We start from the raw sequence: 288,358 nt of genomic DNA on the forward strand, positions 1-288,358 counted from the left end.
AAACCTTTGTTCTAGCTTGCACACAACTTATTTTACCATAGATTTCAGTGTAAGGTAAAATGTGAGTATATGTATTCTTCAACAGCCTTTAAAATGTATGATCTGCTCTTTCTTAATGATTCACCAGTCTTCAGAATTGTAGAAATTGTAATAGCATCGATAAAAATGTTTATAACCCATATGAATAGAAACCAAGTCACTGGTTCCTGATGGCTGTGTTATTTATTCCAGGCCTGATGTTTCATTCCTAATTTTCATCATTAGGTGCATCTTCTCATGTAAACTGAATCATAAAAAGTGCAGGAAGAAAAAGGAGGAAGCAAGTCACTCTTTTTTCTGTGGCTCTGTCCTCCGTGTGCTGCAAAATCTGTCACTATGGGCAAGGTGAGGGATGGGCTCTGGCAGGAGAACTGTAAATTTTTCAGAGGTCATTTGAACAGTTTCTACAAGTCAGCTGGAAACTGGGGCCTCTTGCATCCTGTGCATTTTGAGAATTTTAGGTTATTTTCTTTGTTTCTTTCATTCAATTACTTAATAATAGAATCCAAAAATATTATTGCTCAAAATAACCTTTCCCCCTAGATTTAGAGAGAGGGAGAGTGATACAAAATTAAGAGTTTAAATTGAGTTAAGGGGCTTGAGGTTTTTTCCTTCCTCTCATTTTTCCTCTTTTTATCTTTGACTGTTTAATCTGATATACCAAACATCATAAGATAATGATTTCTCAAATGTCTGGACACTTTTAATGCTAATCCTACTGCATGGCCATAGGAAGTAAAATATGAGCTTACCATTGAATTCTGTGATATGGGTCAAGCTACCAAAGAAAAGGCTTTAGTGGTTGGACCAAGTAAGATTTGCCCAGGTTGGATGGTGTGATGGTGAGCTGTGGCTGCCTGGGTGGGACACCTGCAGGGGCAGATTCCTGGGGGAGCCTGAGGGCAGCTGCTGCCCATACCCCGGGCAAGCCCCAGGTGTGTAGGCAGTGCAGACACCAGTGCCCCAGTTTGCCCAGGGCCCCCACTGTGCTGGGCTGCCTGGAAAAATCACAGAGGTGAACTCCTGCCCTCTGAGGTGGGTCTGCAGCTCCCCTTATAATGAAGTGAGCTAGGAGAAAGCTCTTTTTATTTATAAGAGCGGAAATTGTGTGTAAAGTCCTTAAAATCAAGGAGGCCACAGCCGGGTACTTCGTATGCTTTTAAAAGCTTTTCCAACTTGAAGTTGTTTCTCTGTCCTTCTCATGCTGTTTCCATAAGTGAGTCACACCTACTGCCACTTTAGGCAATCGGCCTAATTCCTGAAATTTCTGAACTTTAATTTCTCAGTTCAATAGCTTGAGCTCTTTATCATCTGAATATTGACGGGGATAGCATTGTGTTGTGTGAATAAAATTTTCTTCATCTTTTAGGTTATACTGTTGGCAGAGGAAATGGAAACATTATGTTCAGAATGTTGATGTAGTTCATTCTTCACTTTCTCCTTTATTATGATAATATTTATAATAGCTATAACATTATTTGATAAATGAAACATTCTTTTTAATAATAATTGTAAAAATCATGTTCTATGGATAAGAATCATTGTCTGTTACATTTTTCACACTTAATATGTTACTAAAGTCAGTAATATATTACAATAAAGTTCTATTTTGAGCTGTGATGGTGAAAATATTACAAGACTATTAGGATAAACAAATTTGTAAGAAGTGTGGCTTTTGCTAGAGAACAGACCGATTTAATGACTTAACTTCAGCTGTGCTGTGCTCTTGTGTGTTTTGGTTTTTTCATAAATGTATATAAAATTCATTCTCTTTGATAGATAATTTGGAGACATGGAGAACTGAAACTACATACTGCTGTTTGACTTAACTCTGTGCGTTTTTTGCTGACAAAAAACACATAATGTATCTTTGTGTAGTTATGTAAGCAGAACCTATTTATCTAGGTTCCAAATCCTTAAGTTTTCAGGTTTTATTATGTTAAAAATTATAAGTTACTGAATTCATTTTCATGAACACAGAGTCTGGAAGAAATCAGAGGAAAAGCATGTAATCTGTCAAGCAAAAGGTATGACACAGTTGAACAAACCAGTATTTTAAAATGTTTTTAGCATTATTTTCCAGGGAACTGGGAGTCCTATAAATGCTCTTACAACAATTTCCTTCTCTTCCCCTATAATATGTAATATTCCAATTCCAATTGTCAAAATTTGGCAACAATTTATTGGTGGAGATTTAGTTTCATAAGGAGTGACTGCGGGGTAGAGAAGAGAGAGAGGTCCCAATCAGTACCTCCTCCCCTGACCCACTCAGAGCAGGGATGGCCCCAAAGGGAGTGGGCAGCACCTTCCCCGGAATTACCCCCTGAGAGGCAGCAGCTTGAGGATGTAGCACAGAAGGGTAAAGGAAAGCTGGCTTCATTGTTATGTAAATACAGTATCACCTCTGCTTCAAAATTAACTTTCAGTTAGTGAATTGAGGGTATTTCTGGTCACCGTGGATCAGGCTTCACATGGTATTTAGGTGACTAAAGGTGCAGCTGGGTGTTTACTGTAATTCATAAGAGTGCTTGCAGTATAAACAGACAAACAAATATAGGTGCTTAAGCTGATAGGGTGCCTTTTAAATATCCCACTGGATCTTGCATTGACAGATTTTCAGTGATACAGCCTTCTGGTTTTCTCAGTCTTAGGACCATTCCTGCTCTATCATTTGTACTTAACAGAGAATGGATGAGATTCCATTCTCATAGATGAGTCCAAATGAAGAAAATAGACTACTTGCACCTGCTAGTTAAATTTACACCTATTTCATTCATTACTGCATGATGAAAAGCAGAAGTATTTGTAGGTATTGATCTCTTGTAAAGATTGAAAATAAGATGCATCTTGTGGTATGTAAATGTTGGGATTTACCAATGAAAATTTTGGTTGACCTTGAGAGATGTTTTCTTATTGTGTGGTAGTTAAAGAAGAGAGCAGCAACCTTAGCGTTACTGATGGTGATGTGAGGACGGTCACTGCTGTGCACATTCTATTCGTGGTGAATCTGTTGTGAAATCTGAAAGTGGCACTCACACAGAGACACTGGAGACATGGCTCTGTGCCACAGAAGGGCATCTACACTGCTCCCAAGGGTAGGGTGAGTTCAGAGGCGATTTGGTGGTTCTCACAGAGCATGGGGCTTCAACTGACCCTAACCATGCACTGGGGTCGCCTGCACTGGAGGATGCCAAGACTTTGGTCTGTGCCTTTCCCTGTTGAGCATTAGCTTTCCATAGCCAGGATGACTCCCTTGCAACCATGCTTTCTGTAACCCATCCTATTTGGGTGTGTTTTTCTGCTCTCCGGGATGCTGTGGCTTCCACTGCTGAAAATACTGCTAGTACTGTTTCTTACTTGAATGCTTTTGCCAGCTTCGGGGAAACCTAGGCTTTAATGAAGGTTGTTACAATTTCAGACTCAAATGTATCTGATTTATTTAAAAAAGGAAAAGAAGTTAAAAAAATTATTAAAGTTAAACCTTTAACTGAGAGGAAAATTACTCTAATTGATCTGTATAAACCTTAAAACTTTTACATGTGACTTGTATTAATTATAACTAGAAATTTTTTACTTGTTTGTGCTGAATTCTGCAGAAGCAGTACAGTTGTTTGTTGTTAGACGACAAACTTTTATGGACTGCATATATTTTACAAACTACTTTAAAAGCTCATGTAAAATAATAAGTAATGCCCTCCCTTTAATCTGAAATTATAATAGGTGTAGAAAGACTTCTTAAAGCACATATGTAATTACTACTCATTGGAAACATTGTACAGAACCACACGGGTTGAAAGAAAGCTTTGTTTGTAAAGCATCTTACACTTCTTTCCTGAAGTAGGTAAATGTTCCAGTTGCATGTTATGATTCGTAGCTCAACATTTTTCTTGTATGTATTTCATATTCTTTATTAACCTTGACATTTAGTCTAATACCATTAATCTGTGGATCCTCTCACCTTTTGTAGTGTGCTTGACACATAAAAAGCAGAAAGCAGATTTATTGCTCAAAGAAATTACAACAAAGGAGTAGGCTGTTGCGTTCTGGTTTTGTTCTTTGTTAATGATACATAAATAAAATGAGGGAAATTGTAACTTTTTGATGATAAAGATCCCATGGAATGCTAAGAGCGAAGCTGTTTAATCCTTGTTTGAGTCAGAGTTCACCTTATAAATGGTAATTTTATTAATTTTTAAAAGCAAAATATTCCCTTATGTTTTTACCTTAAAAATATTCTGTATTTCCTGTCCTAAATTGTTAGTGTGTTTCTTTTCTGAATAGTTTCAACCACATTTCAGATACCAATAAAGTTGATTCCACTAGGTAGTTTAAACATCGTATTAATTTTGTAAGTAATTTAAAAAGTTGCCAGTATAATTTTAACATTGTTCTGCAGTATAACTTCCATGTGTATTCAGTATTCAATGAAAAATGTGATCTTTTGCTATGTTTAGAGAGCTCTGCTTTTAGAATAATATTATTGCTTCAAATTTTTATATGTATGTGTGTATCCCACTTTAACCTTTAATGGAGCTTCCCAAAAGAGGCATCCTGTTGGGTGTCTGTACCAGTGAGATTACAGTCAGAAATCTGGCCATTGCAGGCACCAGGTTTCACACTTGATGCACATACTCACGAGGTCCTCATTCCTTTTCGCAGTTTAAACCATTCCTGACCATTGGATGCAGAAACACAAAGACTTCATCAAGATAGTTTTTGAAACAGTTATATTTTAGTTTTAGAACCTGTAAAAGTAATGGGAGATTATTTACCTGATTTTTTTCAGGTCTCCGGTCTTATACCATCACTTTTCCCAAGTACTCTGGGACTTAAGAACATTACATTGTCAGGTTTCTTTCTCCACCTCAGGAGAGTTTTCTTTGTATTTGACCATCTCTTCCAATGCTGGGAGAACAGAAAGCTCTTCTGAGCTTGCTGAAATCAGAAACCAGCAGGTTCCCTTAAAAACATGCCGACATCTTTTGCCTTTCTTTATTTCTTCAGGTGGGAATTTTCTGTTATTCTCACCCCACTTTCTCCAAATAGCTGAGTCTGAATAATTGCGCTAATGAGGCACAATGATTTTTTTAGGTTGCTTCCACTTGAGGTGAATATCAAGGAGAGTGGACTGTGAAGAACTGCACAAGGACCTTATGAGAAAGGTCACTAGACAAAGAAATGACAAATGAAATTCTGCAGAGGTAAATGTGAGCTGCTAAATCTTGAATAAAATAGTTGTAACTGTACATGGAAAGTGATGGGCACTGAGCTGACCCTCACCTCTCAGAAATGACATCTTGGCATCTAAGATAATTCCAAGAAAATTTATTCAGTGTTTAGTAATTCCCCCCAAAAATGAATGTTCAGAATTCCTAGGAACAAAAAAAAAAGTTTACATGGGTTCAGGAAGAGAATAGACGAGTATTTGAGAGAGCTGTACTGAGGGTTGCTAGACAGATGAACTCCATCAGGCTCAGGAAACCCTCTGAACTCAAATGGCAGGAAATTGGGAAAATGTCAGGGAAATGGCATACGCTTGTTCTGTTGTTGCTGTTCTGTGTCCAGTTATGGCTGTTGTTGGGGACAGCGCTAGAAGGATTGTTGGTCTGAACCAGTATCGTGGCCCTTGTGTTCTTGTTAGATTTAATGGTAAATGGGAGAAATGTGGCACAAACTTTGTTGTTGAATGCTTCCTTCAAGACAGGCTTACAGTGTCGTAGCAATTTTATAAATGTAATCAGGATTCAAAAAGTAGTAAATATATTTGTCTAGGCTGTCACTAATAGCATTTGTCTGTGATGTATTTTTTGTTTTGATAGTGCTTCACTCCTACTTTCTTTCTTGTTTCTTTATGCTCTTGAATCTCCTCTGTTAGTCTGGTCCAGCACCCAGTAAGGTTCCTGTGTAGGTAGATGAGACCTCATATTCCCTTATCAGAAACTTAACTTCCCAGTGAAATTAAAACATTAGGGAAAGACTATCATTTTTGGTTTAAATTGATATTTTAATCTTTATTTTAAAGTTAAAAGTACTCACATAGTGAAAAAATCTAGATATTTAGTTTATATTACTGGCTTAAAAAGTATGAGATTACTTTGGTGCTGAACTAGACATCACGGCGAGTGTAAGTGCCATGGGTTTTAAACATGCCTGTCTAGGACACCGGAGTCCTTGTTCTGTATTTATATAAAGGAAAGTTTCCAATAAAACTGAACTTTTTCGGCCCTCTTTCCCACAAGTTTACTTCAGCCACAAGTCTCAACACTCCATGCATTTCTGCTTGATGGTAATGGAAAAAAAGATCTGTTGAGATGGACATGGATGCTTATGGGGATGCAGAGGGGGCGACCTACCTCTTGTACTGTTGTAGAGTGTTGTTATCTGCACACTGTGTACCCACAGAGAGGTCTGAGGGTTTGCAAACCCCCAGAGTCTGTGTCTAGGTCAGTGTCAGCACTGCAGTTGGTGTGGGATATCTTCCAGCAGATGTGCACGTTAGGTTCCGCACATCTGGACACCTATCTGTTTTGCTGGCGTCCCTGAGGCTCGCTGGAAGGCAGGATGCTGTATTGCATCTGTGGACGTTCCAGGCTGAATCAGAGGTGGTCTTCAGTCACAGCGCTGGAGTTAATTGTTTATAAAGCTGCTGAAAGGTCCCTTCTAAATTTCGTTTTTAAAAAATGTCTTTCCCTCTTCCATTTTATTTCCTTCCTCTTTTTTTCTTTTTTCTTTTTGGTTTTCAGCTGTTACGCTTGGCAAGTTTCTTTCCCAGCATTTGGAAATAATTGTTTTCTAAATGCTACCCAGGTTATCTGCCAAATTTAACACCTTAAAAGGGAGCAGGGGTGGGGGACGAGAGACCTACCTGGGAATGGAGCGAATGTAGCGAGTCTTTAGAAAGTGCTAAAAAGGAAACTTCCCAAATATAGCACCTAAAATCAAAACCATCGAGTTCCCTAATATCAACTGTGAAATATCACATGCTATCATCTGCAGGGTAAATAAAGACCGTTTTGCCCAGCCTCATAACCTCTTCAGGATTTTCTCTACCAAATCATAAAGTACATGTGGGTTTTATGTTTTGGTTTGAGTTGTTTTTTTTTTCTTCTAACAAATGAATATGCTTTGGAGAGGTTCAATTTTGTCTAGATGTTACTGGCAAATTCTACTAGTTTCTGAGAAAGCATGAAAAAATAAAAGCAAAGCAGTATCCACTGATGACACTAAAAACGACTTTATCTTGGAGACTGCAATGAATCGGCTGGGAAGTTGTAAGAGAGAAGTGATTTTACTGGTGGCCCAGGAACAGGAAAAAAGTTTAATTCCTTCTCCTTGGTGATGGAAAGAGTAAGGTAGCCCAAGATATTGTGTTTGTGCTGTTTCTGATCACTGTGAGTTTTGTCAGTGGCTCACTGCAGCTGAAGGTGGGTTACAGCAGCTCTGGGACAGCTCCAAGATGTGGATATTAGTGACAGAGTGGACCTTGCTTGGGAAATGCAGTTTTTATGGAGAACAGCTCAGCAAGCACAAGAAACTAGGTTCCTGGTCCTTCAATGTAGGTGTCTAGGTGCCAGGGGTCAGACATAGCTAGTTACTTTTTGGTCACCCTTCAGTTTGGTGCTCTCTGTACTAGAGATCACCCTCCATTGGTACCTTCCAGCCCTAAGAGATTATTTCTCAGTATTCCTGACTGTGTTTAACATCTGCTTCCCGGGTGATCGACCGCTCGCTTTTGTCAGGTTTTCGGGTGGGTGCTCGGATGGGGACAGCCCTTCCAGGACAAGGAGCTTATTGAAGCTCCTGGCCACCTCTGCAGCATGGCTGGGAGTGACTGGCAGCCGCCCCGTGCCTGGTGGCAGAGGCACATGTTCAGATCCATGTGTGTGGGGAAAATTGCACAGCGTTGGCTAACATTTCAGAAAGAAGGGAATAAAAATCCCCCGTAAACCATTTTCTGTACTTCTTTGTGGGTTTTTATTCCCTTTAAAATTGTAATAGCTGTTTGGAAAAGAGGGCTGCTGGTTGTCATGCCTGGTACAATAGTACTGCTTTAGCTGGTGGGACTCTTAACTGCTACCATCGCGTATTTAACAGTAATAATATTTAACCAAGCAAATGACTTCCAGAGTAATAGAGAAAAATAAAATGGGATATGTACTTTCATGACTTCCCTTCAATTTGGATCTTGTCTTTTTCAGTAATTTGAGTTTTTGTCCCACTCATATTTGGTGGCGTATTTTGAATATAACAACTTCTCTGTAATAGATACTTTATGTAATTTATATGTAATTTTTGATAGATTAACAAGTCAAGGGAATTTAATTAGTTTTTGTAAAGCTTTACTAAAATTAAGAATAACCTAAGATGACAATTAGAATGAGGATAACTTAGGTTACTCTTGTTCAAAAGTTGCATTTTTCAAAATTAAAATTACTTAATTTCATTGTAAATCAGCTGTTCTGTATTACTGTCTAAGCCCTAATGTTACTGCTTGCTTGATTATGCTGCCAGAGGTCTCTGATGTCTGCTGAGAAAGAAAAGTCTTTGCCTCAAGGAGTGTGGGGGTATATATAGGAGCTTTTTGTAAATCTCTTTTGCAGTGACTTTCAGGGCAGCATATGTCAGAGCAGAAAATACAAGAGTGGGCTCTTTTGATGCTGGTGTGTTGTAGGAATTTCTCCCAGAGAGAGAAAATGTTTGCTGCAGCAGCTTCTGCAAGTAGGGTTGCCTAATTATGGTTGAACTACAATGTACTATAAAACGTATATGCTTTTTCCATCTGGGCTTTAATAGAAAATTACCAGTCTTGGTAAAGTTTTCTTTCCATAAAGTAAAGAGAGCACTGCTGATCTGAAAATCTGTCAGGTCATCCACATACCAGCATTACATCAATTGACTTATGAATATTTTTCCATCAGAAAAGGCTCCGTTTTATTCCTTCGCTGAAGTTGCAGACTTTCAGTTTGTGGGGTTTTTCCATTTATTGAATTTTGCAATAAAAGAGTTTTTGAAACAGATGTCAGTCATTGCTTAGGAGCAGGGCATTGTTAGAGAGTTGTTTTCTTCTGCCCTTTGCTATTATTTTTTTTTTTAATTATGAGAACTTCTTGTCCTTCCCCTCCCTAACTTTAATTGTCAGCTTTTAAAGCCTTGAGTAATTTTCTAACCTATAATCTGGTGTCAGAACAAATACGGGCACCAGATTTCGTAGAAATATTGCAGATTGGCCATTGTTCTCAGCAGGAGCAGGACTGGATTTGATCTCTCAATTGTAAACCAGAAAGAAGGGAGTGGATGCATTGCAGAAGCATGGTTCATATTAGCATCTTCCTTAGGGTGCAGAGTGAACCTGTTAACACTTTCTTAATGCTTAGATTTTATAGAAGTAGCCAAATGTGTGCAATAAATACTGTCCAAACAACTGGGCTCGAAGAGACTTTTTTATTTTCTTGTGAGAGTCTTATTCAGGTAGAAATATGCAGAATAAGGTTTTGGATCCTGATCCTAAATTATAAGTATTTCATATGCAGAGTGGTTTTAGGACAAACTGAATATCTTCAGACCATCGGATCTTCACCTGTCATAGAAAACCAAAGTACTTTTCACATTTCACTGTATATAAGGTATATATTAAATATACATACACACACTTAAACCCCCCAGATTTTCATTTTTATTATACTTTAGCAGACAGCATTTGCCCCTGTTATTAAAAAAAAGCCAATTTTTCTAATGAGGATTTTAGCTGGGCTTGTTTTAATTACTTCAGTGAATAGTTCTGAATTTTAAGAAGTTCATGGCATTTTATTCTAAAGAAAATTGCTCATGAAAGGAAACCATATTTTGGATTTATATCTGTTTGGGGAGTAAGCCTTCATTATTTCATCTCAGCACTTCACTGTTATTTTTAACATCAAAGAACACCATTTCCAAAGGTGAGAGAACACAAAGTATCCCATATTTATAATTTATAGGGCCTAGAACTGCGACCTAATGTAAACTTGAAGAGATTTAGTATAAAAATATCCTTAGCTTGAGGGCAACATTTTGAAAACTTTGTGGATTTTCTTTTTTATCCTGGCTCAATCTACAATCATGTTTCTTTGTTATTATTTCCTCTTAGCATTAAAGTACAATTGACATTGATAGATATCAGGGGAGGCTGAGCTTCCTAAAAGAAAAAAATCAAAAGAAGAAGAGATGTGTTGTTGGCACAGAAATAGTGTCGGTAAAAGAGTTCCTGGCTGCCTTTCATTTGTCTGCCGACAGCAAGCACAACAGAGCTCTTGCTGCCTGCTTTTGGCTTGCGTGGATTTGTGGTAAACAGCTCAGCTATGTATTTATTTTCAAGATTGATTCAGTTCTTCAAAGACAACTGCTCCTAACTTGTGAATACTTGTTAGTTAATGAAAAGTTGCAGAAGTGAAGATCACCTTCTAGTTTCATGCCAACAAATTAATCCGTCGATGTGGTACTGTCTTTTCCACAGGTGTGTGTGTACTAGGACTGTCTGAACCTCACTGTAACTAATAGCCCGTATATAATTTGGAAGGAGAAATCTTCAATGGAAGACCCTGAGGGAATAAATGGGAAGTCTGTAAGTAAACAACTTGTCAGTCCTGAGAAAAAAAGTTACAGCTTTTAAAGTGGTAATTATTTTTGTGGCAACCAAGTGGATGAGAGTCTTAGAGAGGTACATGCACTTTCAGTGATTGGAAGAAGCAGTGAATGATGAATTCATTGAGAGATGGAGGCTTATGCTAAAGCTACAGAAAATTAGATATACCTTTAAAAATATTTGTCTTCAGTGAGTCATATTACAAAATGATGGTTGTTACTTTCTCAAAGAAATATTTGGCTTGCTGCATTTATGTTGTTGACATTTTGATCTGTTAGAGAGTTTTCATCCCATTATTTGAAGTTACTTCTCTTTGTGTGAATATATGCAAATACTGCTTCTGGGAGAAGCCAGTGCAACTCCTAACTGCAAAGTCTTAAGAACAGTGGCAAAAAAAGTATAACAGCATTGTTGTTTCTTTTAAATGCCTGTTTATAAAGTCATAATAGTAAGAAATTTTGCAAACTATCACACACAATAATGTTTCATGCATGGTCAAATGATTAGTGTGTGTTTTGGATTTGTTAGTTTAGTTTGTGATATCATTCTTGGCACTCAGTGAACATCAAAATGCTACATAAATGTTTTTATTCTGGGTTGTTTAACAAAAAAAGCACACCTTGAAATTGCCTTATTTTTACCAGTTGTAAGATAAGTCCCAAAAGTACTATTTAGTAAATTTGATTAGATTTATTTCCTGCATTTTTTCTGATCTGTTTATTTTTTACATTTGACAGTACTCTGCATTCTCTCTCACTCTTCCCCTTGTATTCTATGACTCTATATTCAGTTTCCCTGATGCTTGTGTTAGCTTTTCATGTAGCAACAGAGTAGAAAAATATAAGCACCTAATAATAAGCTTATTGTGTTGGATGGTTTTGTTACACTTGACGTCTAGTGTTGTTTTTACTGTCTAAAGCAATATGTCTTTGGTTAGTTTCCAGTGTTCATTTGTTCCACAGTCTTGTCTCTATGTGTACATTTGGGTATTTATCCATCACTGCTACAGCAATGTGTGGACAGGACCAGTTAACTCCTAGAGAAAGGGGTGGCCATGGTTACTGACTAGTGCTAAACAGGGATGGTCCTGTTTGCAGTTGCAGTGCCAGAACTTTCAGCACCACCCAAGCTCTGTGTTCTCTTTAGGATCAGGCTTCCTTCCATGCATGAAAAGCCTTTCCTTGATGCTGTCAGGATTTTCTGTGACTTCCACTGCAATACTTCTACTCTGTATGCCCAGCATAGTCTGGGCTTCACATGCTGTGGAGGGTTTGGGCTGGGTAATTGTATGCTGGAGCTGTATGTAATGACAAATGTAACTGTCACTTAACAGGAGTATTAAGGGAAATATTTGTTCATGGTTTGGCACTACCAGCACTCCTGTTGGGGTTATTCATTCCATTCCTTCTTTTCACCACGTAGTCCAGGGAGCCTGTAAAACACTTCATCTGCTCAGAGCTTCCCTTCAAATTACCCACGTGAGTGGTAGTCATGGATGCTATCAGGATTATCAAAATCTAAACCAGTAACTGCTGAATAGACCTGCTGCATCTACAAGAACTCAGGCTTCTGTAAACGATGAGGTCTGAAGTGCTCAAAGGTACATGGCACAGGGCAGGGTGTCTTCTGACTGCACTGTCATTGGATAGGTTTAAAATTCGGTATTAAACCCTGGAATCTAATCCTTCAATTAAGTCTCACTTGAACTCATTCATAACTGGAGAGGCTGCTGCATTTGCAGCAGCCAGTTGACCAACAGGGAGATTTCCTAAAAGCAGTAGTCAGAAGGCAAAATAGTCTCAGCGAAAATAAAGATGATTCTGTTTTCGTTTATTTTGCTCTCTATGTGTGCATACAAGAAAGAAAGAAAGAGAGGGTGAGGGATAGATTAGCACTCTGTCATTAAAACCCAGAACCCAAAACCTGTTTGGGATTTAAGATCCCAAACACATACAGTGTCTTCTAAAACCTGGTGCTAGTCCATAGGAAAAGAGGAAAATGTCCCTACAAGTGCCAGTTGAAAGGTAATTTAATCTTGAAAGTGGCCTATGCAAACTATGCAGTGAAAGCAATTTCAGGTACATGTGGAGGAGGGAGGAGCTTTATTCAACAACTGAGAAATGAAAGTGTATAATGTTTTTGAAAGACAGAGCTAGATGAACAATGGAGAAAGTACTGGGAGGTGAAAGGAAAGGAAAATGAAAAAAATTTTTTCAGACAAGAGTGAGAGAGAGTAGATGAGTAAGTACTCGCCACTGTCTTTGGCCAAGATTTCTCTGTTGAGGAAGAGGGTGATGTTGCACACAGGAATCCAGCCTGCCAGTGTTAACATGTACAGAGGATACCATAATAAGCCCAGTAAACTCACTTCTGCTCTCTGTTACACTGGTGGAGCTGAGAGTGGATTTTAGTCTCTAAGCAACACTTTCATCATCTGGAGAAATTGTTCTAATGGTACTGTTGTGCTTGGTTCACATTCTTTAGGAGCTGACTTTGAAACTTGCATTTGCAAACTTGAACACTACACCTGCCCCTGCCTCTCTTTTACTAGGTGCCTGAGAAAGAAGCAGAACCCAAATCTGAAGCTGGCTAGACAGATGATATCAGTGTTGTATCCTGCCTGAGAATTTCACTGATCTTCTGCTTCTTTCCAAGTCCAAAAAAGACTTTGAAGTGCGTTTGTTAGTGTTATAAGCACCTGCTAAAGATGGTTCACTCCTTTTTTATCAAGCTAAAACAAACGGTCTGGGGTTTTTTTGTTTTTATTTCTCTATTAATAATTTTTGATTTCAGTTTTTCAGTGAAGCAGGCATATCAATGATAACCAAGATGTTACAAATTCATACAACTGGGCTGCCTCAATGACTGGGCTGTTTCTTCTTAAAGACTGTCCAAATGCCATGCTGCTCGCCACACTGAACTTTCTGTGGATGTACTTCTTGGTCAACTTTGGAGCAGCCATCAATAAAGTAGTATTATTTGGCTTGCTACTGAGATCCAGAAGTCTAATACACAGCCAACATACTTACACTTTAAAGTGCTATGCATAGGGTTGAATCTCATGCCAGGTTTGATTACTAATGCTCCAATCTCCATTTGAGTTTGTAAGTCCTGTTCTTCACCACCCTGAGGGGGCTTTTCTGCCTGACAGTCATTTGCAATGAGTCTCACTGCTCATACATACCTGAGAAGAAAAAAACCACCTCTGGTTTTAATTATTTTTGACATGAAAATATCATTTTGGATGTTAGAGAAATTCTGATTATAAGGAAATTGAGAATGGATAACAGTACATCTTACACAAATTGATTTAAAAAAATTGATGTAAATTTATCATGGCTTACATGTGTGGTAGGCTAAATCTACCGGTTCCAAACTTGGCATTGGCATGAATCCGTTGCCCCAGAAACCCTCTAGAAGCCCTAGAAACATGAAAAACACTGATAATCAGAAGATTCATCATGATGTACTTGATATAGACATACATGTGGTTTAGAGGTACCCTGATGAATGACTTTAAAAAACTCAGAAAAAGGGCATTGTAGAGGCCAGTGGGTATTTTATTTCATTTGATTTGCCTATTGATTTTTTTAAAAAATGCATTGTTCTTATTTATTTGCAAAACTCAGCACAAGAAATTTTTCACAAGTAAATATTGGCAGTTTTAAGCAATTTGGAAGGTGTTTTTTCCCTAACTCTCTCTGGTAGCGATATTAGGTTATTATACAGCATAAAATAATTTTCCTTCCTACCCTGTCCAGGCTCATAAGTGAAAATTCGCTTTTCAAAATTTTACACCAAGAAGTATTTTCAGCATTGATTATTTTTGATGGTGGAGTTTGCCCATCTGGAAAACAGAGCGAAGACTCTGAGGCCCTCAGCAGTCAAGTTAGTTCCAAACGGTGTGCACCCAATGAGCCAAAAAAGGAGGTACTCTTGGTCCACTCTAGCAGTTAATCTTCTCTGATTTCCCCTGCAGCCCCCAAACCTCAGCTCTGGGCAGCCTGGCTGCATATTTCCAACTTCTTTCTCCTCCCTGCTGCTCACTGGACACTTCTCTCCTGCGTACCCCATGCCATGTACCAGAGAGCAGCACTTGCACCAAAAATTCACCTCATACCTCTGCTAATGGAAAGACGCAGAGTGAGTAGTTGGTTTCAGCAAGGTAGGGGGAGGGGGGAAATAAAAACCCAAACCAAAAAACATCCAGCACCTGGCTGCAGCAAAATAATGAATTTTGCAGCAAACATGCGAGATTCTGTGGAATCTTGGAAAAATGCCAGACTCCACGACCACAGAAATGCTGAGTCCATGGGGCCCAGAGAGAGATGGCTGGGGCAGTTCACATCTCTCTGTCTTTGTTTCAAGCTCCTTGCAGTCTTACTGAGGCATCAGATTACACTCTCTTCACATTTTCAAGGTTATCTTCACTACCAGAAGGGCTAGAAAGTTCATTTTGTTTCAAGGCGAGCCAGGATCCGGCAGCACAACTCTCGAGTGGTTTCAGAGGCCAGTGCCTTGGTATTGGCATGGCTGTGACTGTGGGCATGGCTGGCGACAGCCAGGTGTGACCTCCAGGTTTGAACAGCATCACCAATGACATGTTTTCATGCTCATGTTACCTGTTTGCCACATTAGGGAACAAAGTCTATGAGGAAAATGGGTGAAAATACAAGTATTTTACCTTTAGTTGAAAACTCGAAGCGTCACCTGTGAAAGTCATGTATGTCAGTGCTGCCTCAGTTTCTCTGAAAGACTGGCACAGAACTGTACTCCCTTTTGCATTCCCCTACTGAAGAAATGTGTGACAGGCTTCCTTTTTGGAAAGCTCTGCAAGGCAATAGCCAACAAGCACCGTGCAATTGCAATCTGTAACTGAGCCCATAAAATGTAATGGCCTGCACCCTTCCCACTCCCCTTCCCCTCTCTATCTGCAATCGGTAGGATATTGGAAACATAAGCCACAAAACCCACTTATTACACTCAGTAAGTGTCAAAAATAATGAACAGCCGGAACTAGCTGATGTATTTAAGTTCCCCAAATTGAAAAGAGCTGCTGCTAGGCGGTCCGTACTGACTGCTCGATCAGTAACTACTGATAGAAGTTTTTCTTTCAAAACATTTTCTTGAAAATACTCCTGAAAATTGTATGGACAGTTTGGAAACCATAGGTTATTCACTACAAACTCTTCATTCAGCTGGGTTTGCAGTAACAACGCAGATGAATTCTCGCTACTTAAAATGTAATTTTCCTAAGTGGTGGCAGAAACCCCACAGTGCCATAGGCAACAAAGCTTGCAGCACTGACGGAGGTGCTGCTACCACAGCTCGTAGTGTCAGGCATATTCATCTTTGCAGAACCAAAGCCTAAACACAGCACTTATCATAACAATTATTTTAAATGAGCATTTGTAATTTTCTGCCAATGATACCAGAAATTAATCCCACTGCCAACATAACTCTTAGTGTGTTTTACACACACACGGTGTTGACCTTATGGTCCTGGTTTTAGGAGCAGGACAGAGACCTTGCAGTGGTTTCATTGAGGACCACCACTCATTTATTTAGTTACAAATACTTTTTTCCTCAGAGAGGTGGATCTTTCTCCTTGTTGTGGCATGAGGTATTTTTAGATCACCTTATAAATATATATATATATAAGAAATATGCAGTCGATCTGACTCTTTCCAGCCACTGTATAAGTGTGCAGTGTGCATACTGTTCTACTTGAAGTCTCTTCTTGAAAGCCTTGATGAAGTTGTAGCTTAGCCCTTAACAGTAAAAAGCAAACTGCCAGTGAAGTTTATTTTCTTTTTTACTAGGTTTTCTGGACCATTGTTCCGCTCGAGGAGCCATGTTTGTTAGTTTTGGCTCTCTGACTTCTCTTCCTTAAGGATAAACTCTCCTTAGGCAGTTGTACAACTATGCACTAAAAGACTGCATAGCAGTTTATTCACAGCCCAAGCTCCAGCCGAATTCAACTGTGTGACTTCCTGGCTTAAGCAGGGGTGCATCCGTAATGTAAATACCTACTTGATTTTGTGGAAAACCAGGAGGTTTTTTTGTTTGTTCTTGTAAAAGATTCCTGCTGGAAGCTTAACTTTAAAGTTGGCATCCAGCCTTCTCTGCTGTGACTCGGATACTGATCTGATATTGTGCTTTCATGGACATTTTAATATTTGAAAATTTTTAATTCAACATTAGCTTTGCTTACAAGCTACAGAGCAGAATAAAATCACATTACAAACATTGTAGTATTAGATTTTATCACCATTTATTTCTTCTCGTCTGCCCAGGGATTTCTACATGTTCGGTAGAACTAATTTGCAGTCAGACACTGAGGTCTTCTAGAAGGCCAGCAGGCTCCACAAACTAATTTATCCAAATAACCAATCCCTCATAGGCCAACCATAGAAGGACACCAAAATGGCCTAAGCAGGCAAAGCCCCCTTTTGAAGTCTGGAATGTTTTGACTGACTTGAAACAGGCGGCAGGAATGAAGGGATAATTTTCAGTGACCCATGGGACTTTTTTGCCATTTTCAAATATTAGGTAAAACAAAGAGAAATTGCTTGTTCTAATTTAGAAAGACTTAGCAATCCGGAAGGTAACCAGACTCAGAATTGAGTACTAAGGTACAGAGCTGAAGTTTATTTAATGCATTGAGGGTTTGCATCAGGGTATATAGTATTTACACACCCACACATACACACACTGCTTTACTTATACATGCACATACCTAAATTGTTTTTTGAATTTCACTTTTATTAAAAAAAACTTTAGTACCAAGCATATTTGTGTAATATTAAGTGAACTACCTGAAACATTGTTTATAAGTGCATATACTGTTTTTCTTGAAATAATAATTTCTAATTAGAAGGATGTTTCTGTTGCTGCTTTAAAAGCTGGGATAGTCACTCAGATGCCAAGATTTCCATGACATACCTGTTTTCTTCCACCCCCCATCCTGGTGCCATTCGAGTAAATGTGGACATTAATATAATTTTTTAGTTGGTTTTCTAGTCCTGCAGATACAAAGGGAAAGTATTTTGATGCATACATAAACCCACAATTTTCTATGAACACTTCTGTGAAGAGAAAGAGAGAATGTGAATATTTAGGCACAAAAAAACTTTACAGATCAGGTATTTCATGTTCAACTGCTTGAATGTGTATCTCAAAGACAGTGTGGAACAATCTCATAGATTTCAGCAACTTCTTTAAAGACATGCTCTTGTAAGTTTTGTCTCAAATTTACCATGCATATGGTAAACCCTGTATTTAGCAACACTAATGGCACAGACCAACTCCAACACTTGGCTTTGTCCCCATGATATTGACTCACAGATAAGCTAGAGCTTCCTAGCAGAAAGTGTTGTCTGTAAGAAGGATCATTAAGCCAGTAGTAAAGCTTCTCTAATCATGCTTAATAGAAGTATGTTACCTTAAACCAGGATTTTGACAAGAATTTTTGTCACCAACTCACCCTTTTCCTTCTGACATCTCTGGTGGTTCTTGGGACCTGTACACTCACAGTGTATAGTGGGATATAACACTCCCAGTTAAGCGAGAGGGTAGATACCATCTCCTGTGCACTCATAGTGAGGTGACGGGCTTAGGGATCTGCAAAGCATTGCTTTGCACACACATGTGTCCTGATAACTGTATGGATAGCAATGTCAGGAGATAGGAGCTTCAGGTTGGCACTTAAATATTTAAGGTACTGGGTTGGGCTATAGCTATCACTGGTATCACTCCTACATACACAGAAAACTCCTAGTTTTAGTTTGCTATTTTACATGGGATATTGAAATGTAAGTTCCTCCTTATTTCAGGTTTCTCTGAAATATTTGTACTTACCATTGTCCTATGGTAATAGACAAGTAGAATAGAATGACAGAGAAATCCTGTTTAAGTGCAGTTTTCAATCTTATATATACTGACCTCAGATTAGTGGATTTCAGACACATGATGTTTAAATTAATGTTATTTTGGTGTGAGTGTATATATGTGTGTCTGTGTGTGTCTCTGTGCATGGAATGTATTAGATTAAATTAAGTTATGTTCCAGCTCTTGCTTGAGGAATATAATTTTGTTAGTAGTTAATAATGTTAATGCCATGATTTTCTCATATTATGTTTACATATATGGCTACAGTAAAATCAAATTATATTTGCTGGGGGTAAGATTAATCAGTTAAGGACCTGTTTACAATGGGAGAAATTAAAATTCAGGGTCTGTAGGAAAGAGATTCTTCTCTATTTCTGTCTGCCTTGCTGTAGCTGTTCTGTCTAGACTATCCTAGAAGTTGTAGACTCACAGGTCTCGTGGTCCGTGCACATAGCACAGCAGCAGAATCTGGCAGCAATAGGAAGGCTTCACAGGGATTTCTCATCAATCACATAGAATTTGTCATTCTGACATTTTTGGCATTCAAAGCCTTATATTCTGCCACCAGCATTCACATAGGGTGGACTTTCCATTGTACCAACAAAGCACCTATACAACTGCGCAGGGCAGCAGATGGGAGAAAATTTCTTCCCAGCTCCTATGGTGATCAGCTCATACCCCGAAACACAGGATTTGATTATCCTGATTATAGTTTACAGAGCTGTAAATGCTGTTAGTGGTCATGAGCAATGAATGAAATTGCTTGAAGATTAAAAAAAAATTTGTTTTTTTCTTTTTTCTCATTCTGTTTTAAAAGAAGCACGTAAGAGAGTAAGTAATTTCAGACATGCTTTCACACTTTCCTTCATTTGAAAATATAATCTAAGAGTTACATTTGGGAAAAATGAATGGGGATTCAAAGAGTGAGAGCTTTTAGAGTAAGCACTGGTTGGATGCTTGTAGATTCAGGCATTTGCTCTTGCTGAATGTGTGTTTAGTACTGTAGATATTTTTAGGAAAGTAAGCATGATCTATTTTTTATTTTATTTTTATTCTTAATAATTGGACATATTTTTCATGTTTGACCACCCTTTTAGGCCTGTAAATAATTTAAAAGATCTAAAAGTATCTCAGTATTCAGGATTAACTAGTTAAATGCTTCTATGCCTGGCTTTCACCTTCAGTTACTTGTACATGAAAAAAGAATCTAAATTTAGGGTTGCCCTGTTTTGCTTCTATTTTCTACTCTAGTTTGAAGCATAAGTTTTTTTGGGAACAAGAAAGATGTATTTAGTTGTAGGCTGATAGATACATCAGATTTTTGTAATTTGCAAGAATATTTTGGAGAGGGAGAAGGTGTAAGATCTATGTTTGTGTTTTTCTCTGGTTTTTGCAAAGCATTGTAAAAGCTAAGTGGCACATCAAGCAGGTTTATATAGTGCAGACACTGCATAAATCCTCTGTTCAGTCCCTGCAAGGGATGTATACTGCCATTATGCTTTCTATAAACAGAAGACAAGAACACTGCCAAATCCTTGCAGCACTGGACATCAGCTCTTTCTGTTCTTAGCTTGTCTTGTTTATTGATGCTCAAAGACTGTCTTATTTGACAGTATTGCGTCCGCTTTTGATCATCAGAAGCAAAGAGTATCTTGCATTTCTTGGTAGCTGGAATCTCCATCCTTGCAATTTCTTCTCCATCTGCAATTTTTAAATAAAATAGTTACCTATGATGAGTGTAATTAATTTGGCAGTAATTTGGTCTGACTAATGAGAGTTAAAGACAGTAGCTACTCAGAAGCAAACACTTTTGGGGCTGGACAGGCAAACAAGAGCCTCATATGACAGCTTGAAGAACACTCAGACTGGGACTGGCAGAGAAGAGCAAGAGGTATGTAAGTGCCACTGCATTGGGTTAGACAACACAACTTGGCTTGCTGTTCTGTGTCTAACAGGGACTGGCAGCAGACAGTTAATGAGTGTAGGAGAAAGAGAGCAAATACTGCTTTTGATAGGATGGAAGATACATCCAAAACATTGTGTTTAGTGCTGTCCTTCATGAACTTGCTTTCGTCTGAATATGCTTTGTGTTTCTGTAGTGATGAGTTCCACAAGTTAATTATGCTTTTTCAAAGAAAGTGTTTTTGTTGTTTTAACAAAAACATGGTGTTGTCAAGTTTTTCTGACCATGAGAAATGATGAATTGTCAATCTCTGTTCACTTTCTGCAGTCTATTTCCTGATTCTGTAGACTTCTGTTGTTTTCATCACACCGACGTATCTTTTCCAAGCTGAAGAGCCTTGTTTTTTCCTGAAGGTGCTGCTGAGCTTTGTGTGAGAGATTCAAGATGTTAGCACTCTGGCTTTACAATGTTTTCTGTTTTACTGTGTGTTTCCTTCCTAATAATTTTAAACATTATATCCACTCTCTTGACTGCCATTGGCCACTGAGCTATTCTTTTCAGAAAATTATTTTGGAATTCCACTAGTAACATTGTGAAAGCTGCCCACTTACTCTGTTCCATCTTTTAGATAGCAATTCATGACAGATCTTTTATTTTACCTTGTGACAAATTGTTTAAGAACTTTTTGCTTGTGTGAGCTTTTCAGAAATCTAAATATACTACATTAACCAAATCATCCTTATCCAAATAATCATTAACTCCTTACAGAAATGCAAGTAATCTTGAAGTTATGAAATTATGGCCATTACATCATATTCCCATATGCCTACCAATTCTCTTGTTTATTATAGAAGCTGATTTGATCATGCTTCCATTGTTCTAGAGCTCTAGGGTGAACTCTTGGATCTGGGTGTTTTGTGTCTCTTCATTTTGTTGACCTGTCCCGAAGCTTCTTCTGCTAATACTTTGGTTTAGAGTTGTTTAGGTCTTTTCTTCTTGTATAGTATCATGCAAATAATTAATTCAGCTTTTTCTGCAGTGGTCTTATCTTGACTGAATTTTCCTTTATTACCACAGGTTGGCTTTTTGCATGTTTTCCATGAAGTGTTTGTATTAATCTGAGACAATAACAAATGGTTCTTCAGAGTTGGGGGATTTTTTTTGCCTACATTCTCCTGGGTTTGCAGTTAATCTACAGAACATGAGCCCTTTTCCAGTTTCAGGTGTTTAGCTGTAGTGTATGGTGCTCAGCTTTTGTAATGTCTTTGAACCCTCAGCATCTGCTACAGAGAAGCCTTGGTCTTCTACAGCTCTGCAAAGGTAAGCTAGTCCTGTGCAGGTGTCTAGGACATCTAACATAGCACTAGAGGTCTTGTCCAAGCATCAGAATTTCTTGCAGTGTCTACTTATTTTATTAGTCTTGAATACTCCTATTTAGTAATTTTGTCTTTTTGTGCTCTTGTTATCTTTGCAGAGAATAGACTAATTGTACAGATGCAGATCATAAACCTCTTACAAGTGCTGTTTGGTTTTTTTGTTTATTTAAATACTTGGTTTAGTGAGATCTCTGGATCACATGTATTATGCATAAAAATACAAACCCACAAAATGTGGGGGATGAATTGCATGTGACTGCCAGGTGAGACAATTATAAAACACAAACTTCACAAATTCCAAGAAATTATGTGTTTGCAACATACCTATCATGCCAATTTTAAGTGTTGCAAAAATGTCTGGTAGCATGACTGAATGTATGCTCATGCCTTTGGGACCTTTATTTCTTTCTTAGGAAATGAAAAATATTCCTGGTGTTGGAATAAAATAGCTAGTTATTAACTTTTCATGGTTTATATACTACAGGAGTCCAGGTATTCAAGCCCTCCTAACATGAATATTGGTCTAATTCTCTTTCGATTTACAACTGTAGGTTTTGGAAAGTCATTTTACACACAGTGTTACAAAAAATTAAATAGAAGCCTAGAAAACTCATTAGTTTGTCTAACATGCTCTTGGAAGATTTTGGAGATTTGGTTCCTGTAGGTGTGCAGCTAATGTCTCGCTTGTGTCTGAGGCAGAGAGGGTAGTGGTACCTCCTGCCCAGGCAGATTGCTCCTGCTTTCTGATTGCTGAGACTCTGAGGATGGCTGTCCCTTTGAAATGGAAAACTGAGCCCCACAGGCCAGGGGACTTCTCCTTATGTTAGAGCTCAAACAACAGCAACATCATATTTAAACATCCCTGAAGGATTGTTAAACTCCCAGTATGAATAATTCTTGTCTTGCCTGTTTCATCAAAGGTGAACTCTGCAAACTGCATCAAGGAAACAGTCACAAAACTGTGGTACAGAGATGGCATTTTTGAGGCTGTTTCCTTACAGTATAAATAACTACAGAAATGAAATTGCAAAACAAGCAGAGTATACTCTTTGTTATTATTTGAAGCAACAGGTTCTCATTATGAATGTCCCTTTTCTGTGTGAGATTTTCCTGTTTGGCTTGGCTTTTCTTTAATTTTTCAGACACATTGCACATGAGACCAGAGCGCCCTGTGACGATATGTAACTCTTTTGTATGATGTACCAGTGACTGAATTTACTATCCTGTTGTAACTTTTTCAGTGGGAGGTTTTATAATCCATGCAGATGTGACAATACAGCAGTAGCATGAGATACTGGTGAAGCTTTTTGTTGTTGTTAGAGTTGTTTGAACAGTTAAGCCAAACAGACTGTCACTAAAAAGAACTCCCTTCTCCAGTTGAGATTACCACATTTTGCTTTCCACATGGTATGCCACACATTTGATGCATGAGCTGAATAGCACAGCTCATTACAATGAGTAGTAGAAGTGTTGTTATGGCTGTGTTGAACTGAAGAGGTAAGTGAAATAGGTAAATGAAGTAAGATTTGTAGGAAAAAAATGGTGTCTCTTTATAAGATCAAAATGATGGAATAAGAAATTGGAAATTTAAAATCAATCTTAGGTGCAAAAGCATCCAGAACCTTTCTCACTGAGTATATTCAGTTTTTAAAAAATGGCTTTGAAACTGAAAGTCTGAATTTGTGTTGAAGTGTGGTTAATAGTTTTGACCAGAAAAACCCAGAAGCTGGGGGTACTGGCATCGGGTATGGAGGAAGGTGGGAACTGCACTGTGTTGTGTAATGCATGAGTGTGTAATAAAATGCTGTGGAAGATTAACCTGAATGGTAAGAGAGGCAACTAAGTTTGGAAAAAAGAAAGACAAGTCATTTTCTCCCTTCTTTTGCCTCCAAGTGAAAGGGCTTCTTCACTTACCTGCCTTTCCTAGCCTTTGGCTTCTCATCATTGTTTTCATATTTTACCAGCACAGAACAGTCCTTTATTTCAATTGAGGTTAACATATGAGCAAGGATCATATCAGCACATGCCATGAAAAATTATTTGTGCCTCGAAGCTCTCAAGTCTTATATGACCTGCCATGAAATTAAAAATGCATGTTAAACATCTTTCCAGCATGACTTTGAGAATTATCAACTATGTACTTCTGCTGATGAATGTTGTGACTATTTGCTTGCTTCACACTAATGACAGATTTACACTGATGCTTTTTAAGTCATCCTGAGTCCTTTCCTCAAGCACTGGTACACCTCTGGCTTTTCTCCCATTGACTGTCAGCTTGTGCTAATAATATTCTGTGGATCTCAGCTGTTTTTGCTGAAAAGCCAGTATTCGTTTGGGGATTTTTTTTCTTGCACTCATCTTATTCAACCACTCATGTTTTGTGCCGCTCTAGTGTCTCATTGTCGGTGACTAAGTAGTAAAAGATTATTCTCTGCTAAGTGTGCACAGGGCATTCAGCATTAGAGACAGCTGCTAGAAATAGAAGTCGCGTTCTTGGTTTTGTTGAGCAGTTGTGGATAGTTTGTGTCAAATGAACTCAGTGGGAGACTTTATGCTGTTGTCACTGTTGTTACTTAGAGAGGATTGCAAACACTTGCCATAGTTTTTATTACAGATGGCATTTACTGTCACAGAGTTCGTCTTAGTATTTTTTCTTTTTACGGGGTTGCTTAGAAAATGTTTCATGCTGAAGTATCTTTATACCAAATCCTTGTGAGATACTAGTTTAGAGGGCATTATTCTGCCCGTAAGTCTTTCACCCTGCTGAGAAATTGCGAGTTACATTTATAAGTAAGTCAAAGAGAATTGTCAGAAACAAGTGATGCTGACAAACCCAATGTGTTTTGTGCTTTAACATTTGTTTTCTGCAAGTAATTTGTAGGTACAAAAGTAAATTAAGTGATAGGAAGTGTTACACAGAACCTATGTAGGTCTGCTAAGAAAAATAAACATGGCTGTGATGAAGTGTGTGACAGTGGTGTTAGCAGAGATGCTAAACAAGTATCATTGGGATCAAAAACAGGCTGACCACGTGGAGTGCAGGAGCTGGGCTTCTGTCACAGAGATTCTCTTAATTCAGCACAAGCTTTCATTTTACTGTTCAGAAAGAAGTTTTAAAACTTTATTTTTATCAACTCTGAGTCTGTCAAAACAGAAGAACTAGGTTAACTGGCTGTAACATCTGATGTGTTTAAACCAAAGCCTTTGTGTTAGCCCATTGTGCCCAGCCTGTCACTAGAGGTTTCGTGATTGCTCTGCTAACACTTTTTAAAGATCTAAGACTTCAGTGAGGAAGACAATTTCCCTGCTTTGAGATCTTCTTTTGTAATTGGATGTAATGTTTATGTGGCAAGGAGGGTTTTGTCATTAAGACACTGACATGATATTAGGATATAAAAATCCTCTCCTGGCTGTCCTGCAGACTGCTTGTATGACTGTAGTGATGCCATGTATTCTGCCTCTGCCTATTCTTTGTCTGAAAATTGGGGTAGTAATGTTTTTGCTCACATCATATTAGTCAAAATAATTTGAGCTACTTGTAGTAAACTTGCGTTATGTACAGAAGGTGCACTAAGCACTGTCTTGTAGTCCTGAGTAATGAACTTTTGTTTCCTTTTTAAAGCCAAGTGAAAGTGCCAAGGCATTAAAGATGAACCACTCAAAGCTTTTGCTTTCAGTAATGAGAATGATGAAGCTCAAAATCTTCCTATAAACATCTCTGTGTAAATGCTCATAGCAACTATATTCCAGTGGTGAAATCCAAAACACACAGGGACTGACCCTTACCCTTTTGCAGTGATAAAGATCTGAAGTCTAGATTTGAACACTGTGTAATCTGTCCTTGTGGGGGGAGTGGGAGTTATGTTTGCAAAGCTAAAGCCATGAATTTGATCCAGAACTTTCTCCTATATTCTGTAAATGCAGCAATTTCTCTTAAAGCATATTATTCTGTATGGTCTCTTCTGCTTCGTGAGTGCACACACATTTTATCATGACTGATATACAGTCTATGAAAAGTGGTATGCTATCGAGCTATTTAAATTCTAGAGCAATTATTTTCTATAGCAGACTTTGACATTTTAAAATGCTGAGCACATATTTAAATGACACTGTTCAATGCTTTCACATTTATTTGTTCTCATTTGGTCAGAATATAGTATGGGAATATTTTGTGATAACCCAAATTGTAGAATATGTTTAGTAGTTTTTTACTACTAAAGTAGTACTATTCTACTACTCTATTGAGTAGTTTAATTATGTCATGCAAAGTGGTACTGAGAGGCAAATGAAGGAAATGCCAGGATAAAAATAGCAAATTTTAAACTTATTCTTTGGCTGTTTTTAAAATAGGACAAAGTTAGTAGGCTTACTTTTAGACATCTGCTGTTACTAGTTCCTACTGTGCACAAATGATACTACATGAACAGAGGGCTACATGATGCAATTTTAATAGTAGTAAGAATCTATTTTCTTGTCACTTGATGGTTTTTTATACAATGCAAATTTTAGAACAAGTATTTTTAAATGATATAAGGTAGTTGCCACATGTATTTATTATGTTTATATTTAGCTGCTCTATTAATCTTTGTTTCAAACATTAAATGCCTTCCTCATGGCAGCTGTCCATTCACTAGTACCATGACTATTGGCATGTTAAGTTCAAAGTGGAATGTCATGGAGAATGCAGATAATATATTTAGTTCCTGTCACCAGACAGCACAAGGCACCAGTGCGTCTCGTTCTCAGAGGGGGAAGCCAGCTAGTTTCTCTGCAATGTTCCCCTTCAGTTAATATCATTTGGGGTTTTTTTTAGATTAAGTGTTAATCAAGTCTATCAGTATGATTTTTTTTCCCGTAATCTTTGGTGTTATGAACACCTGAAAGAAAGTCTTAGACAAAATAATTTTAAAAGCAATGTCAGAGACAATATGTAGAAGCTTATATGTTTGTTTTTCAATACTGAAATATGTTCAGGCCAAAATAGAAGCTGGAGTTGGAGTGGATGCAGGAGAACTCCAGGTCTGAATGATCAGAAGCAAGCCATTTTAAAACAAATTATAGGAGCTTATAGAAGAGAAAATTTTCCCAAGAGCATAGTGAAAGGCTTAATTCATATTTCTAGAAAATTGCAGCTGTCAGGCTTTCTTTTATTACGCTAGCAAAATGCTGTGTCAGGTGTTGCGAAGAAGTTTGGCCACGCATTTAGAAAATTAATAGCTTCCTTACATCAGATGTGTTAAATAGAAACATGTCTGGTTGTGCAGTCAGTTGTCATATTTTGATGTTCCTATTGAAAGTTATTTCTTTTACTGTATAATTTATATTCAGTAGTTAAGCTATGAGGAAAGATTCATCTTCATGCACATAAAAAACATTTATAGGGTGAGGCCAACGACTGCTGTGCCAGTCTTGCTGTATACAGTGTCAGGTGCTCCTGAAAGCATGCCATTCAGCCAAGTAAATTCCAGTGTGGAACAATAAAGAATTGTAAAGTTACCACAAGGTTTTTATTGGTTTTGAAAAATTCATTTGTATCCCTGGTAAATTGTGTTCTGTTTGTCAAAAGAACAAAGTGACAGCCAGTAGAAGTATCTTACACTGATGTTTTGATATTTCAGTAAGTTCTACCTTGTCCTAATAGACTTTTCATCTTTCCAATGCTTTCATCTAGCCATAGGTTACTACTTGCATTAACAGCTCAGGTTTTATGGATTTTATGGTTTCTTCAATCTGTGTTATGATTAGCATAATGAAAACTGGTGCTGCACTAATCTCATGGTGAACATTTTTCCTTGGGGTATAATTTCCCACATTGAACCTGGTGCTTATTGTCTCTTACCTTGTCACTTTACATCTTCAAGGAAGTGTAAGACTTTATTTTCTCCCTATCTTCCCACCAGGAAGATATAAAGAGCAGTTTCCTCAGCCTCTTCTCATATGGCATGTGCCCCCTAATCTGCTTGATAGACACCTTGTGGGCCCATTCCAGTACAGCAATGTTTCTGTTACACTTTGAAGTCCAAAACTAGGCACAGTACCTCAGATACAGTCTCTTTAGTGCCAGATAGAGGGGAAAAATAATGTTCTCTGATTTAATGCTTGCGCTTTTGCTTATACAGCCCCACGTTCTTTGGCTTTCTTCACTTCTGCTAGCTCACTCTCAAATGCTTTACCAGGTACCCCTATCCTTTCCTGTAATTTTGCACCCAGTCGGCTCTCAGCCTGCACTGTTGCATCAAGATGTTCCGTCCAGGCATGGGACTGGACATTTCCCTTCATTGAACTCCATGAGATTCCTATAGATCCATATCTCCAGCCTATCAATGTCTGTTAAATAAACAGCAGCCCTGCCCTACCAGTTTGGGAGGGCAGGGTTGCAAACTTCTAAATTTCGCAATCTATACACTTGTTGAGAGTTCGCACCATCCACTTCCCTGCCTGTTACTAAAAATACCAAACAGTATGGGCCATATTATAAATGCCTGGTGAGATGACGATGGCAACTAGCTGCCAGTTGGCCTTTATATGGCTGATTGCAAACCTCTGAGCCCAAAGGTTCAGCCAATTCTCCACCTGTCTTATCTTCTACTTATTTGTCTGAAAGGATACTGTGGGAGACTTGCAGACTCGTGTCCACAGGGCCAGTCATTTCATCATGAAGGCAAACATGTCAGTTAGGCCCAAGTGGCCCTTGTTAAATCCATGCTGGCTGTTCCTTATTATCTTCTTGTCCATCAAGTGCCTGGAAATGGCTTCTGAAAGGATTTGTTCCATAATCTTCCTGGAGACTGAGGTTTGGCTGACTGGCCTATTATTCCACAGTCTCCTTTCTCTTCTTGATGATAATATGACATTTGCATTTTCACAGTCTTCAGGAGTCTCCTCTGATCATTGTGACCTCTCAAAGATGCTCAGTAGTGCTGCTTTTCTACCTCTATCCTTACACACTCAGGCCAAGTCTCCATACTCCTTGTGAGTAGCCTGTCCCTTCCTCCACCCTTTATGTACTTAATTTTTGTGGTTAAGCTCAATCAAGAGTGTCTTGTTCATCCATGCTGGCCTTCTGCCCTTCCTGCTCAGATTCCTACATGTTGAAATGGACAGTGATTTGGGGAGGTTGTTTTTGAGGGTGGACCAGCTTTCCTGGTTTTCCTCTCAATCCCATGGGATCCTGCCATCAGGTCCCACCTGCTCTTCCGAATGATCAGATGTGGATAGATAAGAGTACTGGGCTAAGTCATGGTCTGCAGGATGAGAGTATTCCTGGCAATGTAGGGCTGGCTTTGTGGGATAGCTCAAAAGAGAAGGAAGAGGATGTAGAACTGGTCTTCAAGCTGGCAGCATTGTGAGGAAACGCGGAGAAGAAGAAATGGAGGTACATGACTTCCATTGAGGACTACTACTGGTGTTAGCAGAGCTGCTGCTGATACTAACTAATGGTGTTAGCAAGATAAATTTTAGAGCTGTGATTTAGATAAACCAAACATGGAGAAGATGGTTGCTACAAAAAGCACATGGGATTTGTAATGTTTTGGAAAAGTCCTTTAGCACTAGAATCCACAGGCTTGTAGGCAAAATCTAAAAAAGTTGGTAATGAAAGATCAGCCACAATGTTTTTCCTCTCCTTGTCTATTTTCTTTGGAATAATTTATTTTATAATATACTGCAAATGAACAAATGTATAGGGCTGTTATTAAAGTCTCTAAAACTAAGAGGTAATTGCATATTGTATAACATAGCCTATGTTATCCGTGTTCATTCCCTTACACAATGAAGGCGTACTAGACCCCAACATCAACTAATACTTCTCATGTATCAATACTTCATGATATTACAAAACCCTTAAAAGAAGCAACAACAAAAAAACCCAACAAACAATAGAAGAGTATGTAGATACTATGTTTGTTCAGTGTTTCTGGAACAATACATATATGATTTTTCCTCACTTTAAATGTGATACTGAATCCGAATGCACGTGCCTTGGTTGGATGGAAAACTCTGGGTCTTCCAGAGAAACAGGATTTCACATTAGTTTTAATTTATTGCTTGAGTCAGGAGACATTCTGAGCCTTATAGAGTAATTGATTTGTTTCTTGTAGTTTTTCACAAAAATCAGTTTGCTTATTTGAATGCAAACTAACTAGCAAAGCATAACAGGAGACACTTGACGACAAGAAAAGAAGAAACTGTGGAATTCGTGTCTTAGTTTCTGCAGTTGAATTATTAAATCCGTAAGAAAAAGAGAAAAGTATTTACAAGCACTTTTTATGTCATGACTATAATATTATGCATTGTGAAAAATATCCACATTCAGTCTTTACACAGTCACTAATTTGCTGGTTTACCCCATGCATAAAGCTTGATTCTGGCAGCACTTCTGAATATGCAGCTGTCTAAGCAGCTCTTCATTCAGTAGCCTGAAGCCCTTGCATCACTAGCTGAGGAAGAAAAAGGCGGTCTACAAATAATATTTAAAATAAGCAATCAAATTTTCTCAATTCTAGGATAAATACAGATTTGCTGGAATTCTAGGAATAAATGCAGATTTTATTAGAGGCCAAGTAGTTGGGGTGCTATTTGAGGTGACAAAACAAACAGAAGCTGTTCCAGAGAGCAACCTGCACTGTCAAGCCAGAGAGGCATGTCCAGGAGGGAGCAGATGGGTGGCACTACAACATGGAGGGGTTGGGTCTCCCTGAGGAATAGGAATCAAAGCAGTGAGATAGTTTGAACTGCCACAGTAGCAGCAATGTGGCTGTGCTGTATTTCTGATCTCGCCTGTCACCGTGCAGTACCCATTGCTAACTCTGCCAAAGCTGTGCTGCGTTCAAATGACATTGCTCCCCATGGCAGCCTTATCCTCGCACTTGCTAATGGGTTTGAGATGTGCTCCTTTCTCTCAAGATACGAACAATTTTTCAAGGCCATTTTTATCAGTAGGCTTCAAAGGAAACATCTTTAAATAAGTGGGCATTTGCCTAGAAATTGGAAATAATTAACGGTGGCCGCCCATTTAAGTAAAAAAGTAATCAAATAGTAAAAATGAGTGTAGAATTGTGGATGTAAACCGTGGCTGGTTAGGTTAGGAAATCTACTTAAGTGTGCTTCCCCTCCCCCCCCTTACAGAAGAATGCAAAGTAATTATTATATTTTGAATCATTATTGTTTCTGTGTAATGCTTATGGCATAAACACAGCCTTTGACTTCTAAGAGCACGATAGAATTTTATCAATTCCTAGGGGAAGTTCTCACTTTTGAATGGCCAGCAATTTTCTGTCAGTTTATCTAATTGATAATGTTTATGCCTGTACAGTGTACAAAACAGAAAACCGCGTTTGTGGCAACTTTTAAAAGCTGAAGCTAGGCTACAAAATTTGATAACCTCAAAAACTATTTAATGCAGCTAAATGCCCAAATATTCTCCCATTATGTAATGCACAAAACAAATTAAATGCCCACAACATTAAAACAATATTTTTCTCCTACTTCCTGGGATGCTTATGGTTCCCTCCCTTTAAACTTGAGGATTTTTATAACTACTCCATTTGTTGTCCTTTTCTGCAGGGAAGGACAGTAATCACTAAATGAGTTAATTTACTGGTACATTGACAAAAAGCAGTAAGTCTTCAGTAACTGTCAGTGGATTTATATATGTGCACATTGCGAGATAAGTGCAATGTTGAGTTCATGACTGAGACACAAAGAGGCTGAATGTTGAAGAGATTGAGTTATGTAGATACAGATGATAAAATGTTTGCAGTTCCTCTACCTTTTCCACCTTATCCAATTAATGTTACTGAATGCCAAAAGCAACACAGTTAATTTTGAAATTGCTAAGAAGACTTCAAGAACAATTACCAAAAATTAGTTTAAATTCTGTTGTCCCTTCCAAATTGCAGTCAGGTTTCTGGCAAGTAAACTGCTGCCCTGCTGATCTCAAGCTTGGGTGTATCCTTAACACAAAATGCTATTTGTACTAATTTATGAAATCTTAGTTTTATAGTGTAGCTTGCATTATCTAGGGTCTAAACTAGGGTCCATCACAGGTACTTCCCTTAAGGTCTCATATTTGCTGAACCTAGATGTTAAGTTTCAAAATAACTTTCCTTTATTTTCTGAAATGTGCAAAAATAATATTGATAATAATAGTAATAGACCTGAGGTTTCATATCTTCTTTGTCCTTTAGGGGTAAGAATTAGACTTCCTCAGTGGCTTCTGGAACAGTCACAGTAGTTGAAACTCCATCAAGCAACTCAAAGACCTTAATAAATGAGCAAGTTTGGAAAGACTACTTAAGATAAAAAAGGGTGTTACTGAGGGCTTTTTAGTGAAATATTTTTATGTCAAAAACTTTTTTTGCATTCCTTACAGCTGAATTTCTCATTAATGAGATTTATGCAAATATTCAAAAAGGAGAAAAATGAGGCACATAGTTGAGTATTAGTGCAGTTGTTTTCAGATGTGATGAAACAGTAGTTCAGCAGAATTTGTGAAGAAGTAGTTAATTTTAAACTTTTCATTCCAGAGAAATGCCTTTTTCTGTAAAACACACCTGAGTAAAACATAGATTTTGGTACATACATATATAATTATGTTATATAAATATATATATAAGTGTGTTATATGTGTACTAGATAAACTAGGAAGATGTTTAGAAAGCTGCTCAGTAGTACTGTAAGTATAACTATCATCAGTTGAGATTAGATTTCAAGTTTACATGAATGAAAAATGATCCATTAAAGCAAATTTTGTTCTAAATGCTAATTGAATCTTTAAAATATTTATCCTGAATACCTTGCTTTCATTTCTTCTGTATTATCTCTTAATCTTGGCAGAAACAAAGTGTTGCAATCACAAAAAGATCTCAAAGTCTTGATCACATCTCCCAGAAGAGGACTTGTTAAAGGGAATTTTATACTTAACTTTTTTGGGTATCTGATTGAAAGAAAATTATTGAGAAAACTCTGTTTGTGCCAAGACTCATTTTTAAGTTAACTGGCATTTCTGAACCCCAGCCAAGGTGATGATTAGGCAGATTGTTGGTCATGCTGTTTGATTTTTCATTGTTGCTTGACTTTTGATTGAGCTTTCAAGTTTACAGGGAAGATCTTCAGTAGGAACCAAGTGTAAGTGAAACATTTCAGCATTACTATAATTAGTCCTACCAACAAGCAGTACTTTTGCAGACCTTCTGTTTCTGTATTTATGAACTGTCATTATTTTGTGGTAATACAAACAACATACACATAGTCCAGTGCAGTGTCTGGGGCCCTAATCACAGACCGTGAATGGATTCCTAGGTGAATGAAGAAATACTTAATTATTTTTAATAATTGGACATAATTCAAAGATCATGAGAGAAACTATGATCATATTGAAGTCAGCAAGAGGATTACCATTGATTTCAGAGGCCTCCCAATTTTTTGCAAGTGTCATTTTTGCTTACTTGAGATAATTCCATGGCCCAATTCCTCCCTTTGTATAGTGCCAATTTCTACCAGTTGATAATTAGTTTATAGTGGATTAGTCTATTAGTCTACTGTGAATTTATATATCAGATTAAAAGTAGACCTTTGGTGAAATTTATGAAGCTCAGTTTTCAGTAGCTGTCTCCTGTGTGGATTTTCTATCATCTAAAATCTGACTGAGGTTATGAGGCAGCCTTTCCATTTATGGGGAAGGATCTCTCTTCTGCTCAGACTTCTCTATCGCTTAGAACTGTAGAAGCTGTTCTCTGTCTACCAGGCTCAAATGTTACCAAGCAAAAAATAACAGACATATGGCCTGCATGACAGTAAAATACTTGTTTTTTTCTTTTTATGTGAAATTGGAATTTTGTTTGCTATGGAATTGAAAAAAATCAAAATGAAAAAGCAAAGTAAGTTTTAACATATAATCTTTAATATAATCAACCTTCTCTCAAATAAATTCAAAACAAAAATAATAGATATGTCAAGATAAACCCTTAAGGATTATCCTGTGTTGAAAATATACTTTTGAGTAAATGAAATTAGATGTCAAGTGGCATTCAATGGAATCTTTTTAAAAGTCAGAATACATACATGTTAAAAGAAAATTTCAGATCTTTTACATAGCCTGGTTATAAAATTGATAACTAGGATAGCACATCTTGGGAAAGCAATGGGAAGTTATTTAAGATCTTGGAAGAAGTGAGACACGGAGTGTGGAGAAGGAAAGTGTAACCTCTACTATGTGACTTCTGTGTCCTACATGTTTTAGTAGGAATTCCTATAGTATTCCTGTGGATACCACAACATCCCCTGAAAGTGAATTACCTATTTAATATAGGTAATATTTAATACTAAACAAAATTTCTTGATGTCTACTGGCTGAAAAGTGACTAAGAGCAGGACTACTCATAACTAAGAAAAGAAAAAAAGGAGTAGTCCTGACCAACACAAAAATGATACAGAACTGTAAAACTTTTGATATGTCTTTTAATATTTATTTCCCTTTTTGTTATACTAAACAGTGCTAATAGATCAATTGACTTCTAAAATTATTCTGCAACTATGTCTTAGATAATTAAAACCAATCACACCTTATCCAGATTTTGTGGGCCATATTCTCACTCACCAGGTGCCATATTTCATCATATACACCTCTGAAAATTAGTATACAACATGATTGATTTTATTTGGTAGAATTTACTATTCCTTTATAAACACTCTGCATGTATGTAGATAACAGTACAATGTCCAGAGAACTTAGATCAGTGTGCCTGGAAGATCAATATGCCTGGAAGATAGTTTTAACCATCCTATTTCAAATGAACCAGAGGGGACAGGCTGACTGTCTTGAGGACCAGAAAAAGTTTCTATGTCTAGTCAAGACATAGAAATTTAGAGGGATCAGTGACCTAATTAAAGAACATGAATTCTCCTAGTGTTGATGCCTAAAGTTCAAATGTTCTTTTTATACAGGAAACTCGCCTGCCTGGCTGCTACACAAATATTAAAACAACTCTGTGTGAGACAAGTTTTTTCAGCATCTGGTCTGCAGCACCATGAGACAGTAGCTAAATCTTTGCTATGCAAGACCTCCTTGTCAATCTTGAGCCTAAACATAGCAACCAGTGTAATAAGATGTTTATTAGGGCAAACAAATAATTCATGTCTTGAGATAAGCTCCTAACAGAGACCACATTCCTCTTGCAAGTTACTGTGAAATGACTACTGTATTTTCTTCCTAACTATATTCCTTTCAGGAAGAGACTCGGCATGCCTGCTAAAGTCATTTGTAGCCTTGTCCTCCATATAAATGAATGTCAAGGTTGAATAAGATAACTAATGAGTTGGACGACTTCATACTTGAACACCAGAAGAGAGGTAGCTCCAAGTTTCCTTCCTCTAATCCTTGGTGGCTTGCTCTCATTCTCGTAACTTTTTCTCCCGATAAACTTCTCACTGTGTGTTTCTGGAAAAAAATACCTTATCTAGGGCTTATCCAAATCACATCTACGTTGTTACCACATTCACATTGGGAAGAAAGCCCTTAATGCAAGACAGGAGTAAAATATGGAAACAGTGGTTTCCAACTGTTCTAAATCTTTACATTTTTATAACTAAATATTTAAGTGTCAGAAATCTAACTAATAAATTGAGAGCTTTCAAAATCACAACCAGAGGGTATGCTGTACCTTATAGCACATGTTTTAAAAAGGAAATGACTGAATAAATTAAAACATGGGAAGACAATCTGAGTTACATAATAGCTATATGTATTAAATCATGCAGGAGAAGTTGCAGCTGAACTAACACTCTGTAAAAATGAACTCTCTGTGGTAGACTCTTCACTCACTGAACTTATTTAAAATGTAACAGAGATGAGTGAATGGTTGTGCAAAATGGAAAATTGCTGCCATGGAAGAGATATGTTCAGATTTATTCCTTCCACAGGAGAAGATGATGATTCAGTTACGTACAAGGGAGAAGCACTTAACTGTATCTTTCAGTTTAAATCTGATGCTTATTTGAAATTATGTTTAACCCCAAACGAATTCTGTCCCTCTTATCTAAATGCTCATCTATAAAAGGAAGAAAGCATGATCTATTCATAGTGGGGACATTGTGGATGTAATTAGAAATTGTTTACAGCCTGCATAAATGCCAGGTCTAAATGCTTTCCCCGTAAATGCTCATATAAGCATCCCGTTGATCATTTTTTTTCTCAAAATACTCAATCATGTTTTCACTTCAAGTACATGACATACTACAGCCAAGCTAAAATTAAAGTCTTAATAGTGTAATATGCAGTCCCTTACAGGGGGCCCCTTACAGACCTACCAGCCTTGTGAATTCAGATCTTACCATTTTATCTAAATTAGGAGCCAATGAGCTGGAACACATAATTTAATTTTATGATGCACTGAAAGTATTTCAGTAAGTAGTCATACCAGACTGCTACAACACTCAATCTCAGAAGGGCATTTTACAGGTTGTCTGTGTAATAGATTTTAAAGGACAAAAATTATCTCATATCAGTAAATACAGAAATATTTTTCATCTGGCAGGAGGGCATCTTTATTTTTTTTAAAAGTAACTGAGTTTAAAAAGTACTTTGCCAGGTATGAAAGCAAAACACTGCAGTTAGTGCATGGAGAACGAGCTCTTTTCCTTTCCTCTCTTCCTTTTTCAGAAAGGATACTTTCCAGAGCTGCCTTCTAGTAATCTTACTTTTGTAGCTGCTATAAAAACATTAGCTTTTTATTTTCAGAGAAAGAAGCATAAACATATATCCATTTCCCTATATTTGTATGCTAAAAGCATTAGTTTTTCATTGTTGCACTAGAACTTACCAGTTTGAGGAATTGTCCACCTGGAAATTCCATCCTGGAAAAAAAAGTAAGTTCCCTCATCAGTATACATGCAATTAGTAATTCTATAATGGATAAAACTTTTGCTACAAAAATTAACTGAATTTATTTATATGGAAGAAATGCACAGAAAACAGTAATATTAATTGAAAGAAATCTGTTGTATTTCTTGGCTTGCTTTCTAATCGGTAATTTAAATATAATCAGAGCTATTGTGCTGAGATTCAGGGGAGACATTTACTATGTGAGATTGCTTTAGTGGTTGTTCCATCTCTTCTCAGCTGTGTTTCGCAGCTGGGACAATTTCAGTGAGGGAAGAGAGCACGAATTCCTGATGTCTTTGAGGAAACAGCCAAGTTGAATCCCTTGTTAGGCTCATGAGCACATGGAAGTGGGTGAACTGTGAATACTTAGTTAATTCTCTTTAACAGGGCTGTAAATTTTAAACCAGAGGTGGACAAACTTCCTCACTGTAGGAGCCCCATCCTAAAATCCCCATGGATAAAAAGCTGCCTAGGGTCCATTGCATACTTAAAAGAATAAAAGAGAGAAGGAGTGTGGTTTCCCAAAGAGAAGTGACAGAAGAGTCCCTGTGCCCCATAGGGCTGACCTGCCTTGCTTCTGAGTCCCAAAGAAGCTGAGGGATGGCATCTTCAGGAAGCTGGACCTTGCTGGCAATACAGATTACCTGGCAGCCTGATTAAAACCTCGCTGCTGGCTTTCTACTTAGCTTCACTGTAGGGAAATCCCTTTGAACATCCACTTCCGTGTAGCACCACATCTTGGCTAGCCTTATCTGATTGCTTCAAGAATCTGAATCGGCTTAAGCATTAACCTCAGGAGTAAATGGTCTCATTATAATCAGTGCAGCTACCAACAGGCTAAACTTATGGTTTGTGATTTAGGACCCTCCATTAAGGGATGAATAGAGTGGATTCTAGTGGTTCCATATGTCCATTCATTTTTCATTTATTGAAGGGTACTGCACCAGCCACAGTTCAAACCAAGCTGCTTTACAGCACATTATTATAATCTATTTGAGAGAGGAACATACAGTATGTAGTGAAGTTAGACACAAGCCTTGCTCATTTGAAAAGATACAGTCCATACAGCAAAGTGAAAACATGCTTATTTAATTTAAAACTCCTCTATGCTCCATTCAAGGATTGAAGATTATTTATTTTGCTAAATTTCTGGGAATTTATTAAAATCAGTGCTTGAAACTGGCACTTACTGGTTTTAGAGTTATAAAAGTTTTCTTCAGAGACACTTACAGAAATGGCACTACTCTGTTATATAGAAATCCAAGGAGGATAGAGTCCATTCTTGGCTGGTACAGTAGTTTAAGTGGTAATACTAAAGACTATACAAGACTCCTACTCTTGTTATCAATAGTTGCTTTGTCATTTATCTACAAAGGACATTTCTTATACGCGTACATATTTGAAGCCCATTTGAGACTAATTTTCATTGATTTTTGAATAGGAATAAGATCAACCTTTTTATACTTTTAGTGGACTTTTTCTTTCTTAATGATATTTTTACTACATTGCATATCACCATAACATTTTAAATATGCTGACTGTAAATGGACCAATATTCATAGAAGCATGAAAGAGAAATCTATCACCATCTCTGAAACAGGGTCAAACACCTTAATTACGATTGTACCAGTGGATGCTTACCAAACATGATGGTGGAGTTTCGTCCATTCCTATTTCACAGAGAGTAATTCGCTGCCCTTTGTGAGAGACTTTTAGGAACTAGTGATGATATAAATTACATACCTCCTCTCAGTTTTCTCCTTTCTAGATCCACCAATGCTAGATCCACCAAGCTCAATTCTTTCAGTAATTCCTATTAACTCATCTTTCCTCAGATTGATTGTTACCCCTTGCAAGGTTCACCTGCTGTTTTTCACTGTGGTGTATTATCTAAAAGAAGCTGAGGCTGTTTTGGAATAGACATGTGGGAGGATTACTTTGCATGTCTTACATTTGGCGTTACAGTTTGTCTGTCAGAAGAGGATAAACACTTTTTTCACACATATTGCTTAGACTCCATTTGTGATCTGCTCTAAAACCATTTCTCCAAAGCTGTTACTTATCCAGTAGTTACTTCCTTGTATCTCTCCAGCTACCTGTAGTTGTTTTACATATTAGGTATAATTGATGATTACGTTGATGATAATTAAAAGAAACTAAAAATATAGGCTCAATTTTCTGATCTGACAGTAAGAGAATTCTAGGAACTTTCAGCAACTATCTTTAATTTCAACTTTTGCTTTTATTTCACTTGATTTTTATATTTTATCCTCGTTGTTGAAATAAATATTCAGTACACATTACATTAGAATTACACCACACTTAGAGTGAAATCAATCAGTCTGGATTTTAAATGGGTAAAACTTATGTATTTTTTTTATTGTCAGGGTGCTCTAACTGTAATATTATCAGCCCCCTTTTCTTGGATTTTTTAATGGAAGCCTTGGAAGGTTATTTATTTTTATTGGTAACCTCTATAAATTATTTTATTTATTTATTTTTGTTACAATCTCAGACATAAGCTGTTGGTTTTGATTATGTGCCGTATCACTGCTTTCTTAGACCATGTTCTTTGCATGTAATTAATGTGGTTGAAGTTGAGGGGGCGTACATTTAAACATGTGTTTGCATCTTTTGAGTACTGAATCTTTACTTTGAGGTCTTTAGGGAACCAACTCAGTCTGCTTTCCTCCCCAGAGAGTGTCTCATGCATTATAATAACAACAAATAATATGAAGAATGGGTATATTTTCTTATTCCAGCATGCTATCCAAGTGCCTGCAGATTTCTTCAGCAAATTCTTTTGCTGTCTGATGACCTTTCCATCATTAGTATGAATTTCCCTTCAAGGCAGGCATTTTTCAATCAACAGTAATTTGCATCTAATTTATCAAGAGAAAAGAAAAGCAAAATAATTTTATTTAAAGATTTCCCTTTGTTTTAAGCGTCATTAGCAGTTCTGACTAATCAGATTTTTACAATCTCATCAGGCGCTTTTAGAAAATCTCTATGAACTCATCTGGAGGATACATTTATTCCTAAGTGTCTTGTATTGCATTACAGCACAGTAACAAGTCACCGACTGCTACAGATGTTTATGTGAAATGCAATTAACACTCTGCCAATTTAGTTTTTATAGGGACACAATCAATTTTTATTAATTTTAAGGCTGGAATGCTTTTATTGTGTGCTGCCTCTCTGCTGATTATATAGCTAAACAAATTATTCTTCTGTTTGTAGTAAATGGGAGTCTTTAGGCAGACAGTACTGTGCCATAGATCCCATATAAGATAGCAATTAAATATTTGAATTATGTAGAATTTGTAAGAACGAAATGCTAATTTAAAATACACTTAAGTTAGGTTTATTATTTAAAAAACCTAATGTGGTCGATGGTATTTAGAGATGGTTGTTTAATCACAAGCTTGGTTCTGTGATGTGCTTACTGTCCACAGCTACCATGGATTTCATTATTAGGGAAATAGAAAACTCAGCTTGTTCAGGGTCTCCTTTAATAATGACATTTTCTTGGATACTTGACTTAGTTAAAGCATTTGCAGTGAACAATACTAAATTATTATACAATAATCTTTGATGCATAAAGAGACCCTAAGTAAGCAGTACATTCAACAAACATAGGAGTATTGTTGTAGGTAAGGGCTTTCAAAGAGTTGAGAAGAGTGGAGTTTTCTGGATGGTCCCTGTTGGGTAATATATTTTGAATATTAAGAGTGATGTCAAGCCATGTAAACACTAAGAAGTCAAGAAGATGACTGCAGATGGCAGGAATGTGAACTATTAGGGAAAATTTCACTTGAATTATCTTCTGCACTTAACAAAATCATTGTTAAAATTGGCTTATGCTTATGTAGAAAACTTTTTTTTTAGGTAGTGTTTCCACCTTAAATAAATACCTGTTATCCCGACTTTAGTGATCACATGCAGAATCTGTAAAAATGGCTTCTGATCATTATTCTTTCTTACTTTAGCGGCATGCCCATATTATTTCCTATCCCTTCCTTATGCATTTGTTTGCTTTTCTTCCTTTACTGTTGGGATATGTTGATCTACTTTCATGAAAGCTTATCAAAGAGTTGCTCCCTGCCTGTCCTTAGTGTGTAGAACTGTATCATCAGGCTGGTCAGGGAAACACTTGAACCTGACTGCATATAGGCCATCTGCAGGCATCTTCTGTTTGGGAAGGCAGTGGTTGATCCCCTGGGCGTGCCCTTTGTTTCGTACTCCAGCAAGCAGTCTCAGCACTATCCTTCCATTCATACTGATGTCTCTTCCTGGGTGAATTCTCCTGATCACTTTTCTTTCTCATGGTCAGTTCTAGTCTTCATTCCCAGGGAGTTCCCACCTCTTGTTCTTTCATCCCCCAACCCCAGGTCTTGCACTGCCCCTTACATTCCTGGATCCCCAGCTTCTGTCCTCACTAATACTTTCTTCTTCCTTCCTCTGCTCACCCATCTGTCTATTCTTCATGCTTTTCTCAGCCCCAGAGCTCATTTTTTCTCTCAGGTCCTCTTCTTTCCTTGCATTTGAATCAACTTCTTTCTTTGTCCTTTGTAGACACAAGACAGAGAATGAAGGGAAGGCAAAGATCGTTAAAAAGAAGATAAAACCCATTCCTGAACTAACTTCATGCGACACCCTCCAGAATTCCTCAAAGCATACCAAATGTGAACAGATTGGTCCATAGGACTGACCTGATAAAATGCAGTATGTTGTCAAGAGTCTACCATGAGCTGCAGTTTTCCAAGGTTAATTATTTTTTATGAGATCCATACGGAAGTTAATAATTGCTGCCCTGAAATGAATTTCATGTTCCTAATGTATAGCCTGACTTAAAAAATGATAATTAATTATTTTGAATATAGGTGTTTTTTATCATTCTCAGAAATGGCTGAACAACATTATATATAAATCAGCTTGATATTAGGAAGCTGTAAGTGGAACTTGTTCACCTAGTGTTTAAAGCACTTTTGCAGTTAAGCGTTCTAGGCTGCTGCCAGCCAAGCTGAAAAGTAAGTTGAAAAGCCATTTCTTCTGCAACTGCCTTGCTACCCTTTCCCTGCCAGGATACAAGGGTTATAAGTGTTTTTATAGTCCCAGTCACTCAGAGAATGCTTTTATTTGTTTTTCTAGTCCCAGTCACTCAGAGAATGCTTTTATTTTGCCTACTGACAAGCAGAACCACCTCTGTGTAACCTATGTAACTATTAAACATTTTTAGTTTCAGAGAATGCAGTAAGCATATGCATCGTATATTTAAATGTTTAAAGCCCACATTTACATCCTGTGAATTTTTGCTGCACATTTCAGAGAGGTTTCAATCTAACTCCAGATGTATAGATGCTTAAAGGCAGTCTTATCTTTTTACTTGCCTGTCAAGTGTCACAAATCCTTATACTTTTGTTAACCATACCAATTTTAATTTACTTAGGATGCAGTTACAGCATGTTGCTGAATTTTCTTAACCTCAAGCAATGAAATAGAAATTTCTGTGCTTTAAGTTAAAGCACAGACGTAGTTTCCTTAAATTTCACCAGTGACTGTAAATAATGCACACTGGTTTGTGTAATTAAATAATTGATATTTCTCCTCCAAATTTAGTTATAAACTACTAAAGTTAATCTAATTTTTTTAAAGTTAAAATTTCTATAAAATTGCATTTAATAACTTTATAGAGGACTGCAACACAAGTCAAAAAAATATTTAAGAATTATAATGAACCCCTCCATTTTAGATTGGTCATGTAAGGATGTTCATGCATTCAGAAAAAATGTACAAAGGTTTTGTTTTCTTTTTCCTATATTTTTTACCTCATCTAGCTTTCTGTGGCAATTAACAAAGTATTAGCACCTTTGATGCTGATACTAATAACTCTCAACATAACATACAGTTTTCTAAGGCCTCCCTGCAGACAGTATGAAGGCTTCTTGTTTCACTTCTTAAAATTTATTAGTATTCAAGTTCAGTGAAGCCTAGATGAATAATTGCAGAAAATAAACACCCCTAGGAAGTATGAACAAGGTGAGCTATAGAATCTGCTCTTACACTGAAATCAGATGAGATCCACATTTGGTTCTCTTTCATGTTTCTCTTGCAATTTTTCAGAGGGAAATGGTACAATGACAATGACCATTTTTAGTAACACACAGTAATTGCCACAGAGTTAGGACACAAACCATTGTGAAGCAGGTAAAAAAAAAAAAGGCTGAAAATTACCATCAAGGACACTTTAATGAACACTTGAATGCACCTCAAATGAAAACCAGATGTTCTTTGTTAACTTCAGCAGTAAGCCTTCTGTTCCAATTGAGGAAACCGTACCTTCATAATTTTTTTATCTTTAATAGATAATATGACAGAGGTATGTTTCTGTACCTTTCTGAACCTTTATGGCATATTTGACATCACTGATATAAATAACAACCCATGGTGCTGGAATTTGATCATATGAACAGTACAGCTCTTTATTTAAGAAAGCCCTGTAACACAATTTGCTTAGCAAATGGAAAATATTTCTGCAAAATAACTACCGAAAATCTACAAAAAAGGAATATTCGATTACCATTTTACTGCACCAGAAGGAATACTGCAAATAAAATGATGATGTAAATAGATTTTCAGCATAGTTTTGATTTATTAGATCATAAATACCATTTTTTAGCTATCAATTCTCCAAGTTTTAGTGGGACTTCCTAGGTCTGGCAAATCAACCACTGACAGGAAACTAAAAATTCCTGGGAGAATTAATCACAGTATTTATGTACATGTGTATGTCTATATCAACACATACCTAGAGATTCAGAAATATATATCGTTGAATATGAAACTATGGACCTTAGAAGTGTATTGGCTCAAGAACACCTACAGCTGTTAAGTCAGGTATTAGGTGCTCTAACTGCCCCTCTAAGCCTGCAGCCCTACTGTAAATACAACTTCATGGACGTTGCTGGAGGGTAACAATCTTTAGCCTTTAAGGAAAGGGTTTAATCAGAGATGTCCAGAACTGATTCAGGAAACCTATAGCATTTTATAGGTTTAGCACTGAATTCTCCAGGTTGTCAAGTTGTTCTTCAGCACATGGTGTGTGGTCAGCTCAGTCCTTAGTAGGTAGTGAGGATCCTGTCCCTTCCCAGAAAGAATACAGATGATTTTTCTGTACAGTCTCTTCCCTTTCCCATCAAGACAAGTGGAACTAGAGGCACAGAGAAGTCATGGTGAAGCTATCCGCTGTGTTTCATTACTTATTAGACTGTGTTAGTGGAAGTACAGGGTGAGCTTGTGTTTGCTTTAGCTGGAGGTGAGGAATGGGGAGGAATAGCCAGCTTTTTGTAGTTGTCCCTCTCCACTGTGTCTGAATATAGTTTTAGGATTATGTATTTAGTATTATTTCATGAATTAATGATGTAATATTGTAATGATGATTCCATTACAATCTGCCAATCAAGGCCTACTGAATGGAAATGTAATGTAACATGCCAAGATCTACTAGAAGACAATTTAATTTATGGCTTATTGACTAAGATTTTTTACCATTTTCTTCTGAGCTTTTAATATCTACTACATAAGGTTTTATCAAGGCACTTGTTCTATAATAAGCGATGTAGGAAATCTGAATGACTAGCATGCTGTGGGTAATGCTAAGCAATATACTAGAGCTACAACTTATCTCTCTATGCATTAATTCTTCTGTAATTAATATTTAATTATTTAGCCATTTATCTGTTTTAACAGTTAATAACTTAGGATATTAGGATTATAGGAAAATTCAGTTTGGAAGGCAATCCAGGAAGTCCCTCATTCAATCTCCTGCTCAAAGCAGGATCATCTATAAGGTCAGACCAAGTGGCTCAGAGCTTTATCTAGTCCAGTCTTGAAAAACCTCCAATTTCTTAACCTCGGGGTGAAAAAGATTTTCCAGTTATCCATTCTGAAACTCTTGAGGTTCAGCTCATGCCCACTGTCCCACATCCACTCACCAGGCATCACTCTTAAGAGCCTGTCTCTTGTCTTCTTGATGACCTCCTTACGGGTACTGGAAGGCTGCAATTAGGTTCCCCTTAAGCAGGCTAAACTTGGTAGTTTGACAGATTTAATCCATCGACCAAGCCACATATTATTTTGAGGAATAAAGGCCAGGCTTTAACTTTTAGCCAACTCCCAACAGCTCTCTGCTGGCATGTTTAGGTCCTCCAAAATTTTTTCCCTCTTCTTTGTTTGTTAGTACCATGCCCTTCCATGCTGTGCCAGTGTTGGTCTGATATCAGTGAGTGGTTGTGAATATTGTGCCCAGAGGTTCAGCTTGGGGAAAACTAAAATGTTGGAGGGGATGATTAGGTTGTGGATACTCAGTGTTCTCTGTCAAGTGCAGAAAGGTTTTGGGTTTGAGCCCCCCTCTTCACGTAATAGGAGTAATGTGCTATTTACATTAATCACACAAGGTTCCTCCAAAGGTCAGTGGATCTCACCTCTCTCCTATTGTTTCCACTTAATCTATTCAGGAGGACATACTGTCTTTGCATCCTTCTTGCTTTCTGTCTTTTCACTGCAATTTTAAACTTTAAAATGCAACTCAGATCTACAAATCTATTGGAAACAGAAGTTTATCTTCAGAGAACTGCTGTTTTGCTGATCTTAACCAGATTATACCATTTATCCTACTACTTAGTATTTCATAAAACTCGTAGGACATCTGCTCCTTGTCTTCGATTGCTGTCTGGTTTGCTCTGCATTTCTTTAGCACAGTTAATATTCAACATGAGATGTCTGAAAAATGTTCATCTACGAAAAGCGATTTGTCTATTTTTATGGACAATTTATTATTTTCAAATGAATGAATCTCAGCTTCCTGAGAATGTATTTCAAAGTTGCCATTAGCTGTCTTCATTACTTTCCATTCAAAAATATTTTGTTCCTGTCTGGATTAAGACTGGACTTGAGGGAATAGGTGGGGACATTCCCATACATCCTCAAAGGGAGTTTAAGGGTGTGTCTTACATTTGTTTCAAAGTAAAATGTCGAAATTTTCTATATCAATCCCATTTTTTACATTTCCCATTTGAAACAAGAGATCCTGTGTATGCCTAGAGAAAAAAGTGAAAATCTGTTACTTACCAGTCAGTAGTTCAAGAATACAGAACTGACCTGTCCAGCTGTATCGATGAGTTTGCATTCAGCAAACGTTACAGTAATGTGCATTACAGCACACCGGAAACTACTTTGTGTAAGATATTGGAAAAACCACATTCAGAGATATTTTTGGAGCCTTGCTCATCTGTCACAACTTTATGCTTGGCTCCAGAGTTTCTGTCCTTACAGGGCAGCTGCAAACTTGTAACTGGGTTGTGTGCAGCTGAGGGTCTCATAAAGTCCTAGTGAAGTATATCCAGCACATATATCCACACCAGAATATTTCCAGCACAAACTGTTGACAGGAAACATGAAGAGTTCCTTGAGATTCTCTGATAGTTTTATGTTTGGTATTTAGATATTTTATTTCACTGTATGTAGTATTACTACTGTAAAGACTCAATTTACTTTGGCTAGATGCAGAGGTGGAAAGTTTTTCTTTTTGATTTCTGCATTTATGTAAATGAGTGGCAGTTTAGCATTTTGTTCTCATCCTTGGAAGACTTGTAAAAGATTTAGAGCCACCTGGGACTGTGGAGAGATGTACTAGATGGATGGTCAGAAAAGCATGAGAAGGGAGTGGGGGTCCTTCTGAATCCTAGAAGTTGTGATCATTTAGATTTGGTGATAGCTACTGATGAACAGTATCTATGTGTGGATAGATGGACAGTTTGCCCTTTGACCGGATTAGTTGACTTACGTTTGATTGCATCCCTGTAGTGCCTTGCGAAGGTTCCAGTCAGTGACATGTGACAAATCTAAATTCTACAGATGTTGACCAGTTCTATCAAAGAATTCCTCCCATGCTGCAAGCAGAAAAATATTAGTGTTTTAGTTTCTTTCTATTTTAAGTAGAATTTTTCTCCAGTGTAACTGAAGTTTTGTTGTTCATTATGCCAACTACTATGTCTCATGGAGAACTGAGGTCATGGAAATCATCTGGGGCAGGACTTCACAGCAGCAGGAAGGAGTCCAGAAATGGCAGTAAAACTGTGGTTTTTCATTTGGTTATTGGGGCCTATGAAATTTAAGTTTAACTGAACAAACCTACAAGATATGGATTGGTACACTGAGGAAAAAAAATCTGGGATCATTCCTGTACTTCAAATAATAGCAATTAAAAGTATAACTTCATGTGTTATTGCTTGTTGCTTTATATACAAGCCAGATTGAAATACTGATTCATATGATTTGTAGAAATAATAAAATATATGCTTATTTGGGAAGCCATTCTCAGGTTTAATTTATATATTTTGAATAGGTCTTGCAAAGTTTACCCCAATCTAATCATTCTTTAAGTGATAGTAGTACAGCAAAGTTATGTTCACAGAAGTAGATTTCAAAAGAAATATTAAATACAACTAATAAGTCGCAAATGCACAGTAACTTAGGTACAAATGCAGTTTTAGAAATGGGTTTTGGTATGCATTTAACAGGGCTAATATTACAGATATTTCTTTTATTTCCTCCTAGTTTCTGTGCATTGTGATTCAGTAATGCATGCATGCAATAAGCAGAAGCTTTACAAAAGCATTAACTGGTGTACTCATTAGTGCCAGATACTGACTCCTTGCTAGAAGATGTTGACATGTAGAATCAGCAGTTAGAAAAAAACCCTGGATTTCCAAGCTCCAGTTACAGTATTTCCATACTGTACTGTGGTGGTTTGACTGTTTTAGAGTACATGGAGCCACTATTCAGCCACATAGCGGTGTTAAAATTTGCATGTACTGGAGTATTGCATGAAAACTCTGACTGCCAAAGTTTGGAGTTTAAGGTGGCTGAAAAGAATTTTCTTAAAGAAGAGAAACCATGAAAATGGAAATTCTGCTGAGGCTTTGGTATAAGAATACTAGTTCCTGGAGCAGGGGGGAAATGAAGTTTGTAAATAAATAGGAAAAATAAATAGAAGGTCCCACTCTTAAACAAACAAAATCAATCTGCCCCTAACCTCTTAAAGCTTGAACACCAGACAAAGTATTTCAGAATTGAAGTTATACTACAATAAGCCATTGTGGAAATGCAACCTGAAAAAGGAAGGAATAAGTGTCTTCTGTATTTTTCCTGTATTTTATATAAAGCAGACAAAGTTTTAGTTTTGTAATGCTGCATGAATGTTTTAACTTGGTTTACCAGAAGTCTCCTTAGATGAGAAGATGAGAAGTGGATGGAGAACTTCATTGGTTCTTGAAGGACAGAATAGATTATTGAATAATAAGCAGAGATCTTACTTGCCAGCTTTTTGATTTAAATAAGCTGTAATAAAATGTACACAAATCCTCCCAGAGATTTAACTATATAACTCTGCCTGAGGAAGTTTACTTACAGAAAACAATGTCTTAATTTCAGTCCACTGTCTCTGAAATTCATTTCATAGGCTCTCATAATATTTAACTCTCATAGAAATCATTCTACTGAATTCTGGGCATCCTAGTCAGAAAATATAGTAATTTTTATTTTCCCAAGACATGTATATTTTTGTTTATTTGTTTGTAAAGAAATACAGGGAAAAAACTACCTTATAAATAGCAAAAATATTTTGTGATAATTTTTCTTAGGATCTTTTTGCAAATCTCCACTAGAATAAAAAATATACAATTATTCCTTTTGTAAAAGCCAAAACATTAATTAGTAAGGCTATTAAACTGTAAGAAACTAAATATAACAGACGAGAAGGGAAGAGGCACTACATCTCTGTAATGAGTCATGAATGATTCATTTATGTTAGTGTAAAATTAAACACCTACTTCTTATACAAAGTTGGGGAACTGTTTGTGTTTACAATGCTAAACCAATTAACAGAGCAGCAGCAAGAAAGCCAAATGGCGTTGTATATGTTCAGCTTAAGAAGGAAATGGATAAAAAACACGATTAAGCATATTGGAAAGAGCTGAGACATATTTTAGTATGAGGTAACTAGTGAGTGTGGAAGTGTAAATCCTTCAGAGAACATATGTGAGACTCAGTGAGGTTTCTGCATTCTTCATATGAGTCACTGAGAAGGTGAACAAAAACCAGACAGATATGGCATATTTGGATTTAGATTATCACAAGAAATAATTCAAGAAACATGTTACTGCTAAACTTCTGTGTGGATGTAAAAGTGTCTGGGAGAATAGAGTAAATAGCAATAGGAGAACGATACTCATCGTGCAAAACCTTCAGCATCTATGATAAAAGTATTTGGATAAATGCACTTATTAATCAACTGAAAATAGGATGAGTGGTGAGATGGTAAATTTAAGACAAGTTGATTTAGGTGAATAGATTAAGAAAGGCTGAAGAACTCCCACGGGACCTGATATAACTGGCAAATATGATGCAAACTATTTGGTAGGACTGTGTGAGCTGCTGTAGTCATAGCTCCTAGAGAAATTCGAGCTGTTGTGTAGCTCTGCTCACAACACAGCACCAATAAAAAATTAAAATGGTCTCATTGATACTAGAAAATGTTTTCTTTCTGCAAGTAGTAAGCCTGTGTTACTCATAGAAGAAAAATCACTTTTAAAGTTCAGAAAGATTTAAAAGGGTACTAACAAAGATAATAAATAATAAAAATATTTTTATTTATGTTACATTATCCTTATGTTGTTGTTCTAGAAGAGCGATTGACATGTCTCTGATAAAAAAGTCTGGTACCATCAGGCACACTGCAAGGCTGCGGTGCTACAGCAGTCATTGTGTTCAGAGTTTCCCAGTAAAGATGTTCTAAAAGTTTCTAAATGAGAAATGTACACGCTTGTGCGTGTACAGGTCATTAGAAAGTGGAAGTTCAGATTGCAAAACCATCCATTTAGCTTTTGAATCTTTCACATTTACTGTGTGCAAGATGACACTTTTGTCTTATCTGAAAAGATATAACCTTCACTATTTATATTAATTCATAACCGATCACCTGCAAATGAGCTAACTACTTAGACTTGTATGGTTTTAGTATCCTAGCCTAGCTAAGTGCTTCTGGAGACTTAAAGCTCAAAACTCAGCCCACTCAAAAAGCTTGTTAATGGGTCCCACATGGCACAGCTATCAATTTTTTAGTATCAGATATACATGCTGTATCCATTATAACTTTCACTTAGGGGCAGGCTTGCCCTAACTGTACAGAAGCTTGTAAGGCTTTGCTTTTATTTTTGGTCTGAAAGAAGGAAAAAATTAACCATGTTAGATGAGTGTGCAACTGCGTATTGCAAAAGACATGTTATTCATTGTGTCTGGCAGAGAGAGGGCCTGATGCACTGCAAAAGCTTGCAAGATTCTCTCTCTGTTTTTAACATTTCCCAGGTTGTTTAAATGTGCATTGTAAGCAATGATAAAATGACAAGTTATCATTGATCTGTCCTTTCCTCCATCTCAAAGGGATTCATTAAATAATGCATGCACCCATGTGAATTACCCTTCTTCACTATACTATCCCCAGACCATTAGCCAAATATAGCAACAGCAGCATCTTTCAACCCCTAAAAACCCTTTGGCTTTCATTTAATTAAATTATCCCATTATGAAAACTCTTATAATGAGATTAAATTTAATTATTTATTAGACACTTATTTGCACTAGGGAACCTATCAATTATGCATGGTTGTGCTAAACATTTTTCAATCCATCACCTTTTCTTTTCATGGAAGGTGCAATTTATTAAGTGCAACTGAAGTACTGTAACAGAAGAGCTCTAGGAGAAATGTGCATGCCACCCTAGTTCAATTAATTGCAAATGTAATAGGAAAACAGAAATATGAAAATTTCTTTTCTCTCCTTTTGATATACAGCACACCGAAAGAATTGCACATTTTGAAATTATTTGGTGCATCTCATTTTTACATCCTACCTAGTAAAGTTCATGAACAGTCATTTTAAATCATGATTTTGGTTGTATTTTGTGTGTTAATGATTCCTAATTGCACAAAAACTCAGATGTAAAGCCAGATTAGAATAGTTCAAAGAAATATTTGTAGCATACTGTGGCTTGTAGCTATGTACATGCAATAATTTCGTAAAAGTTTGTAGAAGATACTAATATTATCTTAATATAAATTAGTCAATCAAAAAGATTACATTTTAGGCAAATTGGTAATGCATATAATCATAAAACATTCTCACTCATATCTTCTTGATAAGAATTTGAATATGAAGGCAAAAACCTATAAGCTGCCAATAATTATTTCGAGCAGAATGACATTTTCTGATGAATGTTAAGAAGAAGATATAAATGTCAATACAGCTCTGAGCTTTTCTTTTATAAGACCTTGTCAATATGTAATTAATTATTCAGCTGGAGTTCTGTATGGCTCAGGGCAGCATTCAGAGAGCTTTCTTTTATAAATTGCAGCATCATAAGATTGCTTTTACTTGTTTCCTTTCCCTTTTTTTTCAGATTTAGAGATAGCATATGTCTAAAAGCTCATAGACACCTGTGAGGAGGCATTTGCAGTGTAGTGATAAAGTGAGCAGAAGGAGGCATTTATAGCAGTCGACTTTAGCATATGCTTTTAATACATTACAAAATTCTGCCTTGCTTTAGAAGTGCTCGTGTTTCATGTTCAGATTTGAATTGGAGTCAAACAGAAAGATTTATGTCCTTTTTTTCCTCACTTATGCATGTAAGAGGATGTTTGCTTCATTAACTTTGAAATTCACTGACCAAATAGACTGCATATTTTAGAGGATTTAAGTACATGTGCCCCAAAGTTCACACAAATTGCTATAGAGCATTTCAATCCTCATCTTGAAGGAATGAGACATGGTGCATCTGTTAATAAAAAACAAAGGAGTACTGCTTGTATTTGGCAAAACAGTCGTATTTCGTACTTACAGCTTTATCAATGTCACTGGTTGTTATTATTTGGTACTTTCTTCATGAAAGTCGGGACAGTTAATTAAATCAGCGTGCCCTAGTGGGTATGATAGGATGGGTTTATTCCTGTGAGGGAGATTACATTCATTAGGACAGCTCTCCAGATGATATTCAGAACTTAAGCTTGCTTTTTGGTATGCTGGTTTTGCCAGCCAAGGATTCAGCTCTCATTTTCCAAATTAACCAGTCATCTTCCACTTGGATGGATATGCTCATGTGTGAGATTGGTATGTATTTACACAGAAGTATGTTTCTTCTGTTGAAGAACCAAGATCATGTATGAAGCAAGTGGTGGTATCATAACTAGTACTTTTGGTTTCTGACACTTCCTCTGCAAAACCAAACCTCTGAGTGAAGCTTAAAAATAGCACCTAGACCAAAACCTCTGCGATGTTACACTGCAATGAGGTTACCATCTGCAAACTATTCCATGGTGAAAGGGTGAGTTACATGTGATGACATCTCAGCCTAAAAGCAGCATTTTAATACATTTTTCAGTAAGTTACAGCAAAAACTTCATTTTATCTTTGTCAAAGATTGTTGTATTTTGCATTCTGAAACCTTGGTGCTGCATTTAGCTGTGGAACAGCCCATCTTAGTCAGTGTTGGGGGCTGGTAAATTGGCAATGGTTATTCTCTTTTTTCCTAGAGTATAGTCAATTGGCAGCTTTGAACTCTACTTGAAATCTCCTTCAAGGATCAGGTAGACTACACGTTACAATATGTTAGCAAATAATTTTAAATGCAGAATTGAGAACTGAAAATGAGATTAAAATTAAAATAAACATGAAAAAGCGTGCTTGAGATACAACATCTGTCAGCCACCTGCTTAAATTATAGCTATCCAGTCAGACCAGATGTACTGGTAGGGGTACTCCATTTTTACACCTATATTACATGAAGATTTCAGTGTTTGTAAATTGGCTGCGGATGCAAGTCTCCATATACTCCTCTCTTCCTTTTACAGCAAGTCTCCATATACTCTTCTCTTCCTTTTACATGTTATAATGTTTTTTTCAAGTGGTACAAGAAATGTGCGCTTTCTAAGAGCTTCAGATGCTCAGACATTAAAGAAACCCTACAATCAGCTTATGCTGTGGAGAAGGACTTTTTTGGATACAGCTTTTCAATACTTTGTATACAGCTTCACCTGAGCAAAGACATATCTATGTGGATAAGCAGAATTACAGTGATGAATTTGTCACTGGCATGAAAACCTTGTATGTAGGCTTTTCATTTACAGCTTTTAACAGCTTAATTTCAGTAACATCCCTTTGCTTTTGTATTTAATAAAGACCACAATTAGTAGGATACTGCACAGGTATCAATATCTTAAAAATCTACTAATTTCAGCTCTGCATCATTTTGAGCTTTAACTTTAACACTGATTGTGAAAACACATGACCCAGTCTAGTTGGTTATAATCTTTGGTCTCGTGTCTTTATTACGAAAGAACAACATGAATTTAGTACGGTTCTGAATTAATATAATTTTAAAATGTTTTACAAGAAATGTATCAAGTTTAGTAATAGTATTTCCACCTTTGTTGCTTGTTTAGTGCTTTTCCCTTCCATAACTGTTTTACTAGAAAGAGGTTTCTACAGAGGAATTAAGATATGAGTAAAAATAATGTTGTGTAAGGGAAATTATATTAAAAAGGAAAAACTTGTTAAAACAGATGGAAATGTGGGTTCTCAGGATATAGTAAAATTTTTAGGACACTTTAAATGTAAAGACCTTTCAGCTTTTTTATGCTTAGAGTTTTTAAAATATTTTTAGACAAGTGAGACTTTGTTTAGTTTGGGTGAAAGGACTCCTGATTTGAGGTTTGCTTGTCTCAGGCAAAGATTCCTTTTCAACAGAGCATTGATAATTTTACCAAAACAGATAACCATAGCTGGAAATCATCAAGGCATCAGTCATTAAGCAAGGACGAAAGACTCTTGCTTCCCCTATTCCTGATGCAAAGCTTTTATCCCACCGTTTTAGACCCTCAAGTTGCCAGCACTCTTCCCTTTTGCCTTGAAACAAGCTGACAGCCTAAGGCTTTCCAGGAGGCTGTGTAACAAAGCCTTTTCAAGACCTACTTGGTGGAAAATCAGGTTATTCATGAGCTCATACATGGTGTCCATTCTCGTGGCTATTGATTTTTTTTCTCACGGTCTCATCCTTCATTACATTGCTATGGTGTCTTTGATTTTATTTTTTGGTATTAATCAAAGTAGACTGAAAGAATGGGCAAAAAAGGAAGATCCTCATCACTGATATCAGTCTTACTTATGGTCTGCTGATACATGGTGAAGAAGACAAAGTCAATCAGGCCCATGTATGAGACAGGGCAGTCCAGCTGCATGCATAATCAGTTCTGAGATTAAAAAAAAAAGTTCAAGCAATCCGTAATTTAAATAAGAAGTGCCTTCTTGATTGCAGCCATAGCTGGTCCCTGTTAGCAAGCAATGGACAAAGAAACTGGGCTAGGGTTTTGTGCCTGTAGTATTATCCTCCTTCCGTTATCAGCTCCATAGGATGAAAATGATCTCTTGAGATACAGCTTTGCTTGTATAGGTAGGGACTGAAAGGATTTCCTGTGACAACTGACAGATCTTACCCTCTGGGGAACTGTCTTTCTATGTAAAATGAAGTTGCCCTGTCAGCAAAACCAAAAAAGTTTATTAAAATACTGAAGAGGACTGTAAATGGAGATTGGGCAGTTTCTTGTTATAACCTGGTTTCCTAAAAAAAAGGCTTTTGCAACCACATTCTTTGTGTGTTTGTCTAGCTGTATGTCCTCTGATAATAACTTTTCAATTTGTTAGGAAACCTCAATCCAGTCTGACAGAAAGCTAGCAGCCTCAAATATGTCACACTCCTTTAAGTTTTATGAAAACAGAAAGATGGGTTGTGAAGAATGTATGTAGTTGTCCTTGGCAGATGAGAGGCTAAAGACAAACATATGGGTAGACATCTCTGAAACTGCAGGACGTAAGGCTGCCCTGTACTGATGATGGCAAGGTTGGAGACATGCAGGTCTTCACTACAGGGCAAACTGCCTTTTGGCCCTGTGGGTGCTGTTGGTGGGCACTGCTTGTTGTATGTCCCTCTCCGCAGCCTGGGGTTTGAGTAAGAGGTACTTGGTTGGTCTGTGTCACTCCTAAGCCATTACACTCTCAGTGCTCCCAAGCCCAGAGAATGCACTTTTAAGCAACTTGCATCCCAGAAGCCAGACCCTTTGCTCTTCAATCAAGCTACACCAATCTCATCAGTAAACCTCTCCTTCTTCCCTTGATTTTCTTTACTTAAGCCACCACACGATCTTTTCTTCCAGTTTACCAACACTGAGGCTTCAAACCCATTGCAGCTGCTCCACCACTAGATTTCAGCCTGGATTAAGGTGCTGCTTTGAGCCAGCTGTGCTCCTGCTGGCTGACCACGTTCACTGCCTCTGCTTCTGCCTCCATCGTCACTGGATCTCTTGAGGTTATCTGTATGAGGAAAAAAGTCCTCCCTTCCCCCACTCCTGGTTTTCAGGAGATGTAAAAAAACTGGTTGGAAGCAGCAACTGTGAAAACTGAAGCCTATGAGCTATAAAACAGAGGGAATCTCTGGCAAGACCCTGTAAGTAACTCTAAGCCTGTAATTCTCTCCTCTCACAGCCTTGCTCTAAAATACCCTGGCTGACCTTCCTGGCACATTGTGGGGAAAGTTCAAATATAGTCAAATGCAAAAATCTTTCATTTATAACTTGCTGTCATTAGCGTCTGTGGTAGGAATGTCTAAGCACAGTTTTCTGGGATGGCTCAATGAGTTACAGATTGATTATGTCTTATTCTATTTTTAGTGGTTCTTTTGATCCTTCTTTTTTTGATAATTGTACTTTTAATTATTTCAGAGTTTCTCGGGATACTGATTTTCTATGCATCTAAATAGGTATTTCAGTGAAGATATTAATGGAAATATCCTTAGAGATGAGCATTAGGAGCAGCACAAGGAGTTTAGTAACTCTCATTAGGCTGGAGACTTCTTCTTTTGGGTATAAAATACCACTGGAGCATCCTGAAGTATCTGTGTGAAAAGACTGTATGTCCCTTCTGTAATTATAAATTGTAGAGTGGGAGATGCAGACAGTGCATATTTGGAATTAGAGAGTTATTTTAGATGGTGAAAAGCAGGAGGGAAATTTTCAAATTAGATTGTGAGAATATAACTATGTGACTTATTCAAATTAATAGGAACTGCATAATGTAGTCTCTATGCACCACTTTGAAAATTTCCCAGGGGCTTATTTTATGAATATTTATGCAATCAGAAATAATATGCAGACAATGAAGCAAAAGTGTAAATACAAAGTGATCACATAATTTTACATGTTTTTAATTGTTGACATAAACTCCACTTTTGTCCAGAAATTAAAAATATATATGAATGAAGTAGTTAAACACAAAAGAAAACTGTTTCAGCAATTATTTAAAAAGGAAATATTATTTTTAATTTAATTTCTAATGAAGTCACTAAGCCCGCTTGCACTTTTATCACATATATTTAAAATCTATAGCCCAGTTTATGTTTAAAAAAATCCCCAAAATACAAATTATTGCATCCCTCAAGAATAGGCTTGTGTCAATCAGATCACCAGATATCAAACAACCTGTTGATAATGTATCAAGAGTCTTAATATGATCTCAATATGGGGTTAAACTAATTCTTTGTATTCTGAAGACTGTACCTGCACTGAAGGATGATATGAGAAAGGTGAAGGAGGTAAAAGGTCTATGCATTTGCTTGAGAACCCACCTATCCACAGCATCCTCTGACCAGTTACTGCTGGCTTACTAAAAGACACATGGTGCTTATTGTTAATTAAGTGAGGAATGTTGTTAATTTTATTATCCACTGGTCTTTCATTCAACAGCATAAATCCAAAGAAAGATAATTAGCAAGACTCATGGTTTCTGATCACCAGTTGAGTTCAGAGAAAGAATGAGATGAAGTAGTTATGTCTGAAAACAAATATCATATGATGTCTACACCCACTCCAGAATTCAAGAGCCCCAGAACTAATTTCAGCTGTTTACTGTTACTTTCAGCATTACTGTACCACCTTGGCTTTTCTGGGACAGATGCAGCAGGTCAAAGAATGACAATGCCTGCAAAATGAGAATAATTCTGAATCAACATAACCCTTAAAAAACCTGTCATGAAAAGTAGATATTCTGCAGCTTTCCCTGTCTGCCAAGTGGTTTTTACATTTTGAAGTCTTGTTAAACCGAGCAGCAATCTTCTGCCAAATAATTCCATCACCAATTAGTCTGTCATGGGTTTTGTCAGTTCATCTTAACTTCTCTGCCCTATGGGCTGAATACTGGATACAAAAGATCAAGAGAAATGTTATGCTTTCTCTCTGTATAACACAGCTTTAACCCAAACATCCTCCTCTGCTGAAGCTGAGAAGCAAGGAAATTCCTCCCCAGGACCCCAGACTGAAAAAAAGAAACAGTCACTTCTCCAGTAGGACTGAAACACTCACGCCTTTCCTAGCAGGACACAGCACAAGAATGGTTAAAGGGGTGAGGAGAAATATAAAGCAAATGGATCAGTATCAGAAAGAGTGATCCCCTACATGTCACAAGCAAAATATAAACACCCTCTCTATCCTATGGAAAATCTAAGACAATAAATTCCCCTTGCAAATAATGTGTGGTTCTTTCCCTAGGAGAGGAGAGTTTCACTGGCTCGTGTAAAGAAACATAAATTGTGTAAATTGGGTGACCAATGGGTAAATTGAGAGAGGGCTGGGAAAATTGTGCTAGGTGAATGTGGGAATCCTTAGCTGTTGATGGCAGCTCATGAACAGCTGGAGAGCAAAACCTGTATGAAAAAATGCCACCCAGCTTGTATTGCCACTGGACTGTTCTCACTGCCAATATAATTCAGAATCTCAGTGATTCCTACTTCAGTGGTTCAGATCAAGAGAGCTGATAGAGTGAACACAAAAGAGATCTAATAAATACATCCCCTCCTTTCTCTTATCTTCAAAGTCAAAAGAAGAGAAATAAGCTTCCGACACCAATAGGGCAGTCACCCCTGTGTGGGAGAACAAACTCCTTGGAAGGTATTTATAACATGGTTAGGGGTTAGAGACTGCTGTGTTGGACAATATGTGGACTTCTCTGATAAATATTTTCTGACAAATAATTTCTGGAGCTAACAAGGAATTATGTAAATGAAGAAATAATCAGATAAGGTCATAAAGAGTGAGGAAATGAAGCAGTCTTTCAGAGTGCAGTTATGAAAAGATAATTGGGATGCATTTAGCAAATTTCAGCTAATGAAGTCAGACTTGTAACTGCAGGCAGGTGAGGAAAACAAACACACTTTAAATGATAAATCGGTATTTACATGTTTTAGACTTGCAGGAAGTCAGGGCTTCATTTGATTCAGCCCAAATGTTTGTAAAAGAATTTATGGGAAATTTTGAAAACACTGTTTTTTAGGAGTAGCTCTTTTCAGGGCAAGAGAGTTCTCTTAAAAAAAAAAAAAAGTTTTATTTTCACCATCAAGCCAAGGTACTCTGTTGTGCTGCAAGAGGTGCGGTATCTGGGCCTAACAAATTGTATTTGCATGAGCATATGAGTGTTGAGATGTTTTCTGAATCCTAGCTTGCCTTAGGCAGTAGAGAACAGTCTTTGCAATGTGCTCAGCTCTGCAATGGGAGAAATGGCACTCTATGCTCAGTAGCACAATTTAGGCTCGAGTTCCTTTTTGACATTGTTAATTACTTAATTTTTCTTAGATAGTGTCCAGTACTATTATTTGGCTTGTGTTGTAAGTTAGGTTGAGAGTTAAGGCCAGTTCTGGAGGTAGGAGGAGTCTAGGGTATTTGGTTTTTTTCTGGTAAACAAGAAAAAATGTTACCTTCACTTTTTTAATCCAATACATAATTATTACCTTGTTATAAATTTTAATTTTAACTGTAACTGTTAACCAACAGTCATTAATAAGATGCTAACCTTTACTTGGCATTCCATTTGTGACTGGAATACCAGAGTTCAGGTACTAAACATCAGTTTTACAGGCTGACCATCAGTTTGAACATTTCAAAGCATACTTGTTTCTGTCAACCTTTCATAAAAGGATGTTTCAAATTTTTTTTTTCTTTTTTTAATTTCTGTTCCGTGAATCCATTTGCACGTTTCAGAAAGGCAAGCAAAGTAAAGAGTATATTCTTTGGGATTTTCAAATCACAGAGCTAATCCAAGATCCATTCAAGTGAAGAAAATTTACTGCATTTACTACTTCTTTCAGTGGAACCCACCCTGTGGAGATGTTAATTTGGATATCACTGCATTTAATGTTAGGCAGGGAAGGATGCTGTGGCTTATTAGTTCCTCTAGGATGGAAGGAATAAAACACATTTTCATATGCTAAAGAAGATATTAAATGAATTAGTAATTTCCTTGAGCACATGACACCCATATGAAAATCTTACAAAATCTGGATATCACTGGTTTTATTGTATATTAATTTATCACATTTCCACTGATATCTGCACATGTACTTTCATGGGTTTTGACTGTTCAGTGACATCACTGCTTTCCGATTGCTAATACTTTGCATTATTATTAGTTCTCAGGTATTTGAGGGAAGATTATTGGTATTATACATGGAATTTCTAGCAAGAGAAAAGCTGTACACATGTTTAAACAGCACTAAAGTTGGACATTTGGCAAGTATCTTTAAGCTGTGTAGTGCAGTTTTATTAAAACAGAGAAACTTATGTCTTGCAGGGTTAGGTGAGTGTAAAGATTTAGCAAATCAGTGTCTCAAATCAATCTCTTAAATCACTGTGATTTATTCATTTTTTATTCATAGTCATGAATTTCTAAACCAAATGTAAACATAACTCTTCAAACCTCTTATTCAGTGTCTCTGAAGTCCACTTCACTTACTAAATTAATAGGAAACATTTTTACTGCGTATTAACTTACAGCTGTTTTTTCATTGCCATTCACTTCAAGCCATTTTATGGTACCTATTCAAATTTTGAGAAACTGGTGTCTTGACAGACTTCAGAGCATCCAAACATGACAAGATTATTAGACCTGTTTCCTGCAACCTGGGCTATTAGTGTAGACTCCAACCAGCAGTACACAGCCTTTTTGAGGTCATAATGAATATTAATGGGTACCACAGTCCACCTTAGGATTGGACTGCAGGAGGGTGGCCTGGGGTTGACAGGAACCTCGTAATGTAGGCCCTGCTATATTGGGTTTCTGGGGCTGGGTTTTGGTAGTGGGGGTAGCTACAGGGGCGGCTTCTATTAGAAGCTGATAGAAGCTTTCCCTGTTTGGTAGAGCCAATGCCAGCCGGCTCCAGGATGGGCTTCCTGCCTCTGGCCAAGGGAGGCCAATTAGAAATGATAGTAACACATCTGTGATAACATATTTAAGAACAGAAAGCTATTGCACAGTTGAAAAATTGCAGCAAGGGAAGCACGGAGTGAGAACATGGGAATAACAACATAGACACCAAGGTCAGTGCAGAAGGAGGGGCAGGAGGTGCTCCAGGCACCAAGCTGAGGCCCTGCAGCCCGTGGTGCAGACCATGGTGGAGCAGCTGTGCCCCTGCCGCCCATGGAGGACCATTGGGATGCAGAGACCCACCTGCAGCCCATGGTGGAGCAGCTGTGCCCCTGCCGCCCATGGAGGACCATTGGGATGCAGAGACCCACCTGCAGCCCATGGTGGAGCCCACACCAGAGCGGCTGGATATCCGAAGGAGGCTGTGACCCTGTGGGAGGCCCAAGATGGAGCAGGGTCCTGCTGGGGACCTGCAGCCCATGGAAAGAGGAGCCCACCCTGGAGCAGGTTTTCCCTGGTAGGACTTGTGGCCCCTGTGTGGGACCCATGTCGGTACAGCTCATTGGTGAAGGACTGCACCCCATGGAGAAGCGACCCATGGGACAGCAGTTTGGGAAGAACTGTTGCCCGTGGGATGGTCTCATGCTGGAGAGGTTTGTGAAGGACTGTCTCCCGTGGGAGGGACCCCACAGGAGCAGGGGAAGGACTCCTCTCCCTGAGCAGTGGCAGAAACAACAACTGACTGTAAGTTCCCATTCCTGTCTCCCTGCACCACTGGGGGGGGAGGAATTAGAACTTGGAAGGAAGGAGGGGAGGGGGGAAGATGTTTTTAAGATTATCTTACTTCTCACTCTTTTTCTCTGATCCTGTTAGTAATAAATTTCATTAATATCCACACTTTGAGTTTGTTTTGCCTGTGATGGTGATCAGTAAGTGACCTCTCCCAGCTCTTATCTCATGAATCCTTCACTGGTTTTTTTCCCTCCTCTGTCCAGTTGCAGAGGGGAGTGAGAGAGTGGCTTTAGTGGGTACCTGGCATCCAGCCAGGGTCAACCCACTACACCTGCTCAAATGCATTTCATCCTGCATATTCATCAGATGGTAAAACCAATTTTAGGCAACCCCATAATAGATTGATGTAAAAAATAGTTTCCTAAAAGTTGTTAGTCTATGATGCATGCTGCATAACTATTTACTATTATTTACTTACTGACCAGAAAAACAAGAGCCAAATCCTGTAATTCATCAACTAGTAGAGAAAGATTTGTATAAAGCTCCTGCTGTGCTTGGTATACCACATATGTCTGAGGCCAATTCCTTAAAAAAAATACTTAACATGATGTTGATCCTGTTTAAATTCAAGCTTTAGAGATGCATACACAGTATTTTATAGTATTTCATAGGTAAAAATGTGAATAATATTTTCTCATTAAAAAACCAAACTAAAACCAATGAGGATTTTATGAGAGAGGAGAAGGGAGAGAAGAGAAACACATTGTAGGGCTATCATTGCTGGTTTGTGACAGCTTTTTTCAGGTCTCACAGAGGAACAAAAGCCTTACATTACCCGAACTGTGCCCAACTGAGGGGTAGCCCCTCTCCATCCCTTGGATTTCTCCTTTTTCCAACTGTAGGCACCACACAGTTCCTGAGCCTATTTCTGAATTCAAAACCATTCTAGACGTGGATTAAGGTTCAGGAGGGGAGCCTTCATTCTGAACCCTTGTTTTCCTTTGCATTGAGGGGTGGGTAAGCAATTCATCAGTGGCTGCAGGGGCTGGGGATGCTTTACTGTATGGCCACAGCCTATCGGGCTTGATGGAACTGGTGGCAGCTCCTCACCCAGGGAAATGGAGCCCTTGTTTTGTCTCAGGCACCATAAGGCATCATATGCAGCATACAGTCTTCAGCAGTTTAATTTTGACTTTATTTCAGCAAGCAGTCGTCTGTGGTGGAGTACATTGGTGGAATATGTTTCAAGTTAGTGCATTTTTAGGCTACTAAATCTACTAAATTTTCCTAGGTGTCTCTAATTTAGGATTTGCTGCTTTCCAGATGAGCTGTTAAAAATCAGGGTGTGTCTCTCAGCTCATAAATTGGCATCCAGTGCCAGGTGTACTTTCATTTGTCTGTGCCTAGTTTAGCAACATTGTTTAATGGAGATGGTTGTGTATAGAGATTCGTGTATGGTAGAAGGCAAGGCATCCTTAAAGACACATTTTTAGAACTTCATCAGGTGAATCACTTGGGTGGATATGAATGCTTCCATCTTTTGGGCATGCAAACATGGTTCGTGACAGAGGGCCAAGGTATATGATTTGGGCTTTTTAGATATTGGAATCAAAATTTTGCTTGTTCTTAATTCTTGTGAAACCTTCTTGAAATCCTTATTTTAACCTATTTCCCCCTAAATTAGTGACAGGTTTGCAGGGACAAAAGTTCCGACTGTCCTCCATTATTTTTTTTTTCCCCTTGAGCCCAGGTTTGAAAGGCATCTGTCATCTTATGTTCATGGGCTCAAAATATAGGTGTAATTATGAATAATTGCTTTAAGAATTAAATATTTCTTTGGAAAGGTAGATTGTCAAGCAGGATATATATGTAGAAAATCTGTATAATGCCATTAATTAAAAAATAAATCTGTATTAGTAGCCTAGAAGTATTCGAGCAGTAAAAAGAGTTTAAGCTTTGTTTACATTTTAGCTACAAGAGGTGCCTCTCTTTAAGTATTTAGATAAACAAACCAAAGCTGCTGTTTTCATTAGCATGTAACACAGAGCCCAGTTTCCTTACCCCACAGAACATTAAACTAAAATTCAGTGGCAGAAAGCAATTTGATCTCTTGCAAATATGAGTCTTGATAAACCTTACACTATGGGAGAAAAAAAAAGCAACAAACCCACCTTCAAATTTTGTACCTATTGACATTGCTTAATAAAAACATCTCGAGTGCTGGTGCTTCTGAGTGTGTTTCCAATAGCAATGTGATTGCAAGGCTCTGTGGATAAAGTTACCAATCCTTTGAATTCTGACCTTCAGTCTAAAACAGCTTTAGAGGTTACTCTTTTTCCGATTTGTGAGATTGCAGAGAAAAAGTTAATGCTGCTGGAAGGAAGCGGGGGAGGGAGCTGGGCTTGGAGATGAGAACTGGGTCTTTGAAGCCATCCGAGAAGTTTTCCTCTGGCCTTGATTTGTAACAACAAATATTGGCAGCCTGACTCTGACTAATTATACGAAGTTTCAAAATAGAGCATGTGTCAACTGAAATTTCTGTGAATATAATTACTATTGAGACCCAATTGATTTTAAGAGAAATTATACTATTGGGTTTAACAAAGTTTGGATTCGTGAGGGAGCTGTAGCCATCAAAACCTGAGAGCTGTGTCTGTGAGGAGGGGAAACTTCAAAATTGAGTCCCCTCCCTAGACACGTGGACTGGAAGTGTCTCTCTCTCTCTCTCTCTCTCTCTCTCCTGATGATGAGGGTTGGGATGATCATCTTAAACTAAATGCTTCATTTTGTATGGTTACAGATATGTGAGAATCTAACCCCTGCTGAACAAATGAGGGTCATGTATAGTTACCGTAAGGTGCAAAGGAACTTATTGTGTTCAGTTTCTTAAAAACAGTTTACAGGAAAAGCATTGATCCAAGTATAAAATAAATCACCCGTCTATTATAACTTAGTCTTCTACTTTTTCATTTTCATTAGAAGGTCCACAATGTGCAGTATTTATGCACTTCTCTTTTAGAAGATACTTCACCCTTCCTGATCACCATAAGAAAAATATGTGTGACTGAACGTTTCAAAGTTAAGGACGTACATATTTACTGTATTAAGCTAACACAAAGTTCGTAATTTGAATGTGTGTTTATGAGTCACTTACATTAGTCATAAATGCAGGTTTGTCTTAACAATTTGTCAAAGTGAGCTTGGATTGCTCTTCTTGCAATTTTCTTCCTAATTCTAAATGCTTTCATTAATAATTATTTTCCCTGTATAATTTTCTTAGCTTTTCTGCAGTCTTATATGTCAGCAGCAGAAAAATTATGCAATATTTGACACAAATAACTAAAATACAGTAATGATCCACTGCTCCATCTACTGTTGAGGAGTGACATGAATAACACATCAGGAAAAAAAATATGAAATGCATTTAGGAAATAATAACAAAATGGACTTTGCAACAAATAAACCTATTGTTGCTGTGGTTAGTGAACAAACATATTTTTCTTGCAGAAAAAAGAATTCTGGGTATGACTAATACAGAGCTTAAAAACAAAGAGGAACTTTCCATCTTCCTTTTCACCTTATAGGAAGTGCTGACAAAACTGGTTTTGTTCATGTTGGTGGAAAATAGTTGGAGAAAAGACAGTCTAGCCTTACTGAGCTGACTCATGTTATACAGTGCACTGTATTTATATCACTGGCAGAAATGTAAGTTATTGCTGTGAAAAAAAAATTTGCAATGGTTTGTAAATTCTCACTTTATTCTAGGAGCTAAATGAAAGATGAGGAAGGCTTAAGTAGTAGTGGGAGGATGAACTATGGAAAAATGGCATGTGTGTGAAATGATGTGTTTTATAGTCTTTACAGAACAATAGGACTTGATTATTTTGTCAGCTCAGTGGTAATCTCTCATTTGTAGTGCATTCTTCTTGGAACTTAGTCTTGTGAGGAAGTACTGAGTATAGCTTTTATCACCTGTTAGAGTGCTAGCAAGCTGCTCCTTGTCATAAGTGGTATATTTGATTTTAGTTGTTAATTTTTCAAGCAAATTATTATTCACAGTGAAGGATTATTTTCAAATTTTAGGCAGTTCTGTTTCCACACTGAGCTGGAGTAAAAGCCTGAATTTCATTTAGAAAAATTAGTTCTTTCTCAAGGATGCTTACAGATTGCAATGTACTCCTTTCATTTCACACCCTATCTTGCAAACAGATAATTCTCCAAATAACTTGGGTTAAAGACATTTACGTTGTCTTCAGCCAGATTTCTTTTATAAACAGTTACTAACATGTTTCTGTGTCTTTTGAGCTGAGGGTTTTGTGCAAAGAATGAAAGTGTCATTCTCACTGATTCTTAGGTACCATAGACAGTATTAAACCCTCTCCATAAAACTATTGAACTTTATTGGAAAATAGAAAGTAATTTTCTATAGTTTAATGTAATAGCTAAGATGTTGCTTAAATGAAGGCTATTGTAGTTAGAAAAGTTACATTACTCCTAAATCTGGAGAAGATCTTATAGCTCTGCCCTCAGAATGTCACAGACCTGATTTCTCGGCCTTTAGGGAAAATCCATCACTTTTGGGTAGAGCACCTACTTCAGATGACCTGGAGACCAAGGCTTACCAGTAATTTCGTAAGTGTAATTACCCTCATGAGATTTCTAGAAGAGAGAAGTAATGTAGGGTGTTAAGAAATATCAAAAGAGAGTTGATAGTATTAGATACATTTAAAACTTACCTTTATGTTGAAACTTTCCCTTCACCCTGCCTAACTACTTATTTATTTTGCAGTTACAGTACTGAGTATACCTATAGTTTACACTATTGGTGCCTATAAATATATACACCAACACTATTTTTTTACACCCGTTACATCATGCTTTTAAAATGCAACATATCTACTGAAAAAAACAAACATACTTTTATTTTGGAAAGTGAAAAACTGAGAAACACCAAGGTGTTTGCTTTCAAACTAGATTTTGACCCCTTCTTCTGTGTACGATCTCTTCATTTGTTTATATCGTAGCTGTTAAGAACTATTTCAGAATCATACATAAGTCATGCATTCATGACTGACTTTAGCATGACATGCTAAAGCAGTATCTAGGTAAGATTAATAAAGGCTACTATTTCCTATTTTAAATTATACAAAATTATTCTGTAATTCATACTGAAGTTGTGGATTGAAAACAAGTATAATTGCATGCAAACTAGCAAACTGGGGCCAGCAGTTCATACACATTTTGACTAAGGATGACGGTTAGCAGCACACACCTTTTCTTATAACACATTACACATAGATTTTAATTTAATATTAACTTTATCCAATGTATCTTGAAAGAATATAATGAAATTGGTCTTCTCAGTCACACTGATAGTTTTTGGACAGAACACTTAAAATGGTTGATTTCTATCACTTTTATTGTTTGTATTTACTGAGGTCTCTCTACTTTTGCTCTCATGAGTAGCATGAGACAATAAGGGCTCCTGTCAAATGCTGCAAACTTCTGATCCAGCCAGGGACGTCTCTAGGCAACAGCTGCTATGTGTAAGATAAAACTTGTATGGAGGCATAGGAGGGATATTGCCTGCTTCAGAGGGTTCTGATGTTGCACTGCAGTTGTTATGGAAAAAGCCAGGCAGCAGCTTTCAGGAGCAACGGGATGCATCTTTTGCTTTAGCGAAGTGTGGTCTTCCTGGGCCTATTTCTATTGTTAAATATTTCAGCAGTATTTCCTACTTGGAGTCAAACATGTAAACATCCCACTGTTCCATAATACATCTTACATCTAATTTTTCTTAATTACCAGCACATCTGTAATTGTAGTACCTAAGCACCCTGTAAATACTTGTTCCAGATGGACCCGTTTTACTTGTGCTAAAACAAGTATGTGACACTGCATATGGAGTTAAAACCATATTGCATGAGTAATAGTTGTAAAAATATACCCCATAGCTTGTTGTAGCATTTGATATTATGTAATAGTCCTGGTCCTTTAGTTCTTAGGACTCTTGAAATGCCAGCTGCATTAACTGGAATGCAGAATCAGGGCAAATTCAGGCATGATGTAAACATATACAAATCCCACTGAAATCTCTGTCCAAACCCAGTGTTAGTGCAATTGTGGTTTGAAATTGATGTTGGGTGCCAGTGATCAACAGCCTAGCCTGTACTAACTTGGTATGCAGTTAGTTGGAAGAAAAAAATCAAAAAGCTAAGCAAATAAACCTCTTTCAAGTAGGTTTCAAATCGGTGCAGTGCTCAGCTGTCATAATTAGATTACCTATTGAAATAAAAAAACCCTGCACTCACTTAAACCAAAGAAGGATCTAGTCCACGGTATCAGCTGTAGTATAAGTTCATAGGTTAGACCATATCATGGGGTAATGATATAACTAATCTGAAGTCCAATCTTCAGACATCAGATAAAGAACTTTAAGGCACTGTTTAATGGCTGTATAAACAAAGAGGACCCTATTTTATCTCATATCCCCCATCTAGATAATTTATATGGCTTCAGTTCCCATACTGCCTACATGCCATACTACAGAAGAGATTAACAATTCAAAGCTAATTCTTTTCTTGCAATGCATCATCAACACCCTTTTTCTGATCATCTTAGCCTGTGTGTAATTTATCCCATGTTTATCATCACATCATCAAGCTCTGTATGTGTGTGTGGGGATCCATCTTACTTTAATTAAATACAGAGACTGGGCACACTCCTGAAGTTATTACTTAGATAAAACTCCCAGTAGGGATTACAAACTCTAACCAACAGTAAACCTGTTTCAGTAAGCTTTACATTAAAAACAGTAAAATTTATTCCTACATTTGTGCTATTTGGGTTTGTTTTCAATAATGGAATGAAATAGATTTATGCAAAACATTACATGCATCCCTGGAAGTCACAGTCTGTTTTTAAATCTTTTTTTTTATTTCTATAGCATCATTTAAGAACCACTATTTTTGCAAAAGGGTTTTGAGTTACCTTTTCCAGTGTCAGATGGTACCACACAACAACGTGATATTCTTTGAGTTTTTCTTCCAGAAAAAAATTAACTTCTGCTTAAAGTGTATACCTGATCTTTTTCATGTAATATATGTAACTCCTAGAGTCAGTGAAGCAAGAGTATGCCTTTAACTCCATATAGGATTGGGTAGGTTTTTAAAAAAATGATCTTATTAACACTGGTAAAAAATCCAGAGGATCGTGGCTGTTCCAAAGAATCATATAGTTCAGAATGATTGCATAGCCTTGTATTTCAGGATTTCAGTAACTTTTACCTGACAAAACTGTGTGTCTCCATAATATGTAATTTGTATTTCTTTCACAGTTTAATATAGAACATGATAAATAGTTTTCTTGGCATGAGATCTGGTTTGTGACTATAAAGAAGTGATGGGATTGTGTTTGTGCTGGCTACGCAGACAGGCCCAATCGAAAGCTGCTTATTTTGACCTGGGTTCCCATATATGGTGTGTGACTGTCCCGAGATCCCTTTTCTCCGCTAAACAAAATGAAATCCTAGGTGCCTTTTCAGCTCGAGGTTGACTTGTAGCTTTGCAAACTGATCTGCTTTCCTGAAGTATTCCCAATGTACTTGCTACAAAATAATGTCTTGCTTACTGGGATGTAGTAGCCAGAAGACATTTCTTCACTAGAAGTATTGCTTTCATTCACAGATTAATTACTTGAAGGTAAGGATCTATTAGCAGTGAATAACCACAGATTTTTATAAAGAAAAAAAAAAGTTCTGTTTCAATCTATTTATACAGTATAAAGTTGGGTTTTCTTTTGTTTTACTTTGTTTTTTAATTTATTTAGTGCTGTAGACCTGGCATGGAATTAAGACTTTTTTTTTTGGTACTGCAAATAGTTACACTGTTTTCCTCATCATGTTCACATTATGGGTACTGAAAGAGTATAGAAAAATAACTGTTATGTGAAGTGAAAGATACTATCTGCAAAGTGGAAATGCTGTGGAGAGCACTGATCAAATTTAGTTATTGTGTATGTTTTAATGTTTTTTAACATTCTGTATATATTTTTAAAAAAGCTTTTTTGAATTATGAGCAACCAAAGTTCTGTAACAGAAATGTATCATAAACCCATTTCAGTTTAATGGCTTGCTAATTAAATTACTTAATTACTTATCGATTGGTAAAAGCTAAGCTTTAAAGAGTTACTGTTACTTAATGTACAAAATTAACCCTATGCAACCATCTCTCGCTTCTTTGGGAATATTTGTAAGGTCTATGGAAAGGGCCTTTATGCAGTTTCTTAAAATTTTGCTAAATTTTAAAACTTTAGTAAGTGAGTAGTAATAATTGAAATACAAATTTGCATATATTTACAATTGGTTTTAGGGGTACAGATAGTTAATGGTTTAAATGGTTTAAACCACTTTAAAAGTTCTAGATACTTTATTTAATAAATACCTTTAAATTGGAGAAGGCTGGCTTAAATAGTTTTAGCAGACCCTTTCTTTACAAGGTTGCAAGAATCTCAGATATTTGAGAACAAATCTGTTACATATCCAATCAAAACGGCATGTCCGGACGTGTATGCTGGCTGTATGCTTAAGAACCTCTGTGAGTATCCCTATTTAGCTTCTCTCATTGATATAATGTTGGTGTAATTCCAGTTATTCTATTAGGACGGCTTTAGTTTAAACCCGGCTTACTAGAGGGGACGCATCTACACACAATTAAACTTTCCAGATGAGGAGGGGCCTGGGGGATTCAGGAGTTGTTCTGGGGTGAGGCTGAAGAAGGTGCAAAACACGGGGCTCTGGCGGCGGGGGCCCAGGGACGCGCAGCGGCAGCCCCGGCAGGAAGGTTCACTTCAAACCGCGCAAGCCTCAGCGCGGCTGTTGCTTTTAAACCAATAAGTCCGGGACAAGAGAATAGCTGCGGTTTGCATTACAAAAACAAAAACAAAACCCAAAAGGAGGGAGGGGGAAAAAAAAAAAGGAGAAGGGGAGTGAGGAGGCGAGCGGGAGCGGCAGCGTGCCCCCAGGCACTGCCTGGGCAGACCCACAAGGCTGAGCAAACAGACGGCGGGGCTGGAGTCAGCCTCCCTCCGCTGTGCTTTGTCTGCGCCGCAGACCCGCTCCGGCCCCGGTCCGACCCGCGCCCGGGCGCGGCCCGCCCCGCCGCGCCGTGGGAGGACGCCGCCGCCGCGCGCGGGCCCGCCGGAGCTGCCGCCCCGCACCGTGAAAGTACCAGGCGGGCTGACAGCGGCGGTGGCGGCAGCGCGGGCAGCGGGAGGACAGGACCAGGGAAAGAGGGCGACCGCAGCAGCCCGGCTGCCGAGCGGCCCCGGGTCCCGACGCGGCGGGGCCGCGGTGCGCGGAGGGACAGGGGCGCTTTCTGCCGTCCCGGAGGAGAGCGGCGCTCAATTATAAATCACTAGGTGCTGCAGCTAATTTTGGCCGTGATTCAGGCTGGGGTTTGTAGGCTTCCCACAAAACAGATGTTAGGCGGTTCTGTTTATTGTGATCAGCCAGGTTTGGGGATTCTCCTGTTTGATTTCCTCGAGCGCTAATGGTTCGGTAGATAGGAGCAACGTGGTGGTGAGATGTTAAACGGGGGGGTAAGAGACATGTACTGTAGGAAACCGGCAGACCTTGCTGAAAGAGACATGAGAGCGTGAGAAAAATAATAAAAAAATTGGGAGGAAGAATGCCTGACAGAGATTTTGACAGTGCTTTCTGAAGCAGGAAATCCTTTTGCTTAATATGTTTAAATTTTCCGAACACCAAGGAAAACACATAGATCCCCACAGGAGAACTCTTCAAGATGACAGAATAAACATCTGCACAACTGAAATATTTGACGTTTATTGACATTTTAGGTGGCTTATTTAGAACGGTGATCTTAGAACGAGGAAGTTAAAGACCTTTTGAAGTCTCATTAAATTTACATCTTGCTTTTGAGCAACCGAGACCCACCAAACATTCCCAAGTATGTATTTCTCTCGGTGTTTCAAACATCAAGAGGAAGAACTGCCCTTTACAGTGAAAGATTTATTCTGGAAAATTAATGCTGTTAGTGCATTTAAAAACATTTATTTGAAGGTGGTTGGGTTCTGGTGGGTTCTTTTCCTTTCTTTTGTAAGCAAACATTTAAAACTGAAGCAAGCAGAAGAGAGAAGAGGTTTCAGGAGGAAAAAAAAAAAAAGAGGATAGTATTTTTCATGTAGTTTGTTTAAATTTAAAAATGAGCACCGAGGAAAATTTGGAATAAGTGGAAATGTGGTGTAGTGTATCATTGGAAGTTTCTAACGTTAGATACCACGTATAAAGATTCTTTTATTTTCCATCCCATACTAAGACAGTTCACAAAACATCTGCCAAAACACAGACTGCTGGTTTGGTGTGTAAAAAAAATTAAAAGTATAGATTATACATATGGATCTGTATACATACATATATATGTGTGTATATATGTTATATAATTTATAAACATGTATGCACACAGCATTTTATATGTTGCTCACAAACCCATGACATGCAGTTTTTAGCCAAGCACCTCACTGCTGTCAGAGTTTTCCCAAGGCCTGGAAGGGTCTGGAAATGAGCAGCCATCCCCTCTCAGCAGTTCTGCTCAGTGACAGACGGCTTGAGTCACGCTTCCCCTTTGGAGAGAGGAGAAAAAAAGAATGAGTAATCATTTTGTTTGAATTGCAATAAGTATGAAATATTTCTCAGGAGCCAAAAAAAATCTTGGAAACGCAGAAAGACATTCTTAAATGGCTGGTCATAATAGGAGCATTGTCACATTGTAGTGCTTCTTTCTTAAAGGGAATAAAGTGTTGGGGTTTCAAAACCTTTCATTCATAGTTGCATGAAGTGAAGATGCAGGATAGCACTTTTAGAATTTAAACTAGTAATTAAAAATGAAATAACTGCAATTACCTGCTTTTGCTTTAATAAGTGCAATTTGTCTTTGACGTGAACATCTAGTGAAAAAGCCCTACTTCTTCCCTTATAGCCCAGCAATACGATTATAGGAAGAGTGAAAGTATTACCAAGTTTCCTGGGTTGCCAGCAAGGTGCCTTTCTGCAGCCAATTTGCATTTTAGTTTTGTAACATTTTGGCTGCTGAAGCCATTATGACTGCAGATACTGGCTGCATAGCACTTTTAAGGAGGCAAAGAGTGCTGTTGGGGAAAAGTCCACTTCTGCCTCTCCCTCCACCCTTTCCTAAAAATGACAGAATTTTTTTTTCCTAAGAAGGAACAGTCTGATTTGAAAACTGCCATTGTCTTTGAAATTTGCTTCTTTAAAGTAGAACCGTGTTTTAAGATAAAGCGCATGTGCTGGCTATAGTTTTCTCAGTTAAATTCTTATTTTCACTTTGAAAATTTCTTCTTAGCTGGAAAAACGTTTTAAATTATAGCCATTAGAAAAAATTGCTCCTAGCAAGCAAAAATACTGTGGAAAACCTGTAATTTAGACAAGTACCTATATTTTATTTGCTCTGTGCTGCTGAAATTTAGAATCCCTTCCCATTTACAGTTTACTTTTCACAGAACATTATTAACTTTTTGGCTTCATACATGATCTTCTGTCAGATGCTTTTGATTTGTAATTTAGCAAAGTATAATAAACAGTGCAAAAGTCATGAATTTTCCTCTGCATCCTGAGCTCTGTGGTAGGGAAAATGTGATAAAATGTGTACCTTAAGTCTTGTTTGATGATCTCTCAAAGCAAGTTTGCCTTCTGGAAATAATTTCTGGGGTTGAAGAGCATGGTATTAACAGATTTAATGTGGCTATTCAATGGATTGGTGGAGTACTATGTGAGGTTTAACAAAATGAGAGAGACAAATTGAACATCAACAAAACCTACATCTGTGAAGAATTATAAATTTAATTAGAAAAAAGGCAAACTTAAAAGACCTCATTAACTAATCAGAATTTGATGTTACTGATTTAAGACTCTTAACTGGATGAATTTGAAGTAGCTTTGCTATCATTGTCCTTTTTTTCTCACCATGTACTATATAGTGCCCAGATCTGCACTTTTTATTAAGGAAAAAGATGTGAACGTTACTTACAACAATCAAATTATACACAGTACGGTTTTTGAGGTATTAAGGAGAATATGTATGTGTCACTTAGCATATACAGCATTTTTAGTTTTAGCAGAGCACTGTGTATGAAGGGAATGTCACAGCTCCCTTTTTTTTTCTTTTTTTTTTTTTTAATTGTGCCCCATTTCTGGACAGGTAAGGTCATTGCATTTGGGGTTTTTCCCCCCTTTTTGTTTGATATGTGAGTTATGTTGCAGAACTTCAATTATCTAGAAGTCTGTTGACAAAATGGGAGAATGTATGAGAGCAAGTACACACCACCCAGAAATGTTTTTATTCTATGAACTAACTGGTCATCATAAGTGTGGTTCCTTACTACGTTGTAATTTTGTACTACACATAAAAAACTGAAAGCATGTGAAGTGTAGCATTTTGTAAACTGTAACTAATTTCACTCACATCTGTGTCTAATTGTTGTCTGCATTCGCATTCTTGAGAGTAGATTTATTTTTCCTGGACCACTCTGTGGATTCAGCTGACCAGCCTAAGTGAGGATTAGTTGTTTTAAAGTTATTTTGATTAAAGAGTCATTTTTAAATTTGGTAACTTGCAACACATGGTTTAAATAATCCTTGAGACACAAAGGAATATATCTAAAGTATGTCTAATGAAAATGAAGATTGTGGATATGAACTTTCACAAATCATAAAGTGTCAGAGGACATTTAAGTTATATATTTAATTCATTTCCAATGAGCTGGTTATTTTTTTTGCCTTCTCCCATGCATCCATAAATGAAATTTCTCTCACTATGTGCACACATGACATGTATATTTATATACATGATATGTATATTTACAAATGCACTGAAGTTATTATTCTTTAAAAAATTGGTAATTAAAATAAGATTACATGTATTTTAGAATTTAATAAAATATTAATTATTCTGTAGGGCACATTGGAAAATATCATTCAATTAAAGCATCCATTTGAAAATGGAAGTTTTTCCTATTATAAAAGATATGTTTTAAAGGATCTTGTGTAAGAGAGAATGAAGATAGCTCTGTAAGCAAACTTAGTTCTCACCTATAATTTTTTCCAGGTGTTTAGAAGTAACAGCAGAAACATATCCTAAGGCACTCTGCAGCAGTTTCTGGGGTAAAGAACTGAGGAAAAAAAAAATCTTTGAAACAAAATGCACAGTTTTGGCTGTATCTGCTAGTCTGGTTTGATTTGGCATGCAACAACGTATTGAGAAGCGTGTTATGCAGTACTTTAAGTACCCAGTTATAAAAAGATTGATGTTTTTCAGCATGTATTATTGCATGCTTTTTGACATCGTTTGTAATGTTCTTCATTGCCTGGCTGCCCCTAGCAGTTGTTTACTCTTTCTAGTAATAATTCTGTCTGTGATTAAAAATAACAAAAACCCCACCCCACAGACACATAAGTGGGATTTGCTTGGATGATTTTTATGGCACTTAAAATGCCTCATCTCCCTTGTCTTTGCTCTGTGATCATTTAAGAGATGTCAGTTCAGGTTGAATGGAAACGCGCATGAAGGATCCTCACTGCAGACATTAAGAGGATATATACCTTGCCCAGAGAAGCTTTTGTGTGCTTTTATGCTAACAGTGTTCACCTGAATTTTATCACCTGCTGACAATCATTAGTGGCTAGAGTGTGTTAGCAAAGCAACAGTGTTCTTCTGGTAGGATATGAAAACTATTACTCACCTGAGTTATAAAAGGAGTAATTTTATTAAACTGAAAAATTATTGCTGGGCTTCCCAGTGGAACCAGATTCCTTTTCCTGATGAGTGACCTCAGAGGTAAATACTACAGCTTCCTCCTATTTATTTAGCCAGAAGTGGTTTTTAAGTCATTTTATCAGAAATCTCATTAGCAACTGGAATTTTTATGTGTAGGGCTTTGTGCAGTAATGTGTGGGGTTTTGATTTTAATTCACACTGGCTGGAGATGGGTTGTTTTAAAGATGGTTGTGTAATACTGTTGGCCATGTATTGAAGATCTTTACCACAGGTAGACCTGCCCATTGTTGTCGTTCCCACCCTTCCCCAAAAAAACATTAGTGTCAGCCTCTCCACCTTGCCTCTGGAGTGAACGTGGCTTGCGGGTTCCCCGTGGCCCAGGCACGGGGGAAGGATGGCAAAGAGCGGAGGAAAACTAACACAATGAGGGGCAAGAAGTTGCGAAGAGTTAAGGGGAAGGGAGGGATGAGAAGAGGCAAGAGGGGTGGAGGATGCTGAGGGGCTTGGGGCTGGAGCAGCTCTCGCTGCCCTTGGCCGGCGCGGCAGGGTTACCTTTGCGGGGGTGCGTGGCGGAGCCGTGCCGTGCTGTGCCGTGGGAGGAGTGAGCCCCTCTGCAGCTGTCACGGGCCCCTGATGAATCACTATCCCGTCACTTGGCTGCCGTCCCCCAGCGCAGGGAGGAGGGAGAGAGACCTGCCGGGGAAACAACAGTCGAGCCTTCAATTTAAAGACAATATGCCTTTCACCGGCACCGCACCCACCTCTCTCCGTTTGGATTTAAAGAACAGAATTGTCATCTGTGGTGATATCCTTTCTTTAAATTAAGGCCTCATAGTAAAGCGGAGTAATAGAAGCTTCTGTTTGTTTCCCTGGTTTACAGGTGCAGAAGTCCCAAACTAGTTCAGATGTTGCTGTTTCTTCAAGCTGCAGGTAAGGATTTGACTGAAAATTGCCATTTTTCTGCAAGCCTTTTATTGTATTTTTTTTTTAACTTCAAGTGATAAGTAAAATATTTATTCTTGTTTTCCACGTTAAGTGGATGAGTAGGTGCTGGAGTATCGCTTTTATGAGCATGCAACCAAGTCTGCAAACCATGAGCACATATACTTTTTCAGTAAATTGTTTGACTTTATATTAGATACTGTCTTTTTGAACTCATTGAGATACCATCCTTTTTTATGTGTAAATCAGACAAGGTAAAGAAATTTAAAATGAATGATATTTGTTTAGAACTTGTGATAAAATGTCAGTTAAAATGTGAAAACTTCATAGCTGAAATGACACTTGGGCTTAAGGATCTTCATACCATTACTGCAGGAGGAAGTTTTTATATAATTTTAGTAGTCTTTAAAAGAGCCGAAGCATTTCTTTTAAACTGAAAAATTACTAGTTCAAATGCCTTGGAGGCAGAGTCGCCTATGAAGTTTCTACTGGGAACAATTACTTAGAATGAGTACATTAAATAACATTATCAAAAGTTTTAGGTATAAAGTGGAAGGATGGGGCACTTCAGTCATAAGCCCCAACATCAACCAAAGGATACGTCACGGTGGTGATGGCTGTTGGCCTGTATATATAAAGCTATTGAAATCACCAGTCTGAAATATTCAGCTGCTTCTGTGCAGGTTAAACTTTTAATTTTTGCTTTGAATCGGAATTGTTCTCTTATTTTGCTTAAGCGACAGCTGCTGAGATACAGCAGAGTGCTAAGGCACACTAACGCCTATATGGATTCACTGTATGTTGGTCATATCCCTTTTCAGTTGGGCACGCTCTGTGTAATCCACAAAGCAAACAAGTGAGCAGACATAATAATGTTTTAATGCTGCATTTGTTTCAACGGAAACAGAGGAACAATTAAGTAGTTTGCCAGAGTAAACACATACATCAGGAATATCTCATTCCCTGTCAGTAGATGATAGGTTTCCACAATTGCTTCAAGTGTTTTATTTGGTTTGGAGGCCCATTATATTGCCACTGAGTGGTAAATCTTGAAAAAGCAGAGTGTTAATTTGTTGTTAAGGGAATATATGTCTTCATATATTGGAATTCTATCTTTGTAGGTGTCTTAGAAATAAAAGGTTACATGAATGTTTTAAGTACAGTACTTGGAATTATTCTGTTACAAGCTGTAAAAATAATTACAGTAGCTGGTCAGTTGTGTGTGGGGCTAAAACATAAATTAGGCACTAGAATAGGTCAAGTTGGGAGAAGCTGTGAATTTTTCACTGAGTGTTTTTGGGATGTTGATTAACAGTGGGCTGCATCTTGTAAAGGCAGTTCCTATGTAGTTCATGTTAAATATGTCACTAAAACTAGTTGCATCTTGTTTTCAGGTCTATGGAAATGCAGGATCTAGCCAGCCCACACAGACGACTAAGTGGTAGTAGTGAATCCCCCAGTGGTCCAAAACTTGATAACTCCCATATAAATAATAATTCCATGACACCCAATGGCACAGAAGGTGAGCCTTTTTTTAGTGTTTCATAATTTGTTTTTTCTCCTTGTTGCATCGATGTTGTTGCAGTCAGCAAGCTATATAATGTTTTACTATTTTAGATGTTCCGTGTTTATTGATATGATGCATAAAGTCAGTGTTCAATGTTTATCAGTAGTTACTATTATCAAGTTTCAGCAATAGCTTTTGTTCCAGGTTTGTGTTTCTGTCATGGAGTTTAAATGGACTGAGCAGGTACTATGTGCAGAGCTTAAAGTAAAAAAAGGCAAAAAACCTGAAAGGGAAGTTTAATGATGAGAGGGAAAAGTAGGTGTTTACAATTGCCATAATACAAAATGCAATTTTTTAGCCTTTTTCACTATTTTGGTATTTCTTTATATTCTCACTTTTTCCAAGCTCTGAGGCTATGAAAGTTTTGTCAAGTAGGCTAATAAAACTGTGTGTTGAAAGTTCCTCAGGCTAGCTTGCTGCTCTGATGGAGTGGCCAAAATTCAAACAGGTGTAGTAATTTAATGGGGTAAACTGATACCTATTTTTCAAGAAGCAGTCAGGCAGTTGATAAGTTATGTTTGTTCTCAGTAGAATACTAACAACAGAACAACCTAACAGCTTTTCCAGTAATATAATACATCTAGAATACATATAATAATACATATAATGAAACACAGAAGGGTTTATACAACAAGCACCAAAAAGTACTCTCTCCTGTAAGATTTCCACAGCAATAGTGGGAAAGATCATACATGACATTTGGCTAGCTGTGTGAACAGAGACTTAATGCACTACTAGATAAGAGAGTCACACAGCTTTAATATTGCTGTTCAATATAAATGTATAGGTAAACAACTGTTGTAACAACGATATACCTTTTATTCCCCCCTAAGAACTAGGTCATATTAGTACTGTCAGACTGTTACGGATTATGGACATGCCTTGCATTCTCCCAGGAAAGGCACATGTCAATCAAACAAATGTCGTCCCCCCTCAATTCCCCAAACATCTCTGTTATTCATTCTAATTGGAGTCCTTGGTAGTGGGGAAGGTTTATGGGTTATCAGATTAACAGGTGTTTGTGCCAGAGCTGTGTAAAATTTAGTTTTTGTTATTGTTGTAAAAGTATTACAATAAAATTTTAAGCCATTTGAGAAAACAAAACACTTTTTTAAAGAATAAAGTGCTTCTTATGTTCATGTAGTTTAAGCAGAAAAATATTTTATGTCCACAGATGAGTCTTCTTCCTTTAAAATACACAAGTATGTTACTAGATTTTTATATCATGTTATCAGGTATATACCACTTTTGGTACAGGATGAAATTGCTTGACCCTTTCAAATTAAAATTCCTCTACCTCACAAAAGCCTTTGCTGTAAACTTCACCAGCTTTAGTACTTCTATGTAATTTGAAGGTTCTTTAGTAGCACAAAAATTGGGAGTGTTCCTTGAAACACTGAAAGACACTCATCATCTGGCTTGACTTTTTGTTCAATATGTAGTTGCTGTGTGCTGACATACACTCTGAAAAATGCTTAATATTACTATGTCAGGAAATGAGCTATATATTGTATCTATCTATTAATGCGTTCTCCTAAGGTAGCAAATAATTTGAGAAATAGTATTCCAAATTATAGGTAGGTATCAGAGTTTATTTCAAGAAATTCAGATAAACCTGACAAGGTAACTTGTTTATCTGACACTATAATTTTAAAGTTTAAAAGAATTTGGGGTGATTTCTACCCAGAAAGCTCTAACTTGCAATACGTGTTTGCCTCCTGAGATGAAGCCAAATGGTTTTCTTTTGTTTGCCATTTTCCCTCAGGTGACATGACCCTCCTCAGCACTGCAGACTGGTTGCTCAGCCCTAGCTCACAGAGCCCCACAGGTTTGGGTGGCTGCAGTGGGCGCAGCAGGCGTGGGCGCTCAGCATGCGTTTTTCCGATGTTGTTCAGAAAGTGTCCCAACAGATAACTTGTGCTTGATGATTCTGGTCTAAGCTTTCTAATTTGAAAATTCCTGTCTCTGATTACTCTTAAGTGAGCAGTTTGTCAAAGAAACACAGTAGAATAATTTATTTCTGAATTAGATGTGTGCCAAGAGACAAAATTCATAAGAGAATCAGATGCCTAAGAATCTGAAGGTGGAATTTTTACTGCTAATCTGTTTTATCTTGAGAAAATGTTTTGTTAGGCTCCTTGACCTGCTAAAGAGACTTAAGAAAAAGTGGAGTGAATGAAGCAAGAGTTTCCTTTTTTTTTTTTAATGAAGAGTGAAGTAAAATTATTTTTTCTTGGCTTCTTGAAGCAGAATCCTGCTGAGACATAAGTGGCTGATTCTAAGAGTGGAGTCATAAGGGCTCACCAAACATCTTTCTTAAAGTGTGGCAGTGTGGTTTGCTTGCTTGTTGCACAGGGAGTGGAGATGTGAGTTGCTGAATCTTCACATGTTAAATATAATATGTGAAATCAGCTTCTATTTTACCATGCACTCATTCTCACTAACATGAAAGAGCCCTCCTTTTTTGGCATAATGGATCTTCATGTGAACGAGAAGCAAGGCCTCTAGCTATTTGCATGTTATAAATATCTTGTAAAGATATGTTAAATTTGATTTGACTATGGGTGTGACTTTGGCAGGTTTCCATACCCCGAAGTGCAGGATATGTTCATTAGATGAGGGGGAGGGGGGAAAAGGTAAAGAGAAGAAGAAAAAAAATACCTGTCCCAAAGTGAAATGGCCACATTTCAAACAAATGCTCTTTAATTCCTCTAAGGCACATTTTCAGACTTGTCTCTTATTGATGTTATTCGGCAAGAGGATGTGGTTGGAAGATAGCTCACTGTTTTTAGCTAATATTTTTAGCTTCACACTTAGTTGTAAATTTTCAAAGCAATGAATGGGGATTTAGTTGTGTGATTGAGTCTGAGTTTAATCTCTACATGCAGCTTATATATAATAACTCTTTGTGTGCTTAATTTCACTTTGATAGAGCAGAATTCTTCTCTGGATCAGGCAACCTGGCCTTTACTGATGGGGAAGTAACAAGGAAATTATAGACCTTGACCAGTCAGAAATTCCCCAGGATCAATGCAAAGGCATAACACTAGAATGTCTGGATAAAGGCACTCAGAAAAATCAGTCCTGGTATGCCAAGGTGGTGCCAATGATAAAAATACTACAATATTTGAGGTTTCCATGTTCTCTTTAAGTGTTTTTCCACAAAATACCCTCTATTGTAGAAATAGGCAGACACTGGACACCATGAAAATTAAGGTCCTGTATGACTTGCCTAAGAAAATCTCTTTAAAAAATTATTGAAGTAGGGATCAAAATGTTCATTACCATGCCTTATCTCTAGTATTCCTTTGCCAGTGAATTGCTGTAGTGGGCTGATGCAGAAGGAGTTAAAGGAACAATAACAACAGAAGCTCATAAAATTGTCATCCCTTAAGTTTTATCAGACAGCTAGTGGCTATTCCAACACCCGTGCCCAGATTGGTAGATACACTTTAGAGAGGAAAGGTTGTGAGTAATCAATAAATTTGAAAGGAGTAGAAAAACTGTTTTCTGTAGCAGACAATTGCATCCAGTTTCTGCCTATGATGATCTTTACTTTTATCTAAAGAACGTTAATCAAATCTGATTGTTGGCATAGAGTGAGAAACAGAAGCCTGTGGCCCGTCATGTTGATGTTTTATGCAACTAGATGGAAAAGAATAGATGAGGACTGGGAGAGGGAGCTGTGATTTTCCAAGCAACTACATTCATGTTAGTAGTATGGACTTGCTACCACCCTTTTATTTGAGTGTTCAAGAAGGAAGGAGAGAAGGCATTGTCATATCAAGTGGGAAGGGAAAATGGGTAACAAATTGAAGATCAGATTTTCAAAGATACATAGGAAGGGAGGCTTCAAAGGGAGTTGGACACCAAAATTCCTTTGGAAAAAAATGGTTCTCGCTCTTTAAGTACCTGCTGCAACATGAGAATGAGATCTCACACAAAGACAGTCAAAGCTCTCCACTATGAGGCTATCTGATGGGTCGTCATTAGAAAGATTGTTTTAAGTCTGGTGAATATAAATCAATCTTCAGGGTTTCAAAAGACAGCACTGTGTAGTGAGTTTGCTGTCAGGTTGCTTTACTACACAATGGAGAAAAAATTGTTTTCAGCATTTCCTGAAGTAATGGGGGAGTAAAATATTGAAATCCATAGAGAGGGTAGAGCTGGTTATTGTTATAGCACATGATGTGGATTTTTGTAAGAAAATTCTATTTCTATAAATTGTATTTGTTGTAATTCTAGCAATACTTTGTAGCACTCAAAATAGTCTTTCAGTATTGCAATTAAGCCTCCTCATGGGCAATGAATGATTTTTAATTTATTCCTATTTTAATAGTTATTTTTGGTTTGCTTTGGGTTGTAAAGTTATGGTAGGTGATGTCAATCTGACCAAATGATCCTTCTTTTGGGTATGCTTTGGTTTTGGTACCTTTTAATTACTCATTTCTGGAGTTTCTGCTGATTACATAAGCTGAGGTTTCTATATTTGTGTTTGCATTGAAGAGCTTTATGGTATGAAACTTGTAATCAATGTAGGGATACCTCCATATTTAGAAATCCTGAAATAATAGTGTACTAAAGGTAGATCTAATATTTGCATTTCAGTAGGGTATTAGCATCAAGAACTATTGATGCTAACTTTACTCAACCCCAGAAGACTGCAAGAGGACAGTTGCATGGCCAGAGGCAAAAAACTGCAGAGGTCACAGGCTCAAAGAAGCAACCTGTAGAGGCTAATAAGACTCTTCAACCTGATGGCACTGTTGGAGGATAAAAATCAGATACAGCCATTTTATGTGAAGGCAGGGAACTTGGACTGTCCTTTCTTCCCTGCTCTTCACCTTTTTTTGCTTGCTGTATTGCATTGGCTTCCTTCCAGACTTTTTGTCTTATCTGTGCTTTTGTTCTCCTGTTTCCCCAAGAGTCTTTCCGTCTGTTCTGAGCACATGTAGCATAATGCTCTGTTATTCCTCTTTCATAGGTATTTGGCCAGTGAAATAACTTGTCCACTCCTCTGCTGGCTCAGTCCAGCAACTCCTGTTGTAAGGTCTTGAGGAGGAAATTGGCTATTCAGTATTTATGTATTTACTGTTTTTTCTGTTTGTATGGGCATCTGGTTTTGAAAGGTTCACTATTTCCTTTTTTCAGGTTTTCCTGAAAGAAAGAACCTTATTTAAGTGATAAGTTAGTAGCAATACAGGTTCCCACAGGCATTTGAGGGAAAAAAAAATACTCCAAATGACAAATTACTTAAAAGAAAAACCAAAAACCAAACCAAAAGGAACATCTTGGAAGCGTCATTATTTTAATATAATTTATTTTGCAATATACGTGTTCACAGCACAGAGCAGACTGTGGATGAAGCGTGGTGGTGTGAGAGTACCCTCTGAGTTTGTCTGAGGGTCACAGAGCCCCATGTGCACAGTGGCTCTGCACAGACTCAGGAATGTCAAGGACTTATGAAGATGTCCCATACTTTACTGAAAAGTGTAACTGCAACACATCATACTAGGTGTGGTGTCCTTCCAGTGGGACCAACCTGTTATGCACGATCTGCAGGTATGCAAGTGTGATTGCGTGCACAAATGTCATACAAAATGTTGTATGTTATATGCCTGGCCAGTAATACAGATGAGATGGAAATCCAGCCCCAGCTCAGTGTGCACCAGCACAAACTCCAGGGAACAGAAGTAGAACATCTCAGTTGAAGATCACACTTTAGTAGGGTGGTATTTGAAGCGCCTTAGCAACTTCACAGCCTTGTGACTTGATGATTTAGCTTTTGCATTTGCATCTTGTAATCTTCTGAGGGGTTTTGCTTGGCACAGGTAGATTATAAAAAAGAAACTTTGTTACACTTCGGGGTTAGCAGTGTCATCTGACCCCTGCTCAGTGAGTGAAGTACCTGTGCCACCTGGTTTGATGAAGTAAGCTAGAAAATTTGGTGCTGCTGCTGCTGGGTGGAGAGTAATGGAAGCTGGGACTGTCCCTCTTTGTCCAGGTGAATTTGGCTTTAAGTCTGTCCGTCCTGGAGTTCATACCCAGGCCAAAAGTAGAGTATATTGCTTCCCATTTGTGAAAAGTCCCACCTCCTTTGTCATTCTGCTTCTGTCGTCAGAATAGACTTCACATGACTTAGTCTTGTGTCTTATACACCTAAACGGCAGAGTGAGCTTGACTTCTCCATGCTGCTCTTTTGTTCACTTGAAGACCGTGTTCTGAGAAGGTAGCTGAAGACAACCTTCTTTGCCATTAATGATGGGGCCATTAATGATGTTTTGTGGTTATTCTCTCTGGCTGTGGTTAAAGAGTATGAATATTGTACAAGAACACTGCAAACTGTTAAACATGTGCATGGCCAAATTCCCAATCTAGAAAAGGGAGGGGAAAAAAAGGAAATAGTCCATGACACCTCTAAAAGGATTGTTTCTGGATACATGCTGCCTCCATTTGGACAGGAAAGATACAAAACATTTGATATAATTGGACATGTGAGTGTGAAGGGATAAGAACATTAGTTTGACTCAGATATACTCATCTCCTAAATGCAGTTAATGAGAATATTTTAACCCATGACTGTACTTATCATATCCAGGCTGAATCTCGATTAGCAGCTACAAATACTGTCAAACCTTGTCTCTACCCAGATGGTTTTGAATTTTCTTTCTGATTTTGCACTGTAGCAGTGCCACAATTTCTTTGTAAATTTAAGGTTTTTACTGCTAGATGAGCAGGTACAATGACATTAAAGCTCTCTCAGCTGTAATGAATAACATAAGAGGAAAATGAGGGTCATGGAGCTGTAGGCAGTGAAAGCGGGGTGTTAGCCACAGCCTGAATACTGCAGAAATTTTGAAGCCTCTCACATCGGGGGGGGGAGAGCAGGAAACAGTCTGGGCTTGAACTAGAATGTGCTGCTTTGAGCAGGGACTTTCTTTGAAAATTAAACATAAATTTAGGCTGGAAAGTTCTGGTAGTTTCCAGACAATGACATTCAGGAAGACTTCTCTGCTTTGAGAAGCAGGAACAAGTAAGTTTATCGGGCTTCATGGTCAGGAACTGATGATTTGATAATTGTGATAAAAAGAGAGAATAATATCCTAGATAGCAATTAGTATAATTGAGTAACCTTTAACCCTCAGTAACCTTCAGTAACCTGTTTATAATTGCAAGATTCTTCACCTCAGAGAAGTGTTTGGATAAAATAGTGGAAAATATAATCAGCTTAGAGATTCAAGAAATATTTTTTGTCTCATTGTTAGTGACAGTTATCTATTCTGATTTAATGTATATGGCATATCTGTTAACAAAGACTAGTTCAGTAGAGCAAGCCTTATATGTATTTTAGATAATAAAAGCAATTTTAGAAAGATATTTAAAAACCTTACCTTTTGCACGTTTGAAGGTGCAATCTTTATGAGGTATTCCTACAACTTCTGTGTTAGGAGTAGCCAAATATTAGGTCTCTAAATCCATATTTAAAGTAGCCAGCATCTCATTTCTCATAGCACTCTTCACTGATACGTACACCAGAAACTGCATGACAAGCTGTGAACTAAGAAAGTTGTTACTTGGCCAACAAGGCACATGAACCTGTGGGTTCTGGTCTGAAATTCTCTTTCTTGGTAGAGTTCAGAAACTGCTGTGTAAGTAATTTTTAGCCACCTTTTGCAATATGTCTGACTAAACACCATCTTGCACTTGCAGTCTCTGAGTGTCTTAAGAAGAAATATCTTGACAATCAATATAACATTAGATCACCAGTTACACCATCTCTGAATTTTTGTGCTTTTTTTTGCTCCAAGCTAACACTTGTGTTATTATCTGCTAGTCTTATTTTTTTCTATTATTGTATTGTGGTTTTTTCCTACACAGTTTTTTCTTAAATCTTGTTTTTTTAGAATCTCACAAATTGCTAGAAAAGAAAAATAAGGAGGAAAAATATCTCTCTGTTGACATAGTTTCTTAAACTCCTTAGTATATCAACCAAAATTATATCAGTAGTTCTAAATAAACATTGCATTTTTACTGCAGGTTAAGAATATGTTAGATTTCTCCATGAACTTTTTATTGATAATCTGTTTTATTACATGAGTGATTTTGTTGGCACTAAAACTTAGTAGTACATTGCTAAATCAGAGTCTGTTCTCTACAATTCAAGTCTGATGATTCTGCATCTCTGTAAAAGTCAGTTTTGATAAAGGAGTGGCAGAAATTGGAACTCTCCTGTGTCACTTTCTGGTGTCTGCCACAACTGAGCATGGTGTTGGCAGTTACTGGCAAGCTTGCAATGTGTGCTGTGTAGATGTGACAATATTCCCACTCATTTCCCAGTGTCATCTTTTGAAAGCTTAGGACGTGTTGCAGAAATGTTAATTGTCGTGGAAAATGTGAAGAGCTGAAATTCAGAGCATGCTTAAGCAGCATGCGGCAGGGCCAGATCCATGCCCCTCCAAAGCCTGGCTTCCTTGCACAGCTCCACATGTCTCTCATGATAGGTGTGGATTACTGATATGCTCCTGGGACAGACTGTGAGACTTGTAACCTTAGGCAGTCCCTTTGCAGCTCTCTTTCCCCATGATTCTGGGATGAAATATGCTCCACTGCAGGTCAGTTTTAGTCTTGGACAAATTAGAGACCTTTCCTTTGCAGTAAGAATACGCATGATAAATATTTCCAAAAGGTAACCTCCATGGCTGTTCTTCTCAGTTTATTTTTTTGTATAGCAAACTTTCATCCTCGTGAAATGTCCTTAGGCTAATAAAAGGAAATATGCAGTAATTTTCAGGCATTTTGATTGAAATGCTTGGGGAGTGGAGAGCTTCTCAGTCCCTATCCATTTTTATTCAATTCCCAACTATCAGCAACACAAAGGTTCATTAAGGTCATACTTGTTCCTAAAGATGGCATATTTATTATCACCCAAGTAATGGGTATCCAGATTAGGAATAATGTGAACATCCTTTCTTATATGGTGGGTTTTTTATATTCTGGAGATACAACAGCTGAGAGAAGAGACATAAGGAAAAGCTTTTATGAAAAATTTGTGAGCACCTCAGTCAGCAACTAAATTAATTTCCATAAGAAGGCACGGCATTGTATTTCATATGTTTTCCTCTCTCTTCGAAATTAGTATGTCTAGTAAACAGCATTCAGTTATAAACTATGTTGCACTGAAGTATTGCTCATGAGTCATAGAGACAGAAATTCCATTTTGATGAGGTTTTTCCAAAAATGGTATCTTGAACAAGGATCCAGGTAGATGTAAAGACTCATGAAGAACGCTTTTAAAACAATGGCAAGAGAAACATTTACATCCACTCAGAAAGAATCATAGAATGGTTTGGGTTGGAAGGGACCTTAAAGATCACCTAGTTCCAGCTCCACTGCCTTGGGCAAGGACAGCTTTAATTAGACCAGGAGGCTCAGAGCCCCATCCAACCTGGCCTTGATAACTTCCTGGGCTGGGGCATCCACAAGTTCTCTGGGCAACCTGTTCCAGTGCCTTACCACCCTCACAGTAAAGAATTTCTTCCTAATAGTCTAAATCTACCCTCTGCCCATTTGAAGCCATTTCTTTTTGTCTCATCACTACATGCCCTTGTAAAATCTCCATCTCCATCTTTCTTGTAGGTTCCCTTCAGGTACTGGAAGGCCTCAGTTAGGTCACCCCTAAGCCTTCTCTTTTCCAGGCAGAACAATCCCAATTCTCTCAGTCTTTTCTTGTAGGAGAGGTGCTCCATCCCTCTATTCATCTTGGTTGCCCTCCTCTGGACTGGCTCCAACAAGTCAATGTACCTCCTGTGCCAGGAGCCCCTGAGCTGGATGCTGTACTCTAGGTGGTGTCACAGAGAGCAGAGGGACAAAATCTCCTCCCTCACCCTACTGACCACGCTGCTTTTGATGCAGCCCAGGATACGACTGGCTTTCTGGGCTGCAAGTGCACATTGCTGGCTCATGTACAGCCTCTCATCCACCAGCACCCTCAAATCCTTCTTGGCAGGGCTGCTTTTTTCTAGAACAACTGATGCTATACTTCTCTATGCTGTGTGAGGCGGTTCAGTGTAGTCCATGGACTGCTAATTTGCAGTTATCCAAAAGTGAGCAATATGGAATATTATTGCTGCAGTAGAGAAGAGGAAGTGTTTGGAGAAAGCGTATACTGAAAACTTACACCCTCTACTCCAATTTAGGTTGATCTGTCTTATCTTCCTCTCTTTTCCCCCAGCACAACTGTCAGCTATAGAGGAAAGCACCTTTCATTGTTATTTCCAAAATGATAAGTGCATTATGGAAATTAGGTTCAGAAAACTTGCAGATTTTGGGGAAAGTTGGAGTAGTCTATGAGAGAAGTATTAGTTTGTAAAATGTAGTTGTGAAAATACAGTTCTAAGAAAAAGCAGAAGATAATGTAGATGCTATAATTCTTCATATCTAGGCTGACAAACTGCAGAAGGTCCTGTAAAAGTCTGGTTGTTTCTGAAAAATTACTCGTGATAGACACTTTGCAATAAATATTTTATTGCATCTTATGTTAGACTTTGAGTATTTAGTTATTAAACGGATGGTGGATAGTTTATATGCTGTGTTTTTAAGAAATACCTTTGTATTAGAGTTACAGTTCAGATCATGAGTGAGTACTTTTGAAGTGAACCTCTTGGCCACCCTTTCTTATCATGTTACTTCACCTTGTGAAGTCTCTTGGACTTCACTTCTTTCAAAAAAGGTGCAGAAGTGCAGCTAATATTCTCCAGCTGAATAACCTCCCTCAAAAATGCCTAACCTATGGAAACTGGACCTCCTGCACCAACCATTTAACTGCATCAAACTTTTCTTACTGGGATACACTGCTTGTTAATGCAGACATAGCAAAGTTTTGTGTTGAGCTAAGTGCTGACTTCCCAAGTTAGCAGACAGAACCCCATGTGGGAGTCAAAAGAAATAGTGGGCGATTAGTAAAATCTTGAGAGATTGCTTTCTAATCTCGTGATAAGGTTTGGTGAAAGAAATAGACATGCAGAAATAAAAATTTAGATTGGCAATGAAAGGAAAGGTCTTTTGTCAAAAGAGGGAAGTGCCTCTGCCTCACCCTTTCCAAAGCTGGTACCAAAAGCTTTTTGCTAGTGATGATATACTTGAACACATATATATAAACATACATGCACAGATATATGCATGTATGATGACATTAAGGCTTTACATGTCAAATGGGGTGCAGTTTACCTGGGTTTTCTCAGATTTACTTTCCACAGTGTTACAGAACTGCCTCACTGAAAGGTCAGGTATGCACCAGCACTGGTGTGTGGGAAGTGGCGTCTGTGTGTGTCAACAAGAGTGAAAGGGGGGGGATCTTGGTAGTAAGATCAACTCCATTGTTTTCTGACACATCATCCTCAGTTGCTTTTGGTGTGTTGTAACTCCAAAATCCTCCAAAATCTAAATGTGTAAAAATGGATTTGAGAGATTGCCATGCTGATCTGCTGACAGCCTGGGAGTAGAGATTGTGCCTATTTTACATCCATGGCAGGTCAGTCCCGTCCTTGCTCTATGGATCAGGATACTGTCATTGCAGAGTTGCACTGGAGCAATGGAAATAGAAATCGTTTATTTAATTGAGGCTTTATTAAAAGTAGTTAATTAATTATTAATTATGAATAAGCATGAGCCAGGAGATAATCTCTCTTGGTTTCATTCTTTTTTTACTCTGGAATAGCTGTGTGGGGTTGTGGATGCAGAGGGAATAAAATATAAAAGCATTCTTTAAAGTGTCTGATGAGAACTGTGTCGCCTTTGTTTATTCAGGGTCATTGAATATAAAATTGGTTTTCATTTTGAGAGGAGAGATCCACCAGAAGGAAAGTGTTTCACTTCATCACAAATTCTTAATTTTCCTCTGAAAATTTCCTTGAATGAAAACAAAATTTGAACAGCCCTCAGTAAAAAACATTTAAAAATTATGTTCTTTTTTGACTTATTCAACATGCTGTCTTTCAAGCCTGTAAATGCTGTGACCTGATCTAAATGTGGACCCTTATTGTTGGGTCTGCAGGATTAAGAGGAATCAGGACAGGTGCAGAGAGTTGCATGGGGACTTCTGGTTTGTTACACTGGCTCTTATTCCTTGGGGACAGAAATAACCCTCTTGATCATCTTATATGTATGTGTAAATCATAGCTGCCAGTACTTTGCATTGTTTGTATGCACAAATACATAAAATGCAAAATATCGATAGCCATGATTTAAAACATTTTTGGCAGATTTTTGTTTTATTGAGTTTGTGTCTGTAGTGAGTGTGTGTGCATGAGCATGCGAAAATATTAGGTGCACATAGAATATCTTCTGTTTATATTTCTATAGTTAAAACAGAACCAATGAACAGCAGTGAGATTGCTACTACTACTACCACGGACGGGTCTTTAGACAATTTCTCAGGATCAGGTAAGGAATAAACAAAAGTCTTAAGCTCAGTATTTTTTCATTTACGATTTTCTTATCCCGTGTGGTCTGAACCTGTACACATCTGTTAAAAAGCCGTGCTCGTTTTCCAACTCTTGCCTATTTCTGTTCATCTAAGTGGAAGTCAACAGGAGTTTTCCCTGAGTAAGGAGCATTACAGTATTGGGCTTATTAATGCCCATTGGTATGTTTGGTGGGAGTCTCACTAGGGAGTATTCTGGCCCAGAGTAATTACTCTCTTTTCTGTGAGTAAACATACCTGCCTCTTGTGATTAGTACTGTAATTGAGGGGTAGGTCTTCCTCATTTATTGTAACTCATTATTGCAAAGGTATTCATTCTTTTGTCAAGCTTCTTTTCTTCTTGGAAGACAGACACAGCTTCTGACATAGAGGAGACAAACACTGTGAGAACAACCTGAGGTGTTTTCACAGTTTTGCCTACCTATGGACTAACTGTGGTATTTCTAGCACATAGTTTTTATGGTGTAAATCAAATTAAAAAGGGATCTAATACTATATTGTGGGATTATATTTTTATAGAAGCAAAATTTAATATCTAGCAACCAGTCAGGCTCCAAGTAGCTAGCCCTTTCCCAGTCTTGTCACAGCCTCCATTTTCTGCACAAGCTGTTGTATATGAAAGCATCAAACCTGAAAGCCCCCCAAAAGATTTCTAGAGTATTTTAGTTTTCTGAAAGAAGAAAAGACAGTGTGTTTAGTTATGTACGTCTGTGGTGATCAGACTAAAGGTTGGACTGTAACATTTGATAAGTCTACAGACTCACAGACCGCAGAAAATAAAAATTATCAGGCGTGGAAGGCACAGAAAGAGGTTCCTTGCTTCCCTACATGCTTCACAAGCACTCCTGGAGTAGAAAGATGATGGATTTTCCCTGTAGCTGGCCAGGAAAGGGGTAGCTGGCAGAGGGTAATTATGCGTGCCTTGTTTATTTCCAAGTACTTAGCAGTAGGGCCTGTTGTTTCTCTGACTGTCTGATTTTACAGTAGGCTCATAACCTGCCGCTGACCCCTTCCTGGCAAAGGCTTCCAAACCCACCTTGGGACCTAAAGGAGAAGTGACACCCAAACAGAAACCAGAGAGGGAAGGGCTCCCAAAAATAACGCCCTGAGCAGAGTTCGCCAGCACACCCGCCACACTCCCGGCAGCACCCAAAAATACTGACGGGAATGGGGATGGGTTGGTATAAGGCTCTGTGTCAGCAGCGTGGGGCTGCCGGGGGAGCAGCTCATGGTGCAGCCACCTCAGCTTAAGTGTTTCACTAACAACATCTGCACCTTGTACATCTTTATGCAACACTGACTGATTTGAAGGTCTGAAAGCATTTTGGAAAGCAGATAAGGTGGAGGAAAAGAGAAGGAAGTGTAATATGGTAATACATAGTCTGTATCAGGAATTATTTTTTTTTTAAGAAAGAGGCACGTGCTCTGAAGCTGGCCATATGTTTTCAATCGAAGCACGCATAAAGCTCCTTCATAAAATGTAGGTCTTAAAAATTCTAAAAGTTAATAAAATGTTGCACTTGAGATATCAACAACCCTTTGAAAATATGAAGGGAAATGTTTCCATTAGGAAATAGGTTGTTTGCATTGAAAATGTTGTCTGTGCACAGCCAAAGAATAAACTATCGTTCAGGAGTTGTACAAAGGGGCAATTTAGTATTTGAGATTTGCGATCAAGATTTTAATGTTAAGCATTCTTGTGTAGTTCCTGATAAAATATTATTTTCTATCTAAGGTATCAATGATATTTGAATTTAATTAAACTCTTGTTAATACTCTGAAATTCTATTAGGAAAAATAATATTTATCTTTGGTGTGTGTATTTACACTTCTGTGTGCTTTCTTTTCTCCTTGGTGCAGCAATTGGAAGCAGTGGTTTCAGCCCAAGACAAACACACCAGTTCTCCCCACCACAGATTTACCCTTCCAAGTATGATATCTTTTTAAAATAATAATAGTACTAGTAATAGTAATAAGTGAAATAGCCAGATTTTAACATCATATAAAATAATAATTGGGTCCATCTGTTAAGCCATAATTTAAACCACAGCAGCTTCTAGGGAAAAATGTGTTGGTTTTTTTTTTTTAAATTATAAGAATGTATTTGAAAAATATCTGTAAGTTCTTATTTTACTTTTTTTTTTATTATTGATTTCTTATTGTTGTTTTGTCTCTGTCTTATAGTTTCTGTTGTCTAGCATGGCCTATGATTATGTGTTACTGAAGTAGCAGGATTATATTAAGACTAAAAATAAGTACATGCATGTCTGTCTAATGCAGTGTTTGTCTTATTTTCTGTCATTTGTAATCAATAGCAGACCCTACCCACATATTCTTCCTACCCCCTCTTCACAAACGATGGCTGCATATGGGCAGACACAGTTTACAACGGGAATGCAACAAGCTACAGCTTATGCCACTTACCCCCAGCCTGGCCAACCCTATGGAATCCCTTCATATGGTAAGAAATCACATCCGTGTTATTTTACTCCTGAGGTAAATATTCTTTAGATCAAGATTATGTGACCCTTGTGTTAATACTTAGTGAGAAAGCTGTGCTCTAGAGCATTTCTTGTGAAAGACTGGTGATTTCCCGACGTTCGAATGACTGATGCTTTAATTTATGTATTAAAGAGCTAAGAAGGTACTCAAGAGGATGAATCCATTTGGGGATCAAGGAGAGAGGTTCATTAGCTTTTTATTGGTGATATCAGAAAAACAGCACTGAAATAGGAAAAGAGATCCATGGGCTTCCATTAGACAGGCATGGCCCCTGGTGACTTGCTGAGGAGCTCTGCTCTCCAGCAGTGCAATAGGTTACCTTGGTACATAAAGGTCTGAGTTTCAGCTGATACAGATCACTGGAACCCAGATGAATCCATGAAGCTGTGCTGATTTTCAGCAGGCAAAAAACTGATTCAAAAGGACCCACCCCCCCCAAAAAAAATCTCACTTTCCAATGTTTTAAAAATCCCTGGAGGTGAAAATTGAGGTAAATTGACACTAAATCTCTGTCTGCCTGATGAAGGAGATAGTACTAAGTAGCAAATATTTCCAAAAAAATTTAATTTAAAAACAAGCTGCTGTGGGTGAGACCATTTTCCTGCCAGACTGTCTGCTGGCAGACCACATAGCAGTGCAGCAGCAAGGATGCATTATTAGAAAATAGGCCTCATATTCCTCTGGGGGAATATATTAAAAATATACAATCCACATGCTTTGAGCAGTAAAGATACATTATGTAAAGATACATTCAGATAGTGTAAGTTTTATACAAAAATGATAGAACTCATCATAAAAGCTGTTCCGTTTAAAATTGTTAAAAGTTTTAAGTGCAAAACTGGTGAATCTTTCATCCTGAAATCTGCAAGCTGAAATTCACTGGATCTCAGGTATATCCTATAGCAGACTATTGTGAACAATCGGTAAAAGAAATACCTTATTATTTCCCCTTACTTTAAAATATGGTTCTAAACATAAATTGGATGTTTCAGATCAAATCCACATATTTTAAACTTACATTATGCAGATGGGGGAGTCTTACACACACACAAAACCTCCTGTTGCTGATGAGAGCTGTTTGCTAATTCCATCTGGATCAGGTGGGGTGATAACGGACGATCCCTTTCCCCACCATGCTGTTTTTGACCTGTTTCTCCTGCGGACACCTCGTGTTCATACTTGGCTAACTGTGGAGCTTGGGCAGCCCAAACACTGACTTTTTTGGTTTTTTGCTTGGTTCCTCTGGATGAAATCCTGACCTCACTGAAGTCAACTCTAAAATTCCCACTGACTTTAGCCAGGCCTTGATTTCACTACTTGAGTTTAGCTGTCTCGCTGTCGTCGGAGCTGTAATTGAGAGTTGCTTTACTTGGCAACTGCTCTCAGGGGTTAACATGCCTGCCTGCTCTTTTGTTTTGTTTTGTTTTCTTGCCTAGTCCATCCCCCATGCCTAAGACTTCAAATAATTTTGCCTAACGTTTTACATTGCAGAGCTGATTTTGACCACTGAAACCCTCAGTTCATAAGAAAAGTAGATTTTTACATCTTTTATTCTTTTCAGACAGTGATTTGTGGCTCGGACTAAGGTACTTCTTACTGATGTACTGTATTAGAGCAATATTTAAAAGAAAATAACTATTAAAAATTTTTAGGACCTAGCATCATTTGTATTTTTTGCATATTTAAGGCACATCATATGATCTATGCTCCCAAATTAAATTATACAGGGAGCATTGGGATGCTCATTTGCAACAGGCAAGAACTGAAACCTTGCTTAGAGCCAAAATTCTTCTCTTTGGTCTGCAGCTTAGGCCTCATGTACCCTCTGTCTTGCCTTTGTTTCATCCAGGCAGAAATCTTCCACTTCCATCAGGTATAAAGAGAGAAGACTTATGACATATGTGAAACGAAAAACTGAGTTGAGCAGGGGGGCTCTTTCTTTTTGTTTCTTTACTCTGGGTCTACTGGAAGAAAAAGTATTCATGAATTCCCGTATCAGCCTTTCTCAAGTTTTCTCTCTAGGGCAAAGTTTGGGAAGATGCTGTCTCAAATGCACCTCTATCCTCTTCATTTTTCCACTTCCCCACCTCCACAGCAGTGCAGCCATGCAGGCAGGAAGGGGGGTGGAGGAGAATGCCATTGACAGCTGCTGCCCAGGGGCTCCTGGCTCTGCTTCATCTGCAAAGCCCCTGAGGAGGTTGGAGAATTTCCTGAAACTCTTTCCTCCTACCTGCTCCAGCAGCAGCTTCTAGCAAAGGCCTTGCTTACCAACTTCTTTGCTTTCCAGATCCTGGCAGTCCCCTTGTGTTTTCTCACTCTCCCTTCCCACTTCCTTGCATACATTAGACTTGAGAAAAGAAGGGAGCATCAAGGTTTGATGAGTGAAGGCCTTCAGGATGAGAGCAGGTGGGAAGAGTAAGTCTCAGGAGATGAAAGGCTCTTCATAGCATGGAGGTTTGCAAAAGGGCATATGAGTGCCAAGTTGTCTTCACTCAAGTGGCGTCCTCCTGCTGCTGCCTTTGATCGTCTCCTCCCACTTGGTCTGAGATGGACAATTAAATCACACTGTTAAAAAAAATTTAGACTGCAAATTTAATTCTTGATTTAGTCAAACTTTCTCTAAGCAATATTTAATCAGCCTTTCAGAAGTCCTTAAACAGACAGCAAATAAGGATCACTGATACCAAATCATCCATAGCAGGAGTTTCCCCTTGAAAATGAGGTGTCAGATTTGTCATTGGGACAGTTTAATTGTAACATAAAACAGAAGAAGCAAGTAAGCATCAGAGAAAAAGAAGCAAACAGGGATAATCTGGCAGTTAACAGGTCTGGCAGAAGGAATTAAGGGTAAATAATGACAGCAGTTGAAAAATAATTATTTAGATGGCAGAAAATATGCTGCCATTTGTATATAGAGAGGTATTGAAGTTTTGCAAACATAGTAACTTCTCAGCCCTTTCCTGCCTTCAAACACTGTTGAATATTGTTTAAAAAAATCCAACCAGAAAATGGACTTAAATTAACAGTAATTTTCAAAGGAATGTTACTAATTCACACTTAGACAATTCAGTTCAAATATCGGTGGTTTCTGAACAATGAGGTATCACTGAATGCCACAGTGAAACCTAAGAATATTGTATCACTTTTCCATTGCTTTGGCTATAATTATTTTTAAATGGTGGTTCATGTTGGGACAACCTTATAATTAAAACTAAGAGACAGAGGCTTATTTTTTGAATTTCGTCGGTATTTTACTTGCTGATATTTACTTGCTTGTTGCCTTACAAATTGGGGGAAGAATCACTGAACTTGGGCAGCAAGTCGTTATTGATCAGACTTCAGATTCTTTTATAATTAAGTTTAGAAATGAGAGTGTAATGTGATGTGTAATGGATTTCCCTGTCAGTGCAGATTAATGACTCTGCTATTTTTTCCCAGTTTGGGAGGCTGCTTCAGGAATAGTTCTTGTCTATTAGGTGTTTATTTGTTAAAAGACTGAATGCCTCCTATAGTGTTTAATTAGCTTTGAAAAATCATCATTACACTTAATACTGCTAGTTCTCTTTATCCACTTCTAATTCCTTAGAAATTAAGGAGCACTAGGAGCTGTGTAATTTTCATGTAGGAATATTATACGATGCAAATCTCAATTATGTCGTTAATGAGTAGATGGCAGGAGAGCTTGGCTGTGCTATGTTTCATTAAAATCATATAAAGTTGCTAATCTACCTCTGTGTAATGTCATGAGTATATGGAAAAGCTTACCTCTGGCAGGAAAGGAAGACAGGAATAATGCAACTTCCTGTTCATGTATAAATTTCTTTTGCAGTTATTGGAAACACAGTTTTGAATTTAACCTCTCCCTGGTGAACTTCAGTTTTCTGAGTGCTTTTAGACTGCTTTTACCCTGTTCATTTGTGCATGCTCTCAATATTTGTTCTCTCATGAAAGCAAATAGTAGTTGTATGTTAAAAGTGCTGTTAATTAAGTGATTTTATTTTCCATCCCTGTTTGAATATGAACAAATAGATTTGCTGTCACTAACTGATTTAGGTGCATTGTGGGCAGGCATCAAGACAGAAGGTGGATTGGCACAGTCACAGTCACCTGGACAGACAGGATTTCTAAGCTACGGTGCCAGTTTTAGCACACCTCAACCTGGACAGGCTCCCTATAGCTACCAGATGCAAGGTCTGTATAAACAGATATTACCATTAATTAGATACAGTTAATGCTATGGGGTGTTTCTTTTTTTTCTTATTTCTTTACATTCCTGGAATAAAAATTAATGTTTGCTTGAGCACTTATCTCTGATGTTATTGCAGTTGGAGCTGAAATGATGATTGCCTTTGTTGAGAGCAGCGACAGACCAGCTCTTAGCAGTTTGGAAGATCCCTTCCTTCATTAAATTTTAAATAGTGAAGTGTTCTAGTGTTATTACAATAAAAATGTATCTCCAAATAACAATAATTTAGAGTTTAGCAAATAGTGAACGAGACAAAGCAAGTCCTGGAAAACGTGTGAGGATTATGGATTTAGGAAGTGCCAAATATAATTTGACACCTGAGTGTGTTCGAGAAGGGACAAGAAGATAAAAATACCTACTGCAGCTGTGGAGGTGCCTAAGTAATGATTGAAGTCTGTTTCTTTGAAGTCTATTTAAAAGCTGTAAGTCTTTGTATGTGCAGGCTATTATTATCAATTATGTTTTGTAGCCTTTCTTGCCTGTTTAGTTTACTTAATATCTTTCCACCTTGTTCTCACAATTCTTTTTCCCCTTCTGTATCAAGAAGTCACTGGGTGTACCTGGTTCTGGATTTTGCACCACTTTAAGTGATATTTTAAAAAATCTTTGATTGCTAGAAATAGCTAATTTTGGATGTCCACTGCAGGCCTTTTCACCCCTGAATTTGTCAGTAGGAATCAGATGTCTTGCAGATTTTAGAGTTGTTGAAATATGTGATCATTCACAGAATTGGACCACTTTTTTTTTTTTCAAGTTTAGCACCTTTCTTTATTATTATTATTAGCTCAGTTTAAACTGTGCTCTGTCAAGTAAACACTCCATGAAATGTCTTGAAGCAGAAGTGCTTTCAGAGACAAAGCGAATGAGGTTTGCTTTTGTTCCACAATTTTAAGGGTATATTGATCCAGTCTTTGCTCAGACACAAAAGAGGTGGTTTTTGTTGCTCTTTTTTTTTTATAATCCCTTTTTGAACTGTGTGTTGAGTAGCTCTGTAGGGTAGAAGTGACCATCTGATGTCTGAAGTATTGATGAATTGTAATGTGCTCTGACAAGTAAGAAGGATAGAATCATCTATGTGCTGAATAATGATGATCTTCTACTCATCGGTGTAAATATAACCATAAACAGGTTATTGGTTTTGCTTTCAGCAGATAGCTATACAAAAAACTCGAACAAAAAACCCACACCTGCCCACCCTCCCAAAAAATCCAACCTCTTTGTAGGAGAGAGCTCAAAATACTTGCCAGCAGCAGCTACAAGGAATTTCTGGATCAACATTTCAACTTTTAAGGAACTGATAATTCATGGTCTCTAGGAAATAGTGTTATTGAAAAATCATGTCTGTGTTGCCAATAATTTCTGTTGCAGTAGTACCTCCATGCCACAGTCCTATACAGAGGATCCTGTTGTGCTAACCTATATAGCCAAATGAAAACATAGTCCTATGGAAGTTGGAGGCTAAAATAAAACACAAAGGCTAGAAGGGCCTAGTGTAACAATAAAGCTGACACTTTAGCGATAATAAACAGTCGATACCCCATATTGGTTGTTTAACAGCTCTGAAGTTGTTTTTTGTAAGATACAGAGGAGAGGGATATCAATAAAATGGGATTTTAGGCAGAAAAGTGAAGTAGTAGTTTTGCAGATGTTTGTGGGAAACTCATTCGATAGAGAGAAGAAAGGGGGGGCAGCATGGGGTAACATGAGAGAGTGTTTGTTGGAAAATGGTAAGAGTAAGTGAATGCTGACATTTCGTAGATAGCCTGCACATACAATGTAGAACAGAGCTAGGACTCAGTCAATGGACTGCATAGAGGTCTGCCATAGAGTGTATTGTTTTGTTTTCTGCAATATGCAAAATGTGTATAAGATCAGAATTGTCAAGCTCAGGAAAGGGTGTCAGTTGTCAAGAAATGGAACAGTAACATCTTGGAAAGCTTTTCAGCAGTACACATTGAAAAGCAAGGCTCTAAAAATATTCTTCAAAAAGAAATGTGTTAATGATGACCCAGTTGAGAAGTTTTAACAAGAAGAGAGTCGGAGGCATTGATTTCATGATGCTGTTGTCTGCAGGGCTGAGGGAGGAGGGGGTCTGAGCCTGGGTTCTGCCCCAGCTGTGCTGTACTTGGGCTGTGAGCTGCCCACCTCTGGAAGTCAACAGATCACTGACAGTCTGGCTTGGGCAGAAGAACCACAGGTCAGAGTTGAGTGGTCCCTGTGGTGTGTATGTTCTTTCTGTTGTACTCATAAACAACACAATGTGTGGGTGAGGGAAGGACTGGTCTTCTACAGAAACATTAGAGACCATAAGAATGGAACGTTTCAGATGAAAATATTGGTGGAATTGTTAATTGCTAAGTAGAAAAGAATCACATTGCTGAACAGGTCTTTCTTGCAGTTAAATGTTTGACAGTATATGTGTATACTATACATGAGAATATATATGTATTTTTTATGTTTTCATTAGGCTAACTTTTGTATTTGAAATAACTTTAAATTGACTTAATTCTTCCTTTAGGTTGAACAGCTGTTAAAAGTAAACAGAAACATGTTTCCCTTTCCTCATTTAGTTTTGGAAGAAGAACCTATTCATAGTTTCAAAGGACAAAATTTATTCTCATGTCAGAAGACAGGGTTAGTGCTGCTGCTGTTAAGTTGTTTGTGCGGAAACTTCCAGAGAGGAAAATGAGTTTCTTCTCCCTTTCCCCTCTAGGACTATAAGGGCAGGCTGCAGCCTCAACCTTGTCATAGCCTGCAATAGCCATTCTTCATCTCCTGCATGCAGCTGCTGAGCTGCTAAATGGAGATAATGGATCCCACAACCTACTTCACAACCATGTGTTACATGACAGTGTGCTCGGGGCCCTGCGTTCTTGCCTGCAGTAAAGGGGATTTCCTAGTGGCCTTGCAGTTGTCATGCTCGTGTTCCCTGGCTGGGGTTACCTCGTGCTCGAAAGCTTTGGAGTTAATTCTGGTTCCTCTCCCTGGGGTGAATGTCTTCCTGCAATGTAGAGACTCTGCCTCGTGGTGCGTGTGCAGCCAATTAAATCCAGTGCTTTTCCTGACCCTGCTGAAATTACAGCGTGATTAGTCACTGAACAATAGTGCAGGGAGAGACTGCCAACTTTTGAAAATTATAAGGAGAATCGCTACCTGTGACTCCGTGCTCAGGTTATTCTGGTAATCAGGTTTTTGTTCGTTACAAATTTATCATCCCTGTAACAGGGGGTGCATAGGGGAGAGGGTGAGAAGAGGGCTCAGGCAGTTCTGCCACCCCATCTCCCCACTCCCCCCGCCCTTACTTAACAAATGTGTTCCTTAAGCTGTTTTTCATATAACTTGCTTCATAGATGTTGAAAGACCACTTACATGACTAATGGCTGTGGGAATGGGCCGTTGTTCCTATATAGGTAGAGTTATAAGGATTGCTCGGTGAGGATAAATGAAGTGGAGAAGGGCTGGGGGGAGCGGCAAGGAAAGACCTCCATTTGCAACTGTCTTATTTGAGTATCCTTTGATTGTGATTAAAGATGGCTTTTACCCTGCACTCGGTATCCTACTGCTAGAAGGGTAGGATGCCTGTGATGAGCACCAGCATTGTTTTAGTTACCAAGACTGTGACGATTAACTATCCAATTGGTTTGGGAAATCAACCATAAAAAAGTAAACACTAAGGTATTTGGTTATTATTATACAGTATAAAAATATTGTGCTGGATGGCCAACCAGTTACTAGGACAACAAAGGAGAGTTTGCCAAGGATTTTTAAGCACTGTAAGCAAACGGAAGAAACCTTGAGTTTAAATAGCCCATCTGGCCGTCTTCGGCTTTCCCAAGAGAGCTGCACTAAACTTCTGCCACATACATTGTACCCTGATGATAGACATAGCCCATGGCAAGGAGACTGAGCCAGGAAAGCAAATGGACTCCTGTGGCCAATACACGGGGGAGGACAGCATCCCACGCCTCGCGGCAGCAGCACAGCAGCAAGCCCCGTGCCTGGAGCCTGCTCCCTACTCCCAGCAGGGTCCGTCAGCCTTCTGACGCTGACCGGGATTCCCAGCTTTAATGTGGGTCAGAGCTCTTGGCAAAATAGACCTTTGACCTGCAATTTACAGCTTTTATCACATTTTAAAGCTACGTAGCTGGCCAAGTTAGAGCAGTAAATCTCGTGCATTTTGTAACGATTATTATTTTTGTATTTACTCAGCTAAGACAGGACAGCAGCTCTATGCCATGTTATGGCTGAATACTTAAAAAACAAATGGCAACACTGAAGTATTTTAAAAAGAACTTTAGGCCTGTAGTTCTGGGTGGCCCACGGAGCTGTTTCTGAGAAACCTGCTTCATGTTTGTTACGGTCTAGGAGACCCCTACCCCTCCTCCATAGGAGCCAGTGCTGACCATGAGATGAAAGAGAGAGAGCTGCAAGTTAGTATGTGTGTGTCTTTGTCTGAGAGGGAGAGATGCTGGCTGGCATGTGATTACTTTACTCATTTGCTCTTGCAAATTATTTGCCAAATTTTTGACAGAAGCTCAAAAAAAACCTTTGGTTTTTTTTTTTCTTATGAGAGGCTTTTTATATCTCTTTTGTATTTTTTTTTAGAGTGGCTCAAACTGTGCACCTCTAAATCCTGTGTTTGAATGTATTACTGCATCACTCAAAAATATCTACAGAAATAAAAAGAGACACAGTGACTTACATTCTTCCAGCCAAAGCACTATTAGAAATAAAATATCATTTCAAAGTTTTGCAATTTAAAATATTTTTCAACTGTATTTTGGCTCTGGGGTTTGTTATAATAAAAAAAAATAACATCTGTTTTCCAATTTTAAATTAAATTTAAAACAACATGTTTTTCTCATTAGTACTGTTTATCTGTACTATCTGCTAAACTTGGATGTCAACTCTTCTGCTGAAGTAATCTGATTTTAGTTTGCAGGATTAGTAGCATCTATGAACAGCCACAAAGCTTTTGCATTAATAGAAGATAGAAGAGAAACGTTTACAGTCATTATCATATGTTAAGTTTAAGATTCATCATTTACTCCCATTGCTGTTTGACTTCACATCTCCTTCTTTGTTTGAGACTTAGCTTGTATGTGCTTTTAGTTACTTTTGCAATCAAAGCATGTAAGTATTTTCCCTTCTGACTTCTCATAGCTAGGATACCTATTGGTTTTGAGGTTTTTTTTATTTCAAGAAGTAGATAGCTCACAATTGTCCTTAGGGGGTTGTACTAAGCATGCAGCCCTGCCTGCATTCTGTGCTCTTTGGAGTTGCAAGAAACATCACTTTTCCCGATGAGTAACCTCTGCATAGAATTTGGTTGTTAATTGAGGTTTTGTTGGTTATCTCAGGGGATTGGTGCATCTGCGTGCCTGGCTCTCTGTTGATTTTCATCCCTCCTTGTCTCCTTTGCTCACCTGCAAGCTTTTGCTCCCAGGCTCTCTGTATATCTTTGCACTAAGGCAAGTCTGGTGGTGAGAGAGGCTGTAAACAACTTGTGTGCTTTAATAATCTGCACTGGGTGATGTTCTCCTGCTGGACAAGTTCAATAGGTTGCCTGATTACAGACTCTGTGGTGGCTTATGTAGCTTCACCCTGTGCATCCATATGCCTGAGCTGGTGGCTGTGTCACTCCCGGGTTATAACCAGTGAGGGCAGAACAGCTAAAAGGGGATTGCTGCCCTTTTAGTGGAACAGCTTCTCAGGTTGGGTATTAAACCTGAGAGCCCCATCTGTCTCATTTTGGTGGCTCATGAAAGCAGGAGAAGGGAGATGAAGGCAGTAATTCAGTATGTGAGCTAAATTCAATCTTGGGTCTCCCTTCTCAGGGATACTTTTTTTCTCTTGTGTCATGCCTAATAGACTCTATCAAAAAAGAAAAGATTTGCAGCCCAAGGCCGTGTATGATCGATTAGTGAATCCTAATGGCTTTGCAGTTGGACTGAGCTGTTTGGAGGAGGGAGTTATGGCTTTTGTTGTTTCTGTGAGGGGCTGAGGCTCAGGAAGGGGAGAGGACACAGTTCTCAAAGGTGGAAGGAGAAACAAAGCCAGTGGGCTTTCGTGAGTGGAGATGGCATCTCTTGGGACAAGGCTTGCCATTACTGTTCAACAAAAAAAGTAAAGAAACTCATTACTTCTACGATGCTGGGTATTATTTGGAGGAGTGGGATAGCCTAATATGCAATCAGAGCTGAGGTGACTCCAAAATTCCTGTCTAAATTTCAAGGGATTTTTTTATTGCAGTAATGAAACACATAGTGTAGGAACTATGAATTATCACTTTCCATATATTAACATGTTGTAGAGCCAAATCAGGCAACATATGGGAAATATTACAAATATGCCATAACCTTATGATATAATCGTGTGATGGAAGTTATTTTCCGATACTTTGTTTTAGTAATGTATGTAATTTTTCTTTTTATTTCAGGCAGCAGTTTTACAACATCATCAGGAATATATGCAGGAAATAATTCCCTCACAAATTCTACTGGATTTAATAGTTCACAGCAGGTAAATTTGTAAATAGGAGCTCAGCAAACTTTGACCAACTTAGAATTCTCATCCACTGAAAAAATGTAGCCCTTAAATAGCTTATTGAAAGAAATTAGCATCCTTTCAAGTTAAACTAAGATTTATAAATGTTTTTCTGCAATTTGTTGTCTTCCAATTCTAGAACTAATTGTCTGAGGTTGATATTCTAATTCACACATCTTCAGCAGTGTGTCTAATTAACTACTTGTATGAGAAGACATACTAAATTATGTGCAATTTAGATATTGTTTTACTGTCTCGCAGTTTTAGGTCCTATAGCATGTAGTCCAGGAAGCATACTGCTCAAAGTCTGACATGTGTTTGTGGTTATATTTTGGAATTTATACTAAAAAGTAGCAAAACTTTGATGGACTATTCAGTTGCTTTTTTGTCTTGCAGGAATATCCCTCTTATCCCAGTTTTGGCCAGGGCCAATATGCACAATATTATAATAGCTCACCATATCCTTCACATTACATGACAAACACCAACACCAGCCCTACGACACCCTCCACAAATGCAACATACCAGCTTCAAGAACCACCATCTGGCATCACCAGTCAAGCGGTTACAGATCCTGCAGCAGGTAATTACATGGATTTTATTGTCCCTATGAGGCACGTTTTTGTAAGTTGAAAGGGGATTGAGTTGGATTTTTTTGTGTGTGTGTAGTTGTTGATTTTTTTTTTTATTATTTCTTAATCCTGAGCCTGTGGCACGTCTTGTACAGATTCTAACAGAAAATAGACTGAAGAAAAAAGAGGATCAGTAAAAGTTTTAAAGCTTGTGCAAAATACAATTTGTTTGTATTTATTTGTAAAGTGCATGTGTTAAAAATTGCAGGCTATGGACAAGTCTTTACACTAAACCAGAACCTTATGTTTTTAAGCTCTGTCTTCATTAAGATAAACTCCTTTGATTTTTCTAAGTAAGACTGAAATCAAGAGGCCTTCAGACCATAGCCCAACTGTCCACTTGAAAGAGAATTTTGTGGTTTTTTACTTTAAGAGGACATAATAATGCTTGTAATGGGGAGTTGAAATTGCACAAGTGTTTCCATTTTAAGAAAAGATTTTCAGTGACTTGTCCTTTTTCCCAGTTATTTTACCTTTCTTGTTGGAATTTGGCAGTCCTGTACTAGTTGAGATATTTTTTGAGCATTTATTTCAAACTACTCCAGCTGTTTTTGGAAATGAGGGGTGAAAAATACTTTTCACATTATTGAAAAAAATAATAATCCATTTTTTTAACAGTTCAAGCATGTCAGTACTTAGTAGATGGCAGAAGTTTGAAATCTGTCAGAGAGAAATTCCAGGGTTGCAAATGTGTTTCTCAGTAATGCAGTGAGAAGCAGCTATGATTTGCAATGGTATCAGGTGATTTTGTTTTGGAGGGGGGATTTTTTGGGGAAGTTGTTTTTAGTTTTCCTGAAGTATTTGATGGGACTAATCTTCCATGTGCACTGCGAGCTTTTAGTATAATTTGCTAGGCTTCTGTTGCTTTTCTGCATGAGTGTGTACCTGAAGAAAATTTATTCAGTTTTGTCTTGTTTGAGGCATTTGCTGAAAGTAAATAGGGAGGAAGATACAGATGATGTATGTGTTTATATACACGAGGTTGCATATGTATGCAATGTATTTGAGAAAGGAATCTTTCTAAATATATGAATGCATGTTGGAGTCTAGGGCATTTAGAATATGTGGATATATGTTGGTGACTTCTTAATTACCCTGCCTTTCCCTTTTTAGAAATTTTTTACTTTTCTTTTCTTGTGGGTTTATTTGCTTCTCTTTTTGATTTGGAAGCAGTTAAGTTCCTCTTAGCCCAAAACCCAAATGTGATCAAGTTTTAGCTTTTATCAAGATATTGAAATTGAATTGTTATATTATCTGGGTCCTGATCTTTTGCAAAATCTTTACATGTATTTATTTTTAAGTCATTGATACTCCCTAAAAGCAGTAGTAAATGCATAAACAACGAAAGGAGTTATATTTTTCCCAAGCTCAAACTTACTGGCTTAAAGGCTGTCTTCCTATTTAAATAGTTTTCTTTACTCTGTAAACCTGGACAGAACTTTTCTATCAGTTCCTTTTTAAGAAGTCTTTTTTTTCCCTCCCTCAAATCCTCTACACTCTTGTTATGAAAGTTTTGTCTAAAAATTTTAAAGAATTTTTTTGAGTTTTCTTATGGATGAGTCCTGCACCAAATCCATCTTCTAGTTTGTGCTTTCACATGTTGAAAGTATATCCATGGGTGCCCTACCACTGCGTGCTTAGCCCTTCCTTGGACATGGGCACACCTCCTCCAGCATTGCTAGGGCTGCCATCTCTTTTCCCAAGACATTAAAGATTTAACAATTCCGAAAAGTTCCTTCTAATGGCTCACAAATAACAACTCTTAGGGTTTTCATGGCCTGACTGCCTGTACTAGAGGCAGGGGCACGTTTAGGAACATGCATGCTGTGGACCACTCTCTATTAGGAGGAGCTAATGAAAGCCGTCTTTCTGTTCTCCTTCATCAACGTGGTTGCAGTCAGCAGAAGGTATAGGGCTAGACCCAGATTTTTCCATTTTTCTTTATGCAATTGTTGTCTTTATGCATTTAAGTTAGGATTCAGCCTAATTAGGCTCCTTCTGTTTTGAGTGGTAAGAGATAAATACCTCTGTTTAGAGTTCAGTTTAACTACAGTCTTAATCCTGAGGTGCCAAAGCATCTCCACTGGTACGAGAGAAGTTTAAGGTGGCTATCAGTGATGGGTTCCTAAGGAATCCAGTGTTCCTAAGGAAACAAGTATTGGGTTCCTAAGGAAAACTTAGGTCAGAACCTTTTGCTGCCTCACAAACCTTCAACTCTTTGAAGAACCCCTTGCAAGAAGGAAAGAAAAGACCAGTCAGTGAATCCAGTGCTGTTCTTGCCATTTCCCCTTGGACAGTGTAAATGGTTTTACTTTTTTCCTTGCTGAGGCTTATTGCAAAGCCTCAGTTGAACTCATACCCAGTCTGCTCAAAAGACAAAGCAAGGCTGGGGTCAAAGAAAAGAGAGATCAGCATGGAGGAGGGTAGTTGTGGTGGACTGAGGACAAGTGAAAGGTGTATTCGACAGAAGGAAATTCATACTTAGGTTAAAAAACACAGAACAAAGGGGCAAAATAAGAAAATTTTAATTGCAGTTAGTCAAATTTCTGCAGACTGTTTTGCCACATCTGGTTAAGTTAGGCTGCTAATCCTCTACCACAATTGGAATGCTTCATATAAGGAATGGTGGGGGGCAGTGGAGAACCATCACATATAGTAGAATGGGATCCAGCTGCTGAATCGCAGCCATCCTACACATCTTCTATATTTAAAAAAAAACATGTAATCTGTATGGTTATGAACTATGCCAGGACAAGCACAGAACAGCCTTCAGACTTTACAGAGGCACCAGAATAATTTGACATATAGGTGGTTCCTATGAAAACGGGCCAGTAAGTGAAACAGAAGAATCTGGTAAGAAATATGTGAAAGAGAGAAAATAATTATGTGCTCTTGTGACATTTTTAGTATAGTTTTGCAGACTCAGAAAGCTCAGACAATTTCACTTGAAATATGTTTAATTCCTTGTCCAAATACAAAATAATACTTTTATGGTTTCCCTCAGTTCCTAGCTAAATATGAAAGTTTTTACCATGCAATCCAGGACATCTAGGGATTCTTGCAGAAGAACCTGAGATTTTCCATGTTCAGTGTTTCTTCTTTCTCTTCCCTTGTGTATTTGAAAAATTTCTTGTGCCATGGTCAGGACAAAATCATTTGATTGCACAGAGGTTTATAGTTCTTGTTCCATAAATCAGACATACAAATTAGTGTTATTTTCTCGTGAACAGAAGGTTGCATTTTTCTTAGTGACAGAATCAGAAAATTGTTAAGCAAAACAATCTCGGTTGACCGTTTCAAATTTTTAATGTGTTCTCTGATTCAAATTTCATTGGAAATTTTGTTCTAGTTCAAAAGGAAGGATTTTCTAAGGTTTGTTGTTTTGGGGTTTTTTTTCCACCTGTAAAACTTTTTTGCAGAAGAAAATACTTTTCATCAGAATGGCAGTAGAATATTAATTTTCTTCTGGGATGAGCTTTCAGTTCATACATGAGTAGATTATCCCAGTTATGGACAGAGAGTTGCTGACTTTTTGTCTAAGCCGTGGTATCTAATGGAAGTAATAATAATTAAAATTATAAAAAAGAACAGAAGTAGACAAATGAGCAAACATTCACTCTCCCTTCCAATATTCACATTCATTGAAATAGGTTCAGAGTGAAAAAAAAGAGGTATTTCTTTATGTTTCATGTAAGTAAGCTATGCAGCTCTTTGCTTCAGGACGTTGTGAATACAAAATGTTTATGCCAGTTCAAGCATTGCTTAGACAAACTCAAAGATTAGATTTACACAGACACCAATGTCAATTCAGGAAATTCTTGATGCAGAAAATCACAGGAGACAGTGGATGAATTAGAGCTGTGTCTATCCTTTTTATGCTTTCTCCCTTAGTTTCCTGCTGTTTGCCCATTTTGAAACTTACCCTGGACAGATGGAGTTTTGACCCCATCCATTATTCCTACCCTGATGTTTTAAAATACTTAACAGTCATAACGTGTATTTCTAAGAGTTAATGTAGAAGAAGACTACCTTTTCTAAAGCTTTCATAATTTTCTCTTGCAATATTTCAATTCTACCATCACAGCTGGTAACAAAAATTTCTCTATTTGTGCAGGGTTTTTCTCATAAATTCAGTCAGAAAAGTTGAATTTATCCTTCTATTTCATATGATGCTGTATTTGTAATTTATTAAACAGTGTTTCTTGCAAGAGAGACTTGCATTGTTCTTGAGATTTGATCTCTTTCAGTTTTCTTGGTTTCTGTAATAAGTATGTTTAATATATTACTGGAAGGTTTGCGGATTTTTTATATTACTCACATACTTCACAATGCAGAATAAAAACCCCACAAGGGTTTTTAAGGGAGTGTACCAGCCAACAAAACTTGTTCTCAGCCATGGGTCACCATTTTGCTCTTAGAAACTAAATTTTTTTTCCTTGAACACTATATCACATTTAGTATTGCAAAAGGGAAAGCATCTTTTACAGTTTCTCCTTATCATATTCCATAACAATAAATTAGAGACATGAAAATGAAACAGAACAAACAGACTATATAGGCAACTTTTCACTAATACTGTATGAAAACAAATGCCGCTATATTTGCGGTAAATTTCTGGTATTCTAATGTTTGTTGTTTTTCATAAATAAAAATGAAGAATAAATCAAGAAGACTCTGTAAAAACAGAAAGAGGATTGGATGCAATAATGAATGGCAAAGTACAGCACTGGTTTTGCTTTTCTGATAATGTTTGTTCTCCTGTTTTTACATTTAGAATGTAAAACTTTAACTCTTTGGCATTGCATCCAACAATATATAATCTGACCCACTGTCACAAAATATATTGAGTCTAAGAACTTGATGCACTTTTCAGTAGACTCTTTTAAATAGATAAATAGGATGTTCATCATTGGTTTTGCTGGGATTAAAAGTAGCAATGATTTTAAATTATTTGAAAAAAAACTAATGAGTAAGGAAGAAATAACAGGTACTACTGACCCATTATAGGATTTTTTCTTCAATACAGAAAGTTGGAGAAAAAAAATCTGGACCATTTCAGGGCTTGTTGGTATAGTTGTTGTCATCCATAGTTTATATATACTGTTATATATGATATACTGTTATTATAATACTTTGTCATTATTTTGAGTATACAATACTAAATCAAAAAGTCAACCAAACCTTGAAATAAGTAGGCATTTTTGCCAATATTTTTAATAGACTATTGAGAGTATCTGTCAAGTTTATAATAATATGCTCTTAGTCCTCAATATACAAACTTAATTTTTAAAGTGAAGATTTTGATGTTTGTCAAAACAACAGTAAAGACATACATCTATGATCCTACCAGCAGGCATTATTGTATTTCTTGCAATACTTATTTAGCACTTTTACTTACTACTAGTATAGTACTACTTTTTTTTTTATAGAGAAGTAAAAAAAAAAAAAATCCACAAATACATGTGATTCTGCTGTATTATTTAATCCTGACCCAGGTTTATGTAAGCAGAATAAGTTTGTATAAATGCTCATGAAATTTGTGTTTAGTTTTATTTATGCAAAAGTAAACTTTAAGTATGCAAAAGTAAGAAAATCATAGCATGAGACTGACATATTCAAATTACCCAAATTTTATATTTTTGTTCTGGTATACAGGAGTTGAAATAACACTGGCCTAAGGATTTAGGTACTTTATTCAAAATTAAGTGTAAGATTTGATGGCAAGCCATTAATCTGGGCACAGTCTAAATGGAAAATATTTGTACATACCTACTTGCAGAGACATTTGACTATACTAACTATTCTAGACCCATGTCATCCATGTAATTTACATTGTGACATGAGATATGATTACTTTGATAATGTATGTTTACTCTTTTTTGCATACCTTTTCAGTGTAGTAAGGAAAAATCTGACAAAATTTGCAATGCCTTTGTCAACAGCAAAAGCTTTACCCATACACTCACCAGTTGGATTTACCTAGAGAGAGACCTGATTTGGGATTTCTGGGATAGCCAGTTTTCCCTAGATTTGTCATTTGATACTACTGCTGTACAGTGAAATCAACAGTAAGAAAATACAGCAATTACTCAGGGGGGATTTCCATAACAAACAGAAATGAATTACAGAATATGGTGTTGCAAAAGCTATCTCTGTGGCTGTACTGCCTATTCATAAGCAAAGTTGGGTTTTTTTTAATGAGATGTTGGAAAATTGTTCTATGTAACAAAACCATCAAAAATGCCCACAGTGATGTATAACAAGGAAATATATGCTCATGAACTGTTATGTCAAGTTGCAATAATACAGTGCTTTGAAGCACAGGGGAAAGTCTGCTACAGTATGGTTTATGTATTTTAGTTAAGCCAGAATGTAAACATATTTTATTCCTCACAGTTATGTGTAGTTTTTATCTGGCTTGGTGTGACTGTATACTACAGGGGTTACTACTAGGTCAGGAGCAGGGGAGTACCAGTCACCACACCTGGAAAATAAGACATTTATAGAATCTGGGTTTAAAATGGTTTTTTTCTGACTAGCTAGAGAAGTCAATGTAGGGTCTGTTACACTTATCCAAGGTTTGGAAGAGAGAACTCTGTGTGAAACAGAAACAAGCTGTAACATTTAATGTCTACCTGGGGTAGAGTGCAGAGAGTTACTATAGCAGGAAGATCTAAAATAATGTGTATGTTCATGGATGCAGAAGAGTAACTATTCCTGCATTATTAATATAATTTTGTGAAGGCATATGCAACACACAGGAATGGCTCTAGTGGTCCAGACTGATGGATCAATGAACCCCATGCCCTGCTGCTTCAGAGGCCATCAGCAGACACCTCAGGAGCAGTGAGAACAGGCTAAACTTGTATCAGACTTGCCCTAAGCACTTTTCCAGATTCTGTATATTTTTGTCTCAGGGGATTTCCAGAACTGCTGTTGTTTGTATGTTTAGGATGTGCTTGCATTAGCATTTTAATTTGGAGTAAGGTCTGTTTTGACATGGAGCTTTGGTTCAGCAAAGAGGTCCTAGGGCACCCAGCTGGAGTCCTTCCAGTCAAAGCTAACCTGGAAGGTGTCCTCCAGAACAACTCCTAATTGAGGATTCTTAGGAGACTAGATCAGGCTGGACCTGATCAGGCTGCACTGAAATGACCTCCCAGAAACAGGCAGTGGAGCCTGGTGATGTTGGCACCACTTGTCTGGTCCCAGAGACCCAACCTGCTAATGCAGTGTGGCTGTAGCACCCCTGAATGCTTCACTTCGAGGGATGTCTTCAGCCTTCTCTTGAGCCCGTGTAATCTTTTGGGAGCCTCGCATGGGTTTTTTTGGCAAAAGTGCCACAAATCTCCTAGATTTTGTCTGAACTCCTTGTATTTAACCTGGCTGCTGCCAGCTCCTTTTCGTGATCTTGCTTTAGCATTGGATAGGCAGTAGAGACCTAATCCTCACACCTTTCTCCGCTCGTGATTTTGTGGAGGGTAGGGTTTTCTCCTGTACTTAATTGTGTTTGTAGTGCTCAAGAACAGGATAAAATTAAATTCAGTGCTTTAGAAGCATAATCATTTCACTTGACTAATATTAAAATATGTCTGGTACCATGAAGTCAACTGAAGTTGAACAAATTAACCTTTTGCTACCAATGATTGTAGAATAATGGGTGTAATGATAACATGGTTTGTGGCCTTGTAACTTGACTTTAGCAGTTCTTTTCTACCCTAGCAGTTAAATTTTTTCACTTAACAATCTTATAAGCAAACTAGGCTAAAATAGTCTGGCAGAAACTACAGCAGAACGATATAAAGCTGTTTAAGAAATCGTGTCCAGAGAGAAGTCAGTGAGAACTCGCTGTTAAAATAGAAGGATGGCTACAGAGCATTCCTCAGTGTCTGCCTTGGGCCTAGCACCATACCACATTTTCATTAATCATTTAGATGACGGAACAGAATGTGTTTGCCTATTAAATATGTAGATGACACCATGCTGAGAGGGGCTGTGAGTTCTTTGGAGATGGGATGAGAACTCAAAAAATGGAGATGTGATCTGAATAGGAGCAGGTGTGAGGTATACATTTAGGCAGGAATGATGAACTGCACAAATGTGGGATGGGGAATGTTGGCAGCTCCTTCCAGGCTCTACCTTTCCCTGCAGACTGCTTTCAGTACTCCAGATATTAGTGGCACACGGAGTACCCTCAGCCGCTGTTGTTTTTCTTGCTCCAGAATTTGTCAGGGCTTGGGCTGGTCGAGGCTCAGGGCTCAGCTGGACGCTGTATTCTTTAACTGTGTTTCCTTATGAGGACCTGAGAGCAGCCATTGGACAGCGAGCTGGTAACCCAGCCATGCACACGGAGGCTGCTCTGTCCAACAGCCCTAATTCAAATAGTGCATGCTATGGTTTCCCTTTACACACATGGAATAAGTTTCTTGCACACAATGTCATGTTTCTCCCCCCCCCCCCGTTGGTTACAGCCATCTGTCACACTGTAGCACACTGGTGCCCTGAGTAGACTCAGAAGCTCCAAGTATTAGCAATGTTGCTTATTCAATTCATGTGCAAGGTTTGGCCGGGTCTTTGAGAAACAACCGGTTCAGTGTCACTTCCTCCTCAGAAGATGATATAGGAATCCTGAATGTAACATTTTTTGGAAATATTGCAGAAAAACCCTTCCAAGTGGTGCCCAGGGGAGGGTAGCCTGTGGGACATTAGGGAAATCAAGCTTTGCTTGACTTTGCTTTGCATTATTGTGCCCAGTTTGGAGGGACTATAGAGATTGATAATCAGAACCTGGAAAAGAGGACTGTCAGGGAAGGCCTAACCTAACAACAGAGGGATCTGTGAACAGTCTTCAAATGCATGCAAATACAAGGAAGGGAATAATCTTTCCCGCTCTTTCAGAGGTTCAATTTGTATTGTTGTAATGAATGCTGAAGTTGAATGTTCTAATGGCACAGCTGTCAAAGCAGCAGAGTGAATTTCCTGGAGAGATCTGTAAGAGCAAGATAGACAAATCTTTCCTGGGAATGATGCAGGTACAGTGGTTCCAAGAAGGGTGGGCTGAAGTCTGCCCAGCCCACTTTGGGGTCCTGAGGTAGGGTTGGGAGTCTTTCTGTCAGGTGCTGGTGCATCCAGATTACCTGTGAAAGGGAACCCAAACTTGCAGCCCTGTGTTTGAAATTTTGAATGCAGTATTCTTAAGTGAAAGGTGATCACAAAGATGGAGAGTTGGATGGCTCTTACAAACAGATTTTCTTCCCTGCCCTCACCATACTCTGCTCTGCATTCTCACTCATTTAGGTTTGCTCTGGTTCATTTGTCATGAAGTTTTGGTTATACTCTTTCCATGCTGTTTCCTATTTTACTTAGTATTATTGTTACTAATGCAATTTTAATACTGAAAAATTTTTAGTCACAGTACTGCGAGAATAATTTTTAATTGTAGTCTGTGAGAATAATTTTAAAAAATGGAAACTGAAGCCGCACTCATAAAAACACTGTCAGAGGCCAAGAGCAGCCCTAATTTAAATTAGTCAATAGGAAATGCAATTTTTCATTGTATCTAAATTTTAGAGCACATATTTAGAACATTATTGGCCAGTATACCTGTTGAAGAAATTCTGGTTTATTTTACTTCGTTGTAATTTATCTCAAGGCTTCTGTGTATTGTTTTCTTTCTTTTTCCTTTTTATTAAAGATTGCAATAATAAAAATTGTATATAGCAGACAAATTGATTGGAAAAATTTGTACTAGTTGAGTTATGTTTTCTTATTTATGGCTAAGTACAGTAGGTGAAAGAGCAACCAGCGTTCAAAATTTAACTAGTTTAAATATTCTGAAGTGCACATGGTCATAGGAAAAATATATAGTATTTGAACATTTATGGTTCTTCAATATTTAAACCTCTGTCTTTAGTTATGTAGACTTTCATGGCTGAATGATTTTTGTTGTTTGACACATACACAGAATCACTCTTTTAGTATAGGTTTAGTGTCTTTTGAAGATTCTGTGTTTAACCCTGAGTTACATTTTAACTTGTTGTTCTGCTTTGTTTAATGTAGCCTGAAATACTTAGGTAAATTTATAATGTGAAATATATAAGATATGCCAATTTTCAATAAGGATAGATTTGAAAGCTGAGCATGAGAATTTCAAGACCTTTTCCTTTCATTCAGCACAAGCAACTTTTATTATTTTGAGTAATTGTGCATATGTGGTGTTACACAGATGTCTAGAGTCTCCTCCTTAATCTAACCTTTGACCTCAACAGGATGTTTTCCTAGGAGAAAGAATCACTTGTGTGAGAATTATACCTGTCTGTTCAAGCTGGAATGCCATGGGCTAGGCTGATTAAAATGAAAATACAAATACTCATATCTACTGAACTCTAAAGAGTAGTTAATGTTAACTGAGAAGTAAAATTGATAAAAAAAAGTTTCAGCTGCCTTCACTAAAAGAGTGTTTTTAGGAAAAAAAAATTCGTGAGGACTGTCAAAATAAATATATTTGTGAACTTCAGACTATGAAAGGGAGTCTTCAAAAGAGATTTTAAAATGTTTTATTCCATTTCTGAGGACTGTGGTACTTCTAAATAAATTAATAGGAAGGATAATTGATGCTAGATGTCTGCTTTGTTAATGTACAAGCACTTCACTGTTTTCAGAAGAACTAGCATGTTTTCAGAAGAACTTTTTTGTTCTTACATACATAAATCATCATTCTTTTTTCACATGTTCAACAACAGTAAATGCCCTTGCAAATAAACGTTGCTGAAGCATATTAATTAGCATACAATACTGTTTGTAAAGAATTACATCCTATCTTGAAGGTACTCATTGGAAAAGTTCAGTGTTGAGCAGGCCTTTGAAAAATACTATAAATTTCATCTTCGTAGTTGATGCATATTCAAAACTTATTAATTTAAATTACCATGGGAAAATAAATACTCTGTTTTATGCCATAATTAGAAATAATTCTATTCTTCTGCCTCACGTGTAGCAATATAAAAGTGTCTGCCACCAGGCAATTTGGACAATTTTTCAAAATCTATATTTTTTTTTTTTTTACACTTGGATGTTTTTTACTTACCAGTTACCATCGTAGTTATTTTAAATCATGTTTGAAACTTAGAGTTAAATCAATGTTCTTTTATAAGGAGTTGGCATCCCTTAAAATTGTTTGTTTAGAATTTATTCTTCTAATATTTGCAGGAATTATCTTTTTTTACTTAGTCCTTTCTTATGTGTTTACTGAAATAATTTATCACTGTTTTTTCATATAACTTGAGCTAGATTGAATTAATTTATGTGTCAATATTACTACTTATCATTGTAAATTTAAATATTTTAGTTAGGACTGTTTAAGTGAACCTACCGGTTTTAGTGTCACACGTAAAAAGCAAGTAAGTTGAACATTTTGAAGTTTGAACTGAAAGGTAAAAATGTCCTTTCTTTACTACAACAGAATACAGTACAATCCACAGTCCATCAACCCCCATTAAAGATTCAGATTCAGATAGATTGCGTCGTAGTTCAGATGGGAAATCACGTGGACGTGGTAGAAGAAACAATAATCCTTCACCACCACCTGACTCTGATCTAGAGGTACATTATGTTAAATGTCTTTTGCCTGTTACAGACTTTATTTTTATCATTATTTTGCACAGAGAAATATTATTTACACATCAAAAATAAAGTGGCATTGAAGCTCCCTTTTTTTCCTAACAGTGTTTTCATAGAAGATAGGATTTTTCTTCTAAAGAACCTTTTTCAGGAAGAGCTCTTACTTTCTCTGAAAAATATTGTGTGTTTCTTTCTCCTTTTGATTAAAACAAAGCAAACAAACAATTGAAAAAAAAAAAAGGGGGAAAAAAAAAGCAAGCTTTTCCAAAGGTAAAGAAAGGTTTGCATTTGGACAGGAGACACTTCTAGCACAATAGTGGGTTTTGTTCTCTCATGCTATGTCCACATTCCTCCCAGTGGCCCATGGTTTGTGTTGAGAACACATCTCCAATGACACACCACAGCTATGAGTGTCCACACAGCATTACTTTTCCTTTCCAAAAGCTTAGTCCATTTGTCATCTTGGGAAATACAATCTCACCAGAATTTAAAATACTTGTATTTGAACACTTTATTTTTCATTAAAATATCATTTTGTGTGTGGTCAGAGGATGAGTTTAAAATACATATTTTCCATTGTCTGTAAGCAAAAGAATTATTTACTCACACCATAAATTTTTACACATATATGATCCAAGTTCATGATTTTCATTCTTCAGGGACCTAAAATGCATTAGAAATTAGCATAAATTAAGGGTATTTAAGTGCTTGGCAGCAATTTGCTTTGTTTTGATTTTATACGTAATTTTCAAGAGCAGTTACATGAACTTTGTTTTCTAAGACTTGCAGAAATACAGAATTCAAACCTGAAGATTTAATTTTCAGAGATTTCTTTTCATTTATGTCAGTTTCTAATCTCACATCTGGCTTCAGAAAATACATGGTACAATCTCATTTTCTGTGTATATCTGACAATAAATATAATTCTATTCTAATAGTATAATTTTATATAACACCAATTGTAGTAAAAAGCTAACAGATTGTATTACCACTTTCTGAAAAACAACTCAGCTTGTTAGTTTTGAAAATAAATGGCAAGGGAAACTATGGTTTTAATATATAACCATTTCAATAAAATTTTCCCATTTGTGTGCTTACTGATTCAAATTTTAACTTTCCATGTCAAATATCAGCTTCACAGAGGAACACATTGATCTGATTCTCTTTTTACAGAGAGTATTCATTTGGGATTTGGATGAGACAATCATCATTTTCCATTCCTTGCTTACAGGGTCCTATGCTAACAGATACGGAAGGGTAAGTGTCAAGAAACTGATGGAAATTTTCAGTAATATTTGCTGATTTATGGTTGATACACCAAGAAGATGAGAACATTAGTTGATTTTCTAGAGGCAAACTAGTACTGGTGTTACAAGGCACAAAAAATCCAAGGAGTAAAGCTGTTCCATTGTTTGCAGTTATGCTGCTCTTATATTCATTAAATATTTAAATAACATCGGGAGTAATACTTTGATCACTTGGCTTTTAGATACAGGTTGTCTGAAACCTGTTGATATCAAAATCTGCAAAGGTCTACCTCCCTTCAGAGACTGAAGAACTTCCAGAAATTATTGCTAAAAAACCAAATTTTAGTTCAGACTGACCGGCAATGTACTGTGCTCTGCATTGAGAAGACAAGAGGAAGAAGACTTTTGGATGCAGACAGATTAGTCTAAAATTTTTTACCTTCACTTTTTTTAATCTACATATTGACTGATGATTTTGGAAGTCTGTTTATGAGTAAAATCTTTCTATTATGCACAGTCTGTAAATCATAACTGAACTGATGAATATGTCTACAGACTGTGGGTTTTCTTGGTAATTCTCAGAAGAGAAATATGGTCTTTGGTGAATAAGAACAGTTTATTAATGGAATGCCCTTATTAAATCAGACTTTGTTTTTCCAGGATTGTATTTGAAAGCTCATGTCTCGTCTTGTGCTAAATCTGTTATGCAGTTTCATGTTCACCTCATGTGAGCTATAACTGAAACGCAATTTTTGTTAACCTTAAAAATTTCTACATATGAAGAACAAACAGTTTTGTCTGACTTCATGAAATACTGTCTTCTTGTAAAGCTTCTATTTATCACTAAAAGATTTTGCCCTGTACCCAGCTGAGTGAAGGGTAAATCTACTTCTAATTTAGTCTATCCTGTAGTCAGGTTCTGAATTTCTCTCAATAGATTTTAGCATTATAAAAATCTAAAGCAGTACTATTTTGCAACCTCTCTTGTTTGTTCAGGTGAGGTGTGTTTTCAGAAAAGTTTGCTGTGATATCAGCTTACCTGTTTGAGGAATATAATTAGTTTTTTCATTATATGACAGAAAAGCAAGTTAATTCGGTAGCCTAAACATAAAACACCTGTCTTGCTGGATGCTTGAAGTTGAGGAAAGTGGCTAGTATTCAGCTGCAGAGATATAAATACATATGCTGCATGGAACTGGGTGTCTCCTGATTGCAGCTCTATCACCCTGTCTGTGGTACTGTTTACTTAAGATGCAGCTTTTGCCCAGCTGTCCCTGGTTACGTGGCATCTGCCATAATATTTCTGCATTGCTAAATGGCAACCAACTGTTGATGTTGAGAGAAATGATGGTATTAGTTCTTATGCTGTAGATAAATATTAGACCTTTTTGGTGAGAGTTAGCAACATACATGTCCTTGGCTCTCAGATGCCATCATGAAACTGTGCCATTCTTGCTTTGTTTTGATGTCAGAATTTCTCTTGTCTTATTGACAGGTTCAGACAATAGTCAGCAATTTCCAGGGATGTTAGAGAAAGATAGCATCAAATGTTCAAAGCAAATGTGCTAAAACGTGCATCTGTCATATCAAAATTGTAGGGTCTGTTTGCAGCAACAGGAAGTGCACATTTTTAAAAGACTGTTTCCTTGTGATTTGATTGCTGACTTTTAAAATCAGAAATCCAGATCATAAGCCAATCTGAAAAGAAAAAAGCTTTGAGGGGAATTTTTGTTCTTTTCACCTGTATTCCTTTTTTCAATCAATCCAACATCACCTTCTCTTATATTTCTGCACTGTGGTGAGGGCTAGAAAAGCCCTTTTAAAAAATTAAATCTAAGCTGCTCACATAATCATTAAAATACAAAAGCTAGATCTTCAAACAAACAAAAATGTCCTAATTAAATAATAGGGGATTTGGCAACTTGGCTTTTAGCTCTTTTCATAATGCCTGAGTGAGTTTCATGGTGAATGACTATGAATGATGTGTGGCCTTACTGCTGAAGGGATTGATTTTCTTTTCCTTATTCTCTACCTCATTCCTCCTTACTTCTTTCTTATGCTAACCTTTTCTCTATATTCTTACTTTCTTATCCGTTTTTATTACCTGCTCTCCTTTTGCTGCTCTTTCTGCTTTTGTCCTTCAGCTTTGTTGGAACAAAATAACACCTTTGTTTTTCAGTTTGCGCAGTCATGACAAAAACAATGGCATAAACCACTACATTTTTATTTAAGGATTATCTGAATTTAGTGAATTTTGTGGAATGAAATGGAAGTATGAAACTACAGGAATATGATTTGTCCTTCCAGGAGAGAAGAAAAACAAAACAAAACATTTTCATTTGCTTTTGGATATTTTTTTAATATGTACATAGAGAGATGTATTGATCAAATATAATGTTATCAGTTACTTAATTGGCACTAGGGCTGATTAAGTTCTAGAATTTTGAAAAAGTTGGAGCTCTTCTTTAGCATCTTGGAGCAGGTGCAAATATGCCTCAGTATTCACACTAGAAAACTGTGGTCTTTGCATACATTTCCATTCTCAGTAAAAGCAGTTATATTCAGAGGCTTAAAAGGAATTTTCCTTTAAATTATAAGTTTTCTTAATGTGGTTTAATATATTTTAGAGATTGAGAAAAGCAAAGCCTGGTTTCACTTAACCCTTCATTTGTGACCCGTAGGCTTAAGTGGAAAATAAACCTTGTACCCGAAGTGAACTTTCCTGTTTTTCAGCTTCTTGTTTCTCCACAAAACAAAGAAATCAAGTGGGTAGAATTTAGAAATGACATACAGGCAATGTTTTGGCTCCAATGCCAGTATTCAAAACAAAAGGCCTGCTTAAGCAGTTTGACATTGGTATTTCTTTTCTTTAGTTGAACTGTACCTCCCTCAGAGATTTGTACCTGATTTTGACCATACCTGAAAAGGTGCTCTGACTGAACCAGCAAATCCCAGGCAACAAGAAGAGATTGTTAGCTTTCCTACTCATTATGTGACACCTCACAGTAATTAGCTAGCAATTAGTGGCTTAAAATTGCAAAAGAAGGTTTGGTATGGGATTATTTTTTTAAAAACCTTATTCTAGTCCTGACTTTTTCAAAGTTTACGGCCCCTGCTGAACATTTGATGCCAGAGTTTGGTCTACTGTAATGGCTTAAAGCAAGGCTCTCGTGCTTTTTATTAGAGCAGTTGCCAGTCTGTAAGTACACAGACATTTAAAACCCTAATGCAGATAAGGCTTTTACTTCTGTTAAATGTGTGTATCCAGAGCTACAGTTTAACACAGTTTTTGTGCTAAGTGGAACTTCCTATAGAAAAAGATTATGTTTAATCAAGGAGTTAAGATTTCTGTGAAAAGCTATCTGTTTTGTTTCTCCTTTTAGCTTTTTTGTTATTTAATCTGACATTTTCAGTAGGTGCCAATGATTTTCTTATTTGTTTTTCTCCCAATTAAATTCAACTAATAAATCATATTATTTTAGTATTACTTTATAGAAATCCCATTCTGGTTTTTTTCTGCTATGTAAAAATACCTTGGAATGAAATGGTTAGAAAGCTTTACAAAAACTATTTTTTCATACTCAGAGGTGTGACAAAAATGTTTGTTAAAAAAAACCCAGTGATGTACACTGAAACTTAATATATATATATATATGCAGCCACTTTTTAAAAATTAATTGTTCATAGACAACATCATGGTCTGTGTGCCTATTTATTCTGCTTTTCAAAATGATGTTCTCATTCATGGATGGAAGGTCAGAAGGGAATTAGTTCTACATTGTTGCATTAGCAGCTGATAATCAAGATGTAGATAGTGATCTTCATTTGCATCTTAGACCCTTAACCTATCTAACTCCTTTTAATAACTAGAGCAGAGGCTTCTGTGTGGTGACTTCTGTTTTTGCTTAGGCACAACAGAAATCCTTGTCTGGTTACAAAAAAAAAAAAAAACTAGATTAACTGTGTAGGATGGTGGGGTGGTAACTGGGCACAAAGATAAGCAGAAATGTCAGAGGAAAAAGTAGCCTCAGGCCTAGCTAGAGGGAAAATACCACCTGCTTTCCACCTCACATGCCTACAAAAGTAAAGTAAAGGAAAGCATAGGTCTACAAATAGAGCAATGTTAAAACAGAAGGACAGAATACTTTTGTTCATCTTTTAAAGTCTTACCATTTGAATTAAGAAGCCAAATATTCTTTTTTTGACCATGCCAGTTTAAAGAGAAGGCTTGTTTTTAAGGGCAAAGTTCATCACAATACCATGATGCAATTTTTCTTTCCCATTTATAAGGGGTATTTTTTTTTTTATGTTAGAAAACTTACTCTTAATATGTGTGAGTTCAATAATAGATGTTTTATCTGCTCTATGTATCTTTGTTTCTAAATTTCAAAAATTCTTTTTCTGGTTAGTAGTTCTTGGGTTTTGGCATTTCCAGAGGCAAACAGGCTGCCAAATCATCATTCTTTTCCAGCTCTTTACTACTGACACATTTTGCCTTTTAACCGGTAGTTACAGAAAAATGTTTGAAAGTTCAGAGATCATGTTGAAACACCTATTAATTTGATTGAGAGGTGGAAAAAGAAACTAGGGACTGCATCTCTTGTTTTTTAACTGAGTTGTCATCAAGTTTAGAATACTAATTTATTTTAAGTAAAATATGTGTTGTAACTTCTGCTATTCTATTTAAAATATAATGCCTAACAAACTAACATTATAAATAGAGGGTGTTATGAGATAATATAACATGTTCTTTCAAACTCATGCTTCTGTGCACTTGGATATACTTGGCTTTATAAATGAGAAACTCTATATGAAATGTATGTATTAGGCTTTCTTTTTGATTTTTCATATTGAAAATATATAAAACACAAAAAAAATCGAAACAAGACAAACATCTGTAATGCATTTAGTAACCACAATGCTGAACATGCTTTCTGAGTTTATTAGCTCTGTAGGAATAAGTTGTTATGGTAATTTCTGTAGAGAAGTTAAAGTGTGTTATGTATTAATAACAAACAATAGATTTGTTCACTCTGCATGGGTGGGCCAAACTGAAATCCTAATTAAAGTATGGTTTTGTGGAGAATCAAGGAGTGGTTTTAAATATAATTGCCATTTACAAATAAAACATTAATGGTTCTTTGCTTTAAAGTCACTAGGTATTCCCAGGACTGAATCCTGTCACTCGTGGCCAGTGAGAGCTTATTTTGAGTAACAATAGCATTATCGTGCCCCTGGTCACTCATAAAACTTGTGAACAGTTGTAAAATCTGCAGAAGTTTTAGGTGAAATGGATTTACCCTTTCTGAATGGAGAGCAAAGAGCCTGTGCCAGGGATGCATGAGGTCCAACTGCAAAATCTCAGGGTCAGTCGAGTTAAAGTCATATTTTTGAGTGTTACTAGTAAGTGTTGTACTACAAGATTAGACACTTACCAAAGTGGATGTTGCATTTAATAAAAGTAGTATCTCTTGAATAGCTGTTCCTCTTGTTTGTATTCTCGTGTCTATGTTAGGCACGATATTGATGGTGTACATGCTTAATTTCTTCTTTAAGGATCCACCCACTTCTGTGTCCCTTGGACTCCGAATGGAAGAGATGATTTTCAATTTGGCTGACACACATCTATTCTTTAATGATTTAGAAGTAAGTGTTCATTCTTTTAAAAAGCATAGAGATTATTTAATATTTGTCTCTTTTTATGTGTTGTTAAATGGTTTTACAGTTATTTTTGGTTTCTCAATTTCAATATGGAAACGCTTAGAAAATAGCTGTCGTTATGATACATAATAATATCTATACTGAATGTCTGCACTGGCCTTCAAAGGTTACTATGGTTTAAATGGTAGAATTTTGTCCTCACAGGTTTTAGTATTTATGATGACAGTAGACAACTGTCAGAAATGTATACACCAAAAGCATCTATAAACATGCAGAATTCAATAGTCTGCCATGACAATTAAATAATAAACTTCAGCTTCTATAAACAGTTAATGGCTAGGTACAGATTTCTTTCTTACATCCCACTGTGGGCAAGTGTTACCTTAGCCCCAAGGGAAATCATTAATGTTGCATACGCTGTCTATCTCATTGGCTTGTTACTAGAGGTCCTCTGCCTTCCCCAGCAGCAGGCACGATGGGTTTCTCTGCCCGGGTTTCTCTGCCACGCATGCCTCTGCCCTGCAGCATGTGGCAAGGGGCTGGTGTTGGCATACCAAGGGATTTTTTAGCCTACACAGGCTATGGTTTGGCAGAGCTTGTGAGATCATTCTAAAACTACCCAAACTGCTGAAAGCGACTGTCACTGTAATGCCTGGATGTTTCATCTTAAAAGGGAAAAATGCAATTTCTGATCGTATTTGAATAACGCGAAAACATGAAAACAGTCAGATTTCTTTCCCATCGTAGTGAAGACAGCTGTTTATTTAAAATCCAGCTGTTAAGCAAGCTTGTGGTGGGGCTGCCAACACACATTAATCATCAAGTTGTTGTTTTGCTAGATTTTAGAGTAGTGTGTTATTCCAGACAGGCAAAAGAATCTAAAAGATTCAAATTCAACTTTTGCTGATCAAAGTTAATTGGCAGCAATTGGCCTTTAAATATTTCCTGATGTTTCCCTTTTCAAAATCAAGCAAAATACACCTTATTTAATAGATGAGCCAAAATAATTTGAAAAATGCCAGTGTGTGATAGACCTCAAATGTGGTTTGTCTAACATCTGTCCTATATTTTGATTTCTTTTCATCTAAAAAGAAACTACTCACAGATGATTTGGCATCTTAGTATATAATGAAATCATTTAACATGCTTTATTTTTTCTTCCATTCCTTAGAGTATTTAGTTTTTATACTTACAATAAAATATCTGGTTTCTTTAAATTTTAAAGTAGTGTTTTCTTTCATTAAGGTAGCTAAATGTAAAGATACGATTGTTTTGTGTATATGATGCACCATCAGTGAGTTGCATGTGTAGGACTTATTTTTCAGATTTGTCTAAAATTATAACAATGCTAGTTATTTTCCGAATCTGTTTCTGATTTCTGGTTTTATTTCATTTTATCCAGAGCAGAATGAGAAAGTACTACCGTATCTTACCAGCATATTCAATGAAGTTCAGTGTGTTTTCATTTGCTGTGCATAGCCAGACATGTAGCTACTTCATGCATAGTTGTCAGCATCACTGACTTTAATGGAACTTAACCAATCACATTTTACAGATGGTAGAATATCTTCTGCTAATAGACATCTTGCAGCCTTAACAATACAGTATAGCAGTTCATTCACTGAAGAAATGTGAAGCTGTGTACGAAAAAATTACTGATCTAGATGGTTAGTGAAAGCAGAGAAGCTCACTGGATAAGCCTGGTTCTTTGCATTTCCACCATAACAAGCCAGTTTATCTTGTTTCTCCAAACTCAAGTGTAACCCTGTCTTCTTCATACATAGAGGCACCTAGGAGTAAACAGTCATGTTCATGTCCTTGTACATAAGCTCTAAGTCCTTATTCCTGGGGAACATGAGGTCCAGGCTGAAAGATCATGCCTTGTCCAAGAAATGAAGAGCATGTTCAGAATGCATAGAAAAGCCTTCAGAAAAGTACACAGTGAAAGGGCATTGGGTACTTTTTGGGAAGCAGCATGTAAGGACTAGACCTCATCAGAGACCGAGGCTTTCGGTTTGCCATAAATGACACGTTTTTTGAAACATGTCCCAGACGTATGGTGTTTTTGAAGGAACCACAGTTTGTCGTTCTTGTGAGCATCACCATTTTACTAGCAGGGCCTGCCTGTTTCCCTGCGACCTCAGGGCAGATTCCTCATATCCATCTCAGAAACTTAGAGTCCTTGCTTGGTGGTTTGGAAGTTCAGGCTGCTTACAGCTTGACAGGCTTCCATGAAAACTATGGGTATTTTGACTTGGATGTGCCTCAGGCCTAAAGCATCTGTTCTCACTGATGAAGGACTGAGTCTGAAAGATCTAGTGGTGACCCTGCTCAGGCTTAAGCTTTCCAGTTCATGTGCACAAGCATCTGGGCTGTTAGGGATCAAAATGTTTGTTGGCAACATTGCCAGTGAGCCACAGAGCTTGGGTATCCTTGCCCAGCAATATTATGAAGGTAGACAAAGCTGGATTTGGAGCATATTTAACCCACAGTTTAGACGTGTCTTTGGGTCTAGGCTTAATTCAAAGTGGGAACCTGAAAACTGATGTTTTCCAGCTCACTTAGGCTCAGAGGGAACCCTTCCTGGCATATAGGGAGACTGGGTTTACGGGCAGGCAATCATCAGTCATAACTTTGGCCTATGATGCACATTTTTCCAGATACCACAAGTAAATGTTTTTAAATAAAAATCTTCTTTCATCCAACACATTCCAGAAAACTCTATAATCAGAACAGCTCTCTTGTTATCCAAGTAAAAATACTTTTTCTTCTTATAAACTGATGAAGACTGATTTAGCATTTTGAATGCAAAGGGCAGAGTTGCAGCAGTGACCTCTGAAGCACAGTTTGATTTGTTTATGACCTAACTGGCTTTTCAAAGCTCAGCCTAGAGATTTATTTAATATTCTTAGATTAAATTCTAAACTTCAGAGGTCAATTTTTAGTCTGTATAAAGTCAATAAATGCCAGTGGGTATCAGTTGCAAACAAGTTTACTCATCTGAATTTATTAAGGGATAAAGCCAGGTAAATGAATCATCTAATTTCATGTATGTTGCTCTTTATGTAATAGTGGTAAGAATAAGAATAAGAATGGTATATGTAACTGAAATTTTCAAACTCAATGAAATAATTCAATCAGATCTCACTGAAGATCTCTAGCTCTGAAGTCAGAATTCTGTTTTTGAATGGGTGCGCTACATTTAGATTTGCAATTACTTACTGCACCCTTGTACTAGTTCTTAGTTTTTACTTTGAAAAAAGTGAAATAAATTACTTATTTCCTTCACTTTGTACAGATTTATTTGGACCTATTAATTCCAAAGTGATAGCAAATAATTTCAGATCTTGAAGACCATTCCTTAAACAGCACACTAAAGGGAAATTACAAGTTTTTTTACATACTGAAAGGAAAAATATTAATGTTTACTTATCTATAATTTGATCTAAGTACCATCATAAACAACGTTTTCTTGCATTAGTAGTAATTTCATAATGAAATTAGAGGAGTATACTAGGCCAAACAGTAGAAAAAAAGGGCAGTGTTCTCAAAATTTAGATTCCAAAATTTGCATTTCAGCTTCCAAATAAGAAATTTGGGGGTTCAGTATTGAATTTTTTCATTTAAAGATCTCATACTCTTTGTTCTATAGTTGAATTTTAATTGTGTGCAGGAGGGAATAACTACATTGATGCAGTGCTCTCAAGAGAGCCAGAGTTACCTCATCTGAAAATAATGTTTGATTTTACATACTGATTATGTTGCAATAGGGATAATAAGGTATAATATTTTAATGGTGTATGCGAAGCAATTACACATATTAGGTATTTTAGGATTTATGCTCCAGTGTTTTAGGGAAATTAGCAACTTGATGATAGGACTGAAATGTGACATCTGCCTATCTCATCACTCACCGAGGTGATCAGCTCCGGTGCAGGCGTGTTCTAGAGCAGAGTGGGGGATCATGGCTTACGAGGGGAATTTCCTGAACCAGGGAAATCCCAGGAGAGCACAGAGACCCACCAAGAGCAGGCAGCTCTCATGAGAGTGGCTCATTCTCTTGGCATGTGCAAAGCCAGGAGTTATGCTGGCCACCCCCACTTCCCACCAAAGGCAGCCCTAGAGAACCCTGTGACCAGGAACCCTGTGACCTGTTGACTTTTGCGACCAGGGCAGGCAGACAGGTCATAGTGTGGTAATTTCCTTGGGAGGCTGTGCAGGGAGGACACCTCCTCAGAGGAGAAACATTCCATTGGCCTTGAAGTCTACACAACCCAGCAACCAGGCGCTACTCTATGGCCACCTACACAGGTCAAGGGCACCCATCCTACTGGACCCCCAAGGCAGAATGGTGGGCACTCATCTGAGAGCAAAGGCTGCAGCTCCAACAGTGGATCTGCACCATCTGCTCCAGCAGTGGCCAGTGCGTCCACCCAGACAGACCTGCCGAAGGGAGAAGCTGCAGTGCAGAACTCCAGCTGCAGGAAGTGCTTAGACCTTTCTCCTGGGGCAGGGACAGGCAGCAGACCTGCCTGCCACAGGTGTACCAGGTGGAGGACCTCCTGCGGCAGGTGGCTGAGCTGCAGGAGGCAGTGGAAAGGCTGCATAACAGCAGGGAGGCTCAGAAGGAGTCGGATAGCAAGTTCCAAGTGCAATCTGCAGAAGACTCACAGCCCACAGCCAAACGGCCAAAAACTCCTCCAGTGTCCCACACAGAAGAGAGAGGAGCCAGTAATGTAGAAGAACATAAGCTTGCAAGGGCAAAGACCTGTAAGAGGAAGGCACTTCCCGAATGCCTGAGGTGCCCATGCAGAACCATTTCACCCCTGTGCAGACTGAAAAGGAAAGACCCATCACATCAGGAGAGATGTTAGAACTGAGTAAAGAGCCTGACCTGCACCCCGTATAACAACGAGAGCAACTAAGAGAAGGCGAGAGGTGACAATAGTAGGCAACTCACTTCTGAGGCAACTCATTTACCAACCTGATGTGCTCTCTAGAGAGGTGTGCTGTTTACCAGGGCTGCAGGGATGTCGCCAAGAGACTTCCAAGCCTTATACAGTCCACTGACTTTTATCTGCTGCTGTTGTTTCACATGGGCACCAGTGATACAGCCAGAAGCAGTCTGAGGAGTATCAAAATGGATTACAGAAACCTGGGAGCAGCACTAAGGGACTCTGGAGTGCAGGTAGTGTTTTCATAAATCCTCCCAACCAGAGGGAAGGAGTCTGAAAGGGCCATTTGAATCTGGCAAGTCAACAAATGGTTTCAGGACATGTACCACAGCTCTTTAGGTCATAGGACTCGCTTTGAGGAACCAGGTCTACTGGAGGCTGATGGGCTTCATCTATCAGAGGAGGGGAAGAACATCTTCGGTCATAAGCTTGTCAAGATGGGGAAGAGGGCTTGAAACTAAAGTTGCTGGAGGAGGGGAACCTCAATCCATTCCACTCCTACCAGTCTGATGCCAGAGACAGCAGTAGGTGCCCAGAGTCTGGAAAGGGATCACAGGTCAGCAGAAGAGCACCTGAAGAGCAGCACAAAGGAATTCCAGCCACTCCAGCCAGTAAGTTGGCTTGATCAGGGGCCCATCTTAAATGCTTCTATGCAAACGCATACAGCATGGGGAGTAAACAAGAGGAATTGGAGGGGTGGGTGTGCATGCCTGCAGGTCTACAATCTTACTGGCAACACAGAGACTAGTGAGATGTATCGGAGGAGGGGATTGAGACAGATTGGTCTCAGACCAATATGATCGACAAAATGTCCGTTTATTACAAAGAGGATACTCGTTATATACTGCTACTACACCCCGACGTGTGATTCTTCTTTCACAGCATTGGGTACATAAAAGAAACATACGTTGTTGTCCAGTGCTAATTGGAGTATTGCAGGTGTCCATATGAGATGAGAAAACTTGTTTATCTCTCAGGACACCTCCTTGACCCTGGCAGTGATCCTCCTATGTTCTAGCTTCAGAGGCTGAAGCCATGTTAACTATGCAGCAGTTTTTACTGTCTGCACCCAGCCATGCCAAGGCAAGGCCTACAGAAATGCAGGAGAAATTGCTCACACAAGGTTTGTTCTCCCAACAGAGATGACTCTTGTGATTGGAGTGTTAGAATGAAAATATATAGGCTCTTTAGGAAGGACAGGCAGGGGAGATGAGGAGGAGGTGTAAGTGGATGTCAACGCTGGAGTGCCTGGAGTGCTGACCAAGAGCTTATGAGTCAGCATTAAAGGGAGAGCAGGGACAGGTGATGTTAAGTGGGGATCTGCTATAGACCACCCGACCAGGAAGGTTGAGTGGATGAGGCACTCTGTAGACAGATAGGAGCAGCCTCACATTGACTCCTCCTTGCCCTTATGAGAAACTTCAGCCACCCCAATATCTGCTGGAGGGACAACACAAGCAGGAGGTTTCTGTAAGGCATTACTGATGAATTCCTTCTCCAAGTGATAGAGGAGCCAACAAGGAGAGGTGCTAAGCTGGACCTTGTTCTCACCAACAAGGAAGGCTGGTGGAGAATGTGAAGCTGAATTAATTGAGAGCAGCCCTGGGTAGAAGGACTTGGAGGTGTTCATTGACAAGAAGCTCAACATAACCCTGCAATGTGCACTTGCAGCTAGAAAACCAACCATATCCTGGGCTGCATCAAAAGAAGCATGACCAGTAGGTCAAGGAAGGTGATTGTCCCCCCATGAGACCTCACCTGGAGTGCTGCATCCAGCTCTGGGGCCCCCACTAAAAGAAGGGCATAGAGTGAGTCCAGAGGAGGGCCATAAAGGTGATCAGACAACTGGAGCACCCCTCATAAGAGGAAAGACTGAAAGACTTGGAGTTGTTCAGCCTGGAGAAGACTCCAGGAAGACCTTATGGTGGCCATCCAATACCTAAAGGAGACATACAGAGGGATATTTTACAAGGCATATAATGATAGGACAAGGAATGATGGCTTCAAACTGGCAGAGGGTAGATGTAGATTAGATATGAGGAAGAAATTCTTTACTATGAGGGTGGTGAGACACTGGAACACGTTGCCCAGAGGAGTTATGGATACCCCATCCCTGGAAATGTTTAAGGCTGAGTTGGATGGGGCTCTGAGCAACCTGGTCAAGAGGAAGATACCCCTGCCCACAGGAGACGGGTTGGAACTAGATGATCTTTAAGGTCCCTTCCTACCCTAGCTATTCTGTAATTCAATAGTTCTGTGATTCTTTCTGTATCTTTAAAGGCTATATATTTACATACTTACAGTGACCCTTTTCAAAGATTGGTTTATTTGTTTTTTTGGCATATCAGTTACATATTATAACTAGATATGCTAAAGAAATAATTGGTGGTATTGAATTATTAGGAACATCCTATTTTAAAAAGTTAGTTCAGTGTTTTGCAAACTTTATTCTAAAATGACACCATCTCATTAGATCTATTCCTTTGAGATATATACCAAAGCTGAAAATGACACTTACTAGGCCTTTCTTTTTTAATCTTACATAACACTTTTTCTTAGGAATAGAATACTTTTTTTTTTCTTGAATTCTATTGAAGTAATTAAAAGCAAATTAATTTTTAGTTCTATTCATGATTTTTTTCTTTTAGGATTTTTATTTCTGTTTTATGGTGTGGGCTTTTGTGGGAAGGTAAAAAATAAGATTATATATTATGATATTAGACAAAAATTAATCTTGTCACCTCTGAGAAATGCAGTAATGCATGGGGCACAGTCATGACGGTTAGCAATAATTTTTCTGCCATTTGTGAAGGATATATAATGCACACTCATGACTTCACAAGCCACTTCTGGTTGTGAAGTCTCCATATGCAAAGTGATGATATGTGCATGGGAGTCACCTATAATGAATAGCAATATTGTAAGAGTTTTTCAGCTACATTAGTTGATGTATTTCTCTTAATGATAAAAGATAGGGAATGCTGTCAGGTATTACTGTAAAGCACTATCTGGTTCTTTGCAAAAAAAATTAGTTGTGTTCTAATAATTAGGAATTGGCTCATTTCTCCTCAGATTCTTACTTAAAATCCACCTGTTTGTATATTAATGTGTTCTTGATGGCAATTCAGAACACAACCTCTTCTGTGTGTCAAAAAGAGCTGCATGGCTGCATTGTGCTTTCAAGTATGGTGTTACTTCACATTAATGAACCTCTAAACCTCTGCATTAGCATATTACTGTGCATGGACCCCTCTAGAAAGCTGCCTGCATTACAGTTGCATATGATTTCCATAAGATGCAGCTCTGTCATTAAGCACAGTTGTTGGGAGCATCAGCCTGGGGCAGACAGTGGCCGAGGTGCTCACATCCCAGCCTGGCTACCAGGCTCCTCTGTCCTGCCCACATGCCACCAGCAAGGTTCACCGGTCCTCCCATAATGAGGAGCAGCACAAGAGCACCTTCTGTATTGCTCCAACTGTCCTGCCTCTTCACTTGATTAAATAAAGTTAGTTTAATACAGAAACATTTTACAAATCCTACACTTTACACATATGGGAACATTTCCAGCTCCCATGAAGCATCAAGATGCTGTCTTACACAGATGCATCTTTTCACAGTTTAAAGCTGAGAATAGACAGCATTTATGTCCTTGCACTCTCATGTTGTATTTGCCCTGTGAACCTCCTTCCAGGATTCCTATAAGTCTCTAACTGCTAGCTTGGATTTACCCAGGTCTAGAAGTTGATAGGAAGAAATTTAACTTCCAGGTGTTATTTATGAAAACTGCTTTTTGTGGATTGTTTCCTGCATAGTTTACTCTGTGGAAGCGCCTGCTCTCCTTGTATGTGGCTCCCAGTCATTGGACTACCAGTATTTATCAGCACGACTTCTCCCTCCTATTCCTTTTCAAGCTGAGGACTGCGTGAAGTGCAGCTTTTTTACTTGAAATGTGACTGAGATGTCTGACACACAGCAGTATGCTGAGCCCTTCTGTTCCCTAAAGAAACATAAAGGCCTGCTAGGGCCCACGTTGCAATGCAGACTCTCATGTCACTAAAGCAGATGGTGATACACGCTGTACTAACACCAGGCACTACAGGGATTTCCAAGATGGGAGATCGTAGTGAGAGCCCAGGGCTAAGAAAGGGATCAACTAAAACCCAGCACACCATCTGTAAAGCACAATCATGCAGCAGAACTTTTTGAACATTAGTCCCTCTTTGGCCTTTGCCTTCAATTCTTACAGGTGAAACCAGGCTGCCTCCCTGCTGCTGGAAGCAAATGTACCATATAAATCACTTCTGGCCCTCAAGGAGAACTTTTTGCATGACAGGGACATATATTCTCTTTTCATCAGCCTGAAAATTTTCTCCTTTGTAGGTATCAGTAACACTGCAGGAGACTAAGTGACTTTCCTCCCAGGTTCTTCAGTGACCATGCACACAGCTATGTCCCCAGTGTACCACACAGTGCCCCGTAGGAATGCCTTTGAAGCAATACAGCCATATGTTCTGTTTCTTTAATCTAAAGGAGAAAGGGAAGCTATTTCCCCTCAGACTTTGGTACTTTAATATGCCACAGACTCAGGCTGGTAACTTTTAGCACAGTAGCATTCTGAAGCATGATTTGGGATCATGGGCTTTATGATAATACACATTATTGAATTCATTACTACATTTAGCAGACTTACCGTGTGCAGGTTATTGCACATCTCAAAGAACCATGACCACTGTAGGGTAAAATGCTCCTTTTTCTGAAAGCATTTTAGCACATCTGGTCCTAGAGTCAACTAATCTAACAAATGAAGTGCTTGGATGCAAGCCAGCCCTTAAGTGCAGGCTTTGAGCAAGCTCCAAAGCAAGCTGGGAGAGCAGGTTGGCCACTATTACCAGTATAGAAGTCCATCATTTATTCTCCCACAGTTTGTGGAAATGTGGAGCCAGCTTTGGACGGGCATGACAAGTGTGATGTTGCCTAGATTTAAATTTAACTAAGTTGTATGGAGGTCCACAGTCAGTGATGGGAGTTAGGGAAGCTGCAGGCAGACCAAGGAAGTGGAGAAGGAGGATTGTGAAAATGCTGTTACCAGAGAGAAAAGCTTTTTCAACTTCTCTGCATGGAAAAAATCAGATCAAGATCATTTTATGTCTGAAGCTGTGCTCCAAACTCTCAACATTCACAGGATAAGCCTTTGCTGACGTTATATACTAATCACTTGTCTGGTGTTCGTATTTTACATACATATTTGTGTAGATGACATGACACAAGGTCAATGTTCGTGGTTCCCAATACTTTCTAATTCCTGATCACTGTGCCTTAGTCTCCTCACAGTGGTGATGATAAGAATAGTATTTGCAGATATTGTGTACACTTTTAGTTGGCTTTCTAACACTGCTTCAGCTTGGTCTCTTTAATGTATTAGTCCTCAAGAACATCCTGGCATAAATTTTCTCTTTTCTGACAAAATTAGAAAACTTGTGTATTCAAACAACTTTAAAAAGAAAATTGCAAAATATTGCAAATAGTCATCCAAGAAAACTTTCCACTTTTCTGTTGTATTTGTTCATTCCTTTTCTATTGTGTTTTTATTTTGGATGATTTTTTGTAAGTTGTAGTTGTTCCAGTTTGAGTTGTTCGTACATTTCAAGTAAACTCTGATTTTTAAAACTTGGTCGAGAACATTTAAAGCAGAAGGGCATCAGTCATCACTTATCATGGCAGTGTTTCAGATGTCTGCACTAGTATGAACTCCATGTGTTCAACTGGTATTGGGGCTTCTGTTTGGGATGCCTAGATTTTGTTTTAGTACAAATGAGTTAAAGAGTAGACAGGCATGCTTTGTGAAGAAATACATGGACATGCAAATTGCCCATAGAATGGTTTGGGTTGGAAGGAACCTCTAACAGTCATCTAGTCCAATCCCCCCTGCCATGGGCAGGGGCATCTTTCAGTAGATCAGGTTGCTTAACGCCCCATCCAACCTACCCTTGAACACTTCCAGAGATGGTACATCCACAGCTTCTCTGGGCAACCTGTTCAAGTGCCTCATCAGCCCCACAATAAAGAATTTCTTCCATGTACTTAACCTAAATCTAGGTTAAGTCTTTCAGTTTAAAACCATTACCTCTTACTCCTTGTCCTATCAATACAGGCCTTGGTAAAAAGTCTGTCCCTTTCTTTCTTCTAAGTCCACTTTATGTATTGAAAAATCACAGTTAGGTCACCCCAGAGCCTTCTCTGCTCCATGCTAAACCCTAGCTTTCTCAGCCTGTTTTCACAGGAGCGGTGCTCCCGCCCTCTGGTCATCTTCGGCCCTCCAGATGCGCTCTAACAGGTCCATGTCTTTCCTGTGCTGAGGACCCCAGAGCTGGAAGCAGTACTCCAGGTAGGGTCTCATCAGAGCAGAGTAGAAGGGGAAAGGGGAAAATCACCTCCCTCGACCTCCTGGCCATGCCTTTTCTGATGTAGCCCTGTGTGCTGTTGGCTTTCTGGGCTGCAAATGCACAATGCTGGCTTATATCCAGGTTTTTTTATCCACCAGTATCCCCAGGTCCTTCTCAACAGGGCTGCTCTCTGTCCGTTCCCCACCCAGCTTGTACTGCTATGGGTGTTTGTCCCCACCCAGCTGCAGGACCTTGCACTTTATTGAATTTCATGAAGTTCACACTAGCCCACTCCTCAAGCCTGTCAAGGTCCCTCTGATGGCATCCCATTTGTCAGTGGAATACATGGTAGTCATAAAAGGTTTGTGGTAGGCAGAAAGCTAACTTTTATTGGTATTGGACTCATCTCCAAGATGGTACCCTAAAAGAAATTTTTATCAAAATAACAAAACATGTTATGTTTATGTGTTCTCCCAAATTACACATTCAAAGGTGTTCCTTCCAGTGACAGAATTAAAGTCCTTCACCCTTTCCCAGGAAATAAAATACCAAATTTTGGCATGCTTTTCACGGTGCAAATTGTACCTGCCCACTTACAGCTAGGTTCTGCAGAGTCTGAAATATCAGATCGGCTAGTTCAGGAGACAGTGTATTGAAGGACAGCAGTAAGGTACCTGGAAGCCGTTGTAATAGTTGCATCAAAGCTGTATATAGGCAGGGTCTGTTACTGGAGTCACAGATCCAGGTGTGGCAGCTTTAATTGCAACAGAAACCTTAGTGTTGTGCTGCAGAGGAAGGCTCTGAATAGTAACAAGAAGATTGCTGTGTAATGAAGAACATGAGACAGCACTTTGAAAATTCTCTTATATACAGTAATGAAACAAAAAACCTGACTAAGGCTTGATGGAAATTAGGAGATGCAAAACTGACTATAAGAAATTTAACAGCCTGAGAACTTTGTAGTCTATTTTCATGCTTATACTGTCAATCTATTAGCAGATTTCAATACACTGGCTTACTTTATATTGCTGACACATATAAACACCTGCCCTTACTGAATCTTTATTTTTGAGAGGTTGAGAAGTTCTTGATATCTGCCACAGAGCTTTTCTGCCAAAGCAGATCATTCCCTAAGCAAAGATGTGATACACTGCTTGATGGTTCAGCCTGTTAGATAAAAAACTGGGTAATAATGTGATTCATCCCGAAGGCCTCTTAGTGCCAGAATTATAATTTCAGATTTGAATGCGTTCATTTTATTAGTTTAATTATCCTGTAAGTCTGAAATAATAGAAGAGTAATGTCAAATAAATAAATAGTTGATACTAATGGTAAAAGCAGTTAATGTAGCTATTAATAAATGTATTGCTTTCATTTTATTCTTGCATAGAGAGGCTTCTCTTTGGCTTTTAATATTTCATGGAACTGATGTGAACAATTTTTTTTACATTTTATTTAAATAGCATGAATTTGATACACTGAACAAAAGCCTATCTACTACTACAGATGTCAAGCCTCTAGTTATGACTCATTCATAATACATTCGCAAGTTTCCTAAGTATTCCATTATTAGTTTATAATCTAAAAAGTTTCACAAATTCAAATAACATTCCTGAGCAGTAGATTTTGTGTTTTGGTCTCTGATGAAGTTGACAGATGTGTAAAATCTCATATACAGCCAGTCAAGTCCCTGGTGCAACTGCAAGTGCTGAAGAGTGCAAGTTATTCCAGCTAAGATCAACATTAATTTACACTCAAATACCTTTCCCAGCCCAACCTTTCTATTCACATAATGCAGTTATTTTGTGCTGATTCCACTACTTTGAGGCAAACTATTTTTTTCTCACTGGAGTCTTCTAATGCAAAACTCAGAAGATAAACTGAAGAGAGCATAATAGTCACCTTTAAAGAAGTTCTCTCCTGATTGATGTAGGTACCATCTTAAACCACAAATCTCAGATTCGTATTATTCAGGTTGGTGTTTTGAGTGGATTAGTCTCTGAAAATTATGTACTTAAAGTATTTTAAGAAAGCTAGGTGAAACTAAGTTTCATCCTCACGTGACATTTTGCAGGATGAGAGCACATTAGATAATCCTCACATCAGTACAAAGATTTGAAACCACTGCATAAGCATCTTAGCAATATGCGTGGTAGGTAGTTTCTGTCAGCCTCTTTGTCCTAGACTTAATTTTGGCATGAATTTACAATGTTATTTACAAGATGTCTGATATCTTGAAAACCATCATGCAGTTTATGCTGGTGTGGTTATGTGTGAGTGCTGTGATTGAAGTTTAAATGTTAAGAAAACATGCATACGCATGAATTTTAAACAGATCTGTTTATGCTGGCTTTTGGGGGGCAGGGAGGATGGCAGAAATTATATTAAAATGCTGCTACAGGGAGAAAAATTAAGAAGTGTCTGTCATTCATTTTCTTTTAAAAGCACGTAAGGGGTGCTTGAAGTTGGTTTCCAAAATGTTTGAGTTTCACAGTCTCAGGAGATTTCTACTGTTTCAGTGTGGTTACAATAAGGCCTCTATCTGAATTTCATCCAGTTCAATGGTCTAATGAAACTGTAAAGAAAGAGGGAGAGGATTATTCCCTTTACTCATTGTAATATCACTTTTATTTTTCTGTGTTTAAAGTAAAATTTGACTGCTGTTAATAGCACTTGTAAAATTTTTCTTTAGATATGGCCAAGAAGCTGGGCGATTCTGTAGTGCACTAAAACTATCCTAAACTTTGTTATTGAAGCATGAGGCTTTATGAGGACTTCAAAAAATGTAAACAAAAAGTTTAACAAAAGAAACAATGAGATATTGAAGGAATGAAGTATTGGTTTTATTTTTTTGGTTTTTCCAAGATCCTTGTCCAGTCAGCACAAGGCAGTCCAGACACTATCTGCAGGTTACTTGCACTATGATGCAGTCAGGAGATGATAGTTCTTATCTGTTCACTGACAGCAGAGCACAGGCTGCTGACATGAGTACTGAGCTCAGCTGAAATACTGTGACAAGAAAGATCAGCTTTATCTAAGCAAACAATGCTTTCTGAACTGTAGAAAATCAATCAGCTGAAAGATCTCAGCTTTTTCTTCTGCATGTTTGTATAACTCACATTGCAAATTTAAAATGTGGATATACAGGGGAAAAACGCCTTCCCTAGCATCGGTAGGCAAAGGCAAGAGACAATTGTAGCAGCAGTTATAACTCAAGTGTTTGTAGGATTTTTTCTGAAAGTTTTGACTGAAAAGTTTAAAAATACAAGTCAAATATTCCAATTCATTTATTGGAACAAAAATACACACTTTTCTTAAGTGTGTATTTACAAGTCCAAAACTTCTGTTATGGCCTTAGTCAAATGAATTTAGCATAAATCAAGTCATGATTACCTACAAACAAGGGCTTATGAACAGAAAAAAAAATAGACAGTGAAAACATACACTGACTTTTTTTTGTTCCATCACTTTAATAAATTTGGACAGAAATTGAAGTATAAGGAACCTCTAACTCCCAGACTGTCAAGAGGTCTGACTAACAGAACTAATGCCTCTTTTCTGAATCTAATCTCCACTAGTTTGGTGTTTAATGCAGCAAATATAATGACTAACAGAAGTGTCTGCCACAAAAAACACATTTTTTTTAATTGTTCTATTATAGTGTAAATTCATAAATCTTTCTTTACCATAGGAAGGTAGAAAAAACAGTAAAGTTTTGTATGACTGTAAATTTTTAGTTTATAATCAAAACCACTCATATCTATGTAATGTAATATTTTATGTATTTGAAAAGAGTCTGTAATTTTTAATACAACATTGTATATTAAGCAAAACCACTGAATACTCCCAATCGAGTCTTTTTTAATTATTATTTAAATTTTACTTAAAGGAAGTACTGTGAAAAAATAGTTTTAAAAACTTACCAACAACAAAAAAGCTTTTACTAAGAAATTAAACAACAGTGTGGTAATATAGCTTTTATGTATGAACTACATGTGGTCAGTCAAAGGGTTAAGCTATGTGATTTCAGGATAAAAGGTTTCCTGAGTTGACTATTATTCCTATGGTCTGCCAACAACTTTGCAATAAATGGAATGATTTTTATGGGAATGTGGTTATTCACAGCAAGACTACAGTTGGTGTCAGTATGAAAAATTCTTCTTTAGTAGATTCTCTCAGCAGGGATAACAGATCTGAAAGAAAGGCAAAAAGTAGTTGCAGAGAACTCTGGCTGGTGTTGGTGACAAATTATGTTTACAAAACGATGGGTTAACTCATTGAAAAAGAAGAAATCAGAACAACAGTAAATCAGTCTTGCTCCTCTAAGTGTTGCTGTTCCAAAACAAGTTACCTGTGATTGTATTGTTTAATAGCTTATTTTTTTTTGCCTATAAAGCGAGTGAGACTTCTAGGCTTTCAGTTGTGGGGGTGTAAAATAATGCTTCAGAAATCAGTAAACTTACTGCAAAGTTACACCACAGTCCATGAGAGAACATAAAATATTGGTAGGTAGGTATTAAAATAGTTCAGGAGAAAGGAGAAAAAAAATCACTTGATTAGAATGTAATATTCATTTATAATTATTTGTTATATTTATTATGTTTATAAATTATATATTATTTCTTAGTATCACTTGTCTATTTTTTTCATCTGTGTATTTTTTGAAATAATATTATTAGAAGAAAAGTGTGGTGGAAAATGCATTAAAATATTAATGAACTTAGTATTAACAGTCACTGCATTTACATTCGGTTTGTGATAAGCTTTCAGAACACTAAAAAAGATTAAACCATTAGTTAAGTCTGCAGCACCACCACTGGGGCTGATATTATTTTCCATTCAAAATTGGGATTAAAGTTACATAGAATTTAATAATTCTCTTCCAACCATAGAGCAACTTCATGCGTTTTAGTTGCTTGGTTATTCATAAGTTAAATTGCTGGAATATGGAGGAGTTTGTTACTATATGGGTTGTTTGGTTGGGTTATTTTTAAGAAATAGGTAGCAGCTGTTTAAGAAGTAAACATGGCAGCTTTGAGTACTTCCTGCTCTTTGTTTTCCTCATGGACAATTACCGCAGTTCTGTTTAAAAAATTTCATTTGTGAACCTGTCTCAGGGCATTGCAAAACCTCGAGTATTTTCATTATGGTATGAATTTCCTTTGTTGTGCTGGGATCATCAATGACGTGCCAGCAAGAAAGAAAATCAACCTGGATGTATTAATGTCAGGAAAAAAAAAGAAAAAACAATCCATTATGGAACAACAGTGTTTTTGATAGGTGATAAAGATAAAGATCCCTTGAGATAAAGGGATAGGTTTACTGACCTAAAAGTAAATATTGACCATGATGATGCCAAAGAAAATAAATTTCGTAGAAAATTACGTTTCACATTCTCTCAGAAAACCAGCATGTGCATTCTTTAATATTCTAAGAAATATTTCTTCAGTAGAAATATTTTAAAAGGATCTGTGAAAGGAAAACTTTTTGTTTGAAATGACTGCAATGTGATAGTTAAAGATGCAGCTGAAAGTAGAATCAGCTCTTGGTGATTGTTTGTGGTGGTCATGTCAATATTTATTGCTGGTAATACAAAGAGAATCTACCAGTCCAGTTTTTCACAAAATGGTGGGTTTTACCAGATGACCTTCATTTAACAATGAACAATGGACAGAAGTTCATGTACAGACCACTAGGTCTGCTTCTACTGCTGTGAGAAATAGCTGTTTTCCTTGAGGCAAGTGTGAGATTTTGGCAGAGTTGGTCTGATTTGGCTGCGATTGGAGGATGGATCCTGGAGAGTCTTAGCAAATCTTTGGCCCTTGCCTTCCAAACTGGTTAGCTAGATGCTGAATAAGAAACACCTGTAGTTACTTCTTTAGAAAAAAACAAACCACCAAACATAGAAAGTACTGTAAGACAGAGTGAAAATAGATTTCTGGCACTCAGGAAAATAAGCAATTACAGGAAAGGCTGTTGAATAAGCCTTATTCCTGGTGAGAAACAAGGGGTGGTTTCAGGGAGAGGAAAGCTTCAGACAGAGCTGACTGAATTATTTTCCTCCCACCCCCAAATACCATAGGAATGGCAGCTGAACAATTCTTTGGTCACCCAGAGTGGAATCATCAGGCCTCTACAGAGAAATATCTATTCAAAAATTACTTTTCTCATTTGGTTGAAAGAAGAGTTCACCTCCTCCCAATATTTGTGATGTCTGTAATGGGAACCTCCTGACCATAGTGGCTAGGGATGCTTTATGAGAAGCCTATGATTCAACTTCTGGTAGTTCTCCTTCAGCAACAGAGAGTTCTGGGAAAGTCAAATGTGATTATTCCAAAAGCTTCAGTAGAGCTTTTTTTTAACAGCATTAAATTTATTTTTAGAGATATAAACCTAATTTTTAATGAACTATAAGTTCTATGAAGAGTAGGCAGTTCACTTTCTAATGAACCCATCAACAATTGTGGACTCCCAGCAGGCATCACAGTATTTCCCTTTGCACATTCAGACTGAGACACCAAGCCCATCTATTTGCATTTAATTTTCCACAGTAGCAATCCAGGAACAGCTCAGTTTCAGTGAAGGAAGGAAGGATAGAGAGGAAAGGAAATGCAAATCATGTTATGGAATTTTTCCTAGTATGTATGTGAGGGAATGACTGGAAAATAGTTTCTCATTTATGTGATACTACAACCATGGGTTACTTGCAGAAAGTTCATGCAATTCCACTTCATGCATGTGCAACTAAACTACATCACACATGTATCTGTAGGTAGACAAACAGAAATGCAAAACAAAGCCTTCATTCACAGGCAGAACTGTGGCTTTGCTGGTGTGTGTAAAACGCAGCTAAAAACTTCAACCCATCCAAAATTCATGATGCCTGGCTGTTGTGGAATGTGCTACTGTAGTTAACGAGTGTTAGAGCTATGAAGAATAACAAATACCTCCTTTGCTCACTTGAGAAGATCATTCCTATAGGCTTATGCAACTTACTAACCACTTAACTTCTTTCACATGGCCAACGATAAGCACCTTCATCCTAGTGCCACTGAAAATAGAGCCTATATGATTTCCTTTCTCAAGAAGATCAGATGGAGTGTTCTTTGCACATGTACAGCTGAGCTGAAATACATAGGAGCCTACCAAGCTTGCAGCATCACTTTATCACTTTATTTACCTTCTTGTTGCTTCTCCCTGAGTTGCCTACTGGGGTTAAGCCATGACAGGCTGTGAGGTGGCACAAAAACTCTTGACTCTCTAGCTGGTAGTCCCAGAGCTCCCACAAAGCATAGCTGTCCTCTGCTCCAGCTGGGCCAAGGAAGCAGTGCCTTACTCACTCCCTACTTCCACTACTGAGCAGCAGCATAGGGGTCAACCTCTGCCACACAACATTAAGGGTGGGAAAGAAAAGGGAAGAGTAAATTCAAAGTATTGTGTAAAGGTCTTCAGGCTGCCCATAGCAGCAAATGGTTTTGCTCTCTATACTGACAAGGTTAGCAGAGAGAATTTTAAACCTGGTCCTTGTCCCATTAGCAGACAATTACAAAGATGGGAGACTTGCTCACCCAAAGCATTGTAGTTTCCTTTTAAACATGTGCATTTGGGAGATCACCTACAGCACAAAGGCCCTTCAAGTTTAAATTAATTGATCATGTGGGACTGAAAGAGAGAGATTACGTCTTCTTGTGAAAATTTCCACATGAACCTCTCATTACCTGAGAAATTAGACATTATTTTAAGGCTTTTATGGAAAAAACATTCTTTTCATAACTTTAATTTTTAAATTTTTTAAAATTGAAATATATTTTTAAAATCTTTAGTATATAGTGTCAACAAAGTGTGTATGTCCTAAAAGTATACTTTTAAGTTAATATGTTTGGGAATAGTTCATTACACTCTGATGAAGTTCATGGCTTGCTTTTTTTTACTTCTTAAAACTCCTTCATACTTTATTTTCACTGGCTTTCATTAATCATAGGATTTTTTTCTCTTTACAAAAGTATATATTTGCAGATAACAGGAATCATATCATAAAGAAAGTATTTACAATGTGAAGTGCTGAACTTTTAAAATATAGCGGATTTGACACTTAGAACTTAACATTGTTCTTTCCAGGAGTGACATAGACTCTTTAAATAGATAAACTTGAGTTTTATTTAGTCATTTCTATCTATTAGTAAAATTATTTCTCTGACACCCCTCTCTTCCTCTTTCCCTGCAAAATGTACAAAAATGGAAAAACAAATTACTTCTTCAAAGTTGTAATAAGAACTGACTCTTAGAGAGGCACTCTAAAACACTTCTCTTAGTAAGGTGATACGTTACAGAAATAGACTACTTTTACCTTTTATCTTGTCTGAAATGGAATGTAAGGAGTGCATTTGGAGTTATAGGGAGTATCTCTGAACTGGAACCTGAACAACAAATTTACACCCTAAAGCAAGTGAGAAATCTCTGAAGTTTGAAGGACTGTACTTATTATGGTTGTCCTGAGCTCTGCTGACCCTCTGCTAGAGGTATGAGTTTACTTTTCGGTCTTCTTTTCAATCGAAAGATTTCAGAATATTGAGTAGTATATACAGAAACAATATCAGTTCATGAAATATCTGTCTCATGGCACTTATGAAGTAAAGAAAACTAGCAAAATAGTTTTCTTTTGCTGTGTGAATGTAACTGGCACAATGCAGTTGCTCTTTAGATACTTCTTTAGGTCATGTTTTATTTTAAATTGGATTCTTCCAGTTACAAGGTGCAGTTGAAATGAAAATGTAAACCTTGGTTTTAGCATAGCTACTTCAATAAACACAAGTTGCAGAATAAGATCTGTATTTATTTTGGAACAAACATTGTTTACTTTAGGAGTATCATATTTAATCCAAATGCATTTGTTGATGTCAGCAAGCAAAATAGGATTTTAATCACTTTTTCTGTTAGAAAAGAATGTCATCCATTGTGCATTATAAAAAGATTACATGTTCGACACAGGAGAGCACTCTAAAGTCATTGGCTGTGAGAAACAGTTTGTTATATAATTTCAGTTCTTAGTCCTCAATGTTTATAATAGATAATAATTTATATAGATAATAAGCTTGTTTGGTTTTTTGTTTTGATGGGCTATTTTAAGAGTAAAAATGGGGTTTGGTTTTTTGGTAGGTTTTTTTGTGATGGTTTTTTGTTATGGTTTTTTTTCACTATAAGCTTCTCTTCATAGTCATAAGTTTAAAATGGGAGCATTTTGAAAGCCTTCACAGCCCAATTTAATTCCTTGACTGTTCATCCACAAATTGTCAGACAGAATGAAGTGGGTTTCAAGAACTCTCTTTGTTCTTAATATCCTGTGCCTGACCCACAGGTAATCTGCACCTTTTTTTCTTCAGCGCCGAATAATTGTGGTGGGAAAGAAGAGAAAATGTTAGGGTCACAAAGTGCAGGCTAGACAGAGATGACAGGTCCTGCCAATGCAGTGCCAGTGTTGAGAACCTGCGAACCGTCGTCTCCGCTTTTTCACATGGATTTGCACTGTATGTTAACAGGCACTCTGCGATGATGGGTTAGGAAGTTCAGCGCTTCAGCTTTTGTTGCCTCAGCTTGAAAGCAAAGTGCAGAGGGTTTTGTATAGTTAACAAGTACAGAAGTACAGTAGAGGAGCACGAGGCACCAGTCATACGTATATATATATGCACACATAGACACAGAGGATATAGATGAGCTGTTGTTCTATGAAATGTCAATTTTCTAACCTGTACACATACTAAAGATTTTGTTATCCTTCTAGTCAAGTGAAAACCAGAGATTTACTTGTCAAGTTTAATGACTGCTGTAAAAATAGTGTTGGGATCCTTGCGTATTTTCTTCCTAAAATTAGAATAAAGGCTGGTTGAAGCAATCTCCTTTTTATTTTGCTGGAAGGTAGTTAAAAGTGTGAGTTAAAAAGGTGTAGAAACCAACAGTTTCAAGGGGTTTTTAAATGGTCATTCACTAACTAGCTTTGGAATATGTAATTGTTGCCTGGAAAAAACATTTTCTGACAATCTGTGAGTCTGTGTTTCACAAAGAAGCACGTTGTGATGGCTTACAGGAGTGATGAGTATTTGTGGAGCAGATAATAATCTGAAAGGGTATATATAACAAAGAATATATATCTTATTCCTGGAAAAGACATAAACAGAGGTACTGCTGTCATAAAAAAACTTCATTAAAAACTCAGCAGTGTACACTCGAGGATTTTTTTTAATTTTTTTTTTCCAGATACATCACATTTATAAAGGATTGCAGCTTTAACTTGTTTTGCTAGATCTGTTCTCACATGTACATGACCAAATTTCTCTACTGTTCAGTAGGGAAAATGAAGCAGTGGACATAATTGTGTAATGACAGATACGAGAGGAACAGAGAATCCCAGCAATCATTTCCTGCAAGTTGGCCAGCTTCCAGGCTGTCTCAATGGGCACACTGATGTAAAGCCAAAAGGAAAATAGCTCATTCTGAAGGGTGGTTGTTGGTTGGGTTTTTTTTTTCCCTCTCTCATTTTGACTTTGCAGACTAAGGTATTGAAACAATTAGTTGACAACGTGGTGTTAGTTTTCTCATGGTAAATTAAGAAGATTAACCAAATGTGGAAGTGTATTTTAGCTATAATCAGCAGATTTGAGACTGTAATACTTCGGCATCCTCTGAGGTTACGCTCATAATATTATTCACATTATTCCTTTATATAATATGCAAACTTGTCCAGAGTTATCTTGAGTTCAGTGTTTATTCAAAGACAGCATAATTATTAGATTTATTTCTGTTAGTTTTGTAGCACAGAAATGTAGAGGATTCGTGCTAGCCATTGCTTCACTCCACTTGGCATGAAGTATTGGCACAGATAAGAGGAACTCTTGTAACAGCCCTAATCTCTTTTTTTTTTTAATTATTATTAGTTTTCCTACAGTAAATTGAGTAGTGAAACATATTTTACATAATTATGGCAGAAGTACACAACTTGACGGGTGGTAGCGAGGGAGCAAAGTAATATAAATATTTGCAGAACATTTCTGCCATAACTTAATGCTTTGCGTATGAATCTTTATAAGGATCCTAAGTTAGTTTAAAGGAATGATTCCAGAGAACTACATAGGTCCAGGCATTTTAAGAGCTGTGAATGATGATTGTGGAGCATCTCTGGGAGTTTTTGGCTCATCATACAACAACAGAAGAGAGAAGGAGGAAAAGTTAGCAGGAAAAAGTTAACAAATGCTTTGGGAATGGAGCAGGGAGAAGACACAAGCTTTCCATGTACAAGTAATTCATTTTTGATTGTTGTTTTTCTTTGGCTTACTGCATTTCACTGGAGACATTCACTTAGCAATGATTGCAGCAGGTTTTAGTTTTTAGCACGGATCTGCTGCTGCTTCAAGCCCCAAAGCAGAACTGGTGAAAGGGAATGTAGAAACAAGTCTCAGTTACTCCATGCAACATCTGTTGGTTTAATTGAGCTGCAGGAGATTCAAGCTAAGCTACCAGTTGAGGCACAGAAAGGTCTGAGGGACACAAACACATGGATGTGTGGCATGCAAGCAGCTGTGCGAGAGAGCAGCAAAGGACAGCACGGACAGTAACTTCTTAAACTACTGTAGGTAGATTTGCTAAGTTACACATGCTGACACTCTCATTTTCCCTGAAAGTATTATCCCTAAACTATACCGAGTGCATTTTGCTTTCCAGGGGTTGATCCCAAAGTGCAGAGCTGCATCTCAGCCTGTCTGACTGAAATCCAAATCTTCAGTATAAACATGTCATCACTTGTAATTCCTCCTGAAGATTTCAGACTGGATACACTGAAGTTGCAAGGTCAACACCTTTAGGAGCAAAACACAGCTAGCTACCTAATCTTTATACGTAAGCCACAGGATATTTTGCTCCTTACTTACCAATTCAACCTTTTAAAAGAGAATCCCACAATTTTAATTTTCTGCTTTGGAATTGACTGCTAAACTGATTCTGTCATAATAAAATACATCTGCATAAATAACAGTGTTTCTACGGGGACTTCCAGTATTAATTTCAGATATCACTTTGCCAGAGAAATTAAGGGGAGAATACTAGTACTGTATTTCCTATGAAAATTTCAAAAAAGTGTCAAATACATTTGTAAAATTTTGAAATGGTAAGCCTACAAACAAACTTTTTTTTTCCCCTGAATGGCCATTTACCTGTAAGTCGGCTTCCATCACAGAAACTTTTCTGAGAAGTACTTGAGGATTTTATGAGTCTTTGTTTATATACCTTTGCAAAAATATACTGGTTGGAAGTGCATACTTTATTTGTTGGTCAGTGTTTTACTATATCCCTGATTATGGTGCATAATGAATTAACTGCTATTTTTAATTGTTGAATGTGTGGGTGCTTGCTTGTAACTAATCAGAGGACTGAGCAGCGTCTCTCTTTGCCCACAAACAGAATGCTCCACACAAAGCAAGCAGGTGAAAACAAATACAAGGTGTTCTGCCGGAAGGACGGATCAGATCAATTAATGATGGGCATGTTACTGGCATCTTTGAAGAGTTATTCCTAAAAAACTTTCCTGCTAAAAGAGCAATTGCTAATTGAGTGTTTTTCCCTTACTATGTTCAGGGGTCGAAAAATGCACCCATCACTCATTAGCCCAAAGTCTGAGTCAGCTAGACAGCGTGAAAAAATACCTGGCACTCAAAGCTCACATTTAGCCTCAAAGCCATGCCCTGCCACTCAAGAGGAACAAAATAGTCGTGCACTGTTTGTGACCTTCCTTTAGTTGTAATGTGGTGTCAATCACATTGCTCTTTAATCCTTTCCAAATTATAACATGTATCTCTTGTGCTTTAATTTTGCTTCATCGCCCTCCTGACTTAACCTTTTTACTTCTTTTATTTCTGACAAAAGAGGACACTATCTCTCTCCATTATATTCAGTATTTAAACTGAAATTTGTGGTGTTCGTGACCTTTTCCTTACTTTTCTTGCTTTCTTGACACTGTTTCTATACCTTTACCCCAGCAACTTTTAGTCTCTGATTTCTTTTCTGGGTTTTTCAATCCAAAATACCTCTTTCTTTCGATACCACGTTTCCTATTTCTAATGTATCACTTCAGTTCTCACTTTCTACCTACCAAGCAGATGGTTAGACAGGAGAGGAGAATGCCTGTCATGTCCAAGGGCTTGTCATGGTCCCAAGACCTCAAATTGCAAATTGAGGTTCCAAGTCTCCGGGTTCTCTCTAACTATGGGATCTAAGATGTAGTGGTCCCATTCTTCCTGTCTTTGTCTTTTGCCTGAGAGTGTTCAATTTGGAAGTTTGTTGAGTTATTCCTTCTTTCATCTGCTCCTGTGAGAAGATGAGCTTCTACTCCTTCCTTTAGTTTTGTCATTACTAATAAAACTTGTTCCTTTTTCCCAGATTTCTATTTTGAGTCTTCTTCTCCAGCAGCTCGTTCCAGTTGTCATTCACAGTTTCCAAGCTGGGGAAGGAGAAGTCACTGAGAAGTTGAAGAGTAATTAGAATGAATTCAGGAGGGTGTCCTTTCTTTAGCTTACACTCAGTTCATATTTGAATTGTTAACTTCGTATGCATTTGGATGGACATTTGCTTTCAGTTTTAAACAGCAAAATAATAACAATAATTTCTGTGAATTTGATAACCTCTTGAAGAAGCTTCTGGCTCTTTTTTTAGCCAAGTTGATTTTCAAAGCCTGGCAACATATGTTCACACTTGCAGTTTCATCTGTCTGAGGAGTAAAGTCACTGGATGTTGGTTAAATATGAGCAAATGTAGTATTGTCTCTCCTGTTCTGGTTGTCACTCCTACCTCTCTCTCTAGCACAAGCTACTTATGTATAAGATAGGAAACAGTATGCATTACAGTATGAATTAGTATATGTTGTAAAAGTGCAAAAGACCACACCTTGTTCTTCAAAGCATTTTTAGTTTCTGAGGTATTACTTTATAAAAATCTAGAATCCACAGCCACCATGTGAGACCAAATAGGCTCCTTCAGCTTTTTTCTTATCTGAGGTTGTTGACCTCAGGAGAGGAGGAGAAGGTTACAGGGTCAAAGTCTTTTCCTCCTTGGAGCTTGCTGCTTGCTGGGAGAGGGTTGGCTGGAAAATAGATGTTTTAGAAAAAGGGTTGAGGGTCATGATTTTAATTCTGTTAGGGAACAGCTGGTTTGAGTTTCTTTCCACTTCTATCTTTCCTCCCTTCCTCACAAATCCATGGAGAGAGAAAAATTTGTTCAGAGGAAGGCAACACAAAAATAAAGAATTGCAGTATTTTCATCTTTAAAAGAGATCGTGTTTGTTATAGGACTTCACATTAGGAGAGAGAAGAGGAAATTATTAAAATAATTGAAATCTGTTATTATTACAAGCATTGAAATGATATTGATCTAGAGTGTCAGAGGTTTATTTGTTTTCCTGCCAAAAGCTAAAACATTAAAAGTAATGTTCCAGCGGTTTCGGTTTTTTGTAGATAAACAATACGCATTACCAGGTTTAATTTAGAGATGGACAAAGCTAATTTTGAATGTGCCGTGGTAGTTTGCATACAAGTTACTGAAGAAAGATGGTTTGATTCGGCTATTTCTGTTCAGATTTTCTTCATTTTGGCATGCTGCTTTCATGCACTAAGACCAAAGAGAGAGGAGGAAACTCACAACTCTCAAATGAATGGCAAACTAGGAACAGATTTTTCATCTGCGCTCCTCTGAAACACTGGCCTCAGGCTGTGTTGGTGTGTGGCTCAACAGCAATCAGAGGTCATAATTTCATTGGCGGTTAGCATCAGGTTTAATTTTTCTAATATGTTACATTTACCAAAATGTCTGGTTTCAGTTACACTTATGCACTGACTGAATCAGCTTTGAGCAGCATGATGTTTTAAGGTACCTGAAAGGCTACAAGAACGTTTATGGAACACATATGCTAATTGTTTTTAACCACTTTCCTTTCTAAACACAAAAATGTGTTTCTGGAAAGCCATTTAACAGTAGTAGCTAATGACGGTGTGCATTTATTTTAAGAAATGAGCACAAGGAAATAGGTAAAACAGTTGTTTTAACAAGACTGCCATCTACTGATTTCCACAATTAAAAATATTCCTGATAAGTAAATTGTTCATAGGGGTTTTTTTATAGCTTTGTTTTCAAGATTTGCGAGATCAAGAAAATTATAAAGTCTTTCTGTCACCTTAGGAATGCGACCAGGTTCACATTGATGACGTGTCTTCAGATGACAACGGTCAAGATTTAAGGTACAAGAGAATTCATTAAGATAAAAAGTTGCTTTGCAAATCCCTTCCCGGGAAAGTGATGGGCTGCTGGAATGCTTACAGTAGCCTGCACTCTTTTTACTGCCTCCTTCTTTGCAACCCAGCAAAATGAGTAGCTGGTGGTTCAATGTAGCCTGTTGCCTTTTATTAATCTAGGGGTTTTCTTATGTCTGACTAGCACCTATAACTTCGGAACAGATGGCTTTCCCGCGGCTGCCACCAGCGCAAATTTGTGCCTTGCGACAGGGGTGCGCGGAGGAGTGGACTGGATGCGGAAACTGGCCTTCCGCTACAGACGAGTAAAAGAAATATATAACACCTACAAAAATAATGTTGGAGGCAAGTGACTCTGGAGTGTCGAACAAATATTGATTAGAAGTAGTAAATGGGAAGAACTGGTTTCTGTCCCTTTTTTAACCTAATAGAGTTTAGTGAGCTGTTTATTTTGCAGTGTGTAGAAAATTGTCTCTGAGCTCACGAAAGGGAAGGAAAATGACAGAGAATTAATTAATATCAGTGCAGACATGCCCTTATCTACTCCACAGGTCTTCTTGGTCCAGCAAAAAGAGAGGCTTGGTTACAACTAAGAGCAGAAATCGAAGCTTTGACAGATTCTTGGTTAACACTTGCACTGAAAGCACTCACCCTCATTCATTCGAGGTGAGTACGAAGAGTACCAAGGAATCTCTAGGGTGTCTGCTGATGATCTAGAAGAGACTGCCTGGTCTGGTGGGCAAAATGCTGAACCTGGAGGACCTTATTGTCATTCCTTTTTTGGTCTGACTATGCCACTCTATCTTACCCTCCTGGAAAGTGGTAAAAAACCCATTCTTTTTAAGTGGCAATAATAATGAGGGGTTCTGATGGGAGGGTTAAGGTTCTCCTGCTTTTGGTTTTTTATGTTTTGCTTTGTTAAAAAAGGGTGTTTGCATTTTTTCTTCCATAGGACAAACTGTGTGAACATTCTTGTGACAACTACTCAGCTAATTCCAGCTCTGGCAAAAGTCTTATTGTATGGACTAGGAGTTGTATTTCCCATAGAGAATATTTACAGTGCAACTAAAATAGGTGAGCTATTTTTATCATGTTGTGATACATTTAAAGCTGTAATTCTAAAAAAGAATAGAGGAATTGTGGTCTGTGTTTAATTCTGACATGCTTTCACTGTAGAAAATAGAGAGATTAGTAATAGTTGATGTCATGAAACACTTCATGCTAAAGCATCCTAAAAGTGTGTTTCAAATGTTTGTCATGATCCAGCACAGAAAGCTTTATACAGTTCTATTAACACTGATGCAACCTCTGTTAGGAAGAAATATAATTACTTTTTCTCATCATTTCTCAAAACTGTGGGGCTGTGTAGCAGTTGAAAAGGCTTTTTAGTAGGCTGTAAGAACAGAACCCTGGAGTGTCCCCAGAGTAGCAGAAGATATTCTGTAAAGGTAAGCCCTGGCTTCATTTGTTTTCGTGGGCTCTGGAGCAAATTTTGGTAAACAATTTACCAGAAGCAAGAATGTTTTGCTGCAGAATGTAATTATTTAAATTCCCTCATACTGACTTTAGTAAACTTCAGCCAGGCAAATGTTTATTTCTGTTTTCTGGTTCAGTATAAAAGATGTCATTCTGAGTATGTAGAAGTGCATCAGACCAGATGGCAACAGTGCTTGTAGTTTTTAATGTGATTATGATGTGTCTGTTCTGTCTCAGATTCGCTCAAAATTGTGGGCTACAAGAAAACATTTTTCATGTGTTCTTAAATATCCATAATACAGGAAGCTCAAATGGCCAAGGAAAAATTGTGGCATATTTTGTTGTATGTTTTGTTGTTGTTTTTAAAAAAAAAAAAAACCAAAAAAACAAAACAAACAAAAATTGGTTCACAGTTTTACAAAGACTTGTGAAAGCACTGCCGTAAAAAATTTAAAACTATTTGCTGGATATAAAAGTAACAGTGTCATCTGTCAAAACTTTATAGTAAATTAAAACTTTGAATTATAATACTTTAAATATACATTTTAATTAAAATATATTTTAATAAATATTCACTTGTAACTTCATGTACACAGGACAAAAGAGTATTTTTGGAAAAATGTGTTCAGTCACTGTCACAGGAAATCATGAGATTTTTGTGATATGACACAATTAATAATATTCAAGCATTGTTTCAACTTAGTCTTGGAGGTTTCTTATGCCTGGCACTACTGTTAAAGGATATCATTGAGTGTTTAGGCCTCTCTGCTGGCCAGAAAGCTTCTTTCAATTTCCAAGCTATTTTTTCTTGAAATAACTATTTTTAAAAACACAATTTTTCCCATCCATTGCTGCAGGCACACAGGTAAGTATGTAGCATGACCAGACTCAAGTGACCTTTCAGAATGGGCACATTTGAAAAAGATCAGCTGTAAGCATTTCCTTTTTTTCTAGTTTCTCAGTACCAGTACCCGAACCTTTACAATATAGGTAAAAATTGAAAAATAGGAAATTTAGGTTAGCTATTAGGAAGAAATTCTTTACGTTGAGGGTGATAAGACCCTGGAAGAGGTTGCCTAGGGAGGTTGTGGGTGCCTCATGCCTGGAGAGGTGTTGAAGGCCATGTTGCATAAGGCCTTGGACAACGTGGTCTAGTGGGAGGTGTCCCTGTCCATGGCAGGGTGGGTTGGGACTAGATGACCTTTAAGGTCCCTTTCAAGCCTTAACATTGTATGATTCTGTGGTACTTATGCATAGGACTGGACCACTAAGATCATATCACTAGGTCTGTGCAGTGAAGGAATGAGCCATGTTAATGGATCCCAGTGAAGTATCAAGGACCTTGCCCATGTATTGGATTACAGGCATTTAAATCTAAATCTTTTGGGTGACCTTCTGAGTCAGGATACTACTGTTTTAGGAGCTGTGATTAATCTTGTCACAGGTTTTGGAGAAAAAGGTAGAATTTCAACTCAGATGCAATCAATTTGCTCGATTCAGGCTACTGGCCATAAACAAATGGTAGAGAATTCTCCTAGTAGGGAAAATCCCCACAAAACCTGTCTCAGATTAGGGAATGAGAAAAGAAAGATGATATTGCAGCCCTCTAGTATGCTATGTCTACCACAGCAGTTGTGCTGAAGGACCTCATGGTGTAGATTTTTGGGTTTCCTGTCAGCTACTGTGGCAGCAGTAAAGCTGCAATCAGCCTTGATACATCATCCTGTGGGAGAAGCTCTTCCCTCCCAATAGTTCTACTTGTGTATTCAAAGTGTTGGGGACATCCGGGCTAAAAAGTTATTTATTTGATATCACCCCATCACCACCTACCCTGAATATTCTGATCTTTTTCTTTCAGGAAAGGAAAGCTGTTTTGAGCGAATAATTCAAAGATTTGGAAGGAAAGTAGTGTACGTTGTTATAGGGGATGGTGTCGAAGAAGAACAAGGTGCAAAAAAGGTAATGACCTTTTTTCAGTGCAGGTTACTTTCAAGAATCTGAAAGCAAAATTGTCTTTTCCTCAACATGGGACAGTGACATTTAGACTTGGTGTTTTTGCCTTATGAAATATGTTTTCACCATATCTAGTAGTAAGCTGCATAAAACTGTAGATAATGATGTGTCCTGCTGTTCTCCAAAAGATACATGAAGCTAGCTATATACGTTTGATGTGTTTCAAAAAGGGGCCAGAAAATGGACCCTGGCTTTTGTGCCAAGAATTAATAGTTCTGTTTTCACTGGCAACCCAAAATACCACATAGGATGTTATGAATGTAAGCAAAAAATGGCAATTCTTACTGATCAAAGGCAGCATGCTATTTGACTGTATGAAATATGTATATGTTAAACCTTGAAAAGGTATGTAGGATTGGAGTAGGTATACAGAAATTTCCATTTTCTCATGTGTCCATAATTTGGATTCTGCGTTCAGGCAACTGCCTGTGGCTTGGCATACATTCATAACCTCAGATAACTGTGCAGAGATTACTCTGTGACTATCTTTATTATTTTTTGCTTTCCTCTGGGAAGAAGGGAAAAATTTCCATTTTTTTCCCCCAATGTGGATTAAGCTCCATAAAAAGCAACACTTTCCACTAACAAATAAAAGGCATTATTTTTAGCCTTGCTGTTACACCCAAGTGCAGCAGATACAGACTCTTCACTTGGAGAAATGAGGTACAATATTGGCTATTTAAATAACAGGAGAAAGAGTAGGAAAAGGGGCATTTCTGTTCTCTTTTCCTTTTACACAGCTGCTTTTTTACCACAAAACTCTCTGTGATACTTCTGTATCTCTTGGAGAAGTGAAATTAATTAGTCCACATGGTGTTTTAACAACCATTGACTGGTTTTGCTTCATGAAATCTGGTTTTTGTGCCCCTTAAGCCTTGTGGGTAGGTTCCTGGCTCAGCCCACCACTTTGCTGAGCCTCAGTTTCATATATCCCTTTGGCGGACTGGCGGGAACAGTTTTCTCCTTTCTTCTTCAGAAATGCCTTTCATCTTTGCGGAGAAATGTTTTCCCGCAGTAAATGATTACATTTTAAAAGCTGTATTTAAGATCGGGGGGGGGGGGGAAAGAATTCCTTCCCTTTGTTCCTTTTCTGTTGCTCAGTGAAGTAGTGTTGTATGTGATAATGGCAGGAGTAGTCCTTTCGGTAACATTATCTATTTCAGTGCTTTTTTCAACAGGAAACATGATTCAGAAAAGCATAAGAAAAAGCCTTTCCAGTCGCTAAGGGGAGTAGCAGTATAGAAAGTTCCTTTGTGCCATTACTTCTGTGTATTCTTTTTTGGAGGAAGGAATTTTCAGGTTGAAAGCATGTTAGATGCTCTGGATTAAATTATCTGCTGCAGAATGCCAGAGAAGTCAATAAGTAGACCAGCAGCCCTGCCTTTCTGCAGAAACTACTAATTTGATAAAGGAAAATGCTTCTGTGATTCTTGTCCTGCTTCTTACTCCACCAAAAAAGAAATCATCATTTCACACTATGGAAGCAGGATTTGCCTCTTAAATTTTGGCCCTCTCATCCTGCAAGAGCGGAAACCACCCAATGCCTTGTGGTATGAGGAGCTGCTTCCAACTCAGATGATGTCTTTGTGGTTATCTGCTCCTCAGGTTTTTTTTAGGGTTACTAGGAGGAGCAAGCATGGGCATGCACCCTAGTGTGTACTGTGCTTCAGGTTAAAGACGTGTGCCCTGTCTAAGGAATAAATAGTATTACTATATGAGAAAACAGTAAAAGCCTAGACCTTCTCTGGAAAGCATGCAAACAAAACAGAAGCTTTACCTCCACAAAGTCACCCAAAGCACATCAATCCAAAGTGCCATAACTGTCCTGTGATGTACCCCATTATGGTGCTTATCCCCTGAACCTTGGTAGCTGGTTCCTTCCTGCCTTCCTATCAGCGCGTTGGGTTTTGTGGTATTCTCAAGCCAGGGACAAGTTTTCTGTTACCCCTTTGCACAGCAGTTTGCTGGAGGGGTTTGGCCTGTAGTGAAGCTGTTTGTATGTTTCTTTACACTACTTAGAGTGTAAACAGTACACCGTTTGTTAAATAGCACTTCTTTGCTTACATGTAAAAAACTATAATATCTTTTCCAGTCTTTTAAAGTGAGCATATGAATTCAAACCTATTTAATTTGAGAGATTTTTTAATTCCGAGTTCATTTAGTGAAAAAAAAAGATAAACTTCCATCTTAGGAGGTAAGAAAGTTAAAGTATGTTATTAAAAATAATTTACCAGTAATTTATGAATTGCTTCATAAAACAAGATTTTCATTTATGTCCTTCATTTACAGAAAATTCTGAATCAATACAACAATAGGAAAAATAAAGGACACATTTAAGATTTTTTTATTATTGTCATTTTCATAAAAATTCAGTAATTATAACTTTTATTACCATTTAAAAGATAATTGCTCTTTTGAGAAACATTTTTAGGATAAACTGTTTGTTCGTAAAATGCCTCTTTTGATTGATATAAGTAAATACAATACACTGAGAAAACTGCACACTCTTTCATTTCTGGTAGCACTGGTCAAGCCCTGGTATCAACACCTTTGTTTAGCTGTCACTTCCAACAAAATATTTTATGAGACAATTAAAATTCTCAGGACGCTTGCATTGCAGATTGAGGACTAATCATACCCTTCTGGATCAGTGCAGCAACCAGCCAGCCTGGCTCTAACACCAGGGTTCGTGTGAAGGTTGCTACCTTCCTATCAGCTTTCCCAGGAAAGGAGGGAGAGGAAGGCAGAGAGAAATCAGTGTGAGAGCCAAGGGGTGCTCGGGAGGTGCTGGCACCAGTGCAGGTGCCTTGTGGATCAGAGCCGACTGCAATGACACAGCTATTTGCAGAATAAGTTTCTAGGGTTTTCTGCCAGAGACTCCATTGTCTTGGCTTTGCTTTGTGCTTTGTTTGTGGAGGGTTTGGTTTGGTTTGGTTTTGTTGTGTTTTGTTTTGTTTGAGCTCATCTTTTGACTTTGCTTTTGGAGACATGTAAGGGAAAAGACTTGTAAGGCGGAAAAAAAAAACAGCTCCTGAGTTTTTCTACTTAGGAGAATCCTCCTAAGGACTTCAAATTTGTAAGAAGAGACAAAGGAGGAGGCTCTCTGCACTGAGGAGCTGGATTTTACATCAGGTGGTTCGGGAGAGCCTGAGCAACTGGGCTTCTCCCTTTGTCTCCGGAATGGTCATACTGCCTCAGAGGGAAATCATGAGGAAAAATCATAAATCTTTGTGGAGCAATAAATAGAATATAAATGGGTATCCAATATGCCACTGCTTTTAAGCTCACAGTCACACTGTGCTAGTCGGGTTTGGGGTAGGAAATAAAGACAGCCGCTTAGCAAATCTGGCAGGAATACAACAAAAATACTGTGAAAAATGACAAAAACTGATGAGTTTTCTATTCAAATCCATCACAAATCTCAGGAGTAAGGTTTTTGTATAAATATGTATTCATTTGGGGGAAGGAAGATAGTGTGCACTTTTTGGTGTTGCTGTCAAAAACAGGATTTTTTTTGTATGTGCATTAATAGAAACACTTCACTTCGTGAAGCAAAATAGTTGTAATTTTGTTCTTTCAGTAGGTACATGCTGGAAAATAATACTACTTCTATTTCAGAAATAAAATAACTTAGTGTTCTACATTATTTAATAATTTTATAATTATTAGGTTTGCTAAATTAATAATTTCACTTTTCATACTTTTTACATCAAAACCAAATTGAAACTTTTGCCACCATATTTAATTTCAAAATGTCATCAAAATTTAATGATAAAAAAAATCATAAATGTTTTATTACTAAGTATCAGCTACAAAACAATTTATGTTTTTTAAAAGACAAAAGATTCATATTTACTTGGAAGATACTGAAATAGTACATAAAATCATTGTTTTACTATGAGTCTAGATGGCTATTCTTCCAATATGCAATAAGAAAAGCTGCCTTACAGTTTCATTACATACTAATGCATCCAGTTTCACCACCTATTTATTAGTGGTTAGCATTTTTAATCTGTTCTCCCACAACAGCTAATGAGATATTATCATTTCTCAGTTTGCTTAGAAGACACATGTTCTACATGACATGTGCTAAGTGTCAGCAGAAATGGCTTTTTAATGGCAATATTTACTAAGTATATATACAAAGGATCTCTTGCCCAGACATTTGGTAAGAAAAAATGCACGTCTGTCTCCTGGGTGTGTTGCCACTTTCATCATGGCTGAATAATTGTGAATAAACAGGGCATGCTAATACAGGAATAATACATACTGTTTTGTATGATAATTTTTGTTACTTTGTTTCATGTTATAAATCATTTATTATCTTAGATAAGGTGAGAATTAGTGTACATGCCTCATGAAAACACATGTGTGTTTAGGAACATATGTGCGTGAGACTATATATACACAAACATATCAATCTATATAGATGTGTATCAGGTTTGTTTTCCCTCCTCATAGCCATGAAGGCTGTGCTCTAGGGTCAGACTGATAGAAATGTGGATTGGCCACGTTTGGCTGTGCAGAGAGTGTGCACATTCCAGCCCCATGCAGCCACCATGGTCCTGGCATGCTTTATTCCTTGGGGTGTGAGGCTGGTCTTCTGGCCTATATGCAGGAGAACTGAAAATAATTATAATCCCGAGTTTTACACAGCCCCTTTTTTCACAGGACTCTCTAGTATTATTTCACACTTCACTCCTGTGACTACATGGAGTAAATAGAGGTATACTCCTTTCACAAAAAGGCAGAAAGAAAACAGAGGACACTTAATTGAATTTGAAATACAGAGATAATAGTGAAAGTAATGACCACTAGCACTGTTGGTCTAAAATCTGACCATCAACAGCTGACCCATAAACAGGGTAATCCAAAACTTGATATTGCACAAGGGCATCTAGCAAGAGTTGCTGTAATTTGATTTAGCAGAAGCTAAACCTTCTGTTAAATCAATCAGAGCCTTTAACTGCTCTAGCTGCCTGGTGTGTGTACACTCTGTGATGCTGAGACTGTTACTAGGGAAGCAGTATAATTCTGGAGCTGCATGAAGTGGGAGCCGGAAGCCAAGAATTTATTACTACAATTCTCCCTGTTCATTGGTTTGCTGTATGACCTTGGAGGGCGTTCGTGTCATCGACTCTTGGGTTCTGCAGAGACACCAGGCAAAGGCAGTGTCACACTGAACTCTTTGCCACACCACAACATAGGTATGCTATTTACACCTCCCTGACCCACTGGTTGAGGCAGAGCTGGTGCTGAGCTGACTGAGGAGCAGGGAGCTATGGCTGGCTGTCAGGGAGAGCAGATGGGTCTTACCTGCACAAGGTTTGTGAGACAAGAGGGAAGCTGCAACCTCACAAGAAAAGGAGGCAGCACTGCTGAGCATTGCCTACCCGTGCAGTCAGCTGGCAAATACGGCACGGACCTGCTGCAAACGCAAACCTGTGATCCTTTGTCCTTGATGGAGTACCCCTATGAGAGAGAAAAAAATTTGCCAAGATCTTGCAGCCCAAGTAAGAGATAAGTGGACAGAAGCTTTTGCAAACTCCAGAGAATGGCATGATTAGTAATCTTTATTTTGTTTTGCTCTTGCTGGTTCATTTACTGAACATAGGTAAGAAATTAATCTTAGGAAAGATTTGACTTGGAAAGAAGCAGTGTCTGGCCTGACAGAATGCAGAGGATGGGCTGTCTGTGTGATGTGACAGGGATGTGGAGTTGTAACTGAGTGAGCTAATTGCATCTAGTTTCTGTTGCTGGTGGAGCATAGAGACATACAATGGAAGTCTAGACTGAAGATGTAGAAAAAGCAGGTGTCATAGTGTTTAACACTTCCTGCTTAAAGAAAGGATTTATCTGTAAAAGTGTTTTGGTGTCATTTGGTTTTGTTCCTTAAGATACTTCTTTGCTCTAGAAGCTAGGCCTACTCTGAATATAGGCACGGGTTGATGCATCCATATTACGTCTTCATTCAGATCAGGTGTCACATCAAAGCAGACCTTTCAGTCATTCCCCCTCACTATGCTTTGGTTAACATCACAGACTGGGTTTAGGGGGGAAAAAAATCCACCAAAACCCAGATTTTTTGTATGGGACTAAAGAACATTGTATTGTCCAGGTCCTCAGCAAATGCTCTCCAACTACTAATGGGCACTTTTTCTGTGATGGCAGACTGGAACTAACCTGAAGTGAAAACCCTAAAACATGGGCACTGGGTTCTCAATGCCACCTCCTTCACTCTCCAGTCCCTCTAATTGTCCAACTGTACAAGCTAATGCTTGTTCTGCACTGGGTGCACATTTTCCAGGTTCCTTAGAGTGCTCTCTTGCTGATCATGTACGGCTCTTTAGTCTTGCTCGTTAATATTAATTACTTCAGTATTATTTTCTCTGGCTCTTGCCAGAGCAACAGTTGATTGTTCTTTTAACAGTTGCCATTTGACATCAAAGAGACTTGCCAGTACCGAGGCAATTATGTTCCTTTTAAAAATCTCTATTTTATAAATTCAACCCAATTAATTATCACATCATTATCTGGATTGAAGCAGCATTCTTCTAAAAATAATTATTTATACACTGATAGACAGAAGTTCACCTGAGCTTCTTAAGACAAATTTGTGATAGGCCCTGTGTTAAGGTGTTTGCCTTCCGAGATAGGTGTAAAAATTACAGGGCTTGCAGTAAACATGCAGCTGGAAACAGAGCATTTAACACTGTTTTCAAAATTATTCTCTAACTTAAAATCTGGGAAGACCTGAATGAAAAAAAGAGGTCAGTGTAGAAGTGACAGAGGAGATGGAGTTTTGCCACTGATTTCACTGGATTAGGAATTTCCTCAGAAGGTGCTGAAGTAGATTGAAGAAAGCCTCTTTGAGAAGTTGTAGATAAAATGCCTGGGAAACTTAGAAGCTATTGTGATAATAAATGGATTGTGGTTTGCCTCCTTAAGATGCCAGGACACAAGCTGACCTTGTGAAAAGGTGAACAAGATCATGTTAGCCTTCAGAATATTGTCGAATTGAAACTATTTTCCCATGGGATTTATAGGATATTTTCCTGACAAAAGCTGATGGTTATCTTTTTTTTTTTTAATTTATGCAAAAGTTCTTGTTGATGCTATAATCCCTGGTTTAGAGTATAAAGATAGTTCTTAATCAGATTTTTGCCTTTCCTGGATGAGGCAATCTGTGCTTCTTCCTGGTGTTTGTGCTTTTGGTTTATTCAGGCTCTTTGCAAGAGTATTTGTGCTCCAGACAGATTTTATTACAACTAAAAGGAAAAAAATATGTTTTTATTTTAATGTCCCATATGGAAAAGGTGTTTTAAGATCAGTGCAAACAATGAACAAGGTTACACAAACCTCTGGGATAAAATTCTTTTCAAAATTATGTGAGCAACATGAGTTATTTTGAATCACCATTTCTCTGTTTTTAACTCACCTGCCAGTGGTAGTTCCACAAGCAGCAAACACATTTTTATAGTAAGTAATACTTTTGCTTCCTTTTTTTTTAAATCAAGTTCTGTCCCCTTCTTCAAACAACTCACATACATCATGTATATGTTATTTTTCTTTTTTTTTTTCCAGAAGTAATATTTTCTTCTGCAGTGTGCTGAAATTTGTTTTTCATATAAAGAGATTGGAGGCCCCTCCCTTCCTTATGATTTCCTGACATGATTGCTGTAATTCCTATTGGAAATAGATTTGTTATTATTAAGAATTTATGCTTAGGGGGTGGGTCCAAGAAACCAGAGATAAACATGAAGGACTCAAGGTTTTAGGAGCTCTTTTCCTCTCCCTGAACTGTTCTCTTATCCTTGTGAAAGACAATGGGTGGGTCTAAATACCAAAATGCTTGGAGTTATTTTTACATGTTGTCTGTGCTGTTCACAGCATGCTATGCCATTTTGGAGGATTTCGAGCCACTCTGACCTTATGGCCCTTCACCATGCCTTGGAACTGGAGTACTTGTAGCAGCTCAGCAGCACTTTCAAACCTCAGAGCCTCCTTCTGCCTGTGGATGGGATGCCTGTGTCTTGTGTCAGCATTGGACTACAGAACTTTGTGATTTCAACATGTTGACGTACAGCTGCAATTGGTCTTAACCCTTGCCCTTTCAGTAAACGGAGGAGCATGTCTTTTTCTTCAGAACAGCTGTTGGCTCTGGTACTGTGAGTCCAATGAAAATAAGCCATGCGAGTGTTTGAACAACTCACCTTTACCATATTGCTACCAAAAAGACATAGAGAAGAAAAAAGAAAAAAAAAAAAAGGAAAGGAAAGGAAAGAAAAGGTTCATACCTGTGAAGAAAAAAAAAGGACCTGCAAATGCTTTGTAGTTTGTAGTCTCTTCAATGTGACACACACCATTTCTTCAACACAGCAAACTTGATTGCACAATGAAGACTGAGATTTTGCAAAATACCGGTGGAGTAATTTTCTTGTAAAGAAGGTTTACTTTTTGGTTTCTCATACCCAGGGTACTCTGTACATCTTTACTTATTTATGAACAGACTATATTTTGACATCATATAACTGAGGATATGTATAATAGGATTAAAGGCTATTATAAGCCTTTGCCTTATGGTACAGCAACTACTTTTGATTTTAGCACATTACAGAGTAGTTTAAAATATGTCTAATTTAAACTAATAGGTACATCACTGAGACAATCATGTACAGGAAGAATTTTTTTGTGTAAATTTGTAATAATGAATGATTCTTTTACATATTGTTAAGGTAAATGCTATTGAAAGATAGTAATGCCTTGTTGGTGAAGAATGAGGCCACTTGTGCACAAACTTGTGCAATGCCTTATCAATGTGTTGGATATAAATATGTAGATAATGGATTTTTTTTAGATAAATTTGTCAAGACCAAAAGCATGGATGTCAAGTGTCAATAGGAATTGGGTTTTGTTCTCAGCTGTTTCTCTACCCTTTTCTTCTCTCACTCACTCTGATTATGAGAAGACTGATTTTGTGTGTCCCCCCCGTCGAAGGAAATACAGATAAAACACAACTGAAGAGGAGTCCTTTGCTGTCTTTGTTTCCTCTTTTAAAGTTAACATATTAACCCTTTTTTAGAGTACTGAAAAATTAATTAGGAGAGTCATTCCATAAAGAAATAGAGAAAGAACACAAATATATTTTGAGATGTAACTTAAACTGGAATCTTGGTATCAAATAGTTTTTGTCTCATCCAAAAACGAAGGAAAATATCGTCGTCAATATTTTTAGAAATTAGAAATGAGAATATTTTGGAGAAATTGAACAAGAATGCTCATATACGTTTAAGATTTTTAATCCTCTTCCACCAGGAGTCAGATTTTCCTAAGATATAACATCCATTGCTGGCAATGGAAATGCTGAAATGGTTATCGCCAAGGAGTTAAAATTTGCTTTTGTCTGTACTCACTTACAGGACAAACCTAGACTGTGTCTGTCTGTGACTTGTGACTTTTCTAATCTTGAAGGCTATGAGCTACTTGGTTAGATAAACTGTTAGTCTGACTTTTTGGCTTGAATTGTACGAAATCCCTTTGCCCAGTTTAAATATCGTATTAAAAAGAAGCCTCAGCTTTGTTGGTTCATTTTCCAGCTTTTCTTTTTGTTTTGTATTGCAAAAAAACACCAGCCTCAAAACAGCTACCTGCAAAGCTACAAAGCACCAATGTAGCTACAAATCAACACCCTTCTCTGTTGGAGGAATCATGTTGCTGCTAGAATTCAAAGTCTGTGGATTGCTTTATTACCAACAGACAGGTTTTTATCCTACCAAGACTTGCACACGTGCTTTACTTTGCCCAGTATGAGTGTTGCAACTCATGCAGTACTCACATATGTACATAAAGCACATCGTGGGTAGTTTTTAGAATTGAGACTTTAATTAGCCTTTTTTTTTCCTCAAGCAAAGTAGACAGTGATGGGGGGGTTGGTTGTCTTCTTTTTTTTTTTTTTTATTTTGGCTCTTTTCAATTTTTAGTCACTCGTGGACTGAAAAAAAGACAAAGTTTATCTGGGCCTTATTGTACAAAAAGTGTGTTGTGTCCACAATCGTGTACAGAATTTTTCTTCATTAATTTTGTTTTAAATTAATAAAATTGATTTGTGAACATATTAAACAATTGTCTTGTATGCAAGTCTGTGATATTTCTGTCCTCTGTGTCGGGAATGAGGAGACATCCCTCATATCTTTGCTGTCCCAAGGCAGAGAAGTTGCACCTTCTTGTGCCCAGCTGAGATGTTAAATAGATTAAAAAATACTTGCATCTAGTTTACAGAAGGCTCAGTTAGATGAGCAGCAGTTGTTTTGCTTATCAGCAGGAGAAAAAGGCCTTAGTGTCCTGGAAATGTATGTCTGAGTGACTCACAGAAGCAAATGCCTGAACTTTTAAGTGCCACAGTACCTCTGTCATCCAAAGCAATCCATGTGCTTAATGGATGAGTCCACCATTTAGACATCTCACTCAAGGCTGTAACAAGTCTCACATCCTCTGAGGTTCTACAAGCCTGAACATCTCTGGAAATTCAGGAATAGCATTTATCTTTTACAAGCACAGAGCAAGGCTGCCCTTTAAATTAGGGGAAGAGAGGCAGTGACGACCATTTTACAGCAGATGCTTTATTGTAGACACATGGTCTGGTGAAGATCCTTCTTTGCTCCTCTACCTGTCAGTGAGAGCCTTGACAAGCTGGTTAGCACCTGTGCTCACTTTCTGGTCTAGTGAGACCTGCGTTTTGTTGCTCTGTTTCAGTATGGCTTCAAAAAGAGAGATGAACCATCTCTCAAGCCAAAAAGAAGGCTGGCTTAATCAAGTATGGGTTTGTGTCTTCTGACTGAGAAAAGGAATTAGGACAGCGTAAGACATTTTTAACTAATTGTCCTATTGCAGCAGTAGTGACCAAAAGGATGGCATTGCTCCCATTCCCTGCATGTGGTGTCTGCCATGTTTTCTGAGAAAATTGATCCTAATGATATCTGAGGTGCTGGAAGTGCCTGGCAAGACTGGATGCATGTAAAGAGGTAAAAGAATAAAATGTAAATAACTCTTAACTTTACAAACCATGGTATCTTATAGCTTTATGTAAGGAACAGGATGAAGTTGCATTAAGTGTGCCTAAGTCTCACTTCAGGTAGCTTGAATTCTGTGTGTCTAGCCTTTAGCATCTCCCTCAGTCCTGTCGAAGAGTAAAATAAGCCGAATAAAAGATTATGGGCAAGAAACTAATCTGTAATAGTATCAATTTCCACATGCTGAACACCTTTCCTTGTTTGTATCTTCCACTTTGGCCTTTCCTACAGCAGCTCTTTTCTTGGGTTTTGCTGCAGTGTAGCTTGTTCCTTGGCAGTCCTTTTTGCAAGATCTCCAGCCCCACTCATTACCACTATGCTGCCAGGTGCCAGAAATCATCCTCCCTGAGAAATGGCTTACCTTTAGAAAGCTCAAAGTGGAATTTTCTCAGTTACAAAAACATTGAACAGATTCTTCTGAACTCTGGAACAAGCATAGTGGCTGTAATTCCATGAGGTTTTGCAGTTTGCTTCTGCAAATAATAAACAAAGCCTCTGAGGTTTGCTGTTTCTTGTAATTACTAGAGTAGTGGTCTTATGGAGACTGAAATCCCCTTGCCAGCTGACCACGCTTTAAAAAGCCCTCTCTAAGTCTTGTCTCCTCCCACTGATGCACTGAATGCAGTGCTCAGGTGTGCTCCTGCACTGACCATGAAAATGCACTGACTGTTATATGGAGCTCATTTTGTAGGTTTTGGTGTTTAGGCTGGTGGGTGATCACAATATTATAAAGACATGCTCTTTCATAATTACTTCTGATCTCAGATGAGTCTTAAACCAAGAACACGAAATTGTGAGTGTTGCTTAGCTCCCAGCATTTATTTCCAGAACCCTGACAAGCCTGTGGCTAAACATTATATGACATCTATATCACTGATAGCTATATCACTGATAGCAGCCATGTAGCCTAAATATGCTATGCTGTGAATCAGCTCATTTGAGACATGAAAATACATTCTCATATGAAAAAATGTTGCCTCAGGTCCCTCATTTATTTTGAACTTTTGCATCTTAAAATGATTATATGTACAGTACTGCTGATTTTTTTGAGGCAAAAGAAATCAGATGAAATATATTATTCTACTGTAATCCACTAGAACATTGAATTTACAGTGGCAAATCACAATTACAGATTTAAAAACTTTTGCATGTAATGTGAAGAATGAAACTGAGCTTTCCATCCCTTTCTTTTAAAACTGACAGCCTAAAAAATGGAAGCAAAACTAAGATCCACCAAGGACCTGCTTCTATGTTCAATACTCAGAAAAATAATTCTTTTTTAAGGAACGTCTATGAACACCCTTCATAAACCAACATCTTGTAAGAAAGCAAGGATTCCTGCAGAGTGAAGAAGATTATGTTGTGATGTAGGTAGCTCATAAACTTGGGGCCTGCTTTTTGGAACATGTCAATACTGCTTGAAGTTTCCATTTCTTAGATGCTCACTGATAACAAAGTTCAGCTGTAATAGTTTTCATTCTAAGAATAACACACATAACTTTGAGGTAAGGCCAAGAAAGTGAAATTAAAAATAGTAATTATTGTTATTTATGTCACTAATGACTGGAATGCATGCTCAGTGAGTAGTACTCAAACGGTTGCAATGCAAGGCAATAAAATATTGTAAGAAATTCTTCTTTGCCTTTTCCTTCAATTTTCTGCTTCTCTCAGTGCTGTGACTCTTGAATTCTGCACTGCAACGTGAGTAGAGGATAGATGTCAAGAGACACGTGTCATATGCCAAGAGAGAGGCACAGTCCTGCCCCAATCTTCCTCTGTTCTTAGTCAATGGCAAGGCTGCACACCTGTCATTTTACCATTCTCCATTTAGCCAGGGACTGGCTCTAACAGAACCATCCAGCTCTCTCATGCAGACAAAGAACCAGAAGAAAAAGGGAAAATGGAGGGGAAAACAACCAGCTCCCAGGTTGAAAAAAAAAAAGGGAAGAGGTGTGAGGGTTGCAAGACTGCAAAAAGTGTCTGTAGGTAACCAGGGAGGGTCAGTGTATGGAGCACCCGGTACTCCCAAATGGCCTCCCAGCAGCTGCCCAGCATTGTACCCAGGAATGTGATGGGACAAGAGTCTAGTGAGAAGTCCTACAGTCTCTTGGCTACCATATCCCACCAGCTTCATGGTGTGGATGGCAGCTTGGCCACAGCATGGTGGACAGCAGCATGCTGTAACAATATGGGCCTCAGGTGAGGATGCTGTAAATCAAGGGGAGGCTGGTTGAAATCCCTCTTCTGGCCCCTTCTGAAACTCTTTCCCTGTCCCCATTACCTCTGCACAGTTGGGGTGCACCTCCACGTGCCAGGAAGGTCACAGAAAAAGACAGAAATCTCTGGGGTACGTGTCCTGAAGTCCCTCCACAGCCTATTAACTGTGTGAATTTAGATAGATAGATAGATGGATAGATAGATAGATAGATAGATAGATAGATAGATAGATAGATAGATAGATAGATAGATAGATAGATAGATAGATAGATAGATAGATGTTGCCAAGATTTTTTAGGATAGCAGAATTAAAATGGTGTGTCACTGAGCCTGTTGTCTAACCCACTTTAAAGCAAATGGTTTGCAATAGAAAATGCTCCCTACTCTCATTCTTCAGTACAACTATGAATGATAAATAAAACTCTTACATTTGACTACTCAAACCATCCATCTTTGTAACTGCCAACATTTAATTTTATATGACTGCAAATAAACTTTCCTATTCTGATACACCAGGGAAAAATCCATTTTTTGTTTTATATTAATATTCTACATTGCTATTTCTGGTTTTTAAGTAGCTAGTAGTTCCTGCTAATGGCATTAGAATAACAGAGGAAGAAAAACAAAATATTTGGAAAAATTTGGAAAATACCAATCTGTCAGCTCTCGTGGAAGCCACATGATGTTGCCAACTAACACCTTGTGGAAATCAGACAAGGACACAAGTAAGTATGTTATTAGTGTTCTGCCCTTTCCATTGCTTCACCACCACTGGCAGTGTTTTTGCTGGGAAGAGGTATTTGGGGCTTGGGTTTTGTTTCTCACCCTCACTTTGAAATGTTTTGTAGGGACTGCTGTCTACTGCTTCCTGGAGGACTGGCCTTTGGCACTGTGCTATTTCCAGACTCATTTTAGAGGTGCACTGTTTTCCAAAGTTGGAGTTGAATCATTTGCAAAAGAAGCCCCAGTCAGCTTCATTTTCTTCGTTGCCAAGTCATGTCAAATCTGACATGGAATTTTAGGTGAGATCTAGAAATTACATTAAGCTGAGTAGCTGGGAGTGCAGTAAGGGGCAGGGCAATATAATGCAGAGAAAGTGAAAAGTAGTTAGGGAAAGACAAAACATAAATTGATTTGAGAAATGTAGGATCATAAATCTGGGAGAAAACAAGGCAAAGCAAGGAGGAGGAAAGATGAGTTGTCTAAAATGGAGAAAATTATGTTTAGAAAGGCAAATTTAATTTCTTTCCTCCATCACAGAATAACCCAGGTATGTTGTCAGGGCTTGGGCTCAGCAAAGCTAAGTGTCATGGTGGCTGAGTGGGGCATCCAGGACTTCAGCTGGACATATGCTCTCCATAGAGAGAGCTAAGAGCCTCAGTGAAGAGCTGCTGAAGCCAGCTACTGGCACTAGAACTGAGTGTGAAATCCTGTCCCTACTGGGAGCTTGGGCCTGGCCCCTTGACTGATGGTTGGAATCCTTTTCCCATGCAGGACCGGAGGCTGCCCGTGCTGGGGTACATGGCAGGTGGTGCCCATGTCCTGTGCAGCACCTGCTGCTCATCTTCTCTGCAGAGGCTTAGTGATTAGTCACCACTCACACAGGATACAGGTGACTTTAAGCCAAGTCTGCTTTCAACTCTATCCAGATCTACATAGGACGCTGCCTGCAGTTAATGCTCTTGGAGAGCCAGAGCAGTTCTGTGGGAGTGGAAGAAAACAGGAGCACGAGTGTGCAGGCTCTCAGTGAAGCATACAAGGATGATGTTTTCAGAGCAAGAACACTTTGCCTCTGTATAGCTGCTTAATGCAAAATACAGAAAGTCCTGGGAGCTGGCACTTAAATCAGGCTCCTGCCTGTGAGGCATGTGCTCACACCATCGAATTGCAGTGATGCCCCTTGTTCTCCTCAGCTAAATCCATTGGGTGGACTGAAACAGATTCAGCAAGAGGGTGCAACAATACCTGTTTTCCTTCCTCTTGTAGTTTAAGCCCAGCTGGTCACTAAGCCCCGCATAGCCACTCACTCACTCCCTCTGCATTGGGGTGGGGGAGAGAATTAGAAGAGTAAAAGTTGGGTTGAGACAACTTTTTGTCACATGGGTTGAGACAAAGACAGTTTAATGGTAAAGACAAAGTTGTGCATGCAAGCAAAGCAGAACCAGGAATTCACCACTTCCCATGGGCAGCCATCCCTAAGAAGGTAGGGCTCCATCACATGTCATGGTAGCTTGGGAAGACAAACACCATCACTCCAAATGTCCCCCTCTTCCTTTTTTTTTCCCAAGCCTTATAGGCTGAGCATGATTCCATATGGTGTGGAATATCCCTTTGGTCAGTAGGGATCAGCTGTCCCAGGTATGTCCTCTCCCAGCTCCTTGTGCACCCCCAGCCCGCTCACTGTTGGGGTGGGGTGAGGAGCAGAAAAGGCTCTGTGCAAACACTGGTTAGCAATAGCTAAAACATCCCTGAGTTATCAACACTGTTTTCAACACAAGTCCAAAACTTAGTCTCATACAAGGAACTGTGAAGAAAATTAACTCTATCCCAGCCAAAACCAGCAAAATACCTCTCCAGATTAAACAAATGCAGTTCTCAGTACCAAGACAAGCAACTGAAAAGGAACAAAATCATGACATTCCCTTTTACCTCAAGAAATGCTACAATTCCAGAAGGGATTATTAACTTTGCATTAAATTCATGGTCCAGCTCCTAAATCTATCTATGCAGTCATTATTTATATGTGACTCACTTAAAAGTCGCTAGAGCATCTGTGTCATAGAGGTCTACTTACATGCCATTTGGTACTTGTCACTAATTTGGGATCACAGGAGGTCAGTCCAGTAGTATCTCCACTACACAGCAGGTGATTCCTCTAGGACTGCTCCTGATACCTTCTTATAAAATGAGAGTTTGAAATTCATTTTAAACTGCTCAGATTTATACACAGTAAGAGCCTTTCTGGAGCTCTTTTTTTTTAAGATAGAAAGTTTTTGAAGAAGATTTAAAAAAAAATAAAAACCACCCTAAACTATATACTTAGTTCTCTAAAGAACAAGGAAGGCTCAGCAAAACAAAATTAAAGCAACAGTAACTAAGGTTTAAATGGAAAAAATACATGTGGGGAAAAAAAAGTAAGTTTTCATTAATATTATCATTCTTTTTTTGTATTCCTATAGTCCAGATGAAATCCATCCATCTGTAACCTTTTTGTCCAGAACCTCTGTGGTAGTTTAGTTTGGGCCTTCCTTGGTGACCAGTTTGTAACCAAGGAAGTTCCCAGATTACCCGGTATTCCCTACGATTTTTACATAAGCCGGGGTATAAGAAAGGAGGAGAGGCCTTTGTTCCTCTTTCCTTCCGGTGGCTTTGGAGGTGCAGCTTCCCTGCTTTTGAGTCTGTCGTGTTGGGGAGCAAGGCCTGGTAAGGCCTTGCCGACCTTGGGAGATGGAGGTTGCCGGCGATCGTTCCAGCGTGACCTTCTGCTGTCCCAAGGAGAGTAGTAAGATAGTCTTTTGCTAATTCTTTTTGTTGCTAGATCTTGGGCTATTGATCGCATATATTTTATTTTGGTTTTATTCCTTTTTTTCCTTCCCCCCTCCCTTTCCCTTTTCCTTTTGAAATTGTACATATATTTCAATTGTATATAACTGTAATATAAGTGTAAATATATTTATATATATTGTTTCAGCTGCCTCTCTCTCATTTCGGTTCTCTTTTTTTTTTTTTTCTTTTCCCTTGGTTTGGGGGGGAGCTCTTGTGGTGAGATTTGGAGACTTGGCAGGGAGCCAGCTTCAAACCACCTCAGTCTCTCACCATTGCTCCAGCTGCTGTGTGAACCAGGAGAACTGAGGGTTCTGCTGAGGGTCTTTGGGCATTTCCCTACAGAAGAACCAAACCAGGAGATGGGTGTGCCAAGAAGGTAACAGAGCCAATGTCAGTGTCGTCTTGTGAGTGAAGATGCCTTTGCTGCTACTGGCTGTTCTTGCTTAACACAGGCAATAAAGCGTGTTAAATGACACTTGAGAAGTTCAGTTTCTGAATGGTTTGTGATTTTCTTTCTTACACATAAGCAGAATTGGAATTCTTTGAAGTCAAACACTAAATTTCCATCAAAACCTGAAGATAAACAGGCTATTAAAAATTCAAGATGTTGGGTCACCCATTGGTTTGGGTGGCATCTGTGCAGATCTGTTACTGTAGCAGACCCTGAAAGCTTATTGTCCTTTTTGCTTAATATTTGCCCCTTTTTTCCACTAGGAATAAAAACAAGACAAACCTGATGATTGCTATGGCAGCTCCAAGCTAGAGCTTTGACTGAAGACTTTTATTTGGTTCTTGAATCATGTTTTGCTTGGGAATGTGGTTTGGTGTTTATCCTCCTTCCTGCTGAGCAGTCCAAGTCCTGAGCTGGGACACTGGGTGATGAGAGAAGATACTGATCTCATACTCCTTTTTTTCTTTTTTTTTTTCTTAAACATATTTTCTCCCACATTTGTCTGTGAAGAACTGATCTTCTATGATCCTGTTCTTGTCATTTTAATTTCTTCCTAATCCGTGCAATGTCCTCCTCCATATTCTGTGATACCCCAATGTTTTAAACATCAACATCTGAGACAGAAGCTATTTAATACTTCCATAATAGTATATAATGTTCTGAGATGGATAATACTGCACCTGAAATATGCAGAAAAATTACAGTTCAGATATTAATATTTTCCACAGGCTTCTAATTACTCTTTCATCTGTACCAAATATAGACTGATGTTCAAACCTTTTGTAGGTCTCTGGCAGGACTTTGAATGGTTATGATGTTTCTGGTCAGTTTTCTAAAATCATTCTAGTAATCTTGAAAACATGTTGGCAAAAGGAGTCTCTTCCACAAGACACTTGGTTTAATTCTTAGACAGTGGCTTTCTGGTGAATATTTGTGGTATCGTTCTAAAGTGTGGAAATACATGGGATTTCTAAACCCTCAATTTCCTGGTGGGAATAACTCTGGACAGCTGGTTTTACTATCCAGATGACAAACTAATTGCCAATAATTCTGTAGAAATAAAAGTCTTATTTGAAATGATGACCTAATTGTTATGTAAAAGAAGAACAGACTATTGTAAATATTTCTTTGTATAACATGAATCTGAAAATGAGCTATGAATGTTGCCTTTAAAACAGTCTGTTAATTACACATCCTTAGACTTGTAGGTTGATGTTCAAACGTTTCTGTTCATTCAGAGACAAAAATCATAGGGAGATTTTGGCTCTCATCCATGGAAAAAAATCATTTAAACCACTCCTTTCTAACTGGAAATGAAAAGTAGACCCCCTTCAAACAAACTTGGAATCAAAAATGAGGGACAACTGGAGTCTGAGGTTAAATCCAATTATTTCCACGGTTTAATAGAGAGCTTGAGATTTTGATTTTGGCCTTTTGATTTACTAATCCACCTAAACAACCAAATGACATCACTTTTAATCTGAAAGGGGGTAACTAAGTGAGAAAAGCTAAGATGCAGTATGTTTGTGGCTGAACTGGCACATGAGCACACTTAAACACATGCAACAAGCATTCCACAGATCTCTAACCAGTGTGCTTCATTCCCTGTCATTTGGATTTCACTTTCAGCATCCACTGCAGTCAGTATCAGTGTGGATATGAAGAATTCTCAAATGGACCCAGGGCCGCCTTATGTCCTTCCCACCTATCTTTAGATACTCTGCTTGAATCTGTGTTTATGCAGAAATCAGTATTTTAGCCACCTATTACATGTTTTTCTGTTATATCAGTCGTGTGACACAAAGAATGGAGAAGCAGAGGCAGCAATCTTTGGGCCCATCTCAGTCATTAACAGCCTCAGCATCACGTGTGCAGGGAGTGCTCTGCCATGGCTGGGTTCAAGCTATTCCGTGTACAGTCTTATTTCATATATCTGCAGAGTACACTGCTCAGGTGCATTGATCTTGATTTTTTGGTATTACATAATAGTAACTCCCTACATTCATAGTTGTTGAAATAATGCTGCAAGAATGTGAAATGGCAGAGCTGTGGCTTATTGTGGCATATTGGCTCTTTTGCGCAGATTGGATTCCTGTTTATTAACTTTGAATCAAGTCACTGAGTCTCATGTCAGGTCCTCATGTCTCATTTATTTATATCTTCCCTTGAAAGAGAATTTTCTGTTTCAACTTTGTGTTCAGTGTTTCCCAAAGGTGGCCTGGGTAAAATAAACAAAATATCATGTATTTATGTCTATGGCTAGAAGAAAGGCTTTGTTTCAAACTCTTTGCAATACCCCTTAACAACAGGATGCAAAATTTAAGCCTGTCTATTCAATGCCAGGAAGAAACACTTGCATTAAATTTATAAATAAAATTAAGCAGTGATTCTCCAAAACATAGACTAAGCATGCTGGTAGTGATATGGCCTATTAAATAATAAACTATGGAGCCCTAGCAGTCAAACTGTAACCAACTCTGACATCCTTATATACTCTTATAAACCTACAGTGGTTTGTAGTTTTCTTTGCTTCAAAGAGGAGGGTGAACAAAAATAAAGTGAAAGGCACAGCTATGATATGAAATTACTTAGCCAAAAGTTGAACCCATGCAACAGTGTAATTTTATTTATCCACCAGCACTGATGTTCTGTTCTGCCAGGACTCCTCAAATCCTCAGGTCTGTAGCACAGACAGTAAATTCAAAGAGCCACATTTTAGTAACACTAACCAGCATAGCTATTGAAAAAGACCAAATAGGATAATGGTAAAAACCTCTGCCCACAAACCTAACTTGTGGCCTCTGCAACTTTGCCACAGCATTTCAGCTTGCCAGATGCTGACTGCATCAGTCTGCAAACATTCTAATATTCCTTTATTTAAGAGTAGTTGAGGATGTGTGGTAGATGACAACCATTCTGGATCTTTAAAAATAAAAGGCTAGGCTAGGCCAGGCTAGGTTAAAAAGCAGGTTGAATAACATAACTGATGGAAAAAGTACTTATCTCTCAGAAACTAAAAGACAGGCAGCAGCCTGGGGGAAAGGATCAGCCAGCCCATGAGATATTATTTGGCTTAGAGAGCATGCTGCATGCCATGCCAGTACCTGTAGTTCATTTTAGAGTCCATGTTGGGTGAAATATCTTGCCACAGTTTGCCTAGGGCTTAACCCACCTCTCTCCAGAGTAGAAGGGAGAGCAGGCAGAGCTCCATGGCAGGAGCAGCCAAGCTCATCCAATTGCAGCACAGCCATCCATGACCCTCCTCTGAATCGGGGATCTTCACTTGTACCTCTGCTGCACTTGCAGTGACAGCTGAGCCCATTCAGCACTAGACCTAAAATGCTGAACCCTGTGCAGAGTTGTACAGCATGTGTATTCCCCAGACACTGACCTAGGTCCTGTAGGAAAGCAAAGCATGAATATGGGCAGCAGGAAAAAGCCCTCATTTTTACCAACTGTCGTCCTCCAACCAATACACATCATAGAAATACATTTTCCAGTTTGAGCTGGTCTCTTTTGCGAGTCAACAGCACTGTACTGAAAGGAGTGCAAGGACTAGTACAGCTCAGTATCCAGGACAGCTAGGTTGTATCCTCTGATTCCCCCATGTCATGCTAAGTGACTTGGTGACTGTATCTGACCTCTCTTACCTCTTAGTAATAAAACCATCATACACAAAATAGTTGTTGGGACACAGGGAAGATTACAGTTCTGAAGCATTGTGTATTTCTCCAATATACTAAGAGGTCAAATGGTTTCAGTTATGTCAGTATTTTATTGTGTGTACATTTCTGTTTTAATTGCAGTGTTATTTCTAATTCAGTTGTTTTATTTTCTTTACTCCCCACAGATCCCATTGGGTCAAACAGATGTCCTGATGTTTCAGGAACGGTCCAGCTTCTCCTCCTGCTCCTCCTGAATTTCTGTGTCCCTTGAGGGAGTACCACTGTGGCCCAGCTCTGGCTCATTGACCTCCATGGGCTGCAGGGGGACAGCCTGCCTCGCCATGGTCTTCATCATGGGCTGCAGGGGAACCTCAGCTCTGGCACCTGGAGCACCTCCTCCCCCTCCTTCTGCACTGACCTTGGTGTCTGCAGAGTTGTTTCTCTCACATATTCTCACTCCTCTCTTCTCCGAGTGTAGTTACACCTGCACAATAACTTTTTATTTTGTCTTCTTAAATATGTTTCACAGTGGTGTTACTACCATTTCTGACTGACTCAGCCTGGGCCAGCAGTGGGTCTGTCTTGGAGCTGACTGGCATTGGCTCTGTTGGACCTGGGGGAAGCTTCTGGCAGAAGCCAGCCCTGTAGCCCCCCTCTGCTACCAAAACCTGGCCACACATACCCAGTACACCATACCAGAAGCAGAATCTAGGGAAAATATTTAGCTTAGAAATCCTTCTCTCTTTTGGTTTTATTGTCAGTATATTTGTGGGGGCACCACAGCCTGGGTCTTTCAAGAAGGCTTGAATGACAATACCTGTCTCACTCAGAATGATGTCATTCCCGTCCTAATTTGTGAAAATACAAAGAAACTCACATGTTATAAATTGCCAAGAAGAATATGCTCAGGCTGTGGGCCAAAAAAGGTTTTTAGTGTTTTCTTTCCCTCTTGAAAGCTAAATCGGGAGCAGAACTGGAATGTGGAAGGACCATACTAGATTTTCTAGAACATCTATTTGTCTGATGCCTATGATGGTGATGTAATATCTAATAATTTTGGTTTAAATCCTACTTTACATTTGATTTTTGTTTTGAAACATGATATGCCATCAGTATTGCTGTATATTTTTTGTTTTCCACATGTTGTGAGTCCAGGTTCTTCTGCTTGCAGTAGAACTTAATTCTACTGGAATCGATACTTATAAACTGGGGAAAGCAAAACATCTCTTATGCCAGGTGAAATTTTGCATTCCCATCTCCCCACCTCCTCTACATGCATACAGTCACTGCCCACTCCACCTGTACTAGTCATACTGTTCTCCAGGCAAGGACTCACCCATCTCAGGTGCTGATTTCAGATATTCCTCCTTCTTTTAAAGCATTCCCAAGCAGCAGCAAGGGGAGAGGCTCCTCCTCTGTTGCTTGTGCCTGTGGTAGCATACTAGGAATACACTTTTTTGTTTTGGAAAGTATCTAGTCAAGTGAAATAATTTCATCTGTTTTCACTCATACTCATAAACCTATGATTTTTGGAAGGAAAGAACATAAATCAGATGGAAGTTGCCAGAAATGTTTTATTCTTATCAGCATGGAGTAAGAAAATTTGTGTTCTGATATTGACAGAACATGGCTTTCCTGGGTTAAAATACACGTTTACCTCTGCTACTGGTTTAGAAATGCTTTAGGAATACACAAAGGATTTTTAAAAACAAAAGCCTGATGCCTCAGGGAGTACCGCTAGTTTAAATAACACATGAAAAGTATTTATGAGCCTTTTTTATGAGGCGGTCAAAGCAAAGACCATCCAGCATGTAACATAAGACTGGCTAAAGAAGAAAGGTTTTTCAAAACCACATTGGAGAGTTAAGCATGAATGGAATTTTATTTCAGTCTCTATTTCTTATTTAAACTAATGTTGTTTTCAGGTGGAGTCTAAATGATAATACAGATCAAGGTGAGTTTTGCCAGGGACCTGGACACTAGTCTATTATTCAAAGAATGTTACTGACTAATGTTGACATAATCCTAAACAGAAAATAGGTATAGTGAAAGTGAATTTTTAAATAGTTTCAAACATTTTCAAGTGCACTGGAATTGTGTTAACTCATTCGTTAGAAATGGAGACTAATACTTCTGAATTGTCCTATATATCTTAACAGCAGGTCTTGCACTATTTATCTAGTGTATCCAACAACAGCAAAGTGCAGAATGAAGGTCATTGCCTCTTACTTGGTCAGGCAATACAAGCCCAGTAGTTCCTACTGTGTTTTTGCAGAGTTGATGAGGTTTTCCCTACTGCAGGAAGAAGTTCCAGTCTATTCCCATGTCAAGGGACCACTTCCAGGTCTAGTTACTAAGATTGCCAAACCCTGGCCAAAATTTCCTGAAGCTCCTAGGGGAGCTATGACTCCAGACTGGCCTCTCACACTCTTTCCTTCCACTTCATACACGCTCATTCACACTCTGGTTCCAACTCTTCCTGTTCTTAACTTTCCTATCTCCACATAGGCCTCTGAGCTAGAAGACTGATTACAGACACTTGCAATCCAAGGTGTTTTCTAGATGCCATATGTCCAGGGTACCTACTGACCAAACACACCAATCTCAGTACAGTGACCTTTATTCTTCTTGGACTCCCTCACAAACCAGGGAGACTCGACTGTCTTCATATTATTCACTGATTCAACATTAGGCTTCATGGCAACTGTGCAAATGCCTAAATAATTTGCACAGGTACAGAATGGTGAGTAAAACTTGTGAATAGGCATTCTCTTTTTTCTGCCTAAACTATGCAGGTACATATTTAGCTAATTAGGACATTCACTTGAAATTACTTTTGCAATTACGATGCTAGTAAGTAGGGCAGAACTGAACAAGATGAATTACAATGGCACTGCCCTTAGCTGCTCTAAGTAAAACATGGGTATAAAACATCAGTGTATCCACAACAAACTTTATCTGAAAAAAAGGAGAGCTTCTAGCATAGTATTTGCATGGCTTCACTGTGAATAAGGTTGGTGAACTGATCTGGATGCAAAATCAGTTAAAAAAATAGTTTTTGACCATGATTCACGCAGAGGTTTTTTTTAAGTGGGGAAATTTCTCTTAAGCTGGTATCACTGTTGTCTGTTTTGTAACATCAAACCACAACCTCCTACAGGAAATGTAAATAAATCCTGGTGGCATGGAACTTCAATAACCTTAGACCATTTTACACCTAAATCAGAGCATCTGTGGAAGGAATTACCATGCTGTAATTTATGTGCAGTATTTCCCACCTTTGGCTGGTTTGCCTGAACTTTCCTGTGTGTCCCTGGGCAGATAAGCAAACATGGAAAGAGTGTGGGCTGCACCGGCTCAGGCACTTCATGGAATGATTCTATAGATCTGGGTGTTTGAAATCAATCTTGCACAGAGACTCCTTGATTTTGGTACAGGAGTCCACTGAATGGACTCAGATCACTCACAGCAATGCTGCAGCTGAGTAGGTTCTTCAGTGATTTAACATTAGTGATGAGGGAAGTAAGTCTGTTTTGGTAACTATTGGTATTGAAAAACATGCTGTTGGCTGTGGTAATGGAGATTAAAAGCGTCTTAAAATGAAACAGCTGCAGTCTCTCAGTTGTTATTCATTAACATTTCATTGTTCAATCTGTTTTATTGATTTTCATAGTGCATAAAATACACAAAGTGTGCAGAAAATTCAATAACAAATGGAAAAGCAATGTATAGAGAGAATCATGCAGTGTGAGGAGGGCTCCAGTGAAACAGGCAGACTGAAATGAGCTGGGCATGAATTCACTGAAGGTAATGGACTAAGCTGCCACCCTTACTTCAAAAAGGTTGGAAAAACTATGAAAATCCTCTGTGGAAGCATGTAACTGAAATGATAGCAACCACTCAAAACAGAAGAAAAGCCTGTGCTTCTACTCAAAGGGGTGTAAGATCCTCCTCAAAAATGTTAAAATATTTAGGCAGAAGGTTTTTAACTCTACATTAACTGGGATATAGTTGTGTGTCTGTGTCTGTGTCTGTGCGTCTGTGTGTGTGAGTAATGGCTTTTAGGGGGGAGCCCTCTTAAAAACATTGCTGCCAAAACCAAAGTTGTCTCCTATTGCTTAATATTACCTGGGTTCAGGAACACGGGGCTTGCAGGCAGAGAGAAGTACACACAAGCTATCTGACTCCATCATCAATTTCTCCTCTTAAAGAGAATAATCTTCAAGTCTCCAATTATTTTGGCATAGCTAATCAAGCCAAAAAGGGCAACAATATAATCTGCATAAACAGTACAAACTGTGTCTGGTGCTCAGGGAGCCAAATTGGGATTATCCAAATCCTGGGGAGGCCAATGGGATGACTCTGATTTCACTCAAAGTGTGCCTTCGGCCAAGTCCAGCAGCAGCTTATTTATCATCTAAGCCTATATTCCTTCCCTCAAAGGGTACTCACTGTCTTAACTTTAAGAGGTTACAAAACAGCAGCACTCTGATAGCAAAGATGATACCCTGTCATTATGCTGCTAGTTAAAGACAGAGAAGATGCTTTACATCAGTGAAGCACTTCATCCTGCCAGGGACCACTCCTGCTTTGTAAAGCAGAGGCTGTGTCCAGTGCTGCCTTTGTCCCTGCCAGAGGTCAGGGCCCTGAACATATGCAGCCAACATGTGCCCTGACAGGGATGGGAGCATCTAAGGCCTCCAGGCAAACCTCATGAAGTTCCATAATGGGACTCCCAGGCCATTTGGACACTCTTCCCTTGGACTGCATGCACAATAAAGCCATAATGGGATTCTCAGAATGCCTGGGCTCAATGCCATAGGAACAGCAGTCGGATCCTGGCAGAGGACTAGTCTACCCCTGGGCATTCCTTTCCTGTAGTTTGGGAGTATTTCAGGTCTGACACCTCTCTGAAATTGGTCCAAGACTAGGGTTTGGCTAGGTGACCCTGCCTGAACACATTACTTGACATTCTTATTAAAGCTCCTGGATTTTTCTGCAGCCGTGCAGTTAGTTTGCACTACAGACTACCAGCTTTGCTCTATGGGAGCCAAACACTGACCTTTTCTATTTCATTCTCCTAAAGCCTCTTTTCCTGTGATATTAATTTACATTGCTAAATAGTTCAAGCATACCTGTTTCTCTCTAGAATACAACAAGCATTTATCTGGCACTATAAATGTAAAAATGATAATAACAGAGCTGTCTCTAAGTGTTTATTTGAATACACTTGGTAAACTCAAGGGAAAGGCTGAATATAGTGACATATTTCATTAAAAGACAACTGATGTTTTATTTAACTCAATAATTAAAAGTTTTACAAAGATCACCTCAGGGTGGTTTTTTAATAGCTTGGTTTCAACTGAATGCCCAAGTCAACAGGTATGATAATTGTCCAAGAGAATAATTTTAATATAAGTAATAAAGGTTCTTACAGATTCAGATATGTTTCCCTCAAGACAGTGAGAAGTGTTTCTATAGAGATTATGATGACTGTATAACTTAGTCCATCATTCTTCTGTGCACAAACTATATAAGATTCCCAAACAATATACGTAGATAGTTTTCTGCAGCAGGTCAGTGATGGTATGCAATGATGGAGCTTTTAAACAATAGTATTCCATTGGTTTAGCTCCCTTTTTTTTTAATAAGTTGTTTTTTTGAACTGAGGATTTTTGGAGGGACACAAAAAATAAGTTAGAAGGGCAACATCTTGGGAGCAGTTAATTAGTGAGAACATGATATGAAAGGGGGATTAAACTTTCCTTTTGTATTGAAATGGATGCTATCCCCTACATGGTCTATTCCCAGTCTGATGCTGAAGTTTGACAGCTCTTCTCGTGCATTAAGAGCTATAAAACACATTCTCATGCTGCCACTCTAACTTCTGATATTAACTCTGCCCTTTTTATGTCCTCCCAATCTTAGGGTTTTTTTCCCCTCCATGCTGCTGTCTTCTAGATTAAATAGTTTCCTAAACCTTTTGTGACAAATCACTTCTCCTTTCTTATCCCTGAAGGAAGAACTAGTTGTTATGTTTGGGCTCATTTCCCTTATGCATGACATATTTACCTTGCAAACCTTGTGGTGCCAGAAGGTGTTACTCACCCTAACAGATGTTTGCTATGCCAACACAGTCTCACCAGTAAGCACGGTGAGTTTTTCCTAATCTGCTTTAATGCACAGTTAGTGGCTTAGCTCAAACCATGTTGATGAGTTTTGAAGTTTATCTGGCCACGTTTACCCTGAGTGTCCTGCAAAACATGCAGCTGAAGGCTGGGAGAAGGTCCAATGAGCCAGCAATGCAGATGTGAGGACATCAAGGTGTTCAAGTACTCCAGTTTGATCTGGTAAAATGCATCATTCCATGTCCCAAACGTTCCTTAAAAGCAAACCTTGATCCCTTAGTATTTTGTGCCTTGCCTTGTACATATTTAAATATAGCCAAAAAATATTTGCAAGGCAAGGATTTCACACAAGTATTTGGGCTCCACCTGGCAGCAGTAGGTTACACCCTTATTGACCAACTAACAACTTGACCCTTTGTATTTTAGGCATGTGTATAATGCTATACGTATGTGAGTGACTACATGTGAGCCTCACAGTGTAAAGGAGAGCAATCATAATCTTAGTGAAGTATGAATGTGAATTGTTATAGAATTACCATAATAGTGTTTATGGTAGAAGGAATAAATGGTACCATGAGGCTGATTAAAGAGCTACTTTTCCTGCTCGCTGATTACAATTAGCTTTTCACTAAATTGCTTGCCAAAGGACTCCATTAAACTACAGTCAATTGACCTTACAGGCTGTATTTCTTGTGTCCTTCAAATGCACAGATGAAACTTTTCACATGGGGAACTATACATACTCTGATCACTATAGTGAGTTCAGTGGAATAATCTACCTGCAGCAGCAGAAATAGATAGGGTTTTGTACATGCTGTTACATCACACATTTGCAAGCTCTCATAAGCTTTTAAAAGCCTAAATCTATCACATATTTCTCTAGCTTGTGGGTAGGTCTCCATCAGTCTGCTCTCCCATTTAGGTATGGCACAGGATTGCATTTCAGGAGTTTGAGGGGATGGAATCATTTCTGTATCCCTGAGGGCCACCAACTGAAAATGTGATTTGGGTGTTCAGTTTCCCGAAGTCCATACCCTACTCATGGTAAGTTTTAAGATGCTGTGCTTATATTTGATCAGTCATTATTTTCAGTAAAAGAGCAGAGCCTTTCACCTCACAAATCTCACTTTCTCCATTTCTTTCCTCCAAACAAAACCTTCTCCCACCGTTCTGGTAACAGTCTCTGATACTGTAGTTGATATATAGCCAACTCTGTATTTTGCTGGTATCTGCTTTTGCTTTTGTAACTCAGCAGAGTCTATTGCTTTCTCCAAGTCCCACCAAAATTTGACATAAATTTTCACACCCTCCTCTTTGTTTTAATACTTGATACCCCCCAGTCATCTTCCCTGCTGATTCCCTTAAAGCACCATGAAAACTGATTTTGATCTCACTGTGAATCTGACCAAATAAGATTAGCATTTAACAAAAAACCCTTTTAGAAACAAAGCCCTGAAGACTAAATGTAATCATGCTCATTCTGAGAGCTGCAGTCATTTGTCCTTGGCTTGTTTTTCCCAGAAATGACTAGCACAGGCATATTTTTTCATAAGAGTAGTTGGCTCTGCTCTCACTTGGCTGGTCTTAGGAGATGATTTCAGTTACAGTTTCATCTGCCAAGTCCCATATTCCCTTGTTACCTAGTTTGGATTTTAGTTTTCTAGCTAGACCACCTGCCTGGTGTTAATTAGTTATGGTTTCCTTTTCATATGCAAAATTGTATTAACTTCATGAGCTGGCGCAGATTTGCCTGGCCTTTCCTCCTAGTCCTACTGTACAACCAGCTCTGCCTGCCTAGACCTGTCATCTGCACTATAAAATCAGCCAGTCTCAATCAGATATGACAAATTGTTCAAGGGGAAGGAGTAGGAGAAGAGAAGCAACAATTAACTTTCCCACTTTGAGGTTGTTGATCTCTCTCTGGACTTAAAAAGTCTTTGTCTGACTGAGTTGTTAGTCTTTTTTCTAAAAAGTTGATGGTTTTTAATCCAAAGCAGGAGGACAGGTAAAATGCCTTCAAGTCCATGTGCCCAGCTATTTATAGTCAAGATATGCAACTCTGGCAGGACTTTTTCCACATCCAGACTAGTTACTGTGTGCTTGTTAGTCTATCAGGCTGGACTGATATCCTGTTGCTACAATACGTACTCCAAGCAACCTCTGCTCATCCTACCCAGTCCATTCCTCTTGTAATTGGTTTTATCGAAATTGTTGCAGGCACACACCATGGGATAACACCACCAGACAAGCTGCATGGCGCTGAGGCTGGCTACCAGCCTGGTCCTCATACAGATGCCACATTAGCCCACAACATTCTGGGCTTCCTCTGATCTGAATAAATAACCAGATTCTTCTTAGCTTTTTCTTGACGTAGGTATTCTGTCATCCCTTCACAGCAATCTTGTGTCTTTGGTCCTGACATAGTACAGACTTTTTCCTTGGATTTTAATTCTCCACTTTTGAGGACTCAAGATTTACAGTTCACTTTTTAGAAGTTTGTAATTGTTGATAAATGATGGTAAAGGTGGTAAATAATTTTTATCTTTTCAAATCTTCTGTCAGTGTTCTCCGATGCCCTTCAAATCCATCCTAGCAGAAGATGCCTACTTCTTGGTGTGAGCTGTATTGAATAGTTATTGCAGTGAGTGCTTGGCTACCCTGATTCTGCTAGAGTTGTCACCACATCTAGAGTTTCATGTGAGTAAATAATCATCAAAGCTCTGTTATCTACCTGGGAATCCCTTTGCATTATGGCAAAGTTTCTGTTAGCTCTTAGAAGCAGCAATGCAGACAACCAAGATTTGCATTCAAAACAACACTGTTCTAGCTTTTTGGCACAAAGGCTGTCCAATACCAAATGATACCATGTCAAATACCGAGGCTGAGTATGCAGCTTCCAATTCTGTTAGACACAAACGTGCAAAGCCATCTCTGTGTATAGTATGCCTACTTACATGTCTTGCTTCTTTTATTGTGCATGTCATCTCTGCAAAATTTCATGGACCAGTAGCTTTTAGCCTCTAATATGAACACAGACCACACAATTTCACTGAATGACTCCAGACCCATTATATCTAACTGAAATAATATCTATTTTTCAGAAAGATTTTGAAGATGCTAATTTGTGCACACAACGTGTGTGCTGTTATCAATCTGCTGGGACAGGGGATATGAGGAATCACCTAATGCCTTTTTCTGTTTCTACACTATGTAGGTTACATCTAGAGTAACTGTGCAAGTGGCCAGAAACCAAATATTTTACTGCAGATAAAGAGAGAGATTGATACTAAAAAGGCCTAATGAAATTGGAATGAATTGGTCTTCTTTCTCCTCAGACACTTTTCACAATGTAACGAGAGACCCTCCTGTGAAGATTCAAATTCAGTGAGGCCAGACAGCTCCAAGCTTACACACCTTAGGCTCCAACTCAGAGGTGTGATGAGGACGGAGCTGACCTCAAGTGTATGAGTTAAGCTGCTGACTGTTACAGAACTACTTACTTGGTTAAGTGTCTTGGTACATCGAAGTTTCTGTATGTCCATTATCAGTTCCTTTGAAATGAGAGGGGTATTTTATAGGGCCTTCAAATACCAAAGAGATAGAGGTCCTTTAATACCACTCAGATTGTGCCTGAACTAATAAGATAAGCATGCTTGGAACCATTCTCTGGCAGTGAGCACAACTGGCACTTGGGTTCACATCATCACACCCTTGCTCCTCAAAGCAAGGTCCCTGAATTCAAGTTGCTCACTGGGAAGGTTTTCCATCCCTTTCTTGCCCTCAGGCTATGCCTGGGTATTGTACAGGAGAGTGATATTTGACATGAGCCAAAACCATCCCTGGGACCTTTTGGAAAATTTAGGCATAAAGGCAATTGAAGCCCAGAGGCTGGGAACATTTCTTTCCACTTTTTAATTTAGTAGAATAGTTGTGGCCTCAGAGACTGAACACTCCTCTAGGGTTACCTAGACAAGCATGCACAGAGGCAGGAGAAAATTGAGAGGCAGATAGTTAAGAAAACAATCATTTTGCCTTCTATAAAAGCCACATATACTTAACTGTGATAATCTGGACTAAAGAAAATGGACTTTCACTAGGCTATTGAAATGCTGAAAAATTTCAGACCATGAACATACATGCCAAATCCAAATCTCTATCAAAGAAGCCATAGCGGTTTTAAAAATTGAGGTGTTATAAAATATTATTTTGTGCATTTAAAAATAAATAGATCATGTTCTGTAAACTAATGGAAAAAAGGAAAAATAAATGACTGCAAGACAAAACACTCCTTCGGGAGTCTAATCCAGATTGAAACGTTAAATGTAAAAGGAGAAAATTCCTAGGCAGCTATAAGCTCCTGTTAAATCAGCAGCATTACTATTCTTATCATATAGCTCTGACAAGCCATCCACTTTCACTGGGTTATGACTGTACAGTCATGACAAAAGACCATTTGCACCGAAGAGCCCCTGTTCTAAACAGATCAGGTAAAACATCCTTATCCAAAAGTAGGAAAGCTCTGCAAACAGCTTACTATATAATATATAGTGAGCCAAATTGCGCTCTGTACAACCTGTACAACTTGATATCTTTGCAAAAGAACTCAGAGAGCAGAATACAGCCAGTTTCAACAAATGCCCTCATTTTTGAATTTTCATAGAAATTTTGTGTCCCTGTTATAACATTATGGCAGTCCCTTCCCTTCTCCATCAATGCTCTCACTGCAGTTTCAGGTTCTGTAAATAATTTGCTGATACGCAAGATAAAAATGCAACCCTGCTACCTGCTGGAACTGAGGCCACTGCCTGAAACTTCCTTCTTTCCAATCAATTAAGTATGCTCTTGTGAAATGGGATACATTCATCCATACATGCTTTAAGAGTACCAGTTCTTTTGAAAAATTTTTTTAAAAAACATGAGAGCTGAGGTACCTTACCATTATATGACTCTATTGAGAATAAACAAGGGGGGGAGAAAACTGAAAGAAGGGAAGAAGAATAGCTGAGAGTCCCAGCAACAGCACAGAGCCACAGGAAGTGGCTAATGAAACTGGATCCCCCAGCAGCTGTGCTGTGTTGCATACAGCATCTAGCAGAGATTTCACTGGACTGTCAAGAGGATAACAGGAGGACGTACATGTAGCCTGGGATGCACATTACAGTTTGCAATTAAAAATAGTTATAGAACTTTTTTAAAGGGACTACTTCACTGAAAAAAAAAAATAAGTAAACAAAGCATGTTTGAAAAAAGTAAACATATACTTGAAATTTTTTCAATCCTGTAGGGTTTGCCAGAAGGATTTTCCCTTTGCAGCATTCATGATGACAGAGAAGATGTTCAGCTGGTCCAGTTAAATTATTGGAAATGTAGTTACATTGTTTTACCAGCTAAGATCAAATCTGTTATCTCTGAAATTCCAGAAGTGGTACAAAACAGAAGCAATCTAAGTGGTCCTGAGATATGCTTCAGAATTGAAAGTGAGTAACGGTGTCACTTCTTAAATTCACCAGTTCTTGAGGAGTTAAGAAACTATCACATGTACAGGATAGGCTTTGAAATGCTTTCCAAGTCTGTGGGTTGAAAGGGAGGAATTTTTCACAAAGAAGAGTAAGATGAAACCTGTACTGTGAGGAGGAACCATCCCACTTTCTAATTCATCATACATAAAAGTGAAGCAGCAGCCACAAATTGAGCTGGGATTACTGCAGGTCTTTTAATGAACGACAGTCTTTCTAGGGCAGAGCCTTGGTCAAAGACTGTCTGGAGTCTCATTTGAGACTGACGGGGAGTAAGATCATGCACATTTTGTTACTACATGGGTAATATGTGTCATATAGCCTTAGGTTTTGAGTAGCCAATGGACACTACTGTGGATGTAGCCCTGCTTGAATGGAATGCTGGCTGGAGGATTCGATAAAATTTTTTATAAAGTTAGGTTTTTCTCCTGAACTGAGGTCCCTGCTGCTGTACCTACTTGCTATTTTTTTCTGAGCTAGCCAGTTTTAGGCCAGTGTGGCCATGTCTCTACCATATTTATCCTTTAAAATTAAATTCCCTAGATTTTAACTATCTGAGGTTTTCAAGATAGTCTATTCTGCCCATCTGGGATAGGGCAGCTTGACTCTGAACACAAGACTAATGGCTATAATAAGGATGGCAAACAAGTGAGGAGTATGTCAGGCAGAAAGTCTGCTTCTATCCTGCTGTGTGTTTGAAATGGATAAGGGGATATAAGACTCATAACAAGGAGGAAGACACATCCTAGGTGAATCCCTTGGAGTATTCACAAGGGTTACTAAAATCTGGACAAGTTAATAGCTTGAAAGCTTTCTTGGATCCCTGGAAGTCCCAGACCAATACATATAACCTGGTTGCCCTAATCTGTGCTTTCATCATTATCCAAGGAGACAGAGTCAGATGAGCTGTTCTGAAAGCACCTAAAACAGATGAATTTCCTTCTGGAGGTGCTTGTCTCTTTTCTAGACACCAAAGGGAATTTAGCTCATGAGCTGGGACAAGCTCATAACTATTAGCTAGGTAGATGTATGTAAAATGACCCCAGTGTAGTTAAACCAGTTCATTGTTGCAACAAGCCAAAGACAGCTGTGGTAGGCAAATTAAGTCAACAGCTACTGATGCCCAGCTGCTTGCTACTACCCACCTCCCTGAGGCTATTGTCTCCTCAGTTATGCTTGTGTAAATAGTGTAAATTCACCCCCCACCTTTGGGGTTGTGATTGAACTAGGGGGAAAAAATGGCTGAACAGATCATTCTGGGGTGGAAACCACCAAATGTGAATCAACAGCGTCTGAGTTATATCATCTGTCCATTACTGAGATTTTAATTATGTGGTCTTGAGCCTGAGCCCTGCATGGCATAGAATTCTGTATTATTGTGAAAGTCGTTTTACCTAAGGAAAGGGAAAAGAGTGTTTCTCTCCTGTATGTGAGCATGGAAGGGAAACAGAGAAAGCCCATGGTAACTCCACAGGCAGGCAGTGTGAAACAACAACCCCGTGAGGATTCTTCAGTGGCAAACCTGAGAAATCTGCTGTGTTGCCAGTCTGACAACTCACGTGATAATAAAAGGGGAAGTTGTAAACAATTTTAGCTCTGAGATCCTCTCAGTTAGTTATACTGCAACAGATTTCCACAAATACCTTTCTGTCATCTGCAGAGAAAATTCTCAGTAGTAGGTCATGAAAGAAAAGCAATATTTGTGCATATTCAGTTCCAGCTGAACAGCTCTTATTTTTTCACTGGGTTTTTCTAAACACAAGATGCTACAAATAATATTCAGATGACATTATGTTGCTCCTGGTCCCCTGAATCCCTAGTGGGTTAAAAGCTGCAAGCTCTGTGTGCACTCACATCCCCTGGAAGAACTACAGAAATATGCAAATGGCACATGTCATCACTAATTCCTGGGAAAGATAGAGAAAATATACAAAAAGTTTAACGAACGGAAGAAGAAAGAGAAGTGGTAACTGACATTTCTAGCTTGGGAATATGACAATCAACAGCACGGCTACCAGCCAAATCCTCTTATAGGCCCAAAAATGCTAAAAGCTTTAGCTGAGTGTAAACAAATGCCATGTTCAGTGAAAAGCAGTCTTGAGGGACAGATCTGTTAACCATCAGTGGACATGTTTCATCTTACCGCTCCTTTCCCATCAGTTAAAGAGAGCTTTGTGTACCTGCCTACAGACAGGGGCTGCGGCTCTGTGACACAGGAAACCATTGCCTTTCCCTCAGGCCAAAAAGGGAAGACTATAGCTGCTGCCTACATATATAAAATATAATATAGACCATTTATAAACAGAGAATTCTTCAAGTGCCTTTCCTTAGGCTACCACTTTTCAATTTATACTCAAAAAGAACAAGGGAAATGTCAAATTCAGGTGAAAACTGAGGACAGATTTATTTTTTAATTTAGTGCATAAAGTGAACCCGTCTTGTTACATTAGCTTGCACTAGCATGAAGAATTGTTTATTGCTTAAAAAAAATGAAATCATACCTTAAAAATCTGTGCAAGGCAAGGCAGAAACCCAGGAAAGCATTTAACTGTTGGTTTCACCCTCAGCTCAGGAGAAGTTCCACTGCAGGCAATGGCAGTGCTCATGTACTTGATGTCCTGTCCATGCTTTGATGTACCTTACCCTCAGGCCTCAATGACCTTCTTCCATGAGAGAAGCCAGACTTTCTCCTTCTGAGTCAGTATGTTCTTCAAGCCTGCACAGGCTAAAAGTCAAGTCATTCAGATCATCCCGAGTTCCCAAAATGTTTATTGAAATGTCACTTGTTTACAGTCAGTGAGCTGTTCAGCTGGTTAATCAAAGCATCTCAAAGCAGATATTTAGCAACTTTGGTTGATTTTACCAGCTTTTTCTTAGATTTTTTTCTGAATTATTTAATTCAAAATAGATATTTAGAGAAAGTGATGGCACAGTCTGACTACACTGTTTGGGGGGGTTATTAGACTTTTGCTGTCTACAGCTCCATGCGACAAGGTTGTAATGAGGTGTCAGTCTCTTCTCCCAAGTGACAAGTTATAGGATGAGAGTACATGTCCTCAAGTTGCACCAGGGGAGATTTAAAGTGGATACTAGGAAAAATTTCTTCACCAGAAGAGTTGTCAAGCATTGGAACAGACTGTCCAGAGAAGTGGTTGAGTCACCACCCCTGGAGGTATTTAAAAGATGTGTAGATGTGACACAGAGTCACAAGGTTTAGTAGTGGGCTTGGCAGCACTGGGTTAATGGTTGGAGTTGATGATCTTAGAGGTGTTTTCCAAAGTAAACTATTCTATAATTCTATAACTCTGTGATTGTATGACTTGGTGATCTCCAGAGAGGTCTCTCCCAACCTCTGTTGTTCTGTGTACCCTTAAAAGAAATCCTACAAGAAGCTAAAGCAATTCTGAGAAACCATCCCAAAGAATTGCCCAGACTGCGCTTGCTGTACTAGGAATTCTCCTTCCTGCATCGGTAACTCACTGGGATCAACCCATCATGATGGAGCCCTACTACATCAGTGGGAATCTGCATAGCCACAGAGGTTGAGCAATGGGAGGTACTGGCCAAAGTCTGCTCAAGCATTACTCCATGGCAGAGAAGGGAGCATCCCAGCTGCAAACCAGTTCCAGGGACAGAAGAATCCATTGGAATCCGTTGCACTTGCTTTATTTGCCTATGACAGTAATGAATCTGTGGTTAACCTAGGTTGGGGTTCATAACGTTAAAATAATTATAATTTGATGAATAAACCCCTGAAAAAAAAGATGTTGTCAGTGAGAAAAAGGTGTGTTTGAAAAATAACACAAATCGTACAGTCAGGTTGAGTCAATTTACTTTTCTGGGACTGTTCGGCAATACCAGTCACACAGGCTCATTCTTTATTTTTTACTCTGTAATTTGTGTGGAGCTCTCTCACAGATGTGCTTTTTTTCATCCAACAGGTGTTTTGGGTATATCTCACCTGCAGACTAGGAGTGTTTACAGGTATTTTTGCTGATTTATTTTTTCATTGATAACTTCACAGTGCTAAAAAGTTAACCTTGCTGCTACTTCTCTAGAGTGGAAAATTTTCTTGTGATACCTGAAGGTAGCACATTAATGCCTGCTGACACAATCTGAGCCCCAAAACACAATCTCTGCAGATATTCACATGGCTTCAGGCTTTTATTTTCCAATTTGAACAAACGATTTTATAGTTCTTAATCTAGCCCCCTGGGTTATAGCAATATATCTGTGGGTTCCCCACAAGGCACAGTTAATTGCCTAAAGACTTGCCCACATGGATGAATTTAAATTAAACCAGCAGTGATGTTCTGTGTCTCCCGGACCTTTGACCTCGTTGCTGGCCAGAGCTGAGCAGTCAGCAGTCTCTGGGTGAGATACCCAAGCTGCATCCTGAGCACATGTTGCCTCCTGCCTTCCCACAGCATGACCTGTGTCTTACCTTTCATGGGGTAGCAGAGGTGGTGAGCCACATTTGTTTTCTTGCCACGAAAACAAAATGCAGTGCCCACCTAGTTCAGACTGCCTGGAATGGACACACTTGTTCCTGCAAAGCATCCTTCAGAAGAGTTACTCTGGGCCTCTGTTACAAAAGTAAAAATAAAAACCCAATCCTGCCCCCCTCACCTCCACCCAAAACCTGAGCAGCACTACTACAGGCATTTTCTTATGTGAAAGCCACTAGTTTGCCTTCTCTGCCTACCTGTCAGGACTCTGGCAAAATGTATTCACAGGCCAAAAAATGTATACTCAGGCCAAATGTATTCACTTTAAGAGTAATATGTACATGCAGCAGAAGAGACTCAGTTTCAAGGTATTATCATAACTGGAAACATACAGTTGCTTTGATAAGATGTAGGCCTACCCCAAGGATACAGTACAGTTTTGATTGGTTATTACCTTCTTTATATCCACTAATGCATCTTTCCTTCTAACAACTGAAGCCACTCAGAAATTTCAAACAACGCCTTTCATGTACAAGAATGATAATGTGGTCAAAAGAGGCAACTCTCCTGTCTCCTTCAGAGCTGAACCTGCCTGCAGAGCTGGACAGGGAAAAGCCCTCTTGCTGCCCTAAGTATCTGGTACAATGCTATGCATGAAATGTCATGCAATTTTATGGGATGGTTTCTGGAATGACAGGGTGTCTGGAAGGATGTGCCTTCCAAAATTAGTGAAAATTCGACAAGTCCCTAAAATCACGCAAAAAGCCCCCTACCTTCTGTTTCTTACCATAAACCATTACGAATGCACAGTCCAGTGACTGTAGACATTCTGGTGACATTCAAGAAAAGTTCACTAAGTTAGTTAAAATACAGATGTGGAAAAGATTGTACTACAGTCTGATGCCGTACGTTGATTTTTATTATTTTTTCCTGGTCACTGGTAATCTCAATTTTCTTTAGGAATTTCATCAGATGAAATGGCTCTTTATTGAAAGGATAATAGTAAAATATTTTTCTAAAGATTTGTCTCCCAGAAACAGGGAATTTTTTCATTAGCTTCTTTTGTTGTCACATTCCTGTCACCATTCTGAGGCATATCAGTAGTGTGAATAATGTTGCTTTTCTTCTACCCTATATAAAAACCTGGGAATGGTAGAGCCTTGATATAAATTGCGTTGCCTTAGAATAATTGTTAGGGAATGTAGGACAGCATTGACACAAGCACTTCCTACCCACTTATTGAATGGGGATTCAGCAAGGTGTGAGACCCAAAGAGTTTGGGAAACATTGATGAGCTCCAATACTTGACTGGACTCAGTTTCTGATTGTAAGTCCAATAAGACAGAGCCACTGTAGTCCAAGTGTGACATTCCAAATTATGAGGTTGTCCTTAAAAAAAAACCCATGTTTTTTCAGGAAAGCTCTGCTTTAAGCTGTAAAAGCAAGGAATCGGTCAAGAAAAATGCAATATATGTTGGCAAAGGGTCATGACATGTATACAAGTATGTTCTGGCTCTTTTCTGTAAACTTTCCAAGTACCTGATGCTTTAAGTGATCATTCTTGGAATTTATTATTCAATTATGAATATATTTATTTAGCAAACAGAATAAGTATTTTAGGGTTCCGGTCAAGTGTAAGGAAATATCTAAGAGAGCACAATCAAAAGGAAAGTGCTTGCCCATTGCACAGTAATGAATGTGTGTGGGATTCAAAATATAACATCGAGGTAACACAATATCATACAGCAGATTACTAGCAAAACCATAGACTTACACTGCTACCAATATGACTGAAAATATATTTAGCAAAGCTATAGAACATTAAATAAGGGAAATTTTGGATCCATAGTCAATGAACCAATTCAGTATTTTCCATTCCACGAATGTACCAAATAGAAAAATATAATCTCTGTCTAATCAATAATTTATTTTACTGATTTTTTCCTCTTGTGGAATATTGCAATTGGAAAAAAATATTTTTCACTGTTTCATTTTCATGCTTAAAAATGGACATCTTTCCCTGAATAAGAGTCTTTGCTCAGATAATGGGACTTCAAGGGGGAAAGTTCAAACTAACACTATAAAGGACTAGCACAATAAAATACAACTCTCCCTAACTCTTGTCTTGGGTGAATTTGGAAAAAAAAGTAACCATAGAATTAGGAACCAAAAAAGGACAGGTGCCTTCTGCATGAATAAATCTAGTCTCCCACAACCTAAACAAGTATATTTCTTAAGTGCTTGGAATTTCAAGGTAACCTTTCATTTAACTAGAGGAAAAAAAAAACCTGATAAAGAGTCCCAGGGTCTGGGCAGAGTATTGTGACTTTTACCAAGGGAGGAACACAATGCTTAAAATGTTAATGAAATAATTTGGAATTTCATGTTATAATATTTAAGGCACATCACCTGAACTGGGAAGAATTTAATAAAACAATGTGTAAAAGTAAAGAAAAATATTTTTCACTTCTTGAACTGAAAAGAAAACATGCTGGCAAGAGATGAGCTTTGAGAAGAAGTTCTGATACTTTGGTAGAAAAAGATAATTTTTAAGAAACTTCACAAAACAAAGTCAGGGTAGTCCAGCTATAGGAATTTTTATCATAGAAACTGCCAAGCAAAGACAGCTTTTTGTTATCATATTGTGGGGTGTCTTTGCAGTTGCTGGGAGAGGTGGTGGCTTTCTGACTTCTGAGCAACATGACACTGCTGCTTTTGGGTATTCCATCTCACTATCTCCAACTCTTTTTTTCCTAAAAGATTCTCCAGGATTCAGCCAGCTGAAAGGCAGCAACAGGGAAAAGGCTTTGTTATGCTGAGGAATCCATGGTAGATGCTCTCCAGCCACTGTTCCTATCCTATGCATGTGCCTTTCCCCACTACAGGAGAGAAAGGCCAATTTTTATGGCCCTACCAAACACCTTCCTTGTGGCCAGGACCTCTCTTTTGTGACGTGAGAGGAGGAAAACTTCAGCAGAAGTTCTCGGGCAAGAGGCAGTGTCTAGTCCCACCTCTTCCCCTGTGGATAAAGCCACACACAGCATGCCTTAATGTTGCCAGGAAGCTAAAGGAAAGCAGTTCAATTAAGAAAAGTCATATGTGCTTGTTCTCTCATCCTTTCTTTCCCAGACACCTGAAAACAATTGTTTGCCTGTGCTGTCTGTTCTTTCCCATCCCACTGAGGTGAGGAAACAGGAATGGCAAAGCTAGAATTATTCTGAATTTAGAATTTATAAAGGCAATTCTGAAGACTTAAGTTTTATTAGCAACTGACACACATGCAATTTATTCCCCTATACTCTGGTATAGTAATTAAGTGCCTTAGCAGCCAGAGCAATAATGGATCCCAAAACATTTTCTCTGGTGGTCCTGTGAACTGATGACTCCTGAGCCACTAACAAGTAAGAGATTTCAATCAGATTACCTGAAAGGATGCCAGAAAGCATGATAAATGAAGGTAATTAGTCACTGTCCTTACAGGTCTGCCTGGTCTGTAAAGCAGGAGACAGTGTGCTCCTGCAGACAGGAAATCACATGCAAATGGGGCTCTGAATGCATCACCTCGAACTAAACATCCTAAACATCAACAGCACAACACTGAGAAAGAAAGAGGGACAAATTAAGGGAATCTTTTTAATGTCTTGATTTTTTCCTCGTTTATAAAAGCAGCCACAAATATATTTTCAGCACAGGCAATTTGAGTATTTTTTCTAAATAATATCTACCTATGCCTTTGATTTTTCTGTACGGCATGCACAGTCAAAGCTGGAAGTAGGTCTGACCCATTGGTTCAGACTGAGGATTAGATCCAGCCTCTTTCAGAGGTCAGGGCTGTTCAGACTCTAGCTATATTATTACAAAGGGACTTACAAAGCCACTGCTGATATAAGACACATATCTCCACAGTAATAAGCTTAGACATAAAGGAACATTTCCCGTAGATCAGGTTACGAGTGAGAGTTGTGCATGCATTTCTATATATTTAAATTCCTACTAACTAGGAGGTGAGTGTAAGTAGTAACCACTCTGCGGGGCCAGCTGTCCCTTTATGGCTATCAAACCATAAAGTTCTCACACGAGAAAAGGTGCCAGTATACCTAGAGACAGCAAATCATGCAGGGGTGTTGAAGAAGGTGAAGATTTACTGCAGACATATGCAACTGGGTGTTAACTTGGCTGGAAGTCACTGATGCCATTAAAGGAGAAAGGATTTGCTTGTCTCACAGGCTGTGGTATTTCACACATTTTCTGATGCACTTTTTTCATAGAAGAAAACAGTATGTAAATATTCTTAAAAACACGGTAAACATAATAGCAGCTAAATCGATTCTAGCCTACAAAAGTAGAGGCTGTCCCATCACCTGTAATTGTAATTGAGATCAAGATGGCAGAATTGTAGCAAATCTTGAGCACCAGTGCTTTCCCCTCTGTCCCTGGGAGAGAAGCTGCTCTGGGAAGGGAAGACGTGTTTGGCCAGGAAGGGCTAAAGTCCATGAATGGGCTGGCAGCTCTTCTCTGTCTATATGAAGTTGTGCCAGAGTTTCAGGGTCATCTTAGCCACTTTCTTACAAGGTCCTCTGCACTGTTTTCTGCAGGACAGGTGCAGGAAAGCAAAGCAGTCCCTTATCTGTGGTTAATAATTTACGATTGAAAATAGCTGGAAAGTGAGCAAATTGGACAATGAAATGCCTTGTGATCTGCGTGCAATGGTCTTGCACATGTCTCAGAGGTGCAGGAGAGCTGCTGAGAGAAATGCTGGCTGCTGACAAAACCACCCCAATGGGATGGAACTGGGGGGAAGACAAGGTGAAGGTTTTGTCCAAGGACAGCGATGGTTATACAGAGAGCCTACAGAGCAGAGCAGGTGCTGGCTTTCAGGCCCAGTGCAGATGAATCGTGGTTTCAAAGTGGCGTTGATGCTCCCCCAGAGCACTGAAGGGTGCAGGTGTAAGCTCAACCTTTTGAACCTCTGGCATGAAAAATCTCCTGGTATTCTAAGTGAGGAGCTTTAGACAACGTTATGAGATCAGATAAAAAAATTAATGTGTGGAGAGCCTGGGAGAGTCCAGATTTGAGATTTGTAAATTATATATGCGGATATAGCAACGAAGCAGGGCCAAATGTTACTCTGTTAGTAATAGTGTAAGTCCTTATGAACTCATAGGAAGTCAGTGAATCTTGTTTCAGATTTGTACAGGCTTGTCTCACTATATTTTTTAATATACTTGATTAAATCTTGTTCTAATTTAAGTAACATACTATGCTGGAAAACTACAATCAAAACTAGCCACAAAATTATAGAGATGTAGATACCAGGCAGAGAATAAGGCCTAACTGGCATTTTATTTTGTGGGAAATGTGCTAAAAAGGCAAACATTTTAGCCAATATATTTGCTGCTTGGAATACTGTCTTTTGCTCAAAAGAAAAATATTTGCTAGGAAATATTGTAACTCATTATGTTTAAATAGTATTTTTTTCTGAGCAAACTAGAAACAATATGTTTTGTTTTGAACTAACATCTTGATGTTACCTAGAACAAGGTCTTGATATAAATATGAGTTATGATAGTTGCATTTAGGAAACATATCAGTCTTCTGATAAAAATGTCCACTTTCTTGATGGACAAAACAGTCAAGAGCCCAAATTGTTCAGCACTTTTTATACCATTAAATACTTCAGCTATTCTTACTTTTGGTCCATCAACAAATAATAAGATATCACTTAATGAACCTGTCATAACAACCAAATTCTCTCTTTGACATGAACCAAAGAACTATATTGCAATTCACACACATATAAAATTGCTAAAAAGCTGTAAGAAAAAAATCACAGGTACTTATTTCTGGAGAGATTCCTGTGAGAAATGTATTTTCTACTGCAGATAAAATTTGTGCTTTACAGAATCAAATCACTGGAAACCCTCATAGTCTGGTCTTGGTGTGCTCAGACTCAGCATAAGCTGCATGTGTACTACAGGAAAAGCAGAGTATTAGAGCACAATTTATACTATGTATTTCTGTAAATAATAGAGCATTCATCATTGTAGATCTGAATTTCCTCTCATAAAAGATAGTACTGAGTATATTTGATTCAAAAAAAAAGTCCATGATGCATATTGGTTTTTTGTCTCAATATTTCTAGGTAAAAACTAACATCCCTGACACATTTTTTTGCATTTCTCTAAAGCCACCTATTTTATTAAACCCTTTATGTAAAACCACATCAGTGGTACTGAGGGAAAATAATACCCCTGCCAATTTAGATATAGTCAAATCAAAACCATTTTCAGAAATGACTGGCAGATTTTTGCATTTGGTTTACATGGTTGGGCATGTTTGTTTTTATTACTCAGTTGTTTTTAATGAGTAAATTTGTTTAGACTATGAGGAACTAAAAATAGTTGTAAATACTCTCTGGCTGGTTATTGAAAGGAGAACTCAAATACTTTTCAGAATGTATTGATATATAAAAAGCATAGCAGGTTGGGGGAGATTGTCTATACACTCCAACATATATGAATATCCTATGTTTTTCCTAAACCAAACTCCCCAGGTCTTTTCAGCAAAAGAGCCAGTTGAAGACAAGGGAAACAGATGGAAAATCTGGGAGCAACTCTGATCCACTATTCTGGCTTCTAGCTCAGCCTGAACCCAGGCACTCAGAGGTTATTTCAAAGTATTCCTGAAATTACTAAATTTCACAAGGATTTTTCAGCAGTTACAAAGATGAAGTTGTCTTGGCCTGGTCCTGTTTTCCCTTTTTGCAGTGAATGTAGCTTTATAAGTCTGAATCTAATTTATTTGCCACAATAAAATTATCACACTCACAAAGTCTGTCAGATCCAAGTTTTGAAATCCTTACTCAGATCTAATTAAGCAAAAGCCTGGCTCCAATTAGAAAAAATATCACATACTCCCAATTCACCTACAGTACTTAGCAGAGAACACAGTTATGTTCTCCACTGGAAACAAATTTTAGTCTTCTACCACAAATAAGAAAACCCACTATGTGAAAGGTAATCTGTTGAAACGAAGAGCTCTTCAAATTATTTGAGTTCTAACCTAACACAAATATTCTTAATATTAGATTTTATGTAAGAAGTAAAACTTCTAAACTGTTAACTAAGAGCATATGCCTGAGAATTCTTGTGGTTATTCACCATATTTCTGATGCTTGTCCTATACATCAGGTTTCCCATTAATTTCTTGAGAACGAGGATTTCCCTCACAGTACTCTTTATGGTACTAAACAGTTTCACTAAGTTCACCTCCCAGTTTTTCATCTCTGTCACATTCATTCATAAGAAATGTAATAAAAAGCTAAAGTCTCAATTTTTGCTAATATTTATGTACTATGCCCATAAAAAGTAATTGAACTACTCATATAAGTAAAAATTTGGCCTCCTGATTTGTATCAGATGTGCAGACGACAGTCTCAACATTTCATCACTCCTGTAATTTAATAAAAAATTCTATATACTGAAGATAAAAGGCTGAATACAAGGGATTCCTCTGCCAGACTGGTGAAAGTTTAGAGCAAGTGTATGGATTTAGACTGAAGAAACACATAGACACTTATGCCATGCTTCAGTTCATCTGGTATGTGCAAGGAACCATAATTACAAATACAGGAATGTCTGACATGTACTTGCCCACATAGCACTGTTGTATCTCTGCCAGAACAGGCAGTAAATATGTCACTGTAGAGTTACTGTAGAGATAATATGAAAACAATTATCATGGATAATTTCAGGCACTTCTGAAGGGCAGTCATGTTTGCTGGCCCATACTAACTCATCTTCCCCAAATTCAAACTAATTTGAACAGGATAGGTTTGAGAGTTTAGCTTAAATGCAAATATTAACCCATTTTTTGTTGCCAAGTAATTAAGAGAGGGACAAAAAAGAACAGAGGGAATAGTAAAGATTTTTAATCATAAATTTGCTATTAAATTATGCTGAAAGTCATCTTTACTTGACTGAAAACTGTTTTCAATGGAGCTCATCTTTTCGACTGGGAAAAATGAGATGGAAAGCCATTGTCTTACTAAATAACCACTACAGAAGTAGAGTTCACCAATTTGTATGAGCTCACTTGAGTTTTTCTGAAGAGTGGAAGAATGCTATTCCATTGCAAAAACCATTACATAGGCTTCCTCTTAGAAATCCATCTTCTTCACTGAAATGAATTAGCATAAATAATGAACAGCAAAAGATGTTGTCAAATCTGGGGGGCAGTGTGAGGATGGAAGGCTTGTAAAACTTTCTAGCATTTTTGAAGTTAAGAAGAAATACATGAAAGTTATCAAATAAAAAACTCTAAGACTCTTGCCTTAATATTCACTTTTCACATGCACATAAAATACTATTAAGAATATTCACCCATGCAAATCTAAACGAGAATGCCACTGAATTGCAGCTGTCCCTCGAAATACATGAACATGTTCCTACACACATACAGAAATTTATATTATCACCACCACAGCAACTAGCTACAAAAGACTCCCTCAGAAATAGGGGAGTATCTTTCTCTTTTTACAAATTATTAGGCACTAAATTACAATTTGCAGGATGCTCAATACAGGCCCAGTTTCTGTAGTATGTGAAATATTAGGGAATGGTTGAAAAATATACATATCTGTGATTTGTACAGGTTTTGTGGGTGATAAACTGTCTTCGATAGGAAGTCATAGAGGACTATTTATGTCTACAGCCAAACTATGCTGTCAGTAGCCTGGCCTAGCTTTCGACATGTGATTACAAGATCCAAAGAATTTTATGCAGAAGTGTGAACTTTTATTGAAATGTGATGTGGTGAGCACAGTTCTGAAATCATCCTGTAGTCAATTCGTTTTCAAATTCATGAAACTGAGATTTAAGATTTGCCACACTTGTCAGTTTGGTGGATGTTTCTCAGATCCTCTACATAGCCCCTGAGTAGAGTGACTATGTACAGAAATCATTTAAATACATATTTTTTCTGAGGCATTACAGAAAAATTTCCAGAGATAAGGAGGTCTGCTAGTGAGTCAGTTGCTACTCTAGGGCTTCCTACCAAGTGGCCAGTGTTGTGTGACAGGCATATGCCATGGCAGGGTGGGTGGACCTGAGGTTCTTCAGTTATACAGCATCACCTGTGTGGGCAGCAGGCAGACATGGGACTCTCCTGCCCCAAACAGCTCTGGCAGAGTTGAGTGGGGGCAAAGGGGAGTCACCTCCTCCAGGAAGAAGACTCTGGTCGTGCCAGCTGCCTGCTCAACTGGTGCTACTGAAGAGCTGAAATGTGGCCTGAAATCAGTCTTCTATCCTATATTGTTATTTAATTTTTTGTTCAAAGTATATTTCTGAGCTGTTGGAAATACACACACTGCTATCATGATGTAGGGCCCATATTTTTCAGAAGCTCATATTCAGACACCCAAGTTTTTAAAATTCAAAATCATAGAATCACAGCATGGTTTGGATTGAAAGGGACCTTTAAGATCATCTAGTTCCAACCTGTTGCCATAGCAAAGACACTTTCCACTAGACTAGGTTGCTCAGAAATCCATCCAACCTGGCCTTGAACACTTCCAGGGGTGGGGCATTCACAACCTCTCTAGGCAACCTGATTCAGTGTCTAACCACCCTCACAGAAAAGAATTTTCTTCCTAATATCTAACCTAAACCTATTCTGTTTTAGTTTGAAGCCATTCCCCCTTGTCCTGTCACTACATGCTCTTATAATAAGAAGTCCCTTTCCCTCTTTCTTGCAGGCTCCCTTCAGGTACTGGAAGGCACCAATTAGGTCACCCCCGGAGCCATCTCTTCTTCAGGCTGAACAATCCAAACTCTCTCACAGCCTTTCCTCACAGGAGAGGTGTTCTATCCCTCTAATCATCTTGATGGGCCTCCTCTGGACTTGCTCCAACAGATCATTGTCCCTTCTGTGCTGGGGAACTGGATGCAGTGCTCCAGGTGCGGTCTCATGAGAGCAGAGTAGAAGGGCAAAATTACCTCCTTCAACCTGCTGGCCACGCTACTTTGGATGCAGCCTAGAACATAGTTGGCTTTCTGGGCTATGAGCACACATTGATGGCTCACGTCCAGCCTCTCATCCACCAACTCCCCCAAGTCCTTCTTGGCAGGACTGCTCTAGATCTGTTCATCCCCCAGCCTACATTAATACTGGGGGTAGCCCCAACCCAGGTGTAGCACCTTGCCCTTGATCTTGTTAAACCTCATGACATCCCAGTGGGCCCACTTCTCGAGCTTGTTCAGGTGCCTTAGGATGGTATCCCATCCTTCGGATGTGTCACCTGCACCCCTCAGCTTGGTGTCATCCACAAATTTTCCGAGGCTGCACTCGATCCCTTCATCTATGTCATCAGTGAAGATATTGAATAACACTGGTCCCAAAATGGACCCCTGAGGGACATCACTTGTCATTGGTGCCCATTATGACTCTAAGCCATTGACCACTACCTTCTGGATGTGACTTTCCAAACACTTTCTTATTCATCTAACAGTCCACTTATAAAATCCATCTCTCTCCACTTCAGAGAGCGGGATGTTGTGACTTTACAGAAATTCAGGTAAATATAATCTGTAATCCTTTGCTTGTCCACTAATGATGGACTCCATCATAGAAGGTCACTAGGTTGGTCAGGCCAGACTTGCCCTTGCTGAGGCTGACGGGTTGGTAGTTTCCAGGGTCTTTCTTTCTACCTTTTTAAAGATGGGTATAATTTTCTTTTTCCAGTCACCTGGGACTTCACCCGATGGCCATGATGTTTCAAATATCATGGAGAGTGGCTTGGGAACTACATCAGCTAATTCCCTCAGGACTCAGGGATGCATCTCATCAGATCCCATAGACTTATGTACATTCATGTTCCACAGGTGGTCGTGAGCTTGATGTTGTCTTACAGTGGGAGGAAAACTGTTCCCCCAGTCCCCATACTGTCCATCCACTCAAGAGGTGTGGAAAGAGAGGTCGACATTGAAGATTGAAGCAAAAAAATTGTTGAGTACATCGATGTTCTCGTCATTTGTTGTTAGAAGTTTTTCAGCATTGATTATCAGGGAGGTGGGGGGTGGTACACCTTCTTTGACATTTCTTTTCTGGTTAAGTACCGGTAGAAACCCTTCTCTTTATTCCTTGCATGCCTTGCCAGGTTCAATTCCAGCTTCACCTCAGCCCTTCTCACCCCATTCCTATACCACTGTACTTGATCTCCGTACTATTCCCAAGTTACTTATCCTTATTTCCACTGCCTGTGCACTTCCTTCTTTCCCTTTAGTTTGATCAGCAGTTCCCTACTCATCCATGCCGATGTCTTCCATGCCTTCCTTGCCCTAACTCTTGCTCTGGGGTTTGCCAGCTCTTGCACTGTATGGAAGACTTCATTAAGGATCTGCCAGCCTTGTTCCAGCCCCTTGTCCCAGAGGGCAGTCTCCCAGGGGATCCTACTGACTATCTCTTTGAAGAGATGGCAATTTGCTTTCCTAAAGCAAAAATAGCCTAAATCCTGCCGTATCGTGTTTGCAGTCAGGCCGTCACAGGAACTCGGCATACAACACACCGTCCTCCATGTGGGTCCAGAATGGAAATAGCTTTACTGAAAATTTTCCCCCAGTGGATAGAAGGATGACAGAGAAAGGAAGACATACTTCAATCAAGAATTGGCCATGAAGAAATACGTGTGTATGGGCTGGGAATTACTGGATCCAGGAACACACTGTTTTAAATAAGCATCAGACCCTCAGCACATGCACCGTACACATAATATGTGCACATGTGCAGTGGGTTTAATGTGACACAGAAGTATTGAATTTAATGTGCACATGCTGTAAAGCTCATCTATGTGCATGGAGTGAGAGTGTTTGGTATTTGGGGTGAAGAACTTGGAGAAACGAGAACTGAGACTGGGAAGGCGAGTCTGAAAGAAAAGCAGGGGCAAAATTGGAGACATGCAGCCCTCATGTGTCAAACCTTTCCATGACCAAGTAGCAAAAAAGGTCCAATGAAAATCTGAATACTAGATGGTAAGTACTCTTCTTGCTCCTAACTACCAACTGCATCATTCTAAGAAAGGAGATTGTTAGAAGCTTTTAGGAGGAAATACAACACCTTAATAGCACCTCCTATACTGAAGGATATGTCACTACCTCAATGATTAAACACTCCCAGGGTTGACAGTGACAGTTGACAACTCTGTTGAAACTAACCCCAATTGTCTTTATGGCATAGACATGTCTGTTCACACTGGAAATGGCTTTTCCGTTTCCTTCTCAATTTGGCAAAAAACATTTTTCTTGCATACTTTTCAAGTTTGGGATAATTAGACCACTGATCCTGAAATCTGAGATATCATGAGGTGGATACAGAGCTGTAGTTTGTGCAGAGTCTTGTGGATTTCAGGCTCCAAAGTCCCATATCTGATTGTAGATTTGGGACCTTTTATTGCATGTTCACAGAGGAATATTCTGCTGGGGATAATCATAGCAAGTACTAGTGAAAAAAAACTCATATATTTTATAAGAACAGGAAGACTACCATTTTTATCGGTTGCAGCCCAGATTGTAATGCTTTGCCTGATGTACAGCGTGCCAGGAAAAAATGGAAGTCTGTCTTCCAGGAGATTTATTGCACCCTCTGTAGTTGCCTTTTGAACTGGGAATTACTTGTAGTCCCCTCCAATATACTGTAACTCAAGAAAAAGAGAGAATCCAGTAGAGCACAAGGGAAAAAAACAAGCTTAGAAGTATTTTTTTCTTCCCAAAGTCTATTTATTTTCCTTTACAAATTCGTAAACTAATATGTAATCTGCGAAAAACAATACACCATGTGTTCACTTACAGTTCCATTTTTTAAGAGGATTGTTTTTAAGTTGTTGTTTTACTCATAAGCAAATGATCTCTGCAAGAGGAACTGTTTCAGTTCACAAACCATAAATACTATGTGATTTTTGGTCCACTGTCTTTAAAAACATGACACCTTTGTCAAAATAGTTTGATACAATCCAGTACATTAAGGGTTAGCTGATTCCTACAGTTCACATGACTTATCTGGACCAAGAAAGAGGAGGAAAACTGATGTAAAAGGGGCTGTGCAGGATACAAGGTGTGAGCTGAAAAGGACAAGCAAGTCTGAGCACATCTATTTTGTGTTTGGTTCTGCAAACAGATAGAGTTCAGAAGTCAAGGTCAAGGTCAAGAAACATCCTGAGTTGTTTGTCCTTTTGGGAGGTGAATTTGCAACAGATGCAATCCTGATCACACAATTCAGATACATGCATAGGAATTCAGAATAAATTGTGACTGTAAAAATTTTAAAACATTATACTTTTTAATTGAAAATTCTATTTCCTATATGGCAATCATGTTTTTCAAAAATATGTTCTTTTCATATGGAAAAATGTTGGTGTTGGAAAAGTGTCAGTCAATTAGCAAGGGCATAATAAGAGTGATTTCTGCAAAATCTCATCAGTTGAATTGCTTCAAAACCAGAAGCTGAGCCAGCTTGTCACAAGATACCACATCTGCATTCTACTGCTCAGATTCCAAAGAGATTGTAAAAAATTTTGAGTTTGGTGAGTCTCCAGTGAGTGTTTCCAATACAAATCGTTATCCATGCAGTTTTGATGCACCTGGAGTTCCCTGATTTTTCACTAAGTAGCGTGGGAGGTAGCAGCAAGTCCTGAAACATGGAGCACTCCCCAAATCCAGCTGCGTGGATCTACCTGGTCTCTGGTGAACAGCAAAATATCTGGCTACAATAGATAATGTTTCCTGGCAGTGCTGGTGCTTGAAAGAAGATTGAGCTACTTTGACTGCCCAGCACCAGTCACCACTCCAAAAGCTTCCAATCCTCTCTGAGCTGTCCCAAAGTCAGCAGTTTGCCACACTGGGGGTTGTTGTTAACCCTGTGGTGTCAGAAGTCACTGCTAAGTTTAATGAACTTGCCCAGGGCCTAATCCCTTCCTTACACCCTACACCATGCAGAACACCAGCAGGGTGTCCCTGCTCAAAGTCCCAGTTCCCACATATGCAGCTGTAAGAGCAGATCCAGGTTTTAGGAGGAGGACCTGAGTGAGGCTTGGGATATGGCTCATGCAGTCAGGCAGACCCCTGCAGCTGTTTTATTTCCCACTTCCACACCTCTGTGACTGTCTTTGTACCTTTGCAAATCCTTTCTGAAAATGTCTCCTTCTCTAACTGTTTAAACGCTCTTCTTCCAGTACATCCTCTTCAGCAATGAGGTTTGCCCGTTGCTGATTTTGTTCTTACTCATAGTTTATTTCTAGATTTCTGTGCCCTTTGCCCACCTTCCCTGGAACTTAAATGAAATTGTGGTGAAAAGAAAATGTAGTGAAGGTATTAAAGACTTTCCCATTACCCCAATTTCCTTCAAGACTCAATTCATATTCTTTTTGTTCACAAACCCAGTTGAGCTGATCAGGAAGGCCAAAAGTAGCAGATAGGAAGAAGCAAATAACTGGCCCACAAAATCAAACAGCCTATATGAACTTTCCACCTTTCCACAATAAAGCATTCATAAGCATGGTAGTTAGATACTCCCACTATTAATGATTCACTGGCAGTGTATTCATTAGTAATAAGCACTAGTGTCATGTCAATAGTGCATCTAAATTGAGCTAATTACATTACCTGATGCCTCATATTTTATGTGTATAATTTATTCCCTGTGGGATAAACCCTTGGCTTTTTTCCAAAGACAGGCAAACAGGCCTGGTAGTTTGTTCTCCACTGGAACAAGAACAAAGCAAAATGCTTTATATCCTGTCTTGGCTGACACCCTCAGACCTGTTCCATGGTCCAAAGTTTGCAGGAACTGTGACATTTCTCATTTTTTCTCATGCAGAGGTCTGTGCACGGTGCTTCTCCCTCATTTTTGCTCTGCTTTTGCTCTGTTCTCTCAGTCCTCAGCCAAACCACTGTGGCAGCTGCAAGTCATGGCATCCCACCCTCAGTGGGACAGGGGCCACCACAGACACATCATTTGCCACAAACACCTCTGGGAAGGAGTTGGTATTGTTCTTGATCAGTATCCCTGTGTTGCTTTGCAAGTTGGTATACACTTTGAAGGGCTTCCAGACACTGAAAACACACAAGACTTTCTGAGGTGTCATCTGCTTTGGGTTAATCCCAAATCAATTCATGTTCTGATATAAATCAAAATAGGCACCATTTCCAGAAGCAGTGGTCTTCTCTAGGGAGTATGAAGACATTGTTCACAGTAGGGAAGATCTTCAAAACATTTTCAAAAGATTTTTTTTATTAAACATAGAGACATGTGCCTTTCTAAATATTTTGGCTTAATTTCTTCACTCTTTGACCCGATATGGTTGCTTACGACTTTGCATCCCCATCTGCTGATCGCCCACATTTAATAATCTAAAGACTAAGACAGGAGAGCTGGGCAATAGAGACAGTCATACTGTCTAAGTTCAGGAACCTAACTTTAGTGAATAATTTATCCCAGACAATTACCCTGGATTTTTTCTGTTGTCAGAGGAAAAAGATACTTCCAGGCATATATTCAAATCACTTAAATTACTTGATTAAAGTTCCTAAGGTGGCCCATCAGATGTAACCTTCTTGTTTGCTTTTGGGGTGATAATTTTCTTTCAAAGGAAAATTTAGAGAGCTTATGTATACAAATAACCTTGTGTACAGTTTATCATCTCTCTTTTTGAAATGCCTTGATAAATGTAAGTCTAAACACTATACCCTTTGCCTAATCTATTAAAAAAATGGTGTATTGAAAATAAAATTATGAACTTGTATTTCTATAAACACGCTACACCACAGCCCTCAAAAATGCATATTCCAGAAGTAACTGTGAGGTTTTCAGCACTAGCCATGTAGCTGGGACTCGACCTGGATTTTATATATCTTCTGCTAGCACAGCTTTTCAAAAGAGCTCCTGTGAAACAGTATGTCCACCTAGACAGAGGACTGCAGTTACCTAAGGGGTCAGTTCTCCCCACCTATTTCTGCAGATCTCCTCTTAACTGCATGGCAAAGACATCTATGCTGTTAATTAGCTGTTCTTATTTACCATACACATATCGAACTTTTGCTGGTGAAATTCTCCTGGGGCTATGAATGGAACTTTGTGCTCTTCTGAATTAGCAGAAACTCTGTGAGAGACAAACTGCTCATCAAGGAATGAGGCTTAGACACTGGGAAATTCAGATGTGCTAGAGGGAATGAACTCTGGGGACTACAATGCATACTGTGTGCTACAGTTACCTCGTCTTACAAGGATTCAAGAAACACTCTTCTTAGTAGCATGTTTTGTGGAACAAACTTCAACTTCAGTAGTGGAAAGAACTCTAAAGGGCAAATTTCCACAGCTGCTGTCAGCTGCCTGTTGCACCCTGCCAGGGGTCGTGTTCTGAACACCAAAGCCCAAGGAGGTTTCCGTGTTGTCTGCAGTGGGTCTGGGATTTTTCATTCAGTGTCCTCTCCTCTTGTTCTACTTCTTGAAGTGCTGGAAACAAAGGAACAAATTCTTAGACTAGGTGACTCAAAACTCACGAAAGGTTCATTCAGCAAGGACTGTATGGAAAAATCTGAAGGAAGTCTTGACATAAAACAAATCCAATACCTCTGTCCCTACCAGAGTCTCATATTACAGTTTTACTGACTGACATATTATAGCTGGCAAAGAATAATGCTACCGTAAAAAAATCCATTATGTCAGTTTGACTGTTTAAATACTCATGAAAATAATTTTTTAGAAACTTTCTGTTTAACTTTGACTACAAACACAATATAACTAGCACCAGTCTAGAAGTGAAGAAATTGCTCCTTTACTTTAATTGAAATAATAGGAAAATACCATAAACTCAGGAAGAAAAGCATGTTGTTCTAGAGAAACATTTTTCAATATAATTTTATTGTCTCTTTTGCTGTCACCTTTTGAGACCTCATAATAAAAAATATTTCATTTGGTTTATCTATTCTGCTTGAGACTATGAATCTTGAGTTCATGCAGCAAGGTCAGAGAAGTTTATGAATCCAGTAGTCTCAAATGAATGTCAGTTAGCTAAGAGGTGCTCAAGAAGGGTCTATTAATAATGAAAGCTCCAGGCAAATGTATAATGCAAGCCCTTCAGATCACAAACAGAGATCACATTCTCTTGAGAGTCATCTGAGGACAAGATGTTTTGTTATAATGAAGAGAATATAATATACAATAACAGAAAGAAAAATCTATATTGTGCATTCTATATGTGCAATTTTATATCGCAGTATAATTGTTGCTACATAAATAATAGCAAAAGTCCTATGACAACAGAGATAGCGAAGACTTCAAAAGATTCTAACCTGCATATTTTAGTATTTTAAAATAGTGAAATAGGTTAAAAGTCTAAAAAGATACTATTAGATATGGTTATAATCTACATACAGACAACACAGTTTAATTATAGTCTGATTCTTCATCTTAATTAGGAACAAAGTTGATTTCCAAGAGAGACATAAATGTAAGAGCTTAATCACCAGTATATAACATGTTCAAATCAATTTATAGAAGTTAGAAAATAATGATTGTGATTTTACTAGTTAGGTAAATAAAAAAGGTGTTTTCTGTATTTTATGAATGCAGTGCATGAGAGTCACAGCAAATTAATAAGATGGTAGTATTGAAGTAGAAGATTTGCTGGTTCCTAAGATAACACTCATATTACTCTTAGAATATTGATGAATATCAAAAGATGCAGATAGGCAGAAGTTATACTAATTTTTTTATTTCTTTAAGGACATGCAACTCTACACTGTTCTCAAGAGCTATGTAGATGACCCTTCTTTTCCAAGGCTGTGGATGGGTCCTTTAACAGCTTGACCAGAGTGAGCCAGCTATTGCTACAGGTACAGAACAAATTCAACCAGGGCTGTATACAGAGGCACTTTCCATGTTCAAAAGACGTGGCAGACTGTACTGCCCCCCTTCCCCTCCCCAGGAGCTTCTTCTGGTTTACATGCTGGGGTGATGGCACAGGTGTACTCTGTGGTCAGCAGCAAAGGCTTGTCTGCTCTTCCGCAGCGTCTGAACTCAGGGGCAATTAAAGCTGATGGAAGCAGGCTTGGGCTTTCAGTTGGGGTGGATTTACCTAGGGATTTACGTAGTGTGGGTTAACGGGGCTGGGACCTTGGCAACTCACACATTTTATGCATCCAAATCACACATCTGGCTCTTATTTCCACCAATTGCATCTGTGTGTGGGCTTCAGGAGCAGGTTTCAGGAAAAGGTTTTTCACCCAGAGGGTGGCTGAGCTGTGGAGCAGGCCCTCCAGGGAAGTGATCACAGCACGAAGACTGACTGTGTCCAGCAAGCATTTTGGCAACACTCTCAGGCACATGGTGTGATTCTCAGGGTGTCCTGTGCAGGGCCAGGAGTTGAACTTGATGATACTGATGGGTACCTTCCAACTCAGCATATTCTATGATTGTATGATAAGATTGGTTGTGGTGCTCACCTGTAGCCTGTTACTTGTGACCCAACATGGCAGGGATGATTACTCCTGTGTTTTGTGAGAAAACTTCAGCCATCCTGCTGTACAGGGCAGCCATCCCACTTCTGCCTTCTCCCATTACCTCCCCAGGTCACTTCGGGCGGTGAGTCGTGTTAGGGTTACATCATCTTTGCCCATGACAAACTGAGCCAACATGAATCTTGTTCTGGGGCTCCACTGACAAGACACAGTATGGTTGTTTTTGTGGTATCAAGGAGGGGTGTAAAATTCACTTTTGAGAATGACTGTTGGGGTCAGCCATTTGTGTCCCAAAATAAGAATACATTTTTGGTCCTTTGTACTGGCCTTTATGAAGGCAGAGGTAGTTTAGGTGAAGATCTGAGTATATTCAAACACTGAGGACATATTATAAATAAATATATGTATACATTCCATATTATATAAAGAATAATGTCTATTTGGACCTTATTCAAAAATATTGTGTTGCATGTGAACACCTATAATTCCATTCTCCAAAGACAACAAACAGTAAAAATATTTCTTATTTTAAATATTAAGTAACAAATATTTTTTATTATTATTTTCTATTTTTCTTTTTAATACCAATTCACAAGAAAAAAAGGAGTGGAAGTTACTAGGGATGCTGTTCATCTTAAGTCAGTCAGAATTAATTAAGTGTTACTGCAATTCTTGTTCTGGGCTTCTGAACCCATATGGCACTTTCTTGGGCAACTGTTAGAATTTTTTGTTGGTTTAGTTACACCAGTATCTTCTCTTATCAGCTTAGTATTGTTAAGAAAGTCTTTTAGGCTAGCTTACTATATTTTAAGACAGTTAACTATCCTAAGAGCTTTTAGTCTTATACAGGAAAGGATGCTGAGAGGTTGTATTTGCCAAAGCACTTGAAAGGTCACCTTCTCTTGTCCCATGTGGTTTGTCTATTGGCTGGTCTTTAAAGAAAGGCTCCTATCCTGGTTTTGAGAAATGGAAAGAGCTTCACTCCTGGGATCTACTAAGAGGCTCATGCTACATTTATATCATAGAGATCAGAACAAATTAAAGAACAAATATTTTTAGCCAGGATCAAATGCTTGGGGAAAGTCCAGACTGGTGAGATATCCAGGAAAGACTGCTTAGAAGGCTATACTTTTCCCTTTACCATCTTGCAGAGAAAGGCCAAGCATTTGTCATCTAGTTTTGTATGATATTTTGAGATTTTTATGCTGTTATTAGAACTGGTCATAATATAAACTTGTGAGATGGAACTTCGTCTAGATATGCTGGTTGAGGAACACACTTGTCAGCACACATATGCTTTTGCAGAAACCATGGTTTCTACAAAATCAAATATATAGTATAATCCGAATCTTCGTCAAGAGTCTATATAGGTAAACAAAATCTAACACAAGGGTCGGTGTAAATAAGCAGAAGGATGAATTTTTCTCAGCATATGGTAATATATTTACTTCATTAAGAGCATGGACCACGTCTGTCAGACCACTGCACCTAGTAAGTCCTGATAATCAAGTGGGTTACAGCTGTCAAAATACTCATAGTACTGATAAACAGATAATTTGGCTGTAACATTTCATGTTGCAATTAAATTGGCATCTCATAGCATTTGGGAATTACACTTACTCCTTCGCTACTTCATTTCAAAATTCTGGAGTGACCTACTAAACCCTTGCATACACTTTGCATCTAATGACATGCACACAAGGGAAAAGTACTAAAGGTTTAGTCATTGACCAGTAGGGCTGTGGAGAAGCAGTCATTTGTTTCAAATGCAACATGGCTTTTGGAAGTGTTTAACATTCCTACTCACAGCTGTTAAAAGTTTTAAATGTTATGCTTCAATTATGACTCCTTTGGGGAACCCCAGAAGCAGTTCCATGATCCGAATGTTTAGGTCTGTGTGTTGCAAATCCATTTCATAAGTCCCAAGAAGATATTAGCCTCCTTCCCATGCCCTATGTTTCACAGGTGCTGAGCCCAGAAGGGACCTTCATCAATTCCCAACATGTTCTCTGCTTTGAATGCAGCTATCACTAGGGCACAGATTAAGGAACATGCCACACAGGGCCTAATCCTCATAGACTAGATCAGCATTTAAAGCATCCTAAAACACAGGATTATAAAGACAACTGACTTTTTCCCCTTGAGGCAGAGATAAGACAATTCAGAGCTCACTGAAGCACCCTGACAGGATGTTGACAAAGAAAAATGCATTGTGGGGAGACAATCTTTCACATACCACCGTGGACGCGTCATTTAAATTGTATAAGGAAGTTCTCCATCACTTTTAATGGGAAAAAAAGCAATTTGCCCATCTTCTTTCCCACTTGTCTCTTGACCCCTAGTTCAGCAAGAGAGTGGATCTAGGAACCAAAAATTCATGTTTAAAAATAGCACTATAAAACCCACATAGTCACTGATACTAGATACATTTTTGTTGTCCGTATTCCTATAGCTGGTCTAAAAAAATAAAATCATTAATAACTAAATAATTAGCATCAAGCTAAGAAGAATTCCAAATGTAAAAGCTTCCTTAAAGATGCTTACTGAAGCTCCTTTGTTGCAATTGCCTTTGGCTATATTACAGCTGTTGCTTCTTTTGCAGAGTTTGAATGTCTGCAGTCTGAAAAATAGTGCTGACAGGAAAACTTAAATATAACGAATGTCCTATAAAAAAGGGCTAACTCTGTAATGGCCATTGCTTTGTTTTCACTGTGACTTGAAATGACAAATGAAAAGGAGGTTTAGGTTGGGGTTTAGTGAGAGATTTTTCACTTTAAAACCATAATTAGGATATTGAAAAGTCTAACAAAAGATGAAGATTCAAACAGCATGGAGTTGAACAGCAGTGAGTAGAGACCACTCTGGGGCATGGCTGATGAATAGCAGTCCAAAGAAAAAGGATGGATTAGAAAGACCAATAGTTCTCTTCATACTAATTTCCTAAATTTTGGTATAGTCTTTGGAATGGGGATTATTATTAATTAGGCTCTTGCATCTCCTTTTGAACTCTTCTTATCTTTGCTTAGGAACACCATAATTAAACAGAGTATGAAAAACATGGCATTATTCAGATTACTTTTCAGTCTATGGCTGCACATTTGTACCTATGCTGAAGTCCTTAAGAAATGTTAAAAATGCAAAGAATTGAACATTTATTTTAAACTTCCCCTGAAATCATTATAAGTCTATTTTTTTCTGCCTGAATTCCTCTCATCAAGGAAACAATGAGAGAGGAATACAAGTCACTGACACTGTGGACCAATTACTCTCCAACTAATGTTGTAAGGGTAAGTGCAGACTGGAGATTTAGGGGGAGTAAGATCCACTCTGCAGCAGAATGGTGCCACCAGTCAGTAGGTCTCAAGATGTAAAATCTGCTAGTAACTCATGGAGTCAGCCTGCACAGCACCTCTGGACTCTGATAAGTGGCCATAGTCTTCATTTCTCCTTCCTCCATTCTCAAAAAATAAAACCCAAACAACACTAAAATAAAGACAGAGCTAAATCTGCATAAAAAAGAGACAAACTCTCAAACATGTTTGAGGTCTGGTCACCTTTCTCTGCACCCTGATTTGGATCAGCTTTCTTAGGCCTTTGCTCCCATGTCATGACCAGGCTTGGGTAGGTCCAGCGACCCAGCAGTACCTTGCTCTGAAGCTTTTCTCTGTTGAAGGCAATCTGATTCACTCTGTCATGGGGATTTCTTCAAATAGTATCTTATTCTTAACAGAAGATACAGCCTCATTTTAACCTCAAATACCAGCACTCAAATTTCTAAAAACCAATGAAATTATTTCAAAAATTCTTTATTACATTGACTTAAAGGAAAGAAAAATCAGACTAGAATACAGGTCATTGAAAATGGTCTGTTGCTCATTTTTGCTCCTGTAACCCATTCAAGGGACAGAATAAAAGCTTTCCCAGGACTGGAATGCAGCACCTTAAACTTTACTGCTATGAAGCATTTATTTCTAGACAAGATTACTGGTTCCCTTACAGAAGATTTTAACCACCATACATTTTTAATTTTTGCAGTTAAAAACATTTTATAAGTGAATGTCTAAATACCACACTTAGCACTTCAACTGCAGTTTGAAACCATTGGATAACCACTTTATTCAGATGCCAAAATGCAGATGTAGGAGCCAAAATTCATTCACTCAGATTTTAATATCTGTATTTCAGACTACAATTCCTATCTAAGCTTTATTTAGAATACAGTCCTAAAACCTGAACCAAATCTGATTTATTTGGAATTTTCTTGCACCTAGTGTTATTAAGTGATGGATTATAATTGGAATGGGAAACCAAAGTAAAGACTGAGAAAATGATTCTAGGAGAAGCGTGAGAAATTAAGTATGAAGAAGAGGGTGAAAGAATGAAGACAAAAGAAACAAAATTAAATCGGATAAGGTCTGAGAGAAAAATCCTTTCTGGCCAGGTCTGTGGAAACTGATGGCCTAGCGATTATAATTTTGTTTGTAGATTGTCCCTGAACCCCTGCCAACATCAGATAATTTAGCCATGGTTGGAATTCAGGAATGACTTGCCTTTTTCCTCCGTAGAAGGAAAATCACTTTGCAATACATTTTTAGAGCCTTTCATTGATTCAAGCTGTAGCTGAAGCTGACACCTGATAATAGCAGAAATTAATTTTTGAGCTCTGACCACAACACAGAAAAATCAAAAGAATTAACAAAAAAATATATGACTTCAGAAAATCTGATTTTTAACACATACTCATGCAAATACAAAGATATCACTCATGTAATCAGGATTCAGAAAAAAAAGGAGATATGTAAGAGTGTTCATATAGTTTTTGGTGCTTACCAGGAACAAGCGGAAGCAACCATAATGAGTGAAACAAGGAAATAAAAAGCTATGTTATGCAAAATGAATTTGAATGCAGGATTATTTTGACATCCCCTTTGGAAGGAAATGGTAAAACTCTGTAAACTGAGGAGTAAAACATTAGCAGTTTAAGTAGATGCTTAGTATAGGGGTTGTTAGGTTTGTTGTGTTAGTAGTCATTGTCTTCTGTCACAAGCAGAAAATCTGACTCTGAGAGTGGGGAAAGCATCATTCCTGAGGGTACAGATGAGAGACAACTGGGTAACTTCAGGTTGTCTGTGGAAACTTGTTGAGCGGGTGCAGGTGAAAAGAATCACAAGCTCAGCCATAGTTACAGGGCTGGAAAAGCTCTCTTGGGTCATGAGGAGTTTGGAATAGCGATTTTGGAGAGCACGGACAGAAGCATACTCAGTGAGATGAGAACTAAATCCATTCATACTTCAGCCTATTTGTCTTAGGACACTATTTTTCTGTAACTGTAGGGGAACTGCTGTCCTGCACTGTGAGAGCCATCTCTTTCCTTAGAGAGCCCCAGAGGCCTTTGTCTCATTTTCAGCTCTGTAAATTATTTCCTTCTAAAATTATAATGAACTTTAAATGGCAGGTGACCTTTTTTTCAATGCTGATGTAATTTGTTCCAATTTGAGCCATGCTGTAGTACTTCTCCCTGTGTCCTGTCTCTTATGTCCAAACTGAGCGTGATGTTTCAGCATTGGGAAGCTGAAGTAGAGAGTGCAAGCAAAGAATATGTGAAACTATCATTGTTCCAAGCACATCATTAAAACCATCCTGGAAAACAGCCCAGGCTGTTCCAACTCTGCCTCTTCAGTCATTGGAAATGGAGACCAACAAAGGAAAAAAAATATAAAGGGTCTGTGCTCTCGGGCTCTGCATGACTGTCATCTCTGCCATCACCCCGTGCCCTCTTCACTCACACTTAACGCCAGATGGAGGGCTCTCTGAGACCATCACTTGCTTTGACCCTTGCTTCCATCTCCCTCTGAACACAATACTACAGCAGCCTGGCACAAAGTGATTTTTCTAGATGCAGCAGTTTCACAGATGTATACAGTACCTCTATTTTCTAAAAATAACCAGGACAGGAAATGCTGAGTTTGACTTCTTCCCCCCTGTATCGCACATCATTTAGTGGCATAGGTGAAAATGAGATTCTTAAAGCCATATCTTTGATACAAACACTCAGGAGAGTGGTTTAGTAATATATATCATATATTTTATTTGGTAAGAAGTCCAGATTTCTTAATGTCCTGCTACTTACCCGAAGCATTATGTGTACATACATGCCTGGCCAGTTTGGTTACTTTTATACATCATGCTCTTTCGTCACTTATTTAAACTCAGTGATTTATTTTCCACTCAGATTTTGTTTTCTGATGTACTCAACCATCCATGTGAGGGGCAGAGTAAAGGAACATGTCTCTTCCTCTTCTTCCTTTCTACTGTAGAAAAGAAATGTTTTCATAGCTACAAAACCAAAGTACCTCTGTTCTTGGTGCTATTGTCATGAAATATATTTCCATGAAATTTGTTTAATTAAAACAAAAGTTGAGACCTCAGGATGAGTCCTGTCTCCTAAATATATGACCCAGAAAACTGAGAAATGTGAAGATCTGTTATAACCAACTGAAGAAATATTTTAGGCTTGCTAAAAGTAATCCATCAGTGATGCTAGACTAGCTGTGCAGAATTAATTTTTGTAGGAAGACATTTTATTACACTTGCGATCACTATCAGAGTACCTGGCACTCAGTAACAGCCAGCTGGGCTAATAAATGGCCATAAAGGAAAATCCTGGCATGTAATACAAATGCTTTGCACTGCTTCAGCACCCACAAGACTGATGTCACCAGCTAACTCTGGGAGTTTAAGTCTTGCTACATCCAGATAAGGATTTTTCCAGTGTTTCCGAATCTCTGTATAAGTAGTAAAACATGTCTGGAAAGCAGACATGATATCTGGCTTCTGTAATACTTTTTTAAAATTTTTACCACTTGGCTATTGTTTCCAGCAAAAGAAGGCTAAAATGATGCAGTACAGTCTTTTCCAAGCATACAGTAAATAAAAGTAAGGAGGGAAAAAAACCCAAAAAAAGTCATGAAGCAGTGCAAAGGTTTGAGAAGAGGTTTGAATGCTCTTCTAGCAAAGTAGGTTGCAGTTTTGTAGAGGATCAGAGATGTTGATGGAAATTCTTTTAAGTTGTATATACAGGCAAATGGAAGAGCATAGGACATATACAGAAAACCAACTTGAATCAAGAGGTTACTTGTTATAGCTGTATTTTGATAACAGCTGCACAAGTTACATCAACAGATGATACAAATTATAAAAATTACAGTTTTTCTTCTCTCTATATATCACACTGATCAGCCTTTTATGCCTTCATTTTACAACTACTGTGTTTCCAGTTTACCTTCTTGGCAATCAAAACTGAAAAGGCACTTTATAACATCTGTATGCAATATTTATTGACACTAGTGATTCATAAACTTTGATTTCAAAGACATTTCCTACAACTCTTCTTGCTCCACAGGGCCACATGAGTTTCCTCACAAAAATCCTTTATTTGTTTCCAGAGTTTATCTCACAATTTCTGTTGTCTAGGGGATGAAGTGGTTTTGTTATAGCTCAATCACTGGGAGCTATTAACTCAGCAAGTTCAAACAAATTCCCGAGCGAGGAAAGGGTCCTTTAACCCTTTTTGTTCAGAGTTTATATTGGTGCTTTTGCTAAATACTTCTGGACTGGAAAGGAAAAAAAAAAACCAAAAAACAACAGAGAGTAAATCTAATAATAATTACAATAATATAGTTTGAACCTTCTCCATACTGTTTTCATGATTGAAACAGACAAATAAAATATATACTAAAACTAGGTGGGAACAAGTGAGGAAAGAAAGTTGTAGTAGGTTGGGATAAATTGGAACAAACCTTTTCCTAACAATGATTGGAATAGGTAAATATGCCAATAATAAAATACTGATGTTGACAATGCTATTACAAAACCATACATTAAAATTCAGTAAGGGTTGAGGCTACATACTGGTAATTTAAAGCTTAAAGCCATTACGAAACTCTCTTAAACATCTCATACGTAATTTTTATAGCATCTGCTGATAAAACCATTATGGGAACACCAAAACCATGTGGCTTGTTTGGAACAACTGCTTTACTGAAGTCAAATTGCAGACAGGAGCAAGTCTGATCTGTGCTACATGAAGTCATCCTTACTGCCACATAAGAGTAAAGGCTTGGAAGTGAGCAAATGAGGAGGGAACTTCTAGCAACACTGCTACAGGGTTGTAATAGAATCTAGTCTGGGCTCAGTGACTGAATACTTCTTTAAGAAACAGCAACACATAAATAGCAGGTCCAAGATGTGTAATTCCTGCAGTTGTTTGCTTCAGAAAAATTTTACAGGATAAGGAGAGATTGTGGATTCTGAGGTTTTATTGGAGTAGTTTCAGGCATTGCTGTAAATTTAGATGGAGTGTAATAAAAACATTTGAAAGTATGAGGAAAAGGAAACTGTTCCCTAAAGTCAACAGAGATGTGGTTTTTATTTGGTGAGGTAAGGCGAGATCAGGTAAAATCATATAGATATTTTTATGATTACTCTTTTAAAGAAGATTTTTATAGTATTAAGCATAACTATGCTTTCAGCCAGTTCTGGGGTCTCACAGTTCCAGTTATCCAAAGAAAAACACAAATCCAAGATCAGAACTGTTTGGCTTTAAATAATTCAGTGCATCCTACCTAGGAAAGTTAGGCTGAGAGATAGCAAATTCATCTACAATTTTTTGAACCTGATCTTAAAGGTTCCTTTCAGCAGGTGGAAGTGGATTCAAAGGGTGGGAACAGGAGTGTTATCAGAGTGAGAGTTCTGGGTTTAGCTTGTGTGATTCTTCTACAACCTCTGTGACATTACAGGGGAATTTATTTCCTGACAGGCCTCCTGCTTGCTTATAAGACTGGCTGAGAGTCTGGTGCACACTGACCATTTCCAGCATGAACTGGTGGACTCACAGGTAGTAGTAATAAGATTAGTTGGAAATGGGACAAAAAGAAACATGAGCTCTTCCAGAAAGAGGTCACTTACCTCAGGTGCATGCTCAACAGAGAGAATTTCCACTGACAAGAGAAAATATCACTGGTATAGGTCTGGCTGACTTCTCAGTCATACTCAAGGTCTTATAGGGCTACACTAAGAGTATAGAAGATCTATTTGCATGTTACCAAAATTTTGACATGGTTTGGGATGGAAGAGGGAAATAGGAATTTACTCCCTAACTGTGTTGGGAACTTGTAGAAGTAAAAATGGCTCTAAAATGGTCTTACAGTCACTTGAGCTGCATTGTTAAACTCAGTTCGTATTTGATACAGAAGTGAAGGGATGCTGGAAATAAGAACATCAAAGAGTGAGATTAGTCAGTGTCTGATATGAACAATACCTGAATAATACTCCTTGGTAGATACCTGTAGACTTCTTTTTACTTATTCATATTAGACAAAATTCTAATAAAAATGAAACATACATTTTTACAAAGGTTTTTCATGATAAAAAATTTTAGGTTTGTGGCAGGGCTACACCTTCAGGCAAACCTGTAGGACTGGGGAGACTCATGTGATTTGTAGAGGTGGCCTTGCATGAACAACATCTGCAAACACTGTCTTCTCATAGAGCAGGGATCCAGTTGCTCAGAGGGATTTGGTCCCCAAAGTTTTTGCATGTTCACAGTTCCTATTTCTGCTGCTAGGACAATGGAGAAGGGTGTTGCTGGAATATAGCCCACAGCAAAGAGATTGCTCAAACAGAGGATCTTGATGTTAATATTGTGTGTTACTGGAATTTCAGTTGGTAGTTGCCAACATCTTGGAACAGTTTAGTCTTCGCTATACTATTGAAATTATTTTCAGTGGGAACATCTGGAATACAAAGATGCTATATTGTTTAAGCAAAAAGAAATCCCATGAAATGATGGGAGGAGGTATCACCTTGTTTTATGATATGACAGGGTGGTCTCCTGAAGGAGTGTTATGGTGGAGATGGGAGTGAATGAGTGGAATATGCATAACATGGAATGTTAATTATTGTCTTGCTATGCCATATCTTTTTTTTTTTACTATTGTTGCTGTCTTTCTGTCACCCAAACACTACATAGTCTATATAAAAAACAACAAAATGGGTTGTGTGGGTTAGTGTAAAGACCAAAGGGCAATTGCTTAAACACCCTTGGAAGCCAACCGGAGGAAGCTATAGCTGTTGCCCAGTTTCTGTGTTTGTGAAGAGACCTGCTGAGAAAAGGGACTGGTACTTTGGAATAGAGAAATGTGTGTGTTGGTGGGATGTCTTTTAATTTCTTCTTCAGTACAAGGGTATTTCTAAATAAACGAGAATTGTTGCTTCATTTAGCCTGATGACATAACCACATATACTTGGGACATATAAAAGATTAAGATTCTGCTGTTATTTTAAGTCTTAGACATTTCAGGGGTGTGAGGGAAAGAGTTCTGGTACAGAGAAATTATACAGGAAATACATAATCTTTGTTTCAGGGAGCTTGGCTTCTTTGGCTATTATTTATACTGAGAAAAAGGAGTTGTCTAATTGTTCAGTTAAACTGCATAATTAGTTTAATTAAACTGCAGGATGGCTGGAGAACAGGATCTGCACACTTGGCCATCTGAAGGCATTTGATACAGTATCAGGAAAACAAGCTCCATGTGGTCAAAAGATACTGGTTTGCCACAGAGGGTTTTCACCGGTAAAGTGGAATATTTACCTGTGAACAGGCAAGAGGCAGATGGAGGGTGTGTAGGGAGAAAAAAAGCATTACTTGGAAGACTGGAGGAAACGGAATGTCTTCCTGAAAATGAAAAAAAAAAAAAAAAAAAAAAAAAAAAAAAAAAAGATGTTATAGCTAGAATTTCTGCTAGTAGAATAGTGCAGTTTATAATGAGTTGTGTCACACCTTTCAGTACAGAAATGAGCTATGTCCCTTTGGGAAATCAATACATGAACCTAGAAAGTGAGTCACTTTCTCAGCTCTACAGTAGTGTATGCTGCTGACTGGTGCTCTCTCCTGCACCAGACAGTGGCAAACCATATGGAACGGGAGGCCAAACATGGGCCAGAAAACAAAATGGTCCTTTTCAGGCCTTTCCCATAGTCATTTCAGGAAAGAAATGCCAAATTATGTCAGGCCCAGCAGGTTCATGGAAAGAAGAGTAGGTCAGTCATAAAGTTCTTCCATTTCTGTGCATGATTTTATAATCATTTCCTTAATGCAAGCTAGTTTCTAGGTTCCCAAGAAGAGCTGAGGGGAGAGTATGATATTTAAGCCTAGACATCTTTTTTCATCTGGGTTTCCTGTCACAATGCCAGTGTCTGTGTGTGCAAAATTCTGGCAGCCTAAAATACTTTGATATATTTTTTCCCAGGCTTCAAAAGGAAAGGTAAACAATGGACTTGCGACTCCAGGGCAAGCATCACTAGCCAAGAGTTTATGAGGTAGATCATCTTCTTTATGTTTCTGGCATCACTTTAAGTATTTTGCTGTGTAGAAGGGATTTATGAAAGAAAAAGAAACTCATTTAGTGGTTTTTGAGGCTGCAGGTTTGATGCCCTGAGGTGATTTCTGGTCCGCACAGGTTCTTGACTCTTGCTACAGGTAAAACAGAGAGCAACTCTGCATCAAAAACCTATAAAATCTATTTAAAATCAAAAATTAAATTCTAATTTTTAGTAAATCTTTGGAAGACAAAAGGAAATGGAAGATTTATAGTCTTTTGGATATTTATTTGAAATGTTTTAAACACACTAACAGGGAAGCCATTAGTTCAATATGCATATACTGTGCTTATTTTGTGTTATAATACTGTTATATAATCTAGTAAACAATTGCTAATTGACTGTTCTAATGAGTAATCCAATAATCGGGGATAGGAGGGTGATATTTAATTTGGGACTGAAAGGGAATAAATACGAAGAGCAATGAGATGTTCTTAAAGATTCTTTCCAACCTAAACAACTCTACAATTTGATCGAGAGAATTGTAATTTAGTGCAAAGTGAGAAACAAAACCCTCAGAAAAATGTAAATAAGCAAACCCAGAAAATGATCTAACAAAATATCGGGGAGAACTTCTGATGTGCTAGGGTATACCTGATATTTTTTTAATTTGGAACTCATTATTTGATTTACTGAAAATTGAGAGAAGCAGGCTGTTCTATTCAAATTGGTCCATTGCACTTGTCACTGTAGTAGCCCACCAAGCCATTAGAATTGCTGTAAGTAGCAGTCCTGCTATATATAACATAGAGAGTTTCTTTTCTTCATTTTTGTCACACTGAACATGAAATTGAAGTTATTTAAGTATAAATATAATACAAATCCAAAGCAGTCTGGAAAAATAGATTGGGTGACCATATAGCAATTAGAACTTTCTACTTTACATCTGCCTCAGCTTAGGGAGTGGAAATCTGATTTGTAATACAACTGTGAAAAAGGTAGTCCTTGTACTAAACAGTCTTTTGGAGATGGGACAGAAGTCATAACAAATAATCAGTTGCATTCATCAAAGCAACAGATCAAGATAGTAGAAAAACCTCTGTTAATAGAAAATCTTTCCCTTTTCCCTTTTTCTTTATCTTTTTTTTTCCTTTCCCTTTTCTCCAAGTGTGCAGTTTCCACAAAAACATTATCACTTCAGAAAATATTCTTCAGATTTGTAATTGCATTCAAGAAAAATACTAGAGACTTTATCATGCCATATATGAATACCAGTAAAATTTCACTCTGCTTCTACTAGATACCGTCATCATGTGCTGCAATGCTCAGTCCTCTCTTGGTTGTCCAAAATTGTACTTTACAAATTTCATGTATCCTTTAGCCTCATGTTCTTAGCAGAGGGGATATAAATGGTCTAAAATGACAGGCTTGATCTGTGTGCTTATAGTTATTCGAGAGATCGAAATTTTTATTTTTTACAGAATTTTCACATTCCATTTGCATAATTTTTTAAGGCGGAAGACACTGCTCAGAAAATCATTTGTGGCATCAGGGGTTTAAAGCCACTCTGGCTTGGTTAAGTCCTTCTTTGCTCCAGGCTACTAACTTCTTTCATTTCTTTGACTTATATAGACAGGGAGCTCTTGTATTTCACTAGAGATGACTGTATGATACATTCCATTACAATTATAGTTCCATGCTCGTTTAATTTAGTGCCAAGCAAAGAAAAACTTATTCAACTTATTGGTATTTTCATTTGTTTTCTTGAGTATATATGTAGAACCTCCACCTCAGAACACACATTCAGGCAAGGTGAACTGTAGCAAATGTCAAGGTCCCCAGTTCTACCATCAACTCTGTATTTGCAGATATGTCTGCATGTGTAAAAATAAAGTCTCAATGCTGTCAAAATGCATAAGACTGACTGCAACAGCTCTGAAAGTGTGTGGGAATTTGACAGGGAAAAAAAAACATTTCACAGTTCCCAGAAAGGTGCTTCTGCATCTAATTTGTTACACAAAGTTTGGGGATGCAGTAGTTAAGAGCCTTCCTAAACTAGGTGATCTGCTAGTGGGGTCACTAGGATGCGTGGAGTGGATTTTCTTTGTATGCAGCTCACTGAAGAAAATGCATCTATTTTGCTCAAAATTTCATGCTCAAGAATTTTCACTTGTCAGTTTTAAGTGCAAAATGAGTCTCCTGAGATTCTGATTTTGGAAATATTTGTGGGCATGTATAGACACTTTCACACAGCTTTATCTCAGCACTGTAAAATTCTCATGATTTCTCCTGAGTATTCCGTAACTGTATAAAACCCTGAAACAGTTGAGAAGGATCAGATCAGCCTGATGTTGTAATGGGGGGAGTTCAGACTACATCTGTTCTAAAAAAAATAAAGAAATATACAAATGTAGTGGATCTGTTAGACATTTTCTTCGGCTAACTATAGCATAGTGAGCCTGTCAGTCAATAAACTGATGTTTTTTCAGCCTTTTGGGGGGACTCTTTCCTTCAAAGGACTTTTTAGTACCTCTTAAGAAACCATCTCTCAAGCTTTTATTTTACTGTCTGGTTCCACTATTACTGAAAAAAAGAGTTTAATCATCAGCTAAAGTCGCTTACGCTCGTCTCTCCATAAGATTTATGCATCAAAGAGCACTCTGCTCCAGGGGTAAAGGTCACTTTCACAGATACATTTCCCCATATATCTCCAACTGTTCCTACTGTTCAGAGAGCAGTGGGTTCCCTTATACCAGCTCCACTTTCATGACTATGTTAAAAAAAATATAAGTATAAAAAGAATACTTTAGAAGAAAAGCTCCCTCCATTTGTCTCTTTTTATAGATAGATGACAGTACTGCTTTTTCTTCAGCTTTTGCTACTTATCTGAAATGCATTCTGTGCTGCTCTAATGGCTTCTGCCATGTTTAGGATGCCAGTGCTGTAGACACTGAATGATCCTTCATGATGTCTTTGCAGTTGAGGCTTTACCTTCTCTGGAGACCAAGCCAAGGAGAAGACAGAAGAGAGTGAGGTGGCCTGGGAGCAGCTGGCTAACCTCTACCTTCACAGTGTGAGCAGAAGCACTGGGAGAGAAAATCGGAAAATTCTTGTAGAAACCAAGGTCAGGATCTAAAGAAGAGGAAAAAGCAGAGCAAGGGTTTAAGAAAGTACCAGATAAAGCTAAGTGAGACCTGCAGAGGACAGATTAAGAATCTGAGAAGAAATTGCTGCTTTTGCTGTCAAACCTAAAATTATCAAGCATTAAATTAGTTCAGATGAAACATTAATTATTTGTATTCAAAACTGCTACTATGTCCATTTTTGTAGTCATGTTTTATGGACACAAGGGCTTAGAGAAATCAAATTTGTTAACTCTTCAAGTGTATACAGATCCCAGTGCTTCATCTGGAATAATTTAAATCAGTGTGACAAAATCTTTCTTTTTTTGCGTACCTACACCCATAGTACTGCTCTGTGAAAACGAGATTATAAAAGATACTATTTTACTCTTTCACTATTCAGCCTGCCATTTACTTACATTTCTAAGAGATATGTCGTCAGAATTACCCACTGAGTACATAGCGGAGGGGTTTTTAACTTGCTAGAGTTCGCTAACTATATATTTCTATATGTCCTGTCTCCTTGATTTATGACCTTTTCCATTTGACACTCCAGAAAATCTTGACAAGAATTCCATATAATTAATTATTAGATAATAGAGTCAGAGCAAAGTTTCCTTAGTAAGTTTATTACTCTCCTGTTAGTCACAAAAAAAAAATCTGCCAGCCCTTCAATAACCATCAGGAGTCTATTTCTGTCCAAAATGTTATTCTTTGCAAAATTACAAGTTCATCTTCAACCAAATATCAAAATTCTTTTTGTTTTTTTGGTTTGTGTTTTTAATTTTGTGGGTTTTTTCTTTTTTTGGGGGGGAGGGAGATTGTGGTTTGGTTGTGTGGTTGTTTGTTTTTTTTTGGGTAACCAAAGTTTTCCACACGTCTTTAGTTCTTTGTTAAATGAACAAATAGCAAAGCCAAAGCAATTCTGTTATGATTTTGTCCTCCCCATTTCAATGACCTCCTTAGAGGACATTCTGGTTTCCATTTTCAATGTGCATGTTAGCTTGACAGCCTGCAGATATACATATACAATTGCAGATATGCATATAAGATATATTTCCCTTCTGTTTTAAAGACATGGTTTCATTTTTCCCTCCTTTTATTGACAGACTTGTCATTGATTCCTATGTTCATAAAAGCAATGATGACAGATAGATGTCTGTAACTGAACAACTCACAGTGGAGCTCACTTGTTCCAGTAGGTGTTCCTTTTTTACTTTTTCTTACTTATCTCCCTTCCTCAAGAGCAAGTGTATTTAGGGATTTATGGATTTTCATTGAGTGATGTCAAAAATACAGAATTTTGCTAGGCAGCAAAATTTGCTATTGGTTTTTTCTTCCCTGTTCACATTTCTTTGACTTTGTTGAAATTAAAAAGTTTGATTCTAACTGATCTCATATTTCATTTATTTAATATTCTTCTGTTTTACAAGGGAAGATAAGACTTGTTGATATCTCTTAAGAGCTCATAACTGTCTCTGTCATCAGCCCCTGTATAATGCTAGCTGTTCTACAACAACCAGTTCTCTATTTTCTGTAGATCATCTTCACTATGCTTGCAAAAAGTGTTTACTACCTGGCCTTAAACTGAGTTCTATGAAACATACAATTGCAAAAGCTACCAGTGAGGGCAAGCTGGCTATGGGAACAGCAATCACAACATTGGAATGGAGAGGTTCTTGATGACAACTCTAGAGCTTTCTAAAACAAAATGCGAGTTGGCAGCTTGTGAAGCAGTTTGTAGAATTGAGGTTTTAAGCAGAACTTGGAGAGAAGTTCAGGTGCCTTTCCAGGGATTTGACTCAAATATGTCATCTGGAGTGATTTCACTTGTCAGTACAGACAGTTCAGGGAAATACCATGCCCTCTCTCTTTGTCCGTTTTTCAACGTAGAGCAAACCCGATTTAACACCTAAAACTTGCCATTCCCTCCACCCCCCGCCCCTTTCCTTCCCCCTGGTTTATTTGTCTAGCAGTTGCCAGCAGGGATCAGACAGTAGGAACAGTGCAGTCAGCACCTTTTTCTGGGACACAAGCACCACATCAGAATTTATTCACTGCAGGCAAGAGCACTACATCCAAGAAAGAGCCTTTCTTGTGGGGTAGTGATGCTTTGCCACCAGCCCAGTCAGCCGTTTCCTCCTGCAGTTTTAAGCATTGTTTCATGCCCCCCCAGGCTAGAAAAGCCTGCTTCTTCTGGAATGTTAACCATCCTTCCGGGTTGGATGCCTCTGTTTCATTGGACAAAAAATTAGAGAGCATGCATTGGACTGGAAGTGATCATTTCACCTGGCCTGGGACGGGAAAAAAGAGACATATTTGAGCTCTGGTTTAAAAGCCTGGCCAAGAGTCATATTTATCAAGTGGATCTCTATCCATCTTCTGGGTGGAAAACGGTAGCTGAAGCACATTTTATAAAGCCGGAGGAGTGGTAGGGGAGGGGAGGTTAGTGAGAACGGGAGGCGTGGGGGCTGTTTTTGTGGGGCAGCCTGCAGTGACACGGCAACCCAGACATATGGTGTCATTACTCAGCCGACACAAATTTGACACTTGGTGAATTTATTATATTTTGGTTTTCTCCTGGTGCCTGAAAGGCTTTGCAACTGTCTCTTCATAGGGCCTGTCACAGATGTTGATGTATTTTCCTCCTCCACAACCAGGTTTTACTGTGGAAACTGATACAACTTCACGATAGAATTTCTGGATGAATTATTCACGCATTGCATGCTTTCTGCACATAAGGGGTTGGAAGAAATCCATCCTATTCAATAAATGGCCTCTTTAATCCCCTTTAACAGAGAATTTTCCCTGACTTTAAACCATTTCTATTATCACCTTTGTGATCCTAATGTTTTGGATAACATATTTATAGTTAATAGCTTTGTTAAATTTTTCACTATATTTCACCTTAACATGCAGTTAAATTCTTCAGACACAGTGATGAAACTGATACATAGAAGAGACAATAAACCATATGGCCCAGATTCTCATCATCTTAACTTTTGGTAGCCCTTTTTTTTTTTTTTTCACTATTGCAGATCATTCCATGTCCAGTGATTTATAGGGTAATTCCTGAAATATCTAAATATTTGTTGTTGTAGACAGAATGGGCTGCTGCTAATGCTGGTACCATCTGTGGAGACGATTTTTTAATTGAAAAGAATTTTCAGTCTTGAGAGTAGAGAGTTGGATGAACTTATCACTGCCCCCTGAAAGAAGATTAATGAAATGAAAACATATCATACCCCTTTAATACCTGGAGAAGTAATAAGGATGCATCAAGTGACAATATAGAGCATAGTGCGTGGGGATGAATTACTTTAACATAACAGGCAAAGTCCATCCAAGAATTAAAAACTGCAGTTGCAGTTTTAAAAACTATTGAGGCATTAGTGCTTTGTATTAAAAATCCTGATTTCGTTTTCTTTCTGACTTCTGCTTTCAGAAGCAGAGTTCAGATTCAGATTCCCTTGCTTTTGACCCCACATGCAGTAGTTCATATTCCCAAAATAACCTGTTTAATTTAATATTAAATAGTTATATGCCTACTGAAGGTTTTTAAATCAAAACACTGCACGAATATTAATCTTATCCCAAACGAGTGATGTTACTTTTGAAAGACAGAATCAAGTAAAACTTAGTAAATTAATATTCACTATCTAAAGTACAAGAGTTAGAGTTTTGTTTTAGTATAAAGCTTACACTGCCTTGACAAGAACTGGTATAAAGCCTAATACATTTCTCCTCAGATTACTGTGTTATAACATAATATAATATACAATGATGATAAAGCAAATAAAGTAATAACATAGTAAATAATAATAATAAAGTATATAATACTAATACAGCCTACATTGCTGAGTCACCAGTTGTTAAATTGGAATTTATATTCATATTTTGGAAAATTGCCTTTCTCCATAAAGCTCCAATATTAACATCTCAGACTTGAACCCTCATGGCAGTATTCAAATATGGAAAATATTGAAACTACTGGACTCCACCCCAGTGTTTTGTTGAAGGATTACTAAGAAGCAGTTAAGGTATTATTAATAAGAATTTCCTAGAAATTGAGAATTTCAATTTACACAATAACTTTAAATGAAATACAGGAACTACATTTTTTATGGCTTTAGTAAAAAACTTGTGAATTTCTTTTCTTAATTTTTTCCCAAATCAATTGCATATTATTATATTACTGTATTTAAGAAAAATACTTTAATTGACGAAATTCTGCCATTACTACATCATAGTTCTGTGAAATGAGAAACAGTACAGCAAAATATCTCTTGATAATTTGAAAAATAATATTTTTTTTTAACAGTTTGTAGTTTTCTGTTAAGTAGAGCAGGAGATTTTCTCCTAAAAATGGATTAACCTGAGCTGGACAGACTTCCTGATCTGAACCCCAAGCTCTAGTTTCTCTTAGTCCAACCAAGTCAGTAAAAGAAAACAAAATACAACATCTTAGAAAATATATGCTGTTTGAAATTATTAATATCTCATTGATGAATCTGAAACTAGAATAAATATTGAATTTAAGTACTTATTTAACTTTTCTTTTTTTGACATTAACACACATACAGTAACTCAGTGACCTGCCAATGATTTGGGTGTAATCTTTAGAGATCCATTTCTGGAGCTGGGAAATCAGAATGTGAGATATTAAATTCATCCTCTCCCAAACATGTACTGCCCTTAATACATTGCTTCTGTTAATTGGACAGTTATGCATTCTGAGTGATGTCTTTCTGCTCTTCTGGCCTTCAAATGTGCTCATAAGCAGCACCAAGTGTTGGGGTAAGAAAGAAACCACCTAAAATGATGATGGTAGAGACAGAAGTAGAAGGCTTCATGTGGACTGGTAACAGCTATGAAGCTGCGTAACACAGTTATACCTTGGACACAAAAAAAACTCCCACAACCCTGTGCTTAGGTACTTCACTTCAGCGTTGTGAATAACTCTATAGGTACATCTTTCCTTTACTCCCTACTCTCACACCTTTCACTTGTCATGCAAACACTTCTCTGATTGGAAGAAAACAAAAAAAGAAAACTAATAGTAACCAGACAGTTGCTCCATTATGAATTATGACTGCTCTTGGCCCCCCAAAAATAGGAATTACTCTGCCAGCAGAAATTATACAAGTTTGTGAGTGTTCAATTTTTTTTTTCCCGTAAAGGCACTGGCCCAGCTGAGATACAATAGTAAAGCTGAGATGTGCCACTGGATTTGCAACACCTTGCAAGGATTCGTAGTTCCGAGGTCACGAGTGGACAATTATCTGTTTTCACTTGATGTGAATTACTTTTCCCTTATGTATCAATGTACTGGCACGTGCACATTTGAAGGTTAGCTTTGCTGAGTTGCTGCTCAGGAAATGCCATCGAGGTGCAGAGGCTCTGAGCAATTTCAGTACAGGGCTAATGGAACAGTAGCCAGGAGCTGCTATTAAAAAGACAGCCACAGTGATCCACTGGCATACATCTCTGCTTTATCTGACAAAAAAGCTCTCCCTCTCTGTTTTCCAGGCTGTCTGCATATGTGCTGTAAGTACAAAGAGCAATGAACCAGAGGGCCAGTGCCAGACCCTATGCCTTGAAAGTCTCTTCAAGCCTGTAACCTTTCCCCTTCTTCAAGTCCCTCCTGAAAACTCATCTCTCACTAACGTGTGTATTAAGTTACAGGCAAATAATAGCCCGGCAGGTTGAGAGCTATCTAGGAACAATGTGCACCAAGGCTGTTCAGCTGGAAGATCACAGCAGCAGCACTATGCATCAGTTCCCTCTTCAATGCATAGCCCAAACACATGTGAAGGCTTTTATGGCTCTGAGCTGAGCCTGTGTCATACAGTCATGCCTCCAGATAAGAGCAAGATGAGCCCTCGGGAGCTGCGCTGTGATAATAGTGTCAGAGCCCATTCTCTCCCCTGCTTTCCCAGCCCCTGTTCACCCTACCATCCTGGTTCTACAGACTGAACCAAAGAATGACATTTCCCTGTGGCTTCTAGCACGGTGGTGCCAAAGCTCTCAGAAAGCACTGCATCAGTACAGAATAACAATCAGGTGAACATCTATTAAAGGAGAGCTAATTACAAGCTCCGAAAGAGGCATCTTTTCCTGTATTTTCCGACTTGCTTGGTTCTCAGCATTTAATCTTTTTCAACACTTTGGTGAATTACCTGCAGTCCACAGCCATTGGAAGTGGAAGTAGTTCAGCTTCCAGTGCCATCACCACAGTAACACAAACAAGGATGGAAGGAATAGTAGGAACAATCCTTGGAAATAATCCTTTTGTCCTCCACAAATGCTGGATGATAGTTTAAATCATCAACAAAAATACTTTAGAAGGTATGAGGTTTTGCTGGTGACAAATCTTTCAGATTTCAGCCCTCTATGCAGACCACCTTTAAAAGCCTGCAGGTTTAACGCTCTGCAATCTGATTCTACCATGATTTTTGGGGCTTCAAATGGCAATTATTGCAACTGCTGCCATAAATATAATTCTGTGAACCTAAAAAAAGAAATGCAGGTGACAGGTCTCTAAAACCTGATATTAATTGCTAACCATTCTGCTGGAAAGCAATGGCTCTAAATTTACTTCATTTCCCTCTTGTCTAAAGGAAACCAGCGAGGGAAAAGGAAGAGAGAAGGAACTGCAAATTATTCCAGGGTATTACTTGATTTTACTGAGTTGTTTTTGTGTGCTTTACTTAACAAGCCAGCTCAAAACTTATAGGTGGCCCAGAAATGGATGATGTGATACAATGGGAAACTGTTCAAATTCAACACAGCTGAAGGATAGTCTGTTACTTGGCAGGTATTTTGGCACTTACAGATACTTTTCCCCCTGCCTTTTTTTTATGCAATATTTAATCTCATTGTAACTTTTTTCCCCACTTCATTCTGCTTGTCATTTCCACCTTGCCATTTGTGGATTTGCAGACTGTATTTTAAGTAGGATTTTTCCATTTGGAACTTTGGAAGTAAATAATTTTTTTTTATGTGTATGAGGGTAAGAAGGCTTTAAAATCTTCCATTCACCTTAGAGAATTTACGTTATTTTTATGGCTAGTACATACCTGCAGGAGCAGATGGACAGAATAACAAACATATCAGGTGATAAATATTGACAGGTTTGCTTTTCAGAGTAGTGGAGAATATCAATTTCTTAGCATGTTTTTTGATATGATAATATTAAAGAATTTGCAAGACAGACCTTTAAAGTGCTGTCATTTTAAGAAGAAAAGGAAGAAAGGACAAAACTTGCAGGAAAGGTAGTCGCTGACATTTCCATATAAGCAAGAGCAGTCTCAATATTTTGTGAAAATAAGCTAACCCAGCTTAGTTAGCATTCAGTGTACACTTTGTCTTCCACTATTCAAAGACAGATGTGTGGTTTAATAACCTTTAACTATTTAAGCAGAAAATTTGAACCTGAAATCTTACCAGGAACTTACCTCACATCTTTGTTATTCCAGTAGCTTCTTTGGGGGTTTGCTGTTTTGGAATGGGTTTTGATTGTGTTGTGGGGTTTTTTTCTTATTTTTTTTTTTCTTTTGGAGCAGTGGGGGCAATAAAAAAAGTTAAATCTTTCAGTATCTCTATTTTGAAGTTCATGCCTCTGTCATCCTCAGTCTATTGTTTCTACATCAGTCTCTAGCCATGTCCACATTCTGCTTTTGTTTGGCTTCTTTCTGACTGAAAACAGAATGAAGTTGACCTAATTAAAGAAATTTGGGGAACCTTTAAACCTTTGAAGGCTGTCTAAGCCAGCTCCTTGGATCTCTTGCTAACTTCTGACCCCAGAGGAAATTAACTGAAACAAACAGGATTATTAATATAGGTTTTGATGTTTTTTCTTAAGTCCATACCACTAACTTTACCAAAGACCTCTTTGTTGGTCCACTGGAAATACAGCTCTGTGAAGAGAAGAAAGAGGAACAGCTACTCAGTTTTACTGGTTATGGGTTTTATGCGTCGCTAGTGAAATCTGTCTGGCCTACTCACAACATTTTTAAATGGTTTAAATGGTTTAAATCAGAGATATCTAAGGTTTTCACCTGTATGAAAGTCAAACTCACTTTTTTAGTGTTTAGATATCAGCACACAGAGTTGATGTCTATTGGAGCAGTTTCTTATTTTCTATAATCTTGTGATCAGCAGTGAATAAGCCAAGGAGTGATGCCTTTTATGAATCTGCTAGAAAGGCAGATATTACCCTGAGTGTTAGCAGAGACAGAGGTGACTCAGGAAGCAGCTGAAGGTCACTGAAAAGCTCTGGCAGAGGATTCAATGAGTTTTCTTTGGGATTTCAGCAGCCTCTATGAAGGCCAGGTCTGTTTAAAAATAACAATTGTTTACTTTAGGGTTCTCACAAAATGAGCAAGGCTTTTTAGTCTCTGATTTTGCACATGCATACATACAGCAACATTTTTCCTTTTGAATGGAAAAATCTGCAAGCAGAGAGTAAAGCACATCTATTTTTGATTGCATGATGCACTTCAAAGTGATAGGGGATGTATTTTAAAAGAGGAGATCATTCTGTAGCAACCACAGTGCCCAATCAGATCTTTCCTCCAGTAGCATTGGAAAGAAAACAGTGGTTATGACAAAACATAAAGTAAGAAAGGGGGATTCTACTTATTTTGTGGGGGAAATTATAACTTGAGTTCTAGAGCAGCCTTGTGTACAGAAGTTCTTTCTCTAAAGAAAATAATTTTCTCTGTTATATACTTTGTGTGATTTTTTTTTTCTTGTTCAGTCACAATCTTTTACGTCTCCCAGGTGAAAAAAAATATGGAAAATACTGCATTTAAAACACAGAAACCTTATTTTATGGATAAAATACTGTGAAGAAGTTTTGCAAAAAGCTTTTGTATAGCCCAAAAGTGGGCACAAAATCAAATCCCTAGATTTCAGCACTCTCAAATTTAGAAAGCTTGGCTCTGAGAAGAGATTTTTCTTGTGCTCAGAACACATTTACCTAAGCATCATCAGAATGAAAATTATTTTACACTAAAAAAAGTTAATAAAAAAGATTCTATGCAAAACAAGTAACCATAGTGTGAAGTAGGAAATCAATTCAAATACAAGTTTTTGAGTTGTGAGGAGTTATCTTCTCTGTCCCAGCACCTGTAACACTTAAAACTTAACTCTTCCATGCATGAAAATATTGCACCAGTGTAGCTTAAGTTATTAATGTTAAAAGATGCTAAAAGATGTCAGCGTGCAACACTTGCAAGTTGTTGTACAACTGTGCTGCAGCCTGTGCTGGTGCCACCACAGGTGGGAAGAACACATTGGGAGTTTGGCTAGGTCAAGGATGAAATGTCTGTATTACTAGAAGGGAAGCATGGTAAAAATTGTAACACTTATTTTCACTATCATCTCCAGCTGCACTGTAGAGAGCACCTGGAAAAGGATGTTTGGTCATCCCATCACTTCTTTTGGTGGACTTGGTGTTCGTTTTGTGATTAGACTTGATGATCTTAAAGTTCTTTTCCAACAAAAATCATTCTATGATTCTATCAGGTGCAAGAAGCTACACAGGCACTTTTATTTTGGTTTAATCCAGACTTACTTTGTATGTCTTGGCCACACAAAAGAACAAGGTCAGTGACAGTGCAGCCTTTCGTAGATTATTTTAAAAGTGGCACCATTGTTAGGCTGCCTGTGCACTTCAGATTTTTGCTGGCCATTTCCTTAGGAATATGACCTGTTCTGGTGGTATGTTCCTCAGATAGCAAAGAATTGAAACCATATACTTGCATTTATCCCAGTCTAACTGTATCTGCACTCAAATGTGATACCAGTATGGATATCAACAAGACAATCCCAGCAGAGAAAAAACCTAAGATACTGAAAACAGTATCTTATGCCAACATTACCTCTTCTGTCCCAGTCCTGGCCATATACACTGGTGCAAAAGGCAGGTGCTGGGGAAGCTGTACATGGGGACAGCTGGCCTGCCATCACCTTCCGTGTGAGGAGTCTTAAAAAAAACAAGAAACAAAAGCACTGGGATGCTGCAAGTAGATGGTTTTCCAACCTAATAACCAAAATGGGTCCATCAGTGAGTAAATATCACTGCCTTCCATAAATGGTCTGTCAGCTGAGGCCTATGTGAGTCTACTTCCATTTCTAACTCACTGTGCATATTGGTACAACTATTGTCCTCTGATTGCTGCTCAATGAAGTCATTGCTTTGCTGGAAAAGTGTGTGCATGTGCTCAGCCATTTTGCCATGAGTCTTTCTGGCTGTACCTGGCAAGCCATGAGGAACTGAAAGAATCTGCTGAGAAGCATGTATTCATGTGAATCTGTATTTCTATATTTGCTCACTGGCCTAATCCTACTGGTGGATTAAGTTTATTGTAAAATGCATTTCTGCTACATTCAAACAGCACAAATAAATGTTTAGAAGGACAAGCCAAAGGGAGACTCATTGACACTCCATGGACATATTTGGGAATGTCAAGTAGATATCACATTCCTGCTTTGTGGCAAGAAGCTATTCCTGTCCATAGAGTCATGATGTAAATAAGTTTCAGTGCTGCACTGAGATCTGTAGTGCAGGTACAGAGTAAGAGCTCTGTAAAGAGTCAGTAAATGCTGACTTAGCACAACATAAAAATAGAGCACTTTAAGATGCACACTGTCCTTCAGTCTCCAGACTAAGGGGAGCTAAGGAGGAACCTTGTAACAGGTCAATTAGTGAATGTTTTTCGCCTGAAATTCTCTTTGAAATATATCATCACACATTTTAAAACATTAAAAAAGCAGTAGTGTAGCTCTAACTGCACCATAAACAAGTGATCAAGAAGGTACAAAAATAGAGAGAGACTTTTTACAAGGGCATGCAGTGACAGGACAAGGGTCAATGACTTCAAACTGAAAGAGAGTAGGTTTAGATGAGACATTAGGAAGAAATTCTTTCCTGTGAGTGTGGTAAGGGACCGGAACAGGTTGCTGAGAGAAGCTGTGGATGCTCCATCCCTGGAAGTGTTCAAGGTCAGATTGGATGGGTCTTTGAGCAACCTACTCTACTATAAGGTTACCCATGGCAACAGGTTAGAACTAGATGGTGTTTAAGGTCCCTTCCAACCTAAACTATTCAATGATGATGATGATGATTATGATGATGATGATTCTGTGATGGAAAAAGGACATATCCAACTACAGAAATGCAATAAGCAACCAGAGGAAATGGTATCACATTGTTCCCTTGAAGAGTATTAATTGTGATACAAAAGCTCATCACCAATAAAAAATTAATTTTTTGCAGTTTTTGAGGTCCCTATTTTGCAAAAAATTGAAAATGGATGATACAAGCTTTTGACATATGTTTCACTGTGTGACAAAAGAGGAAAGAACTCCCTAATATAAGAAAAAGTAGAAAACACAGGCTCTGTGTACTGGAAGAAACATTTAGTCACAGTTTTCAACTAAATGAATAGCAGTTATCATTATTTAAACTACCGTTACTTAAAATAAGGATACTCTCAATGCATAAATAATCAATTATTAATCAGTGAAAACTGATAATCAGATTAATCAACATCTTCCCCATTCAAAATCAGTTAAGCTGGTGTTTTGATTCGCTATGCTGTTGCCATTTTTTTTCCTTGACAGCCTGTGTACCATTTTACAGTGCCCTGCTCCTAGATCAGATGATTATTTGATACTCTCAACCTTTATTTAAAAGAAACAATGCCTTTTAAGCTTTTCTGGTTTTGAAGACTCTCTCAGAGATGTACTCCAAGCATACATCTAAGAAATCAGGAACAAACAGGCAAAGGAATCAGTTATTTATAAATCTCTTGGGATTCTGTATCATAAATTTTGAACTTTTGTCACCAAAAGCCAGGATTTTCAAACACTTTAGAGTTGTTAATTTTCTTATCAATACTTCTAAAAAAAAATAGACAGCCTAAAATAGCAGCCACTAAGCTAGTCTTTTTTGAGTAATGGTAACATCGTGCAGTGGAACTTGAAGAAACTTTTGCTGGGTTCAGAGAGCTTTATGTTGCCTGAGAAATATATTTTCTAAAGACCTTCAATGCTCCTAGGATTTAAAGCTGGTCTTAGGAGGTGGGGTTTGGTACATATATAGTGTATGGGAGAATCAAGCCAGGAGGGCAAGTGAGACCAGACAGAGTGCTAATTACAGAATCACAAAATCACAGAATCACAGAATATACTGAGTTGGAAGGGACCCACAAGGATCATCAAAGTCAAACTCATGGCCCTGCACAGGACAGTCTCAAGAATCACAGTAGGGTTTTTTTTGATTTGGTACAATGGATACATAGCTTGAGAGGAGGTCTGTTTCCAAAAGACATTTCTGTGTTGTCAGCATACTACAAACGTTGATAGAAGTTGCCTGCCCAAGTCTCTTTGAACAGGGAGGAAGCAAAAGAGAAAGATGACATACACATGATGTGCTACAGGAGCAATGCAGCAGATATGATACCAATGAGACACACTTGAGATACAAGGCAATCAGCAAAACAGACTTGTGGAAATACACAAATAATGTTTGATATCATCACAGTAGGTGAATGTAAAAACCTCTTATCTTTAACATATTAAGTGCAGTGGTTCTCTAATAATTCTGCTGGACAGCACAAGGAAAGGGAAATGTGAATTTTCTTTTCACCTACTACTAAGCAAACAGTTAAAATAATGTTCTTTCCACTGAACTGACAAAAATGTAGGAGTCCTTGCATATTGCAGTGGAAAATAAAGAGACAGTGTGTAGCTGGGCCTTTGCTTCTGCAACTGCCAAGAAGAGCTGGGTTGATGCTGTCAGATGAATTGATTTTTAGCAGTGGTTTCATCAGCAGACATGAACTCTGGCCCCGTGCTGTGTGTTTACTTATGGCTGCTCCAGCTGTTGGATGCAAGGGTAACTGCAGAATAGGCAACAACAAAAGTCAAGGCCCAAGTCAGCATCCAGGGCTGAAAACTGCTCTCTAAGAGGACTTCAGTAAAACCTTTTGTATTCTCTCCATTTGAGATTACTGTGCCAGCTCTTTCCCCCAGCAGAGGCTCTGATCTGCCATAATTTCCACCACATACTAACAGCACAAAGGCAATTGGCACTGTGGAAGAAAAGTGCTGCACAGCTTGTAGACATCTATTTTGCTGGCTCTAGATTGCTAGATAATCCACTGTGATGGATCCCATGCCATGCCAAAAGTGTAAGAGCTTACTGTGAACAAGAACCACAACCTCTAGGAGCAAGAACCTTCAACTGGCATCACAGGCCCCTGCAATTAGGGTCCCCATCACTTCTGTAACTATTACTAAGTCTTTGCCACTTCTAGTAACACAGTCTTTTACTTTGGCTTCCTCTCTCTCAGATATTTCTTCACCTGGTCTGCAACTTTATTAATTAGTTTTCTATGTTTGTTATTTTCTATCTTATATCCAGGAATTATCTACAGTTTTAACAGATATTCTATGTATTCTATTTTTTTTTACCTGCCATGACTTCAAGACCAGAAACACAGCAATTCAGATCTGTTTTAACTATCAGTGGACATGATACAGTTTTTTGCCAAAGAACAGTAATCTGGTCTAATGTAAAAATGCATACACTCATTTACATACTGGAAGGAATTTCAAAGTGATATTGCATTGCTTCATTTTCTTGTCTCTTTAATTCAAGTGCCAAAACTACTCTGGATTACTCTGTCTTCTCTGTAAGGAGAAGAGCTTTTTTTTTTCAGTTGCTTCACATTTGCCTATATAGGAAAGATATCTTCTGATTTGCACAGTATAACACTCCATCCTGATCTGATTCAGGACTGTAATGTTGGCCCCACCTTGTCAAAGAAGCTGGTATCTTCTCACCTAATTGGACTCCCCTGCAACCAGCATAATACATCTGTTTTCTTGCCCCATTTCCACGCCATAGCCAATGTCAATTTATTTCCATTCTCCTCTTCCTTGTTCCTCCCACTCCAAGCATCCCAGCAGTGTTGGAATGAAGCCCAGGCTAATAACAAAACATATTAGCCTGGGCTCAGTGCCATGCCTCATCTCTAACATCATTATGCTTCTCAAGTAAAACACACCTCACTAGTTGTGATTTGGTGGCCTAAAGCAAGAAAAGAGGAAGAGTTGTGAGATAACTCTGACGTATACTACAGCATGCTAAGATTCTCTGAACTGTGCATAGATCCATTGACAGGATAGTTTTTTAAAGGTCATAGTGGAAATATACATCTTCTTGTAAATAAATCCCAGTGAATGCTCATATCATCCCTTGAACACATCTTAGCATACAATATTAAATGGGGACATGGTTCTAGATAGTCCTGTTTCTCCATGGGGCAACTTTTATATGGTCTTAACTGTTAGGAAAACATGAATTAAAAAGGCTGATGCATTCAAGAATTTAAATTTCCTGAATTGTTAAAAGAACCATGCAAGATACAGGCCTGTTCCCTCTGCTGATTGAAGTGATTAGTGTTCTAGTGGCATCAAAGAAGTTTTGTCCATTTCCTCCAACAGAGAATTTGGCCTTAAATCCATATTCAGTATAGTTTGTCATCAGTTAGTCCAAAATTATCCATAGCAGAATAATGACATGTAACAATTGCCTTCACTTCTCTTCTCCTCCCCTCCGCCCCCCCTCCCCTCCCCTTCCCTCTCCTCTCATCTCCGAACCTCTCCTTTTTCCTTTCTTCCTTCTTCTCTTTTTTTGATTCTTTATTCCTCCTTCTTTCTTTTCCAAAATTCCTGGTTTTTTCTTTTTTGGTACAAATTTTATAGATACATGGTAGCAAGTAAAAATCCATAAGAAGTCTTATCAATAATAAGAAACTTTTGAGACAATACAGTGAATTTTTTTAAAAAGAAGTCTTTTGAAAAGCTGCTCACATTAATGTGGAATGTATTGTTGCTAAGGGAAACAATTTATATAGATAACTTAAAGCTTAAAAAATTGAAAAATACTACTTGCATAATACCTCTTTAAGGAATACTGTTCAAGACCTAAGTGTATTAGTAATTACCTTTGGTTGCAGTTTACAAATCTCTGATATCAGACCTCAGTTAAAATGCCATTTGTTTAGTGATATGTTGAAGTCCATGACTGAGTGAACGAGACGGTCCAAAGCTCACTTCCAGTTCAAAAGTGGTACATCAGTTGGTCAGTTCCATAAGGAAGGATTTTCCATTGCATGGGTATCAACATCTCTAGGAGATGTCACACAGACACATGTATGTATGCTAAAAATAATCTCTAGCTACAGACTTTCTTTTAAATTTCTCAAATTGGTAGGGTCTACTAGCAGCATAAAAGGACCTGAGCTAACAGAAGTATCTTTTGTGCTCTTTGACAAGTGAGTTTTACATCCACTGCCACAGGAATTAAGTAAATATAACTGTATTTCTTGTCTCTGAGCAGCACCCAGAGAGAGAATTTGTAATCTTGCCCAAATGTCATGCCATTCCTACACTATATCTTGTACACATTTTTGCAGTAAAAAAATTTGCTGTACATGTAAGCTCCTCCATCTGCCTTGTTAAAGGAAAAAGTCTTCTAATAAAAACACAGAGATCCGTATATTTAATATAGTAAACAGATGATAGTCTCTCATGGCAAGGCATTTTTGTACAGTAGTTGTCAAATATGACTTTTACAGAAAGTTTTTGTCTACAAAGGTTTGGGTTGGGGAGGTGCACTTTCATAGATTAAATAGTTATTCAAAAAGCTTTACAAGCCATCTGGTCCCATTAGAAACTTACTGCTTACTCATTTTCATGGGCTGTTGCCACTTTAATGTAACAATGGAGTATGTGTTAACATCTTTAATTTTAAATTCTTCTTCTTTTTCTTTTATCTATGTTGAAAGACTTACTGTGTTTGACTCAGTACCCTGCTATGCTCAGTAGACTGTAATGCTTCCCCTTTACTAGGTCTTTTCCACTAAATACTTTTGTTTTTCACATATTAAATAGGCAGGCTCACTTCTTAATTCTAGTGCTAAGAGAGCTACTCTGGTGACCTTTACACTTCATGTGTAAGGTCAACAGCCATGTAGCTCTGTACTTCAGGGACCTGTCAGAACATGAGACCTGCTCCTGCAAAATGAGCAATTCTTCTGGAAAAGGAAGGTTGGGAAATTTCACACATCATCTGAAATTAATAGCACAACTCATTCTTCTGAATAGGCCTCAAATTAGAGTGTCGATTGCATCATTTCTGGATCTGTGAGAGGAACTGCTAAATCCTGCCATGAGACTTGGGTGGGAAAGGCTGCTTACACACTCCTTGATGGAAACAAATGGAAAGAATTGAAAAATTGATTAGCTTTCATGAGTTACAGTTCTTGGTTTTTCTGCTAACCTCTTGTCTCCATCTTCTACTGTGTTGTCCAAAACAGCCTGTACCAAAGGCAGAACTACTAAAGGGTTGCTTATGTGGGTAAATAAACAAAATCATTTATTGAAACTTCTCCAGACATTTTGCCATCAGCTCACTAAGAATTCCTTCTTCAATTTTGTTCTCCAGCACTGGAGAACATGGGCAAATATCAAAATTGCCTGACAAATAAAAAGAATGAAAAATAAGTTTGAAGGTGGTTTTCAAAAGTGACAAGGTCAGCTGACCAACCAAGTCCAACTTAAAAACCAAAAAGAATGAGTGCTTAATGTCTCTTTGCTTTAATAAAGAAAAAGAGTCGTTTTATAGTGTACAGTGACCAACCTCAGAATCTTTACCACCGCAGTTCTCTTTGGGTAACTTGGGAACATTTTATGTTTTCATTCCTTTCCTTTTTGTTTAAATATTAATTCTGCTAGTCATGCTGCACAATCACTGTTTTAATCAAGAACTGTGCATTTTAAATATTTGTGTTCATTGTAGCCAAAAAGTCTGCAGAGTTAGTTTTGTTCAATTAAGCTTTAATCAGGACAGAATGTTTCAATGTTAAAATGTACAAATTGCATCTGATCCACTGGCATATGTTACCTCTCTTGTTATAGCACTCAGTCTTCTTCATCTAAATAGCTCAGCTACAGCCTTTCGTTTCTAAATAATGACATGAGCCTCCCACTGCCAACAGAACTGGTACAAAACCAGGGTAAATGCTGCCCGCATAGCCCATCATCTGTGTACTGACACATCTAGCAGCAGGTATCAGGACTCTTTATTTATTTACTTGCAATCTCTCTTCTTTACCCTGTATTTGAAATTTTCTGTTACTTATGTTCTGTAATGGAAGACACATGGGTATTGTTTTGGTACTCCAGGGAGAGGCATGGTTGTCACAGCTTGAGGCACATTGAAAGGACACAGGAATTACTGGATGTTCAGTTTGTCTCAAGCTGAAAGGCTTAATTCTCCAAAACCATCCACTCAGTTTCATCCTCTGAAAGTTAAATTCACTCTACCTTTCCTGCCCCTTGGCCTATGAAAGGAATTTTCAGTAAAGGCCCAAGGTAATTTATTAGGACCAGAATACAATCCCAATGAAGGAGAATAATATCAGACACCATTCATTTCTCAAAACTTTGAATACTTGCTAATTTCTCATTTGTGTAAATTTCAAAATGTGTTCCATAAATGAACAAGTGTCATGAATCTCATGTTCACCTTGCTGGTTTCAGCAGATGTAGAGCCACTGCCTCCCACGTCAGTTCTGTCTCTTGGCATTTCTCCAACCTAAGTTTCTGCTGCTAATTACAGATTTCATTTTACTTTCTCCTCTGCTTTCATAGCATGCATATTCCCAAGTCAGATGCTATTTTATCCTTTTGGGTCCAGTTCTCTAGACTTAGCAAAATTCTGCTTGTCTTACCCATATTTGTAAATATTCTAATTTTGGTAGTGTCCTGGGATTCCCTTTAAAGTGACTCTTGCTTTTATTTCTTTGTCAACACAGTACTGTACTATATGTGATCCTCAGATCACCCCATCAGAGAATTTCCTCTTCCTTGCTATTTTACCATCTAGGGTGATCCCTAATACACAGTGTACTATAAATAGTCTTCCGGCCATTTGACAATTTTCCTTTTCAATTTTATTTGGGTTAATTTTGAGCTATATTATGAAACTCACTAGAATAGTCTCTTTGAATACAGCAGAACTCTTCACATGAGCAAGCACTTACCAGAGTAAGATTTCCAGTCTATCCCTCAGAAGGCTTCTTTTTTTATTTTGCTTATCATTCATTGAATAAATAATATATATTCTTGCCAAAAAATCTAAGTAAAGCACTTAGATTTTAAAAAAAGAAATCGAGATTATAATTTTTCCTACTACTTTTCCCTGCACCCTTCTGGTACCCATCCACAACTACAAAGAAAATGACAAAGTAGCATGGGGGTGACTGTTATGGGACCCTTAAGTTTCAGAATGGTTTGAATAAACTTTTTTTGGGACACACCAAAATTATTCTTAGGATTCACCTTCTATTTGTGTGTAAGTAGGTTAGAAGTCTCTGTTCTCCTATATTACCCCTGATAATACATTTATAAATAGACAATATAGTCATCTATTGTTACTTTTAAGGAGGGAGAACATAATTTATTGGTTTCACTGAAAATCTGAGAGGCAGTTTATAACACTCTAGCCTAAGAATGAAAGTATAGAACACCCTCCTATAAATCATATTTTGTGCATTTAAGGTTGTTGTGGTGAGGTGGGCCAGAGGGAAACACAGAACAAAGCTTTGATCACTTTGATCAAACACAGACCACCTATAAGGCTCCTGGGTGCCACTGTGTGTCATGCACATTTTCAAATTTTTGTCATAATAGCTACCAGTCATTGTAGCTGAGATAAAAAAAGTGGATGGTGATTAAACATGTGATTGAATCCAGACATTTTAATCATACTCCTTCTATCTATTTTTGCAAAGCAGGCTGACTGTTTTCCCAGCAGTCCACATGAATAGCCCAGGGATGAAAATTTGCATGCTAACTGAATTCATGTACCACACTGATTGTATGGAACATCTGTTGTTGATTGTTATGGTCCTCTGCTTTTCAAACTAATATATGAAAATGCAGAAGGTAAAAGGCAAATTATCAGGCCAAGGACAGAAAGCAGTTTGTTCCTTCTTTTTTTTTTTTTTTTTTTTTGGAACTCTGATAAATGTCACTACACTCCTGCTATCTCCCTGGGTTTGCATTAAAATACTATACTTTAAGTTGCTGCAATTTTCCAGATACTTTTTTCCCCTTTGAATTCAATTTAGGCATAGCTGGCTTAGATGTGGTTAGAGGAAACCTTTCCCCCATTATCTTTCCTAGACCATATACCCACTACTGCGCCTCTAGAACTGACATTTCTGTTCTTCTCCAGATAGATGTAAAGGAAGAAGGCTACCCAGCAGCTCCCCTTGTCCCTATAGTCCTACTTTACTCAAAAGGGAAACAATTAATCTTCTCAGTGATGAGATTTTCTACTTTAATGGCAGAAAATTGAGAGAGTTCCCAATATTGGCTGGGGAAACTGCTCCATCATGAAGCAGGTTGTTGCCAGGATAGTTCTAAAAAAGCTTTGAGTCTGAATACAGAGAAATAAATCTGTACTTCCAGATCCATTATATGTCAGGTTTCAAAATAGGAAGTTGAATGTATGTGAGTGAGAAAATTACTGGGGAATTATATAGATTTACTTTCACCTTACATGCACTTTGTTACTATTTGGAAGGAGGCTATGAAATTGCCAGCAAGGTTAGTGAGCTTTTTGCTAGCAGTTTTGCCTAATATATAATATGTCCTTTTTTCACCATAGGAAGAAGAGATGATACGTCTGTGCTTGACGGAGCTGAGTATGTGAGCTGTCTGAATGTTTTAGCTTTTAGTCTGCACACAAAGAAGACAAATGGCTTGAAATAACCAGTGAGAAAATATTCCATTAATCCATCAGCAGCTGTTGATTCACAGTACAACTGGCTACAAAGATTTGTTGCATATTCAAAATTGCTATAGGAACAGCTTTGGACTGCATCACTCCAACTCTCTTAAATTATGGCTGCACTGGATCTCACCTTCTGTATTGTGTGTGTGAATATTGCATTTGCCTTTGCAAATTTCCAGTATGTAGGTTGATACTGCAAAATACCTCTGTGTCTAATTCCCCTGGTTATTCATTCTCATGATTATTATATGGGATCTTGCTTTTCATTTTTCTCTTTGTGTTCATTTGTCCTTCAGCAGGGTTCATTGTGAAAGAGAAATTGTTATTGTAGCATATATGAATGTGCATGGTCTTTGTGGGAAAGCAGGGTCAGATCTCTGTAGGATCTTCCACGCTGAATCTCTAGGCATTGGTTCACATGGTGAAGAGAAAAAAACAAACAGGAAAAAGATCTAGTAAAAAAGTGCAGCTAGGCTGAAGGCAATTCAAGCAACAGTGACCTGCACTATCTCAGTCATGCCTTCACTTGCCAAAATGAGTTGATAGGCATCTTAACACTAATGAGAAATTTGGAAAAAAGTTCTACTGCTCCGGAGATTGTTATTCTTGATAAGCTTCTCTAACTTTGGCATGGACTGAAAATTAATTTTCCACGGACTTTAGTGTTAACTAGAATGGTTACAAGAGTGAATATAAAAAGGGAGTATAAAAAGAGATTTCAGTGCTGCGAATCAAAATTCATTTCTAATTTACTGAAATGTACTTATTACTATCCTGGCAAATCATTTCAGTACTGAAGTGAAGGATTAAGAATTGTTTTTTCGATTTTCTTCTTTCAAGTGGTTTTCTTTTTCTCTGATTCAAATTATTAGTTAAAAATTTAGAGTTTTATTTGTGTCATCTTAATAAAAATACCCTATGGTTTCAGTTAATTCCATTGTTCAGATCTGTTTGAAAATGTCAAAATGACTGTCAGGTTTCTTGCAGAATTTCAGGAAAAATAGGACTGGATCTAAACTACTGATGTAAAAAATAATGGAGGAAAAAATATTTCTGACAGAATCTTTAGGCAGGTAAATGAATCAATATCTGCCTATACACTATATTTAATTTCATTGGTTTATTACAGTTTTAATATTAATTTTTATTTTAAAACTGATAAAATGAGTGCATATAAATGAGGATGATAAAACATATACTCAGTGAGGAAAAAAATGTTCTTTAGAATCCAAATAACAGATGCAGCCTCCTAGCACAGAACTCAATCTAAAACTCAAAGTACAACATGGTAGAAGCCAAGCTAGAACTGCCAAGCAACTGCTTCCTCATATTCTCTCTTTTCTTGGACATTTTTCTTTTGAGATATATGACCGAGAAAAACAGCCAGACTTAGGGGTTGGCAAACTGTAATCTTCTCAGTTTTTCATTCTTCTCCTGAACTAACTCTAAAATAATATGCACAGTGGTAGATCCCACAATCTGCAGTTTTTGTTGGGATTGTCCCACAAATCATGGCCTCTGCTTTCCAGACAGCACCACAAGATGTAGAATTTCTGCAACCTTAATGTCTGCTCTCTATAATCAAAAGCGACTAGCGGTTGTTTGCCATGGTTTTCACCAGCTTGTTCATACTGTAGAGGCAGAGACACAGCAAGAGGTGGAAAGCCTGTTAATTTTCCATTAAGTTAGTTTGACAAGTCAAATACATTATACTATAAATATGCAAACAAAATAATTTGATTCATGTGCTCTGTGGTTGTTGGCTGGTTTACTAAGGATAGCAACCTCCAAAAATAACTGTGCTTCTATAGGCACAAACTGTGCCACCATAGCCAAAACTTTTTTGTCTTCAGTCTGGATCAAAAGAAGCACCCCTCCCATCCCTCCCAGCAAAATTCCATTCTTTTATTCCACTAGTGGTGTGGAATGTCAGTGGTGGAATGTCAGTGTCAGACACTGATGATGAGTCTGTTTGTTAACCATAGGTGATTCCGAGCTCTGGACAGGATTTTTCACCCAGAAAAGCAAACCTGATGTGACAGGTGAGCTGAATACACAAAGCTCAGAAACTCCCACTTTGACCCAGATGTGTAAGACTCCCTTTTCTTTAAAACCTTTTCCAGAATCACCATTCATGATACTCAAGACGAGTGTTTTCAGTGCTTGAGAATAATATTTGTTCATATTTCTGCCTATTCTTAAGAAAAAAAGAATTATTAAAAAAGCACTAGATATTACTGGGAGGTTTAAGCTACCTAACATTAAGCATCTACAGTTGTAAGGTTGTCCATAGAGTGAATGGATGGTAGACATTGGAAACCCATAGTGGTTATATAGCAAGTGTTAGGCAAACAGGATTCTAATTTAGAATTATGAATTAAATACTTTAATTAAGTAGAGGTAAAATACTCCTGGACATAAACAAAGATTACCACTCTGTCTACACAGGTTATTTGTGATATTCTTTTTCTTGTGTTGGGCTTTCCTATCAGTTTGTAAGACTTTGGACAATCCAAACTGCACCATCTTCACATCCCCATGAAGTCTAGCATTTCTAGAATCTATAATGCTAGAAATGGGGTGCTGTTGTGAAATTTCCTAAAGTTATGTGAATGACAGCAGCTACAGAGTGTCACATCTGGTCAAATATTCCTGAGCAAAGATGATGTACATTCAATGATAAATTTTATCAACTATTTTGACTATTGATTAGAAAACTTCAAGAGTCAGTGTGCCTAAATGCACCAAACCAGTCTGATTTGTGTTTGATTATAATGTGCTGAGGCCCATGGGGTGATGGGGGTTAACCCTGGTGAGCAGTTCAACCCCATCCAACTGCTCGCTCATCCTCCCCCAGTTGGCAGGGAGAGAGAATTGAAACAATAAAAGTGCAAAAACTTGTGGGTTGAGATAAAGGCTTCTCACTTCTTCATACAACTTTTTAGATTGACTTTGGCACCATGACAGCATGGCCCTGCGTGTTCAGGCATGGGCACAGCAAGCTCATTTTTGCCCACTATATCCCGTTTTGAGGATATTTGCTCCCCACCTACTCTCCTTGTGCAAGGGAGCTTGGAATACCCTCAGACAAAATCCATTTCTCTGGAGAGAGTGTTTTCTGGACAGAAACAATTCCAGATCTTAATAAGAAGAAGCAGTCTAAGTCTGGATGCTGGGACAGCAGAACTGCCGATGTCGAATCTGTCAGATACAATCATTACAACTGAAACAGGAAAAAGCTAAGGAAACCATGCCCTAACTGATGATCTCAATCTATACCCTCAACCATTCACCCTTCTCTCATGTGTACTGTTGATGATTGATCTCCCTTTCAGTGGTGTTGTAGCTGCATTTTTAATCTGTTTTCTTTTTGTCCGTGATTCCTCCTATTTTTTTATCTTTTTTGCGAGCAAGCAACGGACTAGTCTAATCTTGTGATAATTAATGACTGAACAGCTGAACTGAAATGCCTTGAAAGTGCTGTGCTGAGTCACGACTCTTTGAACATATCAAATTTCACTCTCCTGTCACTTTTTATATAACAATAAATAATGGTGTGCAAAATTCAAAAAAACAGAAATAAACAAGCAGTAGAAAAAGATAATATTATTTTGACAAAGAAAATTATCATTATTGTGACAAACTCTGACACACAGGTTCCAATTTTTAAAAAAAAAAAAAAATATTCATGAAAATTTCTTTCTATTTCAGTGATATTGGGTAGCTGAAGTTCTAGCTGTTTTTCAAAAGCCCCACTGTGAGAAGAGAGTCCTAATGAATAACAGAGGCCAGGTAACATTACTCCTTTGACTTAAAATATGCTCAAAAACTGCTGACTTCCAAGGAAGTGTGCAGTTTTACACACACCAGTAAAATAGACCCTGCTTAGAAACAGCATAATACATTTTGGTCTAGGACTTGAATTTTGGTGTAATGGTGCTGTGAGAGTAATCACACAATAGCATGGCTTGTACAATAAGCAGAAGGGAGACACATTAATCACTGAACATTTTGTAAGGGCCATGCATACAAGCTGCTCCAGTGTAGTTCATCATCTGATCCCAAGGCTTAGAGTTCAGTATCTGTGCTTTGCTTTCTCTTGTAAGTTTTCCACAGAAGCAGCACACATAACACTCCATGTGAACAAAGCAATGTCAGCTGACTAACATCTGTTGGTTTGATTAAAGTCATATAGATGGCAAAATTTCAGGTTCCAGTAAGAGCAGCTTGTGTTTGTAACAAAGCCAGGCATTGTGTAACAAGCTACCTTTGCTCTACCTGCTCATATGATTTAGAATCATGTTTCACACCTGAAAAGGGGGACCCAGGCTGTCTGAACTGGTTATGTAAATTCCCTTTTATGTTCAATCATTAAAAGGTATTAGTAAGCATACTAACTACTATCCTTACTACACAATAATGCAATAGAAATTTTAGACTTCAGTTTATATTGGGCTAGTGAGATATAGGCAATGAGTACTTTGGGATTTCCTTGCTGGTATTCAAGCTGCTCCTAATGTGGATGTAATTGTGCTGGTAACTGCACCACAAATGAGCACAGTCACCTTAGAGAAGATTTTATAACCAGGTTGGTGTTAGAGTGGAAATGTCAGGGGTATATCTAAAGGTATGCTCTAGACACTTTCTTATGTCGTCATGGACTGGTCTAGAAATTTGAAGGAACAAGACAATATTCTTGTCAGCAAGACCCCGTCTGTGGCAGATGCTTTTTCCTCTGACACTTATGTTAGTTTTGCCACTGATTAACTTATACCATCACAGTGTTCAGGTTTTGAAGGCTCTTAGAACAAAGAGGACTTCAAAGTGTTTTACCTGTGCAGCATAGGATGTCTAAAAGCACGACACATGAGCCAATTTTGTCATCTGAGGAAACTTTTTCTGGAATGATATTGATAAACTTTGAGTAAAAAATAAGATTGGTTAATGCATCTGCCTTCAGAAGTTTTGTCACCATAGCATTGTAGATGTCTACAAGACACAGTGGGCAAAATAAGCTATCTGCAGTGCTATGTTATCACAGTGCCATCATCAGCTGTATGTGGGACATACAAGGAGAGCAAAACAGTCACATTACTTTTGCATCAGCATTAGATCATGTCTGCCTTCAGTACAGTATAAGGACACGTGCGATATCAGCTCCAGGGTTTTCAGTATAGCCACACTTTCAAACAGCTCTGTGGACTCAGCCTTTTCTATGCACTACATGGCAATTAAAATAAGCAGCACCATTGTAACACTCAAGGGTCTGGTGGGGCTCCAGGTTTTAGGAACCATTGGCCCATGAAAAAGAGTGTCTTCTAGCTGCAATATAGAGAAGCAGGCATCACTGATAAATAAAATTTCAAGACCTACCATTTTCTACCCAAGTGACAAAGAAATGCAAAGACTAAAGTGAATATACTAAATTCCTGATGCAGCATCAAAGTCAGAGATATTACTGGTCCTTCTCTTTGCACCAGAAGAAAACCCGAGTTGAACAAAGACATGTCTGGCTGAGGAAGACAGTGTCAGTAGCTTGTGATGCAGACTGATTGACTGCTTTTACAACTAAAAAAAGATATTTAAAGATAATGAATTTTCCTTCAAAACAGTGCAGGAGAGAATTGGACTGACACCTGACATGAAATGCCATTTTCATTGTGAAGATATGAACATATCTTTTGCTGTTTCCACTAGCTGCCAAAAATACCTGTCCTAAAGTTTACTCCACATACTAGTGCAGAACATCATATAGCCTGTGGTCAGAAGGACTCTGCAGATAGACATCACAGTACAAAACTAAAAGTGTGGCTGCAACTAAATTTTCTGATTCATCTTAAAGACACTAGGGTCAGTCTTGTGCTTTTCCTTTGATAACTCTCAGGGTACCTAAGGTGAAATCATCTCTGCAGTTCAATTTTGCTGAAATCACTGGGTGATGGTGGCAACAGATAACATCAGCTAATAAATGTGTTTCTCAGATACTTGAAATCTTTCAAAAAATCCACCTCTCTCTGTGAAGCGCATTATCATCACTAGGCTAATTATACCCAAAGCTGATATTCTAAAGGAGTTCAGGGATTTCCTTTTATATGAGAAAGTGAGATGATTAAATGCCCTTGCAGTGTCTATTTCTTTCAACAAGTAGATTTTTGCAGAACTGCTACAGTCTGAAACATCCCAGATGGTGCTTTCCAGTTGCACTGGAGCATATATTTTCTGGTAATTGCATGGCTTACCTAATTCCCTTGATCCTGAAGTCTATTCTCTTGTAACAAACTTTTTCTAAAAGGAAGCATCTGTTTTATGCAAAACCACACTTACCATTTTGAAGGGGTTGGGATGTGGAGGACATAAGAAGTATGATTTTGAAGATTTCAAGTGACTATAGGAACCCATCTGGAAATTATAAGTAAAATGTAAAACTTGAAAAAAAATTGTAAATGGTAAAACTTCAAAAATTTTAAGTAAAAGGTAAGTCTTGAAAGACACTGAAAGCCAATATTATCCTAGGACATACAAAAAGGATTTGGAAATCAGGCCTCTGTGTACTGTGGCCTCTTATCTTGTCCCCCACAAATTACACATTATTTTGTTCACAAATCTTTATTACTTTATCTTTTTTTATCACAGTAAAGTGCAATGTGCAGTCGTAATCTATTTAATACTTCACTAAGGATTCTGCCTAGTGCACTAATGTGAATAATTACTGCATATGGTTAAATGTTTAATCAGGTATATGGAGTGAAAATAAGTCTTAAAGATACATCTGTCCCAGAACTGTGTTCATAAAAGTAATCACTAATAGCAGAGGCATTTTATTCAGTACCTGAACACAAAATCTGTGGGAAAGGGATCAACTTAGGCCCTGTGACTAAGGGAGTTTGCAGTTCCCTGAGAATGGGGGCACCTCTGAGGAATTATCCTAGGAAATTGTCTTCACAGATAACTTCATCAAATAAATTCCTTTCCAATAAGAACAGCCTGGTCCATTGACAAAACTCTCAGTGAACCCTGATCTCTTTCAAGGGTGCATGTAGTTTTTAAAGCTTTTAAAGCTCGGGGATTTTTTAAACTCGAGGCTTTGCATTCACTGTTGAACACGATGGGACTGTGTGGGAGAGAAGCGGATTGTGCCAGGGACATGTAGGCAGCAGGGTGAGTTTGAGCCAGATATGTCTGCACTGAACAGCTATTTCTGGCTGCTCAGGACAGGGACACCTGGACATCAGCATGAAAACAAAAGAAATTAATAAAGTTGAAGAGATGGAAACCCTCTGAGATATTGCAAAAGACCTGATATATCCTATTTATACTCTTCAGTGACACATGAATAACACAAGATCACACTGGTAGCTGACTTTAGAACAAGATATAAGTTAATGAAGTGACATGGCAATTTTTATTTTTGAAACAAAGTGAGCTGAGTGACAAATAGGCACCACAACTTTTTGTCCATACTTTTTATTACTTTACTCTGAGTAAGGCAGGGGGAAGGTATAAAGTGTTTGCCTGAAAATGCATGTGTATTTTCTGGCAATCAATTATTCAACTAATACTTTGATCTCAATACCGATGTAGCAAGTTCTGGTGAGTATTTTCATCATTAGTGAAATGGCTAACTTCACTGAAGAAGTAAAATGCCACATGCTTATCTTTTTTTGGTTGTTGCTCTTATTTTTTTAATTAAAAAAAAAAACTAGTATCAAACTAACTAGAATAAGAAAGAAAAAAAAGCCTAGTATTTCTGCAGCCACACAAATACCATATTGTGCACTTCCTTTAGCAGAACCAAACCGGACAAGGCTGCTTTTGTCCATCCATCAAGATACGCTGTGACAACAGACACGGAGATCAGTTTAAGAATCAGGTCACAGTTCTGTGCTTCTTTTGTGTCATTTACCCTGTGTTCTCCACCATCACAAATGAGGTATTAAGGAGTTACAAGGTCTTCATCACATAACCCATAATTCAGAAAAGTTTCTCTCAAGATTGCCCTGAGGACCCCAAGCCAAATGTCAGACCCAGTACCCAACAAATTACTTCCTTCATCCTCAAAAAATCAGGTTCATTGTAGAAGAGGTCCATATGTGTGAGCACAGAGAAACAGCAAGCCAGCACCATGCTGGAAATGCTGCAGTTCTCTCACTTCTGCAGTTCCTATCAGCTCACCTTATGGACACTTTTGACACGACAAACTTTATGTGGCCCAAGACTTGTCCACCCACCTGGCAGCCCGTACCACAGTGTCCACACATCTACACAGTAGCCACGTTTCCAATGTCAGCAGAAATTGTAAGTGAATATCTCAGTCCATCCCTCCGTAACTCCACAGAAATAAGGATGAGTCTGGCAACAACTCGATCTGCTGCTAGACTCTGCATCAGGCTGTTCATAGAAATGATGTTCTTGTGTCCTGAAAGTGTGCCAAAACCTGCAACAATATGGGCAAGATAACACCTTTGGCACTTAATTGAATTGACTGGTATATGGATAAATAATAATCCTAGCTTGTGGCTTTGGTATGTTAGGGAAGATCTGGCAGCTTTCACAGTACACGGACATGCATCCCAATTCATTTAGCACCACTGAGGCCCTTTTTCTGATTTCATCTGTTTTTAAATACCTCAAATGCAAAGACATTGTTCCTTGTGTAAACATCCATTAACTCTAATGCATGTCTGGACCTGCCCCAGCTTCCTGAATCACCAGTTCAGAAAGCATGAAAAAGGAAAACATGACAAATGCCACTGCAAAGTGAACTGAGTCCATCTCTATAACCATGTAACACGGAAATGGAGAGGCCTCAAAACATTGTCTAGGTCATCCCCAGCAGGTGACACTTGGGCTTTCTCAGGTATAGTTAATTTTTTCATATCTCCCAGATGAATCTTCAATAATTAATTTAATGTCCCCTGTGGGTTACATTTTATTGTTTCGCTGTTGCCATTGATCTGCATCTTTTTGAAAGGAGATATGCCAATAAGGAAATGATGGTCCAGATAAAGCCTAATCAAAAACCAAATAAAATATTTTTTCTTGATTTTTAGCTAGAACGGTTTTTACTAAAAACCAGAACCACATTTCCCTTAGGTTCTTATTTTTTCCCTTTGATTATTGCTACCTTATTTTTTTTAACTTGTTTATTACTACCTGAACCAATTACCCTGCACATTGAAGAGGTCTAATTTTTTCTTTCCTTTGTGTTTTTCTCCATGGAATTCAATTAATTCAATTAATCCAATTAACTGACTTCTCAAGTTTTCAAAGATATTTCAAATGCTGAGTCTTTCTTCTAGTCTGCTAGTAACCCTTCACAGACTTTTACTATTTGCCTATTTTGTAAACATGTTCTCTAATCTCTAATCAGCCAAGTCAATACTAAAAGTGTTGAATGACACTGGCTGAAGATGTCCTTTCAGAATCCTACTTATATGCATAACAGAGAATCAGAAATAGCTACTGTTTAGGTACGAGTTTTCAAGCAATTCTGCATCTACTGATCTTGACCTAACTTTGACCCAAGAAAGCCAGAATACTATTTTCCCATAATTTATGGATATGGCACATGGAGCTCATATTTTTAAAAACTTTCCTAGAGGCAAAATATGTCACTATTATTGTTTCCTGTCTATCCATCACACTACCTATTCAGCAAAGAAGAAAATTAGATTTGGAACTAGCTTTGACTCAAACTGCTTTTGGCAATCTGTTCTGACTGTTTTTCATCTTATTATTACTTATTACATTTTTATTAATATTTCTCATTTTTTTTTATTGCTTACAATTTTATTTTGTTTAAGAGAGTGTTTCTGTATCATCCTAGGGCCCTAAGGTTGAACTTGACTCATTCACAATTCTCCAGAATGTTACACATAAAGCATCCATTTCATGCAGTGAAATCTTTCAGGCTGAATGACATTGATAGGCACAATCAGGGAAATTACTTTTGTGATTTGTATTATGTTAGTGAGTTATGTTAAAAGCAGTCCAATATGTGATGGGAATTCATGCTGATGTTCAAATAGGTATATGTTTAAGGACACAGAAGAAAACAAGGATTTCTACCCCAAGATTGATAACCTCTTTCATATTGAGACTACACCACTCCATATTCTAGCTACAGCAGGTTTTCTGAGGTCCTTTAGCCACAAAAGGTAAACTTACTCAGATATGCAAAATATACTTTAACTTCCTGGCTGTAGTCATGCTTTTCTCTTTGAATTTTCTGTTGTAATTGCACTTACACAGAGCTGTGGATAGCTTCTGCACTTCAGTTCCCAAGATCCAACATAATTTTTGAGTGATTTATACAAAGCTTCTACAGACTATTAAGGGAAACCTTACACACAAGACTAGCATCTGAAACTATAATCACACATCTTGAAATATCCTGGCATTTAACCTTACCCATCCTCTCCCTCTGTCTTTCCAAACAAATCTGTGGAAACAGATAACCTTGTAGGAACTGTATGACAATACTTAGATTATGAGGAACCATCCATAGAAAAAAAGAATATTTCCAACTATATATTCATTTTTTGTTTAGTCTCCCAAGGCAACAGCTTTCAGGAAGGGTATTATGGTAGATCAGAATGCACAGTTCTGCCAGAGATTCCTCATTCACATGAGCAAAAATTCCATCAGCTACATCACCAGAAAAGCTACGTATACTCCAACACATTGTGAATTAAAGGAGGAATGAGGAAAAAAGCTGTTCAGCCTCCAGGATAAAGAAGAGAAGGAACATGTGAAGAAATGGTTGCATGAGATTCCCAAGCTAATAAACCAAATGTAAGCAAGCATTTTATTTTTTCCAACCAGGTATGCAGGAATCTCCTTGCCTTGGTGAACTGCAAACATGAAGTGGACTGCAGACTTCCTAATCAGGCAAATTTTCCACAGTTGTTTTATGGGTAGGTACAAAATTCTGATTCTATTTACAAATCTAACTCGGTTATCATCTCAGACTCTGGAATTCCAGGTCTCCCTGTAGTCCTTCCTTTTCTGACAACAATCTTTATGGAACATAGGCAAAAAATGGAAGGCTTTGGCTGGTGAATAGGGCATAGTGATAATATATTCTGTTCCTACACACAGCTGAAAACACAACACTAGGCCTACTAGGACCTGCTTGATGACATCATCAAGGATGATGACTGTGCATATTCTGTGTTTCAACATAATATTCATTGCACTGATGGCTCTAGAATCCCTGTGTAAGAGAGATCTCGTATTCACAGGAAAACTGGATTAGAAAGAGGAAGATGGAGTAGACAAACATATTATCAAAGTTATAATTTATCCTAAGGAAAAAAAATTGTATTTGTGCCTAGAATAGATTTGAAATCTTCCACTGGACAGAGACGTAGGACACAGTAGTATATATTTTATTGGCCCAGACAGCACAAAAGAAGGGTAAGGCAGGCATAAGCTTTCCTTTTTCCTCTCTCCTTTGCATGGAATTCTTTAGAAATGTTACTTTTGTTGTCATTTCAGTGCTTGTGCTGAAACGACCTCTTCCACAGAGAGTAGGAAAGGTATGCAAAGCGCAAGCAGAAACTAGAAACTTCATCAAAATAGGAAAAATTCCCTGAAGCACGGACCTCTTGATTTCTTTGTGTATCACATTCAAGCACTGAAGTTCATGAGTGTAGAACAAGTTAATGTAGATTTACAAGGTTAATTTAGTCCCTAATCTATTTGTTTGAATGTAGTCCATATGCTTCTATTCTGTTTTTTCTAATGAGTTTACCTTAACAGGGACAAACCAAGTTGATTTCTACATAGCAGATTTTTGTCTTTAATCACTGGAAGAAGTTATTACAGTGGTCTGGTACAGCATGGTGATTTTTGCTGCTGTCTTACTGTGCAAATAAAAGTGTTCTCAAGTGTACGGCATTTCCTTCAGTAATCCCTTCAGTGACTCTGTATAATCTATTTATCCTAATTTGTAATTGCCTGTACAAAGCAGAAAATAGACAAATTCTCATTTATATTTTTTCTATGCAAAAGATAGATCATATTAAGAAAAATTGATTATTTTTCACCCCATAAACTGCAAATTATTTGAAAGCAAACCAAAATAGTAGCTTAATCATCTTGGTCTAACTTAGTTCTTTTTTGGTAAACAGGACAATGAAGAAAAATGACTTATACTTTTTCTGTCACTGAAAAGCTTTCAAGGGAATGCTTAGTGTTTACTGCTTTCAGTACATATTCAGCACCTCACAGGATATACTTAATATATCACAAAACTGGACTCAGAAAACTAAAAATGGAATTACTTAAAATGAAGTTATGTCGACTATGAAACACTTTGTTTCGAGAGATATAAACAGAAAAGCACAAGAGAGGAGATTGCAGGATTTTTTCCCTCTCGTTTCAACCACCTCTAATACATGACTGAGAATCCCACAGAGCATTTTTAGCTCACCATATTCAGCTAGAATAACTATGAAATTATTAGAAGGGTGTTTTTCCTAAATTGTTCAACCCTTTCGTGTGCGTCTTCTCAGTGCACTCACACCATTTGGAAATGCACTCTGGTATGAGTAGCAAAATAAAACATTCTCTGTGGTTTTCTTACAAGATGAACCTGAGGAGGAAGGAGCTAGTAGAAATAGTGAAACACAAAGGTCAATGAAACTAAAATAGTGAAGGAAAAAAAATAGCCTAGCAGCTTTATTCAAGAGTAATGTAAAAAAAGAGAGTTTTGTGAGCTTGCTGTTGAAAGGTCTGTCAAGAGCAGATGAAGCTGAGTAGGTCAAGTACAGGTCAGAAACAGTTCAGCTTGCACTGCTTTTAAGTTTTATAGAAGGCAGCTCTCATTTGTCAGAAAGTCAATGGGACAAAAATATCCAATGTAAGTAGCTTAGGATCAGTCTTCTTTCAGTATGCAGATAGTCCCAAACACAAAAGTAAAGAAAAAATTTTCTGTTGTTGTGGAAAAGGATGGTGTAGGTAAAATAGAGGAATGGAATGAAAATGTCCTGATATGTGATCTGCAAAACCAGTCATTTTTGTCTTGTACCTAGAGCACCCCTGTAACCAAAATTTCCTGAACTAAGTTAAAAACTTCAGGTGCAAGCGAGCCAATTTCTTCAAGTCAGTTCAGCCAAGACGTAAGAAATGCCCCACTCTCCTCACTGAAACACAGCCTATCTCGCCTCTGAACCAGAGGAATTCGAGTTTCTCTAAAAAGTCTTCTGTCTGAGCTTGTAGAGCAAGCTGGAGAAGTTCCCTAACACTTAAAACATCAGTACACTTTGAACAAGGATTTAAAACAAGTCTTTAAATTATTTTGTGCATCTCAGTTGAGCCTTGTAAATCCCTTGGAGGGAAGCCTTCATATGAGAGACAGTGAAAAAGTGAAACCCAAAGAGAAGGTGTGAACAATAATAATAGCGCAAATTTTAGACAAAACGGGTTCAGTCATTTTTGTAAGCACCAGATACAATCAGCATTGCTTACAGATTCAGAGATTTGGGTGTTTTTTACACCAATAGTATGCACAGACATAGATCTAAATACTATTCTAAGACAGCAAGCTTCTCTTTTATAGGCTGATGTAGATATAAATTGGGGCACGTGCAAATGATGATTGATTGAGTGTCATTGGCAACTCTGGACAGACTAACTGCCCAGAAGGTTCCCAATGCTGTGAGTGTGATATCTGGGATCTGTGGAATCTGTGAGCTGAGGGACCGTGGTGGAAACCTTTCTTAAATGTTTCTCTACCACATGTGCCTTCCACCTGAGTGATTTTAGGCTTTTAACACAATTCATTGGTACCATTGTCCTTTCTTCATCCCCGAGGTCTTCCTGCCCCTTTTCATTTAGGATGTATGAAGAGGTGTGCACATCCTTTCACACAAGGAAATCAGAAAATATGTTCAGGTTCCCAGTGCCCTGTGTGGGGGTGAGTTGCTCCTCTTTCTACAGCACAGGCAGCAGAAATATCACCCAGAGAAGCACTGTTACCCAGTATGGCACTAAGGAATATGTCAGTGTGATGCACAAAATGCAGATATTAAGGAACATTTTGTGTAGGAGAAGCCATGCCATGTCAAAAAAAAAGTTTGGCAAGCCTCCTGGCCTGGTGTGGCAATGTCCACTGGAATCTGCAAAATTATGAGTGCATTGTTAATTTTAATGAGATTACTCTCAGAATTAAATTTAAACTTGAAGGGCTTTGGTGACTTTTAATGAGAGCATTGCTTAAGCTGGTAGGTCTACAACATACCAACAAAGCTTAAATATGGGTGCTGCACAGTCAGGACCTTAAGTCCTTCAAGTATTTACAGAGCACTTACTTTATAAACACAGTGTTCTTACAGGCACTTGAGGCTGTGAAGTGTCAACAAATATTTATAGTGCTGTGGAAAGAGCTCCTTCACACAAGTGTGAGGGGAAGCTTTGGAGTGCAAAGTACATTAAAAATCCAGTGTGTGTGTTGTGTTGCTTCTGTGCTGTACACTCTCTTTGCTTTGGCTCAAATCCAGACTGAAATCTCAACACTCTCCACAAAGGTGGGGAAAAGCTGTCTCTGGGATTTGGTCTTTTATCTCCTAGACTAGAGTTGAATAGAAAACAGGAAATTTTTTCCATTTTCAATGGAAAAACTCTTTCACAAACAAAGTCACATAAATAAACAGCTCTATTTGCTGCTTGGAGAAAAGAATTGTAAAGAATGGCTCCTTGCCACCCGGGTGGAAATTCTATTAGCTGCAAAAATTCACCAGATATGGTGAAAATGTTAATTTCGCACAGTGCTTGTTAGTGATCCACAATTATCCATGAAAATACAAGACAAAGGAGAGTTGCTCTTAGTGTGGAAAACAAAGAACCAGTAAGAAAGCAAAGCACGATCCAAAAAAGCTCAAATAACACTGAATAGCTGCACCTCCCAGGGAATCTGCTAAAACTAAACCAAAACAAAACAGAAAAGCAATCCAGCATCCTCACCTTTATTTAATTAAGAAAATTAAAACAAAAAAAAAGTGGAGGCTGGTGGTTTCTGAAACACTGTCATGGTTCTCTGAACACTGGACAGCACATGCAAAGAAGCATGGACATGACATGCTCTCTAGACAAGCTGTTTCAATCTGTTCTGCAATCTCTATGAGATGGTGAACCACGACACTGTCATATCATGATTCATTTGAGAACTGCATTTTTCCCTGCAGTGCACAGCCCACTAAGACAAATAAAACAACAGAAATATAATCCTCACGAGTCTCTGAGGCAACATAGGCAAATAAATGTCCTGGTTTTCAGAAATTTCATTTTTCAATCCCAAGAAACAAAAAATTTTCACAGAAAGCAGAGACTTTTTTAATGAAAAATCACGTTTCATCCACAATCCAACTTTTCGTCAACAGAATTTATATGAAAAATCTCTCTGGCTGATGAATTTCAGGCTTATTTTCTTGAGAGGCCAGATCCACTCATGGCATAAATCATCACAGTCCTACTAAGCTCATCACTGAGTTTACACCAGCTCAGCCCTACACTCGATTATAACTGAGTACACACAAACATTAGTTTTAATTTTCTGTGGTGCAAGAGAGATCCCTGCTGCTGAAGCATAGCTATTTAGCAATAGTTCATTTCACAGGAGTTGAAAAAAAGAATAAAGGGACTAAAATCACAACTTAAGAGGAGTATTTCTTAATTTTGTCAAAAAACTTATGAAATCTTAAAGTGTTTCTTCTTCAGGTGCTTTCAAGACAGAAGAAAAAGAAAGAACAAATTAAAGGGAAATAATAAAACCACCTCACAGAGTGCAGCCTGAGGCTGTAATTCTGCTTTCAAGAGAAGACATTAAAAGAAACCTCAGAAAAGCCTTCAAATATCAGGTGAAAGAGTATAAAAGTCATTCGTGCTGTGTTTGATGTGGTGCCCTGATGTGGATCTTGGAATTGGATTTATCAGCTGTAATTGAATTGAGATGAAGGAGACAATTCACACACCCTCCCCATCTCAGGCTGGAGAGCATCAGCACAAAGCAGCCCACAGTCAATAGCTGATGTGCTATCTACAGGGGAGAAGCCTGATTAAGAGCCCCTGGCTTGTGCAGTTTTGCAGCTCTTGTAGAGTGCCCATAAACGTATGTATCTTTGGAAAACTATCATGTGTTTTCAACTTCCTGAAGAATTCTTGTAAAATATAACTGAACCACATTACCCTTTGTCCTGTGCTTTTATTCCACTAATGGACAAATTGGGAGGAGGCTGAGAACAAATGTGCTATTAATTACCCAGATGGCTTTTTAATAGAACCTTGGATGATTGCGCAGCCACTAAACATTGTCCAGAAATTTCTTAATAATGCTGGTGAATGAAGCATTCCTTGGGAGAGAATAAAGATGCCATTGACCAGGAGGCTAAGTTATGTCAGGTTAGTTTAAGAGATAGCGGACAAAGGGTGTGTATTGTACGGAAGGAATGACAGGCCATATCCTAGCTGTCCAGCTCCTCCAGCAATGACAGATTTTCTAATTCACTGCAGATTCTCATAAAAGTGGGTGGTCAGTTCTGTGGAACCAAACAGTGGACCTATTGATAGTGGGTGGGAGAGATGTAATTTTGAATTAACCTAGGTTGATTTAATACAGCAGAGAGTCTTAGTATCAGCATAAAATTAGGATTAATACATTAAATGTTAGGTGAGAATGTTAAATCCCATTGTTGAAAGACCTACATGCAGTCAGTCAAGGCTCAATATGAGTATTTCCTTCAATCAGAGCTACTGGCTGGAGCATGCCACACTTCCATGGCAGTAACAATGAATGCAGCAGTTAGAAACTGAAGATATTTTCATGCTTTCTCTTCAAACAGTAACTTTAAACATTAACATTTTTAATGTATTTGTCCCCATATTAATTTTACCTTCACCTGACATCATAACGGATAAGCCAATAACTGGCTCAGGCTTGTCCCAGCATTTTGTGAATGATCTTGCATAAAGAAGAGCAGTTCCTCATGTTTGCTGTATATACTGCAGTTCATTTCTGCCTTGGCTTTCACAGATTTTTTGATACACCAAAAGTTATATGGGAAATCATTCTATCCAGTATCATTATAGTTCTCCAGGCTATAGGATTTGTACTCAGGAGGAAGAGAACTGATGTGGCTGGCTTTTTCCTGCCAGAAATATATTTTAAAACAAACAAACAAACAAACAAACAAAACTAAACAAAAAAACCCAAAACAAACTAACAAACAAAATCCCAAACTAAACAGTTGTGAGAATTATGATAACTGCGATGAAGAAAATGTAGCATGAAGCAAAGAAACTGCCAAACAAAATATAGTTAGTGAATAAAAGAGAAGTCAGTAAGATCCCATAAAAAGAAATGCACTATATAAAAACAGATTATCTGTGAGCATTTAGTAATGCTTGCCTTTTTGCTTCAAAAATTAGGATTAGTTGGAACTCTATCCATGCTTATTTTACAAAGACATGATATGAAGTCATAGAAGTAGGAGTTTCTTTTAGTGGCATTGCCACTCTTTTGGAGCAGCTGACACTCCCTGAGCTCTCAGCATATTTCACAGACCACCAAGATAAGATTAGAGACCAGCAACTGCAAATCCAGCATTGTGAAGTCAATATATTGTTGCATAAGGGTGTACTGTCTAGGCTAGCCAAGGTCTCATATCCCGCAGTTGCTCTCCCACCTGAACATTTGACAGCACGTTGCTTCTGCTTGACTATGACACCCCTCTGCTTATCCCTTAATTTTGTAGTCTCCTGCATGTCTGCCTTCCTGTGCTTACATTTGTGGGTGATGACTGCATGATCCTATTCTAAGAAAAGAAGTTTCTCATTCACATAATTTCATTGTAGAAAACTGGCAGTGAAAAAAGTCACTAACCCAGTTAGGGATAATGGCAGGTTTTATAAGGCCATCCTATGTAGGAATTATCAGTGGTTAAAATAATTGGTCCATAACTAGGGTCAAAATCGTGGTTTAATTTTCACACATTTAAGCCTTTATAAATGTTTTTCTCATTATTTTCATTTCTTTGTCATTTAGTAATTTTGCCTTATTCAGGTATGCCACTTTCAGCAGTGTATGATAGTCCCTCTAGTTAATCCAGTTCTTACGCTTTAGGCAGGTTTAATACTGTAAGTTAAGGTGTCACTTACTTATAAAAATAGATTTATGCATTTTTCTTTACTTCTTCCCTTTTTTTTTTTTTTTTTTAATCATGTAGTGAGCCCATCTGATATAGCTTTCACAGGTCAGGAGAAAAATCTCCTAAATTCTTGATGAAGTATAAGCATCCTCTTATGACCATATCAGAGAAGACTCTTTAGATTTTAGAAGCTGATGTATCCCCACATGCCTGCTGCATTTTCAAAGATATGTACCCTTCAGTCTCAGATTTTAGCAGTGCAACTGCAGGGCAATTGGCATAAACAAATAACTCACCCATTGAAACAAAAGATAGTTTTGTTACAACGATCCTGTTCCTATAGAGTACATTAAATGCAGGTTATGTTTTTACTTAAGGAGCTCTAGTTGAATAAAAATGAATAATGCACTTGTACTGCTTTTGCTCATCCTGGTTTCTTATGCTGGTATTACAAAATGATTGCAACACACCTTTACTCTCCTGAGTTACAGCCTTTTTGTATCTTTTCCAATCACCACTAAAACTGCTTTGCTGTCAAAATAGACTGCATTATACTGGTCCAATATGAACAGCATTTTCTTATATGTTTACAATAGACTATATTACACCCATTTGAGGGCATGGAATAGCACCTTCTCCAAAGGAGAGATTTCATAGCACAGTTCAATGAAGAACTTCAGACTTACCGAAAAATGTGTTTCTAAGGAATGTGCTTATGCAGGTTTCCAGGTAAGCTCTCAAAATCAGTAAATACCCACTTAGCTGCTTTACTGGGAAAAGGATGAAATTCAGCAATTTTACATAGATTAGACATCTATGTTAAAATAAACATAGTGTTGAGGAACTGGACAGGAAAATCAAGTGCATCATGGCTAATTCCAGTCAAATCCCATATTTTTAGGCAAGTTGTAGGATTGCACTTTAACTGTAGGAAATAGATACAATATAATTACAAGCTGACCCACCAGTGGATATTTTACGGAAGTCTCTGCATTTCAGCAGTTCCAACAAAGCCAGATGTAAAGGCTGTGTATGCCTAATACTTTATGTGACGGACACAGAGGTGATCCTGCGGGCATCTACACTGCCCTTCCTGAGATGGTGTGTCACAGTCAGAATTGTAGCAAAGAGTCTCCACTCTGATGGATTTTATAAGTTTAACTCTGATCCTCCACAACATTTTTCCATCAGTATTTCCTTTTAATTGCAACATACCAGTGGGATAAATGGAGAAGCAGCAATCAGTACACACTGCAGTGTCAGTGCACTTATTAGAGAAATAAGAGGCTCTTTGGTTTCCAGCCTCTCTCAAAGACTGTGACAGACAGCCTATCAAATGGTGAATGCTTACTTCAGTATTTAGAGTATTAGAGACTACTTTTTACAGATTCTTGCTTTAACTCTCTTAGCAAACCAAAAGTAAACCTTATGAAAAATCCCTGCACAAGGAAAAAAATAATTAAAAGAAAATAGGAAAGAAACCAAGAATTGATAAGCATGAAATAGCTTACAAATATATTTTTTTCTCAGTCCTAAAGTGTCAGCTTTCAGTAGAACTACCTCTCAAAGAAGGTACTGGGACAGAAGTAGGAACTTAAGTGCAGTGAAGAATCAAGGAAAATACCTGTAGAGTGTCAGTTTTTCTTGCAAAGAAAACATTGCTCTTAATGTACAAAACAAAATATGATACATGAGGTCAAGAAAGAAGTTGTCTTAGCTCTAAATATCCTGGCAATGTAACAAGCTAAGCTTGCTGTCTGCCAAGAAATACCTGGCCAATACAGTCTAATATCCTTTCTTGTTTTCTTTTGGACATATTTTTGTAATTGCTTGTCCTCAGGTACAAAGATGCTTACGGGAAGTCATTAATCTTTCATGAGACTATTCTACCATTTCTTAATTCAGAACAATAAAAGCTTGGAAAGGCATGCATTCTCATGTCACTGTCTACTTCAAGGGAAAGGAAGTTTCAATGGAAGATAAATCTGATCAAATGATAGCAAGAGATAATGAAATAACTGTGTTAAAAAGAGTAGTATAACAGAGCAAAAGAAAAAGCTCTTGAACTTCACTCTTTTTTCCTCTGGTACAAGACCAGATGGGCTGTACAAACTTTGCAAAATATTACAGCTGAAAGAAATGTGATTGGCCCAGGATTTTCCATTCTCCTCTTCCTCATGACCCCCCCTCAACTTTTCCTCCAGATACAGCAGATAAAAACACTTCTTGTTTGCTATCTGAAGCAGGTGTGGTTGAGCTAAATGTAGAGAAGATGTCCAGCTGGAGGGACCCATCAGCCAGCTGCCTAGTGCAGGCTGCTTAGATAAATACCACCTGTTTCTAAAGAGCGGGGGAGAGAGGGGAACAAGAACAAAAGCCTAATGGTCACTGAGCTGAAACCTACTGATCCTCTGGTTACTCTGTAGGTGCTTTTGTAGCTGTTTAGTCCCCAAACTCAATATGAGTTTCACAGAAATTAGTGCACGCAATATGCTTAATTTGAGTCTGGACTATGATTAGATGCTTTCAGACAACCAGGGGAAATAATTCAACTTGTGCTCATAGCACACATGCAGAATTGATAAACAGCATCCAAAAGTAACAGGGGAGGATCTAAAAAACACACAGTTTTACAGGTGTTTTCTAAATGAAAGATCATGTTGAAGAAAAGCCCAGCTAATAATATTAAAATCATGAGAGCACTTAATTTATTTATATTCCTTTTGTGCTTAAAATATAGATGTTGCCCCACTGCGCATCAGTAATATAACACAAAAAGTTACATCCCTAAAAATAACAGCCTGCTTTTCTAAATCAGTCTGTACAAAATGTCCTGTACTTTTTTTTAGAGCATCTTACAGATGTGGTAATCCCTTGAACATTATTTGACCTGAAAGCAATTATTAAGCAGTGATTACAACACATCTGTACTGCTTATGGCTGTATATGAGTGATTCATTTGACTGATAGACTGTTTCCTAACACTGTGAGGCATTTCTCTTTCTGCTCAAATAGCCCCAAGGCAAAAAACATTTTTTTCCTTAGCAGCAGTGAAGCGCTGTGAATGTTCACAGTCACAAGACTGTGCTCACAAAGCTAGTTTGACTAGAACTGTAGAGGAATAATTACCCTTTAGAAATGTCTTTGTCCCCTTTGTTACCAATACTGTAGCTTGAATTAGCCCAAGGCCCCTTAGGCAAGCAGCATGGTTCTGTGCCTAGTGTTAACCTGAACGTGAAAACGTGAACCCCCTTCCTCGCCTGCTGCTCTGCATGGCCTGTGTGATCTTCAGTAATTCATTTGCTCTTTTTCTGCCTCAGTACCCCACATATGAAATAGGTATCCAGCTATAGCAAAGGAAGCTTCATTCATATAGTCTGGATCTCATCTTAGAAAACTGACAGAAAATAAATGAGAACAAATACAAAGTCCAAGGATTTGGAGGTTCAAAAGTATAGATTTTGCAGGGTTATGATTTCAACTACACTTCCTTAACCACTTGTAATACAGAGATTTTATAGATGTGGTTGACTTTTTATATATATATTCTTTAGATAGTGAGCATATATAAAAAAACATTTGTGCATGTTACAATCACTATATACCTAAAGTGTAATTTATTTAATCTAAATATCTTTTTACAGTAAATTTTGCAACAGCCAAGTTTTGTAAAATTTGGCTTTTTACTCTCTTTCAAGTCTTATCCTCCGTGGAGAGCTAAAATCCATCTCTATATTTGCCTGTGTAAGATGCAAACATTCTGCATCTGTGCAGGATGCTTTGGGGCACATTCTTGGGAGGTGTCACCTGCCACTTTCTGGGCTCAGTCAGTATCAGAAAATCCTGGAATGAGAGGTACCAGAGAAGAGTGAGCACAGGGTTCTGTAAAGGCAAGTCATGAATCAAAAGAACTATTGCAGCACTTCAAATGAGAGACATAACATTCACATAAGCAAGAGTAAGTAATAGAATCAGAAGTTAAGGCTAAAAAGTCACTTTCACAGCAAAGAAGGTCACCAGGGGATTTCACAGGGCTCTGTACAAAGGCAAGTGTCACTCGTAGACAAGGGGCAGCAAGGTCTGCTCACCATCATACAGCTACACGAACAGTTTGCCCATGTCTTTCCCCTCCTCAGAAAAGATATTGTAGAATGGCAACAGATTCAGAGAAAAGCAACAACGATAATCAAAGGGACAGGAAAGTGTTCCGGCAGGAACTAATGAGGGCTTTTCTTCCCGGAAAAGGCATCTGAGGGAGATTGTGGTAGGGGTCTGCAAAACAAAAAGTAGCATGACAGATACAGATCAACTGCTCCTTGTCTCTTCCTAACCACAGTCTGAGGCATCAAATGAAATTAGTAGGTGGTAGGTTTAAAGCAGACAAAAGGTGAACACACACAACAAATAGCTAAACTTTGGAAGTCCCTCCTCTCACATGTTATTAAAGATAAGAGCTTACTCAGGATTTAAGTGAAGCCCTTGGATCCCAGGGACTTTTGCACAGATCTCACAAAATATTTGTAACAGTTTCTTAGGGGTTTTTTCCCTTTTTGCTAGGTTTTATGTAGTTATGTTAGATTATGCTTTAGTGTCTACAGAGCCATAGTGCTGTCTACTCTCTTATATGGTTCCAAATTATGGGTCATCTACCGCCACCACCTGCGACTCCTAGAACGCTTCCATCAACGCTGCCTCTGTGCAATCCTAAACATCCACTGGTCGGATTATGTGACCAATACATCTGTTCTAGAACAAGCAGCTGTCACAAGTATTGAGGCCATGTTGCTGAGAACACAGCTGCGCTGGGCAGGGCACGTCTCAAGGATGAAGGACCACTGCCTCCCTAAGATCCTGCTTTATGGTGAACTTGCCACCGGTTGCTGCATGAGAGGAGCCCCGAAGAAAAGATACAAGGACTCCCTGAAACAACATCTCAGCCTGGGCCATATTGATCAACATAACTGGTCTACTCTGGCCTCCAATCGGGAGGCCTGGAGACACACCATCTATAACGTTGCTGATGCCTTTGAGAACACACGCAGGATCACTCTTGAGGAGAAAAGACAACGCAGAAAGAACCGTGTTTTGCAGAATATACCACCTAAGGAGTCTTTCTGCTGTGCCTTTTGCAATCGGATGTGTCTGTCTCGTATTGGCCTCATTAGCCACCAGCGTGCTTGTAACAAATGTGGATAGAGCCTTCCTAAATCTTCGTTCACAAAGCCTAGCCATGAAAAAAAAATGAAAAAAATGAGATTATGCTTTAGCTATTAGCTGCACTGCTTAGCCATGCCAGTTTGCTAGCATAGTGTGGTACCTTCCACTTAATGGGAAGGTCTTGATTCTGCTAATTATTAATAATAATAGTGAATGACGTGTAATTTCTGAATATAAGGGATGAATAAATGCATTCCAAATACCTTGATCTGCTAAACTGCCCATGTCAGTTCTTTAAAAAAATTTTATTTATGTCAGATCTGCATTATTCCTTTCCCCTGTCACTGCAAGAAAATGTTTTGTAGGACCCATTTATAAGGGAAACTATTCATGTTTTCATTTCTCTGTGAGGAGGGTCATCCATTTCCCATTATATATTCTGTTTATATATATCTCAGCAATAAAAATACAGCTTTTAGTCTCTTTACTCTCTTTAAAGTCATTGACATAACCACTAATTTTGCCTGTATGAAAGCTAGTGACCCAGATTCTAGTCTAATTCTTAACGTCCAAATAAATGTACTTCAACTTGGATAGTGCATTTTTCTTTCTATTTTACCTGTGGCATGGCATAAAGGGAATTCTTTATACACTAATAGTGGCCTCATCTTTCTAAATTGTAAAAAAATATTTCCTAGAACTATGGCCCAATAGTCTGAGGCCTTCTTACATGTCACTTTATCTGTGTAATCTGACCATGTACTTCAGTTAATGTCTGTCCCATTTCTGTGACCCACTTACTTTACTAATGTTTGTAAAATAATGACTTTAGGTAACGATCAGCAGCAGTTGCATATAAATGACTTCTTTTTTTTAAAAAAGAAAACCCTATAGAAGTTTCCTATTGGTTTATTTTATTCCTAAGGGCCAAGGGCTAGATGTTGTGATACCATGTATGCTAAAGGAATTCGTTTTGTATTTGAGAGATCTTTAAATTATATCCTTTGTATTGCCTCTTAAAATACAGTCTTTGTTTAATACATGCAAAAAAAATAAATAGATGCAAAAAATTCAGCAAAAAAAATTATTTTATTTTATTAGGAAATACAGAAATACAAAAGAGCTACTATACTATTATGCTGCTTTCTAGTTACTACATTCTGATGTTTTTATTGAGGGGAACATTCTTCTCTTTTCTATGTGACATCCTTGGTTCCTCTTAACCATGTTTGCCTGCAACAAACAGTCCCAAACTCTGAACACATAGTTGACTTTTTTGACCATCTCCATTGTAGTCCAGTTGTTGTCTGTCTTTCAGACAACTCTGGGTCTGGCCAGCATCTTACAGGTTAAACAGAAATAAAAACATTAACAAAATATTGGGAAATCAATAATATTTAATGCATTAGCAGTAGTAGTAGCATCAAAAGAGATTCAAATTAGTTGTCTTAAGGGGAAAATAAGGTAAGTTCATGTTTCTTTATACACACCAGAGAATCTTGAAAAATACCTCTTACTCACTCAGACATAGTAGCTGGTTTCACAAGGTGGTATGTGCAGACTTCTGCACTTGAAGTGTACCTATGAGATCAGAATTAAACCTTTCCAGTTCAGAGACAGCTTACAACACAAGTAAAATGGGGGGGGGAGTGTTGTTTGTTCCTTAAGGTATCATTTTCTAGTTCATGGTGATGTCTAATCTTAAAAAAAGGACTACAGTTTTAATAATATAAGCTCTGGGACATGTTAGATTATAAACATGACCTACAGAATGTGTTTTGATCTTAAATAGCTATTGCTCTATTCCCCTCAAAATTCAGTGCTTCACTGATTACATAGGATTACCTTAAAGACTTTCATGTCTGAGGAATAATTTTTGAGAAAATGTTCTGACAAACACATCTGAATAGGCAGTTACATAGACTAAGCATACTGCTAAATTTTGAAATTTTTTTGTTAATTTGTTTAAACTTTCATTACATAGAGCAGAGAAGTCTTGAGTTCATTTTGGAAAAGACTGATAAATAGTAAAACATATAAACTAGCTATTAACCAGATGTCACCATTCAGATGGTCCCTGACAGGCTGGACAATTGGCCTCCTCTGAAGATCAAAAAGAATTGTAAAGTTCAGCACCAGGGGAGGAAAAACACTGTACAGGCTGTAGAACACTCAGCTGGAAAGAAACTTGGTAGAAAGGGACCTGAGGGTCCTGGTGGACAGCAGATTCAGCACAAGACAGCAGCACATTCTTATGGAAAAGGCAGCCAAAAGCCTCCTGAGATGTGTTAGTCAGAAAGTTCTCACCACATCAAGACTCCTCTCTACTCAGTGCTGGTGAGACTCTTCTGGGGTGTTGGTTCCAGTTCTGGGCTCCCCAGTACAAGAAAGATACAGACCTAGTGGAGAAAGTCCAACACAAGGCAACAAAAATGATGAAGGGGCTGGAGTATGTCTCCTGTGAGGAGACAGAGAGTGGAGACTGTTTAGCCTGGAGAAGAGAAAGGCTTGGTGGATCTCATTAATGCATATAAATACCTGAAGGAAGGGTGCAAAGAGGACTCTTTTCAGTGACGCCCAGTGCCAGACCAGAGGCAATGGGCACAAGGCAAAACACAGAATGCTCCCTCTGAACTTCAGGAAACACTTCTTCCGAGTGAGGATGACTGAGCACTGACACAGGTTGCCTGGGTGGTTGTGGAGTCTCCATCCTTAAGAGATGTTCGAAAACCTATTGGACATGGTCCTGGGCAACTGTCTCTAGTGCCCCTGATTGAGCAGGGGGTTGGACCAGGTGACTTCCAGAGGTCCTTTTCCACACCAGTCATTCTGTGAGTCTGTAAAAGTTGACAGAATTACAGACATTTATAAAGCTTTTCATCAGTTTTTCCCCAATTATGTAATAAATTATAGTTTTCCTTTCGATTTATAGGTTGGAAAACTGTGATCTATAATGAAAAATACCAGCCTGCAGCACTATCAGGAATAGCATCCATCTGCTCTGAGTCCAAATTCAGTGCCTTGTTCATCAGGTCAAAATGATATGACCACAAGCCAGGGCAATCAAGGGTGGCGTTTGCCAACCATGGATATCTATAGCATTATGATGAAAAAACCCTCAGCCTAATAAAAGGTGAAGCTCAGTCTAAGAAGAGCTGATCTGTTTTCAAAGAGGATATTGTATTCCCTCTGTGTTCAAAGAATCCCTGTGCTGATATTTGCACACTTTAAAGCCATAAGAGCACAAGTGAAAATAATTCAGTTTCCATTTGAATTCCCTGCCATTTAAATGTCCCATCCCCTTCCTGGGGTATCTACAAAATGAAGACAAAACACTACAAAGTAAAGAAATGGAACAGAAATACGTGTTAATCATAGTCAGCTAAATGTATTGATGAAACAAAAGTTAAAACGTCCTAACGCTCTAATTTTATTTTATTTCACTCAGGTCAATCACATCTTCTAAAATGAAGAAGTAGCTAATTTTAAACATGTATGTGTCTGTGACAGATGGGAACATGATGTAGAAGAAAAAACATAAATTATTAGAAATTCCATTAAGCTATTTACTTTGGTGTTACTCAAGAAAATAATGTGATACTTATGATCCATTAATTGTGAAATTCTTTGTGCTTGGTTTATGACTTTTCACTGCAGACTTCATGCAAAAGCTGTGTTACTAACTTGCATGTCAGCCCCTACTTTTTGTACATGACACACAGATGGACTATTTGTTCTGAATGTTCTTAATAAATTTAACCTGTTTTCATAGAACACCATTTCTGAATTGTGACTGGTTTTCCCTGAAGATATCTCTTGTTTCTGAATGGTTTTGACTATAATTCAGACCACCAAACCCAGTCTTCTCACCAGCCCTCTACCAAGAGGGCTGGACGAATCAGCCATAACTCCTGGCTGATAATTCTGCACTACAAACACTGAAAAAAATCTCTGCAGGAATCCAGTTACCAGATTGTAGCAGTTTGCTTACAGTCTGATATGAAAATTGTACCTATATTACAAGAGGGGGCAGATGGTAGCATGGCCAGTCATACCTGTGGCAGGTTAGATTTAACTAGTTTGGGTAACCCTGGAAGCCAAGTTCAAGAAAATTGTACTGCTGCGAGATTTATGGGCTCCCCTTAAGGAAAGGACCTGAACTGCTGTATCTTTACTTCTATTGGTGCTAGAGTTGGTTTTCTCAAAAGTGGTTGATCAGAAGGTCCCCTGGACAACAAAGTATTTGGAGTTTCTTTACAAATACTGTGGTAAGAAGAAGAGGTAGTTCTAATTCCTAGGAGATGAAGTTCAAGTCTGTTTCTGGATTTAAGTAGTCAGGATGATGTCTGACTGTGTGGCTTGCAGTCAGTACCTGATTCTGCAGAGAAGAAGCAATAAGTTCTTGTTTAAGCCCATATGTTTTTTTTAAATCACTGTAGCAATTGAAATCTTTCACCAAAGATAAAACAAGCAACAAATTGTCCCATCCTTTTTCATGGTCCTTATGGTAAAGTGAATTGCCTGATCTTTAGCAGAGACGTTGCTGGAGTATATCATGGTGTGGAAAGGTGAAATGTGTCTAGCATAAGGCAGGGTAATCCATTCCAGACTCATGTGTAATGCAGGGGAAACAGGTGCAAACAATTGAGCTCGCTGTCAGTAAGCCACAGTGATCGCTTTTGATATCTTAATCGTTAGTTGATCCATGTGCAACATTGGCAACATCACTGTCATAGCTGACTGCCTTCTGCACATCTGTAAACCTTTTCTGGGTACTTCTTGATGTGTGTGTGAGTCCACGAAGTCCTGACATCATGAGAAACTAAATTGGGCATGATTGCTGCCATTTCCGTTTTCCTGCTAGAAAACCAGAGGGTTGACAAATGTCAATAACTGCTAATAGCTCACTACTGTTTGTCAGATGCCACACAGGACAGGTGTGAAGAGAAGGCAGCATGTTTCTCTGAGCACCACTCAACAACCACTTAATTTGTGAGACTGCTATCTAATTGCTTTTGCAGATAAAGAAGTTGCTGTTTCTTCACTTCATGACACCCTTTCAGCATTAATCAGGTTCCCATTGTGTCTACCGACCTCCAGCAAACCATGCTGCAGATTTCCTTACAGGTAATAACAATAGTTTGGAAATAAGTCTAGCCTACAGTACCGCTTTATGTGTAATGCTATCAGCTAACAAATTAGTCACCTCCTCTCTATTTTCCCTCAGAAAACATTAACATGATTATATACTCCCAATTTATGACCTTCCCACAAAACATGACACAGATGACACAGGGTGCTGTGGTGGGTGCTTCTGTTTCTATGTCGACCGGGTAGTGCCAGCTTGAGGACAGCAGGTTTTTATGATTTTCAGTAAGATTTGTGTATTCTGTTTATTTTAAATTTCAATTTATTTTTTTCAATAATAAAACGGGAGTCTTATCTCTACAACGGGGTTTGTGTTCACAGGAGGATTTGAAATTGAAATCGTGTCTCTTGAAAATTGGGTCTTTTAAGAGGGAAGTTTGTTTGTGCAAAAATATAGGCAGTGCTCTATATACGTCATTAATTTTTTCAAGAATTTTTTTATCTCTGTTTTACATTATAATAGTGAATATTTTGCTTGGCTATGAGATACAGTTTAGTCACCATTCAGTGAACTAGTTCTAAACTGATTTTGAAGCATTTCTTGAGAATAATATCATTTCAGGTCTGACATGCAAGTAGCTGATCATTTACTTCATACTTCTAGGAGTATACAACTACCACGTGTTCAGCTGAGGATCTGTATTTGCTGTGTATTTTTTCTGACACATTTATTAACTTCCCCAAGAAACCAGACTAAAGAAGTTAATTGAACTATTTGTTTTTCACCACTGTTTGATTCTCTCACCACTGATTGATGGCTCACCAATTCTTCTTAGGTAGGTATTCCCAGACACCTATCTTCTAAACAGCACCACAGTGAAGGGTTCCATGACGATCTTGCATTTTCTAGCAGGGAATCCTTTCAGAAGGCTGAGTTTTCATAAAATCCCTGCAGAATTTCTGTATCCTGTCCAGTATAACAAAGTTATGGGGAATATGGTTTGCAGGTTAGATCAGACTCAATAAACATTTCCTGCTGTATCTCTTCACCAATTGAAGAAGCAGATGGGTAGATAAAATCTGCAATGGTTTTCCCATGTCATCAAAAGTAATCGGAAAATGCAGAGAAATGGTCAAGTCCGATTCCTTGTTAAAATTGGCAAATCAAAAAAGGATTCATTTCACATTTCCAGGCCTTTGCTCATCTGAGTACCCACTGCATCCTCATTTCAAAGGTGGCACACGAGTTGGTTCTGTTTATGATTACACAGGATATTTAAGTTTGATTGTTTCTGGACCAACGAACACTGATTATAAGAAATGTATATGCTCCACTTATTATGAAATAACAAAACAAACATTAATTCTAATTATGTCGAAGGTGAGAAAGAGCCAATGTGTGTTGGCACCTCACCTTCTCCATCAGTGTAATACCATAGCAAAGAATAACAGAAATTACTACGGCCGTACATAACCCATCTATTGCCTTATCTGTACTGTTGCATCAGTTTTGGGGAGGAGCAACCAGACTTTATTTAAGAATATTCAACGCAATACTGCTGTTCTTCTCATACAGTTAGAATCAGAGCTAAATACAACTATGAGTCATTATTTAGTCTGCCCCCTTCCTCCTAGTCAAAGGAGGATGATCTAAACAAGGCCCAAGCCATGTTTTCTAGCTTGTCTTAAAACCTCCCCATAAGGAAAATGTCTCCGTTTCTTTTTCTTCCAGAGTCTGATTAGAAAGATATTTACCTCATGACAGGACTCAGATTCAAATAGAGGATTAACTATAGTCCATTGTTAGACTATGTAATTTCCTAACTTATAAAACCAGATGGGCTACCTTTGAGCTTTAGAATTGATAACCCTTAAAATTTAAGATTGGAAGAAGTAGGTATATAAGCTTTCACATGTGTTATAAGATACCTGTTTTTATACATATGAATATATAGATTCATTTAATATATGTATCTTTACAGGTATATATAATCAAATTTATTTACACGTGATAAAAAGCAGCCTCTTATGCCTTTCTAATGTCACTCTCCCTGTAAATACTTATATTTAGTGCTCCTACTTTGTCCATCTTGCCCGAATTAGATAATAACTTGTTAGGACTGAGGATATGTGTAATGTTCATAATCGGTAAGTGACTAACTCTTTTCATATGCTGAAAAAGAGCAAGTCATGTCTCTGGGATGAGGAATTACAGCACCATCTTTCATTCAAATTTCCTATCAACCAAATGTGGGAATGTTGTAGGAGAGTGCAGATGCACCCGTAAGGATACCCACAATGATAGATGATCTCAATAATGAATTAAATTTTACTACTATCATTCAAAAATATACTCATCTACTTCTGTTTTATCCTACTTTCTTTTCAGGAAATTTTTAGAGATCTTCTCTCTTGACTAGGAATCTCTGTGCTCTCAGGAAGTTCACAGCTTACAGTTTGAACAAAAAGCATTAACTTTGGTTTTATTTGACATGTTTTCAAAGGCAAAAGTTTGACATATTCTCTCTTTTTGCAAGTTACGTGTTTTTATGTACTGCTATTTTTCCCAATTTGAAAGATTTGACTCCTAGTGGTAACCCTTTGGAGCACCTGGCTCAGGAGAGTAAAAGAAAGGAAATCTTGATTTATAGAGGATGCCATTGAGTTTCTTCTGGCTGTGAAACTTGGCTCTGTCCATCTGATGCCTTTTAAAGCACAACCATGTGTGAAAAATAATGAATCTTTATAACTTCCTTTGCCTTTTAAAACAAAAAGGTAATGTATTTCTTTCAAAACCTGATTGCTTTTTTTAGACTTATATTTCATTTCAAAATATATTGCTTTATACAGTGTGGATCATTTAGAATGGATGCTGATAGGTAATCCAGTAGTACATCATTTATGTTTTTATAATATCATAATAAAATACTAAAGCATTAGAAAAACATATCTGGACAGCATGATCGACCTTTGAAAGAAAAGCCTTGTAAGGCCAGAAAGAACTTATGTAATTATATGCAAAATTATGACCATATAGTCAAGTCCAGCTGTTCTCACTGACATAATGCCATGTGTGTATTCCACCTATCCGGTCACATCCGTCCTCTCCAAAGTGTGCTGCAGTTTGCACCTAACCACATCTGCACTTTGGATAACCCCCGGCCCCCCAGTCTGTATGTGCCAGCAGCCCACTGGCTCTCCTCAGTGTGGAAATGACTCAAGAGGAGCTCCAAGGCAGCAGAGCTGCCCTACCCTGCTGCTGAACAGGGAGTTTCTCCATAGCATGTGGTCAGGGAATGCTGCTGAAGCTCTCTGCCAGCCCAGCGGCTGCTGTGGCAGGGCAGGAGATGGGGCAGTAATGATTAAAAGAATTTGAATCCTGCAGACAGGCAGGTGTAAAGTTATGCTTAGCTCCTATTTTGGCTGTAAATGTGTGGCAGAGTGTATGAAGAGTCTGCCAGCATAATGTGTGTGACAATTAAGAGCCTGGTGTAGAGGGAACCAGCACAGGCTGCACTGCAGTACTCTGCTGCTGTGGAGAGGCCGGGAGCATTGCAGCCTTGGAGATCCACAATCAGATCCAGAAATCTGACAAATAAGTTTTTGGTTTGGCAACCAGCTTTATCAGATAATTGCAATAATTCAAACTTACAGAGAGTAATGTTTTTTGACACATTCAGCTACATGCACCAGTAATGAGACATAATGTCTATATTAGAATTTGAGATGGAAAGATATATATGACCAATCAGATGTCTTCAGCATAGACTAAAATGCTTAGTCTGAGGAAGAGGTAATCAAGGCAGTAAAGATGGCAATTGGTAAAATGCTGTGTGGTATGAAGTTGAATGGGAAGTGACTGCTGTCACACAGTATTCTAAAAGTAGGTGACGTCAATTAAAAATATTTGGAATTATATTCAAAACTAATAAAAGAAGTTTACCACTACCCCTGGTAAGACCCTCAAACATAATGGATGCTGAGACATTACATGGGTTCAAGCACTGCCAGTACAAACTCACAGAAAAAAGCTCTGTTGAGGGCTATCAGAAAATCAGATAGTTTGTCTAAGTGAGCAAGACCTTGAGCTGCAAACAGGCACTGAACTTATCAACTATCCATTTGCTCTTTTCTCTTACATTTCTGTAAGCATTTGCCATTAGATGCTAATGAAAACAGAAGAGTGGACTAAATCAGCCTCTATTCTCCTTGATATCTATATATTGATATATATTCTTAATTGCGCTGCAGGAAAAATTGGAGGACCAACTAGTTTAGTGGTTAGGTGGCATTTCCACTATTCTACAGTGACATCTGGCATGTATTCAGAACAACAAAAGATTTTTCAACATAACTAAATGTGGAGAAATTAATTTCCAATCCTCTTTCAGTCAAATCCAATCCTTTGGCCAGCTTCTTGATCACAGCCTCAGCATTTAGCCTATTTAGATGAAGTACTTCCTCTCTACTTTATCAGCTTGCTCAACCAGGATCACCACAACTCTCCGGAAACTCCCCTGTAAACAGAAAATACCAAATACTTCAAAATTAAGGGGGCTCCTCTGTTAACCCAAGAGAAAGAGTAAAGAAGACTCTTGAAATTTATCTGCAGACCGGGTTACCACAGCCAGCTAGGCTTTTGCCAGCATATAAGGAATGAGAAACAATCCAAAACCTACAAAAAGGTTGTCCTTGACAGCTATAGCCAGACTAGCCTTTACATCTGTAACTTGGATCGAGGAGATTCTGGAAAGAATTAATTGTTCTGGAAGAAGCCGGATAAATCATGTTTTAAATTATTTTTGTGGGAAGGAAGCCCTTTAGTCTATTAACAAATGGCTTGCAAACTGACCCTGTATTCTATTTATGTATTAGCTGAATAGTTTAATGCATTTCAGCTTTTTGTGAGTTGTTCCAAAACAGTCTGTCAATGGTTACATGAGTCATAGGTCATTGTTTCTGAGACCTGATTGGATGTCTGTAGATTTTAATAAGGAGACAAAATGTGAAAAATAGCACCTAGAGAATAAAGCACTTAAAAAGGTCTGTGCCAAAAGATTAATCAATTATGGTGAAATGCCTTAGTTTTGAGAGTTATGGCTTTTTACGCTGTCTGAGCACTCAAAACACATGGGTGACATGACCTGCAAATAACAGCTGGATTCACCACTTCAGCTTGGACTGTTTCATACTCTACAACCACATCTATTTTATGTGACTTGGGTCAAGACATAAAGCGTGTTTCTTACAAAATAAATTTTTCATTTGCTCTAAACTGTTAAAGGCAGACAGTAAATGTTTGCCCTTGACTGCGGTTGATCTGAGTTGTTTCTTCTTGCTTCTTATTCAATGAAGAGCAGCTGCTCAAGCAGGCTAAGTTGAAGAAATACAAAAGTCCTCTTGCAGAACCACACTCCTGTAACTGCTGATGTACTAGTGTTGATGGTGCATCACACCTGCCTCAGGCAGCATCTGCTGCCATGCCTTGGATTTCGCTCTGATGAGCCCCAGAGGTATTTACACACCACACAGCAGGTGACTTGATGCAGGAATCTCCCTCTCAGGACCTGCTTTGTGAAAAACTGCTCCTTTTCACCCCAGCAGGGACAAAATAGCTCTTCGGGTGCTTCAACTCCTTTGCATTATCGTATTGAGCTTGTAGTTGTCTGTGCTTTGGCCATCATTGTCAGACTTAGCTCTTCCTGCCCTTGACTCCAGGGATACGGCTTTACAATTTTTAAAGGGACTGTTCCCCAGAGCAATTTTGCTGTCAGCGCAGGCAGTGAATCCCCTAGACCATCTGCAAGCCCTGTCACAGGCTGCCTACCACAGCCACTCCAAACACACACATTTAGCATCTGCCATGCCCACAGCTTGCCCCCAGGACGCCCCCATGAGCCATGTGCTCACCTTGGAAGTCTGCAGCAATAGGACCCATGCCATCCTTCCGGACAGCCCCTTTGACCCTATTGCTTGAGCATCCTGCCTTAACTGCTTTCTGTCCTAGTGCCTAGGGCTTCAGCTTGCAGGTGATTGTTATGAGTCCTTTCCTCTTGTACACAGTAAGGACACTTTTTCAACAGCCCTTTCCCATTCTGCAGTAGGCTACAGTCATTCAATAGTTATTCAGGCTGACAACTACAATGGGCATCTATGTTACACATAGACAGCTATTTAATCACCAAAGTCAGATGAGATGAAGCCCTTCCAAGTCTCTACACCCTAGAGTAAAATTGTGTTTCCTGAATGCCAAAGCAAGCACAGAGGATATACAGCCTCAGGGCCCAGGGCTTTGTTCAGCATCACCAAAGCAATCATTCATAAATCATTATCTTAAAAGCAGCAGCAATGGGTTTTAAATCCTCCTTCGAATGCTGAACATTCAATTCCTTGGCTTAAGTATTTGGTTCTTTGGCTTCTAAGCCATTAAAAAGCCTCTCTTTTAGTGTTTCCTTCACAATTTTTGAGGACCTATAAATTTGTTGGGGGTTAGTTTAAATTTAAAGTAACTGGATTCTCATGAAACTCTCCCTGGGACTTTTAAGAAAAACACCAAACATTGCAACAGCAATCAGTCTTGAGAAGCAGTTGCTTTGCCTTTCAGTGGCATTTAACTCTCACATAAATCACAGCATTTGAACTGATTCTTTGACTCACTATTAGTGATTCCAGGACAAAAACCAGAAATGTAATTGAAATTTAGGCCAAATTCACCACCGACTGAAGGAAATGGTTGTTAGATGACTTGCACCGCAGTGAGGATCCCTGGGGCAGGTGGTAGGAAGGATGCTTGTAAGTGCAGTTAGAAACTAAGTCAGTTATACTGACTGTTAAATTTATCACTTTATTTATAATGATACCAAGATTAAACAGAATTATTGTCTTTTAAGTGACTAGTTGTTTTTTAGTACCTGTATTGTCAGGAGTTGAATTTGAAACACAGGGAAAGAAAATTGTCAGCACTCCCTGATATAAGAATATTTTTGTAAAAGAGCCAAAGGAAACAACCTCGTTAACTGTTCAGGTCACTCATCTTGTACAAGATCATAGAGTCATATAATAATATAATTACAGAATGGGTTGAATTGGAAGCGATCTTAAAGATCATCTAGTTCCAATCCCCCTGTCATGGGCAAGGACACCTTCCACTAGACCAGGTTGCCCAGAGTTCATCCAGCCTGGCCTTGAACGCTTCCAGGGATGGGGCATCCCCAGCTTCTCTGGGCAACCTGCTCTAGTGCCTCACCAGCCTTACAGTAAAAAATTTTTTCCTAATATCTAATCTAAACCTACTGTCTTTTAGTTTGAATCCATTCCCCCTTGTCCTGTCACTACATGCTCTTGTAAAAAGTCCCTCTCCATCTTTCTTGTAGGCTCCCTTCAGGTACTAGAAGGACACAATTAGATCACAGCTAAGCCTTCTCTTTTCCAGGCTGATCAAACCCACTTCTCTCAGCCTTTCCTCATGGGAGAGGTGCTCCACCCTTCTAATCATCTTGGTGGCCCTACTGTGGACTTACCTCAACAGGTCAATGTCCTTCCTGTACTGGGGACCCCAGAGCTGAATGTAGCAAGATCCCAGGGTCTTGTCTGATTCATGCAAGTTGTACTTAATACCCTTGGGACAAACTTCCCCTTTTGACGTGAAAAAGAAAAAAAAACACTTAGAAGGACTCTCCTACAATCTCTTCCCATTCCATTTCACACTGAAAGACTTTATATTGTTTTACATTATCTGGGATGTGTGTGAGAGAGAAAATGCTGTGTGATTGTGTTCTTGGCATTCAGAATACTGTGCCAGCCTACAAAACACATGCATCAAACATTTTAACTTTTAAAGGGCCTTTTATTTTTGACCATTAAGTCACCTGCTGTCTGAATGAAGAAGCAGGCCACCCAGTCCCTCAAAGAGTTGATATTTAATTAGACACAGGTTGTCCCTATACATGGAGAGAGAATATGGATCTCCATTTGCCCTGAAAGCATCTGCTGGGTGCTAGAGTGAGAGCAGGGGCTGACCTGACTTGCTACTCCTCAGATCATGAGCTACCAGCAAGCCAAAAAGACAAAATTTTAGATCAGCTTACTTGAAGGAATCTGTAACTGCTCCTTAGAGCAGTTTGCCAGTGGTTTTGCATTGGCACAGAAAGATAAAGAAGGTACAGCTAACAGCAGGGCAGATGCAGTGCCTGGGTGAGTAAGCACAGTAGGCATGTCAAAGGAGAATATCATAGAGAAGTTAAAGCACTTGGAGGATTCCTAGGTCAAATACACCACAGGTCAGTACTCCCTAGGATTTAGAGGGCACAAGCAAAAAGAGATGAAGATCCTTACACTGAGGATTTTCCCCCAGAAATCCACCAAGGTTATGCTTAAACCTGCTTAGAGCCACCAGAACAGCTTTACAAGGACTAGGGATCACATCAGTGTCTACTTCACCTTTGCTCTATATTTAAGTAGATGAAATGTGTGGCTTAGTTTATCCACCTTTGTAGGAATGCTTGGAAATTTCCATGTTTTCTCCCTAAATCCATTTTCCTATTGTACCTTTGTTCTCATTTTTATTTAGATCTTTGTTTTATTTTTTGAGTCAACAGATCATATCCCTGGAGGTAGATTGCATAATTGTGAAATCACAGACACCAGAGAAACAATCCCATGAGTACTCCCCAGGGCATAACCAACATGGAAATGGGGAAAAAATGTTCTCCCAAGGCTGGTGCCTCTGAGACAGTTAGAGTCTTTAATTTTCTGTCAGCTTCTGTCTTGTACATAAACCATAAGACACATGGCCTCTTTGCATCATTATTTTGCAGCTGCTTTAGTTGCTCCATCATTGACACTAGAACTCAAAAAGCAGGCTGGAAGTAAAAACTTTCACATTTGCTGAAAAACATGGTGGTTGATCTACCTTACTCAGGCTCATATTTTTTTCCTTAATTCTGTAACTAGTCTTCAACCTGCTCGAAATTGCCAAGAAGTAAAAACTTCTCTGCCGTGGCCCAGGGAGAACATGAACAGTTTGAATGCTGCCAAGCAATTGAGTAGTCTTTTGTTTTTAGAAGGGTTTTAGCTTTTCTATTGTGTGATCCAATGTAACACACCCACAAAAAACGGCAGGAGGCACCTGACTAAAAAGGTGATTACACGCCACACAGTTCTCTTCCTCCCCTCATTAAATATTTGAGACTTTCCATACACATAACAGAAAGCAGCAGAACAACTCTGTCCAGACTTCTTTATTCTGAGTCTGTTGGTGGTGAACACTCACAGAGAAGTGAGAAAGGTAGTGCAGGCCAGGTCAGACGAGTCATTAGAAATAAGCCCATAGGTAAGAAGAGTCTCTCCTGGCCCAACCACTCCTGAGACCTTGCTGGCCTTCTTTGCTGCAGCATCTTTCTGACATGCCTTAGGCTGGGGAGAGACATGAGGGCTGGGCAGTGCAGCAGGTGGCAGCCACCTCAGCAGGAGCTGCATCGTGAGAATTACCCTGGCTGCTATGCAAAAATCCCTGAGACATAAACTCCTTTCTCCTAGCCGCAAAGCACCTTTTCAAAAAGAAAAAAAAAAAAAACTGTCTGCATAATTTTTGACAGGCTAAATTTTTTTTAATAATTCTACAAAGGATGATTTATTTCTTTTACTCCAGCTTTGGACTGAAACTGCACTTTTAGTTCATGTTTCTCTATGCTTCTAGTGGCTTTTGGCCATGTACTCCGCAGTCAAAGTTGTAATGACGACTATAAATACTTTTACTAACAGAGAATAATTTGGCTTCCCAGACCAGAAGCCAGAGTCTGCCCCTGAGGTACCTTTACTAAGGTAAAAAACCCCGCTCCCTTCCCACTCCAGGCTGATCAGTTTCAAAACCTTCCCCAACCTGAGGAGGGGGAGTTCTTTGATACATCACATCTATTTGCCACAGCAATCTGTCTTGGGACAAAGTAAACACAAGAAGATGTCAAGATGTCCTGCTTTCTCTGGTTAGCATTATTCACAGTAGATATGGTGTTTACGTGAGGGGGCGAACAGACTTTAAAGCAAAACGTAAAGTCTAATCGAGGAAGGTTGGAAGGTTATTTAGATATATATCAGTTTAAAGCTTTTGATATAACATCATGATGTCAGCTGGGGTTAAACTTTTAAGATTGAGACTGGGTATAATAGAGATAGTCCATCATGGGGAATGGGGTTTCCAGAGATCTGTAAGGTTAATTTAAATTATCCCGGAGATTAGCCCTGAGACAGAGAACGGTTCCACAAACATCACCACTGCTGTCCCAAGCAGCTATGTGATACCTTCAGACCTCGGTTAGCATTTTCAAAGAGACTAATCCTGAGCTCACCAGTGAGGAGAGGACATAATTTTATAGGTGACGCTGTCACTCTCTCTCGGGGTGAGTTATGGGGCTGGGCTCCAGTGGAACAGGAGCATACAAGTTACAGGTCAAGCTCTTCAAAGACTGTCAGCTCAAGCAAATCCACTCTGCAAATTTAAAGCTCTTCACCCTGAAGCGCCAAGCAATTTATTCTGTTTTAGAAGAGAAATAAGCTGTGACCCTGTTTCTTGTATTTCTAGCTACTATCTTTGACTTATTATAGTCATCGTTCATCCACTTTGTGAGAGGCAGCACCGGTAACATGGAAAAGTTCCCGGAAAGCTTTTCAGTACTTACTCTGCAAGTCAAAAAGAAAGATGCTGAACTACCTGCTCTTTGACATCAGAAAGTGCAGATCACTATCTGCAGAGATGCGCTACAGAGATTAATTCTGGGAGGCTTTTGTAAAATTAACTTCCTATGCCACTATTGAACACAGGCACACAAAAAATGACAGAGCATCATTAAGTAAGTAGCATCAGCATATGTCATTTCCCACCCTGGCTTGCACCCATGGCCCAGCTGATACATTAAGTTTTCTTAGTACAATAAGAACATTTGAGTTTTCGCTTTTTATCCCTAACTTGCTTTACAAATTACATAAGGAAAACCTGCATAGACTTCAGTTTTGAGTTGAGCAAATGTTTGCTTCAGTGCAATTTTAAGGAAACACAGTGGACTCCCATTGCTAGAAAGCAGATTTAAATGGAGCTGTGGACACAAATAGGCCTGTAATAAATTAGGAAAACTCAGTGTACGTAGGAGGTGAAATGACAAGGGCCACATGAAATCATACAATGAATACAGGTAGATTTTTATTAAACATTCAAATAATACCAGACCACCAGCTATTTTCACAATCATGTTTTGCTCATTATGAGTGCTATCACAGGAAAAATAACACAGAGTAAGAATTCAGATAAAAATAATGTGTAATTATGAACTGATTATAAAATAAGGGCCAGTGCAGATACTCTGATTATTTTTACTTAATTGTATTTTTAAAGTGGTGAATGAGGAATAAATGATGCCAGTGAGGTTCTATTTCAAGTGCCCAGAACTGCAGAAAATAAGAGGCACACATAACAGAAGCAGTTTTCTGTTTCATATATCTCATCTAACTTTCTCGTTCAAAACGGAAATGGTGTGTGAATCAAGGAGTAGGGAAATCTCTTTCTTACTGAAGTATCTATAGGGATGTGCTGTGTTAACATTAGCCCCTTCTAAAATCATTTTTCATATAAGATCATTTCACACTATTGATAGTCTGGGTCCAGGAAAGAAGAAGGGACATCCAGGATCATTCAAGTGTCTCACATCTGCACCTCTTTGTCCTTGTTACCACCCAACACTAATTGTCAGCTGAAGTGCTGGAAGTTTTAAAACATGCAGGTTTCATTTCTAGTTTCTGTTGAGAACTGAAATTGCCAAATAACAAAAAAGGAGGCAGTTGGTCACATTTTCAACTCAGTTTTCCACATTCAAAAAATGTGGGCAAGTTGGGCAAGCTTCAAGCAAACACCCAAACAATTCAAAGCAGAGAGGTAGATCCAAACCAAACCAACAGCGTGGATCTGAAAGTTCCCTCATTTCATATACATATAGATTCAGATCCAAAAATTTTAGTGGGCCCTGTATATACAAAGGGGTGAATCAAACCCATGCCCAAATCACCTTTCTTTTCTTCTTCTTTCTCAAGCTCTGATGGTGTTTGACTATGAAACCAAGTACTGAGCACCATTTCTTACATTGCTTTCCAGCTGGGTGGTTGATAACAGTTGAAACTAAACACAGATCCTTTGAGGATTGGCCAGCAAAAAGCAAAGGTTTGAACAAATACTGTTGACTTGGCTATGATCTCATGAGACAGCATAACTGCGTCTGCTCTGAAGGCCAAAATATTTCAGATGGCAATATGAGCTACTTCATTTTTATCAGTGAGTACAGTAGCAGTAAGAGGTTCAGCACTTACAGGCCTACTTTTTGAAAAGTAACCAGCAATTTGGGGTTCTCAGTTTGAAACACCATGTGCTTGATTTTTCAGAAAACGCTGAATATTTTAATTCTGAAAATTGAAATGCCTCAAAATTGCCAGGTTTTTTTTTTAGCTTTAACAATTTCCAGAAATATGAAAATTTTGCCACAGTAGACATTATTTCCGTAAAAAATTGACAGTCTGCTGCTTTTTCACTTCTGTGTAGTAAACATTTTTGTAAGTAATGTCTGTAGATTCCTCAAAAAAAAAATCTTTGTTGCTAGATTCAGTCTGATGGATGAACAGCTGCATCAGCTGCTAAAGTATAAAATGTATTAGCTTTAAAAAAAATCAACCTCATAAGATCACTGACTCGTTTGAGTTGGAAGGGACTTCAGGGATCATCCAGTTCCAGCCCCCCTGCCTTGGGCAGGGTCACCTTCCGCTAGACCAGGTTGCTCAGAGCTCCATCCAGACTGACCTTGAACAATTCCAGGGATGGGGCATCCACAATTTCTCTGGGCAACCTGTTCCAGCGCCTCACCACTCTCACAGCGAAGAATTTATTCCTTATGCCCGATCCAAACCTGCCGGAGCCCCTCATGGAGCGGCGAGTTCGTGTGGAGGCAGCGCCATCTGCCGGCGGAACCGGCCCCAGGGCTCTGAGGGGAGAGCTCGGAAAAGCCCGACCGAGAGGAGTCACCTTCCTTCGGGACACGGCGGGATGGGCGGAAAGGACGAAACGGGCCCCTGCACAGCTCCCCACCCTGCTCCAGGGAGAGCAGCTCCGTTGTCGCTGGATCAGGCGGAAACAAACGGCGTAGGAGGGGGAAACCGAGGGGAGTATCTGGCCTCCGAGAGGAAACGTGTAAGAACAAATCTCTGCATCAGCAGAGAAATTAAGATAGTGCTGGTTTATGAATTGAGGGTCCCACTGACCAAGAGGGTTGAATTTACAGATTGCAACCACAAAATTAGGTCAATACCTAGGTTTATATGCTTTTGTGAATTATAAAGTACTGAGGAGACATCTCTAACTTCGGTGTCGGTCAATTTACAGGTTTAATCTTTGTTATTTTATTCTCGCTTTCTTAGCATGTTTTTTTCAGTACTGCAAGCAGTTAGACCGTCCTAGTCTGATCAGTACTCCAAGTGGTCAGGCAGTCCCTTCAGAAATACACAATGACAAAAAAAAGAGGTGGTTACTACCCAAAAAAATAATAAAATTTAGAAGGTTCCCATATTTCTTCCAGTATTCTTCTCCAACAAAAAGAATGTTGTGAGAAACGTTTTCCTGTGCTTGAACTGATGATCAACTAACTTGAATTTCAGCAAACAAGAATCATAGAATGGCCTGGGTTGGAAGGGACCTTAAAGATTGTCTCGTTTCCAGCCCCCCTGCCATGGGCAAGGACACCTTCCACTAGACCAGGTTGCTCAGAGCTCCATCCAACCTGGCCTTTGACGCTTCCAGGGATGGAGCAACCACAGTTTCTCTGGACAACCTGTGCCAGTGCCTTGCCCCTGTCAGAGTAAAAAATTTTTTTCCAACATTTGATCTATATCTACACTCCAGTTTGAATCCATTCCCCCTTGTCCTGTCACTACATGCTCTTGTAAATAGTTTCTCCCAGAAATCAGGAGATATTTAGGGCTGACAATACTTAGTGATATTTAGAGCTAATGATCACTGTAGATTTATCAGAAAACAAAGTTGGGCCTCAACCACATATTTATCCACAGCAGAGCCCTGTTGCTGTCTGTATCCATGGGTTGGCTCCTTTGGCAGTGGTGAACTACAGCTTTCTTCAGACGGTATTCATTTCAAGTGTGGGAATAAACTGAATGCAGGGACTGACTCAGTCTTTGATGTTACTTGTAAGGATATTGTAGAGCTCATCAAATGTAAACAGTTAACAAAGAATCAGACATTTTTTGACAGTAAACCATTGCAGCCTTCTCTGGGAATGCCTGTCTGGAAAAAAAAATCCTTCAGAAGAAAAAAATAAGCGATTCTAGAGAGGATTATAAAATTAATTTTACCCTTCCTTTTTACTTTTTTGGTTGTATATTCTTAGTCATAATTATTTGTGCTGTTTATAAATACATATGATTGCCTATCAATGAATTAACCTATCAATGGCAATATTCTTGTGAATTCCTTGTAGAAACAGAAAACTGCAGTATCATACCTGAAATAAATGCTGAGCAAAAACCTTGGTAAAAAAAGAGAAAAAAAATCTTAAAATTATCTGGATTTGGCACGAAAACTAAAATTGTTGTGTCTATGTTTTCTCCAGTTATTTCAGTTACATTGTTGGAAATCCAGCCACTGGGGTCTGCTCTGCTAACAGTCACAGAGGGATGAGAAAAATGGTTACATGCTCATTTGTGTTTTCACTTGAGAAGACGTAATACGGCATTAATGTTTTTTGGCACTTGAGATGTTGCTGATAATGGACTGTCAACCTATATTAAATAAGTCAGGCACAGTTTGAAGAGACATCAATATTTTCACTGTTTGACTGGTTGATAGAACTGTTAAGTGCACCAAGGCACTGGTGGGTGACCAGATTTTCCTTTCGTTCATTCGCTGAAGAATAGCTTTGGGACACTGATTACAGAGAATTTTAGCAATAATGTGATATTTGGCATATTTTGGAGGAGAGAAAGATTTTCCAGAAGTCCTTCTCCTTTTTTTTCCTTGCAGCAATCTCTTCCCCAGTAAATTTCACTGCTCCCTTGGACTCCTTCCAGCCAATTTAAGCCACCACCATCATGACAGCCCTTTTCTAGGTGGCAGCACTGGCACTGACAGCAGATGGAGTATCTGGGATATACTTATTCCTATCTGGCATGTTCCTCTTACCTCCTCCTCACTGTCTCTGATGGATAACCTCAGATGTTGGTGTAAGGCAGCAACCAGAATTGTCCTCAATCTATTAATTCCCAGTTTCTCTCCCTGGAATAACTCATCCTGCTGGGGAACAGCAGTGCCATGACAGTGGTCACAATCACTCCCTCCACTGCTCTGCACAGGGCACCCTCCAAACTGCAGTCATAAAATCAGGGCCATGCCAGAGGAAATGCCATTTGCTTCATGTGGAAGTTTGGGAAGATGCTTAATATTTCATAAGACAGAAGCCTAGGAAGGAATATGAAAGAAAAGGATGTGGGCCAGGGTTCAGGAATTGCTATTTGAGATATTTTAGAAGTTGAAAACAAAGAAGCCTCAATAATCACCAGTGACATGCTGAATGCCCTTTCTAAGTGACCAGAATATTGCAAGTTCCTACTACTGACACCGTCCTTCCACCTCTGTTCCCCCTCTCCGTGTATGCACACATACATACCTCCTACAAAATCTCATACACACATGTAAAATCTCACCCGATTTACAGCAATGACCTCTGTTAAGAAGGAACTTCCCAAAAATGCTGAAGGTCTGGTGCTCTGTGTTTTTGAAGCTCCAAAGCACTATGCTACGAGAGCGAGTCACTTTGCCCTAGCATAATGTCATGAACTTGATACCCCATCCAGAAATGAGACCACAGTGAAATGAGGTGATGCATTGTTTATGTGAAAGAATGTTTGTACTAGATACTCAATTTTTATATGTATATAATCAGTTCTAATAGATCATTATCAAACTAAAGTAAACCTCTTAAATGCTCAATTTGTGAGTGTGTAAATGAAGCTCTGCAGAAAGGCCTCGGGATAGAATGAAGTTTATGAGATTGTAAGTGAGCTCTATTTATAAAACTGTTTGGGAATGAAACAAAGAGTTGTTCATCGCTTGTTCTACACAAACCATCATCCCTAACAAGCAGCCTGGGACCCCATACATTTGGGATTTCCTAATTCAGAGGGATGAAAATATGTGATTCCTGCGTTTCAATACAAACAGAGTTTTTTCTAGCAAATAGTCTGATTTTGAAATATACTGGAATAGAATATGCTGAAAGTATAAAAGAATAGTGGATCAAGTTCAGTTTCTGTCAGAGTGTTGGTGAGAAAATCCATATTGGGTTTTAACAGTCCTGATTTGAGTCCCTTTTTTTAGGACATAATGTTTCATTTCATTCAGTGGAACTATTTTGCACTCTCCTTCAGATTTCCAGACTTGACTCCACTGTAGTTACCACACACTAAAATATTATATATTTATTACTCCTTGTCCTTGTGCATGTATATAATTGCTCGATAGAGAATTTGTGTCATAAATTAACTACCTGAAGAACAAAGATTCATTTTAGAATCACAATAGGTGTGTGCTATGGTCACTGTTACTTATGGGGTTTTTGTACAGAGTGGATCACAGGATGGTTGAAAGAAAGTAGTCGTACTGGATCTTTACTTGTGGTCTTGATGAGCAGCATGGAAACTGTTCCAGGTGCTCGTCTTCCTTTTTATGCCTCATTCTTTCAAGCCTAGGAAATTGCTTTTTACCTTACTTCTTAGTTATAAGCTGACCATCCCTACAGTGCCTTTATTACAGCGGAAATCTGATGCAGAAAATTATCAAAATAAGCCATTCTGGTGACCTTCTTTAGAGTTTGCACCCATTGAACTGTTGACACAAATTCAGTTAAGATTCAAAATAGAAAAAAAATGTATGTCACAGGTGCAGGTTGTTGGATTTGGAACAAAGAATACTCATCTTTACATTTCAGAAAGTTTCCCCCCAACCTAGATAAATCCTTTACTCTCCTATTTAATTTTCACAAATCTGTCTTTATAGGAGGCACGCTTTATGAAAAGATCTTTAAAATATATGTATGTATCTATAAGTACTAAAACACATGTATGTATGTACAAATATGAAGAGCTTGAATCATAGGTTAAAAAGTCTGAAAAATGTCTATTTTTCTTTCTCCTCAATGAGCAGAACACAGCCTATGGAGGGGAAATTTTAATTCATCTGTATTTATTACAAGTGAATCACTAAAAAATGTTGTTTCAAACAGTTTTAGGTTCAAGACCTTTGTTCAAAGAAATGCAGATTTAACAGCAAGTGTTCAACAAAACTCATTGCACAGGGCTGTCTTACAGCCAGACTTTAAAGCCTCACTTGTGAACGCTGGCAGTGCTCAGGACTTCCCCTGCTGCCCCAGCCAAAGTGTCAGGACTTTGCACCTGTGATTTCTCCCACAAATGCTCAAAAACTATCTGGATCCAGGAGCAAATAGGTTTATTGCAAGATCTTTTAGGCATGGGCACAATTTGAAGCTGGTTTCCCAAGGAGAGTGCAGCAGCAGGGTTTTGGGCAGTGAGCTCTGTGGCTCTCCTGTCCGGTCCCTGGCAGTCACCTGCTGTGCAGGGAACCCGCAACCTGCCCTGCTGGCACAAGTCCCTTGGTATTACCACAAATCCTCCATTGCTCCATGTAAGGAGCAGGACACGTCCTCACTTTCTAATGGGAATGTGGCGGTTTGGAAACTTCCCCGGGCACCAAAAGGCACAGGTCCAGGACTGCAGGAGCAGAGGGAGGTCTGGGCTCCAGTCACCCAGGACTGCAAATGCTCTGGTGC

General features: G+C 38.3%; 1 protein-coding gene and 1 long non-coding RNA gene across 2 annotated transcripts; one reads left to right on the forward strand and one right to left on the reverse strand.

Annotated features, from left to right (window-relative positions):
- The first annotated feature begins 5,168 nt into the window (after window positions 1–5,168).
- Window positions 5,169–162,272, forward strand: EYA1 (EYA transcriptional coactivator and phosphatase 1). Its single transcript, XM_018079435.2, has 20 exons — window positions 5,169–5,240; window positions 10,529–10,636; window positions 75,483–75,532; window positions 76,939–77,066; window positions 78,877–78,939; window positions 89,472–89,552; window positions 91,453–91,522; window positions 91,908–92,053; window positions 96,148–96,285; window positions 102,780–102,862; window positions 103,283–103,469; window positions 114,977–115,116; window positions 116,308–116,391; window positions 121,938–122,027; window positions 148,594–148,652; window positions 148,849–149,009; window positions 149,216–149,330; window positions 149,617–149,738; window positions 151,999–152,099; window positions 160,044–162,272. The coding sequence occupies exons 2-20, from the start codon at window positions 10,604–10,606 to the stop codon at window positions 160,122–160,124; spliced, it is 1,932 nt and encodes a 643-aa protein (XP_017934924.1). The 5' UTR covers window positions 5,169–5,240; window positions 10,529–10,603; the 3' UTR covers window positions 160,125–162,272.
- Window positions 71,247–75,197, reverse strand: LOC108640872. Its single transcript, XR_001921561.1, has 3 exons — window positions 75,155–75,197; window positions 73,918–73,997; window positions 71,247–71,432 (listed from the first exon to the last, which is right to left on the reverse strand). It is a non-coding gene; the product is annotated as an uncharacterized LOC108640872 (long non-coding RNA).
- Window positions 162,273–288,358: the final 126,086 nt, after the last annotated feature.

Source organism: Manacus vitellinus, unplaced genomic scaffold (assembly GCF_001715985.3).
Source record: "Manacus vitellinus isolate BGI_N305 unplaced genomic scaffold, ASM171598v3 scaffold_1_pilon, whole genome shotgun sequence".
Lineage (NCBI taxonomy): Eukaryota > Metazoa > Chordata > Aves > Passeriformes > Pipridae > Manacus > Manacus vitellinus.

Bases quoted from the DNA above. Each gene is read 5' to 3' on its own strand.
- EYA1 (XM_018079435.2), top strand. From the start codon at position 10,604: ATGGAAGACCCTGAGGGAATAAATGGGAAGTCT. The intron at 77,067-78,876 runs GTGAGCCTTTTT...ATTTTCCCTCAG, and splicing joins GACACCCAATGGCACAGAAG to GTGACATGACCCTCCTCAGC. The intron at 149,739-151,998 runs GTGAGCTATTTT...TTTTTCTTTCAG, and splicing joins TTACAGTGCAACTAAAATAG to GAAAGGAAAGCTGTTTTGAG.